General features: G+C 44.6%; 4 protein-coding genes across 4 annotated transcripts; 2 read left to right on the forward strand and 2 right to left on the reverse strand.

Annotated features, from left to right (window-relative positions):
- Window positions 1–10,055: 10,055 nt before the first annotated feature.
- On the forward strand, window positions 10,056–29,075 carry LOC311508981 (hepatocyte growth factor-like; the record flags this gene model as incomplete). Its single annotated transcript, XM_084573987.1, has 18 exons — window positions 10,056–10,243; window positions 14,292–14,454; window positions 14,637–14,749; window positions 15,406–15,520; window positions 19,109–19,251; window positions 19,432–19,552; window positions 19,729–19,847; window positions 22,072–22,243; window positions 22,397–22,548; window positions 23,681–23,774; window positions 24,916–25,055; window positions 25,859–25,891; window positions 26,131–26,239; window positions 26,325–26,399; window positions 27,097–27,234; window positions 27,479–27,585; window positions 27,702–27,835; window positions 28,899–29,075. Exons 1-18 carry the CDS (start codon window positions 10,180–10,182, stop codon window positions 29,073–29,075), a joined length of 2,169 nt encoding a protein of 722 aa, XP_084430113.1. The 5' UTR covers window positions 10,056–10,179.
- A 6,093-nt stretch (window positions 29,076–35,168) lies between these two features.
- pax4 (paired box 4) lies at window positions 35,169–38,860 on the reverse strand (the record flags this gene model as incomplete). The annotated part of the gene is made up of 7 exons (XM_084573873.1): window positions 35,169–35,451; window positions 35,532–35,614; window positions 35,713–35,853; window positions 36,038–36,128; window positions 36,220–36,435; window positions 36,570–36,700; window positions 38,749–38,860. 7 exons carry the CDS (start codon window positions 38,858–38,860, stop codon window positions 35,335–35,337), a joined length of 891 nt encoding a protein of 296 aa, XP_084429999.1. The 3' UTR covers window positions 35,169–35,334.
- Window positions 38,861–41,354: 2,494 nt separating this feature from the next.
- Window positions 41,355–216,218, forward strand: snd1 (staphylococcal nuclease and tudor domain containing 1). The gene is made up of 24 exons (XM_084573206.1): window positions 41,355–41,663; window positions 44,605–44,754; window positions 46,205–46,325; window positions 46,414–46,495; window positions 52,863–53,023; window positions 54,873–54,964; window positions 55,648–55,806; window positions 55,909–56,015; window positions 56,538–56,628; window positions 62,604–62,708; window positions 73,002–73,103; window positions 82,415–82,515; window positions 84,545–84,655; window positions 86,206–86,278; window positions 90,905–91,046; window positions 102,608–102,717; window positions 151,162–151,350; window positions 174,702–174,843; window positions 190,004–190,127; window positions 191,999–192,068; window positions 194,117–194,230; window positions 198,718–198,921; window positions 213,447–213,491; window positions 215,126–216,218. Exons 1-24 carry the CDS (start codon window positions 41,592–41,594, stop codon window positions 215,189–215,191), a joined length of 2,733 nt encoding a protein of 910 aa, XP_084429332.1. The 5' UTR covers window positions 41,355–41,591; the 3' UTR covers window positions 215,192–216,218.
- Window positions 122,735–125,665, reverse strand: lrrc4.1 (leucine rich repeat containing 4.1). Its single transcript, XM_084573908.1, has one exon. The coding sequence runs from the start codon at window positions 125,660–125,662 to the stop codon at window positions 122,807–122,809; it is 2,856 nt and encodes a 951-aa protein (XP_084430034.1). The 5' UTR covers window positions 125,663–125,665; the 3' UTR covers window positions 122,735–122,806.
- Window positions 216,219–288,358: the final 72,140 nt, after the last annotated feature.

A 288,358-nucleotide genomic window follows, 5' to 3' on the forward strand; every position in this document is an offset into this window, starting at 1 on the left:
CTCGTGGAATCGGGACCTAAATTAGGCAAGAAAATAGTTCACATCTGAAACATGCTAACCGTTTCCTCCCATTTGCAGCCTTACACTAAGCTAAGCTAAGCTAAGCTAACCAAACTGAGCCAGCTACGGGATATAGCTTCTTTCCCATATCTTACAGACATAATAACTGCGCCAAACATTTGTCAAATAGGTTCAATTCTTTCATAATTTGTTTCTTGTGTGGAGGCAGTGAAGCAAAACAGGCTAAGCTGTGTACCTACAAAGTAAAAAGCACACTCGGAGATTAACATATCTGCATTTGGTTGAACCGACTTAACTGAATCACTTTTTTTGAATCGATCCCTTCATTTTTACAGAGTGATTCACACATGCTGTCCATTCCCAGAGAGACAGTCACAAGGACGCTGTTGTTTTCTCCGAGCTAACGGCTAATGCAGCCAGGAATTAGCACAAGATAACATCTTAAACTCTTCAACTGCTTACACTTACAATACCACACGTATACACACCTTCGAGTTCCCCGCTGTTTTAACAGACACCCGCCCTCCCCACACACCCCCGATTAACACAGACTTAAAATGTCAGGCTGGCTCGTGTGAGGGGAGAGTGTAGAGACTAACCAAGTGTTGCTGCAGCTGCTGCAACTACAAGAAAGGACTCGGGTCACTGTGAGGGAACGCTGCATGCTCAAGGATTTGTTCACTGAAGCTCCTGTAAACTGAAATCAGACGAACTGTAGATCAAAAGACTTCAAATATTGAGAATTATGATCACAGTTTTGCCAAAGTGAATGCACTTCTGGTTCCGTGAGCCAGATATCATGTGGAATATGCGCCGTTCTGCCTTTTGCTTCAGTTCAGCGAGCAATGAACAAATTTTTTGAACAAACCTTGTTAATGAACTGATTATAGTGATTCGGGAAATTAAAAATAGCTGATTAATGCATTGTTATCTCCATGCTTCAGGTGATCCATCTTCTTGGGTTTCCAGATTCGATGCGATTTAGGTGTCTCTACAGTACAAGCAAGAAAATTACAACTTACTCATTGATCCAGCATGCAATTGCCCCTTAAACCACATTATTATATATTTTTTTAATCTGCATATGTAGCTTAAATACAAGTAGGCCCACATTGTTGGTAGGGATATGTCTGAACTTTGGACAGAGCCTTGACCCCTTGTCTTGAGTCTCGATGATGAGCCAGTTGTGATTCAAGCTCCAGACCCTGACGTCAGTCTTCATGTCCGGCTATTTGAACAAAATCAAACACATCTTTCAAAGAGAGAAGTGGGAGAAAATTATACGATTATGAATTTATAAAGGTGCATCACCGCTGAGGATGTACGTTTGCGTAACCGCGTGCCACGCCTGTCCCACATGGTAAGTGTGTGTCACAGGGAGGTGTGTTGAAGGGAGGTCAAACCTCGGTCCGGGTAATTTGCCACAGATGAAACCCGACGCCATTCCAGGGGACCAGTGCAAGTAAACGTTTCAAAGCTGCAGGAAATCTATTAGCACCTGGTGGGACTCCCTGCACGCCCCATTCTGTCCTCTCTCTCTCCCCCCTCCCTCCGTCCTTCCATCCCTCGCTCTGCCATCTCACCTCTCCCTGTCCCACCCCAGTTAATAAAGCCACACAAGACCACCTCACTCCTGCTGCGCCACAAAAGCCAAGGGATTAGTGAGTGCCTGTGTGTGTGTGCGTGTGGCGAGGTGTGCATTTACGCCCGTTATATGTGGACCTTGGAGTGTGCGCGCAGAAAGTGCATGTAATGTATCTGGACCTGTCCTTTTAACACACGTGGAGCCAGTTAGCAGAGAATGAGGTGCCAGACGAGCATGCAGCAGCTGCCACACTAGAAACAATAGCTCATGATCCAGACACAGTAGGCTCCAGTCGCTGCTAATGCTGACTCTAGGTCAGATCCGAGGTACTGCTGAAGTCACTGAGATGATATTAGTGTCCACGTCACGTGATCTACGGCCATTTTATCACTTTTTTCAAATTATACCAGAGAAAATATATGTCCTCTCTTTCATCACCTGCTGGCAAAGTAACTGGATTTCACGTAAAGCATTCCGAGGAGAAGGAAGACCATTAAGGCTGTGACACACCAAGTCGACGGTCAGTTGTTGGCCAGTGGTGGGCAATCAGTGAGCCCTTGTTTTGTTGGTGGTGGCCATAGAAACTAGTTGGACCCCAGTTGGCAGGTTTCCAGCCAATTCAGCAGGTTGTATTGATGGCTGAACGTGGAAAGGCCAGCTCTGTGTGACAGTTCCCGAACTTCCTAGCCTCCCCGCTAATCGTAGCTATTCACATTCCCCCTTTCAAATGACGAATACAGACTACTTTGGTATAAAGAATTATTTCCATTGCACTTTCGCAGGACATATGAGCCAGTTGGCCATTGGCTGTAGTCTTTGCAGTGTGTTCAAGTGCAACGTTTGAATGGAATGGTTTCAGCAGAACCTTTTGCAGGAAGGCACGTCAAGTGATGGTTCCCAGCCTGTTCTCAAACCATTCATTCATTCATCTTCTGTAACCGCTTGTTCCTGTGAAGGGTTGCTGGGGGCTGGGGCCTATCCCAGCTGTCATCGGACGAGAGGCGTGGTACACCCTGGACAGGTCTACAGGCCAATTTAGAATCACCAATGAACCTAATGAGCATGTCTTTGGACAGTGGGAGGAAGCCGGAGTACCCAGAGAGAACCCACGCAGACACAGGGAGAACATGCAAACTCCATACAGAATGGCCCAGTCGGCCCATGGATTAGAATCTGGACCTTCTCGCTGTGCTAACCACCTCGCCACCGTGTCGCCCTGTTCTCAAACCAGTTCTGGTTTGAGAACAGGTAAAGAACCGGCTCTTGACCAGGAAAACTGTGTCAACAGTTACTGCCAGTCTAGAACTGAGAACTTCTCACATCGGTGGCTGTAGACAGGATTGTTGTAACGAACAATACCGACGAAAACTTGACTGTAACTTCCATGCTTGCCTCAGAGCTGACCTTGCAGTCCTTGTCAGAAGTTCAAGAACAAAACTGATGTTCAAATGGAAGACAGCAGGAAAGAACAGCGATGTAATGACAGAAAAGAAACTCATTATGTGAAGGTTTATAAGATGATATAACTCCGAGCTGTCATTGTGAAAAAAAATTAACAAAAATAAATTTACATTTAGCACAGGCTTAATTTTAAAGTTTGGAAGCCAAGTTCAATACCAAAATCCGTTGGCTCCTCTTTCTCTTCACCTCTTTCTTCATAGTATGGGTCCCAGAAGAAACATGATAATGTTGAAGCTGCAATGCCTTGAGGTATTTCAACCCGGCGCAGGATTCACGCATGGTTATTTACTTTGCATTATTTCATTTAAGTGCAGGTGATCTGGGGTAGACAGACCATTTACAACCGATGAAACAACTTTGGCCTGACGTTGTGTCTTGTGGTCCAGTTCAGCTTTCAGAACCTTCTTTTTTCTGGCTGCAATCTCTGACATTTTCTTATATGGATCTTCTCTTTCCTGTGTGGTTTAACAGTTGTTTGGCCGCTTGGATGAAGAAAACCCTGACGGCAAGCACCGAGCTGTCAAAGCTTATCACCCACCGCGATGTCAAGACCAGACAAACCCAAATAGTCAAAATCCGCAATTAGACCATTGGTTTACCTAAGCTTAGAGAGTCTTTAAGTATAACTAAGTCTACATCTTCCTCTACCTGTGTGAAAGAAATCTGATAATTGAAGTCAACTGCGTCTCCAGAGCGCTTCGGCGGTCGGGATCGCGCTCGCCCGTTCACTAGCTAGCTCGCGTTCAGGGTCCGACCTAATTGGATTTATGTGCGGGAATGTTTTCCAAAGCCACACTTGTGAAATACCTCCACATCTGCTGCCCATTAGCGGTGGACATAACACACAACAGAGAGAGGAAAGCCCCCAACGCCTTGATTCATTGGAGTGCAGCTCTGCTTTTATTGCAGCGGAGGAAAAAGGCTCGCTGCAGCGTTTCAGCACGGCAAACCTGACTTATCTGTCTCTGTCTTCTCCCGCCCCCGTTCTCTATTTCATTTGTTCCTACTTTGATCATCTAATCCCTCCACTTATTACTGTGACTTTGTCCAACCTTTTGCTCACTCTAATGTCTTTCCGCATCAGTTGTCTTTTCTCCTCAGGTGCAATCATGTTGTCTTTGGAGGTTTAAACTCTTTCTTACATCTATTTCATTTTAGTCTCCTTCAGTGTGAATATCTTTCTTTCTCTTGGAGTCCATCCTGCAGGTTTTTCTTTTTACATCTGCTAACCCACCTCCCAAACCTCCCCACTCTTTGAGCTCCCGTGCCCAGTTCTCAGACAGTCATTTGTCTATGTCAATGTGACTTCCATCTCCAAACCCTTTCCCCTTGTCACTCCCCAAGGCAAAGACGTCCTCCTGTTTCATCCCTCGGTGGGCATGAGGAGAAACTTGCAAGGGGGTCTGACAACCCCATGACCCCTCATCTGTCATCTGCAAGGGGAAAAGCGCCCTCCTAATTGGGGGGAAAGCATTGAGGGGTTGGGGTGGGCCGGTATGGAGGTTGTTATTCTAGTGTTTTGGGGGTCAGAGGTGAAAAGGGGGAGATCACACCGGTGATTAGCCTCCTTCGTGTGCAGGAATGGAGGGAAGCAAGGACTGCTGGGCACCTGGGGTGTAAAGTAATTAAGAGGAAATAGAATGCATTTAGGATGGGCAGTGCTGTTATTGATAGGACCCTGGGTCATGATGTGGACACTTGGAGGCTGTTCCAAGTAAAATCTATCAAAAGCAAAGAAGGGGATGCATGGACTGGAGGGAAGAACTTGCTGTAGTTTCACGCATCAGTTCATTTGTTTTTAAAATACAGTACATTCACCCAAAGGGCTCAAGAAACGGACGTCTGCTGGGTGTAAAAATCCATCTGTCTTGGAGTCAGAGGTGTTGGCACAACACTGTAAGGAGTGTGTCAGAACATGAATCTAATGAGGCAACATTGCGTGAATGCTGACAGGTTTTGGCCTTGGACGAGGACAATCTCAAAAGCCTCCTTTCCTCCTTGAATGCACCTGATGATAAACACTATCCATCTCTTTGGGTCTCCCTCCTCCGCCTCCTCACTTCCTCTGCCCACACCTCCTCATGTGGCTCAGCAGGCCGTGTGTTTATGTGGGCGTAAAGATAGGGCTAAGGGACTCAAAAAAGCATATATTTATGTAAAGATTTGCATGAAAGTAGGATTTGGTAAGGTACCTCTAGGTCTCACCTCTGTCAGTTTTGTTGGTGTGTTAGTGCATGGCAACTGCCTAAAGTAGGGTGAGCAAAAATAATACAGGTGAGCCAGAACTAGCAACAGTTCAACAATAACACAATGACGCTTCTCAGGTATGTACTTGTCAAACAGAGGTCGGCACTTGCTGCAGACTTCAAGTTCGGTTTTTAAGCTTCGGATTCCAAATTTGACGCAATCAAAACATAACTTGTGTCATCTGGTCTGGAACAACTTATCAGTAGACTAAATTCAAATGAAAAAGCATCTCCCATCCTTATGGAAAACTGGCTTTACAAGATCAGAAATGACCATACCTGATGAATACTTATGTCCTTTTGTTCGTCTGTCCCATACACTGTAAAAGATGGACAGCTTGTCTAAAGCGAAGCCAAAGCAAGTAGAGCTCCTCCTGGTGCCTGACTGCAGTATAGGTCAAAAACTCCACCTCCTCCATGTTAGTGGATGGGACTTGGGCCAAAGTAAAACGCTAAAGTACACATCAAATAAATTGTTATCAAAGATGGTTTCTGTCATTTCAGGTAGTTAATATAATGCTAATGCATGTTCAAGTGTGCGTATTTCTGCTAAGTTTCATTTTGGTTAGTTATTTGACGCTATAGAAACAGTTGCCAGGCCAACCGCTCTATGAAGCTCTATAGTCTCAGACTCTACTGCGGCGGTTCTGGCCCCAAACTCGCAAGATGGTGCCACCCATATCCCTGGGATACTAGCATCAGCTTGACCAATGCAAGGAAGTGGGGACGTGGTGTCCATATTTACATACAGTCTATGATCTGTCCTCAAAACCCAAGTCGGTTTTGTAGGTTCAGTCCATCATTTGCTGCAGAAACACTTCGAGGACAAAGCCTGGAGACATAACTATTAAACTTATCCCTTAGCTGATGACTTTGGACTGCTGGAATTCATTAAGCGTGATCACATATTAGCTGGAAATCATCTGGAAATGACTTATGCTATCGGCTGAGAAGTAGCTTGCGATTGTGCTTTCCAAGTACTGGTCTATAATTGTTGTTACTGGCAGCTGTGAAATGTATGTCCATTACCCTGATTACATCTTAAGCTAGTATTCAGATAAAATAGCTCATCGGTCTTACACATCATAGCGCTACCAAGCCTCCCATTCTCTAATTAACAATGCTGCGGCTTGACTGACGTTTTGGAATCCTCAGCAATAGGCCTTGAGTGAACAAAATAAATCATGGAAGTTAATACTCCCATTGCTTTGGTCTGTTATGAAAGAGCACTCCCATTTCCAACATCTTCTCCCAAGATGCATAATCAGCTGTCAAACTTAACTTATTTACCCAAGGCTTGTGAAGCACATGGGACGGGGCGAGCTGTAATTCAAAAGGTACCAATCTACAAAAATTTGCTCCGAGACAGATTTCCTGAGCGTCTGGATTTCTTCTTTGCGCTGACACTTGATTGACGTCGCCGGTTGCGATGCATGCACGGTGCAGCACACACACGGGCACACACCTCTACACCTGCTGGAGCACACACTCACGCAGACCAAAGGGAGGAAAAGGGACCAAAGAAAAATGAAATGACCTGCACGCGTCTTAATGAGGGAGGGCCGGGCGTCTGGCATTTACCTCAAACCATTTTTTTCCCCCTGCTGCTCTCTCTGGAGGGCTTTAAGTCCTCCGCCCGTTAACGGCCAAAGTGTGGATTTCCTGTCAAATAAGGGTTAGAGCCCAACAAAAGTCCTGTACTCGAGTACCTAAATAGGATCACTTCCAGCTGCCCCACCTAAACACACACACACTTCATGTCTTATAATGTCCCTATAGGGGTTTATACTGTTCCTGTGGTGCTCAGTGTTGTCTTTAGAGTGACCTTATTATACCTTTATGGTACTTTTAAAGCCCACTAATCAGTATAACATTCCTATAACAAAGATACGGGACATTATTAACTTGCATGCTTTGCTCTGTCCGACTGTATCCTTATTCAATACAAAAACCATATTGCTCCAAAAGGTTGCTCTCGGTTGCGCCATTGGAGTATGCCATGAGAAGACCTACTTGGCACTGTTTTCCCTCCATATCTCTTTCTCCTGTGGGGCATGCTTGAACAGCAGGACAAATATTCCCTCAGTCCCCGACAGATATTTTTCATCTTTGTCATGATTTGACTTTCATGAGAACAGCTGACCCTGCGTTGAAAAAAGAGACGCTGTCTCTTGATGTGGCGTAGGAATGCATCACTTAAAGAGCTCTCGAAACCGCAGGAACTTTTTCATAGTTGTCAGAACTGTTCAAGAAAGTACCAACTTTTTTTTTTTGTATCCACACCGCAGGTACTGAGGAGATTGAGCAGCGTTCCTGGCACATTTCAGGGTTATTTTTTTTAAATTCCGACTTTGAGGTATGTACTTTCACCACACAAGAAGAACCATGAGTGATGAAGTCGACATTGATTGGCTGAGGACATGAGTGCAGCACAAGCAAGTGTCGGGAAAGAACGAAACCATGTGAATACTCGTAAAGCATTAGCAATTCAGGTTTTATTGAGCCTATTTACGATTGTTGTTGTATGTTTAACTGTTTTACTTCGGCTAATCACTTCAGTGCCTTTTTTGGTGGTGCAAATGCAAACAGACAAAAAGTCTTAGAAGTTAAGTAGTTCTTGCGGAGATGCTTGGTCCAGAAGCACTTTAAGCCTACTACATCTTAATCACAAGTTAAAAGTGGCAAGTTATGCGTTAGGCTTAGGGGTTAGGGTTAGTGTGACAACATATTCCACTCTAGTCTTGACTTGTACAAGCATTAAAGGTCCAGTGTGTAGGTAAGTATGTTGGATTTCATGAGCGTACGCTGAGTTTTCATGTTAAAATGAGACCTTCATATCTACTCAGGGAGGTGTACTCTTCCACAGAACCAGCCATGTTGGCGGAAATGCCCCAAACTGAAAAAACAACAACTAATGTTTACTCAAAGGTAGGCTATTCTGGTTTTTATTCTGGTGTATTTAGTTGTTTGCAGTGTGCAATCTCACCACTAGGTGTCAGTAACTCCTGCACACTGGTCCTTTAAAGTCAACATGAATGACTGATTATTAAAACCCTGTCTCTTTAGTGTCAGTGGGTCCGGTTACCAGGTTCAGTGTCAGCGCAACTTGGTGCAGTTTCAACGTCTTCCCTAGCTGAGCTATTTTCTGCTTGTTTTGTGTATGCTTCATGTCCGTGCACTTTGCCTGCTTTAGGTATTTTGCAACTGGCTAATCCACCGAGGATGCAATCAATACTTTGCGCCAAGTGCTCTTTGGCACACCATGTAAAGAATCCCATCTGCCTTTTCAGCTGAGCCAAAGTGAGGTGAGTGAGGACAGACAGAGAGGGGATCCTGTCAGAAAGATCCTGCGTGATGACCACCAGCCCAACACAGTTCCGTAAATTATTTTTATGGGCCCGAGGCACAACAGCACCGCTGCCCCCACTGCGTCTGCCTGGTTTAACAAAACCACCTGCTGTAGAAGGGTGAACGCCCTCTGAAAAGAATTGTATTCTCTATCATCTTGGATTATTTTTAATTTGTTAATGCTTCATAAATCAATGTTAAACCAGTCAAGTAAACTACTGTTTTGTTGCCAGGTACAAAAAAAAAACCATCTAGGTGAAAGTATCTTTCAAAAATTAGGTCAAGCATACAGATGTTAATAGATCATTAATAGGAAAAGTCCTCACTTGCAGACATGCTAACTACAGAAGTTAATAAGTCATCTGTTTTACAGGAGTACAGTGGAGACCACAATGAACTGCGCCACAGTGTGGTACGCTAGCGGCACTGAAGAAGAAGGACCTGAATCCAGCGCATCATCAAGGTCCCTTGTCTAGACTCCACCTAAGGAAAACAGTATTGTCAAGAACAACAAATAGCCCGGCCGCTCCCTCCTTAAACCACTGCAGTCTGGCAACCTGTTCGGGACAAGAAGAAGCAGGATCAGCAGGCTAAGAACAACAATTACGCCAGGGCTGTGGCCTTCAGCCTATGCAAATGTGAGAATGCACATCCACGTTAAGGACCAAAGCGTGCACAACACACACACACACAAACAAGGACTGCACTCAGCGCACTTTAAAACATCTGGTGCGGATTAGGTCGGGTTCTGGTGCTGTTCTTATTTACTCGTACTGTTACTTCCTGTATTTTAGTCACTGTCACAAGCATTTTTTCTCCTATTACATTAGGGTTTGGTTATTTATTTGTTATATTATGTGGTTTTATCTTGTATTTTTTGGCAGCAATCCTGCAAAGAGAAGCCAAATAGGATCCCATTCATTCATTCATTCCTTCACTTACAGTAAAGTATTTTATCTTCTGGAGTGACAGCTAAAAACACAAAAGGACAAAATTATGATTGAGAAAACATCTGCTAGTTCAAATCAAGGGTTTCCAGCTGATCTATGAAGATATGTTTAATTACTTATTAACAGCTTATAAAGTTCTTATTTCAAACTTATAGACTTTTTGCAAAGTGGTGTCATATGTATATAAATTGAGAATGGTGAAGTCAAAACTATGAGAACCGAATGAGTGTATTTTTCAAAATAAAAGAAAAAATATTAAAAGTTTGGTTAATTTTGATTATATGAGAAATTACAAAAAGAAAATGTTTGTGAAAGGAAAAAATTGCAGAAAGTTAAGCGTCTGGTTTTATTTTGAAAATAAGAACCGGAAGTTGTGCTGTTTATCCTGCAGGACTTGACGCCAGTGGGAAGAAACTGATTGAGAGGAGCTCAAACTTGAGTAAAAGGGGGTTGAACCGAGGACGTGTGGCATCTGTGTGAGGAAAGGCGAGACTTGAGCTGATCATCAGCCACTCTGGACTCCAAGCTACCGCCGAGGCTGTCGCTCACTTAATCCCGGATTCTAACCATGAGGACAAACGTATGGATTTACCAAGCTCTGGTGTGTGTTGTGGTCACTATATTGGACACAGGTAAGGCTCAGAGATTCCTTCTGAAATTTAAATATTTGCTCTAGCCTCTGCTTGATTGCATTTATCCAGCAAAGTCAGAATTACATCAGAGAAAGCCAACAAATAAATAAAAAAAGAACTTCTTTCCTTAATTTTTACTTTATTTTATTTTGACAGCCATGACTTAAAGCTGCCCAGAATCCAAATTAAACTTTGCTCTGTATGGATCATCTTTTTTTTTTTTTTTTTAATTAATATTATTTTTTAATTAACTGCGTGACTTTGAATGCCCGCCGATGTTTGTGAAAAGAGAAAACGCTCAAGGCTATTCCCCTTACATCTCGAAAAATCCGTTGCCAAACATTTAATAACTTCTGTGACCAATTAGGCTTTGGATGGAATAATGAAATTAAATTTGCCTATTGAATGTCAAATGCCCCATTATTTCTTAATCGACTGACAAACAGATCAAGTCCTGTAATTAAGCGTGGTAAACGTATTAATATCAGGTCGTTTCTGCAAGTTTCTCCCTCTGCTGCGCACGGTGCAAACTCGTGCCAGAGCGTCTGAAGTACATCTGCTGATGTTACTGCTTTGTCATTAAAAGATTTTTATATAGGTCATGGCCATTTCAGTAATAGACACTCCTGCATCTGCTTGGGGCTGGCGCTCCAGAGAGGATGCCTGACTTGTTGCAGAAACATCTCCGTGCGCGCACACGAACGACCACTGCCACCGCCGCCTCCTCCTCCACCACCACCACCTCCTCCACCTCCACCGGTCACCTTAAAAGCGTCCAAACGAGATCCGTGCCCGGCTGGCGTGTCACTGAGCAATAGTGAGCAATCCATAGTTACCACCTCCAGGGGTACCGACCCTGACCTCTGACCGCGCTGGAGCTGGAGAGAGTAAAAATGCGCGCCACGGACTGTGGTAATCGTTTGTCCCGGTAGAGAGATAGAAAAGGTGTGTGTGTGTGTGAGAGAGAGAAAGAGGGGCTGTTAGGAAAGGGGGGTGGGAGGGGGGGTAACATCTGGCTGCAGAGCCCACTACCGCATTTAAAGCTCTCAAAAGCAGATGTAATGTCTCCTTAATCCCCAGACAGCGGCACACCTTTAACCTGCCATTTTCCTGTCCTTTTGTGCCATACAATTTGTCCCCTACAATGTATTCAAATGTGTTTTTATATCGTTTAGATCTTTCCTTATCCAGGAAGGCGTGACTAAATTGCTTATTCAGGTCTTTGCTCAAGGGCACCTAACTGGAGGTTCGCTGAGCAAGGTCAGGGTGTCGGTCATTCACCTTCCCCACGTACATTTTTCAAGCTAAACTAGATACCTCAAGCTGTTCCTCTAAGCCGCCGCTGCCTCTCCCCATTAAATCTCGCCTCCCTCACTCGCGGCGCACCTTTTACTGTAATCTTCAACTTCAGCAAAACGCATCGGGATTTGGAGATAGCGGGAGTCTTGAGTGCAAGGAGAGGAAGAGACTAAGTGAAATCTAATTGAGCAGCCTGGCCAGACATCAGGGCTGGAACAACACTGTGATGAGTGCCAGATGTGGTCCAGCGGAGCCCAAACATTAATAACACGTCCTCCCCAAAAACCATTTTCAACCACGAGGAGCCTCTAAACGCTCCACAGTTTACAATATCCTAAGTACACACACAACGCCTTGTGTCGGGTCTTGGCGCAGGAGCATGTAGCTGTAACCCGGTAGCATCAGATTTTCTTGCGTGATTTATGTCGCACTTGCCCCTAATTATAAACTATTGGGACTAAACACACAATGCGTCTAAAGATGTTGCCGTAGCGTTCGGAAACTGCATTCTGCTGAAGGATGGGCTCTTAATATTTTCCAGTGGGTAAGAAATGACTGATTTGTATCACAGAGGCTTAAAATATGGTTCTGTCCTGCTCTTGAACCCTGTTGGATCCCGTATAGAGTACATTATGCCACATCTCTGCAGTGATAGAATTCTCTTTTGATGTACTTCTTCCAAAGAAATGGCTCTCAACAAAGGCCTATAAATAAGGCAAGAATGAATTATAACGTGTCCTTTCGCTCCGTTGACAGTTTCCCATTTTTCCACGCACACTGTATATACTTTCTGGTATGTACTGGGTGCCAATAGCTGAGAGACTTCATAAAATCTGATACATAAAACTTTACTGTAGAAATTATGAGTGAAGCTTAAGTTCTCGTGGGACACAGGAATTCTGATTGCATCTTGTTTTTTTTTCTCCCCCCCCCCCCCCCCTTAAAAATAAATGTCACCCATGCTGCTCGAAATGAAAAGGAAGTCACTGTTGTTAAACAGCGGGGGCTTCTAATAAGACTGCCGCGGAGTCGTGAATGCAAGATTTTGAAACAGGTTCCTGTGGGAGATCGCGGATATCTATTAAATGCATCGGCAAAAAAACACGAAACTATAGCACAACAAGTTCCACGAAGCAGTAAAAAGTTGTTGGAAAAAGCCAAGTTTGGGCTCATTCTGAAAGCAGTAAAATATGGGATATGTTTTCATGAGCATCAAAGCTCCAACTGAGGCAGCCTGTTGATAGACATCATTCTGCTCTCTTGGCTGTCCCTCACAGTCCAGGAACCGATCTGCATTTGTTCAGGTTTGACTGCTGGGGGGCGTTCTGAGCTGGACTTTGATCCTGGACAAAATGCTTCGATATCTTTCACCAGTGGTGGATGTTAACATGCCAGCAACACGCTGCTTGAGGCAAACTGTAACTGTCAGCTCAATGTGTGACAATGAAATAGCTTAATCTTTCCTGCACCTCCTCAAAGCCGACTCCAAGGAACCAGTGTCCACGCCTCCTGCTATTCCCGAAAACTCCAATATTTAAGTAATGCGTTCCTTTTCAACCAGACAAACCAAATCAGGGACGCTGTCACAACACGTTGCGCTGGCTCCGACCAGCTTTCTGCCGGGAAGCTCTTGAGCACCTTTTCTTCTGAGCCAAATACCATCGCATACACCCTTGAGAGGAAAGAGACATTTGGTGGCGAAGGGAATTGTAAACGGCAAAACATCCAAGTATCCATGTTCACTGTCATGTCAGCTTTAACAGAGCGCATCATTGGTCAACCCGGGAACCCATCTGCTATTGTTCCGTGACTTAGGCGCCTCACGGGGCCGGCGGTCGGTGTCTCTGGGTTTACTGCGTTGAATATCCAGATAACAGATACGGGATATCCGGGCCAAGGCCGCCTGTTCTGTTCTGTGCACCGTTATTGTTCACGGTCTGACGAGCAACTCGAGACAGTTGTTGAAGTTGATATACGACTCTGCGAATGTACAGCTTACACTCGGTTAACAGTTTAAACTAACGTGTTTAAGGTATTTTCTTGATGTGTTTTCTTGCCGACTGGGTGCGAGTGGGCCCTCCGCCCCTTTTTACTCTCTCCCCGCACGGACTGTTTGCCTCCACGCAACTAAAGCCTACTCAAATGCATCCAGATCCAGAAAGCTTCCGGTACCAAAACCTTTGGTCAAACTTAAGTCCGAGAAACCATATGGAGTTCTGGAGTGAGTTATTTTTGGCAGTGTGGCTCGGCTCCGGGACCTCCCTGGCGGTCCACGTGCCCTACATGGGAAGCCTAAGGCAGGGAGAGCGGCAGCAAAGACCACCTGGATGCAGAGCAGAGCAAACACCAGTGACACAGAAATGACATTAGCTGAGACATAAAAGAAAGAACAAGGGTGGGGGTGGGTTGCAGTGCGGCTTGCGGACGAAACAAGAGCTAGGGCAGCTTAAACAAGATGCCCTGAATGAGATTTGCCAGTCGACGCTTCAGCTGAGCTATAAACTGATGTGGGCTGGGATTGTAAGCTGAGCTCGGCTGCATGTCCCCCCTGTTACTAACACTGTGCTCAGTTAGTCATAAAGGAATCGATATTTGTCGGCCTGGGGTCAGACTTAGCCAGTATCTCGAATGGTATTTCCAAGGTAGAAGCATGCAACGACTCCCCTGTGAGATGAGCAACCTTGTCTCCTTGAACCCTGCACATGCACAAACACATGCAGCTCTCATGTTGTGTCTTCGTGTCTTCCAGGTTGCTGTAAAAATTCTCATCAGTTATTGCAGAAGTACGAAAAGACAGAGAACCACATGCTGGTTTGCAAAGACTGCGCTCAGCCCCCGTTGGTGCGCAACAGCCGCTCACAGGAACACTGCGCCCGGAAATGCAAGAAGGTCAAGAAAAACCTAAACTGCAGGTGAGTCCCTCAATTCTCCGTCTTTCTCCCCGTTTCCCCGAAGCCCGACAACACACATGGTTTCTCCATGACCACGTTTCCCTCCTTACTCCTCGTTTCCCCCTGTGTCTCTCATAGTATTTACATATTTTGGTTGTTTATCATTTCTTCATCTCCCAACGACTTCCCGTGCCTTTCTACAGGGCTTTCAACTTTCAAAGGCACAACAGGAAATGCCACTTGCTCCCTTTTGACCGTTTCACCCACGGTGTGCAGAAGCAGGCCAACATCAACTTTACTTTGTATGAAAAAAAAGGTAACGTCATAATTGTTTGTTTTTTTTTCTCCCCCTGCGCTTCAGTATTTCCTTTTTGTTTTTTTTTTCTCATGCGAAACGTTCAGGTGCAGGATTTACCCGGGCGAATTTAAGTTTATTGGAGATTGTACCTCTTGCGGCAGCTCCTCAGCTTTGCTTCTCTGTTGTCACAATAAGAGAAGCCAAACCCTCCTCAACCCCCCCCCCCCTGCTGTTTAGTCACTCCGACGGGACCCGAGACGCATGCATAAACATATAACAGACTTAAAGTGGTGCATAAACAACGTTAAAAAAAGAAATCACTGTTTACGTTCAGAGTGCAAAAGTTTCTTGGGAATCTAGCACTTCAGCATTTATTGCAAAATTTACCACAACTCCCCTCTGTGACATTTAATGAACTTCAGGGAGTTGTCTGTTTTGGGAATAACACACCGGCCCGGGACATACTAAATGTCTGCCGTAAAAAAAAAGTGTTTTTGACCATACATGGGAAAATACATCCCAGGTGGCCAAGGCAGCGAGCGCAAATAAACTTTTAATTGGCTGTGTGTGAACTGGCCCGACGAGAGTGCACGTGGACGGCTTGTGTCAAAGTGGGAATGGACCCTAACCTTTATTTTTTTTCTCCTTCTCTTTGTGCCTTTGTTCTTGGTTAGATTATATAAGGGAGTGTATCATCGGCACCAAGGACAACTACAGAGGGAGGAGGTCTTGGACGAAGTCGAACATCACTTGCCAAGCCTGGTCAGACAATAACATCAATGAGCACACGTAAGTCGACTCTTTTTTAACTAAGAAAGTCAACTTGAGATGGGAAAAGCAGTCGCAGCAAGTCACCTTGAGGGTTGCACTGCTTTTCAGCTGTTTTTAAGGAGGACGCCTTAATCATTCACTTCCCCTTCCCAGAGTCTTGTAGATTTCAGCCTTCAAAGCTCACATCTCTAATCTTTAGGCCTCCATTGACTTCCTGGATGCTCCTTCTCTATTTCTCTGTGTCTGATACTAAACAGGCCCCGGCCGCTGATTTATTGATGTTCGGTTCATCCCCTTGCACCTCGGGGGTTAAGGGAAGGCGGAGGCTTAGAGATGGTTGAACGTTTATCCAGAGTTAAGTCAGATTTCTTTCAACACATGCGGGGATGTCCTCCTCCCCCATGCGGTTGGTTGTTGTTGTTTTAGGCCATCAGGTGTATCCCAGAGATGTTTTCTCTCGGCTACGGGCGAGGCGAGATCAGTGACTTGGCAAAGATGGACCCGCGCCAGCGTCTCATTAGCCGTGCTCATTAGTGGCGAGATGTTTTAACTGTGGCAGGGAGGGGGTGGCTTGGAGACGGAGTAATAAGAGTTTGAAGAGGTGCAGAGTGAAAAATAGAAGGGAGGCAGAATGAGAGAAAAGAAAGAAGCCGCCAAGATTTATAGACTGAAGTCATGTTCTGTCCCATGTCCAGCTGAGCTCACAAACCCGCAAGAACACTGAGAGAGAATGCAGGTTCAAAGATCCCCTGCAATTAAAACAGATTGCTGGTCCCCTTCTCTCCCCCCCCCCCCCCCCCCCGATTCTCTCACCACTTTCCAGAAGCAGTTAATCGTTCACGTTAGGAATAATTTGTCACTGTTTATTTGACACGCCGTTCGCCGTTCGCCTTCTCAGACGGAGGGGCTTCTACCGTCCGAACCTGTCAGCAAGTTTTTAACTTTCGAAAGGGTCAGAGGCAGCTTTGCTTAAGGGTGATTTAGTGCCACTGTGGGATTACCAAGCATGGGACGGCCCCGCTGTGGGTGAGAATTACCAGCGTAATGAACCACGCACCATTTGAGTTTCAGGTAACTATTATTTTCACGCTTGACCGATCGGCGTGGGGCAGGGGTGATTTCTCAGGAGGTTCCCTTCCAGGAATGGGACTTCCACCTGTTGTCTATATTTAGTGTTCCAGCCGGGGTTATGAAAGATGTTGTGCATTGATGCCCGGCCAAGCACGGAGAACGGAATGGAACATTTTCCTTCATATTAATAACAATTGATAACATTGCAATCATTTATCTATTCCCTTAGGGACATTCTTCTTCTATTTCTCTAAACATTTCCACTGGGAAGCCAGCGAGCGGCTCTCAGCTACAGAAACCCTGTAGCTTTGATTGAATGTGTTGCTTGAAGGAAAGGGTTTGACGTTTTAAAAATAATGGTGAGTCTTGCTGGGTTAGGGTTAGGGTTAGGGTTAGTCTTGCTGGGAGTTAGTTGGAACAAACCATTAGCTTAGATTGGCGGACAGTTTGGAAACAGTTGTGCATGGTTTATCTTGCTGTTAAGCAGTGAGCTGTACAGTAGGTGTTCAGGTGGGTAGGGAGATTGTGGATTTCCAATCATCCAGGTCATTGCATATGTAAAAGGAAAGGTAAAAACAACAGCGACTGGACTTGTTTGAGTTTTTAAACGCTTCACCACTCATTCTTCAGTTCTGAACTTCAAGAAACGACTTGGGATGATTGGTGAAGAAAACTCAAGCAAGTCCAGTAACCTTTGTTTTTAGATTTGGACATATCCAGACTGGCTAGGCTGATCTAATCCAAGCTAAGATAACCATCTCCTGACTATTTCTTTGTATATACTAGACAAAAATAACAGTGCTACTGACCTTCTTGTCTAACCTTCTTTCACAAAGAAGTGAATAAGCAAATCTCCAATTCCTGCCAAGTCGCTTCCAAAAATCATTATTTATGCATTAAAGATTTATACGGCCTTGGCCTCGCTTGCTTTAATCTCCGTCTCCTCCTTTGGACGCCGTAGTATTGAGGCATGACGTTTTTTGTTCCACCAGGTGTACGTACTGCTGGACATTTCGCAGCAGCAGTTACTTCGGGCCTAGATTTCATCTTCAGCGATATCCCAAACCCGGCCAATATGTGCAGTCGGCCCAGAGAGCGAAGCATGCAAGCAGAGTGTCTGCCTGCGCTCCAATGGGAACCGACTTTGGCAAGGAGATGAATAACTGGCCAACATCTGTTAGCACAACATCATTATGGCTAACTTGCTCCCATGCTGTGGCCTTTTACAGAGTCTTACCAGATGCAACCTTTTTTTTGTTTTTTTTGTTTTTTTTTGCAAAGTGTGGAACCTTGTAATTCCATTTATAAATTAAGGATACTCTATTATGATAGAAATACAGTATATTGAGGTTGTGAGTTACAGATAACAGATGTGAGTCTTGGCCCTCGGCTGCTTTGGAGAGGAACAAGTGTTTTGTTTTAGTTACATGCACATGGGTGACTGTTTGCCCTAACCCTCTTATATTTTGACACATGTACGTATGACTATATGCTTGGAAGGCCCCTCCCCTTCTTTCTTCTTTGCACTCTCCGGCTAGATGCCTGAGATTTCTTCCACCTCTGGGCTGAATGATGTTGTGCATTATTGTAGAAACTTGCGTAAGTCCCCCGGGCGCAGAGGGGAGAGCGGACCAGACTCCCCCAAGAGTCATTGCCTGGGGTAGAGCGTTCAGACAGGCTGCTGAAGGGAGGGTGGTTCTTTTTTTTTTTTTTTTCCCTGCGTATTTTTTCTTACATCATCAGTTAAACAATGAGGTCCGGGCCTTTTTTGCTCACTTCATTATGCTCCATTTTTCTTTTTCAAGTCGGCCACTTATTACTCTTCGCCCCTTCCACTTCTTCCTCCGTCTCCCTGGGTGGGAGGTGGAATGTGGTCGGCGTGGATCAGGAGGTGCTGACATGCCAGCTTTTCGTCATCCTGGCTTGACAGAAGACGAATTTCACACACTGTCCATTTAGCGCGGGGATCCCATGTCGCTCCCTTTGTTGCAGCCCATATGTTTGGTGCTGCCAGGACTTTTTTCCCCCCCCCTTACGGTCTCACTGACGTGATGTAGCAGTTGACAGAGAAGGATTAGGTTTAAAAGTGTTCAAACGCTGCCAGAAAAGGACCTGCTTGGGCTACTCCAAGTGGTGCATAGCATTGTTCTGTGCTGTTGGTGGTTACTGTGCTGTGACAGTCTGGCTGCTTCACACATGAAGGAGCCGGGATATGTTTGGAATCAGTAAGGCGATCATGCACAGTGTGCAAACTCGGAGAGGAGTAACGTATTGGTGACTTACTTTGCATACACATGCCATGACTGGTCGTTCCAGGGTTTAATTGGGTCACATTGTAGGCACTAGCATCTCACGGAGTAAGGCAAATGCCTTTTGAATTGATTTATTTGGTTTGTAATTGAGAGCGCTAGCAGGCAGGTACGGTACTGTATACACTACCGGAGCAGCCAAGTGTGCGAATACTCCCTGAGATTTATTTTCTCAGCTTACAGTATCAGCTAACACTTTCAATAATGCCTTTCTGCGCCCCTGTAGGTTTTATCCAGATAGATACCCGATGCAAGACCTGAGGGAGAACTTCTGTCGGAATCCCAACAACGATCCCGGTGGTCCGTGGTGCTACACAACCGACCCCAACGTACGAGCTCAGGAGTGCGGTATACCTCAGTGCTCAGAGGGTGAGACCATGCGAAAATATCACTGCTGGACAATAAGACAAGATAAAGCAAAAACCGAGAGGCGACTGAGCCTTTAATCAATGTTTATGCGGTTCATTCCTTTCCATCAGTCTTAAGTCGTGTTGGCAGTCCCTCGTCAGGACAAGAGAGATTTTATACCTGTTGTTTCTTTGTTGACAGAAGTCTGTATGACGTGCAATGGGGAGGATTACCGCGGCAAAATGGACCATACGGAGAGCGGCAAGGAGTGCCAGAGATGGGACTCAGCAAGGCCTCACAAACACCACTTCCAGCCCAAAAAGTAAGCTGCAAATCTCGCAGCAGCCTTTCTCACGGACAACAGCAGGAACACACCCATGACACCACAAATGACGCTAATACTCCAGACACAGGCGGTTGTTATGACTTACTTCTCTCCCTCCTCCTTTTTTTTTTATCTATTTTCCCCCGCATCCTGTCTGCTCCTTCTCTTTTAAGGTACCGGGACAAAGATTTGAAGGACAACTACTGCCGTAACCCGGATAACCGCCTCCGTCCCTGGTGCTACACCATGGACCCCAAAACTCCGTGGGAGTACTGTAACATCACCGTGTGTGGTGAGGGCCAGTGAACTGTATATACGCCAAATCTGGAGCTTTGCAGACAAAAACAAAGGAACGCAAGACCAAATTATTGCTTCACCCTGATTTATGGTAGTTATTCTCAACGTGCATTGCCCGTACCAATTTAAAACAATATGCGCCACACAGTCGGAAAGCCATTACAGGATTCAGAAGTGGGCATACTGTGGCATTGATGGTGGTTTTGTACCACCAGCAAGAAGTCCAAGCGCACCAGATGATTTGTTGTACACAGGACTTTGGGGGTTTTGAGGTAGTTGTGGTGAAAGGAGTAGAAAACTTCCCCTTCTCCTCAAGAGTCTTGTTTACGCTGCTGGGTGTTTCCTGTGGTGTTGACTCAAATTTTTCTACCTCAGCAAGAAGGAGTGAATAGGTTTCTTAAAAAAAGAGGCGTTTCGGACTTCAGAGAGCCGGCAGTGTTTTATTGAGGCCGCTCAGGCTTTAAAGCGGAGCATCACAATGGAGGCTACTGTACCATGATGCCCCGCAGTCACTGGGAGGTCTGATAGTTGTTTTAGTGTTGTGAGCATTGATTTAAAATCATGACATGCTGTGTATGGACAGATTAAAGGAAAGACCTTAATGAATGTGCAAAGAGCAAAACAGTTGCAGATGCATCCTTAGAGGGCTCGGGGGGTCAGTGAATGGGGATTCGCACAGAAACGCTGTAAATCATAAGCCAGGCCTCAAGCCAGCTGAACGGCGGGGTAGGTTTTGGACCGACATGTTAGGCCACCGACCTCCAACGACATACATTATTTGTAAAAAACCTAATCTGATGGAAGTTGTCCAGCATAGTTAGAGGGTGCCGAAGGGGGAAACGCAAAAGTCTGCAGTCTGAGACGCTAATGTAGCTGTGTGATTAGCATGACATGCTGATCAAGGAACATTTGCACATAAAAGGCACTAGTTCGCACCTAAAAAATGCTCACAGGACGCTGTTTCGTCCGTGCATTACCCACAGGGGGATAGGTCCAAGCCTGTTAAGATGGATCGCTGTGTGATCTCACAAATCATGCGAGAATCCAGCTGCATCGCAAAGTCATAAAAGGACAATACAGATAAATCAATACTGAAAATAACTTTTTGCTACACACCTGTCATTACTGTTGTTGCTGCATGTAAATACTTGTGTCCTTTAATGGCCTTGAACCATGTCCTAGCTGGCAGATCCCGACTGAGTTGCATGAGTTGTAGCTTAGGTAACATTTACCTTCATGAAGACGGAGCAAAAACAAGAACAATGGAGACCAAAAAGAGGTCATGCTGCTGGAGAATTTGTTCTTTTTTTTTTTTTCTCTCGTGAAAGAACATTGAAATATTCCCACATGCCACCGACACACAGAGCATCTCTCTTTGTCTCTGTCAGAGACAGTTGTGCTTCACAGTACATGTGATGATTTACAGCGAGCACAGGGGATCTGCATTTGTCCAGATGTGTGTGTATCCCTCAATGCCTGCCCTCAGAAAGATAAAAACCGCTGACCTGTACTACACGGTCCACTCAGACACTGGCATGCGTTACATCAAACCGAAGAATCCCTCTTTTCCACCCGCCTTCTTGTTTCTACCTCAAAACATTCCCTTTCCTCCTCCATCTTCTCCCATCTCATTTGTCAAAGGCTAAAGAAACAGAGACAGAAATCCGGAGGGGAGAATTCGCTCCCTGTGCACCGCTACCCCTGCACTTCTGAAAAGCAGAATTCCATCTGAAGATGTTTGGAATAGTTTGCCTGTGGATAAAGTTGCCCGAGCCAGACTCGCGTTGGATGCGATACCTTGCGTTGGCCTCCGGTAAACAATTTCACGAGGAACTGAAATTCTGTGTTCGTCTTAGAGGGGACTGCGTGAATACGGTCAGACTGGAGGATTTTCATGATGTGTCAGCAAGTTCAAGGGCTTCTCTCATTGCTGTGGATGTCCCGGCATGCAAGAATGTGGGGCGCTGGTGTTGTGGACACACAGAAAGTTCCCTATCGCTGCAGAAGCGGAGGGAGTGCTACTGTTTTTGATCATCTGTCTCTAGGTTAAACATGACACATTCTTCTGGGGATTAATATCTAACTCCCTCCCTCCCTCCCTCCCTCCCTCCTTCATTCTTGCTTTCAATTTACAGTTTATGCACCTCACTTTTTTTTTTTTTAAAGCAAATTTCCCTTCTTTCTCATGCTCTCACTTACTTTACATTTTTCTCCCATAGACTCAGACCCCAGTGAGGACATAGATGTCAATGCAACGACGTCTTGCATCCAGGGAACGGGCACCGATTACCGAGGCACAATGAATGTCACACCAGAGGGTGTGACATGTCAGCGCTGGGACTCTCAATTCCCTCACAACCACTCCTTTCTTCCTCAGAACTTCAAATGCAAGTGAGTAATGCTTGTTTCCTTGTTGCTGCTGGCACCTCAGACTCCCTCATTTTTGAATGTTTGAAAAATAAAAAAGCCCGTATGAAGTGCAATCGAAACTCGGCAGCTCTGCGATGAAAGATACGGTCATCAGCACCATCATTTAAATTGTAGTTTGTGTTTTTGTTACAGAGACCTCAGAGAGAATTACTGCCGAAACCCCGATGGCGCGGATTACCCATGGTGCTTCACTACAGATCCTAATCAGAGGGTGGCCAACTGCACCCACATCCCCAGATGTGATGCAGATGCCATGCAAAAAATAGGTAAATTACACAATGTTGGTGGTTTGGTATTCGGGGTGAATGCATCTGTTGACTTAATTGCTTTGTTTGCTTTGTCTGCTTTCTTGCCAAGATAGACGATAATGATGATGAGGAAGATGAATAGCGTTTAGGTGCATTCATGCGCAAAGATTGGAAAGCGGGATAAGACCAAGCCTGTTTCAATCTAACTTTGAAAAAAAGAAAAAAAGTCCATGTACTGCTAACCACAAAGCCAAGTCTCTTTTCGTCACTCTGAGGTTGCCAATCAACCAGTAGATGCTCCTGGAAGTTTACAAGAAATAGTTTGGTGCATACCTTAAAACTTTTTGCATTTTGTTTAAATACTGTATTTCAAGTTTTCTATCAGGGATAGGCTCCAGCCCCCCCGCGACCCCTCACAGGACAAGCTTTTAAAGAAGATGAATGAATGAATGAAGTTTTATATCAATTAAACTAATTAAAATGTGAAAATGTTACCTCCAGACATAGCAAATCCAGATGTTTCCCCTGTTTCTAGTCTAATTTTGTTACTCTCAGCAAATATTGCATATTTCCCCAAATGTCAGACTATTCCTTTACAACTGCCAGCACAAGTACCAATGACTGGCAAGTGTCCTGTCAATTTCCACGTTGCTTCTTGACAAATGGGACTGAAATACCGATCATGTCTGAACACATGTCATGTTGCTGCAAAGTGGTATTACTCACACAGTTCCTGGATTGCTCTCGTAGGACTGAGCCGCTTGGCAGCGGGCTGTCCGATGAATTCCATTTCATGGAAGAATAAAAACACCAGACGCTGGCAACAGTGTTTGCTGTCATTTCCCATGTTTCTCTGCTTAACATTTCAGACGACCACACATGTCAGAAAGCAGGCAGTCGTTTAGTCACTGCGAGCCGTCTTCTGATTCTGTTTAAGAACAGACATAGTGAGTTACATGTGGGCCCTTGGTATTAAATTCATCCAAACCGCAAAGAGAAGCATATAGCCAAATTCCCTTGTATGGTCTGTACATGAATGTGTGTTTATGCCCACTTCCAAAAGACATTTAGGTGTTTGGAAAACCGCTAGGCTGAGTAATTCCTGGCACTCCAAGGCAGTCTAAAATAACTTAATCTCATCCCTCTTTAGAGTGTTATGAAGACAAAGGAGAGATGTACCGAGGCACTTTATCCATAACTCGATCTGGGATTCCCTGTGCAGACTGGTCACATCACATAAACAGGTAAAAAAGTAATTTATTCTACTCTTGCTAACTCCCAGTCAAGTGTCTGCTTAACTGAGAAACTCTGCAACTGTTTCCTAGAGAGACTGACATTCTTTTCAACTCAGTTGATGAGTGTTTGTTGACAACTTAGCTCCTATTGCCTTTCGAAAACCCCTTTCATATGAATGAAGCCAAGCAGTGAAAACAAACAGCGAGAGGAAATCAGGGGTTCCTCAGGGGTCAATACTAGGTCCAATTATTATTCATCTAACTGACGAGGGGAAACCCCGGGGTGCTCTCTGAGTGACCCATCCTGACGGAAAGGTTGCCCACTCCAGGGCCGTCACTTCATGCTGAAGTCAGGCTGTTGGAATTACTTAATTTACAGGAATTTTAAAAGCCAAAATGGCATAGACAGATGGACATGTTCCAGAATCGACCCCTGACCCCAGGAAGTGCTTTCTGAGGAAAGTAGATCAAAGCCCATCAGCTCCCTCACATAGACTGCAGCCAGCGAGTCTACCCTGCTCAAGGTCAAGGGTCATCCCAGGAAAAACTGCTGAGAGCTACAGCTTGTTTAACATTCTCCTGGGAAGTGCAATTTTCTTCACCCCCTGACAAATTGTTGCCCATCGCTTAGCATTATTTTTGCATGTGTGTGTCTGCACTCCTACCTAGAAAATTGCTTTTCAGGGACATTTTGCTTATCTTAGGAAGATTACGTTTAATTCTTGTTGAGCCAAGTGAAACTCTCCTAAAAGACACATGATTAGATGTGAATTCCTCCTAATCGAGAGTACAACCGAATCGTTCCACAGAGGATGTGGCTCCTGCTGGTCTGAGCCCTGCTGAATGCTTAGACTGCATACTTTCATACTCCCATGAGCACTCTTCACAAAACTCTGCTTCCTTCTACGGCCTCTGTGAAGCTAATGCAGAGGATTCATTGCAGTATAGGAGAGCCAGACTCAGACTTTCCAGGCATGCCATGGCTACTTACAGTGTGTACGTATTGTATGTGCGTGACAGTGTGCATGCTTGTGTATTTAGAGTGTGAGAGTGTATGAATCTTTATGAGACGTGACCCAGTGTTAGTGCTGATACACTGTGTGCAAAATAACAAATGGAATATGAGAGTCTGTATTTGTGTGTTTTACAGTGAGGATTCTCACTCTACGGTGTCCTATGTAGGGCTGGAGAAGAACTACTGCCGGAACCCAGACCGGGACAAGCATGGCCCCTGGTGTTACACCAATCCAAACAACCGCTTATCCTGGGACTACTGCAAACTGAAGCACTGTGAGTGATTAAAAAATAAGCTTGTATCCTCCAGACATGCCTGTGTTCAGTAAAGTAGAAAGGGGTAGGAATGGTGCACCTGTTGCATAGTATCCATGTTCATATACCTACTGTAGAGCTAGCAGCGGATTAGCTCTGGTTAGCTTAGACTTAAAAACACCTGTTCAGCTCCTCCAGAGATAATACAATTCCTTTGCAGCTAAAACACGGGATAAAACAATCGTTTCATTCACTGTTCAAGAGCATGTGTTTTCTGTAGGGGTGTGGTACAACAAAATAACACAAGTGATTCACCTTTGCAGCCTTTCTCAACTTCGATTAAAATGTCAAAACCGTTTCTTTTAAATAGCTCGCCTGATGTCTTACGTAATCTATTAGCTGCGGCTTTGTCCAATTGCCAGAGAATACACAATGCTCAAACAGCAAACAGATGCGGCTCTCTGCTGCCATCCTTTTATTTGAGAAAACACACACTCTGGCCGCTGGACCCAACATTTCCTTTGGCTGGTTTCAATCTGGCTGCGTGGAGGAGCCTCTTCTGAATGGCTGCACAATAATTTCCATAATGTAAAACATGTCTTCCGTGAAGTTTTTGAGGTCTTGAGCAAATTTATTTGCTGCGGTCGCCGCTATAGCCTCAAACAATGATTTGAATGCAGAGATAAGACCTTCTGAGGAATAAAAGCTTGTCGTTTTCACTGAGGTTTCATGCTTTGTGTGTCAGAGTTTGCTCAGTGTTCTGAATCATTCAGTGCCGCTGTGGGGTCTCTTCCTAATGTTGTGCTTTGCTCTACTTCCGTCAGGTGAATCGGCTACAGTCGCTCCTCAAACGAACAGTGAGTATCCACTTTTGCTCATCTGGCTTTCACCAGACCTCTTCCTCGTCTTCTTATCTCCAATCTCCGATCCCCTCCCTTTTCCTTTTTACTCCCAATATCAAATCCTTCTGCTGTCACATACCTAACTAAACAAATCCAATTTTATGCTGGGCTTTTGAAGTTTTAATAAACATTTTCCCATTGAAATGTAAATTGGCATCCGTCTAACATACAGTCTCAAATGTATCTCCGTTTAGCTCCGACTAGGCCCAAGATTTCATGCTTCGTGCACATAAACACCAGAATAGTTGGAGGACATGAAGTGCGAGGTACAGATGGCAGCTGGGTTGTAAGCATCCAAAGAGAGTAAGTCATTTCATTTCTTTTTTCCTTTATCTATCTTTAGCCTGAACACTGCAATTAATTAAATGATCTTCTTGAATTTTCTTAGGAAGGTTCATTTGTGCGGAGGCTCGCTGATCAGAGAAGACTGGGTTTTGACAGACCAGCAGTGCTTCACGTCCTGGTAAGGGTCCACCTTCTGACACTTGGAGCTGTATATTGTATTCTTTGTGTGATTTACTCTAACTGTGGTTGTGTGGTGTAGTTTACAGGTATTTGAAAAAAATGGGCAATCAACAAATACGATATGAAACAAACCATCAGATATGATACGATACAAAACGATACGATACGATACGAAACAAATTGATCAGATACGATACGAACGATACAAAACTATACGATATGATACGAAACTACACGATACAAAACTATACGATATGATATGAAACTATACGATACGATAGGATACGAAACAAACCGATACGATATGATACAAAACTATATGATACAAAATAAAACTATACGGTATGATACGAAACGATGAGATACGATACGATACGAAACGAAGCAAAACGAAGCAAAACGATCAGATACGATACGATACGAAACGAAACGAAACGATACGATACGATCAGATATGATACAAAACTATACGATGTGATACGAAACAAACGATACAATACGATACGATACAAAGCGAAATTATGCTATATAATAATTTTATTGATCCAGTGTAGATCATGTTCTCTATCATCTACTTAATGAATCTCTCAGCCTAATCAGTGGTCATTCAAATCACCCCACTGGACGTGGCGACCCACTCTACGATTCACAAATGCTGCAGGTTTCTGTCTAACACTCGCGCTTGTGGTCATCAGTGTTCCAGATCTCAGGGATTACAGCGTGCAGGTCGGTCTGCGGCACCTCAGCGAGTCTTCAAGCCACCCACGGCTACGCATCTCTCGCCTGATCTGTGGCCCGGAAGGATCCAACCTGGTTATGTTGAAACTAGCAGAGTAAGTAATCTTTATTCCCAAGGTTTCCTCTGATTTAAGCTCCTAATGTTAGAGCCTAAATCAGTGTAATTGTCACCAGATTGTCAAAATTCTCAAAAATCACCATTAAAAAGTCCAGATTTGAGCTATTTTCAGTATTGTTTTTTTTTTTTTTTTTTAATCTAAAACGGAAGAAAATTTTATTGTATATGGTGTATAATTTGGCTTTACTTTGGCTATAATTTGCGACTGTTTGTTTTTCCAGCCCTGCGCCCGTGTCTGAAGGTGCCTCTACCATTCATCTTCCGGTGAAAGAGTGTCACATCACCGAGGGCACCAACTGCACCATGTACGGATGGGGGGAAACCAAAAGTACTGCCTTCTTTCACCCATATGCCAAACTACTTTCCATGTCCAGTATTAATAAAAACAAACTGATTTCCTTATACATTCACCACTCACGGCCCTTTGCGTCCCTCCCTTTTCAGATACGGGATCCGATGAAGCACTGAACTCGGTGACCATGCCTATGGTCAACAACGACATGTGCTCACAAATCAAAGGGGATGCCGGGGAAAGCAGGATATGTGCCGGAGGCAGGAGAGGAGAAGGGGTTTGTGATGTAAGGATCATAAAATCTACATCATGACAAAGAAACATCATGAATACGTAAAGGGTCATTTCACCTAGATGACAAATCAGTGTAGCTAGTTTTTACTGAAGAAATTCTCCCTCTGAAAATGGTTGAATTCAAAATTTGTTGGTTATCTTGATTAACTTTGACTTTTTTAATACATTTTCTCATTTTATTGGGATTGCAGCAGACGTCTTAATGGCTGCTATTAATCACAAACATAACCCGTTGAAAACAAAAATTCCTCATTGGAGCAGACTGGCCAGGGGTGGTGTAATCCTTTGAGAATCTAGGAATATGTCAGCACCAAATAACCATGTTAACCACTGATGATGTGGACAAACGTGTCTCATAGCCACGTAATCATAGCCAATGAGGACTGGCTTAAAAGTTATAAATAAAATGTAAACTACTGGTTGTAATGATCAGCCACAACATTAAAACCACTGAGAAGTAAATAACATTGACCATCTTGTGACAATGCATTGTTCTGCTGGAAAACTTTTGGACCTGGCATTGGTGTGGATGTTACTTAGACATGTAGCACCAACCTAGACCAGACCAGACCAGGCACCCCCACCCCATAGCAATGACAGTCCTTGATGGCAGCAGCCATCCCCAGCAAGATGAAGCCTGACACAGGCACACACACAAAAGCGCTTTAGGAAAAACTCAAAAAAACATGAAGAACAGCACAAGGTGTTGACCTGGCCTCTAAATTCACTAGATCCCAAACTGATCTGTGGATAATCCTCAGAGGCCCCTCCCCTCAACCCATAGGACCCAACGACATTCTGTTGCCAGACACATCAGGACACCCTCAGAAGGCCCATGTCCATTCTCTGATGTGTCACAACTGTTTTGGACGCACAAGGGAGACCTGCACAATGTTAGAAAGGTGGTCATAATGTTATGCCTGACCATTGTATAGCTTAGTCATATGGGTAAACTGACCTTTTAGGCCTTGTATCTGTATTTGTAGACATTTGGTGTTTGGTTTTATTCAAAGAGACACACTACAGTATAATCACTGGGCATCATTTTCTTGCAGAAAGACAACGGTGGTCCATTGGTTTGCCAGGAGCATGAGCGCAAGGTCATAATCGGCGTGAGCATCCAAAGGACAAAATGTGCCTCGTCGCAGCCCGCACTGTTTGTTAACGTGGCTTTCTACTCGGAGTGGATATACAAAGTATTCAAACTTTACCCCAGTGTGGAAACGAACTGATGCTGTTGTGTGAAAATCAAACCCTTACGCGGGACTGCACCGTAGCCTGCAAGGAGGGAGGGCTCTCCAGTGTGGACCACAGGGGGAAAAAAAAAAACAAGTGGAAAATCACAGTATGGAAATCAGCCATTTTTGGGATTCTCTTGACAGATCTCCACTGAAAGAAGAGATCTAGATGGTTAGCCTTAAAACCGTTTCACAACCGAAGTCTTGGGCACATGGACGGCGTACTAATTGTATTTTGACATGTTCAGAATTTCTGAAGCCATGCAAACAAAGACAGTGACTTCTTTTTTTTTCAGTATTATTTCCTGGAATATACTTGAACCCAACTCCTTGGCGGTTACCATTTAAGGTAGCCTTCTTTTTGGATGGGATTTCCTTTCTTCTTCTTCTTCTTTTTTTTTTTTTTTTTTTTTAAAATGTGTTGAGCTGGACTGCGAATAAATGGGTCTTTTTACCTCCAGCACAAGACAGAAATGGTTACTTCAAGTCAACACATGGACTTATCCGGTATCAAACTAAATGTATTCAACAAAAATACAAAACAGAAATCACTATTACACTTAGATACTTAAAGAACCCCTATGAGAAGAAAGGGATTTTTGCAAAAAAAAAAAAAAAAAACTGTTCAAATGTGGCTTCAGATTTAACAATATTTAAGAAGAATCGCTGCTTGAAAAGATAACTAGCGGGAGCCTTGGAAAACATGGCAGTGCTAATTGTGTGCAGTAGCTGAACTACCTTTTCCCCAGTTAGCTGTAACTGTTAGTTTCCCCATGAGAGGTACTATGCAGGACTATGCAAACCACTCCAAATCTTATGCTAATATTTGTAGCATGAGAGAGAAAGAAGAGCCATGCCAAATATAACATGGCTATTTGGTCTCCAGTTTGGAGGGAACTGTGGCCCCTGGTGGGCTGTGTGTGGTCAGTAGGATATTTTATACTTTTTTTTTTTTTTTTTTTTTTTTATGTGTGTGTACATACCTGCAGATTTACTACGTTTTCTGCCGTGCTGTAAGATTTTATAGGTCTTATAGATCTGGGATATTTTCAGTTCACTTGTCGGATTGGCCTTTTTTTTTTGTGCTTCTGATTGTGTTCAGTATTTAAAACAAGACTGTTAGCTCGTAGTAATGTGTATTTATTTTATTATTATTATTGTTTTGTTTTTTATAATAAGGAGAAGCTTTTTTTTTTTTTTTTTATCCTGAGTATTACATGCCCCAAATAACAACTTGACACTTGGGTAACAGCCACACAGACAGAACAAAGGTACTTGACGCATGCCCGATGCTTGTTTCATACCAGATTTGCATTGTTCGACCAAATAATGAATTTGATTCAGATTTAAGGAGGCGGGCGTGTAAGAAATTAACGTAAAACTTGCATCTGCTGCACAAACAAATGCACAAACTAACAGAACACTATCTAACTTGACTATCTCTTTAAACCATACGGAGGTTTACGGATGTTTGTGTGTCTTTTACAAGGAGATTAAAAAGTAGGAAATTCTACTGCTATCAATATCACAGCAGAGGAACGAATATTAATACATTCAGCTTTAAAGGGGAACTACTGTTTTTTACAACCTGGGCCTTATTTCTGGCATAAAATACAATTGTTTACTCACCCATATGTAGTTGTTCGGGAGATATTTAGATCTGCGTATATCCATATAGTGGGAGTGAGTGGGGCACCGAAATGCAGCCTCTAAATAACGCATTATCTGCCAATATTTTGTTATCATACACTAGTGCTATTCCCTGTTGAGTCCAGAGTTACCTGCTATGGTTCATCCACAAGAATCGGAAAAATTTTCAGCCATGTTGCAAAAAACTAGCAGTAGCAAATTACAGGTAAACAAGTTGACCGTCGCGGGTGCACGCGGCGCTCAGCGATGACATCATCCAGGTCAGAAGACATCATCCGGGGGCCGGAGGTAAATCTGCAGACCCCGGATGATGATAACAAGTAACTCCAGACTCAACAGGGAATAGCAGTAGCGTACGGTAACAAAATATTGGTGAAATGAACGAGTTTCGCGGCAGATAATGCGTTATTTAGAGGCTGCGTTTCGGTGCCCCAGTCACTTCCACTATATGGATATACGCAGATCTAAATATCGACTACAAATTACACAAAAGTTATATGTGTGCGTAAATGATCGTATTTTATGCCAGAAATAAGGTCCAGGTTGTAAAAAAACAGTAGTTCCCCTTTAAGCCTGTGTGTTCCTACAAGCGAATGAGTCATTTGTTCAGAGTACTGTACCAAAGTGAAACTTTATGAAGGAATTAAGTGCCTTTAGGATTAATCGGCTGTACCAAATATTCAAAGTCGCCTGGCGGATCCTATTCTTTGTATTGTACGTTTTTCTCGTCAACCATGCTCTTAACTGTTATTTAATTGACCTTTATGTAAATAGCCTCATACCTTTTGTAAATTACACTTTGTAATTTTTGTAAATATCACACTTAAGTATTTTTTATTGCTGTTAATATGTTTGCATACTGTAAACTTTAAATATACCAGCTGCTATTTTGCGTTAGTGACGTTCTCCTAATGAATCCTGTAGCCTTCATATCATTCCTATTTTAATAAACAGCTTGACATTTTTTGGTGTAATATGTCGCAAGCCGAATGCCAGAAGCACACTCTATCTGCGGTCTGTTTACTCCGCTCTTGGCAGTTTGTATCGCTCAGAGAAGCAAATACGAGTGTGTAATAAATATTCGCAAAGTGGCCGGAGCAGCAGGGGTCATCCGCACAAGCGGTGAGGGAGATAAATAATGACATGTCTTCAGAAACATTTGGATAACAAATTTGCACATCCCAGATTTAGCCCTAGTTGAACTCCGATACGCTTGTCGGCTTTTGGTTGCACAATGTGAGATAAGGTTTACTTAACGTTCCAGCTTTAAGATCAATATTTGTGTGAAATTGTTACGGTAATTTCGGGCAATTTGCAGTTGCAGCTCGCGTCCAGACTCATGCAGCACATGTAGTGGAGACACATTGAGGCTGACCAGTGACTTCTTGGATGTAAACTTTCGTGATTTGATAATTTTTTCCCGTGAGACAATCAAAATTAGCACGCGAATCCTTTAGTAATGGACAAAAAAATGTATCTTTGCTGTGACCTTTGACCTTGGACAACCAGAAACTCAGTCCAGGTCTACACTTGCGCCAAATCTTAGGTCTGCTGCGCAAATCTGCAAATCTGCAAATCTGCATTCATGTTTTTTGGAAAATTCTCTCATGACAAGGTGAGTGACAACAAACCATTCATTGAAAAGGTGGGGAAGCAGTTAAAATATCATACAATAATCTGATTATTTAAAAAAAAATGCAAAATCCTGATCTGTTGGACAAGAAATAAGCTCTTAAATTAGTTTAGAAAATGTGGACTGAAATGTAGTATAAGGTAGCATAAAATAGAAATATTGACTTAAAATACGCTAAAATTGGCCTGGATTTATAGAACCGGTGGACGTTTCAGTAACATAAGCTATTCAGGGGGCAATTTGCAGTGGAAATCGCAACACAGCGGCGCACCGTCATGTGGAGATGTCATTTAACTATCTGGCTTCACGGTGTTATATTCCGACGGGGGTCATTTCGCCGGTAGGCCGCTTCCATTCTGCTGACCAAGCTGTTTGTATTCTGATCCCAATCTTTCCCCCCGCTGGCCAATTATCGAGCAACTCCGAGCCTTACGGCCTCCTCACTGTAGTAAAGGGACGCGAAGGAACTCGGTGCCTCTGCCCTGTTGCAGTCATAAAAGCTGATACCGAGCGGAGCAGATATCAGGTCGTGTTTAGACTTTTTGAAGCTGTGCTTTTATAGATTATCCCACCGGCTTTCGCTGGACAGGGATCTTGGACGGTCTCCTCGGCCTCCTTCTGCACTTTGACAAACAGCGAGGCTATAAAAGAGATAACATCCATATCATTCTGTGGTAACCCTCAATGATCCATGGAGCGGTGATTTATGTCACACTCAAAGAGTCTTCAGACCTGAACGACCATGTCGGTGACCAGACAGTATAATTTATCACTGCAGCACTCTGTGTACTCTCTAAAATTTTCACCCTTTCAACCTGGGTTTATTGGCTTCGTCACACCTTGGCATATAGCATCTTATTCCAATCTAACCAGTTTCTACTTTATTTTCTTGCAAAATCGCATTCACGTCCTTACAAGTACGTTCAAGAGATGGATTCATTCAACTGTTGCATGTGACAAAGATATTTGTCAATCATGCTCAATACATGAATGTGTGTTACTCATTATTATTCACAAGCACAAGAGTAAAAGGAAGATGATGAGTGGACCTGCTGTGCACTGAAAGAGAAAGTTGTGCAAGGGACAAGATTGCAACTTCAGTCCTTTGTCTCCCTCTACTGGTCGGAATATGTCCCTGCCAGCTCCAAAAATGTACACTTGCCTTTTTCAAACATGCACATCAAACCTGCTCTGCAACGTCGGCCACATGCTGTCACGTGCTTTCAGTCCAGGTAGCAATGTGGAGTCGCGTCCTGCGCGGACAGAAACTTCCCGTTCGCTTGAAACGGGCTCCAGGTGAAAGGCGCCACCGCGTGCCGGCCCCACGTCCGAGTCAGGGCGCAGTCTCTGATTGTGTGAGTGGCCAAAGGGAGCGTTGGCCCCGTGTCCGTGTGGTGGTGAAGCAGCGGGAGGGTGAATCTGCCTCTGTGGTGAGTCCTGTCTATGCTCTGGGTCGCGGTGTCGCTCTGGTGGTGGAGGAATGAGGGTGAGATCGTGACGGATGCCAGACTTTGAGAGTCCCCTGTGCCTGAGTAACACATTAAAAAAAGAGACAAGAATAAATTAGTTAGCTTTCACAAAGGTCTAACTAGTTTTTTGCATTTATCATGCAATGTACAGCAAAGTGCAGAAACACCTCAATAGTACTCTTTTAAAAATCCCATGTTAAAGTCTAAATTATCCTCAGAAATCAACTATCCAATGGACATGGGCCTTCTGAGGTTGTCCTGTGGTGTCTGGCAACAGGATGCTCTTAGTGGGGGCTTTTGGGTCCTATGGGTCGAGGGGAGGGGCCTCTGTGGATTTATCAGTCCACAGAGGTCTTAGGGTTAGGGTTACCTAACCCTAACCCTAACCCTAACCTTCAGTTTGGGATCTAGTGAATTTGGAGGCCAGGTCAACACCTTGTGCTGTTCTTCATGTTTTTTGTTTAGTTGTTCCTTTTGTGTCTGCCTGTGTCAGGCTGCATCCTGCTGGGGATGGCTGCCATCAAGGAGTGTCATTGCTACAGGGTGGGGTGCCTGGTCTGATCTAGGTGGGTGCTACATGTCTAAGTAACATCCACACGAATGAATGCCAGGTCCAAAAGTTTCCCAGCAGAATGTTGTATTGTCATAAGATGGTCAATGTTATTCACTTCTCCTGTCAGTGGTCGTAATGTTTTGCCTAAAAATATATATGGATGGTAAATTCAGACAAAATTAACGTCATGTTTTCTTGTTTGTGGCATCCTTAAATGACGGCTGCCACAAACAAACACGTAGAGATATTTGCAGGATCTCACCTGCTCCCGCTGAGAAGACGCAGCCGCTTTGCAAATTCCTGCTGACCGTGTTGTGTAAGTAGTCTTCACAGTCGACTCTTGTTCCCTACAACAGCCAACACAAACACAGTTAAAATGTGACTCTATGCTACGTTAATGCCATTTGTTAGATAACCAAAGAATCCTTTACTGATTCACACAAAGGGGCATCCTTAGAGATTATTTAGTAAGCGCTATCTCTATCTCTATCTCTATCTCTATCTCATGTGAAAGAATCAATTGTTACTTTTGAGGAAGGAAACTCGTCCGCGTGACTCACACCGTACCTGCTGAGACATGAGGCCGTTGGCCGTGGTTCGACTCTCTGGAATGAAGTCTCTTTGCCTTTGACGGTCTGCAGCTGTTACGGAGAAATACTGTCGGTCAGACTTTGTGGTGCAGGTGTGAACGTTACCCTTCAGTTCAGTTCCATCTGTTTGCATCGCATCAGAGCACGTTTCATTGATTAGCATTCATTTTCTGGAGAGTTTTACTAGATTTTAGTTATATTTGCTTTATTTTATTGAATCTTTCTTTTACTTGTGGGTCTTAAGAGTGTTTTTTATGTGCAACTAAGCTACTGTGACCAAGCAATTTCCCTTGTGGATCATTAAAGTTAATCTAAGTCTAAGTCTAACCCAACTGGAACATTAATTTGAGCCTAAACCTTACCCCAGCGTTTTGTCTCCACAACCTGAACAATACAAGCACACATACGTACTCTGCGTGTCACTTCTCTGCTTGACCTCTCGCCTCCATTTGGCCCGTCTGTTAGAAAACCAGACCTTTGAGAAAACCACGTCCCGGAAAAGATTAGATGCAGTCATTTACGTGAGCATTTGACTTATAAAAATGATCGTTCTACCTTGATGGTGTCCTCGGGGAGCTTGATTTCAGCTGACAGCCTCTCCCTCGTGTACATGTCGGCGTACTGGCAGTTGGAGAACTCTGAATTCAGGAGACACCGCCGTGTTTTTAAACTGCACTCCTGAGCGTGGACGTTGGAGCACTGTGCCAGTTTGAAACGTGAAGCGGGCGGTTTTTACCTTGCTCGAGGGCCCTGCTCTGCTCAGGGGTGAAGGAGGTGCGGTTTCTGTGCAGGGATCCTTTAGGTTTCTGGCCGTCGCTGAATATTGAGTCAAACATCTCTCGCTCGTTGACTTCTTCTTGAACCAGAGGGTAAAAATCTGCAGGCACAGGCACAGGCACAGGCACAGGCAGGCAAATTCAAATCCAGCCAGAGAAGAAATCAATAGGTATATTATACAGTATAAGATCTTATTATATAACTTATTACAATGGGATACATTTTGCCTGTTAATATAAATTTTGTGGAGTTTACTTGTCCAGTGACTTTCACATGTAACTTACCCTGCTCAGCTCTGATCTGTGAGGTGACCTCCATGCACATCGGCCCGTGGTCCAAGTGGATCTTTCTTAAAATCCTGTTTATAGACGACACCTTTGCAGAGCATGGTGTGCAAAATAACATATAATCAATATCAATAACATCTTCAGTTTCATGGAAATGTAGGAATTTGAAATCCTCTTACGCTGGGAACTTTGGAGACCTTGCATATGCGCGCAGCTGCAAGCCGTTTGCGTATCTCCCATGCAAAGATGGTTGGGTTTTCCCGTTTGCACTGAATGATGGTGGAGATAACGCCGGGCGTGAGGAGCCGCGGCCGGCTCCCTCCGATGGTCTTGGGCTCCAGGAGTCCCGTGCGCCGGTAGCGGCTCAGAATCTTGCTGACGCACCCGTTGGACACCTAAAAGCAGCAGCGGGGTTCCACCGTGATCTTGCGTAAATATGCGTAAATAACATCCTAAACGCTTACACGAACACATGTTTTGATTATTATTATTAAAGGTGTTGATTCGTGCCATTTTAGGCCGTGCGTACCCGGAGTATCCTGGAGATCTGGCTTGGACGGACTCCCTCCGAGGCCAGCTCAATCATCTTCCGTCTCTTGTATTCTGGGAGAGGTCTGCCGTTAAGAAACATCCCTCCGAGCTGGTTGACACTTCCACCACCTTATCACAACACAGCCTGTACTATTTAATTGCACTTTAAACTGAGTGGAAATCTTAAAAAATCCACCTAAAGTGAAATACATCGCAGCTCTGAACCGGTGCTTAATGCGCACGGTTAATTAGACGCCAGATTATCTTTTTGAATTGCGAAATAAAAATATTATATTAACCTTTATTTTGCGCGTCGACGTTTGTTCCGCACATTCCCGATCGCTCCCAGTCCTGGTGGTGAGGCTGCACGCAAAAACTCTGGAAAACTGTGGAAAAATGTGTGGAACTGTCCAGGTAGCTCCACGCACGCCCGGCGAAAGACAGTGAGAGAGAGGAGTCGCACCCTTCACGCACAGATTTATAGGCCCGCGGACCTCCACATGACGTGGGGGGCCTGTTGCCTGAAATGTCAATATTGCTTGGAAGTGGATGCGGGCATCGTGGACTTGAAAAGGGCTGCAGATCTCTATCTTCCAAAAACCTACTTTAAGTGAGAGCTGTCAGAATATTCTGGCTTTAATTGGAGTGGTTTTCTCATTTGTTTTGTGGATTTTTCAAAACAAGTGTCCAACACTTTCACTCGAGCAATTTTTGCAGGCTAATCCAAACGTACTGGGTGATGGAAATTCGTCTTTCAGAAACATTCCTCTCAGAATTGAGATTTGAAAGTCACAGAAATGTCGATATCACCTTTACACTGTAATTTAGAGGCATGTTGGACGTTTTATATTTAAACGAAGTTAATTTAAAGCACTTTTAAGCATTTTTTTTACACTTCTTATCCACATCTCGTTTTCTCAAGTGCCCCAAATAAATAAATAAATGTCTTTCTTTTCTGTGCACATCTCAAATCTGCGAATCAACACTGTAACGTTCAAGTTTGGGAGCTGACATAATTTCCCTTTTGCGCAGTGGTTGACCACAGCCTCAGTCAGACAAACCAGCTTTCCGTTGCACCAAAATTTAGCCTCTCGACTTTCTGCCTTGGCTCGCATCAGCGCTGCAGATATAAAGTTACATATTCCATCTTTCAAAATGATCAACACCGGCATTTTCCCCACACTTTAGTGAGGGGGGACTCGTGGTCACGTGACTCGAGCATCCTTTCCCAGGTTAAGTGGCTCAGATTAAAAGGATCTCTGGGTCTCCTTTCATAAAGCAAACATTTGGAAATCTGTTCCAATGACGACTGCCATATGGTAAAGTGCTTTTGATAAATCATAAATCCATCACGTAGTCTCTCTTTATTACATTTTCTTTCAAAACGTGAACAAATAGACTCGTATGTGGGCGCAAGGAAAGGGCCAATTGGGGGACCTCGTTTATCCAGAAGAGGGAGGCTAAAATAACCCTCACAGATGTTCCTTGGGCAGCCAGCAGATAAAAATGCGTTGTAAACGTTTCAAAGGGAAATATTTGACGAGCAAATATTAGCCTATGTGAAAAACCCACACAAGGCTCGTCTTTTGGCCTGTTTAATGACTAATTGAATATCATTAGTTGGGTCCACACAGATCGAAGTGCCACCGAAATAAAGCCTCACATTTTAAAATGCCATATGGCCCGCATTATACATTAACCATGAGTTAGAGGACAATAATACTGTGTGTACAATCAGCCAGGTTGGATGGAGGACAGCCATTTTTTGGACACCATCGTCTCCTTGCCAACCGGGACAAAGGACAAATAAGGCGAGCTTTTTTTATTTATTACCGGCAAGTTGATGTGGTCATTGATTTATAGAGCTTTATTGCAGGTACAGCGTGTGCCAAACGAGGCTGATTGAAGCACTTACGTTGTGTTGTTAAGACGGCACCACATTTTCGCGGTGCGTAAATTTTAATCTGGGCTCGCCAAAGGGAGGGGCGGCAGTTTGAGTGTCTAAAACAGTGGCACTGGTCACATTTAGTTTTTAGTTACGCGTCCCGGGTCATTGTTTTGTGCGTAAAGTACCTATATCCGCGCTTTATTTTGTCACACGGCGCCGAGAAATGGGAGAAAATCAGCCGCGTAAAAAGGTTACCAAAACCTCTCCAAAGCGCAACGGGCCGGCGTACGCGCAACGGAGCTGTCTCCGTGCTCAGGTTTCTCCTCCCCGTTGTAAGAAATCAACGCGATTCGTGAGAAGCCGGTGTTTTGTAGTTTAGCTGGTGTGAATATTTCTCGCATCGTGTGGACACCGAGAGCTGTTTTTGTCTTGTATCATTCACACGCGTCTCATCTCTCCATTTACATTTCAATATGCGACGATTTCACCATCAACTGCAGCGTGATTGCTCATTATTTTATAAACCTCGAAGTTATTGGAACTTTTCACTTGTTGTAATTAAAAAAAAAGACAAAAAATAAATTTTGATTGAAATTTTGCGTACAATTAATTGGGGGTAATTGCTGTGTGCTGCAGCAGGGAAATAAATCGTTTTTACAAGGCTATGGGACATTATTAACAAATCCAAAAGTATGTGAGCTTTCCCATGCCTGGTCCAAATAAACCACACTAGCTGCATGCTGTAATGGTTGCAACGTGTCTGCTTTCTTAATAATATGCCACAATAAGAGATGGAACCAGGAGTAGGCCTATTGCTCCATCTTATGAGGTAAAACGCATGCTTTAAATGCAGCCAAATACACAATGGTGAGTTTGAAACTATGTGATGTTTCTCTTTACCCTCGGTTCAGTTACACATGCAGCCTGTTGCAAGTAAAAGTGCTGATTCCACAGGAACCATGGGCATTTAATCCAGCAGTCTGAGAGCCAGTATCAAGTTACATATCAGTCTAGCTTTATGGATAACAATAGATGCCATGCATTTAGAAATGTAATGTTTTTCATTAATCTGTATTTGCTGTAGGCGCTTGAAGTAGGATTTCCAGGTTTTCCGTGCAATCCTCCAAGTCATTTCTTCCAAGTAACTTTTGAAACTGTACCATTTTGCACCAAGTATGTTATTTAGTCAGATTCTGTTTTGCTCATGTTCTGTTTTCCTTCTTTTTCCTCAGATGAGATAACGGCACACGGATTACTGCTGAAGTGAGTAACTAAGTTTCCACCTGACATGTTTTTATTAGTCAGCAAGAAAGCTAATAATGGAATCTGATGATGCCCTGATATCAGTTGGATCGTCTTACATGCTAAATACTAAGGTTACAAAGTTTCATGACTGAAACAGTCTCATGACTGCTGTGGTCGACATGAGATGCAAATACATGTGTGCATATAAGACGTGTGAAAAGCACCCATATGGGGAGAGATGATGGAGTTAGGAAAGGGAGTCTATATGAAACAGTGCCACCTGAGTGGATCTGTGTTTCAGCACGAGAATCAACCTGCATACACGGCACTGTAAAAAAAAGACCTTTAAACTTCCGTTATTTTACATGCATGGATGCTTTTACAACCTCCATGTCTCACGCCAAAAGCTCAACAACAGCTCTGCATCACCCACGGGACCACTGAATTGTTTGACTAGTTAGAAAATGAGGTGAATCACAATACACTGTGAGATATTCATTTATAAAACCTCAAAACAATCTTACTAAGACGCTGTTTATACTTTTTTTCTTTTAATTTGTATAGTATAATCCAAATTATTGCCCGCATCTAGTCAGAATCCGTGCGTATCTGCTACAGACACTTGCGTTAGGCTGCATACACTCCCCCATTGTCTCTGTCTGTTTTTTCTCATACATAGTTCATTGTACTCATCAAAAGTCGCTCCTTCTGGGAGTCAGTGTCAGCGCATCAAAAGAGTCGTGGCATATGAAAACTTCACAGCGTATTTGGCCTGCAAATATTTAGAGGAGATCCCCTGGGCACAAATGTTCTGCAGCAGCAAGGCCTCGCTTCCCACACAGACACACTTCAATCGGTTACTCTCAGTCACATCTGGAAGCTGCCAAGTATAACCAAGCAGGCAGTTTTTTTGTTTTTTTTTTGCTTTTTAAATTTGTGTCTGCATTCTTATCTGGTTTCGTTGCCCCTTCTGCGGATTTCACTATAAGGCTGATGATGAAACGGTGCCGTTAATCAGTATGATGTAATATTCACGTTCACTATGAGAGAATAAATAAACGTTTTCTAGGTCAGCATAATCAGTCTTTATAAAATGTGAATTAATGACAGTAATGGTTTGTGGCTTTGGGACAATTCTTCATGTCCCATTGCTGATTCATTTTCTGGTTATTACTTACTTATAATGTGAACATACAGTAAATTCAGGTAAATTAATGGTCTGTTTTATTCAGAAGAAGCTGTTATATATTGCCTGCAATTCGCAAACAATGCAATCCAGCCTCTTATAATTTAAATTATTATTCAAATAATTTCACCTTTTAAATGTTGCATTAGGAAGCCATGGATTATAATAGGAAGTTGTAGTTAAAGTTAAAGTTGTACATTGTTTTGGATCAAATACAACTATTAAAAACAAAGAATCACTGCTTATTTTTTTTTTTATTTTATTTTTTTTTTTTGTTCTAAAGCATAACTTTGAAGAGTACAACTTGTGAATGCAGCTGCATTATCTCGCTGCAGTGATTTTAAAATCCCCGTGAAGCTCAGGTGAATTTAGCATTTCCGTGGCGCCCTGAAGGCAGCATTAGCTGGGTTAAAGCTATGCTGACGTGTCGTAGCACTTGCTCCGGAAGCCCTTATTTCAAGTTGCCTACGCGGTCCGCGGGCCTCCCCGTCCGCTCCCATTCATTCCGCTCCCCCCGCAGACCCGGAAATATTTTGACGCGTGTGTATGCATGGCACAGTGTGTTTCCGGTATAACGTGTGTGTTGATCGGTGCTCAGTCTTTTTCTCTTGGCTTTCATTAGAACAGTCACTCTCCACAGAGCCCCTGCTCCCTCACCTGGCTTACCCCTCAACGGCGTTGTATATCTCACACCGGTGGACATGGCATCTGTTTCAGGACCAGCCCAGACAGCAGCTCCGTCTGCTCCTCTGCAAAGAGGGATTGTGAAAATGGTAGGAACACTGGCATGTGAATATGAGAGCTCCCCTACGTGAGTCTGGAGAGACAGCTAGTTAGCCAGGAGCTAATGAAGGCTGAACAGAGCAACGGCTGTTTGAGAACTTTAACTAAACTTATTTGTCATTATAAGTAACATTTTCTCATTCAGTGCCAGTGCTGACATTACGTTACTGACAACTGTCACTGACATTTAGCTCACCTGGCTGCGGCAGCATGCCTGCTAACGTTAGCTTTCCAGTTGCTAACATTGCTAGCCTGCTAATAAGCTCTGATAGAAATTGACCCAAACACTTTGCTATCTTCATAGTTAGCTGTGAGTAGTTAAAACTTTATATCTTTCCATGAATGCAAAGCAAGTTGACAGTTGTTGGCTGACAAAAGCCCGCTGACAGTTTGAATTTACATTTCCTAACAGCTAAGCTGGCAGGAAACTAAACTAACTTGTTAGCTGCTACGTTAACAGATGTTTAGTTTCTCAGCTAACTAGTAGCTAACTGCTAGCTAGAGTGTAGCCAGAGTCAGACCAGGCAGTGATAACTTGTATTTAGCCCCTCGTTTGCGTTTAAACGCTGTCAGTTGTGTTCACCAGAACCGTTAAACAAACTCGTTTATCGTCTTGGCCACACGCAAATTAGCCAACTAGCGGAAAGCTAACACGGGAGAGCTGCTAATGTGCAATGTATGGTTTCTGTTTTTATGCCCGTCAGTGTCAGCCTGTGGGGCTCCTCTGAGACACGCTGAAGTGGTTAAAGTGCAGGTTAATAATGTATGATTTCAGACTGTGATAGTGGCCGAGCTGTGTTCCGTCAATTGAAATCACAGCCAGAGAGCATTTCCTCCGTGTGCCGGTTAAAACCAACCACGGGAAACTGACACGTAGCTACAAACTTTTTTTTTTTTTTTTTTTTTTTTTTTTGCCCCCTATAATCTCCCACTCATCTTGGCTGTGGGTAGTCTCTGTTGGTCCATATGTCAGTGAAACCTCTTTTATTTTAGATCTGGCTACTCCGCTCACATAGATAAAGTGAGCACATTTTCTGCAGAAATTATTTTGCACATACATATGTAATATATCCAGACTATTTGATGGAGAGGAAACACCTGATCGGGCTTTTCCTCTACCTGCTTTTCCTCTACCTGCAGTGATTTTTTTTTTTAATTTGCTGGAAGTCTTTGCCACATAAAGTATGTAAGCTTTACCATATCTGGTCCAAATAAACCACACTAGCTGCATGCTGTGATGGTTGCAGCATGTCTGCTTTCTTAATAATATACCACAATATGAGATGGAACAAGGAGTAGGCCTATTGCTCCATCTTATGAGGTGAAACGCATGTTTTAAATGCGGCCACATCGATGACCAAATACACGATGACGATTTTGAAACGATGTGATGTTTCTCTTTACCCTCACTTCAGTTACACATGCAGCCTGTTGCAAATAAAAGTACTGATTCCACAGGAACCATGGGCATTTAATCCAGCAGTCTGAGAGCCAGTATCAAGTTGCAGTTACTTGCCAATTCATTAGGTACACTAGTCCTGCGCTAAGTCTCAGCTCCATGAAGGTTAAGGTATTCAGCATTTGTTTAAAATTCCTGAGACTGTGTTTCTATTATTTTGGCAGCACCATTTAAATCGGCGGGCTAGGCTAAAAATAACATCTTCCTAAATGGTTTTTGTGTTTGCACATAAGCCGAACCTTACAAGAGTCGAGAAGAGGGATTTCGTGCAGGACTGTTACGTACAAACACATTCGTTTTCACAAGTGTACCTAATATTTTGGATACAACGGACACAACTTCTTCTAAACTTGAACCAAATCAGTTGATGGGATTACTGTGTAGATCGCGATCACGTGCCGGTCGCTCCTCGTGCCTACAGCGAAATCACTGAATGATTTGAATGAGTGCTGTTTATTTAAGTCGTGTCACTTTGTGGACCTTTGTCACCCCAACACATCAGCCTTTAGAAACCTTTACACCGACCAATAACAATGCACTGAAAAACTGCCGCTCTCTCCACATTTAAGGGACGAAGACAGCCCTACAACTGATGTCTTATTACACGTCTGCGATCAACGTTATTCTTTTTGCAGGAAGGATTTCCCGCATGAAAAGTTGCATGCTTCATAGGAATTCAGTTTGGAGGAGTTTGTGTCCCTATACCTCGAGAAAGGTGATCAGGGAGTCAGGCAAGGCCGTGCAGTACTTTCCAAGTGGAGCTTGGCCTTTTTGTAAACAGAGTCGCTCTGCTTTGCTTTTTTTTTTTTTTTCCCCTTTCTATTTTTTTTTTCTCACGGCTGCGAGTACAACCCCAGCTACACCTCCGTCCGCTTTGCCCATACTTGGAGGGAGTTAGTCGGTTAGCGGGGGGCACTAGTGATTTGAGTTTATCTAGCCCACATCTTAGATCAACAGCACACAGTGATGCTCCCTGCAGACACACTGGAGAGTCCGCAGATAAAAGCTGTTTGCTCAGATTCGTGTAAATGCCATGGTTGTCAAACCCAAGAGTGGGTTATCTTTTTTTTTTTTTTTTTTTTTTTTTTTTTTTGTATTTAGCTACGTTATCAGGTGGCGTGATCTCACCTTGGGTTTGAATGATAGACTGTCACCATGGCAATGTGTAGGGTGAAGTTGCCTCCAAGCTGTATAATGCTTGTCCAGGGTCCTGTTGCATCTTCTGAGACTTTAATTTTTGTGATTTAACGAAAAAAAACATATATTGGGAACTGATTAGCAGCCACAGCGATGATTTATTTGTTTCCTAAGCCAGTTTGAAATTATGTGTGATGCTCCTGTAGAGCTTATCAAATTGACACTTTCTTCAATGCAAGTACAACCGTTTCGATGTACGTTTATTTGTTATTTGTCACACTTGACCTGCTGAATCTGTCTTCCCCAATTGACACTCTTCATTGTCGCCTCTTCAGGTCTTGTCAGGCTGCGCCATCATCGTTCGGGGCCAGCCTCGAGGTGGCCCACCCCCAGAGCGTCAGATCAATCTGAGCAATATCCGAGCCGGAGCCATGGCCCGCCGAGCCGCACAGGGCCAGCCCGACCTCAAGGACACCCCCGACGAAGTGAGTGGTCCTGTCGCAATGTTTTCATTTGTATTCGTGGATATATGTGTCGATGCCGTGTTCCGATTTGATGCTGGCGTGAACATACTTGTTTTTAAAGTTGTGAGAAGAAATTCTTCGGAATTTGCTATTTCCCATTTAGCAAACGTTATATTCCAGATAAACATTGTTCAGTTGGACTTAAGTCTTTAGATAACACTCCTGTGGCGTGACATTTTCCTATCAAACCTTTGAAAACTTTAAATTAATCAGTTTGTTTATCACAGCCAGACTTCTGTCTGTTCCTGTATCTGTCACTGTTTGAATCGTGGAAGACTCAAATGTCTTCTTTTTACCTTTCAATACGCTTTCCAATTTGGCATTGACAGAAATTCCTTTTTCCTCTTTATCAAATGAAAGAAATCTTGTTAAGATAAGCTCACAGAAATAGTTTTGAAAACAGTTTCGGTTTCATGACCATCAATCTGCCGATCATCGCCTTCAAGGTTCATTTAAAGTTCTGCGGGACATACACGGCATAACCGGCATAAATGTAGTCTATGCTGGTGCGAGCTATTTATACTTGTGCGCTCGTCAGTCTGGCTCGCTCTGTAAAAACGCCACCCAAACGCTAGTCTGCGCTTTGTCTTTTTTGTCAGTCGGGTTAAGTTTTGTTTCTACTTCCTGCTTCACTTTCAACAACGGTGACTGAAACTTTGGCCGAAGACGAGTCCTAGAAATGTTTGTATCTCCGAACCTCCTCAGTTAACCTTTCCTCGATTTGTCCCGTCTTTATTGATCCAAAACAACCAATATAAAAACTGTGGCGATGGAGAAGCAGCCAGAAATACTAAAGTGGAAACATGCTACTTCCAAGCGGACCAATCGCAGCTCTTGTGCTCTGCGTAGTTACATTTCTGGCGAGGTGCACATCAGCTACGCCGTTAGGGTCTGCATATGCTCTGCACAATGTGTCAAAAACAATACCAACATACAGTTCTTGAGACATCAGCTATGTGCTTCTTAAAACGACCTACAAACTCATTTGGCCATCCCACGCAACGACACACATACTGGCACAGAAAGGGACCAAATCATTGCCTGGACAGTTGAACTTATTGAAGTAGCCTTTCTACTCTGGATAATTGGATGCAGGGCAGCTCCACAAAACATTAACCATCTAGCACTGGATACTAATTTCCCATCATTACAGCAGACCATTATGTCTGTCTGATGGCTGTGAAGAGGCAAGAGGGAGCTTTCTCCCAGAGTTCACCAGCTGTGTGATGCTGTAATTCTGTCAGAAAATACGCCATCGGTTTAAAACGGGCCGTATCCGCAGCAGCCCGTCTCTACTAGTTGTTAACCGATATTGATGAGTCGAAGTCGACATTGATTAGTTATTTGTGATTAACCTTTGATTCGATTCGCTCTGTGGACGTGTACGCTAATTTTCCCGTCTGCGTCGCAGCCATGGGCCTTCCAAGCCAGAGAGTTCCTGCGGAAGAAGCTGATCGGCAAAGAAGTGTGCTTCACGGTGGAGATCAAGACCGCCCTGGGCAGGGAGTACGGCATGGTCTACCTGGGGAAAGGTACGGTGCCGATTATTTGGATTTTATAGTTCATCGTAGTGTGGTAATGCTGGTAAAAGTGATATTTCTCTTTGTCTTTTCATTGCAGACACTACAGGTGAGAACATCGCTGAGTCTTTGGTGAACGAGGGCCTTGCCACAGTCCGCAGAGAAGGAATCAGAGGAAACAAGTAAGATTTTCTTATTTTCTTCAATGCCACCTGTAATGTATGCGAGACAAAAGGTATATAGGTAGAAATGACTCTATACTGCTTGTAAGATATAAAACGTTCTCTGTACACAAGAACATTAGCATGAAACTGCAGCTTTTCTTCTGATAACGTATTGGCTTACGTGGATTTGTTGATGGTTACAACAGCCTATCACCAAGTCTGTCAGAAGAGAAAATTGTATTTCCGTGCAACCTCAAGGAGAGCTTTTTGCACGACTGTTTATGTTGGCGTTAATACCGTGTCGCATTTAAGGAAGCGGTAACATTATTCAGTGCTGACTGGTGCAGAAACGAAACAAAAAAGAAGAAGGTTGTGGAGTCAGAGCTCTCAGTGTTACTTAGTAGAAGATGAGGTGTTTTTTCCATAGAAGTCAGATTTAGTAAACTTGTGGTTGTCTTATAGGCGACTTCAAGGGAATTTTAGCTCAGATGTAGCTGACTGTAACTGTACTGACCGGTGAGTACAGGCCTTGTGGATAAACCGATCAGCCATAACATTATGACCACGGACAGTAGAAGTGAATAACATTGGCCATCTTGTGACAATCCAATGTTCTGCTGGGAAGCCTTTGGACCTGGCATTCATGTGGATGTTGCTTAGGCATGTACCGCCCACCTAGACCAGACCAGGCACCCCCACCCCATAGCAACGACACTCGTTGATGGCAGCAGGATGCAGCCTGGCATAGACACACACACAAAAACAGTTTAGGAACAACTATAAAAAAAATAAAAACAGCACAAGGTGTTGACCTGGCCTCCAAATTCACTAGATCCCAAACTGATCAAGTATCTGTGCGGCCCCTCCCCTCAACCCACAGGCCTCGCTAACAACATCCTGTTGCCAGACACCACAGGACACCCTCAAAAGGCCCATGTCCATACTCTGATGAGTCTCAATCCATAGTACCCAAAGGGTTCCAGACATCAGCTTTCAGGCCTGGTGGTGCTCTTTGAGCTTGTATCATGTTTTGGATCTCCCACACGGTCACGTGGAACCAGCCTCACAAGGCCGCAGCTACATTTCGCATTTGTTATGGAGCCATAATCCGATCTGTCGGCGTGCCAGACCTCGACGATTTCATTAAGCACGAGTCTGATATCATGATAAATGCTTTCCCTCCGAAAGCTGTTGGCACGGTCGGCGCTGTTGGAAGTAATTTTGGACGTGAAAGCTTGTTTTAAGTTTGCAACTTTGTGTGAGAAAATCGCTTTTAGCTACATGATGTAATCTTCTGCTTTCTAAAGCTTACATCACTGCAACACTGGTAAATCTGTGGGGAGTTAATACATAAGTCCTCAATTGGTGGACTGTAGAGAATTGAGATGGAGCCATGGTTTCCCAGATGGTGGCAGCATTACCCTGCTGCTACAATGATGTCCCTCTGAAACTCTTTTCTGCCACATTGCCCTTATGCAGTAATCCCCTAAATACACTTGCACACCCAGTGCTATATGACGGAGTGCTGTATATCCCCCCCAGTGGCAGTATTTGCACATTACACACATTACAAGCAATTTGACTCATGCTGCTACATTTCTATGTTCCAACATGAACAGAGATGATGTGAATGTTTTGCCACTAATGACCCATTTCAAGCATTTGGCGCAATGGCCCAGAACAGGCACTAATGTAAATGATGCTTTAAGTGTAAGTTGGCATCATTTGGCCAAAGGAGGGGGTGGGCATTACTCAGCGAGGACTTGAGGCTTTAGTTTTTCCCTTGGCGCGCTACCCTCCAACATCATTACTCCTCGTGACTGGCTACGTTGATCACGCTAACTATGATGTGATGGTAATTACGGAGGTGATGGTAATGATGATGGCTTCGGACAGTGCAGTTAAACATGTGTTCAGGAATCTCTCTGCTCAGCCAGTTCACAAATCTGATGGCTGATGCCAGTTTATGAGTACTCATCAGTGCAGCATAGAAGACTGGCGTTTTTTTTAATTGTATTTTTTATTTTTTTTTGTAATGGTTCTTGCCAATTTTGGGAGAAATTGAGTCATCTTGAAGTACCACATACCACAGGAAGACGGAGGATTGATTCCAAGCAGGACAGATTTCGTAGTATTTTTTGGGGTTTTTAGTAGTAAAAGTAGTTTACACAGTTTGAAATTTGGCTTCTTGAAATGTATGAATAATAGAAATGTCTCGATCAAGTATTTATTTATTCTCTTTTGTTCCCAATCCGATCACGGATGTTGAGTATTGGACTATTCGAGTCCCTGTCTTTCGGATTTTCCTCCCCTGGTGATTCATAGTGTTGCGCAAATGCACTGAGGAGATTTATTAAGTAGTAAGTGAACTTCAAAATCAGTCCAATATACTGTAGGTCAATATGCTTGACAGTTGAAAAACTCTCAGTATGAAGTATGAAGAAAGAAAAAAAAAAACTTGATTCCGAGCTATTCCTTAAAGATTTTCCCATTTCATTTTATACATAGATGAGCCTTCTTTGCAAAGTGAATAACAGTGAAATAACTGAAAATATATTGGCTCTTATCTCAAGAACACTTAGAGCTAGGTGTTTCTACCAAAGTGAATGCCAGCTAACAAACTAAGCTAAACTTGAAAATTCACACTGTCGCAACAAACACTAAATCACAATTCTTCTCAAATCTCCTCCTCTGTGAAGTTCTTCCAGACAAACAACAGACGTGTTTAGTCACGTTATTTATTGTTTGGAAAGATCGGGTTTGGCTATGGGCTGATTTAAAAAAAAAAATAAAAAATGCATTCATCTGCCCAACACCGATCTTGCGGTACAGAGTCTTTTAAAACTGTCCAAACTTTCTGTTGAGTGATTTACACCTCTAAATAAGTCAACCGCAGCATTAAAACCGCCGATAGGAGTCGTAAATAACGTTGATCGTCTTGTGACAGTTCAATGTTCTGCTGGGAAACGTTTGGAACTGGCGTTTGTCTGGATGTTACTTAGAAATGTCGCACCCACCGAGACCAGACCAGGCACTCCCACCCCATAGCAACGACACTCCTTGATGGCAGCAGCCATCTCCAGCAGGATGCAGCCTGACAGACACATACACACAAAAATGCTTTAGGAACAACCCAAAAAAACAAGGTGTTGACCTGGCCTCCAAATTCACTAGATCCCAAACTGATCAAGTATCTGTGGGATGATCCATTGAGGCCCCTCCCCTCAACCCATAGGATCCAAAGGCCCCCACTAACATGACACCCTCAGAAGGTCCATGTCCATTCTCTGATGAGTTACAACTGTTTTGGAGGCGCAAGGGAGACCTACACAATACTAGGAAGTTGGTCATAGTGGTATGCCTGACCGGTGTATATGCAACAGTTTTTGTCATGATTGTTGACCAAAGGTAAATATTCTTGAGGTATCCGTCTTCCTCCTTTGATGTTTTTTCTTCTTGCTTTTATGTGGTCTCTGATTTGACGCACCTTCAGAAAACAGGAGCATGACTATTGACTCGATGTTAAGTCGTCAGTAGTTGGTTATCTGCTGGTGAAGTGGGGTATTATAAAGAACCAGGTTAGATTCTTGCAGCAGAACTCTACCACACTCAATTATTAATAGTTTTCATCTGAAAGTAGACACCGATTTTTTTTTTGTACGATTTGGAGCCTTTTTGCCCTCTAAAGTTATGATCCTGGCATTAGTGTGTGTGTGTGACACAGACATAATTTATTTCATGTAATTATAAATCTGGTTTAATCACTCCACGTGCATGCGTCATGTCCTGTATGTTATTATGTCTTGTACTGGCGATGATGTCTTTTTCTTTTTTTTCTTTCTCATGGCTTTAGAAATATAACATGCTGTGTTCAAATGCGTTCTTTCCCTTCATATTGCAGCTGTCAGCGTCGGGCAGATTTATATTTATTTAATCACACAGATGAGATTTTTGGTTCGCAGCTGGGAGCTTCATCATTTGACAGAGTTTCACTTTGACTTGATCAGTCATAAAAAATTCCGTCCTCGGTGCTGAGCCATGCGGGGACGCGCTCATAAGTCTTTCCTTTTCAGTCCCGCATCTCGGTCTCTGTCACTTAGTCCGACTGCTCTTCTTTAAAAATGGTTGATCCATTTGCCGAGATGGCTGGGCCCTTCGAAAATCGGACCGAATCCGCGGCATTACACTTACCTTTTGAAAAATTAACATGCGCAGGGACTTGACTGATTGGTTTATATAACGCCCACGCGCTAGATCAGAGGGGAGCTGCATTAACATGGAGAGAAACTGCGCCTGATAACCCCCTTTGCTCCTTTTTAACCGGCTCCCTAGAGGAGCTCTGGTTGAGCGGTTTAAACGTCTGGGGGGATGGAGTGTTTTTCTACCAGGGCCTCCCGGTTCACCAGGAGTGGGACCCTTCCAGTCGAGCACACTGGGAAACATGACTTTTTACGCCCTTCTTCAAACTGTTGAAAGACAGCAGGGAACTCTAAAACTACTTACCCAGGTTCAACATTTTGTATGTATTTTTAGTTGCCCAAGGGAGACACATGGAGATGAAAGATGCAGCCTACAGCATGTTCAAATATAAGGGAATTGGAAAGTTCTCTCCTTGGCCCTTGTTCCTCCAGCAGACTTGCTCGGCATTGCACTTTCCTGCCCATCAATATGTGTTTTGATTTCAAGCTGTGTGCTGGCTGACCTAAAAAAGAAACCGGTCTATTTGGAGACTTGGATAAGTTCACTATCAGCTGCCTCCACACATGAATATATTTCTTTATCTTAACCAATCTCGCCTCATGATTTGTTTTTCCATTTATTCTGTCTCTTTACAATGTCTGCTTCTGCTTGATTGCTTTCTTAGTTTTTTTCTATATCTGTGTAGCTTTCAGTTCCCCCGTTTCGTACTTAAATTGTAAGTAGCTTAAACGCTATTGGCTTCTTACAGAAAGTTTCACCATTGTTGCTCGGTAAGCAAGAAACTGCTTCAATTCAATCTGAAGTTGGTTGCTAAATCAGCGTAGGGGGGTTGTGGGGGTGAACTTGACTGCATTTTGGGCCTGAGTTCACAAGCCCAATTAGGAAACGCACAGCTGGAGAGCCGGCTACGCGCGTGTTTATGTGTGTGTCGTTTTAATTGAGAGCCACTTTGTTGCCGCTGCAAAAGCGAGCCGTCTCTTTTAGTCAGTAAGATGTGAAACATTCAGTTTTAAAAAGCTCCAGTCACCATCGAGGCTCCCATACCAATTGGGCAGCCTTTGCTTCTTTGGGAAAAAAAAAACAAAAGCCTGCTGGCCATTTGAAGTTCTGAATAATTAAAGTTGTACGAGGGCCCTCGAAAAGCATTAGGCTGCACAGTTTAGGGAGCCAGCATGGAATTAATTGTGGCGTTTGTAGCCAGCTGCGTGGTTGCTTTTGAAGGAGCTGTCAAACATTGTTATTGTCTCCTCACAAAAAATAAAAACCAAAAACGCTCGGATACGTTTTAACCAGTTATAATGTGATCATCAGCTGGTTGCCAGTGATTCAACAGTGCAGTTTGTCAAGAACAGCACTTTATCAAGCTCTTATTTCAATGAAGCTGGATCCGTATCAATCGCATACTTATTCTAGCCTGTGTTTGTAATTAACACTTGCAAGCGAGCACCTAAAAAGTTACAGCCGTCGCTTTTTGTTTGGATGAATTTGCAATTAATCCAGCCACAGTTTGCCTTTTTTGGTTTGGCATAATTATTATTCCAGCCTGCATAAGAGCAATTTCAAAACATTAACCTTAATAAAGGCAGTGACTCTACAATCCGAACCGTTTCTGTGTCTCAGATACGGCGTATCGCTCGCTAACTGGTGTGAAATTAATTGGCGCTTGTGAGCAGACGAAGCGCCGTTTTTTTTCAAGCGGGTTGTCAAAGAGGTTTCATGGCAATCAAAAGACGTCCTCATATTTGTCGTGGCCGCTCGTAACCTAGTTAATAGCCGTGTTTAACGCAAGCCGCCGCGGCTTTAAAGTCCAGCTGTGTTCTTCAGCGGCACTTTCATTTTATTTTTCAGAGCTGGTAAGGAGCGGCCTGCGAAGGTTTCAGTATCAGTAGCCAGGTTTCTTGCAGCTCAGTTGCCGTGGAGATTTTGGTTTCTTATTTTATGCTGTGTATTTAAATTTTAAATGTGTTAAAAGTAGCACAGATGAAGTCATTTTTCCCTGCAGTGTTCACAGCCTTCACACTGTGGATGGCATGCAGGTTCTTCTAAAGACGGTAGCCTGGAAAGACGCAAAGTATTTGTACCACACATGTATTGCTTTATCACTGTAACAGGTGTTCGTAGATGTATATTACATGGTTTGGTTTTTTTTGCGTCTAAAACTTTTCCTTTTATTTTGTGCGACCAGTCCAGAGCAGGCCAGACTCTGTGAATTGGAGGACCAGTCAAAGTCATCCAAGAAGGGCATTTGGAGCGAGGGTGGAGGCACACACACCATCCGCGACCTCAAGTACACCATAGAGAATCCCCGCAACTTCGTCGACTCCTTGCACCAGAAACCCATCAACGGTAAAAGCCTCTGTTTCTCTCATAAAAGCCGAATTTGCCGGCTCCGTCAAAAATCCCCTGTTTTCGACTAAAGATATTTTGTTCCCGACATCCACTTCAGGACCCGTAATGGCACACATTGTGTCACCCTTCACCAGCTCATTCCTTCAGTCTCTCATCTCTGGCCTACTCGAGGTGTAATGTGCCACTCGATTTATTTCCAGACGACTGCCGGTAACGGCGGCTCAGCTCATTTCACTAACCTTTAATTGAATGGGAAAATGAACAAGGGGTGTCTATTTTTTTTTTTTTTTTTTTTTTACCCTCCTCGCGCTTTCATTTCTTGTTCGCAATTCGTGAGAGGCATTCAGGGTTAGTTTGAAATTGGAAGCAGCAATTCAGATGAAGTGCTTTAAATGTGCGTCAAGTTGCTGTGGTTGAAAACTAGAATACCAATTTCTCTCTCATCCGCTTAAGCTGCTGCCTCTCCTCATAAACACAAACACGTATATATGCACACAAGTTAGACTCTGAGAGTGGGAGAGAGAGAGAGCCCATCTCAGAACACTATTTAGGTGTGAAATTTCTTTGACTCACATCCTCTAGCAGTTACCTCAAAAAGCTTTCCAAATAAATTGACCTTGCCTCAAAGCCTGTTCTAATAAACACTGGATGGTCTGAACTATAAAGTAGTATTAAAATTGACCAAAAATCTGTCTTTGAGTATTGTCCTTCACACATTTCAAAGCAAAAAGCGGACAAATGTGTTTCTTTCTTCCCAAAGATAAATTGCTAGGGTCAGCGGGAGTTTATACTGTATAGAAAATATGATAAACAAGTGATGTTTGTACGTATTGCCCCTTTCACAGATACAAAATCAAATATTTTACATCAATAAAAGCAATATAACAATTGAGGTTACATATTTAAATTCAGATAAATAACAGCAATACTCAACATCTCTAACCAAAAGCCTGTCTGAATGTAAACGGTTGTCAGCTGCTTAAGGTGTCACCGGCATCTACAGATCGCAGCGATAAGGGGAGAGCTTTCCATAAGAATGTGTTGAAAAGCTTAAAATGCACGATTATCTTGAGTTTTCTTATCTAAAGGAGATGAAATGAAAGCATGAACTGTCATCTCAACCTTGGTCGCTTTGGCAATGCTCCTCAACTGTACTCTCGGATGCCTGAGACGATTCTCAAAAGACACGGATTGGTCGAAAAAGATTTCAAAAGGTTTTTCTGAAAACAAACCCTCAGCGACCCAATGTTCTGTTTTTGAGGTATATTTCCAGAAGCAATTATAAGAGCCTTTGTCTCGTTTCCATTTAACTGAAGGCTGTTGTCTGCCATCCAGCTCTCGATGACGACAAATATATTTTTAAATTTCAAATTATCCAGTGGTTACTTTTAAGAGAACTGAAAGAGCTGTATAACTGAATATCATCGGAATAAAAAATTATAACAGATGTCGGTATAATAATCTATTAATCTGTCCAAGAGTAACCTTATAGGACCCAGAACTGAACCCTGTGGGATACCACATGACGGTGGCACTGTGTCAGACAGTATTTGCCTGTTAAATTAAATAATCTGAGTTTAGTAGTGCCATTAATAAGCATTTCCAATCACCTGCAGCCATCATAAAACTGTTGGTGCTAGTGCTGTCTCTGTTGAATGAAGTCTAGAAAAACGCACTCTTTGTTAAACACACCTATTTGAACTTAATTCAAAAATTTATGTTTCTTTTTTTTCTGTTTTTGCAAAAAAAACAAACATAAAAGTGGATTTCACTGCAGACGTAGGTGCAGAAGTTTCTGTGAACGTGTCCTCAAACGTCTCTACATCATGTTCTTTCCTCCCCTCAGCCATCATCGAGCATGTGCGTGACGGCAGTGTTGTTCGTGCCTTGCTGCTCCCCGACTACTACCTGGTCACCGTCATGCTGTCTGGTGTTAAGGTAACCACCACTCACTGGCTGCACATGAACTGTTGATTAATTTATTTGTGTTTCATTGTTGGGAGATTGCAGTAAGTTGTTATAATTAATGCATGAAAGTCTTATTGCATGTAGCTACAATACAATGTCACGTTGTGACAGTTTTAAACTTTGCTGTCGTATACAATATTAAAGAACTTTTAACAGTCCAGTCTTGTAGTCCTGGAGTCGCTTCCTTTAGTCTGTTTGTTCTAGCGGTGTCATATCCGCGCCACTAAATTTCCCCATCAATCTCTTTCGCCAAGCCCAGCTTTGCCAATGGACCACTCAAGATAACTAATCTTTTCCATCTCCCACTTGAAGATATTACATCCATTTCAAGGTGTTCTTTGTCTCATTGCTCAAAGGCTTGTCTACTCATTGGGCCTGTTGTGCTTATATCTGTCTGGTGTTTTCCCCCACTATCAAAAGGAGATTACAGATAGCATGTACAGCTAGGCAACATTGGTTAAGGGGGATAAGAAGAGAAATAAAGAGTGCACGTACAAAGAAAAACAACTACAGTTACTGGTTGACTGCTGGAAATTGTGAAATTGTAATCCATTAACTGGGACACATATTAACGCATAAACACGTATTGATTTAGGCATAACTATTATAATATATTAATGTTTTTTGCGTTTTTTTTTTTTTTTTATCTCCAGTGTCCCACATTCAAAAGGGAAGCAGACGGTACGGAAACGCCAGAGCCCTTCGCAGCCGAGGCCAAATTCTTCACCGAATCGCGTCTTCTCCAGCGAGATGTTCAGATCATTCTGGAGAGCTGCCCCAACCAGATCATACTGGGCACCATTCTTCATCCGGTAAACAGCAGGGATAGGCACCTAGTTGTCGCAGTACCATGACAAATCCTGCCTTTGTATCTTATTATTATTTTGACTGTTCATGTTTTTCCTTTGTCTCAGAATGGTAACATCACAGAACTCCTGCTGAAGGAAGGGTTTGCCCGCTGTGTAGATTGGTCCATGGCTGTTTACACCCAGGGAGCTGAGAAACTCAGAGCTGCTGAAAGGTATTGGAAAACTTAACTTGTTGGTCATGTTTTCTGAAATGGCTTACTGTGCAGGTGTTGATGATGCTAAAGATTACACAGGAAATGAAGAACATTCATCAGAGAAATCTTGAAGGTTCCTAATAAGCATATCAATGAGCATTTTAGTCGGTGACGAGCCGTCTTGTCCGATTTAATTAAATTCAGATTCTACTCGGCTAATAGAAAAGTGTAGGAACCCAGTTTGTTGAAAGATAAGATTAATATCGGAAGTACCTGCAGATTTTTAAAGTGCTGAGAATAATTTGACAAATAAAACTGACAGATGTACAAATACATAGAGAGTCCAATATAGGACTCTATACTGCTGCAGTCATACTCATTTTCTACCATCATGCTACAATGACTGTAGGCTAATCATTTGCTCACTTTAATGAGCTTTTTTTTTTTTTACATTGTCCGGCCAGCTGGTTCATTCATAGTCGCTTGATTAAACCCTTTATGCCCTAATATCTGACCGATGTTGCTTTTGTTCTTGGCCAGATCCGCTAAAGAGCGCAAGGTTCGCATCTGGAAAGACTACGTGGCACCCACCGCCAACTTGGACCAGAAGGACAGACAGTTCGTAGCCAAGGTGAGGTCTTAAAGTGTCTTTTATAAGCTGTGTCCCATTTGTGAACGCCTTGTCTCTGCTTCATTTGGTCCTAATGCCACTTTTTTTGGCTTTTAACTTCCACATGGATTTCGTGCTTCTATCTATAGTCTTCACTTATTTTTAAACCGTACGGAGAGAAAAAAAAAAAGGTGTTGGGTATAAACCTTTTTGCATGTCATGCACACATTGCCAAATGTGAATAAGACTTGGCTTCAGTGCTAAAGAGAATACGGTTGTTTCCTTACCTCTCACCGTTTGACGTCTGCTGCGGCATTTCCAATTTTCTTTGCTGCAAAAGCAGGGGCACTTTGAGTTATATTTTCCTGCCCCCCCTCCACTGAATAAAAAAATAAAAATCCCATCAGTAAAGGTACGAGGAATGCTTAACAGCAACCTTGACGCCATCCCCAGGCAAATTACGGCCAAATCGCTGGCGCATGCTGTAGCAGTGGCTCAGAACGACACCCAAAAGCCAAGAACTACAGATATTAGCTTTGGAGGTTATTGGCCGGGGCCTCGGGAGAAAAGAAGTGTCCTTAATATCAAACACCGGGGGGGTGGGGGGTTTGGGTTGCACTGCCTCCTGGTTGTCGGCGTATATTGGTTCAAACCAAGTAAGATCGACTCCTAGATGCATTTTGTTACAGCCTAACTGCATTGTCACAATCGGATGAAATATTGTACGTTCCAAGTTGTCGCTTAAATGTAGTAAAGCAACTTCTAGCCTTAAAACATCCGCTTTAAATCTGGTCTTCTCTGTGAGCATTTTCATGAGTTGCAGCCTCCCTTCAGTTGATATATATTCCTCTGGGAATGAGGGGGAAAAAAAAAAAGTTTAATACCTTCTTAAAGTTTGTCTTTTGTCTGTTGTTTGCTCCCTGAACTTTTAAGACCCTGAAAAATTCATGGCCAGCCCGAGGGTTACATAAAAGGTGTTGCTTGTGCAATGTGCTTACAGAATGAATTTTGATAAACTGCATACTCATAAAGAAGACACAGAAAGAAACCATGTGTATGTATATTTTCATTTTTTTGTCCTGAGTCAGTTGGAAAAGGCTGGAGAAAGGATAAAACATTTATATTATCGGCGCGAGCTGCTCTCAGATCTCTTGGAAGCCCCCCTTCAATAAGAGGGGTTAGATGTGGACAGTGTGGGAGGGAGGGAACATTTCAGCGGTGAGCTGAAAAGCCACAGAGACTAAGAAAATGAAGGTTGGGGGGTTAAAGAAGAAACTGAAAGTATGTTTGGGAGGGGACATGTTTGCATTTTGTTTATTTTTTTCTTTGGAGGGGGGGGTGCTGTGGTTAAATCTTGATGCACTTTTTGGTTTATGCAGAACACTTCTTTGTTCTTGCTTTCCCCTGTAATCACTCTTTCCCAAAAAGAGCAGCAGGAGAGGTTTGTTTAGGATTAAAAGCCTTCAAGCAACTCATTGGACACTGCTTTGGGCATGTGGTTACTTCTCCCTATTATTATCCAAGGCCCCTTCTACGGAAGGGAAATTGATCATCGCCCGTCTGATTGTAGCAGACAAGTAGTCGCTAGTCGGGCTTGAACAACTTTGGGTTTTTTAAAGTTGACTAATATGCGGTGAAAGTCGAGTCAAAGTCGATGACGTCAGACATAAAAACACAGTAGAAAGTAATGCTTTGCATCAATAAAATCTATGTTCTTGACCTAAATACAGTACATATTGTAGCATCTCACACAAAAGAAGCTTCGGCAAGGTAACTGAAGCTTGAACATGGGCTGCTGTCGGCTGTAGCCCACGTCAACACCATAAACACCATCAGTCCGTCACTTCAAATATGCGACTCTGGCTCGGCACAAAAAAAACGAATAAAAACACAACCTACAACCACAGCAACAATGTCAACTGATAGAGCACAACAGAACTGAACATAAACACATGAGCTTATCAATACTGTGTGATTCAGATATGTTTAGCCTATAAGAATAGTACTCCACAGCGTGTTGAAGATAATATAATGCAGCCGAGACCCAAAAAACAAACAAAAAAGCGGTATATCTCCAAATCCTTTTCCGTGTTTAGCAGCTCAACGTCTAATAATTTCAGACAATGAAATTTACCAGCCTGCTTCTCTCTGTTGCCACAAGACATTTGGTGAAGTTGTTAATTAACTGCCGCTGAGAGGATTTGGACCGTTCCTCTTCTAGCGGATGCCTTTTAAGATGAGTGTGCATTGCAGCAGTAAATTTGTTGTATTTCAGGACTGACTTACATATTCTGCATGTCACGGTAGAATGGGCTTCATCTTTAGTGAAGCATTTCCTCACACTTGATGAACCGCTGCTAGTTTGCTGCAATGACCCACTCATCTCCTCACCTGTTTTCTCGGAGGCGTCCGTGTTGTTATTGTCACATGATCTAGTCGACTTCCTGATTAGCAGCAGTGAAGTAAAGTCGGTACAATCCCTATTCGCTAGTGGACATTTAAGTCCCTGGTTGCTCTCGAAACCCTCTTGCATTCTTACCATCGCAAATGTCTCCAAGCGAGACAAGCAGCACGTAAAAATGTTGCTAGCGTTTAGACGGAGCTAGCTCTTCTTGGTGCCACTTCATCCGAAAGGAAAATGCTGTCAACGACATAACCATCTGGTTTCAACCAAAGTTTTCTTTGCAGTAAAAGTTGGAGTGTACTCTGTGTGCTGGAGTCACATGTCAATCAACAGTCCTATTGGTTGTCGCCTCCAAACTTCGATTAGTTCCGCCCACTTTTTGTCTAGCTTTGCTACAACTCTGAAATCTCGTTGTCACGTCGCTACTCGTCCCTTCCTTTCAAACCTTTTCTAGAACTTCAGTGCGATCTGATAGCTTGCAAAGTTGCCGTTGCTGCGTGGTGAAACTTGTATCACATCCTTCCTAAAACATTCCTTCGGAAGTGGCTGTGAGTTGCGACGGAAGGCGCCACGCTGGGCCTGCAGCTGCTTGAGCTGCTCTGAAGCTAAGCACATATTGGACAGACTAAGGTCACTGAAGCCTGTCATTGCCGCCGTGGCGCTCGTCCCCGTGACATTTGTCGGCACCTAATACCGCAATGCACCGCCTCGCGCAAGGACACGTCTATCCATCAATCCCATCATCATACACTCCTCCCCTCTCTTGGTCCACTCCACTTTTCACTTCTTATTACCTGAGTGATGGATAGAGTGGAGAGGCACAGCAGGTCCAATCCCCACAAGTCAATCCCGCTGACGCATCTTCCTTTTTGACTGTCTCGACTCTCTCTTCCCACCTCTGCTGGGACTAAAGACGCGGATGTAGGCCGCGTCCCGACAGTCCTTCTCCTCCCCCTCGGGTAACGGCTGACTTGCGAGATGATGGACAAAAGGTGACGTGGTGTAAACCCCTTTACCAATCTCTCATCAGTAGCTTTTCAGGAACGCTGCCCCTGTTGCTTATATGTCAACCTAACCCTTAAGAAAGCTGCGTCAGATAATAGTGAACAATAAATATAAAGCACAATTTAATACTCTAAGAGATGACACTAGGGTCTCTTTCAAAAATAAGTCTGACATCCTCAAGGTCAGACAGCTTTAAAAGTCACTTTTAGGGAGGGATAATGAGAAGGGATAAATTTGGTTTGTGCTCCATTTAAAATCTGTCAAGTTGAAGGGCAATAAGGTGAAAGTCGGTCTAGATTATTGGTACCTGTTCCCGGATAACGTCCTACTAAAACATTACACGCTCGTCAAGCCACGTTTTCATTCGTGTTTTTCCAACTCGGAGCCAACGCCGAAGTGTTTACCGCGCCATCAAAACGCCGTTACATGAAACCACCTCATTGAAGCGGCAATCGCATCCGCTGGCGGCGAGGCTGAATCAAACTGGATGGGGTGGCCGCGTTTGAGAGGGGCGATCCGAGCCCTGGCTAAAACCCATGCTCGGCCCCGTGGGTTAAAACCATCTGAATGGTTTGGAGCAACAACCAACACATTCCCCCCCCGACGGCGGCCAAGATCCTTCCTTTGCACAAAGACTGATCTTGGCCACTGCAGATGTCATGTCGTGCGCGTGCAGAGGGTGGCAGCAGATCCCCACCTCCCGCGTATCAGATGAGACCAGTGAGTCATGCTGCCAGCCTGTTTGTCTTCCCTGCCTGCTCGCTCGACCCTCATGGCAGCTACTTTCCAAAGACTTCTTGCTCTGTTTTTTTTTTTTCTATCTGCACCGCTCCATCTCTTCCTCTGTCTCTGTTCCTGTGATATTTGCTGTGAGATTACACTCTGTCTCCCTGGCCCGCTCCATCTTTTCTGTTCCTCTGTCTCGGTGCGTGTTGATCTGTCTTCCCTCGCCGCTCTCATCTCGCCTCCTCCGGGCTGATAATTAGCCAGTAAATGCTGAGCCATTTTTATTCCGCTCCTGCCACATTCTTTCTCTTGCACTTTATTTACTTGGGCAGGCCACAAAATGACCTTGTTACAGCGTGAATTTGTGTAGGCTGGTGTGTGTGCGCGCCGTCTCCGTGCGTATGCATGCTCCCCCTCGCGCTTACCCATTACACCTCTCCCCTTCTCCGTCTCTCTCCCTCCTGCTCCCTATGTCTCTGCATCTCTCCCACTCAGCTCAGTGATTAGTGTATGATGTATTTTGGCTGCAGTTGTGGGCAGCCTATTTAGCATGTGGGCTGGTCTAATTTCTGTTCTCTGGTGGCAAATGCAATGGCAGTCTGATTTGTTTTCACAGAATAATGAATCTCCCGATGAGCCTCGTACGCCGGGATTTGTGTCAGCGATACGCGCCGGAAAAGTTTCTCTAGTTTTTGTTTTTTGGGTGTTTTGTTGTCGCCACCAAACAAACCTTCGACCACATTCGTTGCACGACCATCCACGGCCTCCGAAACGCCTTTTGAGGACTCAAACTCGAGTACGGGTTGAGTGATGACGAGGCCGTTTAATGCACGCGTGGGTGGCGACATGTGTAGGGCGATTGATTTCTCAGTTTCTTGCAAGTGGCCTACTTAAAGGCTCCGAGTTTGGACGCCTTCTCCATCTCGATCACACCATACCCCCAATCTGTCTTCTGACTCGGGGAACGGGCACATAGAGAGGCGCGCGCATGTGTTGAGTTACAAATATTGACTGCGCATTTGTAATGACTTGACAAGAGGTGTTTAATTTGTAGACTTGATCGTTTCTTGGTGGGCACGAATGCTTTTGCCAGCAACTGTTGCTTTCAACATCCACTCCTACTTCTGAGCCGTACCAGCTATATTCTTACGGTTGTTCCATTTGAGGCAGAGATTTAACATTTAAATGCCAAACATAAATTAACCCGTGTGTTTAGTTACACTTGTAAAGGTCTACAAAACAAAACGCTGCCAGCTCGAAGTTGTGCGGAGAGCTGTGTAATCCTCTGCTATCCCGTCTCTAACAGCGTGTTTGTGTTTTAAAGCTTTTTTCCTCTCGCGCTCTGTCTCCCTCTTCAACCCCACCCCCGTCTCCCCCTTTCCCTCCTGCTGCCAATCCCCCAGATAGCGAAACGTCCTCGCCCTGTCCTCCAAACCTCCCGCCGGCCTGCTGGGATGCCTTAGCTCGCTTACTTACTCAGTCACTCAAGGATCGCTCTCTTACCTCGCTCTCGGTGCCGTCTGCTCGTGACAGCGCGCAATCTGCAGTGTCACTCTCTTTCTACCTTTTGAATAGATCTCTTCCTCTCCGTTTATCCTTTACCTGCTCCTTCGCTCCCGATCTTTCCTTCGGGTCGGTCTGCTCAACAAAAATGCAGCGCCAGTCGTTTTTTTTTTTTTTGCTCCAATAATCTACACAGCAAGGGGTGGGGGGTGTAATTCCCCACGGGATTTTTATAAACGATTCTGATTTCATGTTCGTATTATTTATTTTTTTAGCTTTTCGTTCACCTGACCAGTCACCCAACCTTTCTGTTTTTGTTCTAACCCCTCCCTCCCCGTCTGCTCTTCTGTTTGTGCAGGTGATGCAGGTGGTCAACGCCGACGCCATGGTGGTCAAGCTCAACTCCGGAGAATACAAGACCATCCACCTGTCCAGCATCAGGCCCCCCAGGATTGAGGGCGAGGTACAAACACACCTGTGTCCCCCTGCTCGTGTGAGTGGCTGTTTGCGAGTGAGCGAGCGAGCGACTGGATCTGGTCGTGTACGGTGGAGCTTTGTGGCCTTAGAAGTTACAGTGGAATTACTTTAAATATTCTCATGGCTTTTCCTTGCACATCCTCTCTGACCAATTCTGACCACTTGGTGGCGCCCCTGCAGTTGGGGCACATGCAGCCACGGTGAAACACTTTGCACACACCCAGTGGTTGCAGCACTGCAGAGAGTGAGGCAGATAGATCGATTTCTTTCTCTCTTTTTTTTTTTCCTTCCCTTTCCCCACCACACTCCGCTCCCTCTCTCTCTCTCTCTCTCTCTCTCCTCCAAGACTGTGAAAACACATGCATACATGCTTACGTACATGCTGTGTACTGGGCGACGCCAGTTATCGACGGAATAGACCGAACGAAAAGGTGCGGGTGCAGTGATACCTATACACGCGTCGGCCTCCTCATCAGTCACCTCCTTAGAATTTATTCGAGGCCGTTTTCATCACTGAAGAGGAAAAATAAGTGCTCTGGTTTTATGTTTGTTAGCGTTTTCTTAATAAAAGAGCCTGAAAGTTTTAGTGCGATTGTCCACGTGAGATGAGTTTAACGCGTCACGATGCTTTGCCGTTAAATCCACTTATAAGCGTCGTGCACTGCATTTCCCTGTTTGAAAGGTACGAGGCAAAGCGGGGCGGAGGGGAGGGGGGGCGGAGGGGGAGGCGGTGGCGAGGCAACAGCTGTAAAAGTCAGCTTGCAGAATGTCTGCAATTGCCGCTTGATTTTTTTTCTCCCCCCCTTCTGCTTTTTATTGTTTTTATTGACTCCCTCTTTCTGCGTTCTTCCCATTTCATTGTGTACTCTTTCCTATCATTTCCTCTTTATTGTTGTCTAGTTTGGGTTTTTATTCTCTGCCCTCTCTCTGTCTCTCTCTCCCTCTCTCCCCTGGCATCGTTAGTGCCTCTCATTATTAAGGCTCTACTTTGCATCTTCCCCTCCCTCCCTCCTTCCTTCTGTTCTCTCCTCCTCTACGGTCACTTTCTGTCGTCCTTCTCTTCCGGGGAGGGTGCACGCCGCGGTCAAATATTTGACCTGTGTTTATTCTCCTCAGCTCCAACCTCGTGGCCAAAAAACGTCTCTCCATTTTGTCTGTCTTTTTGTCTCTCACTGCAGCTTCTTTCTTCTTTCTTCCCACTTCCTGATTTAGTTTCCCACACTTTTCTCCCCACCCCGACCTTCTCTTCTCTTCTCTTCTCGATCATTATTTTGCATTATTTTTTTCTCAGCGCCTCTCTTTATTGTCTGTCGCTCCGTCCTTGCCCGCGCCAGATGCTCCAACAGTATGTGTTTTGTGCTTCATTACTCTGTCGTATGTTACGGGGAGCCTGGGAGAGCGAGCCCAGATGTGAGCGCTGGCGTGCGTTGTGCTGGCGTTACGTTGGTAACGGCGTTGTCTTGCGATCATTGCGTGTTTGAGTGTGTGGTTGTGCGTCTGATTTATTTATCTTTAAATTTTTGTGCAAACCAGTCAGTTTGAGTAGTGGCTCGCTGAGACGGAGTGAAATGTTTATCAGCCTGAATAACATTTTACTAACCTCTAAGGATTATCTTATCAATTTTTAGTCTAAAACTCTGAGTTTGCTGTTTAAATGAAACATATTCTTGATCATGTTTGATTATATAATATATGTTTGAGGTCTTATTAGCAGCAGGGCTGTCGGAGCATTTTTGGAGGTGGTGTTGCTCATAAGCTGTTGCTTCATTTTGTATTTTAATAAGGCTTGTTCATGCCGCTGCTGCTGCTGCCGCCGCCGCTGCTGCTTCTGGTGTTGTTTGTTAGCTAGTTATTTCTGTCTGCGAGCTAAAGACCTGCCTGCCTGTCTGCGGCGCCGTCGGCTCCGCTTTGAGGGTTTGTCGCTATGGCAGCGATGCAGAGTTGTGATTTGAGTTTCGCCGAGATGGCTGTGATGAGCCCCCTTTTCGACTGTGTGTGCGGCAGAACGTGAGGAGGGGCTTTGAAGCTTCTTAACGAAATGGATTTTTTTTTTACTTTCATGCACGCGGTAGTAGAGGAGGATTATACGTCTGGTCTCATCTGCCAGCTGGCTTATGTCTGACCTTTCAATTAGTACGTTGTTACCTTACATCAGCAAAGGAACTCCCATTTCATGCTCCGTCCGCAGTCCTTCACAGATGCAGATGTTGTAGTTCCCCTTCAGTTACTAGAAGCCATTCTGGATATTACTGTTGCGTGAATGATTTAATTGAAAGGCAGGAAAAATACTGTGCAGCAACTCCAAAGTAAAAAAAAAAAAAAAAAGCAACCCTTCAGGCCTCAAAGTTGGCGGTAGGATGTTTTTAAGCCGTAGGGGCGATTCTTACCTTAAGGTCAGGAGAAGAAGAGGTCACAGCAGGTATCTCTCAGCCAGAGGCTCTACACACACTGACATCATGTTGCCTAACATTGTCACGAGTGAGCTGGCTTCTTGCTTACAGTGCAGCAGACGGACACAAAGACCCCGTCACGGTTTGAAGCGCACACAGACATGCTTGGTTAAGCTGCGTTAGCCTACGTCGGGGAACATCTTGGAAACTGGCGTCAGAGCGTCCGCGCAAACGCGCATTCTAAGACGTTCGCCGCGCGCATGCGTACGTAGAAGAGCTCGGAAATCTGGCGACGGCTGTGCGCGTGTGAAGCGATCGTGTGTGCGAGCGTGAGTGTTGTATTCTCTAGAGGTCTGTGGGGATTTTCTTGTGCCAGTTGTCGTTAATATCTCTGTCTGTCCGTCTCCGAATGTGCGCGCGGACTGTGCGTTCTGCGAGCGAGGGCCGTTTATGTCTGTGTGTGGGTGTGTCAGGGTGTGTGTACTGTTTGGGAGTACGGAGGCCAGATGCGATGTACCAGGGCGCTGATGAACTGTGACAGTTCCTGCCAAGCCCCCTCCTCCTCCTCCTCCACCTCCTCCCATCTCCTCTGGTTCGTTTTAGTCTCCGAACGCCGCATCCCCCTACCCCCATTCCCTCACCCCCATACCCTCTCATGACTACCCTAATTGTGCTCAGACTGACAGATTAGCGGACCAATGGCGTCCGCCTGCAGGAGAACATGGGATGCAACCCCCCCCCACCACCACCCCTCATTTTGGTTGCTCTCCTCCCCAGTGTCACTACTGTGGTAAATCTTCAGATGTGAGTTATTTTAAGCTTGGGAGTTAGAGTCAGCTTTTTCTCTCCTCTTTCTCTACTACCCCCCCCCCCCCTTTTTTTTTTTTAACTCTCCATTTTCTCTCATGTGCAGCAAGACAAACCAGTGTAAACACGAGCGGGGAGAGACGTCTATGCCACAGAGTGACTCACTGCTACGCCCACTCACTCGCGCTCATTGTGTGTTTGTGCATCTGCATCGAGTCTCGATTGTGTGCGCGTGTGTTGCGCGCGCTGTAATGTATCTGCATGCTTACGTGGTTGAAGTAGGGTTAAGAACAGTGCCGATGGAGCACATGGAGTGGTCAACTCTCCGTTCTTATATAAGGCAACACAACGACTGTGGCTCATCCACATTCTACTACACGCAGCAGCCCTTCCCACTCGTCTAACCTCTCTTCAGTTCACCTCTGCATGTGTTGACTTTGTAGATGATTTAATCTCTCTGTATTTCTCTCTCCGTCCTGTCTGCCGCTGCTCCCTCCTATAAACAATGCCTCTCTGTTTTTTTTTTGTTTTTTTTCCCTCTCTAATTGTTTTAGTTTGAGCAAACTGGTGCAGTTTGGTGGCAGGATTTCCACATCTTCATGCCTAATGAAGTACTTGGAAGTGAAAATGTGTTAAGTCTGGAAATCTTGGGCGCACCAAAGAACTACCGGCAACAAAGTGAGACTGTGATGTGGTCTTACGTTGCCTGTGTGACAAAGACTACAGCTGGCACACACATAACATTATGAGACGTAACATTATGACCACCTTCCTGATATTGTGTAGGTCTCCCTTGTGTCTCTAAAACAGTTGCGACTCATCAGAGAATGGACATGGTTCTTCTGAGGGTGTCCTGTGGTGCCTGGCGACAGAATATTGTTAGTGGGGGGCCTTTGGGTCCTATGGGTTGAGGGGAGGGGCCTCTGTGGATCATCTCACAGATACTTTTAAACTGAATTTGGAGGCCAGGTCAACACCTTGTGCTGTTCTTGTGCATGTTTTTTGAGTTGTTCCTAAACTGTTTTTGTGTGTGTGCCCTTGTCAGGCTGCTGGGGATGGCTGCTGCCATCAAGTAGTGTCACTGCTATGGGGTGGGGGTGTCTGGTCTGGTCTAGGTGGGTGCTACATGTCTAAGTAACGACCATACGAATGCCAGGTCCGGAAGTTTCTCAGCAGAAGATTGTGTTGTCAGAAGATGGTCAATGTTATTTACTTCTCTCGTCAGTGTTCATAATGTTATGCCTGGTCGGTGTACATCCAGTGCCTGTGTGAATGGATATAACTTGTCATACCAGCAGGTGGCAGTGGTCTGTATTCGTCTTTCAAAAGGGTAAACTGGAGGAGATGGGATCAGCTGCCGATGCAAGTCCGACCATTGCCAAATGGTGCAGGACACGCCCCCAAATCTAGGATCACAGTTGCTATCCAATGACCCGACACCTCAGCTTGGTGTGTCACAGCCTTTCTGTTTAGTTTTTTTTTTTTTGTAGTTGTCTTCATTATATCCATTATTTGGAGCATTGCTTATACATTACTATTGTTCTGTTGGTGTGATGAAATCCCATTTCACATCCACATGTGCAGTCACCAAGACATCAAGGTCTTTAAAAGCTGCTAGAATATGGAAAATAAAAACCTGTTGTATTGTGATGCAGCTAATTATTGACTGTAGCATAATGAAGGATTCTTAAACAAAATGAAAACAGGCCAGAAATCTACATCTTACAATAACACGTGGGACCAAGTGACAATAAAGAGCGTAGAAGACGTCGGCTAATGAGTACTAATGAAAGGAAGCTTTTGGCGCTTGATTCATTTTGGTTTAAGGTTCTGTAATGTTTCATTGGCTTTTCAAAACCTCATCTCGATGCATATTCGGCATGCAAATTCACAATTGCAATGTTATTTTAGAAAAATGTACCCAGCATTAACATTTTACAATAATGCTCATCTGTTATCTTCTTTTGATGCTTTTTTTTCCCTCTTCTCCTACCCCCTTCTTTGTTTTTCTTCCATCCTGCCTCCTCCTCATGCCTGTCCCCATCCTCCAAATCTTATGTCTGGCCGTGTGTGTGTGTGCGAGCCCAGAGCACCCCTCTAGCCCGGCAAGACATGCTTTGACCTCAAGTTTGGGAGCACGATGACAAGGGAGGAGGGGGTCGGCCACCTCGTGATTCACTTGCGCGCCATTGGCTAGGCGAGGCTGAGTAGGAGCCAGTATCCCCCCTCACTACTGGATGAATATTTTTGGCCCTATTTAACTATTTGGCTGTCACTGTTGAAAAAGCAAGGACTTGTTTTTGTGTAAGTGCAAGAGAGGACAAAATGCAGAAGGGCTGCATTAGAAGGCAATGTGACTGTTGCTTATGAAAAGATGTTGGTTGCAGCGTAGTCGAGCACATACAGCCTTACGTGGAATAACTTTGAATTTGTTTTGGTCTGCTTTTGAGATAGGCTGACCAAATTTGCTCTGGACTCTTGGTACTTGAATGTATTATGCGATATTTAAATTTTTTAGCAGGCGGCACTGTGATCACTGTGCCTTTCTGCAGGGCAGGTCTGACCGTCTGTGTGGTCCACAGAATAAAAACACAACGCTGCACACGGTGTGTCGCAGTGTCGCTGCCTTGTTCACGCGGCCATTGTGCTGCTTTAGCTCACATTTACTCCGTGACGTCCTTATTGATGACCGCACAATAACAATGCGGGCCGCAACCTGTCACAGCTGTCCCGGCACATTCACTTGCCCGGTAGCAGCTAATCTCAAATTGAGCAGCTGTTTGTTTTTACGGCGCTACAGGTAATTTCATTCTGAAATACAAGGTTTGTTCTTGTGTCGGTTGCGGGATCAATTTCAGTCAATCCAGTAATGACTCGAGTCAAGATGTATTTGTTTCCTGCCTTTGTGTTCTGGTTGGATTTTGTATTGTAGTCTGTAACCAGCCATATACTTAATGCTCTTGCTTCAGGAAGTGTATGCCCTCTTTCTTCATCTCTCTTTCTTTCTCTCTTGTACTGTTTCTCTCTCTCCGCCACAACCCTCTGCAGGCATTTAATGTTTATGCATGCACATTTGACTTGGGCATACAATAGTAAATGTTGACTGTTTGTCTACAGCTCCCAGTGCACTGCTTAATCAAAAAATAATGCCTACTTTGTCGGGACACATGCACACAACAGTGTATTTATTTATTTTTCCTCATAAAAGATAGGTTTCACACAAAACAACTGGCCCTGCTCAGTCAGCTAAATGGAAAACTAAGAACTAATACTCTCCACTCCCACGAACATCACAAACTCTGACATGCTCCTGAGTCATGATTTCACCCTTGACGTTTGAGAAGCAGCAAATGCTTCCAGCAGCAGCAGCAGCAGCATCCACACATTTGCAGCCCAGGCCCTGCAGCCCTGCGACACTGTACAATCCAGCTAGCGCCATGCCTCCGCAATAGTCAAAGATGATTCCTGGGCTGCAGCGGGTAATTTGGAACGAAGGGAATTTACCCCAAATAGAACAAAAATCCCCCTGAGGACAGTGAGAGCAAACTGTTGTTATTGGGTTACGGTTGAGAAATGGCAGTGACTCTCTCCACTTTCTGTAACCTTCCCGCAGCTGCGTAATAACACTTAATGGATGATGTGCGCCGAGTTCGTCTGGTCGGGAGTAATTTAGTGGTGCTGATGTTGTCAGATTTATCTGGAGATTGAAATCAACTCCATAGACAAACAATTAGCCTTGCCGTCACAGTCTTCTTACTGACGCAGTCATCAGCGCGGAGCAGCTTTCTTAATGTCCTGTTTGATTGGCAGGGAGGCACATTTGTTTTCAAGTTGTTTAAATTGGACTCATCTGTCAAGGAATGCGTTATGTCTCTTTGAGCAGCTCAGCGGAGAACCCTTTTGTAGCTGGAATACAAAGTGGACTACAGTAATAAAATATAGCTGTAGCCACTGGGGTCATACTAAAGGGTCAAGATTAGAAGTGATGTGGTGACAAGAGAGATTTGAATGTTAATAAAATTCCGTGAGTTGTATTGATGGCATATGAAAAAAGTGGACAAGTACCAAGTTGATCTAATCTCAGCATTGAGCCAACAAAATCTAGTTGATCGACATACGACATGAAGTTCCCCAAGCGTCTACTACAAGGAAATGCTGTCCCTGACACTGTCCACCAGCTTCTACCGTCAAATTCACAATGCCGACGGCAGGCTAGGAGCGTGGGTTAAACCCAGATGGTGCTGGTATTTTCTTTTCAAATGGAAAGCAGCGTCAGGAAAGAAACTTTAGCTCCCTCCAAACACTAGCAATGTTTTTGTTTTGCTCATTTCACTGAGAAACATGGTGTGGGAAGTGTACACAAGGGTAACCTACGCAACAAGACCTGGAATGTCCAACTGTCGGCTTCAAAGCGATGGGTGAAAAACAAATCAATGCAGAAAGGTATCAAGCTGAATTACACTCGATTCTAAGGTAATGACCATTGGTAAGGCTAGGGCTAGGGTTAGGGCTAGGGTTAGGGTTAGGATTGTCTCCTTGGAACTGATGCAGTTGATTGACTTACGATGCCCAAATAGTTTTCCAAACCGTGGCTGACTTTGGCTCCTATGACCAAATTCCCCATGCTGATTGCGAGCTTTTGGTGAATGCAGATGGAGTGGTGGCGTCGTTGGTGGTTTTCTTTACAAAGCAGCGACGGCAAGAAGAGCTACCTCCGTCCATACCCTGGCAACAAAAGGCCGGAACATCCACCAGCTACCAACAAAGCCACGGGTGACGAGTAAATCGATTTCTATGTGCTTTAAGGGCTTGAAGCTCTTTGTGGCGGCTCTTCCTGTCTTCGCCATTATCTTCCTCGCCTTCTAACTTGTCCGCACAATAGTGGCAAGAATACTATCAGCTAAGACAAGGTCAGAGTTGTCCGGAGCATCACATCGGATATGGACATTGGTGTGGAAAATGTGATCATCCGTGTGTTCTCTCTGACTACCATTTTTTTTCCACTGTAGTTTGAACATCTCTGATTGTCTCATTTTCTTGTTTTCTGACTCTTTCACCTTGCCAACTTCCACTCAGTCTAGCCCCGTTCCCCATAGACCTTCTGAAAGATGCAGAAGTACTGTCTTTTGTCCTCCTTGTCTACCTCCCCACTTCTTGTGCCTAATTGGCAGAGAGTGCTGACATTTACACTCTTTGCCCTCAGTGACATGGCTGTCTTCCCACCGTGAAACAGCTTATTAGTTGGAAATGATTCTTCCTTTTTTTTCCCTCTCCTCTAAGGTTTGTTCTTTACTTTTCACCGTTGAAGTTCTCCTGTTGTTTTGACCTAGGTCTATCAGAATCCTAATTGAGTGCTGGCATGATTAGGCTAAGGACACGGCATCGTTCGATGTCTGGGAGTTGTCTTAATGTGATGCGAGGTGACATAATGTTCCAAAAGATTTCTCGTCAGAACAGCAGCCTGTGTGGACCCCTTTTGTAGTTGGAACACCAAGTGGACAAGGCCCACTGTGAAATATTGTTGCAGTCAGTTGGCTAAGTCCACAGCTTGGGCACAAAATGGAGGAGTCCTGGCTGGCAATGTTCCTTAAAGGCCTCCCCATCCCGCTGACTTGATAGGGATGAAATACCCCGACAATAAGCCCCGATTGACACAAAATGGGCGACATGGGCTGTTGGCTGAACAGTGAGGGATTTCAACTGGGCATGTGTGAGATTAGCTCTTAGAGTTCGATACTGTGCTGACTTCTCTTGTGAAAGTGCACAGGAAGGAAGGAAAGGGAAAAAAAAGATGGAAAGCTATTTAACTTGAAGGTTATTACAGTCCTGCCAAGGTTATGGGAAGTCATTTGGGTTTCCAGTACTCCTTTATAAGGACCAGTCCAACATCCTTCACTTCAGTCATGTAGAGATTCATTTTAAATAAAATCACTGCTGGTTAGGCTTTCGGTTTAACACCAAGAAAAATGTGTCACCCCGCAACATTTGCTCCAAAGACCGTAACGCAGCCATAAGCACATGCTTCACATGCCTCGCTCCCCATGTGTCTTCTCTCCACATCCATCTGCCCAGCTGTGAGCCACACCTGGCAGCTCTGAACAACTGGAGAGTCATTAAAATCGAATGGAAATCGTTGAAGAGAGGGGGGAAACGAGGAATTAATCCAAGCTTGTGTGTTCATTTGGTTAGAGTGTTACTCATGTTTGTACGCCGGATCATAACGGTGCTCGTAGAAAAGCGTGGGAGGGGCCGGGGCGGCCCGCATACGGGGATTGTCATTCATAGCCGTATCCCTCTTGTTGGCGCTTCATTTTCCCGCTGCATCATTGTCATTTGTGGTATAATTTTTTATTTATTTATTTTTTTTATCCTGCCCCTCCAAAAACGACACCTGTCACTCTGTATGTGTGAGCTGTGTATTTGTCTATTCACTCCGGGGCCGACACAAAACCTCGGCCTCCTTTGAAAATGCAAATGGGTTCTATTTGTGGCCCGCTCCTGTCAGGGAGTGGGTGAGCGTATTGAGGGAAGTTTTTTTTTTTGTGTGCAGCTGTGCGAGTGGCGCGTGGCTACGTCTTTGTACGCGCCCGTATGCGTGTGTGCGCGCGGTGTCAGCTCGCCTTTGTGCATCTGTTTAACACGGTGTCTTTGCCTCGGCTTGCGTGTGCGTCTTTGTGTGCTTGATAATGGTATTTTGATAGATTTTTTTTTTTTGTGTGTGTGTGTGTAATGTGTCATTATTGACAACGAGAGAGATGTTTGTGGAAGGTGAGAGTCTGACTGTGTAATGGGAAATGCTGCCGTTCACCGCTCAAATACATCAGTGAGTTCAGAGTCCACTCTGTCTTGGGGTTGAAATAAAAAAGGAAAGAGATAACAGAGATGTGTGGAAATCAATGTCTGCGTGTATGTGAGCATGTTTGTCCAGAGTTCTGCGTCCGTAGCGAATATGTTGAGCCACACAACTTTCAAAGTTTAATGTGAATAACCTTTTCCCTTCCCCGTTTTTCTTTCCTCTTACCCTCTTCTTCCCAACCCATCTCCTCCTCCTCCTCCTCCTCCGTCATCCCATCTCTATTCAGGAGAAGAACAAGGACAAGGACAAACGATTCCGTCCCCTCTATGACATCCCCTACATGTTCGAGGCCCGTGAGTTCCTGAGGAAGAAGCTCATCGGTAAAAAGGTAAGAAAGCTCCTGTGCGACTGTCAGTATTTGAATCGACGTGATTGCAGCTAATCAGATTTAATAAATAAACAATAGCTCTAAATAGGAGTTCCCCTGCGGCTGTACAAATGCTCTGACACCTTCCCCCCCCCCCCGCGCTCTTACCGTTAGCTAAATACATTTCTGAGTTGGATATCTATTTCTCTCTGTCTCTTAGTGTGAATACCAAGTACTCTCGGCAGATGCCCTGGGGCTTCGTGTTGGCCCAGACGCACCCTTTAAACAAGCAGTGTTGATTTCCCCCCCTCTTGTGTCTATTGATCTACTGGGTCTGTACACCTTGGGGGGCGCCATTATTTACACGTATCTGACCCAGCAGAAACCCAACACTTGGCTAAACGGCACCCGAGGCACACACCAGGTCTTCGGCGTTTATCTTTTTTTGTGTTAGATTTGAATACATGAAGTGTAAATTAAAGTCGCTTGTCATGGGAAGAAAAAAACATTGATTTTGAAATATTACAAATGAGCACTGATTTACAGCCAACTCTGAGATGTTTTAAATGTTCCAAACATAACATCAAAACAATTTTCCACACTGGAAGTTGATTTTTGGCCGTAGTCCCCCTTTAGTAAATCAATAAAATTACGCCTACAACGCCGCCGTTGTGGCAATTTAGCCGCCTCCGGTGCCAGTAATGGCGTGGAGAGAAGGCGGGTGTTGCTCAAAAGCATGCCTAGAGCTGTTGTCCACGGCCTGAGCTAAATGATGGTTTATGTTTTTCCCAAAAAGGTAACTTTAACACTTGTCAAAAGCCCAGGGGCTGCATTATAATGGGGACCATGATGGAAAAGACTGTTTTTTTTTTTTTACATAGCAATGCAACTGCAGATTGGTAGAAGACTGTCAAAATGCCGCATTTATGCACCATCACACCGCCAGAAATGACTCCCCTAAATAGAAGTTATCTCATAAACTCAGAGCTGCAATTGTCTCCGAAGATTTTCGCATTTACAGGCGTCTAAATTTCAGGCTCCTAAACCCAACCGCTATCGACGGAGCAAATAATCCTGTCTCGCACACTTTCCTAACTGTGCAACCGAGTTATATATTTAAAAAAGAAAACGCACTACAAGCCCGATAAACACAAAAACATGCACCCACTCAAAGCCAAAAGCCAAGAGAGTTCCCTCTTGGCATTCGGTACGGGAGTGAGATTCATATCCCTGTCCCAGCCTCCCATTACGGTCGTTTTAATCATCCTCATTAATGTTTTTCTAATGGCAGAGAATTCAGCCGTAAGCTGGCTTTTGACAACTGAGGCGAGAATAATGATTCCGCTGTTTATTTGTGGTGTTTGTGTTTGGAAATAATGAATGTGCGCGTAATGGGAATTGCGGGTCTATAGCCGTGCTAAGGTGTAAAAAAGATACTGCAGAGGATGTGTGTAGACCTTTCTGTAGAACTGCATACCCACATTAAAACCCAGTGTGTGTAGATGGTTTATGGACATGCATAAAGCGCAGATGAACTCACCATTCACATATATTTAGAACCTGGAACATACATGCAAACCTCTCACCCTTATGCTATGGCCATTAGCTGTTAACTCATGCAAACTCCAATGGAAAGCAACTCGCAACATGTACAGTAATGACTGAATAAAATAAGTTAGTACATAATACTTACGCATGCACTGTAAAATCCAACAATCGTCCTCAACACACATGCACGCGCACAATAGCTGACAGCACTCATATCAGACTGTGCCGTCTTTATACCCGGTTTGATTTCACAGTATTTTTCGCTTAGACTCAAGGGTGTTTCAAAAGTCAACTCGGCTTAAGTGTTCCTGTGCCTTTCTGAGCCTCGGGCAAATTGCTGTTTGTAGTGTTTATCGGAGAGGAAAGTATGCATGATTGTGTATGCGTCAAAAGGAGTTAGTGTCTTAGGCGTGTTGACTATGCATCTTTTCACCGGGGTGAGTCAGTGGCCCTGTTTACATTGTGCGTTGGAACGCGTCACGGATGATTCGGTGATTTGTGGACGGCTCTGAACGCAGGTGGAGGCGTGCTCCTTGACGTTTTGAGAGATCTGATCACTCGAGCTGCAGCCGGAGGTGGTGGTGGTGGTGGTGGTGGTGTTGGTGGTGTTGGTGGTGATGGTCATCAGGGATCTGTTTATCCACATGCAGAATGCGGGGATTGCAAATGAAACCTTGACCACTTAATCAGTGTTTTTATTATGTGAAGAGCACTGCAAACTTACAAAGCGCATTCAAAACCCACGGCAAATTACCATCTCCTCTCTCTTGCTCCGGTCTGATAGAATCACTTTGTTTTTTTAATCTCGGCGTTTCTCTTAAGATCTGCCTCGATATGGCCTCCCACTCCCTTTCCCTGTAGTTAAAGCGGCACTTTCATTTAAATAAATGTCTGTTAAGACACTATCGCCCAAATGAGATAACACTGTAGTGACTGAACCTGTGGCCCACTGATAAAAGTATTGCAGTATTCTTTATTAATATTGTACTGAGTGTCTGGGCTGAAAAATGTTTTAAGTTGCTGCTAATGGAATCTCCATGAATGGATATCTGGATGTGAATGAGGAAAAGACAATAGACATCTGGTTCGCTGTTGCTCCTGCAGCTTCATTTTAAAAGGCTATTAGGCCCCAAAATGCTTCAACCAAGACTGAAATCTGGATGAGTATACACCAATCAAGCATAACATTATGACCACTGACGGGAGAAGTGAATCACATTGACCATCTTGTGACAATTCAGTGTTCAGCTGGGAAACTTTTGGTCCTGGAGTCGTTTGTTACTTTAGACATGTAGCACCCACCTAGATCAGAGCATGCACCCCCATCCCATAGCAATGACACCCCTTGATGGTAGCAGCCATCCCTTAAAACAGTTTTGGAACAACTAAAAAAAACATGAAAAACCGCACAAGGTGCTCCCCTGGCCTCCAAATTCCCTAGCTCCCAAGCTGATCAAGTATCTGTGGGATGATCCACGGAGGTCCCTCCCCACCCATAGGACCCAGACATGCCAAAACCGGCCCGCAGAGGGTCTAATCCGGCCCGTGGGATGAATTTGCAAATTGCAAAAATTACATTGAAGACATTAACTGCAATTTTTCCAATAAAAGTAATTGCTATTCATAGGGTTCACACATATTTAGTAAGAGTTGTGGACATAAAACAACACTGAGACCAAGAACTAAACGGAAATTGCATTTCTTTTTCTTAGGAAATGTCCAGTCACTAACCTTGTAAATTGTTATTAGTCTGGCCTCCTTGACATCAAACTGGGCTGTATGTGGCCCCTGAACTAAAATGAGTTTGACACCCCTGCTCTAAAGAGTCACAACTGTTTTGGAGGCACAAGGGAGACCTTCATAATATTAAGCAGGTGTTTATAATGTTATGCCTGACTGGTGTATAGTACTATGCAAATGTATTGGACACTAAAAATGTCTTAATAAGCCCAAAACAAAACGATACAATTCTGTTTATTTATTAATCTGTGAAACGAAAAACCCAAAATCAAACCATTTGCCTTTTGGACGACATCAGTTGGGTTGAGATTACAGAAATCTGCGCCGGATTTTCCCTTGAATTCAACCCTCCAGACAATATACAGAGACTTTGCTCACTACCGAGGCTGATATACTGTTCCATGTATACATAGCACAGTATATGCCACTATATTCATCTACATTAGATTAGTATTGAAGCGGGATCTCCCAAGTGTGTGCTCACAGGCTCTTTGAAGTGAGTTAGGTTTAAATGGAGAGCCCTTGCCCATTTGCCAGCAGCGCGGCTTCTTCCCTCCCCACAATGCTAAATCAATAACAAAGGAGCTCTGGAATGTTTCTCCTTTCCCGTGCATTTACTTTTGCCGAGGCAGAAGGCTAAAGCTCATAGTTAAACCTTCTGTCACCATGTATTGTTTATAAAATCTCAAAAACTGCAGGGTTTTGCAGATACAAGCATCATCCTTTAGCTGCCGTGGCAACGAGAGAGATTTAGTTTGGATAAAATGATCCCAGGCTCGCTGTTGGTGAGTGTTTATTCGTGAGCACATTACTTAACCCCTCGAGGCTTTCTTGTTAATCTAACCTACCTTGGCCTAGTTGTGTTCTCAACTTGGATACAGGTATATGCACAGATGTGCATGTTGCACTCCAACAAGGAGAGAGGTTTAGTCGACCCACTTACTGTCATCCTGTCTCTGAACAGTAAGCTCTATGGAGACAGATTTGGAGCAGTAAGCATTAGTAGAACACCACAGTTTTCCCAGAAATTTTGCTCGAGAGAGAGCTCCGCTTTTATCTTTTTCCGTTTTTTTTTTCCTTTCTGACAGAAGCCCAGACACACAGGTTTTACCTCAACAGTAGGGTAATTGAAAGTTGACCGACCTGGTGTATTTAAGAGGAAATACCCTGGTTTTTGGGCACCCTTGAACCACAAAGGAGCGAGTCATTTGTAGAGTGGGACTGCAGATTTGTCACATTTCCACGTCATGTTTCTCAAACTTGACTCACCCAAAGCTGAGGTTGTTATCAGACTGACCTACAGGTATTCCCCTTGTCCGTGTTCAAAGCTCAGGAACTGCCCGAGCCGGCAGTACGTCACTCGAATTGGGAAAACAAGCAGATTCCCCCCTGACTAAACCTTCTAGGACGTGACTAAGCATTAACTGCTAGTCTCAGTGTGCTAATGCTCAAAGCCCTAATACCGCTGCTCCGGTTTAGGAGAATAAAGCTACATTAAATACTTTTTTTTATTAAACCCCCTATTTCTCATCTCCATAAGGAGAGCATGGTGCTTTTGATCTTCTATAAAGCATATCTAATATCCACATTCAAAAGACAGACTTTTTTCTCTCCTCTCTCTTTTTTTCTTGGCCCAGAAGAGTCTATATTTGATAGCTCTCTGTGCTATCTGTGAGAAATTGTTGCAATACCTGGTCTAGTTTTTGAACCAAGACTTCACAGTGGTGCTAACAACAACGTATGTTTGATCCGTTTCATGTTAGCAGACTGCTTAAATTTATTTTACACAAGCCATTAATTCCACCTTATATCCAAAACGTCTTCTGAGGTATAGGTTTAGTAGCCTACAAAAAATAAAAGAAGAGAAATGCACCGAGGCGTTTTCCTTTTTCTTCTTTCTCTCTGTCACTCTGTCTGTCTCCATCTTTCTCATATATATTATAAATATATACCCACCTCCATTGAAATGGCAGCGCTTGCATGGTGACATAATCCCAAAAAGCTTGATTTGGCTAACTTTATAAGTAGTGCTTCTTGTGCGCCTGGGTCTCAGCCTCAGCAGAAAAAAAAAGTCCAATGGAAATGTTGCATTAAGCCACTTATCAGGGTTGAGCACATTCGGATAATCCGGCGTGCTCAAAGTGGCTCCTGTTATGCAGCTGCTTGTGTAGCACTGTTAGCGACAGAGTTCTTCCCCTCGTATTGGTGGGCGCGTGAGTGCGCCAATGAGAATGCCTCGTGTATTTTGATGTGATGTTGTGGGGTTGGGGGCTTGAGGTGTTTGTGTGTTCAAGCACATGTGAAGCGGGTAGACCTTAGCGTCATCAGGTCCCACAGATGAAAATCCAGATGGGGCTTCCTCTTCCTCCTCCTTTTACTTTCCTCTCTGCGTTGTACCGTCCCAGCCAAAGGTTTTTTCGTTCTCTCCCCTCTTCATTAAATGATAGCCGGCTGCGATTATAGCCTCCTAAAACACAGCAGTGACTTAAGCGCCTCTTCTTGCACACACAGTTTCTTTACTCACCCACACACACTCTGTTCTTTTACCAAACCTTCATACCTTGCTTCCCCTCTTAACCATTATTCCTCCCTTTTTTCTCTCCAGACATCTTAAAAAAACACCAACCAACTAATGAATTGAATAACACTGATCTCAAAACAATGTAATGTTCTTCTAGGAAACCTGGGTTCTGGCATTTATGTAGACGTTAAGCGGACTTTATGCCTCTGGGGGACATAGACACAGTAATCTACGCACCTAGCCGACTGCAAATCCATCTTCCAAAAATCCAAACTTGCGGAGATGAAGACGCAGTTGGAAATACTGAAGCAGAAACATGCTAAGACCAAGCGGACCAATCACAGCTCTTGCAGTCTGCATTGCCTTGACGCGTAGTTAGATTTCTGGGGAGGTGGGTCCGGCTACAGCCTTATGGTCTGGGCTATCGCCGTACTTATGGCGTCAAACTGACGCAGAAGCCTGTTAGTTAGATACGTGCCACCACCTGATCACTGTTAAACGGCGGCGTTCCTTGCAACCTGATGCCATATAATCCCCAGATAAGTGACACATAGGCATCCAACCATCCATAGGGTACAAAAGAAAATATGATACAGACCTGGATGTTGGACGTTCTTCCATTGATCATCCATGGTTCAGTTCTAGTGCTCATGTACCTTAGCTATTTAAGCTAGAGTAACTCATCACTTAGGTTGGACCACACTAGCCATTCATCTCACTCCGTCGATGTGTCCATGCCTTCCTTGGACCCGTTTTGATAGGTACTGACCACTGTAGACCGGCCGAGCTGTAGTTTTGGAGATGTCTGTGAAGGTTCTCAGTCATCCAGGTCATGGTATATCCAAAAAAGGTTCAAAAAAGGCAACTGGACTTGTAGAGTTTTTTTGAGAAGACGTTTCACCACTCATCCGAGTAGCTTCTTTAGTTCTATCTTCTAGAACAGTTCTATCTTCTAGAACTGAAGAAACTACTCCGATGATTCGTGAAACATCCTCTCAAAAAAACCCTACAAGTCCAGTTGCCTTTTTTGAACCTTTTTTGGATATAGTTTTGGAGATGCTCTGGTCTGGCTGCCTAGCCATTACAATAAGGCCCTCGTTGGAGTTTCTCAAATTCTTCCACTTTCCCATTTGATTTAATTTTAAAACATAAACTTTGAAGACAAAATGTTCACTAATATATTCCACCCACTGACAGATGATCAGTATTACTCTCTCGACCTGCGATTAGGTCATGGACAATCGGCGTATATTTCTACCAAGAGCTCCAAAACAGTTAAATGTGTTTATTTATTTGTTGGGTGATCGGTTTAAAATACAGCGAAAAGAAAAAGGAACCAGCTGTGTGTACTGAGTAAGACAGACTATAGTGCCACGTTGCTCGTTTCAGTTAAAGCAAACCTAGACCTCCTACACTTTGTCAGGATAAGCAGCCCTTCCCTGCGCTCCTGTCTGCAAAAACCACTCATGCTGAGCCCATGCTGGGCTATGATTGCTGTTACTCATTACATGGCATATGTAGCCTCTCTAAATCGTAGCTCAGCGTAAGCTGTCTAAGGAAAGCCTTGTCGATTAAGACCGTCTCACATTAAACTCATTTTAGGAGGCATGGGGTCTGTTTCGTCTATCAGGGAGAGGTCCGACTGGCAGAAGTTGGTCACTACAGATATTGATGATGTTCTTTCTATAGAGTTGATTTAAAAATGATTATAACTAAATTAATTTGCATATGTCTTTGCTCTTGTCCAGCTCTTCAGGCCTGACAAAGCTCCGTCATGTTTTCGATCTCCGTCACACATGGACTAATCCCGTTGCGTGAATGTCCAACATGAGGTTCTAAATCCTGCCCTGTTGTTGGTTTAGAAAATCACCCTACTTACCCTTTGTACCACACTCAAATGAGTCGAACAACACCCCAACAGAGAGGATCCAACACACAGGATGCATCACCCAGAACGTTTTCGTCTTCTACCGTCACACACGCTGCACAAACAAGCTACCAACGTGATTCTTTTGGCAGAGTTAACCATATATTCCCAAGCTGCCTGTCGCCTCAGCACAACAAACACATTTTGTCTCGCACCTCACCCGCCGTCCTTATCACTCCCCCACTTTCTAATCCATCCGCTGCCTCTCCCCCTCTGTTTTCGCTCTCCTCTGGGGGCGGGCTCTTATAGATGGCTTTGCCTTATCGGGATATCTGGTGGACGGCCCGTGGAGAATGGGCCTGGGACTCCTCTAATCCAACATAGCTCGGTCAAAGTTTAGAATCTGTCGCCACCTCGCTTAATGGGGTTTCAATCTCCGCATCAGCTCTCCTGTTTTCTCATTTTCCCGTGTCATCTCAACTTAAATTCTTTACTTTACACCGACAACTAGACACGAGTATGAGTATTAAACACGCTTAAGGCCAACGCAAAATGTTGGTTTTCATCATTTAAATGGCTTCGCTTTTCAATAAGGCCCAGTAGACATGGATTACAAGGAAGACCAGAGCTTCCGTGAGGGTTAATCAGCGTGCCGGTGATACTTCTCACCAGATATTTCTACTCTTATTATCATTTTTTTGAATTTAATTTTCTTGCTCCCTGCCTTAATTTCCTTTTCTTTTTCCAAAAAGAATCCTTTTTTTTAATTTGATCCGTATCCACCTGATAAATGTTGTTCAGTGACATTTGCAACCTGCAATCATACGCTTAATTGTGCAGAAGAGCTAATGATGCTCTGCTGCTATCCTTCTCCTCCTCTTTATGAACAATACACTACAATACTTCAGTCTTCCCCCCCATCACCGTGTCTCCATCCTGTCCATGTAATGACAGACTGACATTGTTCTTTCGTGTCCCTGTTATAAGCCTGTCTGCATTGTTTCTGTCTGACTTGTGTCTACGCTATGATGCTATGATGCAGAGCCCGATTCCCACTTATTTTTTTCTCCTTTCTTTCCTCCCCCTACTTCCCATCACGCTCGTCTGACACGCTTGACACATAGCTCTTAAACTGCCGATCGTGTCTACCGGTATGGCTGCCTTCCCCCCGCTGTTAGCGCTGTCTGCCTGTGTCTGGCCCACAAAGCAGGCTTTCCCTGTCACATGCCTGTGGATATGCGCGCACAGCCGAGTGACAAAATTGTATCTTCGGGGTGGGCGGATTGGAGTCTTGTCCCTGGGGGAGCTGTGTCGAAAACACACAGTGTAGGGTTCTATCTATCGCCGCTCCCTGTGTATGCATGCATGCATGCACGTACATATGTGTGTGTACGCGCGCGCATCGTCCCAAACACCCACCGTGTGTTAATACTCCTCCTCTGGGGAGATCTACAGTGCTGCCTGATGTGATGTGCACTGACTGGGGGTGACCTTGAGAACTGGGACAAACGAAAAGGGACCCACATACACACGAGTCAGAGCGGTCGCCGCACTAATTATTACCGTAACTTGGTGCTACCTTCATTCTTTCACTGCTCTTGGTGTATTTTTAAAAAAAATATTTTATTAAACCTCCTTGCTTGTTTTCCCTTGTAGGTCAATGTGACGGTGGACTACATCAGAGCAGCCACCGGTCCAGGTGAAAGCACGCCTGCCTTCTCGGAGCGCACCTGTGCTACAGTCACAATTGGCGGCATGTAAGTAACAGTTCACACTCATGTTTTTATCCTCCCATTGTTGATACTGTTTAAGCATACACTAGACTCGGGTAATAGTTTTCCTTTTCTCGCCATCTGATGACGAAGAGTAATCACTTCAAATGCTCCGAACCTCTAATCTCCCCATGAATCGCGGAGTAACCTGAAAATGCGCCTTTGTGTTTTAATTTCATGAAAAGGCTCGCCTCAGCGCACACGGTTATTTTTCTATCTTCTATCAAACACGACTTCGAAAGAAAAAAAAAATGCGGTTTATCTCTTTGAGATGTTGCACGCAGACATAAACGTTATTAAACCATTCAGAGGCTCAAATTTAATCAGAAGCACAATAGACGACTTTGATGCCGAATAACTTAAAATGAACCTTCTGTTCTGACTCGCGAAACGCTTTCACTTATCTTCTGGTTCCCTGCGTGTGTGCGCGCGCGCCACCCGAGGCGCAGAGCGTTGTCACATTTGCTCTCGGAGACGTGCTCGCAGATTTATCTTCGTCGTCAAACGTACCGAATTGTATTCCGGCCAGCAACCGGGGTCAGGATCGGGTCTCGTCAACGGCCAATTACAACCCCAGCATCTCGCGGATAACAGTTGGCGTGGTCCCCCATGAATGCTGAGGTCAGGGGTCGAGCTGGTCAGCGGGGCGGATGTTTTTGACCTTGCGTGACCTTACGCCGTATGGTATTATTCATAACTTCTATCCATATGGAAGGAGACAAACCACAGAAGCCTGTTTTTTTTGTTTTTTGTTTTTTTGTTTTTTTGTGAAGAAATGGGCTCCGCTCGAGACTTTGTGGGCGCCTACTGGTGTTATGAATCAGGCACTTATTGTTCTCATCTTGGAGAACTGGCCACGGCTATGAGGATTTAGCCGTCTCAGCCGCTTCTGTCTTCTCGTGTAATCCCGGAATGAACTCGTTGACGATGAGATCAAGCCTGTGTGGCAGACTTACCATCTGTTGCAAGGACTTCTTCTTGTCTCTGAAGATGGTTTTCGTGACTCTGTCTGGGTTCTGTGTAATTCCTGCAGAGTGAATACGAGGCCAAAGTCTCGTTCTGTTCCAGTTCCAGTTCCAACCATTAGCAGCTGTTGATGTGGGTACAGAAAACACGTAAAATGGACATAAAGAAGCATTTGAGTTGGGGCATCTACAGCATGTCAGATACCATGTCTTTACTGAACAGCACATGCAGATTTCTTAAGGTTGTTACATGCGCCGGAAGCTCAAGTGCCGAACTCAAGGGAAGTCCTCATACGTCCCCTCCTACTGCAGCATGCATCACACGCGCTAAGCATTGTGGCAAATGCGGGAGACGGGACGTCGAGAGGCACTTTTTCTTATTATTTACGGACATTGACCACGCCGTTCGTTCAGCTTGCTCCCACACACAGTATGCAGATTCGCGGTCACACTGCGAAGATTAGCATCTGGGAGCTCACAGAGCATTTCCGCGTTAGCCACGCCCACTTCAATCCAATCGCAGAACAGTAACCGAACACCACGCGAGAAAAGAAGTTCTGCCCAGCTGACGTGTCGAGAACAAGCTGCGAGAACAAAATGGCGTCATTTTGTTCTCAGAAAGAAACTTTAGAGGCTGATACATACTCCGCAAGCACGATTTGTTCTTGCGGAGTATGTATCAGCCTTTAAAGTTTCCTTCTGTCCCTTCATTTCTTTCTCCCAGAGTTTAGCCACAACACTGACGCCCAAGAACTAGCCACCAAGTGCTGCATTAATTACCACAATACTCCCCTCTTTCCGCCCTTAATCCTCTTCTATACACCAGTAACGCAACAAGGAAGCGGTTAGTCGAGTGTGCAGTGTCAACATTTATGTGACCTTTGTTCTTTAGCAGAGCCACCTTTGGGATTAGTCCTGCCTTTTATTTATTTATTTTTTTTGTTTGGGGTGATTTGCTTAGAATTCTAAACGAAGCAAGGAAAAAAAAAAAAAGGTTTTGCTTGTTGCATTTCATAACCCGCTCTATCTCTCCCCTCCTCTTTCTCCAGCAACATAGCCGAGGCCCTGGTCAGTAAAGGCCTCGCCACCGTCATCAGATACAGACAGGACGATGACCAGCGCTCCTCCCACTATGACGAGCTGCTTGCCGCAGAGGCACGGTGAGGAACACGTTTGCGAGCTCTTTCGCACAAAGCACTTTCACACTCTCCATCTGCCTTTTTTTTTTTTTATTTTTTTTTTTTCTTCTTCCTACTCCTTCTGAATGAACTTCGATCAGCTGGTCCCTCGAATGACATGCGACGCATACACGAACGCGAGACCCTCTCGCGACCTTGACAATTTTTTGCTCTTGCGAAAATGAAACATGACCTTGAGCCTTAGACTTGTGTACCGTTTCATCCATCACAGCGAAGGTGAAGCAACTAGCGTCTTTCTTTTCCCCCCCAGAATTAATTTGAGCAGCGCAGCCATTATCAAACCCCGTCCTTCGCTACACTTTCCAGAAGAAACGTGTCATTACTCTCAAATATTTACTCATGCATGTATCAGTGCCTCTTTTTTTTTTTTTTTTTTTTCTTTCTCTCTTTTACATGCCTGTGCACACATACACCTTCCCAAGTGCTGGACGCTAAATCATAGGCTCTCTTTACACAGGCCCTATGAATATAATTATGTGGAGGTGCAGTGGGGAGATTTAGTGCAAGCTTTATTACTCTGCCATAGATTAAGATCTGCTTGCTATAGGTAGAGCAGATGCAGGCGCGGCCTCTTTTTATAGGATTAACTCTTCCTCTCCCTTTTCTTTCATGCAGTGTCACTGCCCACCCGCCCTCTTTTGCTCCTCTCTCTCTTTCTCTCTCTCTCTCTCTCAGCGCTCCCGCTTGCTGTCTTCCTTTGCACATTTTGTCCTTATTTCTGCACCTTAGCTGTTTTAGCTTTGTCCTTCTTTGGCCTTGCTCTTCTGGGTCTTCTTTTTTTTTTTTTTTTCTCCTCCCTCTCTTCCCCTTCTCTTTTTCTTGCTCTCTCTCTTTCTCTCTGTCCCTGGTGGGGTCCTATTAGAGCTGATGAGAGGTTTCTGTCTATAGCCTTGGTTGTATTTTTAGTTCCCACTGCACAAGGCCAGCGGCCCGCAGCCTTCAAGGAACCCTCCTCCCCCACCACCTCCTCCACCTCCTCCTCCTCCTCCTCCTCCTCCTCCTCCTCCTACTCTTGGCTATTAAATGCACATGCACCGTATACATATACTCACATAAATGCACAGGCTCTATCTTGGATGCACTGGACTGCATCTTAGTGCTCCAATAGTGGCATGATTCCACAGCAGCAACCACAGGTCATCTTCATCTCCTTCGGCCCTAGAGGCGTTTTCAAGCAACTCCCACCAGCAGCCGTTGTCATCACTCGAGCATCGCTTTCCTCTGAGTCTCTCCTCATTCCGCCGTTCTAACCATAATTTCCCTTCCATTATAATTCCTCTCCCACCATTTTCACTCTAGCCTCCAGATTATCTGGGTGGGGGGAAGAAAAAAAAAAATCCTCCCACTACCGCTTCCCAGTAAGCCGTAATGGCAGAAATTACATTCTACTTCAGTGTCCCTGTATATTTACAGTGATGACATAAACTATTAAACATTATGCCTCCAGATGTATTTCAGAAATACTTGAGCTGTGTCAGAACTGTGTGTGTGTGTCTATGGTTTTACTGCAGGGCCATCAAGAACGGGAAGGGGCTGCACAGCAAGAAGGAGGTTCCCATCCACAGAGTGGCTGACATCTCTGGGGTACGTCTCTTTTCATGTCTACACAGGGGAATTAAAGGTTTCCCATGAATTAAATGTTGGCACGTTTACACACACAGCCGCCGTGACTCTGTCTCTCATACATACGTAAAGACAGTAATTCTCAATACAATCTGTAATCCTCGTCTTATGCCTGTAAGTGGCCTCTAAAAATAATCAACCGCATTAATAAAACCATCAGCGGCGCTTGGTCCTAGCTTGTTTACGTGTGCCCAGGGGCTTGATAGAGGCATCATTTGGCTAATGAACCCTGATTGGGAGTGCTCACAAAATGAACATTAGCGTGGGAAAACCATAAAAATCTCTCGGTAACGAGTAATGGGCGATTGGTACGCATTCTTTTTAAGCGTGTGTTTTTATCCGAGCGACCCGGGAAGCTGTTTTGAATTTTATTGTCATTATATGCCTTATGCTCGCTCGTTCTCTCAAAAATGTAGCTCTTACTGTATTAACTGTGGAGAAACTCGCGTGCCTTTATTTTTATTTCTAAAGGGACATTCACTTTTTCATAAATAGTTTTTTGGTGACTTTCCAACTGCAAATCCATCCCTCGAAGTTCCCCTACGTACCATGAGCGTTGCAGTTAGTGCACTTCCATACAAAAGCGCAGTCGGCATTAACTCATGGAGAGCCGACCGACTGAAATTTGCACTGAACCGTACATTAAATGCCTGTACTAGAAGGGTCACTGTAGCTTAATAAGTCTTTTACATTGTCCGCCATCCAAGAATTAATTGAGGTCAGTCAGTCAGGTGGTGGACAATTCACCCTCTTGTACCTGCATTACATCTCGCACACTCAATGTGTTCATTTCTACATATGCAATGGCGTTTTTTCTCTTTGCCGTGACTTTTGTTTCTGCCAACCTCCTCTGTCGGCTTCAGAAGTGTATGAAAAGAAACAAAAAAACAAAGAAAAACAATGAGGATCTTCAATAGAAAGCTCTTTTATGCTGAATTGATGCTACTTCCTTAGATTCTGCCTCCATTTGTATTCACTACAAGAGCTTCCTATGAATATATATTGAAGAACGTAAACAAGACAAGCGCATTTCTGGTGAGCTACTACACCCACAGAAGTTCCTATGTAAATCTCAACTCCCCACCAGCCCCTTAGAACTGAAGAAGCTACTCTTAATATAAGTGGCGAAACGTCTTCTCAAAAAGCTGTTATGTTAGGTACAGTTGCCTTTCTTTAACGTTTTTTTGGACATCCCATGTCCTGGTTGACTTAGTACCTTCACAGACCTTTGGATATATACTTGTGGGCTAGTGTATCACCATTTAGTGTATCACGTCTAAACACGATTGGTGCTAATACATCTTGAACAGATACTTTTACTTAAAACGCTGCGCTACAGAAAAGGGAGGACTCGCCAGAGTGGTTTGCGTACGGCTATTTAAGTGAGCAGTGCTTGTTCAACCGCTGAAAGACATTGACAAGGATATCCATTTCAGACCAATCGCAGCTGTTGCAGTTTGCGCCGCATTGACAATTGATGTCGGGCAACAAGGTCTGCCATACGGTATGGCGTAGATCCGACACAGGAACGTAAATTTACCAGAAAAGGAAAAAAAAGACGCAAGTGTAGATTGTGGTCTAGCACAATTACAACAGAAAGTCAGACTGCAACGTAAGGTATGGCATGGATCTGACGTAGGGACACAAATCTAGCTAGACCTAGCATAAAACCTAGCTGAAAGTGGAAAAGACGTCAAAGTAGATCCAAAAAACGTTTTAAACAAAAAGTCAACTGGACTTGTAGAGTTTTTGAGAAGACGTTTCACCACTCATCTGAGTAGCTTCTTCGGTTCTTGGGGACCGGTGGGAAGTTTGAGGTTTAAATAGGAACCTCTGTTGGTAACCCATCAGAAACATGCTTGTTTGAGTAAATAACCAGAAAACTGGTGCAGCTAATTTCCATTAACGGTTAGATACTTACCTGTCGTTGAGGGGGGGAGTCTTTGTCCCTGTCCTCTTTCCCTATGGATGGTGCTCTAACGACCTTTGTCAGTCAGAAGCTCCATTCTCAAGGTGTGAACGGAAAGTAGATGTTGTATACGACGATGCTTGTTTAGCCACTGACAGAAATGGATGAGGAAGCGTAAATCTAGCTTAATCTGTAGGGGAAAGTACACAATCCCCCTTCAACTACCCCCCACCCACACATAAATTAGAATTACAACAGCCAAATCCATCTAAATCTACAGTATGGAATAGCTCTGACATTCTTTGCCGCACATCGGAGCATCGGAGCATCATCAGCGACTACTCAACTCGTTCACTTTGAAAACCACTAGATGGTGTGCCGCTGTGAATAACTCAAAAGTGAGCTTCAGAAACATTAGCACCTCATTGTCGGTCTCACTTGAATCACTTGTACGTTTTTCCTGTCCTTTTTTTTTTTTTTAAGCTGAGTGCCTCCAATTGATTTGGTGGTCGTATATAAGCCGCTGGAGTTCAGTACATTTGAAAGGAGGCTTTCTGCCAAGTCGTTAAACTTCTTTAACACCAAACAATTCTGGCTTAAGAAGTCCGACGTCGTTGCGCCGCGCAACTGCCCCTCCCCCGCCGCCATCCTCGTAACCTCCCTCTGTCTTATTGTGTCAGCAGGATGGGTAAATTACACGAGCCTGTAAAAGTAATTATGACGGGGAGTTGTTTTGCTGACCGAGCAGCTTTGACTTTTCAGCGGGGGGGGGGGGGGGGGGGGGGGTTTAGTGCTTTCATACTTATACACATCCACCTAACTCGACTAGCTAACTGACCACGTTCAGTGGGTGCTCAATAATTAATTAACTTTAACAGCGGCGAGGTAAAGGCCCTGCCCTTGTTCCAAATGAACAACTGCACATCTCAGTCCCTAGAAGCTGTCCCTTTAAGCCCGCGGAGGCTGCCTCCGTCGGTCTTTGCATTTTAACATGATTGTGCTGCGTCATGCATTTGTGTGCGTGTGTGTGACATGCACATCAGCACTGTGGAGCCCCTTATTAGCACCACCCTGTGAGTGGTGCAGGTCAGTGCCATTACTCGCAGCTGCAGACTTCCCTTAGCATTTTCTGTCAGTTTCGGACAGGACATACATAATTTGCAGCGCTGTCTAGGACCGCTGCCAGTCGACTGCCGGTGGGCGCGCGCAGGCACATGCGTGCACCAGTTGTTGGGCTAAGGCTAATGTAATGAGCATTCTAATAAAAAGGACCAAAATAGCAGCACACCACCCCCCTCCCTACCCCCAAGCCCAACAACCTTCCCCTCTTTTTTTTTTTTTTTTTTTTAAAACATCCTCTCCTCTGTGATGCACGCCCACACACAGACACACACTCCTCTCCTATGAGCCAGCGTCGCTTGTTAAACGTTTGTTGAAAGGGATTATGTGCATTGAGTGGGATGTAGTCGCAAATAGATAGGTTTATAAACGTATAGTGTAGGAGATGTACATAGGCGGTGGGTGGAGAGTGGATAAAGCTCTTGACTCACCTCATGCCTCTAAAGGTTGCATAATGAGGTCCTCTCCTTCCTCATGTCTCTTCCTTTTTTTTTTCTTTTTTATTTATTTTATTTTTTTTCTGAACCAAGTTAGACTGCACAGCCCACACACTGCAGGTGCTGCAAATGTGTTTGTGTGAACGACAGAGTGTTCGGCACTGACGTCTCCCACTCAAGGGGCTATTTTGGATTCCGGTGGGTGGAGTTCAGGTGGTGCATCTTGTGGCTAAAGCGCATTACCCTTTACTCAGAGACTCGTGTGCTTGAGCCCCGCCGGTGACGTGTGCTGCGTGTCTCTGGCCCGTCTCTTCCGTTGCGTACTCGTCCCTCGAGAGGAAGAAATAAAAAAATAAATAAGAAGAAGAAGAAGAAAATATTGATGTTTTTCGGTCTGAACTCTCTCACCAGCTGACAAATGGAGAGCACACATGTGTTCGCTCTGACTTTCCTCGGTTGAACTCCGTCCTTCCCTCCGAGGCTTTGTGCCTACTCCTATGTCCACACACACCACACACACACACTACACTGGTCCATGACTCACTGGTCTGTTGTGCCTACATGCTCATGCCCGGAGTAGGCACATATTAAATTATTTTTTTTATCGTTTATGACCCTCGCCGTCCTCGTCCCCCCACCGACGCTGCATTACTAGCCCTGCTTGAATACACATGATTTAGCTCCGCTTGTAATTTTGGCCCGGGCACGCCAATAAGCAAGTGACTCACCCTTTGCCGACAGAGATGGGAGCAGGAAGGGAGAGAATTATATTTGATCGCGTGAGGTTCCGGACGCGTCGCTGGGAAGCGGAGCGGACTTCGTTAGGCTAGACCAAGATATAACGATGTCTTGAGGATGGCACGCGAGTCCCGTCGGCAAATTTATCTTCTGTATTTGGCCTGAAATCCTTTGTTGCATCCAGGTTGATTTCCGAAATAGAATTTATTTGACATGACTTCATACGAATATATAAATTAAAGAAGAAAAGACTTTCTTATCGCGGTATCAGCTGTCAAAAACAATATCTTTCCACAAATGGTAAACCACTAAAAACAATTTCCCTGCATGACTTCATAACAATTATTGTCTAATGTCGTCTCTCTGTCTTTCTTCATCCATTAGGAGACACAGAAAGCCAAGCAGTTCCTGCCCTTCCTCCAGAGGGCTGGCCGGTCGGAGGCCGTGGTAGAATACGTCTTCAGCGGCTCACGCCTCAAGCTGTACATGCCCAAAGAAACCTGCCTCATCACATTCCTGCTCGCTGGTGGGTACATTTCTTCTCCAATTTCCTGACACGAAGGTCATTTCATTCCGTTTCGTCTAATTGACTCGTTTCGGGATTCATTGGCGCGTCTTTCGGTAACACAAAATGAAATGATCATCTCGTGCCGACGGCGCGAGGCGTGTTGAGACTCCTGCCGGCTCGGGGGTCAGAGTTGAAGCCCTCCCCGCACCTCTCAGCAGCCAGCCCTGAGAGGGTAAAGGGGTAGCGTGCCAAACACAGCTCACCGTCTTTTCAGAACACCAGTGTTGGCGTGAACCATGCGTCCCCTTTAACCTCACCTTTCCCCCCCACTGGCTTTCTGCCGAGTATGAAGTAGACTCCTGTTCCTTATTAGAAACAGGTTTTTAGATAAAATTATTGCTTAAACTGCTGCGTGAGCTGTGTCAGTTCTTTTGCGGCTTAAGAGCAAAACCTGCTTTGTTCCAACCTTTTTTCTGAGAAGGTCATGTTGTGAAAACTTGTTATGTTCCCTGAATGTGAAGTTGTACCTTTTGACATTTAACAGCAGTCGGTGTGTTTTTGCCTTATGAGCAGTAGTGCTTGGGACATATTAGGAATTGAGAAAAGTTTGAAGAGTGGTAACAGTCAAATACTTATTCTGCATCTCAAAAATGTAAGAATATGATGATTTCTTCTATATCACTGTGAATCTTTGGTTTGGGACTAAATATAAGTAAAAAATAGCATCATAACTTGACAGTTTTCGCTATTTCCTGACATTATATAACAAAATATCCAGTGAAAATAATTAGTTTGTTGCAGCCGCAGAAAGAAATGTCTCCAGTCTTTTTCTACCCAGTGGGAGTAAACAACAATATGAAGTTTAGGGCAAGATGCAGATGGGATGAAATACAGACTTCTTGATAGCGGGTCCAGTCGTTTATTCCGGCTCCTCGACAGTTTGCGCTAGTAATAAAAACACAGAGACTGTATCTTTGGCAGCCGGCGGTGATTTGCACATCCTCCGAGATCGCGGCGAGAAGTCTCGGCCCTTCCGCGACGGATGACGCTCCTTTGTCACTGCTGCGATCGGAGTGCGCTTCCATCCATCTCCATTTGAGTCAGGCTCTCGCCCCGCGTACAGTTCCTCTTAATTTCCAGCAGAACAAACACCATACATTTCTGACAAACACCCAGATTCAGTTTAATTACGCGTGGCTAAATTGTTGATGCATTAATTAATTTTGTAATTTTGCTTGTGATTGTCTTTGCTCTCCGCTGATGGTTTCGGTAATTGCGTTTTTTGTACGCCGCCTGCTACAAGATGTATTGAAATGACCCCGGCTGATAAGCCATCCGCACATGAAACCATTACACATATATATATTTTTAGCACCGGTTTGCTTTGTCCCCCGATAAACGAGTGTAAAACCCACATAGCCGTGTGATAAAGAATTTGTCAGGTGCGTGTGAGATGTTTACTTTTGAAATGATTTCATTCAGAGGTTGTTAGCAAATCATAAGAACCACATTAGCGCTGATGGCCCCCGAGTGGATTTGATTAAGGTCGTTCCCAGAAGAAAAGATTCATCTGCGGAAAATGAGATGACCAGTGCTGTCTTCAATACACACATTAGGTTGGATTAACCCTGATTGATACAAACGATCCTCTGTTCTATTTGCAGTATTTTTAACCTTTATCCCAATTACAGTCCTCTGAAGAGCTCCCTTCTCTGTTTCTCCCTATTAGGATGCATGTTTGCTTATTCTCGTCATCTCATTGCTGCGCCTTTTATTTCCTTAAACCAGTGTATTTTCTTGACTGTATATGAGATATCATAACTAATGGGCCATCTCTTAAGTGTTTCTGTGTAGGGTTTCCTTGCATGATGTCAAACCCCTAACCATACATGAAACGGAGCCCTTAGGCATGAAGAGGAACCTCGTCTCGCTGCCTGTAATCTCCAAGCACTTCCTATCTCCGTTCTCACTCCCGTCAAAGTTATCTTGCCATGTTTTATTCACCCATCTGCACCGTGGACTTTGTTTAAAATGACACGCGCGATAAATTGGCTGTTGGGGTTTATCTGTGTGTGAAGAGGCATAGGGACTTTGGACCTTCAGCTATCACACAGTATGTGTGACAGAAAATTAATATATGTCGGGAGCGCACGTGTCTCTGCACTTAATTTTGAAACCTTTATCGTGAAAGAGGCGTATGGTGACACATTTATTACTCATGCCTATAGTGCATTATGTATAAATGATCCACGGAGGCCCCTCCCCTCAACCCATAGGACCCTCGCATTGTTTTGCAAGACACCACAGGACACCCTCAGAAGGCCCATGTCCATTCTCTGATGAGTCACAACTGTTTTGGATTGTGCCTCCAAACCAGGGAGACCTACACAATATTAGGAAGGTGGTCATAATGTTATGCCTGATGGGTGTTTATACAGTAAAGCAACAGAGCAGTGTCAGTAAGCCCGCCCCCATGATGCACATCTCATTACCTTAATCATAAGATTTTTACAAGTATGCTATTTTGATGCCTTTGCAAGGTTCGTTCTGTATTAAAGGTTGAAAGATGTCTTCTATAAGCTCTGGCGTTAGTATCTCGCTCTGAGTGTTGAGTAAACATTGACTGCATGCGGACGAATAGTAAATACATTCGCAAAACAAGTCCTGCATTGCTCATCTGTTTCATTAGCTTCTTCAGACTCTATTCATCGTGGCAAATTTTTTATTCTTCCACGCTGTTGTGGGAGGCCATTGAAGAACAAACTGTTTACAGTAGCGCCGCAAATGAAATGATCCCAAGGCGGCAAGTGATGTAACGCTGCAAATTTGAATTTGAACTCCCAGCTTGCTTTAGCCGGCAGCGATTTTATTCTTTTGTTTTTATTATTTGTCCTGATTTAACACTGAAGCGGGCCCGTTGCAAGCACCTTGAAGCTTCAGAGTCTCCTTCCCTTTTCCAGAGTTTTCCTTGACGGATTAGGACAGTGGTTTAAGAGGAAGACGGGGGATGAGGTAACAAGAGGAGCCCTTGCTTCAAAGAGGGCCGGAGGTGTGCTTCAGGAGTTGAAGGGGTACTTCCCGTCACTCTCTTCCCACATCACCTTCGCTTTCTTCTCCTTACACTCGTTGGCCTGCGCAGCGTTGCTTCCGTGTGGAACCCTGATAAAGGGTAAAAGAGTCATCCTGTTTCTGTACAGGAAAGGGATTTGGGAGCGTGGCGAGGGGGTTTCCAAAGGATGATGAAAGGAGGAGCAGAAGTAAGATGAGGAGGCTGAAAAGACGTGGAGGTTAAAGAAAAGGAGGGGTACGGTAAAGGGAAGACAAAGAAAGTTCAAGCGATATGAAGTATCGCGGGTGTAAAGGCCTGTTGAAGCTGAGGGAGCCCAGGCAGTGAAAAGGCTATAAAAGTTTATTGACTTCAATGGCTTTCACGAAGGCCACAGCAGGTGAAGTGTACTTTCAAAGTTACTCCTGAAGGTACGTCGAGCAGCAGACTGTCAGAGTGATGAAGCACCCATCACTCGGACACAGAGATTTACAGTGTCAGCAAGGAGCATTAGCCGTCACACAGTGTGTGGCTTAGTGCCATTTCTTCTGATTTTGATATCACAGTGTGTATACGGTTGTGTTGGTGTACGTGTATATGCGCAGTTGTGATGGTACACACTTCCCAGCATTGTGTGAGGGCAGATAAAAAGATGGCGGAAAGGTGGAGCAGAAAACTTTTAGACTTAGTCCCTAAAACACAGGAGTTGCAAAAAAGTTAACACAGTAGCACGTTAGTAAGAAAACGTCTACAAATAGAATGCTGTTGTGCTCCTCTATGACCTCCACATAATTCCAGTCTAACAGCACATCCTATCATTATTATTCACACACATATTAGAAACCTGGAGGCATGGTCGCTTTGACACCTGGAGGCATTTATTAAAGCCTGCTGCATGACATAATTGTTGGCAGGGAAGAAATAACCTTTTTGTTTTTGTCTGTAGCACATTATTGGTGTTGAAGTTGCGGCACTAGGAGCTATACACTTGATCCTAAACCCAGTTTATGAGCTGCATTAGCTTACAGACAATTCAATCATTAACCGTAACCATCGAATGAGACGGAAAGCAAGCTCTCAGAAACTTGTGCAAATACGCTCATGTCTAACTTAAAACTGCCGAACTCTGCAGTTCCTCAAACGCCCACTTGAGGCGTAACGTGAAAATGAGTCAATGCCCGTAGACCTATCCCTAGCTTTTCGTCAGCTCTACTCACACTCCAGGCCTTTGCCCGTTTTTGGAGTTTTCCAAGATGGTGACGTCCAGAGTCATCACATTGAGCTTCAAAACTGCTCTACTGAAATAACACGGCCGACGTCACGAAGGCTTTGTTTTTATGTGCGGTCCATACTTCCGACGGTTCATGCAAATACAACCGACCCCGTCAAAAGTAGCAGATTTAATTTAAAGCATGAAAGAATGATTCCTCATTCAAGCAAATTAAATGTTGGAAAGGCGGACTTCCCGGTCACCGTTTTGCGCTTTAGATAAATGGACCTAACATTGCCTAAGCCTTGTCTGAGGTAATGAGGCCTTACTTTAGAGAGTCCCAGTAAGATGATGGTGAGGTTGAGAGATGGACTGAATGGATAAAACCGAGGGATAGTCAAACAATCCTAGGATTTTCCCAAACAATGTGCTCGCTTTGCCTATTGACTCCCTGCTATACCCCTGTACATCTCTCTAACCTATTTGCCTTGCCCACCTCCATCTTTCACTCACTGCTGGACTTTTTTTTTTTAAATTTATTTTAGCCTTTATCCATTGAGGCAGCTATTAAAGGGGATAGCCGCCTCAGAGTAACAAACAGGGAAGCGCTGTGAAAATTAATAAGATGGACATTTAAATGGGATGATGGCGTCATGGGTGATTAGGAAAGACGTATGAGTTTTGGAGCCCGAATTCACACACACATTCAAGCACTTACACACCTCCCCAGCTTTTAGGTCTTTGTTTGTTTGCCTGTCGCAGTGCTAATTATATCCTGTCAGCAGCTTGTCAAAATTGAAGCATTAGTAACTTAATAACATTTAAGAGAGACACACTAATGGCATTCATACTGAGCCGCGCGCATCCCACAAGTATCCATTTATACCTGCAGACGCGCCAAAGGCGAGAGCACAAGCGTCTGTCGGGTTACGGGCAAAAAAACGCAGCGGCTCATCAATATGCACATTGCTGGCGTAGGAATTTGCGACATGATATACATTCGTGTACACTGCGGCGCATAATGCACGGCAGCTGCGCATCGCCACGTTCCCTCCAGACCCATTCCTCCCAGATGAAGCTCATTATCTGGCTTGGTTAGTAGAGGAAGAGAGGGGTCGACTCAATCCCGTTCTCTATGTATGCTGGGTCAACTGAAAGCACATTCAATTACAAAGTATAGGGAAATGCTTGTGGGGAATGGATGCATACGAATTTATCCAATTAGTTTTGGTTTGTGAGAACAATTGGAACTGGAATCGCTAAATGCTGAAAGAAGTATGCATCATTTGTGCGTTGGCATTGTTTCAGTCCTAAGGATGTATCCAGAAACGTTAAAGAAAGGCATCTGTAGAGTGACAGGTAGACATTTCCCCAGTCATCCGAGTAGCTTCTTCTGTCCTAAAGGGCTGGTGGGGAGTTGAGGTTTAAATAGGAACATCTGTGGGTGTAACGCATCAGAAACTCGCTTGACAAGAGTCTGTTAACGGCTAGATACTTACCTGATGTTGGGGGGCCTTGGCCTCTTTCTCCGATGAACGATTTTCTAACGGCCCATTATCAGTCAGAGTCTCCAGTCGCAAGGTGTGAATTGGGGTGAAACTTCTCGGGGGCAGAATTTAAAACCGTATTGTAAATTGATGGCAGATTATATCTCAGTCAAACCTCCCCCGTTCAGAGAAGAATCCTAATGATTTGTTGAATTGAATTAATCTTACTATGACTCAACGGAGGGATTAGAGAGCAACAGTTGCGTTTTATGAAATATTCATCTGCTTTCTTGCAGAGAGGTAGATAAAGGTAAAGGCCACTCGAAGGCTGCCGATACCTTTCCGGGAGTTTAGAGATTAGCGTAGCTACCACAAAACTGTAAGCAAAGAGAAGTGGTTAGCAAGGCCTGCAAGATTCTTTAATAGGTATGTCTGTGAAGGTTCTCAGTCTTTCAGGTCATGGTATATCCAACAAAGGTTCAAAAAAGGCACCTGGACTTGTAGAGTTTTTTGAGAAGACGTTTCACCACTCATCCAAGTAGCTTCTTCAGTTCCTGGGGACTGGTGGGAAGTCTGAGGTTTAAATAGGAACTCCTCCTGAAAACTTGCTTGTTATGCTAACAACCAGCTGCACCAGTTTCTGGTTGTTAGCATAACAAGCACAGTGAGCAGATGTTCCTACTAAGAAGCTACTTGCATGAGTAAAGCAAAACGTCTTCAAGAAAACTCAACAACTCCAGTTGACTTTGATAGTGAGCAACGAGTAAGACGAACAATTGGCTATTCAACCAGATCAGGGATTGCCCACAAAGTCAGGGGATGGAATGTAGTTGCCTATATCAGTTGTCTCTGAAGGTTCTCAGTCATCCAGGTCATGGTATATCCAAAAACATTTAAGAAAAGCAACTGGACTTGAGAGACTCAAGAAACTCTACAAGTCCAGTTGCCTTTCTTTAAGGTTTTTGTGTCTATAGAAACACTTGATTTTGATATGGAGAACGATTGTGGGGGGAAAAAGGCTTAGATTAATGGAAAATAATTAGCGAGGACAAGTGTCCAGATGGAGGGTCCGGTCTTTTGGGGTGATGCCAAAGAACTAAAGCATGTGTGTTCCTGACTGAGCAAGAAACTTGTCTGTGTGTGTTCGAGCCAAGGGGCCAGGCAGGCAGTATTTCATCAGTGGCGTGGCTCACCCCAAATCACAGATTAAAACTTTACATCTTGTGCACGGTGCCACCCCAGCCATCTCCGAGCCTTCACAAGAGGGAAGGAAAAAGCAATTAAATTAAATTGAATAAAGCTGCTGATAGCTTGTTGTCTTTTAGGAGTTGGGTTATAGAAGGAAACGACATAAGTTAATTCTTAAGTCTGTTAATTCAATTGTGCATCCGTTTTGTTCCGAGGAGAACCAGTCATTACTTCATTTGTTTCCAGTTCTGTCTCCGAAAGCCCGACGGAGGCGCTTTAAAATGGGAAAATCTTGTCGCACAAATCAAATAAGATGATTGATGCGGTGTACGGTGGATTGACATGTGGGTTTACCTAAGGCCAAAATGATGAGCAGCTGTACCGCAGCATCCTGTGTGTGTGTGTGTTTGCTTTGGTACACGGCGCAGTGTCAGAATGATCAGTGTATGTCTTGTTTGTCTCCGAGATCAGATAAGATGGATATCCTGGAGTTTGACCCAGATGTTTATCTCGGTGTCAGGCGTGAGTTATGTATCGCGGTGCAGGTTAAAATTGGCTGTGCTAAGTGACTCCCTGGCTTGGTTTGAATGCTGCAGGGAGAACACTACAGTAAGTGTGAGACGTTGAATGCAGTTAGGTCATTTAAGGGGAGCACGCAGTGTGTATTTTACTACAAACTTATTTAATGCGACTTCTCATCTGGGATTATAACATTAGAATTTGACCCATTATAAACCCCTTTTGGATTAAAATCCCTTTTTTCTTTCTTTATTAATGTTTTGGGGATGTTTTTGTCCTCTTAGAGAGCTTTGGCAGTCTTGAAAATTGTTGCTCCTGTGGGCCTGTAAACCCCGCGTACTGTATGTGCTATACAATTAAACTTGACTTCTTTGTGTATTACATTCACGAGTAGTCTTTTCTAGGGGATTATGCGAGGGGGCGGAAAAAAAAAACACAATTCCAGCCCTTATCGTAGTTCCAGCCAACCCAAGCAGAAACTCAAATATCTCCCTCTCTGCAGTTACTTCATACACCAATTTTGTGCTAACAGCGTGCAGCATTTACCCCTCCCGCAGCCTTTTTCTCTCTTGTGTTTTTCTTTTTCCTTTATTCTGCATCCCTCATCTCTCCTGGTCTCTTTATTCTGGCAGTGTTGTAGCTACCGTGTCCCATGTGGAAGCCCTGTCCTGGTCCACTTCTATAAATACTTTCAGATGATCTTGGCCATCGGTGTCTTTTCCTCCTCCGCCTCTCTGCTCTACAGGAAGCTTTATTTTATTTCATTTTTTATTGTATTGTAAACCTAATAGAATACATCCAGTAAATATAATTCATTCATTGCCTGATATACAGTGAGGAACAAGATCACATTTTCTGTCCATGTTTATGCGTCAATTAAGGAAAAACGGAAATTAAATCCGTTTAGTTTTATATTCTTTATTTCCTGAGTTGTCTTTCTGCGTTTAAGTTGGTATGTGGAAACAACATGGACACTACAAACTGATATTTGCAGGCAAGCAATGTCCAAAGGTCACAGGACAGGGGAGCTGTATTAATCATAAAAACACACATGTTCAGAAGCGGTGGTCAAGGCACGTTTTTCTGTGATTATGTCAACAAATCAGAAATTCACGTTGCTCCGCCTTGGGAGGTATTCACTTTCTCAGTTAGTCAGCCACACAAATCCGCACTTAGTTTTGTTCATATTTTGTAGCGTTCGTTCGTTTTCATCTCCTTGGCATTTTAGATCTTTCGACTTGTTCTCTTAAAATTCCATTTCAAGTTTACATTAAAAAATAAGCGAAGGGGGGATTACTGAAGAACAAACTATTAGATCAGCAGCAGGAAACCTGCATGAGGCTGTTTGGTTTTTAAAGCTCTCCGCTGCGCACTCGTAGACCTTCATGTCTTACAGAAGGTTGACTCAACAGTTCTTAGTTACTCTTGGGTGCTGACTGTCCTGTGGCCTCATTTTGCCTTTCCTGGGTCATTTTCCCCTTCCCTGGCCTGGGTGAATACGCTGATGTCTCCTGTTCTTGTTCTCATAAATGGGACGGACACGACCATGTAGGGAACAGAAAGTATTAAACCAAAAGATCAAGATTAAGAAAAAATACAGGAAAAAAAAAAGCTAGTTTCTTCAATACAGTTGTAAAATCATAAAATAACCCACAATACTGTTTCTAGCTTGTTAATTAGGTTAGCTGCCTCATTATACTAATGTGCAATGGGGTGGTCTCGCTTTTGGCTTGGGGGTCTTCATGTATTCAGTTGTGTAACCAGTAACAATCATCTTGTAACTTGCTTGCTGGAAAGGATGAGGAAAAAAATCACTTAATAAATTCAAAATCTCTCTAAAACCCTTTCAGCCATTTACAATACACCGATCAGCCACTACATTAAAACCACTGACAGGTGAAATAAATGTCATTGACTATCTTGTGACAATACAATGATCTGTTGGGAAACTTTTGCACCTCTCATTCATTTCGATCTTGCTTAGACATGTGCCACCCACCTAGACCAGACCAGCCACCCCCACCCCATAGCAATGACACTCCTTGAAGGCAGCAGCCATCCCCAGCAGGATGCAGCCTGACACAGACACACACACAAAAATGGTTTAAGAACAACTCAAAAAACATGAAGAACAGCACAAGGTGTTGACCCGGCCTCCAAATTCACTAGATCCCAAACTGATCAAGTGTCTGTGGGATGATCCACATTGGCCCCTTCCCTCAACCCATAGGACCCAAAGGCCCCCACTAACAACATTGTGTTGCCAGACACCACAGGACACCCTCAGAAGGCCCACGTCCATTCCCTAATGAATCCCAACTGTTTTGGAGGCACAAGATAGACCTATATTTCAAATTCTGTTTATTAGAAATTGGCTTAAAACAAAAATTGTATTACAATTTAGAAGAGAATAATAAAAAACAAACATGGGATGTAGAGCAGATCTCAATAGATTTCCTTTGAAAGTGCAGCAATCAATGTTTAGGCCCACCTGTTATGTCCCAGATTAATATCGCCGTAAAATACTGATGGATTTACAAACTTTCCGATGCAAAAAGCAGCGAAATATGTGTATGCGAAAGACCCGAAAACACAAAGGCTATATACACCGGATGTAATTTCATCCCCATCTAACAACATCCATTCCAAGTTATTATTTTTTCCATCAGTACGTCGCAACAGAGGAAGAGCTTGGCAGCGTTTCCCTGAGCAAAAAGTGTCAGAAACACTTCATATACAAACACATCATCATTCAAAAGAACTCCAAGGAAACGCGGCGAGTGCATAAACAAACCCTACAAGGACAGAGAGTCGGATTCAAAGCCCATATGATGGTCTTACAGTGAGATGGCCGTGCTAACCAATGAGTCTCCAAGCTGCCCAAACGGATTAGATTTTTACTCCTCTGCCACGTATTTACGAGTCCATCCTATAGCAGTGTATCTGTCATGACATTGAAGCGTATTAAATTAAACCTTGAGTCAAAGAGGAAAGAAAAACCCTAGGAGAGAGCTGATGCCGATGATTAGCACAACGCTGGAGGGCTCAGCTCCCGACAGAAACCATCATTACTCTGCATAAACAACGGAGCAGCAACCTGCTTATTGGTGTACAATTGTAGTGGTTAAAGCAGGGTCGATTGAAGCTTTGCCGGCTCACCCGGTTGCGGCTGCAGATGCAGAAGTCCTGAATTGGACCAAGATTAACACAATACCCCCAGAAAACCTAAAGGCCCGGATATACCCAACTCAAATCGAAGAACTACCGGCAATGAAAGCCAACTGTGAATATCGCCTCATGTCACCTGCGTTTGGACCAAAAAGTTGCAACTGAACACACCGCAAAGACTCCTTCAGCCAACGACCAGATGGCACATACATTCGGCCCCCTGCAGGAAGGGAAATAACTCCCTCCAATACCAGCAGGTGGCAGTAGTCAATGTGGGGGGAAGCAGAAGAGCTACTGAGCTATTAGTTGGGAGGCTATAAAGCTAGGGAGTCCTACAGACCCTTGTACATGGTTGAAAAACCACCTATAGAGGTCTGACTAGTACCACCAATGAGGGTTAAACAGACGGCCACCTAATGGATCACATGTAGACATTCTTCAGTATTATATGATCATTTTGTCCACTCGTTCCCTTTTTTTACCTCTGCTTTTGCCCCTTATTAATTCCTATCTGTCGACTATAAAGGGTTCTGAAAAACGTCAAAGGGTACAAAAGACCTGCATTCAGTGGAAATGGGTTATACAGAAGTGCTTCATGCACTCAGTACTGACCCCTCGACGGCCAATTACCCATTTAGTGCAGATGATAGTGTGGCTGGTTAATCTGTATTGTGCCACTGACGTGCGTTTGTGAAATGGTGTGGCAAAGAGATTTTGACCTTGACCCATTAAGAGGGATGAGGAGGATGCTTGATGTGGAATCGGTTGTCGGGGAGCACCAATAGGTCCCGAGCACTAAGGATACAAGTCTTTTCACTGGATATTTTCCCTTAATTCCTTTTCTATTTCAGATTGTTTTTAAGACAAATAAACTTTTTTTAGGGGGGGAATCTCGCTCTTCTTTTGATTAGCAGCTGTGCCGACCTTTAACTCCTGCGCCGGTCTCTTTGTCTTTGGCCAGGTATCGAATGTCCACGCAGTTCCCGGAATATGCCCGGAGGGATGCAGGTGGCCGAACCCTTCAGTGACGAGGCCATGCTGTTCACCAAAGAGCTGGTGCTGCAAAGGGAGGTAAGCAATGAAGCAGAACATCCTGGCCCTGCTTTTATCATTTCCTATTGTTTCGGTGCCCATTCCCATGTTGGACACTTTTTTTTTTTTGCTATTTTGGCTTTTGTGCTGTGCTTTAATGTTTGCAGTCCAAGTTCTGGTTGCTGCTTTACTTTGCTGCGTCTCTACTTTCACACTTCTTTTTTTTAGTTTCTTTTTAGCACAAGATTTTGGTTTAGAGACGTGAGAAGGAAATTATTCCTTTTACCAACTGATACAGAAGCAGCTAAGGCTCGAATTCTGCCGCACTGCCGGTATCTAAACCGATTTAACCAACAAATATATCTATTTTCTAGTGTTTTGTGTAATTAAATCCAGTATTTCCAACGTATGTAAAGGTTCTCGGTCAATCTAGGGTCCTAGGAAAGTGTTTAGACGGTATATCCTCCATTGACACTTAATTTGTTCTCAGTGTGAAGTGAGAGTTTCTCTTGTCTTGCATCAAACCTAATGTCAGCCTATTGTCAAGACAATTTGTACAAAGATAGGGCCATTGTCTTCAATAAGCTGATTAAGTTGTTTACTCCCAATTGTGCTTCAGTGCTGCATTCTGAAGCACTGTACCCTTCCCTTGAGTGTTGTCAGCTCTCTACAGAAATTCCATTCTGTCGAACAAATATCGAGTAGACCAAGGCCGCACACAAACCTACCCACACACACACGCACACACCATCCTCCTCGGCTTATTCCCAGTTTACAGAAAGCTCACCTGATAGTGGATCGGTGCTCCTGCGCTTTAGAAAACTCCATCCACTGTGTGCCAGTTCATTCACATGCTAATAGGTTTATATAAGAAGCAGTGAACGGACCAAAGCCATGATGGAACTAGCTATAATCCTGCTACCACTTATCCAGGCCACACACTCTTCTCTCTGTTGCTTTTTTTCCCCCCTGCTCTCCCTCTCCATTCCTATCTTCCCTTTTTAAAGGGCTTTTTCCTGCGTAAGGTGGCTGACTCCACCGTCCTCTGGTGTTTAATTGTCATGGAAATGGAGCCTTAGCCAGGTGGACCGGTAACATAGGTTGCATTAAAAAAGCCTCGCCTGTGAAATGGCTGATAGAAGGAACACGGGGATGCTCCTAGCATTGACAGGGATGCGGTTTTGCAGAGCAGAGGTGCGTGATTTATTTGCGGTTTATCAAAGACTTGCCCACGTGCTCCGCCGCGCCCTCCGTCCGTCCGTACACGATCCGGCGCTCACACATTTTCTCCCTTGCTATTCGCTGGTGGTCTCAGCAAGTTTTTTTCACAGGTAGGTGGGAGTTAGCAGGCAGGGCCGAGCCGCATAATGAGTCTGGAGCCCAGTGTGGGGGCTGGCTGGCTGGCTGCACTGACCTGCTGTTTGGTTTAATATGAACACACTCACACTCTCAGAGGGACACATTCGAGCAGATAACAACAAAGCGGAGCGTTCGCACATATTAGCTGTCACTTTTCCAGGAAAAAAGGCGCGATTATTAGATCAAAATCCCTGAGCAGAAAGTTTAGGTGACATTCTTGTGTGTGTTTTTAAAAAAAAAAAAAAAAAAAAAGTATTTCCCTCCACAAATTGGATCATTGCAAGGAGTAGATAGAGTTACATAGTGTAATGTTACACAGCCCCTGACAGTGACACAGGATCGAGTTGCCTGAGAGGAAGCCGGGCCCCGAAAAGGTGAGAGGAAGTGCAGGAGCTCTAACGAGAAAAGTTCGGAAACAAAGCGACGATGACGCGCGTGAAGGAAGAACCGGTCCGTGCCCTTGATCCATCCTTCTCCCCCGTCTCTCCGCGCGGCACGGCGAGCAAAGCCGAAACGCGTTATTAAGGTGTGTCGCGCTCCAGCATGAATATGGATCATTTCATTTCATTAGCATGAGATTCTGCCGTTGATTCGCCTCTGAATAGCATCTGATTGCGGCAGCTTTTCGAGATGTTCCCGACGTGGCCTCACGTGAATAACGTTTGATTTGGGTTACAGTGGCGCGCTCATTTGCATTCATAAAATATTTTAGTCGCTCGCGCCGCTCGACAGCCATCTCGACTTTGTTGAGCTGATGACATGTTGACTCGGTGGCCTGGGTGCTTTTTTCACCGCCGCTCGTTTCGCTACTCTGTAATTAGCCGTTTTTCTTTCCCTTGTGTCCTTTGAAATTGAGTTTGGGTGCAGGCATGAGCGCACTTATCTCTTTTCTTTCTTTTGTACCACTGTTTTGGTCTTTCACTAATACCCTTTTTTTTCCCTTCCCACTTTCCTTTTCTTCCACTAATTTGTGCTTCACTCTCGCCTCGTCTTTGGCGTCCCCTTTTTTAAAAAATCTCTGACTGGCTCCCTCTCTTCTCCCACCGTTCCTTTCCACAATTTCTCTCTAAACTGCCACACGGCGATGTTTTAATTTCTCCTGATGCAGACATGCATAATTAATGTGGCATCCAGTGAGGGGAGAGGCCTATTTATAACCCCCACCAACACGCTCCCCCTTCACCACCACCCCCAATTTCCCTCCGTGTCTCTCGGGTGATCCTCTGACGCCTTTTGAAAGATTCCTTTCACTTCCAGACTCCCCTCTTTTCAAAAAATCACTTTTGTCTTTATCAGCTCTGTCTTCCTCTATCCCTCCCTCCCTCTCTTCCATTCCTCCCTCTTTTCTTCCTGCCTCTCTCGCTGTGTAGTGTTAATCTCTGACAGACACTGTTCCCGTTCCCAGCGTGCAACCAAAACAGCAGCATTGAAATTCTGAGGAAGGGAGGAAAAAAAAATCATCGGTAAACACCACTCCCCAGACATTTCCCTTTTTCTTTTTTGATGTCTTCCATTTAATTTCTCTCACCTCCCACCTTCCATTGACAAAAAAAAAAAAACATCCATTCACTATCTCAGTCACAGAGCCTCTCTGTTGGTTTTTTCCCCTGTGTGCTTTTTGGGTGGCAACTTCAAAAGCTAACCAGGAGCGGTGCGAAAACACAAATTTTTACTGCATTGACGTGTTTATCTGGGATGAGTCAGCCAGACACGGGTGCATGTTTAGCGGTGTCGTGTTAATAAAAGACGCGAGTAAGCGAAGGAATATTTAAATTATCCCCAGTGCCTCATTAACATAATGCACGCCATGCCAACTGGAGATGGCTGCAGAGTGACAATTTGACGCGCGGGATGACGGCATGATGCTGGCCTTGATTTGACGTGCGTCATATTTCAAAGTTACACACTGGGGAAAAAAAAAAAGAAGAAATAAAAAAGATATCTCTGCTATTTGATTCTTTGAGGATGGAGTTATTTATTTCTTTTGAAATATTGATTTTTTTCAGCTTTTGCTGAATGGCCTCACATTTTTTCTGATTCCCAAATGCATCCATCTTGTGGTAAATAATATTGTTTTTCTTCTGTAGTTTGAATTAATTAACTCAGAAACGACCTCAGATTGAAACCATCGCTGTGTGCTGTGTGATTTTTTTTTTTTTCCCGTTGCGTAACTTATCAGCAGGTGGGAGAGGAAACAAGAATAAGAAAATGGGGGTGAAGCAGAGATGGAGTGCTTGAGCAGGGATGAGAGCAGGCTAAGTGGACAGTAATATGTGGTGTACTGTTCCGCCTACGTATACTGTCAGTTCTATTGACCTCATTCAGTCTGGGTGGTCTCTCATCTAACTGCTTAGCTCTGACTGCCTACTCACTCGCATTTATCTTTATTTCTCACTTAGAAATTCTGATAGCATTTAGTCCCACTTGTTGATATGCAAAGAAAAAAAAATCACATATATGACAAGGGCCATGGTCACCGAATGTGAAATCAAACGTTTTGTGGACGTACCTGAAATAATGATTTATTCCTTTGCAGTTTCAAAGAACCATAAAAGGTGAATGTAGCCTCAGGGATGTCACCCATATATTAGTGAACCATTTTGAAGCCTTAAGTTTGGCGATAGCCCGTTGCCAACTGGAGTATTTCGGAGTCAGAAATGACCAAATTTTGGAGGAGCTTGGGGCTGATGGAGGGGTGGACCTGAGTGAGCTTGTCACCCTTTATGGGGCATTCTCAGGTCAAATCGGGGTCAAATGTGATCTGCAAGGTCCAACTCTGCATGAACGCTGAGCGTAACTGCCTTATTAGGTACCACGAAGAAGTGTCCTAATGTTGGCTAATGCGATAATGTTGACAAGAGCCCGAGCACTTATGTTCTAATGGTCTAAATACATGTTTATATTTGTTTACCACTTAAAGGGCAAGGAAACATATATGGTAAATTCATTCAACTTTCCAAAAATTTTGAAAAAAAGTCCTCCCAAGCCCTACAATAACACTCTAGGGTTGAAAATTTTATTTTCCAAGTATTTCAATGAGTGAGAAGGTCCGAAGGTCCATTTTAAATAAAGTATTGCACCCCTTACTTCAGCTGAACTTTCAGCTCTAGTTAAAAAAAAAAGAGATTCAATAGTGACATTTAAAAATGAATCATCATAATTGTTGTAATTTAGTTAAAAATAAAAATTGGCTTAGCAGTTCAACACAACTGCCAAATACACATAAACACGCACAGGAGCTTACCTCTGTCTCCGCGGGGTGTCAATTTTCGGTCTCATGTGGCGTCGCAAACCTAGCCAAGTTGTGCCCGAAAGGGGTCCCCCTCCTCCCCTCGGGCGCCCACCGTCCCCGACTTGTGACATGAACACTGTGTACGCCAGGCTGCCATGGGTGGGGGTTGGCACAGGCTGCCTTCAGACCTGCAGGAGGTTGTGTTGTGCAGCGCTGATGAGTCACTGTGCCAGCGTGGCATCACAGATGCCTTGCTAATGCCTGCCTCTACAGATCTCTCTCTTTAATAACAGTTCTTGGTGAGCATTTTAATTAAATCCTAATAAACCCAATACCTTTGTAATATCAGGAGGATTTTACTTTCCGTAGCACGAGTGTGTGTCTCTGTGTTTGTGTGTGTGTGGGGTAATTCTTTTACCAGTATCACAATAATAAATAGGCACACTGTGGCTATTTGATAACGGAAATGTTGTGTAGTCTGTTATTTGTCTCCACACATCTGTACTTAGATTATTTTATCATTCTTCACAAACACCACGCACGATGCATCCTTCCTGAATCTGACCCTGTTTTAGATGTCTTATTTTGGCATCCAGGGCCGCAGGACAGCATCGGATTTCTTCACATCTTCCATGCTCTGGCATTGATTTCCGATCAAGCTTGAATTATTTTGGCTTGAGGTCATTTACACAAGTACTGGATCTCGCACTCTCATCACCACGTCTCTCCTCCCTCCCTCACACCACATTCTGTTGTTCACCTCGGCACAAATGTTTCGCCGGGCCTTTCGGTTCCGAATCTATTTTTGACTTGTTTTTCTTTCTCATACTTTCTTGGGCATGTGTGTGAGAGAGAGAGAAACAGACAGCGAGGGGATGAGTACACATAATGAATAATGCATGGTGTGGTTTCCTGGTCAGCGAGACAGACGGCGGGGACGGTGAACTGCCCGTCAGATCCTCTTTTCCCATCACGTACTGTAGTTAAACAAACCGCGAGTGTGGAAGGCAGCCCCGTGTCCAGATTACTGCTGCTTTATAGCCGCACACAAGATCTGTCCCCGTCCATTCATAACGAAGGCCCAAGCTGAACAGTTTGGACGATATCCATACCAGTAATATTTAATGGCTTTTGCCATCATATGGTAACCTGTTGCCAAAAACACTAACCCACATGCATGCTTTATTTTCTAATATGTGACCCCAGATGGAGATTTCAATGATTTGAAATTATAAATCTTGTCCTGTCCTAGCAAACAATCCCACCTGTGGCCCAATCTGTTCATTCATTTTGTTGTTGAACTCATGGAGAGCGCAATGAAGAGTATATTTGGGACTCTTTATTGTTGAGTTTTACGCACCTTTCAAGGGTGTTACCCTGGCCACATGTCGTAATTATGTTTCCGTTTGGCAAAGTTGAAAGCAACTCGCAGATCATGCTAGTTGTAGTTTAATTTAAGTTTGACCTTGAAGTCAGATTTTGGAGTATAATGTCAATAATAGTAGTTCTATTAAGTACTGATGATAATTTTGGCTTTGGGCCGTGACACCAAGCCGACAGTCTCCGTTTGACTGAATTTCGGTTTTGGTAGTTTTGGCAATTTGTCATCCCCTGTTGCCACTAGCTGAATCAGCATGTTGAATTACCGGGGAGTGAATGTATAGTAAGAGAGGCGACCTTGACTGGGGTCTTCCGTTGGGCGAACCAGTGCCTAAGATGAGAAATTAAGAAGATTTGAAGAACTTTCTATATACCTAGCTTCCTAAGTAGTCCAAGATCTTTAGGTTTCCTTCTTTGAATTAGAAATGCAGACTACCTGCTGGTCTGTAGGTGCAGAATGTACCTTGTAGTTGGCTGTTGGCGTCAGGAAGATCTTCTTCTTGACGGTAGTTCTTTGACGTTGCTTTGGTGTGTCCAGGCCTTTAAAACGGCTTATCTACACTTACTTCGGACCATATGGTGTCAAACTCTCAGCTTTTGGTTCTGCAGCAGTTTTCAAGTGCTGCTCACCCTCTTTGTGTGGCTCACACTTGTGTTGGGGTGCCTTTGTTCCTTTAAAGTATTCAATTATAGCCTGAAGGTGACTAGAGTGGCCCGCATTCACCCCATCGCGGTGACGCAGAGATGGATGGGTCTGAATGGAGATGGGGAGATGAGAGGGGAAAACCGGCTCACCGCTTTATCGCCACAACTTATTTATGGGGGCGACCTTGCGTTCAACGTATGTGCTGCCGCTTGGCCGTCCAGCCTGATAAGTATAACCTGCAAACAGTGCAAAGACACGGGTACACGCTGTACTTGGGGACCCACTGAATCCTCTCAGCATTTTCCTCTACATAAAGGGCACTGCAGTACTCCTCTACATCAATGAGGGCAATAGTATAATGCTCTCATGCACTCTCTCTGAACTCACTTGTGGTATCATTTTTCATCTCCCTTTTCATTCTTTCTTTTGCACCCCACGCTTTTGTCGCTGTGCACCAATCGGGCACAACTTTACAACCACCTTTCTAATATTGTGTAGGTGTCCCTTGTGCCTCCAAAACAGTTGTGACTCATCAGAGAATGGACATGGGCCTTCTGAGGGTGTCCTGTGGTGTCTGGCAACAGAATGTTGTTAGTGGGGTCCTCTGGGTCCTAGGGGCCTCTGTGGATCATCCCACAGATACTTGATCAGTTTGGGATCTAGTGAATTTGGAGGCCAGGTCAACACCTTGTGCTGTTGTTCCTACACTCCTGTACCAAGGAGTGTCATTGCTAAGGGGTGGGAGTGCCTGGTCTGGTCTAGGTGGGTGAAACATGTCTAAGTAACATCCACATGAATGCCAGGTCCAAACCTTTCCCAGCAGAACACTGAATTGTCACAAAATGAAGGTATAGGACATAAGGAGTCCTCACATTCATAGACTAATCCATTTCTTATATTACTGCTGAACCCAAGGCCGGAAGACCGAATATGTTTTAGAAGTGATAGAAGCAGCAGGAGAAGGCGAAAACTCTTCTGTCGTCTTTGTCTTGCCTTTGTTTGCCCTTTTCTCAAGTTATACTCCAGTCCCTCTCACTTAAAAGGAAAATAGCCAAACTACATATTGAATTTCGGTCTGGCTGAGAACACTGAAGGCAGCCAGCCAGATGGCTGCTGGCTGTGTCAATACACATGTCATTACCCGTCTTATTATTCGACTTCTTTTCTTCTTCTGGCTCTCTATTTAAACCCGGTCCTCTACTAAGTCTATTGTTCTAATAGAGAACAGTTTTGTACACAGCTCGTTTCAGTTTCTCATTTTATTCCGCCGGTGTTTGCGGTGCTGTTTGTGACACTCGGATGACAAATAAAAGGAAAACTAGAATCAATGAGAAAGGAAAGACAGTTAAAGTTAAACTCAGAATCGGGAGATAATGTGAAATATTGACATCAGAGACCAGTCTGGCGGGGCACACACAACAGCTCAATACGGTAGTTACCTGAATGTTGGGCCAACTTTTTGTATTGTAAAGGCTTTTCATCACCATCGCAGCTTATGCAAATGCATTTAACTTACTTCACGGCCGACTTTAAAACTTTAAAACTTTGCTTGTGTAAAATACATTGGCAACATTGGGCATTTGTTGTGTTTAATTATTAAATTCACTCAGATCAGTAATTGATCTAAAAGCAAGTTGGAGAATGCCTCAGCTTTGACCGCCGTTCTTATTCTTCCACGCCCCGTCTTGTTAATCCTTCCTCGGTCAACTGATTCTCCTTCATCTCTTGTTCTGCCCCATGAAGCAGCTTAACTGTTATTGCTTATTTCTTAATTTGTTGTTCACTTCATTGCCATTTTATGTTCCTCCCTAGATATAGTGTAATGCACGAACACACACATGCGCTTCCATTCTCCTTTTTGTGTCTTCTTCTATTACCCTCACTTGCAGCCCCTTTTGTAGATTTTGCTTCCATGTTATTTTAAGTAGCCTCTTTTCTTTTTCGCCCTCTTTTGAGGTTGACCCACAAGGGGGGGAAAAAAACCGTTTCACGCAGTTATCCTCCCTCAAATCCTCCAGCTGTGTTGCCCGTCTGAGCCGCTCGCCCGCCACTAGGTGTGTGTTATCTAAAAATGAACGCTGCTCGACACCGCGACAGAAATGCCGTGCGATTGGCATCGGAGGCAGAATTAACAGTCTGTTCACATTTATCAGCTGCAAATAAATTCTGCCCTCCTTTGGCAAATTCCGAGTCTATTTCTGTTCGAAAGGCTCGCCGAAATAAACCCGTCTTATTGACACGTACTCGTCTGTTAATGCAGAATTTCATCATCTACTCACTGAATTGTCTGTTGCAGTTTGCCCTAGATAGTATATAGTGCCAGAAACGGTATATAGTCTGCCCTTCACCATGTGTCAGATGAATCTGTGATGAGCCAGCCTGAGGAAATAGCTGTAGGCCTCTATGCTTTATTGATGCTTAGATTGATTCTGCTGATGACTATGACACAACAGCGAAACATATTGACAGTTTTGCCAGACAAAGGCACATTCATCTCTCTTTGTGTCTTCGCCCCACATACATCAAACAGACGCGATGCAGCTCTACGTTTTTTGCATTGCTTCGCAGTCGTCAAGGACTCCACCTGTAGACTCTTGCAACCTGGAATCTATATGAAGAGGGATCATTTCCTTAGTAATCACAAGCATCCATGAAAAAAAAGCATTAATGTGTGCGCAGGCAAGTGCAGAGCAGATACCAGCCTCTCAGCTAATGGTTCCCTTGACAACACAGCAGTTGCTACCCATTGATGTTGCCTTGGCTGTAGGGTTAAAACACGTACCACAAGGACACACACTCGCAGTCGGCTTTTGTACACACACACACACACGCTAAAGTCGGCTGTCATAAACCGTCGGTTTCCACTCCCTGCCTCTGCTCGTTTTCCCTGGCAGAATTTTCAAATGGTTGAAGAAGCCAACACGCGCTGCCGTTCGCTCTAACCGTCTTTTAAGCGTGAGTCCCTGTGTTTCATGTCAGCGTGCTGTCACTTGCTCGCTTATTGAGTTGTCAACGTCTGGACCCCGCTGCGTAGAGGGCACACCTACCCAGACCTCCCATCTCCTCTTGTCTGGTCCTTTATTTTTTTCTTTTTCCCCCTCTCTCTCGCCTTTTTCCTCTGCTTTCTCCTTTATCCGTGTGCATGTGCGTGTACCTGGTGCGAGGAGGAATATAGCTTCAAAGATCTGAATAAATAAGCTCCAAATAAAGGCCAGAAAGAGGAGAGATTTGGAGCAGTAATCCTTCACCAGCTTACCCCAGCATAACGTCCTCACACCTGCTCCCTTATCCCCATCTCAGCATCTCCCTCCATCCACCTCTTCTCTCGTTCCATTGCTTTATATCCCTTACCAACAAGAAAGAGGCTATCTCAGTGGCTATGCGCACACCCTCTCCTTTTTTTTTTTTTTTTCTATGTTTCCCAGAGGACAGTCGGGGGCATAAAGGGAAGAACAAGCCTTGCAAAATCTATTCAGTAAAAAAAAAACGGGGATTGGGCTCCCAGCTTTTGAATTCTCGCAGATAAAGTTAATGGCAGAAGTGGGCGACAGGCAGGAAGCCGCGTGTATGTGTGCATGAGCGTTGCTTCAATTGAGGCCAGCTATAGAAATGTAGTTTCTTTAAACCCCTTTGCTGGCGGATTCTCTCTCTCTCTCTGAATATGCAGGGGTGTATGCAGGGGAAGTTCCAAGAAAGGCTGGCCGGGGCACTGCAGATTCTTAAAATGCTTTCGTTGCCAGCCGAGTCTCTCCAAGAGAGAGAGTGCACTGTTGTTTTTGTGTGTTCAGTTAGGCTTGTCTGAAAAGTGATTGAGGCTTCCAAGACCTACGGTAAATTACCTTTGTTCATGCGTTGGTAGGGAAATGTCGGCATTGAGACTAGGAAGATTAACTGTTGGTGCCGTCACTTACAAAGCTGACATCGGTTGTGTCAGTGACCCTAGGTTTGTGATGTGGCCTGCAGCGTTTGAACTGTTCAGACCTTTGCTTTTCAGACAATCGAGCATGTTCAATCATTGGCAGGAGGTGTCAAGCGAGATGAATGGCCGTTCATCTTAGGGAATTGGTACAAGAGTAGGGAAAATTATATTGACGGAAGTAAGCAATCAACGAAGACTGTTCAATACAGTAGTATTTTCACAATGACATGTTGACCGACTTTTGAAAGTCTTCCTAGGTTCCTAGCTTCTCCTAGTATATTCAACAAAGGTTCAAAAAAGGCAAGTCCAGTTGCCTTTTTTGAACCTTTGTTGGATATACCATGACCTGGATGACTAAGAACCTTCACAGACATATAGCTTCTCCTAGGTTCCTAGGTTCCTAGCTTCTCCTAGGTTCCTAGCTTCTCCTAGGTTCCTAGCTTCCTAGGTAATCCTAGGTCTTCCGGTTTGCCCCGAATGTACATGCTAGTTTGCTGTTGGTTGTCAGGCTTTGGTATGTGTTCAGTCGCAACATTTCAGTCGTTGCTGGTCGTTCTTTGAAGTCAGTTTGGTGTGTCCAGGCTTTTAGGCCAGGCTTGAATCAATGAAACATACCACCGCGGACCTACTCCTTCCAGACTATCTCACTCTCTACTTGATTTAAACTCTCAAATGTGTTTTCCGGCATGCAACAAGCCCGTCCTTTGCTGCTAAGTCCAACGAAAGCTGTCGATGTCGGGAGCTGCGCTCTCTTTGGCACCGAGGCCCGTATTGTTTTCTCTGCTGCTGACATTTAGCACCAAAGTCTGACACACCCGCAGCCTGAGACGCGCTCGCTTCCGCGTACATTTTAGAGAATCACTGCTCCGCATTGTTCGTCTGCCACCTCGTCGCGGCTCGCTTGCCACTTTCTGGCTGAGAGCTGACAGTCGCACCTCACATCCACACGCAATCACACACGGAGTTATTATCTCCTGGAACAATACTAATAGATGCATGTACTGCTGTGAGCAAACAGTTTGTGCCGCCGCTGCCAACAGTGTGGGAGGGTGAACGCTTGCCAAGTCTCTTCTACCCGGAGCCTCCTCTATTCCTCCTCTCCTCTCCCCAGCCATACTCCCTCTAACCTTTCTTTGTCTCCCATTTCTGTGTTTTATCCTTTCCTTTGATCGTTTCGCCCTGTGAGCTCAACCACATCCCCTTCCTCCTTTTCCCCACAGCATTAAATAAGTAATTCTGCAATTCTTCTGTTTCTTTTATCACCACGGTGCGTTGCCACTGACTTGAAGCTTCAGGCTCTGATGTTTACATCCTTTGCTATGGTTCACAACTAGGTTTGAAGTCATTTCTCCTACGTCAACAACATAAATGACAGGCAAACAGAAGCCTGCATGCCTGTCTTTAATGTGTCTGGTCGAGTTTAATTGGCTGAAGTGAGGGACAAGAGAGTGTCAAGGGGAGAAGAACACTGTATCTTGCTGTCTAGTTATTGGCTCGCTTGTTGGGCAGGTACTCTTACACCATCCAGGCTGGCTCCTCGTCCTCGTCAGCCTGGATGGTGCAAGAGTACCAAAGCTAACGAGGATGAGACCTCACTGTGCTCGGGGCCACACGGTTCCTCTGATTCGCATGCTGTTGAAAAGTTTCGAGGCTCAGAGTGCTTGACACTGAAAACAGTGATTGTTGAACGTATCTGTAATGCTAACAAGGCAGTGCTGCAAACATACTGTTTCTTCACATGTGTAGAAGCTCTTCCAAAGGTTCCAGAAAGGATTCCTTCCCCTTGTATGTGTAGATTTGCTCCCCTTTAAAAGCTCTAACTTCCATTTAATAAAATACATCTTCACATGTGTACAGGATTGTCCCAATTTAGCTGTCGCAAACGTGAGGTTTTAGCATTTTCTCATATGACATTAATAAGCAGCTGCTGGATTTAAATGTTCTTTCCTGTCTGTTCTTTTAGGGATGGCATACGCTTTGATCAGTTTTCATGCGGAGGTGGCTTCGTTAGACTGGCACAGGTTCACTCCTACGGTCCCTCCTACACAAGCACAACATGCAGCCGCACATCTGTACTTCAGCTGTCGTTGCGCAGAGCCCGGATCCCGTTGTAACGCGAGCCCAAAAAAAACGCTGGACGTTCAACTATAATCCCCCTCCCACGTCCGGCACAGTTGCACAAACACACCACTTCACAGCTCCTCTTTTGGGCTGAAGTCTGAGCAGATTTGTTTGAACTCTGAATTAAAGGGAAAAGCCGATCCTTTTCCTAAAAAGTAAGGATTTGTTTTGAATCCAGCTCTTCGGTGCGGATGCTTATTTGGGATCTGATAAAACTCATGGCTAAGATCAGTGCCTTTTCCCTCTCTTTCCATTGTGTGAATTCAGGAGTTGCATTTACATTTTATTCCGCTCAAATTAAGCTATTAACAAAGCCTGACAAATTTTCAATCGTCCCCTGCTAAGTGATGAAAATTCAATTGCGATGAGGGGGGGAAAAAAAAGAGCCTCACTACTTACAATGCATCGACTTACCCACCGCAAACAGAGGAGGCTGGCTATTGATTTGTTTGATCTTTAAAGATCACTGCTGACCCAACTACACTTGCGCGCAAACATTCAAACACGCGCAGCAGTTTGCTGCAGCGAGAGAATAATTTTTGCCGCCGCATGAAAACTGTGTTTCAGCCCGTTCGGATGCTTCCACGCGGCTTGTCAGAGCTTTCATCTCGACGTCGCTTTCATTTGCCGTTCTGCGCTCGGCGGTGCACGTTTCCCCGGCGTGTCTTTGACATTAGCGTGCCGCTTGTCATCTTGAAGTCCACATCAGAGTGGATTCGCGATCCTGCAGTTACTACAGAACAGAATACCGAGCTCATCTTAAAGTGTCAGATTGGGGCTCCTTATCTATTGCACACATCGCATTTTCAGTGCTGCTCTCTGTATTGATCTTTGTTCCTTGTTTTTGCCCTCACTCTCCCTCCTTTTCACCCTCATTTTCTTGTCCACTGCTTTCTCTATATGCCTTGTACCATATGCCTTCTGTCGCACTAAATCTGCGCGTCACATTAAACGTGTTGCCCTCTCTATCCACCTCATTTAATTCTCGCTGCCTTGTCGGTTTCTCCTCTCCTTTTCTCCTCTCTTAAAGCGATGCAGGAGGCCATTTTGTCACCCCGCTCCCTCACCTCCACGCTCGCCAAGATGTCTACGCCCAGATACGCTTAATAGTCATCCCCAAAAATCCCAAAGTAACCCCTCCCTAAACTCGCCCTTCTTTATGCGCGGAGCATCAGTCTCCTGGCTTGTCCTCATTTCATTCCTTAGGCTGTACACTCGGCGCAAAAAGCAAACATTTCCTCACAGCTACGTTAAGTATGGGCTTTCATGGAGTGTGCATTAGCGCGGCGAGGAGTGACGTGGAAACTACGAAAAACGGCCTAGAAAGTCGCATCAGCGCACCTTCAGCACATCTAAAGATCTAAATGCCTGAATGGGTGAGGAAATTGCAGGATGTGGAGGAAGCTCCACACTCCAGTCACCACGGTATACATGTGCTGCTGTTTCTGTGGCAACCTGACAAAAGAGTTGCACATAACAAAAGTTAGCAGAGCTTTAACACCGGCTAGACCAGAAGCAGCTACGCCACGACAACGTGAACTAATATATCTTTTAAATCGTACATCAGGGTGTTTGGTGGTCAAAATAGTTGATAGACAATACATGACGTGAGGAAACTCTGCCTTGTTAAGGTGCGCTTGTGAGTGGGCGAACGAGGCCTGATCCTGAACGCAGTATCCTTGGTGATGCCGTGCCTGCGATCATGATTTCTCTCCATGACGTAAATCTCGACCAAAAAAACACTGAAATTAACGGTCGCCGGCTTCGGTTTTGTTCCTGTGGGTGCGTGCGTGCTGTTCGATCGTGTGCGTTTATGTCTTTATTTGTGTCGGCGTGTGCGCACACACACACAAAAACATACCACATCTCACATATGTCTTAGCCCCCTGTTTTGCTCTCAGTGGACGTGATTTACTACACACACACACACACACACACACACGGCCTCAACCATTGGATAGGATCATAAAAGTAAGGCTTCACCGTCTCCGGCTGCTGAGAAAACACAGGGATGTTTTTCACCCACCAAAAGGGCAATAAACTCTGTCTCACGGGGAGTAACACACTTGATCGGTTTTCCACATGGCAAATAAAAAAAATAAAAAAAAAATGGCTCGCACAACCCACCTGCCATTCAGTCTCACTTTTAGCCGCGAAATCCGTGTGAATTTGACCACGCCGCGTATATCCCAGCCCGCTGGCGCGCCACCTATTTAACACCAGCCGCACTGGGCCGATTGCCAGCCGTATACTGCGGTGAAAATTTTTATTTATTTTTATTTTTTTCCTCCGTTGACCTCGGCAACAACAAATCACACCACCAGCTGGTCACTGAATATGGCTATTTGCATCCGTTTTCACACAGTCGAAGGCAGATGCACCGGCAGACATCCGCCGACAGCGACGCCGTCTCGTCTTTTGACGCGTCCCTCGGTGCTTTTCGCTATCACGTGTAACACAGCATTTGTACGGAATATCGCCAGTGTGGAGCTAAAAAAAATATTCTCTCTCGCCATGATGATCGCCCGCTCGTTTCCGCGCGTCTATATTTGCCGTCTCCACCTTTGACCCTACCCCCTTGTACAGTCCCTCTGTTTGACATTAGGACCGAACAACTGTGGCCCTGACTCATGTTGAGTCACAAGGCAGCACGCTCACAGGCCTGCTTAGAATAGCCTCCCCTCTGCTCCACTAGCACAGTGGCTCGGGCTCGCACACAAAAAAAAAAATAAAAACCCCAAAGACTACATTCACAGTGCAGCACCAGTGCCTCAAACGAACCAGGGATGCGGCTTTTTATAAATATAAATGAATTATACGTGCACAACTTGTGGGTTTTGTCTTGAAATTTAAGATCCAACACATTTCAGATACCACTGCTTGAAAGGGTGTAAAATATAGCCACTGTGTCAGAAGCATAAAATGTTTTAAACGTGAACAATGGCTGATAAGAAAATGGCTGGTGCAGCATAATGCCTGTTGCTCCGTGTTCTCTGCCACGGAGCAGAGTAATTAACACGAGTAGAGGTGGCGGTGGTGGTGGTGGTGGGGGGAGGGGCAGGGGGGGATCAAATTAAGAGATTGCATCAAAATAATTGGGTTTCTAAATGTCCTGCAAAGCCTCTTCTAAGTTGAGAGTGAGCTCCTTTTTTTCGAAACACGGCGGGAGGGAAGGCGTTTTTTTTTTCCTTTGGTTGTTGACCTTTGTCACTCGAGGCACACGGTTCGTACCGCGCCGTCGTCGCAGCAGCTCCGTTTGCACTAACCTCTTGATCCTCCCATCCTCTCTGCCTCCCTTGCTCAAGTACCCCCAGTGGTCCATTTCTCTTATCAGCACTTCTTATCTGCTGCACTCCGCTACATAATGCACCCCCACCAACTCACCCCCCTCCCTCCCTGCCTCCCTCCCTCCCTCCCTCCCTCCTACCCACTACCACAGTCCTTGTGGCGCAGCCCGGGCCTTTCACCAATCGCACGAGGCTCACGACGGCCAAGCTATATATCCCCCATTCCATCTGTAGCTGGCACTCTTGCATCACATTTGCTCTGCTTACTCTTTTCCCAAGTGCCTTTGCTCTTGCTTCCTTTTGCTCTCTCTCTCTCTCTGCTTTGCTTTGCTCTTCTCTGCGTCTTCTCTTTCCTCGCTTTACTATATATATATAATCTGGCGTGTTTTTGCTTCTTAATTCTCTCACCTTGCTTGTCTTTTCCTTACAGCCTCATTCTCCCTCAATTAGCCCCCCCCCCGTTCACCTCTCATGTCTTGTTCTTGTCTCTGTTTATTTCAGTCCGCCACAAATTAGCCACTGTGATCCATTTTCAAATTTTGCTTGCTCCTTAACAACCCCTTTCTAGTAATCTGCTTTCCTTTCCACTTAAATGTTCTGTCATGCATCTAAATTTCACTTCTTCTTACATCTTCTTCGTCCTCTTCTGTCTTTTTTTATTTTTTTAAATTTTTTCTTCTCCCACTCTCCCCAGCCTCTGTGAGCTGTGGTTAAATAGGTTCATCTTGCCTTGCTTCCTCTTTCAAATGGCTTCATGATTGCTAATGAAGCACACAGACAGGAAAAAAAAACATGATGTGGAGGAGCAGGGGATGGAATGAAGTGTTTCCCATGGAGACGGGGCCTTTCAGCGGCCGGCCATCTGATTGGCTGATTGATGACCCTGCAGCCATTTTGACCGATTAATATGACGGAGCCTTTTTATAGCACGGTGCAGCTTAATTTGCGACCACAACATATTTCAGCGCCGAACAATATGGTGTAGCATAAGCTCCGTGCTGCAGCGCCTCGCCGAGACTTATAGGACGCGCGATGCAAAGCCCGAGATGGAATGTCACAACACGTCTCGGAGCTTAATATGGTGCTTACATCTGCTCACACAGTTAGTCACAATCAATCCGACCCCACGAGACTGCCCCGTTTAGGGTACTCGTACGAGCGCGCTTGAATATATCCATCTCGCACGTGTCACGGTGGAGACGACTGGAGGCCCGTTGTCTGGCTTTGCACAGCTATGTTATCAAAACAATTAAACAAACAGAAGTGGGAGACAAAGGCATGCTGTCTGAGATATGAGTCAGAGTAGTGACAAATGGTCAGTGCGGCATGAAACAGTCGTATTAACTGAGAAATCTAATCATCTTCCTGCATTTCCTTCTCTGCGTTTCACCTCCTCAGCATTATGGAGTTTTTTTTTAATCTTTCTTGTCAGATGTAGCCCAACAGAAAGCAAAGCTAGCACAAGAGACATACATGTATGGATGACTACAGACAGAGGCTTGCATGCGTGTGTGGTCTGTCTAGCTCGTTCTCGCCTGCAGAAAATGCTCAATATTAAAAATTAGTCATAAACAGACTGAGAATTATAGTTAATTTAGTGACCAATTTTAATAGCCCTGGGCACACTGCAGCACGGTATTTTCATCCCAGTAAGATCAGTCAATTATTAGAAGGTTGCAGAATGCTGTTTTTGAGATAATGACAAAGTACTGATGTGGTTATTGGAGCTTGGTATGCAACCTCATCTGTTTCAGGAAAGAAATTTCCCCTTTTTCTATTGTATTTCACTTCATAGTCCAGTGTGCTGCCTTTTCCAGCAAACAAAAACTCCAGTTTTTCTTTTCCATGTAGATTTTTTACTCCAAAAGTTGAACATTGAGGCCATCTTATCCGCCCCAGACTTGTAACGTGCAACGTTAGAATCCATTTAAATTAAACATTAACAACAAATGTTGCTTTACTCTACAGCGCTTGATGTTTCAAACCACACAAGACATCCTCTAAAACGAACTTTAAAAAAAAAAAAAGACAAACTAAATCACTCGCAGAGTTTATTCTCCCCCCATCCTCAACAGTGCACGTTAAATTATTTCTCACACCGTGTCTTTCCGACATTCCCTAATTTCTTTAAACCGGAATCTCACCTCTATACACACACACACACACACACATACACATCGTCCTCCCTTGTCTGTCTTCCTCTACTTCGTGTTGGGCACAACATAATCTCTCTGCTAGCGGCTGGACTCTTTTTGTCATGCACTTTGCCTGCCTCCGTGTCCTTCCCTTCCTCTGCCATAAAAAGTCAAAATGCTACGGTGCTGAAAAGATAAATCCACATATTCTCATGTGGCCCCTTGCAGGCACTCTCCCTAACCAGCTCTTCATTTGCCACCCTTCTTACTGGTTATGTAAACTGGTGTCGTCAACTACATTACCAGGCAAAAGCTGTGCCTGCCTGCCTGCCTGCTTGCCTGCCTGCTTGCTTGCACACGCCCTTGACTGTGGCTCTGGTAATGTCGTATTTGACGTAATGTTGTATTTTTTTGTTTTGCTTCATGTTTGTTAGCTATATAGAGGTTAAGAACGGAGTGTCTGTGCTGGTGTTTGTTATTATGGTCGGCGCAGCTTTCAGTCACTCCCATTTTTTTTTTGTGTGTGTGTGTGTGTCATTTCTCACCCGCTCTCTTTACTGAAACATGCTCCCAGGGCAGTCTTTTTTTTTCTGTCATGTGTATATAAACCAAGGTTGAGACACCATTCCCAATGTTACCATTAAATAACCGTAAAGAAAGAAAGAATAGTCTTAAATTGCGTTCTCCACAAACAAACAGCTTCACCTTTTGTAACACTACAGGTGAGTTCTGCTCTGACTGTGTATGCCATCTTTCTTCATTAGTCAGAACTGTGCGGCTATATTATGATTCATCGGGGTGATATATCTGAAGATGAAAAATGCACAGTTAACAGCGAGACCCAAATGCATTTGTCACCATAAAAAGCCCTCCCCCATACGGATTGATGATGGCCCAACAGCTGGAAATGTAATGAAAAGTGAAATTAGGATCTATATTTTTTGGCAACGTGAAAGACAGTCTAAACACCCGAGCAGCATTTCATTTTTCATTCATCACCTTTTTCACCAATTAGATGTGTGATTAATAAGATCAGCTTGTAACGGTGAAGATGAGCTAGGTAACACGGTAAAATGTAATGCGCTACAAGCATCTCAATTACTATTACGGTTATAATAGCACCCCCCCATGCTCATCTGTGGATAAAATGTTAACGCATCTGTAGAACTTAGAACTTGGATTAAATATGCCCTTTTGATCAGCAGCACATTGAAACAGCACCACGACAGTCACTTGCGGTGTAAAATAAAAACCGAGCAACTCCCCTGTTACATGTAAAGACTATAATAGGAGATTTGGAGGGATTTCAAAACAGCCTCATCCACTTCTGCACCGTGATTCATTCTGCCTGAGTCATTCAGCACACTTAGGGTTAAAGTATAGCTGCAGCGTCTTACTGCAGTGTCTAAAGCATTTGGCTGATCGTTACAGTATACGCCAGAAGAAGAGAAGGGGGGGAAAAAAACATCTCTCTCTAATACTTCCTTTTTTCTTCCAAAAATCCTTTTTATTGCATTTATAACATTTGGCACAGTACAAATTCTTGGTGCTTTTACAAGATAAACCTGTAAAGATCGACACTGACCTTTTTTTCGGTTTTTGTTAAAGAAAGTCTTCTCTGTATAAATATTTTTTTTTCTTATCACTGCATTCTCTGTAGCACGGTGTAAAAATCACACAGAATGCCCCTTTTTAAAACAAGACTACCCTCATTTGTCAAAGTCAAGACAGCATCTTAAACAACTCATCGTTTTAAATAGAAGTTACAAGTTAGAAAATAGTTTCAATTTGTTTTTAATATATGTTTCTCTATCACCAACCCATGGTAGTTTCAGTTTGTCCATATATATATTTATTTATAAGCATGTACAACAAGAAATCATCAGTCTTTTAAAGTTTGCACTCTGTACAAAAAAGTAGTTCCTGTCCTTTTTTCATTGTGCATTCTATTGCATGAGTTTAATGAGGAAAGGACACAGGGGGAGTGGAACTGGGGTGGTTGGGAGCTAGGGGCCTGGGGAAAGGAGAGGGAGCCTTTTGGGGGGCTTTTTAAATCTGAGTCTCCTGTACCTTATCCTTGGTATGAGTTTTTATGACAAAGGGCTCAGCCATGTTGCTCGGCAAGGTTCGAGGCAGAGAGTTCCCAACGTTGTTGTCTGTCCATTTAGCCCCGTGGCCAGTTGGTTTGTAGGTGTTATATTTGGGCTGCTTTAGAGTACTGTAGTCCACCTTATGGGGGCTGTAGTCCATTTTGTGTGGACTGTAATCAAGTTTAGGTCTCTGAGTATGTGGACTGAAGTCGGACTTGAAGGCGCTGTAATCCACTTTGTGGGGGCTAAATTCGGTCTTGAAGGCGCTGTAATCGGTTGCAGTCTTATGGGGCGTGTAATGCTCCTTGGGTTTGTAGGAAATGTCAGTTTTAGATCTCTGGGCATTGTAGTCTGGTTTGGGTTTAGGCTGAGTGCTATAGTCAGGCTTAAATGGGCTGTAATCCGGTTTAGGTCTTGGGTAAGTGCCAAAATCAGGCTTGAAAGGACTGTATTCAGCTTTGGGTTTATGTTGTGAGTTGTAGTCTGATTTTAATGGGCTGTAGTCATGTTTAGATTTGGGTTGGGTGCTGTAGTCTCGTTTGAAAGGGCTGAAGTCGGTTCTCTGCCGAGGATGAGTGCTGTAATCTGGTTTGAATGGGCTGTAGTCTGTTTTAGCTTTCCCGTGGGTGCCAAAGTCGGGGTTGAATGGGCTGTATTCTGCTTTAGGTTTGTGAGTGTTGTACTCCTGTCTAAATGGGCTGCAGTCAGGCTTTGGTCTGTGAAGGCTGAAATCTGGTGTAGATTTGTGAGTGCTGTAATCTGGCATGGATTTGTGACTACTGAAGTCCATATTCGGCTTATATGTTGTATACTCCGCCTTCGGCTTGTGTAGGGTAAAATCCGACTGTTGTTTGTATTCGGCCTTGGGTTTGTGAAAGCTGTAGTCAGTCTTGTGGCTGATAAAGTCCAGTTTGTGTATGCTGTTATGGTCCCGGATTTCAGGCAATGTGAGAGACGATTCTTGGGCGGCAGAAGCTGGTGGTGGAAGGTCCTCGTCATCCACCTGGATAATCTCTACAGTGCGTGCAGCTGCCACTGTGCTCCTCTGCTGGTGGCGCTTTCTCAGTTTGTAGAAGGCGATGAGCATGACAGCAGCCAGTAGTGTCACTGCTACAAAGCAACCTATTATGATCTTAGTAGTCTTCATCACTTCATCCAAGCTAGGGCCAGACTTGCCTGGCTTGCCAGTGGCACCTTGGATTCCTGTCGACACAGATGGCTTTGCTGCGCCCGGTGGACTGTCAGTGTTTTGCAGCAGCACAGTTGGTGTGGAGATAAAGACTGGTTGAAAGACTGAAGGAGAAGCAGTTGTAGTTGTTGTCCCTAGGCCTGCTCCTCCTCCAGCAACCCCAGCACCTGCAGCAGCAGCTGTGGTTGTGGTAGTTTTAGGTTTGGGCATTTCAGTGGTTGGCCCTAAGACCTCAACAGTCACTGTGGTAAAGTAACTCAGGTTGGATGTATTCAGCTCAGCTGCGCTCACATTGAGGTAGGCTGAGGCATTAGAGTTCCCAGCTGCATTGGACACCATGCAGGTGTAAGTGCCCGTGTCTGCTGCTAGGACATTTGAGAAATTAAGGGTACCATCATTGAGGACGGATATTCTCAGATGACTCGAGGCATGTGTCAGGATAGTCCCATTAGGTAGGAGCCAGCGCACCGAAGACATTAGGGCTGTGCGACAACGAAGCTCAGCCACTCGGCCTGCTGAGATGTTCAAGTCCCTTGGTGCATCAGCAATGAATGGCGCAGAACACTGGGTTGCAGCGCCTTCACCGCGGTCCACCTCAACCAGCTGTCTGCCTCTCATAGTGGCAGGGGAGTGACAGCGTCCACAGCAAGTTGAGTTAGTTGGGATGTACTCCCTTAGCCAGCGTGCTAACCATACAGCATCACAGCCACAGTTCCAAGGGTTATGGTGGAGGTGGAGCTCCACCAGGTACCTGAGCGGGGAGAACAGGTCATGTGGCACAGCGCTCAGGTTGTTATGGGCAAGATTTAGCTCGACTAAAGAAGATAGGTCATCGAAAGCATTGCGCTCTATTACAGTGATTTGTGAGTTCATTACCCATAGCTTTTTCAGTGAGCGCAGACCTTTGAAGGAACCTGGCTTTATCTCTGGGAAGTGATTTTCAGAGATCTCCAGTTCCTCTAGGCCTCTGAGGGGACTCAGGTTTGGCATATCACCCCTTATGTTGCACATTCCCAAGTTGAGGTACTTGAGGTTTTGTAGGCCCTCAAAAGCTCCCTCTGAAATGTACTCCAGTTTCCTCAACTCTCCAAGGTCCAGTCGCATGAGTGAGGGCACCCGGTTGAAGGCATAGGAGGGAATACTCTCAATGGGGTTATTCCTCAGCCACAGTTCTCTTAGTTTAGACAGGTACTCAAAGGCCCCACTAGGAACCACCGTCAGCCGGTTGTCAAACAGCTCCAGTGTGTTGAGACTGGTGAGTCCATTAAACGCGCCCACCTCAATCTGCCGTATGGCATTTCGCCCAAGCTGGAGCACCTCAAGGTGGTGCAGATGGCGGAAGGAGTCAGCCTGCACCGCCTCAATGGCGTTTTCCATTAGATTGAGGTGTCGCGTGTTGGCAGGAATCCCAGGGGGCACACGGGTGAGGCCACGTCGGGTGCACACCACTTTCCCCTGCTGATTACTGCAGGAACACTGCGGTGGACAGCCCTGGGGTCCTTGAGACACCGCCGCCCCCGCCAAGGCCAGGGAGGCGCTGCTCCACGCTCGCGCCATCAGGAAGACTACACAGAGCAGGGCGGCTTTCCTGGCACGATGCACAGCTACCCGCCCCAGGAGACTCATGATGTGGCACGTTCATAATTCAGCATCATCTGGGGGGGAGGATGGGGGTGTTTGGGGCTGGTGTTTGTGGGGTTTGTGGATAGGGAAATAGCTGGTTGGCTGGTAATAGTGGTAAGGGGACCAGAGTAAAGAGGTTAAGGGAACTAAAGAGGGCAAAGGGGAGAACACAGGTCTGGGTGCTTGCTAAGGAGCAAGGGGACTTCACCTATCCTCAGTTAAGTAGTGCTTTTATTTCCATGGACTGTGCTCAGGGGCAGAAGGAGAGGGGAGGGTGGAGAGGTCTGACTTTTCTGAAACATGTGCATGAGAAGGACATGATGGCAAATTAAGCAACCTGAACCGTATTACAAGACAGGGGAGGGTAAGGTGTTACAAATTGATGCAAAGAGGGGTTGAAACACTAGACACCTACCTCAAGTTATTAATACAGGTCCTTGAACTGAGATATATAGCTTCCCTCCTTTTTGCATTCAGAAAGAGCAGTGGTATTCGCATCAGATGTATTTATATCCAAGGGCAGCAAAGAAAACCTTTTATATTTGCCCTGTCAGAACAGGTATCAATGCCAAAGAGCTTAACCAAGATGAGCCCTTTTGTAAATCCATACATCCAAAGAGAAAAGGTTCGAAGGCCCTTTGTGAGTGTTTTTTCCCCCTTTTCCGTGCTGATTAGAGGAAAAAAAAAAAAAAAGTAAAGGAAAAGACCGTAGATAGGAATCCAGTCAGGCTCCCAAAGCAGCAGTGCTCCCTTGCTCTCTTCTCGCTGTCGGCTCCTCTTCTCTTGCTTGTCCTTGGAATCCGACAGTTGATCCCCCTGCTAGACACCTTACCCAGGTCTCCATAGTACAGCGAAACCCTCACGCACAATTTTTTTGTGCAACCAAACCCAAGGCAGAAATTACGAAAGGAGGGAGGTAGGTGAGGGTGGGATTGGAGACGGTTGAATGAAAATTCCACAGTCCTTTCCAGTGTTCTTTCGCCTTTTGTTTGCAGTGGTTAGAAGGCGAGATTGACAAGCCGTAAAAAAAAAAGAAAAACAGACCCCCCTCCTCTTTTTATTCCTCTGTTCACTTTTTAGTAGTCAATCAGTTGGTCGGTTGGTCAGTCTGACAGCCCTTCTCCGTCTCTTGCGCTCTGTTCCTCGCTCCCCCTCTCAATGTGGCGTCGTGTCCACTTGATTTTTCTTAATTTTTTATTTTTTTTTCTCCTCTCTCTTTCCTCCGGGAGCGCTTGGCAGCGGTTGAAAAGGCTAGGCGACACGCACTGCCTTCATTAGCTTCTTCCTCCTCTTAACTGGCCACACGCTCCAGCCTCGGCAGCCGCGGCGGCGACAGCAGCAAACGCGCACACACCATCCCGGCGAAGCCCACAGCAGCAGCAGTAGCGGCGAGCGCACACACACACACAGCAGCAGCTGCAGCCTGCCTCCCCTGCACTTCCCAATAATCCGTCAATTTCTTCAGTAGGGGGAACGGGGTGGGGGATGGAAGGGGGTGCTAGGAGGAGTGGGGTTATTGTAGCTGGGTTGATCGAGGTGGGTTAGAGGGAGGAGGGGTTGTGCACAGTTTCTCCTTCCTCTCTCTGGGTTTCTTTTTTTTTTTTTTTTTTTTTCCTCTCCTCTTCTTCTTGTTTCCAGTTCTTTTTTTCCTCCTCTTCTCGTGGCGATCAGCACCCCCTCGCTAATGCAGCGTCCAACTGGGGAGAGGAGCAAGGCAGAGAAGGCAAGCGCTGGGCAAGCGCGGCTTACAGGCGTGACGTTAACAGTAGCGTCGATGTGGAAAGGATCCGTTGTAGCAGCAAAAGAGAGAGCGTGCGCCTTCTCCCTCTCTCTCCCACTTCTCTCGCTATCTCTCTCGCTCTTTTTCTCTTGCTCTCTCTCTCTCTCCCTTTCTCTTGCTCTGTCTCTCACTCACACCCTCTCTCTCTCTCTGTCTCTCTCTCTCTCTCACACACCCTCTCTCTCTCTCTCTCTCTCTATCTCCCTGCTTCCCTCCCACTCTCTGCAGTGTCCTGAGGTAGTTGGGTGAGCTCAAAGCACTCAGACCTTTTTAGAGATCTACCTCTTCAAAAACCAGTTTGCTCCTGCTGTCCTCCACTCTCTCTCTCTCTTTCTCTCTCTCTCTATTTTTTTTTTTTAATGCTCATAGTCTCTTGTTCTGTTCTCTGGCTTTCTGGGGCTTTTTGTGGCTTAGGGGAATAGACAGGCTGTCCAAGCAAAAGGCAGAGATGTACCGTGGCATCCCCACAGCAACCAGATTTTAACCCCCTCCTGCCCAGCAATAATCCGGCCATTCCAACGAGTCGGCGCAGAGCTTTCCAGCATTGCCGTGGTGGCGAAAGGCAGACAGTTGGAACACTGTTCCCCCCCCTCCCTCACTCTGGCTTCCCCCTCTTTCTTTCACGATGCGCGCCCTCTAGTTCCCTCTCTCTTTCTTTCACTTCACCTCTCTTTGCTCTCTTACTCTTTTTGCTTTGTCCTTTTGTGGAAAATAGAGGAACATGAATGGACTGCTGACGCATCCTGCTCGGAGCAGTGCTTTGGTTTGATGCAGTGGGTTATGTGCATTAACTCGCCGTCCCCCCCGCCCCTCCACCCTCACCCACCTCACCACCCTCACCCACCTCACCGTCTTTCCCCCCTCTGCTCACTCGTTGTCCGTCACTGTGTCACTCTACTAATTCACATCCGTGGCTGTTTCTTTGTACACAACACTTTACAGGCGCACATTTTTACCCACTTTCGCCGGCAGATTCAATCTTCAGTTATCTTTCTTTGGTAGTTTGGACTTTTCTTGCTTGTATGCACTTGAATTTAAAGTTTTAAAGTGTAAAATCTAGGTTACTTGATTGGAATAAGATTTGATGCCTCTGTTGACAAACATAACATACAGGATAAAATCAGGATTCTCCATCCATCATATATCTCTTTGGAGGTAGTTAGAGCACTCTAAACAGGCAGGCCTTAACCCTCAATTTGAGCACAAACTGTCGCTCCGGGAAGCGTGCAGCCATAAAGGTCACGTTAAAGAAGGCAAACGGGAGAAAACAAGACATGCTTTACCTGCCTGCTGCAGGAGAGAGGGCAAAACAAATGCATCCTACTGTCCCATCACCGCTCTACCTCAAATGATTTGTACAAGCCGCGTGTACATTAAACTAGGTAACGGCGCGGGTAATTGATGGTTGGTAAAGCTAGCCGTGACAGTGCTGCTAGGTGTGTGTGTGCGTCTCTGAGCTAGAGAGTAAGCGTGTGAAAGAGAGAGAGAGAGAGAGAGACAAAGAGAGGGAGGAGAGAAAGCACACCAGCTAGAAAAGGTCACACTGCCTGTAGCGCAGTACGTTATTCCCACTGGCACAGGAGTATAGAGCCAACTCCTATATTCTACACACACACACGTACACACTCGCAGACATTCTCCTTGACTTCACTGCAGTTGAATACGAATGGGCTTCAATGAAGCACATGTAAAAGTGAGGTGGGAACCACAGGAGTGTAGGGGAGGTTTTCCTGTGTTATGAAAGAAAGGCTATTTCCTTTCTGGTCCACAGGGATTCCACGGCATCGCAGCCCATGTAGAGGGTGATATCAGAGGCGTGCTGCAGCCTACTCTATACGCTGTCCCAGCAAAAGCACAAGATAATGCACGCATTTAAGCAGGCATGCAAGTTAAACCAGCTGCACATGAAGGCTTGTGGTTATCTGAGGGATTATTAATGACAAAAAAAGCCTGGTGTCAGGTGGTGCCTGTGCACTGGTCTATAGGTGTGATGCGCCACCATTTGATGAACAGGTGACCCAGAAACGGGTTCAGGTTGAGTTTTACCCACCCAGCGCAGCACAGCGCTCCGCGGACGACTTTCTAACCAAAATCATCCACTGACCCGCGACACGACCGGCGCCGCGAGGGCAGCTCTCCCTCCTCTCGGCGCTCGTACTGTCCATTTTTCTCTTTGCTATCTTTTCTGCTCCCGCTCTATTTTTGTCTTTCGGCGGACTCTCTGCTTTTTTTTTTCCACGACTGATGGAGCCTTGGTTATGGGCTGCCAAACTCCGCGATGCTTCAGTGACCGACGGCGGTCAACCCCCTTGCATTATAGTTTGATCCCGGCGCGGAACGGCCAAGGTGGCGTGATAGTTGGGCGAGCTCTGTGATCACGGCGAGGTGTTCCCGAGCTTGCGGGTGTAAATGTGTCCTCGGCTCGCGTGGCATTCGTGACGGTGGCAGAGGTGAATCAGAATACACTGTTAAAGCTAGTGGGGCACCTTTTTCTTAGTGTGCCTAGACTCTTAAATTGAGTTTGTGTACTTGTTTGCACGATGCTTGAATCTGGAAAGTATGTTCTAATATGCCGGCTAAACTGTTCAGTGTCTTTTGGAGTTTGGGTTATGCCAATAATATTCACAGTGGATAGCAGCCAACATCTAAGACAAACGGTGGTCCCATATGTTCACGGTTTAACATACACTATCTTGACAAGAAGAGTGTTGTCAGGCCCTACCTTAAGGACTCGCCGACCGATGACGGCTTGATGAGCTGTCAGTCATGTGGGACCTTCACGCTGTCATGCCAGCCCCGCTCGCCTGCTGCGCGAGACCTCCGCCCTCGCTGCCTCACCCGGGGCCCCCCGGTGGAGTCAACCCCACCACCGGGGCCAGGAGGGCACTGGGTGTGGACCGGGGGGTTCTGCGCGACCTACTTCGGCGCGGCCTGTCCGCCAGCACATTCAAGGGGTGTGTGCAATCGGTACAGGACCCATCCCCCTGGGGGTGAGTGCTAGCGAATCTGGGCTGCGGCCAGTCACATGTAGGTCAGCAGCCTGTGTCTGTTAGCATGCGTGCCACTAGTTCCATTTGGACGGATGGCCCGGAGTACGGCGTAGCAGCAATGACAATCGGATTAGTGAAATGTAGAGTTGAATGATAGATCTAATGATAATGTCATGCATCTGCCATTGCCAGAATCAAGGATTTACAATATAGACCATTCGGTAATCCACATATGGTCTTTTGTGTACTTCTATAAGAGAGACAGAGTTGGATATACTCTCAAGGAGACGGAAGACATACTATTTTTGGGCTTGTCTCGTGCTTTGAGAGTTGTTACAAATTTTATGTATATATATGTGTGTGGACGTGTCCTCTAAGTAACCAGTAATGTCCCAGTGGTCCATTTCATGCCCACCCGCGGTACAATGTTATCTTAAACTAAATTTTCAAGGCCGCCGCCTTAAACGCGCGCACACAAACCCACACCGACGCGCCCGCAAAACTCTTTGATGCTGACCTTGAGGTAAAGAAGCCGCTACTGCAACGATCCTTCCCCATTTTCATTTCAATTTCCAGGAATTAATTCTGCTGGAGATTAAGTGTAACACACAGACAGATTCACTGCTATCGGTGTCCCAGCGAAGGCTTAAACTGCTTGGTAGGGATTTTTTTCTTCTCCTCTGTTTATCATTTTTCTCATCTCACACACACACACACACACACACAAATCATATGCCGGATTATAATATGCAATATCATTATAATTATATTAGGGACTTCCATCTGGCCAGGTTGGACAGGTTGTTGTGTTTAACCGTGATACCTGACCTTGTGTGGCCTCCGCTCGATACGGTCTGCTAATACGGATAACTTTTGGCAGGGTACATGGAAAACTGGATTATATTTTCTTACGCTGCAGTTTTCTTTACAGCTACGTGGTCTGCCAGAGGAGGTTAGTTTAGTCGGACAGTAAAATAACAAACATGTTGTAATGTTTAAGCGTTTTGGCTCTAATTCAGTCGGCGCTAATGCCGTTAAGTTTTCGGCTGCTGCTCTTTTTCTGTTTTTATCTTCTCATAAACTCGGCTTACGTTTGTCCTTTTTGTCCGCTTTCCTCTTTCTTTCGGCAAACTGACCTTGCCTTTTTACATTATTGCTAACTTTTTCCACCTTTTCATTTGCTTTTCCTCTCTTTTTTCTCCTTTTGTCTCCAGTCTTCTTGCCCTCAACCTCCCGCTCTAAGTCGTTGCATCCTACAGTGTTCCTCTGGACTACCTTTCTGGAGTTAATTGTGTTTGCTCATTCAGCTTATGTTATATATCTGCGCGAGTGACAGAGTGTGTGCTCTCAAACGAGGGCAACATCAGGTCATGGCAACTAAAGGCACACAGTAAAAGATGAACCTTTTTTTTTTTTTTTTTTTTTCCATCCTGTGTTATTCAGCGTTTGAGCTTTGCAACCAGCCATTGTCTCCAGACTAATGGGCTTCATTATGGTGAGCTGTGTTCATACTGGCTGCCAGAGCAGGGATTAGCCCTAGCTCTGTGTTAGCTGGAAGCAGAAGAGAGATATTGTTGGGTTAGCACTGTTAACCCAAGCAGCATGAGCCAAGATAGCTAGATAGGAGAAGATGCCTCGTGCGCATTTAGAAATGGGTGTGTTGTGCATCTTGAACTTTCTTTTGATTACACCATTCGCTGGCACAGGCTGCCGCTGCCACGTTCCAAGAATGGAAAGTGCTAATTAATAAACATATGAGCTTTATAATCAACACTTGATAACGTGCCAAGCACGTGATATAAAGCCATTCCTTTCTTGCATTTTTTCATATGCTAATGCTCCCCGTGTCCTGCCCTGGCCACGTCATCGGTCAGCTGGCCCCCCATTAGGATTCATGGAGCATCCCTGTATGTGCGTTCATCACAATGTTGCCTTGCCAACTGCCAGGCGTAGGAAATTGATGTCTCTTTCTCTGAGCAATGTGAAGGTAAAAACATAGTAATTCACCGCCGGGAGAGCAACTAAATCTTCTGGACTTTAAGCTCCTTGGGAGCAAAGATGTCATCTTCATTCAGATCGACCTCTCCCCCTCCTCTGTTTGCTTTCATGTCCTTGGTTTGGTCAAAACAGAATGCTAACTATGAAGCTGCTATTCTGGAGCATCACACAATATGCCCCTATGTGAATCTCTTGTTCTCCACTAAAACGAAATACCTTCCTACTTCCATACTAATATAAAATCTCATAGGAAGTCTTAAGTGGCACCACTAGGGTATTACATTGACTTCACTTTGTCTCTGGTGACCTTCCTGTCCCTCAACGATGCCCCTGACTGAAATATTCCCCTACTCAAAGTCACAGTATTCCCAGTATTTTGGGCTTATTAAATTAATAATCCCTGAATCTATCTCAAACTTCATGCAAACGCAACAAATCTGGCCAACAGTCGGCCGTTGGGCGGTGTTGGGCGATTAGGGAGCGTCTGTGACCCTAGTTCATCCAGTGTGTCCTGCATATTTGGTGCTAGTTGCTATTTAGTCAGCAGCACCATGTTGACTTGTCAGCAGAACGAGTCGGTCAGAAAGATAACTTTGGTTGGCTGCTGGCTTAGCGAACCAGTGCAAGAGAAACCAAATCAACAAAAGTAAGTAGGTGGGTCTAGGTCTAGACTCCCGGTAAATAGTCGCACCTCCGTCTCCCCTTTTGAGTGACAGAAACAATCTGCTGCCACTTGCTGGTATGTCGAGTTATTTCCTTTTGCACAAGCATAAAACATTCGTGGCCATTAGCTGTAGTATTTGCACAATTCAACTTTCTGATCCTGACATCCTGACGTCATGAAACGGTGTCACAGTTCACCTCCTTTGCCGGCAGTTCTTGAAAATTGATTCTGTGTGTGTACATGCCCATAAAACTGCTTTCTTGTGACTTTTCAATGTTGGAAAGCAGATTAAAGGCAGGGAGTGTACAGAGCGTACCCCTAATATGCCTCAAATTTGGCTATCATTACCTTTTGTTGCCTGCCTATCTGATTCCCAACAGCGACAATCATGCACTAGTCAACTTTACTTTAAAGTGGTCTGAAGTTTTGAGCCTCCAGTCGGTTATTTTTCCAGTCTAAAAACCTACATTTCTTTGCCTCCATTCTTTCCTGTACTGGGGATTTGCGAAGCTAAGTGTGTCTAATCTATGAGTGCAGCCAGCACAGCGTCAAATGTTTTTGCCAATGTACCTGCAGCCTCCAACAATACAATCCCCCAGCAGCTGTTTACTCAAGCAGGTAGTGGATAATGCAGGATAGGAAGCGCCGAAGGTTGAGAGACGGACACCTGAGTGGACACTGTCATTATTGCTAAACAGCTGTGAGAAAAGCCTGCGTTTGGGGGAAAAGGGAAAGCGCAAAGGAAAGATGTAAATGGAATTTAGGTTTGAAGTAAAGAAGTCCCCCCCAATGACACACTGCAACTACACACCCCAACCCCGTCTTAACTGCAGGCCCCTCGACCTTGCTTAAATGTGTTTTCTGTAGCAGTGCAATCAGGGATATCCCCCGGAGGTAGGCTGCGGCTGGGGGCCAGCAGGGTCCCGGCTATGAAAGGCACGGGGAAAAAGCAGCAGGCAGCACTTTCTAAATTGAAGTCAATAACACAACAGTCCGTTCTATCAGCGCCGGTCCTCCCACACAGTCCGTTTACACTCACTAAGGAGAACTGAGGGTAGGATGTCGATTGAGTTCTCCGAAGTACCACGGTGGAAGGCAACATGTGTTTGTGTAGGTGAACACATGAGAGAAAACGGTGGCGTCAGTGATAACAGGCGGGGCAATCGAAGCGCTTCTACAATTCATACACTTGTTAAAAATGAAATATTAACACTTTTTCTGCAACAACAAGAACTAAATATTGAGCAGTGGAAGAGATCGAAAATGAAACATACACTGGGAAAGGAACAGATTAATAGACCTGACCAAATGGCCCCGAGTCTGCTACTGTACATGAAAGTGATTTTACTCCACAACTAGCCATTGTATGAAATCTTGCCAGTGCAGGCATATTTGAGACAGATGCACACACAGCTTTATTTTGCCTTTAATCCCTTTTCGCGTGTTAGCACTTCTACGTAGCTTCGGGGGATTAGACCTGGTACGGCTGGCCGGCCCCGAGCAGGGGTAGGAAAGGAAATTAGCGAATGGTAGACAGTTGACATCCGGCTGACATGACGCGAGAGTGTGTGTGTGCACGTGTGTCGAGCCCGCATAGTTTTGAATCTGATGACGACCACGTAACGGTTACTGGCACATCCGCACAGCATGGAACGGGCGTGATTTGTTCGGGAGCTAGCACTTTTTGCTTGCTTCTGCTGAGCCGAACGGTAAAAAAAAGAGTCGATCGACTGCAGTTTTAATACCCCGCGTTCCCAGTAGTGAGCTGACCTGCTTATGCGTGTTGTTTTTTAACAGGCAAATATGGTTTTATGATAAAAAAAAAACATTTTATTTCATGGGATGGCTGCTAAATGCTCATTTTTTTGTGTCTATGCTTGAGAATAAGCCTGTTAGAGAAAGATTGACCATGATTCATCCATCATTTACTATCCCTAGTTCCTTCTCTCAACCCAGTATCTGTAGAAGACTGCCCTCAAAGTCATGCACTCAACCTCACATGCATGTTGGTGGTTTTATTGTGCAATGAAATTTTTAAATTTGACACGATGTTCTGGGACTAGGCTAAATGAAGTGTAAAGTTTCCAAACCTACGCATGAAGACTTTGCATTTTCACACCACATTCAGAGCTGTTATGTTTACATGCAATCAGCAAAGTTCAGCCCATCTGTCAAACATTATCTTGTGCCATTTGGTCCTTGTTGTTCCGTCACTATTTGCCGGTACATACCGTATAGATCTTTGTCGCTCCCGGGCCACGGCCTAGCACTCCTCCCACTGGTGCTCTTTCTGTTCTGTCAGTTCTCTGACTGATGGCATCAGTCTAGGTCACTTGCACCCTAGTTGTGTTTATTGGTGTGTGGCCCAGTTATTTTTTCCATAATAACACCCCCGCCACCGCCACCGCCACCACACGCACACACGACAAGCTTGACACATGGATGAACAGTGGTAATTTCCCAAGGCAGGCATTGATTTCACTTTCATTTCCCTGCCTCCCATACTTTGACGCGCTGGTGAAAATGATCATTTTGACTTGAAACCTATTGCTTTATTGCAATAGCTCGTTTGCCTTTTTAAAGGGGGCTACAGGACCTGAAATTAGTAACGGTTTTGAAAGAGAGTTGATTTTGACAAACAACAAGTGGCATTGATTGTAATTGCCGCGGTGGCACTCTGATAAAAATAGTTCTTAGTTTGCAACAAGTATGTTTCTACTTTTGTATTGGCCGCTATGATCTGTGTGCAAAAATAACCAAAGTCTTGAAGCTCTTAGGGAACAGTTGTAGCTATTCCATGTTCTTCTCCTGGAAGAGACGGGCATTTAACGTTTTGCTTCACTCTCTATCGACCACGAAGCGTTAACTCAGATGTGTTGTAAGTCCCACAGTTAAACACCAAGACCGCAAGACAGCGAGTGCTTGCATGTGCATTTAAATATGCCTTTTATTTCAGCAGAGGGCTTTGCTGACTCAATGGTTTAAACACTCCTCTTCAAGGACTGCTATTTGTTTTCCGTGCCATCCGTTTGTTTGTTGCTCGACTATACGCAGCACTTAATGACTGAAAAGTGATGAGGCTACTCAGGCACGCTGGTGCGAGTTTTTCTTTTGAGGAAACAGTCGAGCTCTCCGCTTATTCATTCAGCGGAAATACCACGAGACAACAGCCTATGGGCAAGGGAAGGGTTTCACTTCTTAAAAGGTGGGTATTCAAGCAGCAAGCCGAGCTGGCCGCGAGATTGCGGTAGCTTGTAAAACTCCCCGATACAGCGGGGCGGTAGGTGTCTGCTCTTGCCTGTGGCCACGTTGTCGAAATTGAATTTGAGGAGAGTGTGTGTACTGCTGTCTGTTTTGAATCGAGTGTTATCCATCCTATTTGGAAGCGCACAATTGTCATATCGCTCACCTGGTGGTGTTAAAAACGCTCCTTCGGGAAACGGCGCATTTTAAACCAAAGGTATCAAGTTCACAGTCGGATTGTGTTATCAGTTTTGATCAAATACGAGTGTTGCAGGGAAAAAAAAAAACGCATTTCCTCGATGCTGATAGACGAGCTCCCAGTGCTAGCCTGAGCACAAAATATTGCATGTTGTGACAAACTGACTACGTGGTCTCTAGGACATCACTTGTCTTAAGGATGCGTTCGGTGCCCTTTTGTTCTCGCAGCATCCTGAGTGACTCAACCTTCCTGCTTATTTTTACACGTATTATGTTGCACTGAGCTGTGAATGAGCCGTGGCCTTTTGTGCACATGCTTCACAATCTTGCATCCCTCACGTAGAAGGAACGGTTGAGAATGCAGTGGCACAATCTTAGCCCTGGAGATGCAGTAAAAAGCAATAATAAACGAAACGCGATGCTGACACCGTCGACTGATTCACGACTGACTCATCGTTCTCCTTGTGCTAAAAGAAAAAGAAAAAAAACGTTTGCGGAAGTAATGAATTTGAAGTAATTTGAATCAAATCAAGTCAGCGGAATAAAATTGTATTGTTACCGTTCGTTCAAGGCCAAAAAACGTCAACGCTACTGTGTGATAAACTAATAGCAAAATTAAACTTTTTAGCGTTCTTCATTGCTTCTCTTGAATCTTCCATAGCTCTCTCTGCTTTCTCCAGTCAGAGCATGTCATCTCTAAGGTAGCGCTGATTAACCGCATGTTTCCGCCGCCTTGTGAGGCACAAATAGGCAAAGGAATTGGCGGAAACGTAACGCCTTCAACGGTCTTTTGTCATTTTTGATGAGTTTTTAGTCTAGCGCTTTCCACCTTCTACTTTCCCGCTTGTGCTCAGTCTCATTTCACAAATGTTAGCCCCATTTCTCTCCCTCGTCTCCTCATTATTGAGTTGTTTAGAAGCCCTGTCTTGTTTTTGACGCCGATTTTCGTCTTTTTCTTTCCCCTGAACAAACAAGGGAAGGGACGTTTGGAACAGGGTCACAGAGACAAACGTTAACAAACTTAACTTTAAAAGACGGTCTTAACCAGTGCGGTGGCTCAAAGGTTATTAGACAGTCGACTCCAAAGCCGTTTCCTGGACAGAGTAGGAAGAGTCCTTCATTATTTAAGCGGTTCCCAGATCCGGAGTTGCGGTGTTTTCTGTGAACCTACAGCGTATGTTCAAAGTGGCTTTCATTGCAAGCGAAGCAAACAATCCTTAGGCTGCTGAAACAAGACAAATCCATCAGAGAGACTGCAGGAACACGAGGGGTGACGAAATCAACGGGCTGGTACATTCTGAGACAAACCGAACGCGCTGATGAGCTGAGCTCTACGACATAAAAAGGCTTGGATATCCACAGAAGACAACATTGGTGGAGGATCTTAGGTTTCTTTCAATAGCAAAAAAAAAACAAAAACCATCACAACATCCAGCCAAGATAACAGCAATCTCCTTGTCATTATCCAACTATAAAGAGAAGACAACAAACAGCAAATATAGAAGATTCTCAAACAATTGCCCAAATACCTTTGAGCCAGACAGGGTATAAAAATGGCTTCGCTCATCTGAAAATATTAAAGAAGGGCAACTGGACTTGTAGAGTTTCTTGACAACGTCTTGCTTCCAGACCAGACACTAATCAAGCAAGTTTCTGAAGGATTACACCCAAAGATGTTCCTATTTGAACCAGTCCTTTAGAGCTGAAGAAGATACTTGCATCAGTGGCGAGACAGACGTCTTTAAAAAACTCAACTCTACAATTCCAGTTGCACTTTTCCAGATAAACCATGACCTTCATGGCTGAGAACCTTCACAGACACACATTTCCTCCAATTTGGATGTAAGCGCCATCAAATTAAAGCTGAAAGTCTGCACTTTACACTCGCTTTTATAAAATAACAAAACCTTTTGCCACTGTCCGAACATATATGGACCTATCTGTATCTGTGCTTGTCATATTTTGCGAAATACTTGCCAAGTATTCACTGCTAGACACACTTAGTCAAGCTGAGGAGCATTACCAGCAAGGGATAAACAACCACCTGTCTTATCTAACATCGGCACTGGCAGTGTCGTCTCAGGCACAAGGGGGCTGTAATCTCATTTATGTGACACACGCTGATTAGTGTGACAAATGCATTATTAAATAAACTACTGTAGGCAGGTACTGGTCCGACTGGTCAAAATCCGCAGCTGAGGAAAATTGAGGACAAATAATATTTGCCAATGAATCATCATTTGCAGTCCAACAACAGGCCGACTGCATGGCTCCTAAATAGGCATGACTTGATTCAATCAGCCCTCGCTCTCCCATCCCTCTCGCGCACAATCGCACACCACCACCACCACCACCACCTCGGCCCTCCGTCTCATTTGTTGATCGTCACTTGCCATTTACGTGATTGAACGTGTGGTGAGGTTGAATTGGATTGCCAAAACCCAAGACTGATTATACAATGATTCATCTCAAGAGGTTTTTAACTTGTATGCTGCAGGATGGGGCAAGATCATTTCTTATTATCTGATCTTTGACTACCTCTTGGCATGAAAGATTAATTTTAGTTACCTATATTATTATCTTTTAATGTCCTTCATACTTGCCACACAACTGTCTTGAACATAGTTCTTCACTTCTGTGCTTTTACATCAACAATATAATAAATACTGTAGGAACGTCTTACTACTGCTGCACTCCTGGTAGCCTCTATGTCTACTCTTTACTGTACTACTAGTTTATAGCAACATGGAGTACCTCTTCAGCAGCGCGTCGCTACCACTTTCCTCACACTCAAACTTCAGCCTCTGCCTAACAACTCTCCATCCAGCATTGCAATCGGGCACCGCCTCTCATTTTGACAAGCACACAGAAATTGACAAAAAGCCATGTTGAAAAATGCCTCTGTCGGCTCTTTTTTTTTTCTCCCCCCTTTTTTCCCTCTCCCTCATTCTCGCAGTCTGTCAGCGCAGGCAAGGTCTGGAAGGACAGAAATGGCTTTTTGAGTGACACTGGCTGGCTATGCCATTTGCCGTGTCAACTGGTCAAAGAGGATAGAAAAGGAGGTGGAGACAAATGATGATGGCACAGCCATGATTGTCCCGTGCCCCCTCTTGCTTTCCATCGCCATCTCGTCCCCTGGAGGTCATTGAGCCCTCATAGCGTTGCTGCAGTACCATTAGATGTAGAAATATTTGTTTTCTTTCACTATTTTAGACACTTCAACGTCATTTGTCCATAGATTGAATGTTTTGGTTCAAGTAAATGAAATCTCTCTTCTGTAAGCCAGTCAGTAAATAATGAACCAAGCCAGATCACAGTTCCTGTCGCTCTCTTTAGGACGTTGCTTTTAAAATGAAAGAAGAAATTCAATTGATTTAGATTAACCTGGTTTCTGATGTTGTCAATCCGCCCGCACACATTTCTTTGACAAGACTCCATCTGAATTTCGTCCTCTCAGGGCAACTGAAATCTCCAGTCTTGTAGCGGCACTGTTTTCCCTACACGGGTCTATCCGTGGCACAAAATCATAGTTGGGTCATTGCAGATACAGGATTATAAATATTTAAAATTCCATTATGAAATCTTAAAGCGATTCATAAAGCCACAGCGAGCACAGTGAAGGAACAGCTTCTCGTGTAGCGGACAGAGGTACAGATTCATGTCTTCTATTAATACATCACCACCCGTACAGTCATACGCCGCACTTGGATGGGAATAGTAAACAGGATTGTTTGTTGAGTGTTGTTAATGAGTCATCGACCTTGTGAATTGCATCATGCTTATCAGTCCAGACAGGGTTTTCGTGTGTGTGTGTGCTTTGTTATCTTTCCCCCATAAAAATACTTTTCTGGGTCTAGGTCTTTGTATAATATAAGTTTGATAATGTGTATGTAATTCAGGAAAAGCATTTTATAAAAAAGGCTATCCATTCCATCAGATTTTTTAAAAATAAATAACGAATAACTTAATTACCTTATATCTTGTATATATAATTCAAGTCAGATGGTTACCCACAGATTACCCACTCTTCACTGTGCTGGGTAGTACTGGGCAATTACACTAAAACGACCGTTTGGCAACCTCCGCGTGGAAGCCAATGTTTGCTTTTCCGTTTGACCAGTGCTTAAAATTAGTTGTAAAAACATTGATTGCACAATTACGGCCATACTCCATTGCCTGTGTCCTCCAAGATCTCTTGGAAAGCAATGCAGTCGTTTTGAGATGCGTTCGGCTTAATTCCCTCTCCAATCATTTTGACCAAATGAGCTCAATGTGGCTTGACCGCTCGCACCAAGATTTCACTGCTTTAGGCGGCGATTTAAAGATCTGGACTGTTCCAGTAAACCTAGGGCCTCGAGAAGCTCAGCGTCTCAACCCGTAACGCAATATACCGCTGGCAAATATGTGAAAAATGCTTATAAATCTACAGTGTCCACTCCAGACACTGTTATTTTATTCCCCTTTGTCTCCATTTAGATGTCTGGTAGCTACGTTATGTGCCTATATTGACAAAGAATGTTCCAAAGTAATAACTCTCACAAAGCTGCGTGACATACACTCTCAAGAACCCTTTTAATAACTTACAGCCCAGTTCAATTTGTGTTTTCCCACCTGTACCCCCGCACCGCCCAGTTAAGAGGAATTATATGATATTAGTAATATTACAAATGTAGCTCAATATTCATCGATCGCCATGCCATGTCGCCCCTCTCTTAAAAATGAGATGGATTGTAGTTATTGCCGTTATTGATTTTAATAACCAGGCTGTTGAGGCCCAGTGCGGAGCGTTACACTTGCTCAGCTATGTCTTGTGTTGTGCGAGACCTGTGCTATGCTTTCATCTGGATAACAAAGGATCTATAAAATAATTTAACTACAGGTTTAGCATGATTAGGTTTGCTGAGGCCTGCAGTTATTGCTTTTTATCTCCAGACCCTCTCTGAAACTGTTGGTTTTATGATATGTACTTTGCAACCCTTCTTCCATAAAAACTCTTTAACCAAAGGTGCATTTATAAAAGGTCTTAATATAATGGGAGATCACGGGACTTTGGGGGATTCAGGTAATGGACTCAGATGGGAAGCCTTAGCAAGGTGCGGTGTGTTAGCTGAAGGATCAACCATCCTGACGACGCTATTGACGGAGAGAGACGGAGTGATGTCGAATCTTGACAGTCGTCATTACATTGCCAGAGGTCTCGTATTACTCAGTGTCGCTGACCCTTTTCACTGCATTGGGACTTGTTCAACACTGTAACGCCAATGTTCCTGTGGTGTCTTATTCTTACACATTTAGTGGCTTTGAGGCTGAAGTGGCAAAAAAATAAGATCACAAAGGTCAGCGAGCATCACAAAAGCCTGCAGGTTTCGACTGGAGTCCATTTCTTTTAACACGATTTCGCGTGACCTCGCTCTTGTGTTTTTTTCAAAAGGGTCACAACGGTGTATGATCAGCGCTATGGAAACAAGCACACGTCGTTATGTGTAATGGTTCAATTTTAGCTCATTTTAAACGCTCAATAATCAGGTTTTAGAACATAAAGTCTTTCAGAGCTGTCTTTCTAAAAACTGTTTAACATTAATACTCTTAGACCGTAGACTTGACAGAAACTCTGCAAACTCTGCGCATCCTGGGTCCACAATGGTGGTAACGGTTTGCCTTTTGTTTTTGGAGATGGCCTAATGGACTCTGTGTCAGTACATAGACTCTTACTAAGGGCTTCTACAGAGGTTTTATGTCCCTCTCTGATCTGTGTTTGAAAGGAAAGTGATGCCATGTTATAATGCCAGAATCAAATTCATTAGCATCAACTTGAAGCATGTTAAACATATTGAGCCTACTCTCCATTTTCAGTTTCTCCCCCTTAACCCTCTCCGCCAGCCTCCCTGTATACACCTGCGTCGTCAGAATAGTGATGCAGGGCAAACATCAATTATCTATTGATAAAAGAAAAACTCATTAATGGGCACCGGGCGGGTTTAATGGTGGGGATCATGCTCGCCTGCCTGACCGTTAATGACCCTGGCCGTTCGAGAAGCTGTTTGACTTTTCCCAACCCTGCCACCGTCAGACAGCAGCCTGCCACTGACAGTGATGCATGGGACCCCCTGAGTCACATTGATCACCCTGGGAGAGTCTGCACACACAAACCCATTCCTGTCCGGTGCGTACGTTATTGCCCTGAAGCTAGCAAAGCCAACCTTGGCTGAAACTCGTCAACTCTTGAACAAATATTAAGCTTTACTCCTGCTGGATTTGTCCCCTAAATTGTGGTTTGACTCGTTCTGGGCTTCAGAATCTGGCAATCCAAATGTATCTGCTTCTCCTCAAATTTGAACAAGATGGACCGTTTGCTTGAGTAGCAGATGGATAGTCCAGAGCAAAGCCCTTAAATCTACAAGACTGGAAGGTACACTAGTTAGTTTGCCATATTGCCAGTAAAAAAAAAAAATACCTTCAAAGCAACTACTGCTATAACTGCTGGACATATGAGGAAGTAGAGGTGAGAGTCCCAAAAGAGTCCTTCCGCCACTAAATTGTTTAGACGGCCAGATTTAGACACACTTGAGCCCTGCAGTGAGCACTGAACAGCAATATCCTGCCGAGGCGAGGCCGGTCCTCACCTCAGACCACACTGCAAATGGGAAGCTTATTTCTCCTTTTTACATTTCCACAGATTTCTGTTCTCACACAGCGGCAAATCAAATCTTATCTGCCACTTTTTTTTAAAAAAGATATGACCACATAACCAACAAACACCCACCACGCCACAGGCTGAACTCAATCAACATAGCTGACAAATAGTCGTACGGCCTGACCCCGTGGTCCGACAGTTAATGAACCAACCTAGTTTGGAATTAGTTGGCCCCAGAGGTTTAGCCGTGCTACTAGCTTCCGAAGCAGGAGCGGTCAATAACCCACAGCCACGGGCGTCCTACTAGCTTAGTGTAGTCATTGGATACGTCATTCTCGTGAACAAAAAGGCGATCGTTTTGTTGATTTAGTAGTTATTTTGTGGAAACGGTGATAAAACAAAGAAATTCCGTTCCATCTAAAGTCTTAAATTCGGATTTTGACATGTCACCAACAATGGTCCTTTTTTTCTTTTGAGGTCATTTACTTCCCCAAAAACTCACTAATTTAATACCGTCTCATCTGATGTACATTTGCAAAAATACAACCATCCATATTAACAGCTTTGATTAAAGAAAACAGTAGTATTGTCAATATCCCGCTACCGTTTGATGATCAATGACCTCTTTAACCCCCTTTGGATCTTTATTCCTTTCCTGTAGCGGGGAGTGCACAGGTCATCAGTTTGCGGGCATACCTCTGCGTCTGTTCTCTGTATGTGAAGATATATATATATATATATATATATATTTTTTTTTTTTTAATTACAGGCCCCATTAACACACTATTTACATCCTTGCCTGATCTACGCCATTAAGGGATCAATAGCGCTCTGTTAAATTCATTCATTTATTCTCCTCTAGCTCTTTCTCGCTCTCTCTCTTTTTTCTTTTCTTTTTTTTATAAAGTGATCTATATTTATGGATTCTTCATGGAACCGATTGGCCTTTTCCTCCCTTGATTTGACCACAGTAACACGCTAACACATTTAGCCATTTCATACCCCTGATACGAGGCAACGGAAGAGGCACCAAGCAAGTCCAGCGGTTGATTTTTTTTATAAAGCTACGCCTCTTTATCCCTAGAACATGCGAATACCTTAAAAGGAAACTATAACCGTAACAGTATAATACAAGAGAGACTATTTCTTAGGGCTAGGAAACATGCCCCCGTTTTCCTGGCCATGCTGTGCAACAGAGTCCCATTAACAGCAGTTTATGGACCTTAGTAATGGCCGTGCACTATTGATAATACACTGTGGGATGATTTTTAGAGGGTGGCGTGGAGTTGTTGCATGCGGCTTGTGTTTTTCTACCAAATGGCCGTTAATGCCCTTGCAAAACTCTGCAGAGGTGTTACTTACGCTTTCTCGTGGGCAAACACTTGTATAGCTATTGGAAAAGACACATATTACGAGTGCTAATGTGTAGCATCACTAAAACACTAATCTAGAGCTATTGCTTCTTTGCACACGCACTATAGGATCACTCTGGAGCCAGGCACATAGCGGCCAGGGCTTTAAGCAACTGTGTTTGTTACCCAGTTGTAAATGTCCATTATTTTGCTTTCTGCTCATCTGTCCTGGACGATTTGATTGGCTTTCCATTTTAGCTTTGATTAATTATCTCCGCCACAATTATTTTTAGGTTGAAATCTGATCAAAGTTGTGGTTGATTGTCGAGCTTCGGGGGGTACAGATGTATCCCCTAAAGCATCTCTGTGCGCCCTCTTAGATAAATGATCCACATAAGCCAGAACGCGGGGCATTATTGAGCGATGATGGACTTTTTGTTGGATCGGCCTGTCCGTACCCTGCGAAATGGGACTCTTTCACGGAAGGCTGGTCGCGGGGCGGCGATGCTGACCGGCGTTTTTAACTTAAATCCACATGTGCGCATGAAAAGGGCAAACTGTCCCCTTCGTGTGACATTCATGACTCTGAATTAAGTGTTCGGAGCCATTGATTTTTCTAAGTGAATAGGGAAGGCCGGGAATATGAATTAAGGCGCAGAGATTATCGGATTGCTCCCGCCCCCCCACACACTTTCTCCCAACTCCCCACTTTGCACCTCAATCTGAGGCTTAGGCTCGCTCATTGCTTTAGAGGCGGTTTGATCTTTTTACCCCTGTGCACAAAGGAGAACACACACACAGACACATATATATATACGCACACACACAAAACAGCTACACACCTCCACATCACTCCTTCAATCTTCACCAAGGCTCAGTTTGATAGATGGCTTATTCTGCTGGATGAGCAAAAGGCTGCAGGCGAGAGTGACTCTATTTTTCTTTTTTCTATTATTCACATTGTTTCTGCCCGTTCGCCTTATTTGTTTTCTCTGAATCAGGGTCACGAAAGGGCATGAGTCGATAGTAGAACAAAGATGTAGAGGGGGGAAAAAAACAGCAGCTACAGGTAGTCAGATACTACAAGACATACGCATGTAGCCGACGCCGGTGCGAGCCATTTATACTTGTGCTCGTCAGTATGGCTCGCTCTGTGAGAACCCAAACGCTAGTCGGGTTCGTTTTTGTTTCTACTTCCTGCTTCACTTTCAGTAGTGAAAATTACGCCGAAATTACGCTGAAGATGAGTCCTACAAATGTTCGTATCTCCGAACCTCCTCAGTTAACCTTTCCTCAGTGTGTTCCCTCTTTGTTGATCCAAAACAATCGCTTTGAAAATTGCAGAGATGGAGAAGCAGCCGGAAATACTAAAGCGGAAACACGCTACTATCAAACGGACCAATCAACTCTTGCTGTCTACATCACCACGGCGCATAGTTACGTTTCTGGGGAGGTGCACGTTAGCTCTGGAGTCAGGGTTTGCGTAGTCGGCGCAGTAGCCTAAACCACCTATAAGTGTCGGAGTACAGTAGCCCTAAAAGCAGCCGTCGCCTTCTACTTGCTTCATAAGAACGGGGGAAGACATTTCCAAGCCGGGTCTGCACCCCTCTTTGTTTCCCCGGTGTTCATCTGCTAGTTGATCTCTGTAACTGGAAACTGCACTGAAACTCAGATTTAAATTGTGGCAGAGGTGAGTCATTGCTGACTGAAAGCTCTGATTGACAGACTAAAACTATTATGGGTTATTATGTATAAAGCCTGGTGTCTTTTCCCGATGAGAGGATGCATTTCACAAAATAATACGCTTAAAGCTACACTTGAATAAGGCTTCAAAACTGTGTCCCAGGTTGGACCTCGTGGGTTCTGAAATGGCTTGGAGACATAAACCGGCACACCGTCTTCTCCGTAACCTTTACTTATTTATCCATTTGCATTTTTCCCTCCAGGTATTTAGAAGTTGTTTTGTTTTGAGGTGGCGATAAAAGGAAATCCCGCCGCTCGCCAATTCTCAAATTGCCGGGCCCACTGTGCTCCTCCGTTTTCCTTTCAGCGCGGGGTTTGGCTGTGGCGTGACGTGTCACCTACCGCGGCCTTCGCTTGATTTTGTGTTCGCTTTCAAACGGCTAAGTGAATTAAATCCGCCGCAGTTTTAAAACGGTGCCCTTGGGCCAGGTTTCACTTCAATGGCACCAAATGGCTTTGTCTTTTACACTCGCGAACAACAGCGCATGTTTATGTGCATGCACCCACACACACACCAACACACACACACGTGGATAGCTTTGTGTGTTTTGCTTTTTCTCTTTTCCCGTCCACTGTGTCGACACAATCCCAGCGTTTATGAGATTACCAGAGCCCATTTGTGTTCCGGCGGGAGCCATCTTGGCTCGGAGGAGGCCTCCACTGGGAACCATCTGGGCTCTACTCAAAGCAGTTTCCACTCCGCCTCCCCCTGTCCTCTCCACATTGTGACAGAAGCTATATACTTTGAAGGAAGGAGGAGCTCAGATTCCAAGTGTGTGTGTTCACAAAACTCTAAAAAATGTAGGGTTTCTCCATTTCCTTGTGGAAAGTAGCAAAGATAGATTGATAACGGGAGCAATTCCTCATTGGCTGCAATATTTAAAGGGTCTTTTCGTCATAATAATAATGAGAATTATGAAGAATTCCCATAACAAGTTGTCAGATTTTAAATTAATCAACCCTCTGTCACAGTCAGTAAAGTTCAAACTGGACATACAGACGCAATTCATCAGCATCAGAATAATAAATATATAAAAACATGTCAAATAAACAGTGAAAACTATCTAAAAGCAAAATTAGAAGTCCAAACGATAAGGGTCGGCTGGATAAATGAGCCCACCTCAGGTGTCAAGTATCGCATATTTGGCTAACACAAGTATCGCCCCGCCGCTGATTTAAAGCCTCTTCACGCCGATATTATTCTGCCAGTGGAAAACGGGGGCCTCTGCTCTCTATTTAATAAATGAATTTGCCCTTTTTAATTTCACATTTGACCTCCTTATTAGCCTCTTTCATCTCGTTCCCGCTGCTCGGTAAAGAAAAAGTCGGTTTCTTTTTTTATTTACCGGTGCCGCTTTTAAGGTCTCGGGCGCCCGAGGTTTTACAATGCTGATATATTTTTGGGCTTCAAGTCTGGGTGTTACATTCACTACCCTGATTTTTTGATCAACAAATTTATTCAGTAAAGTCTAACTGTCCGTGTTTGGACTGTATGACTTTGCTGCCGCTTGTCATACAGGACACGCGCTTTTGCAGGTGTCCTGGTATTGTATTGACATTCCTAGGATGACTTGTTTGTTATAATGAATGCTGTGTGCAGTAACTCCACCTCAAGGCATTGACTAGAGTCATCTTGTTGTCAGCATGCTGTTGTCAGGAGCAGGCTAATTTTCCTGCCGTAAGGTCGTCGGTATGCGGTAAAGGAACCTTTCCTTCTAAGTTGCATGGGAGAGAAGGCGGACTAATTTGTTCTATTATGATGTCTGCGTATTAATTACATGTTGGCAGTTTCCACACAAAGCATATCTTTACCTCACTCGTCGTCTCTCAATGTCACATGTTTATGTTGGTTCTTGTTAAAGTTCCCCCCACGCTGCTGATATTTATGTAGGTTCTAGAGGAGATAGAGAACAACAGTTTCCAGCAAAGATTCCTAGATCGTGATACTAAATTATCATAACATCAAAACAGGAGGTCGGTTCGGTCTCTGGTTGCCGAGGTAACCCCCCTTGTATATTCTTCACAGTGGAACGAGCAGAGCATACGCCGATCACCCACAACATTAAAACCACAGACAGGAGAAGTGAATAACATGTTCTGCTTGGAAACATTTGGCAACCTGGCGTTCATCGGGATGTTACTTAGACATGTACCACCCACCTAGACCAGACCAGACCAGACCAGGCACCCCTAACCCATAGCAATGACACAGGCACACACATAAAAACGGTTTAGGAACAACTCAAAAAGCCCAAAAAAGTAAATAACATTGACCATCTTGTGACAATTCAGTGTTCTGCTGGGAAAGTTTTGGACCTGGCATTCGTGTGGATGTTACTTAGACATGTAGCACCCACCTAGACCAGACCAGGCACCCCCACCCCATGGCAATGAAGCCTGACACAGGCACACACAAAAACAGTTTAGGAATGACTCAAAAAACGTGAAGAACAGCACAAGGTGTTGACCTGGCCTCCAAATTAACTAGATCCCAAACTGATCAAGTATCTGTGGGATGATGATCCACAGATTCCCCTCCCCTCAACCCAAAGTCCCCCGACTAACAACATTCTGTTGCCAGACACCACAGGACACAGTTCAAACTACCTCTTAATGTCTGAAAAGAAAATGTGGTCAACAATGCTGCCACTCCACATGCGTTCACCCAACTTCCCAAGCCCAATATCGTCATGGTGCGTTCGGTGGTGGGAACCAAAGTTATGGACATCCTAACTGTTTGGGGAACTCTTTATTCGCATCATATGCCAATGCGCTGTATCAGTATCCACTCCCATTGGTCGTCGCCTCAAAGTTTAGACTTTGTACTTGGTACCCAGATCTATTATCGCACCAACTCGCTGAAGTTCATCAGTATTTCATGATCTCTTGTCACCACATGATTGCTAGTCTCTTCAGTGCCGTGTCTTTTTTCTGTTTTGTAAAATCTTGTGCTTAGTAAAGATCAGACAAAAAATTGGACGGTATAATGCTTGTACTGACGGCTAGATTGGCCTTCGTATCACCCTCTTTGTTTTTGCTTTCTGTGTGCAGCTTTTATTGCATTAGCCCTTGGGAGTGGGAACCAATCACAGCAGAAAACTTCCAGTCAAGTTTCTGTTTTTCCTTCAAACTGGAATATTTTTTTAATCGCTGCGAGTGTTGTTCTTAGTTGTCAGTGTTGTTTTATTTCTCTTTGGCGTTTGCTGCCCTAATAGTAGCTGGTAACCGTTAAGTTCGTTCTAGCCAATTCTAGCCTTTTTTTTTCTTTTTCTTTTTTCCCAGCGCTCGCCCACTTCCTCATTTGACATTTGGATGCTGAGGGGACCAGTGCTGCTCTTATAGCCCAGTTATATAACAGCTCTTGCACTTAGAGACGAAAGGAGATAAAACGGGGTGAGCGTCTGAGACGATGGAGAGGATGAGAGAGGGACGGCGAGATAAAGCAGGTTTTACAGGGGCGAGTGATTTCTGAATGAGCTTGGACTGTATCACGTTCAGGATCGGTGTCCTTTTTTTTTCTTTTAGGAATCCCCTGCAGTACATTTTTACATTAAGACAAGTTCAGTTATTTTTGCCTGTTTTGTGCTTGACCTACATTGCGGGACACGGTTTTATCGTTTAAGCTTTTTTTTTTCCTTTTAGCCATTCCTACACTGACGTTACGGTAAATGCCTTCAGGCCAGACCGTTTGAAACCAATTTAAAATGTGGAAAATAGTGTCAGTTTGGCCAAAGCGAGGAAGTGGGGGGCGCATTGTCCATATTTATATACAGTCTATGCCCTAATTGGCAGGCAAAGATCAAGAAGCTCTTAGAGGAAATTTTTTCAAATGTGGTGCAAATTTTACTTTGACTCGAGGATGAACTGATCACACAATTTGGTGGTAAAAGGTGAAAGATCCAGAAAGTTGAATTGTATGTATGTCACTTCTATTTGCATAGGTTTTGTGCTTAATAATGGAGCAAATTATGCATCCGGTAATAAAAGCTTTTTATTTTTTACTTCAGCTGAGAACAGTTTACAAACTTAATTCCCCTCAGATTTCCCTTGTGGCTGCAGGGCTAAGCAGCCCAAGTCTTAATCGCTCGACTTCTCCCTATCTCCTCAGCACACCTGCACCTCTCACTTTCTCGCTGACTTTAGGCTTTCGAGTAAGGGGGGGAATAATCTATTGATTTTCCTTTTCTATTCTTGCTCGTCCATCACTTATCAAACAAAATGCAATGAATAGATAATTAGCCTGAACAGGCAGAGTTCGGTTATAGTCCATCATAGGCAATTTTGCTCGGTCTTTCCTACGTTGTCAGCAGGGTGAGCTATTTGAGTGGCCTCATTTGTTTACTTAAGGGACTGGCAACGTGGCCGTCGCTAATTGAAAATGATTTACATTAGGAAAAAAAAAAAGGAAAAAAAGCAGGGTGGAGATATTTAGAGTCTTAATTAAGGTTGAAGTGCACACGCAACACTAATTTAAAGCCACTAATCGCCTCCACTGTTTGTGCAAGCCCTGTGATTTCTACAATTACAAATAGACACACACGCTATTGAATTCTGACGTCGGCGCTTAATTGAGAAACGTCAAGGGCCCGAGTTAATCTGTCCACGCGCTAAGATAAGAGCCGCGCTGCTGGGGTTTTGTGTTCAGAAAGAAATGTGTGCCATGGTGACCAGCGCCATGGTGACCAACGCCGTGGTACGCTCAGTGGGAGAATCCACCTCAGAGGGGTGAAACAGGATCTGTGTGTGTTTCCTGACAAATCAATAGAAAGCTCACAGCTCTCCATTTATGTATCTCCTCGGAGGGCCTCCTCCGTTCCATCGCCGCGAAAGGAATCTCAGTTCTGATCTTGATGCGGAACGTTAACCGAGCCTCTTTTCTCCCCCTCCCTTTGTGTTCCAGGTGGAAGTCGAGGTGGAGAGCATGGACAAAGCGGGGAACTTCATTGGCTGGCTGCACATCGAGGGCGTGAATCTGTCCGTGGCGCTGGTAGAAAACGCTCTGTCCAAGGTGCACTTCACGGCGGAGCGCAGCGCCTACTACAAGACCCTGGTCTCAGCAGAGGAGGGATGCCGACAGAGGAAAGAGAAGGTAGGACTCAGTTAGATGAGGAAATGAATGTACATCATTATAAAACCATCAAAATGGTCACTGGACTCCCAAACATGAAATTCCCTCACGTCAATACCACAATAAATATCATTCAAGTAGACTTGGATCATCTCGGTGGTGTAAAATCTAGTGTTATTTCAGCCACAACATTAAAACCACTGACAGAAGAAGTAAATCACATTGACCATCTTGTGATGATTCAATGTTCTGCTGGGAAACTCTTGGACCTGGCATTCGTGTGGACGTTACTTAGCTTTGTTCCACCCACCTAGATCAGACCAGGCACCCCCACCCCATAGCAATGAAACTCCTTGACGGTTTAGGAACAACTAAAAAAAAAAAAAAACATGAAGAACGGCACAAGGTGTTGACCTGGCCTCCAAATTCACTAGATCCCAAACTGATCAAGTATCTGTGGGATGATCCACAGAGGCCCCTCCCCTCAACCCTACACAATATTAGGAATCTATGTAATCTATGTTGTTATAAGTCATATTCCATGTGAGGTCGATTCCTTGCAAACTCTAGCCAGCTCCCCTTTTCCACCATCTACATTAGAAATGAATTTGTAGAGATGGTGCAATCTCTAGGAATGATTATCATTCAGAAACGAGGGGATGAAAACTCTTTGTCCCAATAATTATTTATCTGTGATGATGAATAACACAAATTCATCCTGGTGGCTAGATAAATGTTACTAAAATGTATTAACACCACGCAGTCAGCACTTGCGGTTAAGGTCACCGTGTTGTGAGAGCGTTTCATCTGGAGTTGGAAATAGCCCCCCCAAATATTTGCTGCTATCGTCCCGAGTCGTCGTCTCTCCTCGACGGGAGCCCTTTGATGGATCGAGGCCTCTTTCACAATGATCCTGATCTCACCCTGCATTTTCATTATGGCTCCACAAGTCACACCTGCCAGATGCCAGAAGTGCCCCAGCCAGCTGTCATTGTTGTCCTCTTTTTCTCCATCTTCTTAACGTATTTTCTTTTACCCCGTGCTACCTCTCTCTCTCTCTCGCTCTCTCTCTTCCACTTATTTCTACCTATTTGGGTCCTTGAGGAGACACAAATGCCTCTTCTCCCCTTATAAATGTGATGCATTGTCGGAGCCAAGAAGGGGTTGTGTTCTTTCTCCTTCCCTAGAATCCATCATGTTTTGTAGTCGGTGTGTTTCTACTCCCTGTCTTGCTCTTGGCACTCCTCTTTTTCTTACAATTACTCTCCGCCCAGGTCTCTATTCTATTTCTTAAAACACTAAAAGCAGAGAGCTAAACACCTCGGAGAGTGGCGCGCAGGTGAACCTTTGCCTTTGTCTGGCACGGGGGAAAAAAAAGAGATGCTCGCGACGTGAGCGCGCAGACGCTGCCATGTTGGATCCGACCGCAGCGGGAAGGCACATCCCTGACACCTGATAACGATCCCGCTCACCGGTTTTCCGACCCCCTTTTGCGGGGCGTCGAGACGGATTGACTTCCGCCGCGGTGTTTTGACTCGAGCTAACCCGAGTGTGGACAGGGCCGCGAGGAAAGGCGGCAGAATGGGGCCTGAATTGACCAGACAGACGGTGATTATGTTTGATGTTGGTTCGCCAAAGGCTCCGGTGGACAGATCAACCACTGCCTGATTTGTTTTGTGTGTGTAGTGGAGTGTGTGGGGGCACGGGGCAGTTTGGTTGCATGTGTGCGAATGCATACTGTGCAACTTGAAGGCAGATGAGGTGGGACTTGGGTATTATAATTAACCCATAGAGACCATCTCGTGCAGAGAGAAAAGCTGAGAGCTTGGCAGTTTTTTTCTGTCTTTTTCTTTTGAAGTTGCGGCTGGTCTTTGTCTGTGCGCAGGCTGAAGCTAGGTAGGGCAGATTGCATCCCTTCCCACCTCCCCTCTCCCTCCTCCTCCTCCTCCTCTTCCTCCTTTCTCATTGCCCTCTCGTTATTGTCCCTACGGCTGTAGATATGGAAGACATCGGTGGTACTGCTGTGTCAGGCGCCTCCACGCGAAAAAAACAAGGTTGTCGTAATGAAGCGGACTAAGGATGTGTGTACACACACACACACACTCATTAAGGAAAACTTTGCGTTGGTGGTCCAGCAGGGACCTGGGACAGCAAGGGGGGATTGAGGCTTGCTGCAGTAGCATCCTGAACCAAAACTGCTTAGTTCGAGTGACTTAAGTGAATATGAGATTTCGCTGCAATGAGACCAATGGGACAAAGTGATTGTGTTCTAAATGAAGCTTTCCAAAGGGTTTGAAGAAGAGCCTTTTCCAGAGCTCAGCATGTTTTCATCTTGCACATCAGCACCTCTTGGAACAATATTTGGAGCAGCCCTCACAGCAACTCTCCCAACATGCTGAATGCTCACGTTGTAGGCCTCGGCCCGTTCCGAATTCTCTTTGCATTTGTTCGTGGCTAAGCTATTGTTTAGATAAATCTCTCTAAAGCATGTCACCCAGCGAGCATTGTCACTGTCGTGCTTTTCAAACTTGGGACGTTGTTAAAATAGGTTTGCACAACGACTCCGTTGATGCCCAATCTACTGCCCGGATTTATAACACATTCTCGTGTATATTTGGATTCTCCTAGAGGCAGGGGAAAAAAAAAGCTAATTCTAGCTACCCAGGCGTCTCCGTAAACCAGACTCATTGCAGAAACGGTGCGTTTTGTCATCGTAATACGAGACGTCTCATTGCATCTATTCATCTGATGTTCCAGCGCTCCCTCGCCGCGGCTCAGAGAAATAAATTTGACAACATAGCAGGAGTTTGGCTCGCAGTGGATTGGGAGGGAAGGCTTCGACTGCGGAGTTGCTGGATGCGGCTTTCACGCGAGCTCTCCTCAGACCAAACCCAGGTGTGGGAGTCGGTTTGCCGATATTCGGTTATGCTTCGGGGACCTTCGGATTTGAGAAACATAAAAATGAAACGCTCTGAAATTAAGAGGCGGCATCGGGAGAGGGAGAAATCGATTTAAACTCCCAGAAGCTCTTGGTTCTACTTTGCAAGTCAGTTTTTCACCACTCCCGCAGTGCTTTTGCCAACGTGCTGTATATTCTATAAATATTACATTAAGGCATATATCTGCTTGATAAAAGGTGACCCAGTAGCTGTTAATTGGCAGAGGAAAGAAACGTGCCTGTAATTGGAGTGGCCTAATTACGAAGAGGTGAATCAACAATCGGTCCTCAATAATAACTGAAGTGTGCTTTCTGTTGAGCAAGGGTTTTTTTTTTTTTTTTATTTTACTGTAATTACCCAACCTTGAAGGACATTAACACACTCCGATGGGTCTCAGAGTGGGTGAACGGAAGATAGAGAAGAGAGGGAGTGGGAAAAGAGCAAAAGAGGATATGACAACCCCTGTTAAAGATATTTCATGTCACGGGACTCTTCTTCTTTCATCGTTGCCCGCCCTTCTCCTTCAGTCTTCCTCAGCCCTCTTCAGAGACCGTTGTCTTTCTTTTAATCTCTTCAGAGTCCTTATGCTCACTCTCTTCGCTTGTTCTCTTTTCTCCTGTCCTTCTTCAGCTAATCATTGAATCATGCCCCCGTTCTTGTTTTTTTTCTTCTTTTCTTGGCCCGCGACTGTGAGTCGTTCACCTGCAACACTTGTACCCTTTTTGACTGGGGGGGGTGGACATAAAGCCAGGATCTGGTGCTGCCGTTCCTTATATTTCACCCGTCCATCAGCTGCACTTGTCAGAAACACTTGAAGCATCATCGATCTGACATTGAGCTTAGTGATGTGTCCTTGGCAGAGCCTGATTGAAGTACGTAATCTTGTTTCAGCTGTCTTTTTTTTTTTTTTTTTTTTGGGGTGGTACCTAGAGTTGCATGCCCAATCAAGTTGACTCTCTCTTTGCCCAACAGACCCAACAGTCTATAGGTATACATTCACACATAGCCCAGATCAACCATATATACATATACTTGTTTTGCTGCAAAGCAAATCCGAACTCTTATTTGGCGCCGGAGCTACAGCGACAGCCAAGACCGTACGCAGACCCTAACGCCGCAGCTGACGTGCACCTCCCCAGAAGCTGTGATTGGTCGGCTTGGTAGTAGCGTATTTCCGCTTTAGTATTTCCGGCTGCTTCTCCTCCTCTGCAATTTTCGAATTGGATTGTTTCGGATCAATTAAGATGGAACACAATCAGGTTAAAGGAGGAGGTTCGGCGATACGGAGATACAAACATTTGTATCAGTCGCCATTGTTGAAAGTGAAGCAGGAAGTAGAAACAAAAATTAGTCTGACTGGCAAAAAAGACAGCGCCGACGAGTGTTTGGGTGGAGTTTTTACATGAGCGCACAAGTATAAAGGGCTCACACCGACGTTGGTTACGGCGTCTACTATCTTAAATGAGCCTTTAGTCTCAAGGATCAGGTGTCTCACCTTGCAAGCAGAACACCCAAACCAAAATCCCAGACTTGCTTCTCGCTTATCTCTGGTTCTTTGCAGTTTTCAACGACTTTGCAAAAGCATCTCCCTGTCCCCCAACCCCAATCTAAGCTCCGTCTTCGCTGCAGTCAGCACATCACACACCTGGCTAAACAGCAGCACACCGTGGGTGAATCAAGATAATTGGGCTTTTAGCAAAGCTAATTGGCTTCTGTGTCCGTGTTCACGTTGTAGGAAGTTCACCTCTAGTAGAGTAGACTGGTTTTTGGCTCAAATGATTACCTGTGGTTAGCATTCGACGTGGCGTTGTATATCGTACCTGGAGACATCAACAGTGTTTGAAATTCAAGGAATTTTATTTGTACAATAACAGATATTTTCTGGTGCGTGTGTGGCATGCTGTTTATCAGTTTTCTGTAAATAGTCAACATAGAATTACATACTGGCAGCCTTGTTTGGTTTCCGTGGATTACGGTTCCTTTTCTATTAATACCATGCTTGGTGCTTTCTTGAGGCCTGGAGCCATTGAAATGCTTTCAGGGTTGCAATCTTTTTTTTTTTTTTTTTTTCCTTCCTCATTCCTTTCCCATTTTCTTGGCCTCTCATAGTGAAATAACCTGTGGCAGTCGCCTTGCAATATCATGGAAAAATGCTGGGGATTAATATTAAAGCAGCCCATCTATGGAGGCTTTGAAATAACAAAGTCAATTTCGCTCATTCTGCGGCTGACTCCGCCAATTGTTTCTCAAAATGAGATCTTTTTTAGCCAAATCCCTTCGCTTCTCTTGCAAATTATCTCCTCTTAACTTCAGCCATTTTGGTGTTTGTCCCTGGCTGATTTCCACTCCACAGAGAGAATCTTTTGGCCAATATAAAATAATTACTGTTACCTTTCTCTCGCAAATCGCATTAGACCTGGAAAAGGATTGAGATGTAGTAGAAGTCATTTGGGTGCAAACAGGATGATCGTGCACCCGCATTACCATTCCAGTCGACCCCTCGCCGCTGCGCCTCCAACACATTGCCACTGCTGCTGTCATTGTTGCCTCGTGATTTAACAAATGGAGGTGGTATAGTTGTTGAGACGGGAACAACAACCGTGACATGGCCAATCGCAGGAAGTGATACGCGCTTAATGGCCGGGCTCGACACCTGTCCAGTCCGTTAGAGGGGTAACGGGAGCGGGAGCTGAGGAAACTGCGACTCTTGTCTGGGTGAAAATGAAAGGGCTAAGGATCGGACTGCTGGCGTTGTCTTGTCCCGTCCCTTTGCCTCGTTGCAATCATCACAACTTCGTTGTGTAGGATGGAGTTCACTTCCACATTCCACATTATTTCTAATGACTTCTTTTCTTAGCCCTTCTAACCTTGCAATAGTTTTTTTGCTTCCCTGAATTTTTGGCTTCTTTGCACGCGATGCTATTCCCCCTGTGTGTTGGTAGGAGATAATAAAGTAATGGAAAAATCCTTACTTAGTGTAGCGTCATATATCTTTGCAGCTTTAGTTATATTCTCGGGGTCACGAGTGTGCGCGGCTTGTTTGCATTTCCTCAATTGCTTTTTGGAACCGATTCAGAGGAGTCCGTTATGAGACTTGGAGCGCTTGAACTTTCGGATGGAAAAGAAAGGCACTTTGTCTGGTCGCATAGTGCCAGCTCCAGCAAACTTCCTCATCTTAATTTAATAATTTTGGTCCTAGGCCAGTATTGGTTTTGAGTTTTGTTTTTCCTTTTTTTTTTCTTTGTCTGTGTACGTGTTTCCTCCAGGGATGAGGCATACAATTTAATCTGAAGTATTTCGGAAAGCGTATTACGTGCATTGTGCAGACCGTGCATAATGCAGTTATTGTATTTAAAACTGCTGATTCAAGGCAGCTAATGTCACAACACCCTAGTGTTACTCAGACATGTTGCGTATCTGCAAATGATAACACTGAATAATGCATTTTCTACATACAAAGGCCCGTAGAGAATACTTTGTTGCAATTGTGTCTGTTACAGATCATACAATATATATCGCTATATACTTTATGTCCTTACGAGTGTTGTTTCTCTACTGATGGGGCTTCTTTTAGTCTCAAACGCATACATATTAATGTGCCACAATGTGCCAAGGCCTTTTCAAATACCAAAAAAGCTAATGGCAGAACAAAATGGGGTCAGTGGTAACATTTTGCTCAGTCATCTCCAAGACGGAAGGCCAGAAGAATCGTTATGTCGCTGGCGATTTGCATTTTTTTGCCCTTTAGGAGATGAGTGGCTAAAGCGGTGCCAAAAGTCGCAGTGTATCATCCCTCCCGTGGTCGATCTATTGACGCCGGTCTCGCTTGTGTTTCGAATATATCATCCGAAGTATTACATTGTCCCGCGCAACTGTGAACCCTGGTCTGATAACCATCGGAGCCCAAGGCCTTGGCTTCTCTTGTGTATTTGGCTGGAACACAGTGTTGTGGCTCTGAGTAACAATGAACAGGTTAGCGGAGTGATGACTCATGGTGCAGCAGTCCTCAGACCACCTTTTGTTCCGAGGATTTGAGAGCTGGGTGTTTTTGAACAAATGTACACCGATCAGCCACAACATTGTGACCGCTGACAGAAGAAGTAAATAACACTGAGCATCTTGTGACAATTCAACGTTCTGCTGGGAAACTTTTGGACCTGGCATTGGTGTGGATGTTACTTAGACATGTAGCACCCATCTAGACCAGACCAGGCACCCCCACCCTATAGCGATGAAACCTGACACAGGTACACACACAAAAACGGTTTAGGAACAACTAAAAAAAACAGCACAAGGTGTTGACCTGGCTTCCAAATTCACTAGATCCCAAACTGATCAAGTATCTGTGGGATGATAGAGGCCTCTCTCCTCAACCCATAGGACCCAAAGGCCCCCATTCTGTTGCAAGACACCACAGGACACCCTCAGAAGATGAGTCACAACTGTTTTGGAGGCACAAGGGAGACCTACACAATATCAGGGAGGTGGTCATAATGCTATGCCTATGGTGTTTTTGCAAACTGTTAAGACACTCAGGTACTCCTGATTATGATTATGCTAATCCTTGGAAACCAGAGCATAATATGAGCCAACTAGCTGCATGCTCAGTAAATAATAATATTCTGAATCTGCCTCAAGCACTTTTTGACTTTTTGACTTTTTTGCAGTACTATGATACCACAACGGGGTATTGGATCGTTTTTTATTAATCAGTATAGCTGTTTCGTATGCAGATTCATAGCTTAATAATGCTCATGAGCACGAAAACTCTTGCGATAGCGTATCGCCTTTCAGATCAGCGGCTCAAGTCACGCCCAGTGCTGGAAATCATCAACGCGTTTCGGCGAGAGAGAACATTTGGCGCCGTCGCCGCTGTGTCAATACACAAGAAAAGATGAAGGTTGCGGGGTTTGTTGGCGAGTCTGAAAGGACAGCAGGATCACAGCAAGGGGACATTATTGCCTGCAGGGTGGTCACAATGGGAGAGTTGATCCGTGTGAGACCTCACATCGCTGGAAAAGATGGAGCGGACTGTACTCTCCATTATACGTGTGTGTATATATATATATGTATAATGCTAATTCCCAGGCTTCAGTCTGCATTGTGTCTTTGTGTTCGTATGCGACGGCGTACCATTTCCCTTTCTGTTTGTTTACTATCCCGTGATATTTGCATGCCAGTTTGCGTGTGTGTCAACTCCTGCCTTTCTTCTCAGCGCTGTGTGCACAAAACGAACCACCTACTGTACCACACAAAGGCAAAGAGCTGACAGAAGCTTTTTCATATGGCTGGAAGATTACATAATATGATTCTCAGTGTGCTGTGTACACATCCGCGCACAAAAAAACTTGGTTGCAGATGGAGGGAGGCGCCACACGTGCACACAAATACACAAACGCACACACGCCATACTCTGACTGTCTCTTTCCTGCTTACTCAAACACACTTTGTGCAGACAGACGGCGCGTGCACATGCGACACACACACACACACTCTCTCTCTCTCCGGGGACACCACCCCCACTTTAGTCGGCCGGCTGGACCCTCAGTGCCCCGAGGCGGAGAGACAGAAAGACAGAGAAAGAGATCAGTGGACCCAGTGATGTGTGTGTTATTTACACCCCAACTCCCACTCCTCTCTCTCTCTCTCTTTCTCGCTGTCTCGCTCCCTCTCCGTCTTCATCTTCCCTTTTCCCCCCCCAATTCCGAGCTGCAAACTCAGCACTCTGTCAGCTCCGCTCGCGGTCCCGCGGAATCGCACACGGGCGCGCTTTCCGTCTTCATCTGCCTCGCTCGCCGGCCGCCACCTGCAGAAGTCGGGCACGCGAACCTGCCTCTTTCAGGCGCGCTCGGCGGCGTCGCAGCAGTCTCACCTTCTGCTTTTGCTGAATTATACATTTACACGAGTTGCAGGGATTCCACGCCGACTTTGAAAATGTCATCTGAAAAATGCATCCGGCCACGAGGACATCGGGCCGGTCCTGAGGAGCACGCACGCTCTCACATGAACGATCTACTTGATGAAGCATGTGAACAGGAAGTGGGCCTTTTTTTTTTTTTTTTTTTTTTTTGTTTAGTGCATCAATCCCTCCGTGTGTGCATTTGGTGTCCTCAGTCTGCACACAGTCCTCACTGTCCACTTCCCCCTCAGCTTCCTTATTATGTACACGTTCTCCGCGTTCGCTTATATGTCTGCGTGTCCTTGGCCTCGTGCTTTCCCTTCTCCAGTCATGCACGGGATTCTTGCGGGCTCTTAGCAGAGGTCCTCGGGGGCAGGTTTGCGGCTGCCTCCGGTTCACCAGTGCAGAAATAACCCAGGCAGTCGCTCCCGCTCCCGCTCCCACCCCTCGCTCCCCCTCCCCCCTCCCCCCTCACCCCCTTTTCGCTCCGCTGTCAAGATGAAGGTCTGAGGCCGCGGGACGGCGAGGCTGAAAAGAGTGAGAGGAGGTGAGACGCCGGCGGAGAGCATAATGTGATATGACGTAGTGCGTCGCATTGTGGCTGATTAACACATGCTCAGCTCTGTCACCCGCAATAGAAAAACACAAACCCCCAGGTCTGCCCGTCTGCCTTTTTGCATCCCCCCCTCTTCCTCTTATATCTTAGGGCTCCCTTTTTTTTTTCTCCCCCTCTTCTCTGCCCCAATTTCTCCTCTCCTCCAACTCTGCTGATTAAAGTAAGTGTGAAGGACATGGCACTGACTGGAGTTGGACGAGTGGATTATTTGCTCCCTTCTTTTTTTTTTCCTTTTCTCTGGTTAGACCCTCCTGGGACACTGTAAGGAGACACTTTTCCACTCGGTTTGCCGGGGACCGGTTGTGGCTGACTGCTTCCCACCGGCACTACAATGAGCGCGCGCAACACGGGCAGCGAGCCTTGAATTTTTAACACGGGACACGTTTGACCTCGGACCGCGCGGCTTTGATTAGCGAGTCGCAAAACAAAGGTTATTGCCCCGGGAGCTCGGCGCAGACACTTAAACGCCGCTTATTTACCTGGAACTACTTAACCTTGAAAACATATCCTTACTCGACGTTTCTGAAGATTTGATCAGATGCACAATATAACTTGCATCGGTGACATTGCCGTAACCTTGCAGCGGTTTTGCACAGACAAACGTGAGCATCCATCACGGGCAGAAGCGGCGCTGACATTTTTCCCCCCTGCAGATGACTGACATTTATGTATTTTTGAAGTCATTCAGCAGATGCTGGGAAAACATTAAGAGCGCATTTTTATTATATTTTTTTATTTATTTATTTTTTGCTTCAGGTGTCCTCTCTAATCGTCCTTATTTAATCAGAGAAGAGGCGCAGCGGGGCGGGCTCTTCGCGATGGCACTAAAAATAAGGCGCGCGCAAGTTATAGTCGTTTACACACACTTTGACATTTTTTTAGGGCCCCTGCTCGGAGCCACACTTAACTCCGTTTAATATGGGTCGGCAGTGAAACACGCCTCCCTTACTTTTTTTGCCTCTCTGCTCGCCCGGCTGTTCTCCGCCGTCTAATGAAATGCTAAATATTTGTTTCTTCGGGGCGCTATTTAAATGTTCCCCGCGCTGGTCGGGATCTTCAAACCCCCGTCCCTCTTAATGAGTTCTGCTTTTATTAGTTCCCCGGCGTCGAGATGAGACCTCGTTGTCACCTGAAAGGGCGTCGGAGCTGGCTTTGACGCCGCTGACCTCTTCGTCTTTTAGCTTCCTCTCAACAGCGACACGTCTACTTTTAAGCCAGAAACGAAAAAGATTTCCGTGTACCCCGCGTGGATGCGAACGCCTCATCAGCTCGCTTTATTACCTGCGCACAGACACAGTTGCAGGCCTCTCTTGGTTGAGCAGCCAATTCTATTCCTCTAAATGTATTTGCTTATTCTTTTTTCTCTCACTTTCCTCTCATTCTTCTACATTCCTCTCACTTTCTCTCCCAGCCACACACACACACACACGCCTTCAACTCCTCCACTGTTTTTCTCTCTTTCATTTTCTTCTTGCCTCAGTACCTACACACCATCATCATCATCATCCCCCGTCCTTCTCTTTGCCATCTCATCTTTAATTCAACCTCTTTTGTCTTTCTGACTCCCTTATTCCCATTCTCCCTTTTACACTTTCCCAATCTAAGCCCCGAATTAGGCGCCCTATTTATTATTCCTCCCTTACGCCGCTTGCTCTCTAATGCTTTCTCGCTGAGAAGAGTTGCATTGATTCGCTGATGTATTTTTTAATCTACTGTCCTCTTAAAGCGGTTTTCTGGTGCTTCCCAACGAGAGCACCCAAATAGAAGTTTGTGTCCCTGCAGTTCCTTCCCTTTTTCAGAGGAAAATCATCCCGCTCATTTGTCTCGGCGGCTACTACCTGTCACCCTACTTTTCTGGAGCAGTTTCCCGTATTACAGAGGTGACACGAGTCACGTTTCTGCCAGCTGTTGGGAACTATAACCGCCGGGAACAATCCCGGGATAGTCCAACAAACTGTAATACGTTGTCGTGACCGTAGCCGGGTTATAAATCGCCCATCGCTCGCGTGTGATACGGCATTCAACATGTTTGTTAGACCCTTTAAAAATGCTCGCCTTTAATGGAAAATGGATGGATCCTTTTTCACGGGCCGTCAACCTTGGAGTATGGCGACTTGCCGAGAGAAGAGGAGATGGATGAATACGAGGAGGCGGCAGGAGGGAGGCTGGATAGGAGGGAAGATGGACGGTTAGCAGATTGGATCTTACGGCTAATGGTGACTTGGTGGTGACAGATTCAGATTGCTCTCCCACTTTATATATGCTTTGCATTGACCGTTACGTGAGCATCTTTTGTTGGTCTGTTTTGACTGACCCTTATAGACTGTTTAGACATATGCGTCAGTTTGACGCTGTAGCTACGGTGACAACGGAGTGCATATGTAGATCCTGTGCGGACCCTAGCGCCGTAGCCAACAATGCTTGGTCCGCTTGGTAGTAACGAGTTTCCGCTTTAATATTTCTGGCTGCCTCTCCATCTCCGAATTGATCATTTTGGATAAATAAAGATGGAAAACACTGAGCAAAGGTTAACTGAAGAGGTTCGGAGATATAAGCATTCGTATGACTCGTGTTTGGCGAAATTTCCGCAGAAGTTTCAGTCGCCATTGTTGAAAGTGAAGCAGGAAGTAGAAACAAAAATTACCCCAACTGGCAAAAAAGACACAACGCCGACTAGAGTTTGGTACTGGCGTAGGCTACGTCCCTATGTCCCTCCGTCCCTACGTCCCTACATCCCTACGTCTATGTCCCGCAGTACTTTTAAATGAGCCTTCAAGGACGTGTCTAATCTATGCTGCTTCATCATCCAAACAGAAAGTGGGACGCTTTACTAAAAGGCCATGCGACGTACATGAAATAACCTGACACTTTCTGTGAAGATCCAAGCGCGAGAGCTTGTTTTTCATACTAATGCTTAAGCGTTCCCTTCTTAATTTAGGTCACTCCACATCCACTGGGTTCAGTCTCCTGGCTTTGCTAGCCCAGCAGAAAACACTCTAAATCTAGAGAATGGGACCACTCTGCTAGTTTTTGTGCATTTCACAGACTTTCTGTCTTTTCCCCTCGCTCTCTCTTCTTGCCTTAGGGAGAGACGGTTACGTAAACAGGCTCTCGTCATCCCTGCACTTCCGATTCCCACTGTTGTACCAGTTTCTTTTCATGCCCCTCTTCCCTTTTTGCTCTGTTTGTTCTCTGTCTTTTTTTTTGCGGTATATACCAGATATCATGCTGCCTATTTCTTCCACTTCCTCCATGTATTGGTGCGGGTCTCTTCCGTAAACCATTTTGCATGGTTCCAATGTACTTGGGACACAGATTTTGTAGAGTCACCGTAATAGGCAAGGGTTTCTCGAGATGTTTGGATGGTTGATGGTTGAACAATATTAACAGAAAATTGAGATTAGTTCAACTTCATACCCGCTCATTTTGCATTTTTTTGGCTATGATCATCATTTACTTTCCACGGTGTCTTGTACCTAAGACTTGCAGAACACTTGCAGCAAGAGCAAGTGCCTATGCAGAATAAATGAATGGAAATAAATCTAGAAAAAACTCACTTCTCTGCTACTTTTGAAGTGAAAGCTTTTTATTTGTGAGCTGCGCAGCGGGATAAGAACACATTGCGTGACACAGGAATCCCTTCCCCACGGGAAAACGCCGTCCGCGACTTTGCTTTAGGCTGGAAGCCTCCAGTGAACCCCGGGTGGAGCGATGACGTTGGCTGTACTTCTTTTTACCGAGCTGGCTCTGTTGATACACTCGTGATATTTTCAGGTTCTGTTTGTTTCGCTTTGACGCTTTTTTCTTTTATTAGGTGGGAAACCTACACTAGGGTTACCTTGGCAACCAGTGACTGGTCGCTAGAGACCTCCACTGTGGGTTAAGAGCTCTTCGTTTTATATGTGGATGGGACTTACTGTCACAATTAGCAATTTTAGCAATGCACATTTAAATTTTGAGTATTTTACTGCCAATCTCTATCAGTTTACCGTCTCCTAATTACTCGATCAGAGTTTAAGTTGTCGTAAAAAGAAAGACAGAAGATATTCTCTTCTTTTTTATCATTTAATGTCTGTTTATCACAGCAGTAGGTGACCATATCAGCCTTAGTTCCACCTGCAAAAATGTTCATTACCTCACTCATTTCCTAAATGAGGAACAGCAGCTGTTTGCGAACATCCGACCCCTGAATCACCCTACGAAATGTAGATTCACAGACGTCCAGGGGCTTTATGATGCTCACAGTATGGCCGTTTATTTATTTTTTTTCTCCTTCCTTTAGTCCTCTCCCCCTCCCTTGTCCCATTTATCTCTTTTCCTTGTCCTGTTTATGCTTTCTGTCGCCGTTCCTCGCCACATTCACATTAACCTCTCCGTCAGTCTCCCCCGGTCCCGCGTTTCTTCTCCCATAATCCCCCACCAGCAACAATCAGGACCGATCTACAGAGGAGGAAGGGGGTAAAAAAAAAAAAAAAATACAGAGGAGTAGCGGCGATGCCACCCCGCGAGAAACCGGTTGTCATGGCAACTAAGGGACGGACCAGCCTGTTAATTAAAAAGTTGATTAATTGCCTTTTAATTGCATACTTATACACTGTAACGTCGAAGTAGTCCTTTTTTTTCTTAATCACTCCGCTTTATACTTACTCTTTTCTGTCCTCGTTCTCCTCTCGGCGCTTTAAGCTCTCGTGTAATTTCCAGTGATCAGACGGACAGAGAAAGAGACAGAGGCGTGCTCTCGCGGACAATAATAATAATAATCCTGCCGAGCTGATATAAACATATCTCAAAGGGGAAGGGTGATTGAAGCGACGGAGGGCGTAAGGGACGACGGGTGGGGTGCCGTGCGGTCGGTGTTGATTTCCGCCCACCTTTAATCCAGGTGCGTGCGTTCGTAGGAAGAGGCTCGCCAGCTTGGCTCCAAGGTCACAAGAAAGACAGTTGTTGTGGTGGGGAATAGACACACATGACATTTGAAGGACAAAAGAAGACTTTGCCTTCCCTGATTGTGGTCAAAATGATTTTAATACTTTCACATTGATGGTTATTGGTAATTATGATACCGCTATAATTACCTGCAATATGAAATTAATGACATTAATGTTCAGTTTAGGCTTGAATTCTAAGTAAATCAAATATAAGCTTGATTCCTATCCTAACATATTAAATGGAAATGTATAACTTGTATAAAACAGATTATCAAATTGAAAAATGTTACTGGACGCACAGATACAGGTTTGATTCTTATCGCGGACTGGGACGTCTGCAGAATAATGTTCCCCTTTCAAGTGGTGCAGTGGGTAGTTTATCTTCTATATATCAAGATCCAAATGTTTCCAAATCTCAGATGTGTTTGCGTACTCGTGGTCACTCGTCGTCCCCTTCCCTTCAGGCCTCCACGCTTCACCCTTTGTGTAACCCTTTCTGTAGCTTCACAGGGTTAGGGTTGTGCAAGTGAATGCCGACCCAAATAGAAAACATTAATCATAACATGACTCATCCGTTGGTCGTTGAGGAAATTTCCTCTGCGGCGATTATCGAGATCGTTTCATTGCCCGGGCCTAAGGACAAGGACGAGAGCGAGAGTGGCCGCTCGTGTAAACAAATGCAGGATCGATGCAGGACAAGCGCCCCGCACACCCCCCCCCCCCCCCCCCCCTTTCGGCGGCGGCGGCTCATTTTTTTAATCAAGGATATCATGACGTTGAATCGGACAAAGAGTCCATCTTTAAGCACTTTGTCTCTTTTGCCTCTTAATCCAGACCTTTGAGGATCGAGTGTCTGTGTCACGCGCTCAGAGCTGGTCATCTCTTAATTGCATGCTGTATTCCCATGCGTTGCTTCTGCTTGCTCTGATCTTGTTCGTCTTTATTGGCTGCGGAAAAATAAATAAATAAATAAATAAAAAAACAGCCCACATGACATAAGGCTCCATATGCTGGAGCTACTACCTCCAGGGACGCTGCGTGCGGTTCCATGCGTGTCATCTCTCAGCTGGCTTCCTGTCCACACCAGCTGAGTAGGGTGGCACCCAGGAGTACGCTATCACATGTGGTTTTTTTTGTTGTTTTTTTCATCACATATGCATCAACGTGCTCTGTTTCTATGGTGACGCTATACCCCCCTGCTCCAATTCACACGCCGGTACCGCCGATTCCCCGTCGGGTGCAGGTTGGCGCTCCTTTGCTAATGGTACTTTGTCAGTGTCCCGACAGACCTGCTGCCATCGCCCACCCTAACACGCACGTCTTAAGTGGATCAATTTGTGTCAATTTAAAAAGTGTAACAAGTTGCCACCATGATAGCCTCGGGTCGTTACCGAGCCCTTCACTGCTGCGTGTGTGTTTGCCCGTGCCTTGTATGTATGTCTGTGCGCGTGTTTGTGCGCGGGGGGTCACATTAGCCGTGTAAGCCGGGGTTGAGTAGCCCCGCCGCCTGCCTGCTGCCTCTTTGATGGGAGAACATCTGTTGGCTGTGATATGAAGCTCGGGAGTATCTCCGTCTCCGCGCTTCTCCCTCTCCCCTCCGCTCGCTCTTCCGTTTCTGTTATGAATTCCCCAGCTGCTCGGCTCCCTCCCTTCACCTACAAAAAAAGAAGAAAAAAAAAAACCCCGTCCCACACCACCTGTGCAGTTTTAATGCATAATTTATCTGCTAAGTAACCACATCCGAGAGACTCATCCCTTACACCCGTGCTCTTGCCTCTCCCTCTCTGCCCTCGGTGTGGTTTCGGCTTGGGATTTAGTAGTGAACACCTATTTTCCTAATACTTCGGGTTAAGCAGATTTGGATTGATTGGGTTTCGGTGGCGGGAAGCGTGTCCAAGTGTTGGAATCCAGTCGTTGTGTAGCATCAGCTTGAACCCGGGTCATCCTTAGCCTTATATCTTTCCGTGGGATGTGTGTTCTGTTCAACCCATTTGCTCTAATGCAGCAAACGGGTTGAAATGTAGATGCCAAGAAAATACCAAGTTAAAAATCCATTAAAAAAATAACTTTATTAGTTTTCAGTATTGTAGAAAACTTCAGTTCAAACCTCTGTCTCACCTCTGTAGATGTTTCAGCATGTTTGAATTGTAACTGGCTGCAGACCAAGAGCTATTTTGACCTTGTTTTTTCTCTTCTTATTATTTTATTATTGGCAAGCCGTCAAATACACGATTGATTACAGATTTTATTCATCACTTTCGAAGCTTGAGTGCCGGTTCTGTGTCAAATCCCAAGAAGGAAAGCTTTTCTTGTGCAGAAATCTGAACCCAGTCCAGAAATTTGTCTTTACATCGTGAAAAATATTAATGTCTAACCCTATTTCTTTGTGTCTGCTTTATATGTTGTTGTTGTCTTACTGCGTGTCTGTCATAAACCCATCGCGTCCCCAGCCAGTGATGTACTAGTCTGGTGGGATTTCGGTTTTTACAGCTTGTCAAATAAGCCTGTGTGCGGCTGACATGTTTTGTCACCGTGCCTACTTGTGTGGCCTTGCAGGCCCGTAAGCAGTCGTATTGTATTAGCACACTGTGACAGGAGCGATGTTCCTACCGCATTGTAGCTCAACCTGGACCAATTTTTTCCCAAGGACGCAGCCGTGTTATACATGTGTTTGTGTGTGCTTATCACAGTATGTATGGTTTACGATGCGACGCTCCCATGCATTAAATCCGAGTAGGAGGACAGCGGGGAAGGAATGACAAGGAATCTTGCATATAATGTCCCCCGTCCTCTAAATCAGTTCTTCTGGCACCGCTGCGGCTTGCCCCTCTTACTTAGACCACCGCGACAAGGTGAGCCAGCAGGGTTAATGCACCATCAACAACCCCTCTTAACCTTGGAGGAAGGCCTTTTACGGGTTAGGTGGCGCGTTGGGTTAATGTCTTTCCGCTTTAGTGGACGAGAGCGTAGACACCGCCGTGACACCTGTCACTCCGCTCGCCGTGCGATCAAGATCAATGAAAAGATTGAGACAAGGAGGTTGCTTCATTTGAATTGGAGGCTGAAGTGGCCGCGGGCCTCTTGTGTCACATGCATAGTGATCGTTGTACCTCAAAAGAACCTCCGAGCAGTCAATAAATCAAAGTAGGTGACGCCGGTAGCCCGCCTGTCAGTCAGTCGAGCTTTATTGTACCTTTATGAGCTTTGAAGATTTAACTGACAGCGAGCTCTCATCCAGTGAGCGAGACCAGTTGTAAAGGAGCAAAGATGAGGAAATGGAAAAACCACACAAAGAGTTATGAGATCTCTCATAATTCAGCTGTTCATCAGCATTCAACCTTTGCTCTTGCAGATTTTGGCGTCTTTGTAGAATTAGTTAAGGCTTGATTAGCACCGGACAGTGGTGGAGCAAGCCGGCAGTCGAACTGACAAAGATGGCGGTCTCCAGTGGTACATCCAGGTTGGGATACAGGGCGTTTTTGAACCTCTGCATGTGTGCATCAAGTGCAGCTGCCTACAGCACAAGAACGACCGAATTTTAAAAGCCCACTTATCACTGGACCTGATGAACCTTCAGTTCTCGCAAGGATCGTAATGATTTCTGAAAGTTTATCTTAAGCGTACATAATGTGTATGATTAAGCACACTTTAGATGCTCTTGGAAAAAATTCAGCTCTCGGAAATTGCAGCTACAGCAAATCTACGCGACGTGCAGGGGCGCATCTCGGTTGAAGAAGCCGTCTATCTCGTTGATCACGCTCCGACGCTAATGGCTTCGTCAATACGGACAACATCATCGAGGTGCAGGAAATTCGGGGTCGTCCACCTGCCCGTCGCACGAACCTGTCCCACTCATTAACACGGCACCGCCGCTGGCTCCTAATGAGCTCTCCCTCTCTCTGCATGCCAATCAAACTCCTTTCTTGACCCGATTCTGTGCATAATGTCACGACTTGCAAAACGGAAAGTATACGCGGGCTATTAGGGCAGCATCTTTTTGTGAGAGCGTGTTGTTCGGCGGCGTGTTTAACTTTTTATTTTAATATGCAGAATTGTGACTCACCCGCATCTATACAAGGTAAAGTGAATCATGACTTAATGTGGACCCTTTCTATTTTCATGTATAGCTGTAAGCCTTTTGATGTGAGCTTGTAGGGGGGAAAAAAAAAAAGCTACAAGTGAACTTGGAGAGACGGAAGGAGAAGAAACGTGCCCTCGACTGAATTAATGAACCATTCTCTCTAAAGGGGATTCATCAGTGATCTAATAGGGGCTAGATTGATTCACAAAGTGCACTTTTATGAATAGCATGCTCCTATTGATTTCAATTGTTCTCTAAGTGTGATTGGATAATGAATTAGCAATGGAACAATGTAAAACCCACGTAAGAAGACGGGCCTTTCTGTATCATCTCGCTCGTGCTTCAGCTAGTCTTTGACGGCCGCATCGTTTCCGAACTGCACTGCTTCGTCCGGTTGCGAGGGGCTGAGCTGGCCTTGTCCACCGAGGTGTGTCGGAATTAAGACTCCAGTGATGTGTGTGCTGCAGCTGTCGAGCGTGCTTTTATGCAGCGCGAGCGAGCGGGTCAAATTAATCGTGAAAGATGCGCGCTCTTAATTTCTTGGCAGAGTGAAACTAAAACATGCTTTCTCTTGTGTTCAGTTTGCACGTAAATCCAGAGCGTTGGAGACATGGACCTGAAGAAGGGTTTGTCTTAACTGATGGAAAAGTTGGTGTTGAGCTTCGACTGTTTAATGAAAGTGGAGTCACTCCATTGAAAACTGGTTATGCCCCAGGCCAAGTAAAATAGCTGGGGTTGGCTTTGGCAGGAGGGAGTAACGCAGTCATACATGTCATCTGAGCACCATTGAGTTGATTTACTTCAGTTGGTTGCAGGACTATCCAATTCCGTAAGCATTTTTTCGTCCCAGGATATATTTAGAATATCGCCTGCTAACAAAGTGCAAAGCGAGCACTTGAAGTAGCAACGGTGAGTTTCGTCTCAATAGACCGTACGCACACACTCTACTACAATTGACACGCTGCCACATTTAATCAGCGCTCAAACCAGCCCTCACGCCCTCGCCCTGGCGCCACGTGTGTGTTCAGTCATCCATCTGTCTGCGGATTCACCCACCTGCGCTTGAATGTGGGAATCTATGAATGTGGCGCCTTGCTTCCCGGGACCTGCCGGGGCTCTTCATCACGTTAGAAAATATTCAGATAAATCGGCGCTAAGTTAATCAGCGGACCTCTCCGGAGCGCAGCTGCACTTAGCGTTGAAGAGGTACTCTTCAGTCGGCGAGGTATCTGGTGCGCCAGGACTTGGCACCGTCGCATCGCTCCAACAACTTGGCTTCAACCGGATAATTTGTCTTCGGGGGCTTTTACATATTTTTGCATCCAACGGCAAGAGGTTTAACTTATTTAAGAAATCCATTTGGCAGTTAAAAGTTGCAGTGACTGCTGCTAGGATTTCTACAAAAACAAGATATTTTTGGATCAATTTTTATTCTGGCGTTGGTGGGGAAAAAAGGAGGTGAATTCACAACATTAATCAGGTTTAACAAGAATAAAAGAAGCTTTAACAGAACCTGAGAACAGGTTTAATTAATCCACACATACTCCCAGTTTTTATTGTGTGATTCTGCATCATGTGCACATAAGATCAACCTTTCCCCATCATCATCACCCCGCTGGAATCACTTGTCACTTGTGTCATTCAAGAGTTGGGAAGGTCAACGTAACCTGCCATCTCTCTCAGCTTGGTCTCCATTATTTGGACGTGCTGTCCTTTCAACCTGAGCTTAATGGCCTGCCGCGTTTCCTTCTTTTTTTTTTTTGTTTTCTCCCCCCCACACACACATTTTCTATCTCCCCTCCCCTCTTCCCCGTCTTTTCGCTCTCTCTCTCATTGTCTCTGGCAGCTTGGTGGCTCGAGCGTCTGGCTGCAGTTGCGTAGCAGCAGCAGAAGCAGCAGTCACATACCTGCATTCAAGTGGAACAAACAGGATGGTTGGCTGCTTGCAGAAGGTCATCAGCCCAGGGCACAGTGTGTGTGTTGAAGGGGGGGAGGGGTGGCGAGGGGGGGGACGCGTGCATGAATGTGTGCATTTGTTTGTGGTTTAAAAAGAGATGGAGCTTTGCAGAGTTGCACTCGGACACGGTGCGCAAAACAAGTTTTCTTCTTTTTGTAGTCCAACTGATCAACTGGGAGTTTTAAAGTGGTTTTGTTCAGGTCTTCTTGTGTCTTATCACCGTGACGCCCATGCCTACCTCTGAACCGGAGGTCAACGTGAAACCCTGCAGCTGCGCTTGATGTCCAATCCCGCCATAAGCCCAAGCTTTTTGTTTACTGCCTTAGAAGTGCCACAGTGATGGCCGCCAGTCTAATGGCCGGCGACACCCTAATCTTTGTCGTCCCTAATTGATGCTGCAGGTTTGATTAAAAGCCAAGTCATGTCAGCTCAGTTGCAATGTGGGAAGCATGTTTATCCCCAGACGCTGTGTGTCGAAGCATTCGTAAATGATGTGTGCATGAGGCTGTGTATGTGTGTTATGCTAATCATACCTGTCTAATGCGCTACAGAGAAAAAAAAAAAAAGAAATCCTGGTTTATCTTGAGGTTTACGAAGCGTGGCTGCATTTTCAGTCTTCATTAACCCCGCTCGCCCTCAATCCCCAGAATTTTTACCGGTTTACTTTCTGTCTTCCTTCCCTCCGTGTTCCCCCTCTCTTCTTCTGTCTTTTTATGTCGCATTTGCGGGATGAATAATTCAACGTAATTTGGTGGTGTGACCCTGTCATTTGTTTGCGGATATGCCGGGACACAGCGCTCGGTTTTCTGTGACTTGTTTCATTGGCTTTTCTACTACAGTTCTGACTTTAGCAATGTTTTCCTCCAACTCTAATTCACTTGTTTTTCCTGTCGTTTGCCTGCGCACACACACGCGCGACACACTCCTATACATCGCTGCATCTTGGCTCGCCGAAGAGCCAACGATGCCTCAGGTGTGATTAACTAAGCTTTAACGCTGCTGTAGCTCTGCAGATGAGCTAAGACAGAGTAAAAAAAATCACAACACTAAAACAGCTAATCTAATTAGCTCCAAGATACCATGCAGTTAAATAATTACCCAGAACCTAATTGGCTAATATCAGCGTGCTGTTGGAAAAAAAAAAAAAAAAAAACTCTTTTCCTCCTTTTTCGGTAACCTTTAAAAGTAAACACTTCCCAAATAGCCCGCAGAAATGAACGGTAACAAGCTGTGTCGCCGCGGCTGTACAAGGATTTGGAGCACCACGAAGCTCAGTTGCACTTTCCCGACTTTTTGAGTTCCCTCGCCTCCTGCGTCACAAGTGAATCATCTGGAGGGAGCTGATTGGTTCGCTCTCATCCTGACCATCTTGTGTCGGCGCATCTGCTTAATGCCGTTACTGTACTTGCATCTAAAAATTGCATTCCGTCTGAACAGCCACCCACTATTTCTGCTGCATCGCTTGCTTTCTGTGAACACACACACACACACGCCTGCCGACATCCATGCAGTTTGATATGTGGCCCAAGGCAAAGCACTACTCCCTAATGAGCCTCCTGCCCTCTGTATCTCCGGGGGAGCCGAGAGAGAACTAACCTTGATGCAGCTTAGAAAGGATGGAACCTGCTTGCACTCACATTCACATTGATGGCTTGTGAAAGGACCTCGGCGACTGCATTCTTTACCCAGCCCGTGACATTATCGACAACTACATGGCCAACCCCAACTCTAATTTTAACCTGATCCAAATTCTTACGTCAACCTTTAACCCGAGGCTAAAATAGCTTCTTGGAGAACTGAGAAATACCTTAACAAATATGTGCTCTTAGCTGAAGCATCTCTGTAGCATTATGGAGCACTAACACAGAGACGTGACATCATGGGCCTGTTCAGACCTTGCATTAAGATCTGATCTGGGCAATCCGATCACGTAAAAGGCAGGTGGGAACACCCCCAGGACGCATCTGAGAGATCCTATCTCTGTCGGCATTTGGAGGCTTATTCATCTTTTACTGATATACTTAACTTTATACTTTACTTATATATTTACATTTATTACCGGAGATCGCGGTGCGTGTAAATGCTTCCAGGGTTTTAGTTATAATCTGAGTTTTGGGCTACCTAACGTCAGGGTATAAATAATAACGTGTACGCCAAAGTCATGACGCGCACTCATAAAACGGCAATGTTCTCAGACATTTGTTGTATTTACATCTGCAAAATTCTGCCTCACCCCATATCTTGTCGGGGTTTATTTGCATGCAGAGAGCGAAACTCAGATCAGATCTAGAGATTCGTTTGGCGTCGCATATCAATGCCAAGTCTGAAAACGCGTATCTAAAGCTGGTCACTTGGAAAGTTACTGAACTAATATAAACTTTGAGGCAATTCAAGAACCCACGGGAGCAAAGAGTGGATTGACATATGACTCAAACACAAGGGTTCACCCAATGTTCGAAGCCTACTATCACCATGGTGAATTTACTGGCAGGAACCGAATTCGTGGTTGATGTTTCATTGCATTAGACCTATATTGGCAGCCTTTGAACGTTGGGTGAACCAAGATGGGTGGGTGTTATTGACAATATTTTCAAATAAAGCTGCAAGAAGAGCTAGCTCTGTCCACACACTAACAATATTCGTATGTTCCGCTTGTTTTATTTGGAAACATTAAGGGTGGGGAAATACAAAAAAAGGTTACCTAGGCAATCAAAGCCTAGGTAACCACTAGCGACCAACTGTGAGGTACAAAGCAGTGGGTGCATAGCTGTTGGATAAACAATAGACTGTACCAATATGCAGGTTGCTTCAGTGGTCTGAGATTGTTCCAATCTTTTTGTCCCCACAAATTATAGCAACATTCATTGTCCTATCTTAGCACCATGGTTGCATCACAAAGGACCGCTGCAGTCGTTGACTCATCTTTGTCAACTCTTTGTGTGTATATTACAGGTCTGGGCCAACTACGAGGAGAAACCAGTCGAGGAGGTTGTGCATGTGCATGAGGAGAAGGAACGCGTGGCCAACTACAGACCAGTATACGTCACTGAAATCTGCGACACCCTGCATTTCTACGCCCAGGACGTGGAGACAGGTACCTTGAGACTGTAAATCAGTTTAGGAAAGCTGAAATCCTTGACTAAATGCTGCAGTGATTAGCTCAACAGCACTATCTCCAGACAGCAGTGTGTGAACTCATTCCCTTTTAACACAAGGCCGACTTTATGAATGACAATTATGACAACCACTCCATCCTTTGCTGCATCATCCCATCTACCAGAAAGGACAAAACAAAGGATGTCCTACTTATTATGACTTCTGAATGACAGGAATGAATCAGATCTCCCCTTTCTTGTCAGTATGTTTAGAAGGAAGGGGAAAGGGTACCGATCGGATTGGCTAATAGCACCAAGAATTACTATTTTACACAATTAACCATTCAGGAACACTCAAGTACACTAAACCCTGCTTTCACAAATTAGCTGGAACAGATCCGAAGCCTTCATGCCAATCACTGTCCCTTCATCGTCTGCCAGTTTGCCAGAGCGGCTCGGGATGCTGAGGTCTTCCTCTCTGCCGCCCCCCACATCTGTCTTCACTGGCACTCCGCTGATAGAGGCCGTGAAATTGACTTTGGCCACCTTTTAATTTGCTTCGCTGCCATAATTAATTAATTTGCCTTCATTTACTGCCAATCTGAGCCCCGGCATCACGCGCGCCACATTAAAACCAGTCACACAGGAGTGTCTCCTCTCCCGTACCTTAAAACCCTCAGGTGATACGGTGAGCACAAACATCAGTTATTCATCTTTTTTTGCCATGAGCTGTAGATTCAAATCTAAAGCCTTCACACCACCTCTGGCTACTCCAGCTTCAATCCCCTGTTGTTCAGGTTATTGTTCATTGAAATCACATGGTGCCACGAAGAGACTAAAATGGTACCGTGTATGTCATATCTTAAAGGGGAATTACTGTTTTTTACAACCTGGACCTTATTTCTGGCATAAAATAAGATAATTTACTCACCCACATAACTTTTGTGTAATTTGTAGTCCTCCGGGAAATAATTAGATCTGCGTATATCCATATAGTGGGAGTGACTGGGGCACCGAAATGCAGCCTCTAAATAACGGCATTTCTGACCTGGACAATGTCGCCTCTGAGCGGCGCACGGACCCGTGTCGGTCGGCGGCTTGTTTATATGTAATTTGCTACTGCTATGGTTCATCCACAACCTCAGAATCGGAAAAATATTCAGCCATTTTGCAAATACTAGCGGCGCTCAAAGACGACATCATCCAGGTCAGAAGACATCATCCAGGGTCTGTAGGTCAATCTACAGACCCTGGATGATGATAACACCTAACTCCGGACTCAACAGGGAGTAGCACTAGCGTACGATAACAAAATATTAGAATTTCGCGGCAGATAATGCGTTATTTAGAGGCTGCGTTTCGGTGCCCCAGTCACTCCCACTACATGGATATACGCAGATCTAATTATCTCCCGAAGGACTACAAATTACGCAAAAGTTATATGGGTGAGTAAACGATTGTATTTTATGCCAGAAATGAGGTCCAGGTTGTAAAAAACAGTAGTTCCCCTTTAATTCTTTCAGTTACCTGTTCTCAGGAGATATAGACGATATAGGAGTGAAATGTTAAAACCTAACCAAAAATAGAGGAGTAGTTTAGGGAAATGCATGAAAAAGTTTTTATTGTATTTTAGCATATATCTCTATAAGTTCCTTGCATTTTTAAGAGGGAACACGACAAGATGCATGTACGAGTTTTTCTCAGCCGCAACCACAGTGTTGCATTTAAAGAAATTGTACACAAGCTGCATTTTTTATATTGCTGCTCTCAGTGTATTTTGACAAGAGAGCTGTGAGTTATTTAATCTTTTCTCATATAAAGGCTTGATTTTTAGATGATCCAGCAATGCTGGGGCTTTTTTATTTATTAATTTATTTATTTTCCCCCTTTAATTGGCCCGTGTTCTTCCACCAAGAGGCTTATGTGCTAGTTAAAGAAAAAAAAGTGTTATTCTCAGCAGGGAAGCAAAACCTGACCGGTCCCCCACCCCCACCCCACCCTCCTCACTTCCACTCATCTCCCTCTCCCTCTGCATCATGTTGTTTGCCCCTCCCCGCCTTCCTCCATCTCCTTTTCTCCCTTGGTTTCTTTCATTTTCGCTGACGCTCCCTCAAAGCTACATTAAGTCATACCAACCTCTTGAAGAGAACATCAAAGTGTTAGGGCCTGTAAAATCATAGAAGCTGAGTGCTTTGCAATATCATTACATGCCCCCACCCCCCCACCCCACAAAATTTCTGAAGTGAAGGAATTTATATACGCAGATAAGCTTGGAAGCCGAGGCTGAATTTCATGAATACTCTTCTGATTGCAGCTGATGACAACATACCACCTCATTTAAAACGTATGAAGGACGGAGTGGCTTTAACATTAATGCCACTCTTAATGGTGCAAAACATTTGGAATAGCTCGCTTTTTATGCGCGTGTTTTATGCGTTATGATTGCCCTCATTCCATGTGTGAAGCACTTTGGCCACACCAGTTAACCTCGAGCAAATTGTGTCTGCCAAGTAAGTCCCCGTGAAGCATTAATACTGAGAAAAAGCAAACTAAAAGTGTACCAGGCCGGATGTGTAATACTTAAAATGCTGATGATTTGTGTTGAAATTTTATAATGCAGTATATGAGGTTGCATAGACGGCCCTCATTGTATGTACACCAATCAGGCATAACATTATGACCACTGACAGGAGAAGTAAATAACATTGACCATCTTGTGACAATACAATATTCTGCTGGGAAACTTTTGGACTTGGCAATCGTGTGGATGTTACTTAGACATGTAGCACCCACCTAGACCAGATCAGGCACCTCCACTCCTTCATGGCAGCAGCCGTAGGAACGACTAAAAAAAAACATGAAGAACAGGACAAGGTGTTGACCTGGCCTCCAAATTCACTAGATCCCAAACTGATCAAGTATCTGTGGGATGTGGGATGATCCACAGAGGTCCTTCCCCTCATTCCAAAGGCCCCCACTAACAACATCCTGTTACCAGACACCACAGGACACCCTCAGAAGGCCCACGTCCATTCACTGATGAGTCCCAACTGTTTTGAAGACACAAGGGAGATCTATACAATATTAGAAAAGTGGTCATAATGTTATGCCTGATCAGTGTAATTCAGCATTACTGTTGGATGATTGGATAGATAATAATTTAGTAATCAATCTGTAAGCACAATTTAAAGTATGCGCCCATAGGAGCAGGCAGTTGATGTTGGGCCACTGATTTCTGTCTTTCACCAAACAGGGCAGTAACTAAACGACGTTTAAACCATTTTTTCCTGCTCGCCGCCTCATATTTAATCACGCTTGACCAAAAACTATATGTGCAGTTAGCCACCCTGATCATTCAATAGCATATGTTACCCCCACCTGTGTGTTCAAGTAGAGGCTCCGAGAAGAAAGGACGCCCTGGGAGTCTTATTTCGAATTTGTCGGACAGCTGTTCAGCCTGTCTTTACAGCTTGTTGCTTATCAAAGATGTCAAGGTGATTTATTATGTTTAACTGAAGAAGGGGCAGCCTATAGATTGCAGGGCTTTTGTTAAAAAAAAAAAAAAAATACAATAATATTCGCAGCGAGACTGGATGTCAGGAGGAAATGTTGTGATTGTTATGTAGGCTTTAGCTTAAATAATGAACAAAGATTAATAAATGCTGGTTTAAGGGAATGTATCAGCAATCGTCGGACTGACAGGCTTATTGGAAAATGTTTATTTATCACTTAGGCCTTATTCGAATTCAGCTGCATCCCAACTTCACAGAAGATCTTCCTGATCCAAGACCACTCCAATAGTAGTTGGATTGCTCTCTGCCACATCTTTATTTTTCACAATTTTAGAAAGATTAGAGTCAGTGTTTTGGCAGCCACCTCCACCACTCCATTCGCCACATGGAGCAAACTCTTTTATGGAGTGTTTCTTGACCATCCTTGAGGTGGAGGAGACTTTGGACACAGAGCTCAAGCCTAATTGGCACTTAAGGCTCCTGCGTCAATTTGACGCCGTAGCTACGATTGATCCGCATGGTCCTAGCGTGTTTCCGCTTTAGTATTTCCGGCTGCTTCTCCCATCACCGCAGTTTTTGAATTTATTGTTTTGGATCAATAAAGATGGAACACATCGAGGACAGGTTACAATTGTATGACTCGTCTTCGGCAAGATTTCGGTGAAGTTTCGGTCGCCATTGTTGAACATGAAGCGTAAAGTGGGAACAAAAAAGACACAGCACCAACATTTTAACAGAACGAGCCGGACTGACGAGCGCAAAAGTATAAATGTCTCGCACTGGCGTAGGCTACATACGTAGGCTACATACGTAGGCTACGTACGTAGGTTGCGGCGTCCTGTCCCACGGTGCCCTAAATGAGCCTTAACTGGCCTCCCCTCTGGTGTACCTCTCACCTGATGAGTTTGGAAGCAAGCCCCGTTGAACGTAACTTCAACGAGGGCATAAAACAATACTGCCTCGGCTTTTTCTTTGACATCCTAATGATGATAGGTGAGAGGCCATTTACTTAACATCCGTAACTCGCAGCTTTTGACTGTGGATGTAAAACTAATCATGAAAGGTGGCTGTATTTATACAAACCGAAAAAGATTAAAACGGGACAGAGTGATTTTTTTTTTATTTTTTTTTTCCCCCCGTTTCCCGCGTGCGGTTTAAGCTCCCATTTGTTTCAACCGTCTCTCCGGTGAAACGAGATGAACTTTATTGATTCGACGTAGAAAATTAAAGTGTCACGGCAGCGAGGAGGGGGGAGAAGAAGAGAAGGAAAAAGCAGACGAATCTTCCGAGGAAGCGGAATATCGCTAACATACGAGGAGCTGGCGATGGAGAGCAGAAGGAATGAGGAGTCTCCTCCTGTGGGAATTGGATTTGATAGATGTGATTCGGGCGGCCACGACAGAAATAAAAATGACGTCCTTAAAGCTGAAACAACCTACAACCTAGTATATACAGTCAGTGGTAAGAACATACATAAGCCTATGTAGTTATCTCCATTCAGTCATCTAAGCAATTCTTATATGTTGTAAAGGAGCGTGTAATATATTTTATTCTCTGAGGGTCCTCTGTATCTGCTCTGTACTTTACCCCCTTTTCCCATTTTAATTATTCCCATTTAATTACTCATAAGTGTAGTAGTTTTATTTCATATATCTTTACTCAACCTCTAAGTGATTAATTTCACGTTAGGAGTAGGTTTTTTTCTTTACAAGTCACAGAGAAGCTTGAGGGATTTTTGTCTTTAATTCTCAGTTTATTTTAGGGGTCTTTATCATTTGCTGTATTCATTTATCTCTCATTGTCTGGCTTTCCTCTCTCTCGCTCTCTCTCTCTCCCCCTCACGCGCAATCTCTCTTCACTGCCGCCGTCTCCCTTTCCTCCCCCTTATTCTCCTTGTGTGCGTTGCTCCCTCTCCGGAGGCTATATGTAATTACTGTCAGAGGGGGACCTGCATAGATCTGCGCGACCTTGGACACTAAAAGACAGAGGCCACTTCAGGCGCAGGGGAATGAAGACAATGTGCTTTACGGTGTTTGTTGTTGTTGTTGTTTTTTGTTTTTTTTGGTTTACCACGATGCTGCAGAGTCGACATAATTAAAAACTTGCTAAATATAAGCCCCGAAGTCTTTACAAGTTGCATGGTATGGAGTTTGGTACGCTTTAGAATAAAAACTGAACTGATAAATCGGCCACTTAGTGCGGCAATACTGGTATTGACGCGTGTGTCGGCCAATAAATAACAAGAAATTGCAGCAGCAGAAACGCCAGCCATCACATCACCGAGCCTCAGAAGTGCGCGTCCGTCGGCGTGAGCACACACGAGGGCCACGGTCTCGCAGGAAATAACCTCCTTCGGCGGTGAACGTGTTATTAAGTCTGCGGAGCTTTTCTCAGAATAAACTGGAGTGCCGATGTTCTTTGTAACAAAGAAGCATCTCACCCGCTGATGCGTTTCTAATAGCTTTTGGACAGTGGAACTCTTTGCTGCAGACAAATTCGCCAAATTATCAATTATATTGTCGGTTTAGATCATAAGAAAACTTAACTTTTTCTCTTTCTCCATGAAATTAAATGGGTCATTCTTGGTTAATTTGACTGGTCTTGAACCATTTTCTGTCTCGTGTAGTTCAAATTAACACATAACCGGATCAGGCATAACATTATGACCACATTCCTAGTGTTGTGAAGGTCTACCTTGTGCCTCCAAAACAGTTGGGACTCATCAGAGAATGGAAATGAGCCTTCTGAGGGTGTCCTGTAGTGTCTGGCAACACAATGTTGTTAGTGGGGGGCCTGTGGGTCCTGTGTGTTGAGGGGAGGGGCTTCTGTGGATCATCCCACAGATACTTGATCAGTTTGGGATCTAGTGAATTTGGAGGCCAGGTCAACACCTTGTGCTGTTCTTCATGTTTTTTGAGTTGTTCTAAACCGGCTGCATCCTGATGGGGATGGCTGCTGCCATCAAGGAGTGTCATTGCTATGGGGTGGGGTTGTCTGTTCTGGTCTAGGTGGGTGCTACATCGTCTAAGTAACATCTACACGAATGCCAGGTCCAAAAGTTTCCCAACAGAACATTGTACTGCCACAAGATAGAAATAAAAGCAGCTGGACTTTCCAAGTGAAACATACCTAGTTGTCCCAGGCTACAGATTGCATCACTTTCCAACTTTCCTACAGGGTTATCTCTGCCTTAGCCAGCGGCTCCCCCCCCCCCCCCCCCCGGTTTGGACCTCACTCACTTGTCACCTCCATGGTACCGCATTGCTCGGCCTGGCTCCGACCGACAAACACACATTTTTCTGCCCAGCCCAGCCCTCAGCTGCGGCGCAGTTGGCGGTACATCCTGTCTAGTGCTTGTTTCCTGGCGCCCGTACAGACTCATAATGAGCCGAGTCGCCCCCACCCCCACCCACCCCCCAACCCCCCCATCCAGGTGCCACTCCGTCCACATTATTCACACTTCTACCTTTTACACACAGCAGCTGTTCATCACCTAATGATGCTGGACCTGGCTACTGATAGAGCGGTGCCGGCAGAGAACAGTTCACTCTCTGGCTGGAGTTCAAACCAGCCTCTCTCTCTCTCTCTCTCTCTCTCCGTCTTTTGAAACTGAATTGCATTACTCTGATGAAATTATAAGTTTCAATCTTTTCATCCTTCGACTTTTCACAGTGGCGTATTCACCTATCTGTGTGTTAATTCCAATGAAAGAACATGAGTTACTTTAGCATTGCGTATTGATCAGAGTGAGCGGCCTGCTAATTGCATCGTGTGTCAAGGCAACCAAGTGGTGATTATTTTAGAAGTCAGCGGCGCACATTCAGATTTATTTGTTTTTTCATTTTGGATAAAATAGCTTTCTGCGATGATACCGTGGGCATCAAGCCAAAGTCAGCCAGCAGTTAAGATAATTAACTCCAGTGCCTTGTGACGCAACTTTCTTTCTTTATTTCTTTCTTTCTTGAATAAGTCATTTCTTAATCGTGGGAGTTCTCTGTTGAACAGTCCAATTAAAACAATGAAGCGAAGGAAGTAATTGTGCCGTGGAGAAAAAAAAAGAATGCTTTTCAGGCAAAGACGTAAGAAACGCAACGTGCCCAATGTCACGACTGTATTAATGATTATGGTGAGCGGTTTAATGGTCCCATCGAATTAGGGGAGAATGGCTTTAATTGCTATACTGTTCTCCAATATATGTGCAATCATCTTCAAGCTAAAGCTCTTTGTTTGCCGTGTTATCGCATATACATTCAGTCTAATTGGAGTTAGTAATATTTATCTCAACAGGCCGAAAAAGTAATGGTGCTTTGACGTCTTCACCCCGAGTGTGGCTATTGTATCTTTGCCCATCTACCTTTTATGTTTCATGTTTAATTTAACCCAAGTGTGTGCAAGGCCTTGTTGTGGCCGCACTGAACAAAGTACCCGAGCAGGTGAATGAAAGTTGCAGTAGACACCGCATCCAATGCTGCTGCTGCTGCTGCTGCTGCTGCTGCTGCTGTTTTTCACTTTCCGAGCTCCTTGCCACTGCAGCAGATGCAATATTTAGAGGTCAGGCCCTGCTCAGATGATCCCCCCCCCCACCTTCCCTAGGCATTCATTATTAAATCAGATACGCAACTTGACTTCTAAAAGGTCAGCCCACCTGTCGGTTTGAGGCGGGGGGTGCTTTTGATTTTCAGGCGTAAAACGAGCTTCTTTGTCCACATTTGTCACTATCCTTGCGAGCATGATTTGCCTTAATGTCAATGTCTGGGCCGATTACCTGAAGCCGAATGGCCGAGTGACACTTTTCGCAGCGGCGAGCCACTTACGCGTCCATATGGGGTTCTCGTCGAAATTGGCCAAATGTGCACAAATGTCTGCACATTTGGGGAATAAGGGCCATTTTACCAGTATATTTGGCCTCCTCACAATCAAATCAGGGCATTAGCTGCAGTCGATGAGACTCGACAGGTGGCGGAGAGACGGACAGGAGAGACCGATGCAAAAAAGGGGGAGCCACAGATGCTTTCTCTGTTTAGATTTTTCAGTGATGGCTTTTCCAATTACAGAAACAGTAATTTGCTGTAAAAGGCTCCAGACTGCCGGGAAGGGCGGAATGGAAGAGGGTAATTGGTGGCGGTGGTGGGGGGTATTGCATGAGATATAATCCATATCCCTCTCTAGTGGGAGTGGAGCAGCATTAGTCAAGCATGGGGGTCATTTGTTTTTTTATAGCGGGCCTCCTTCAACGCTCGGCGGATGCTGACACTACTTTAAATATCACTCGGGAAAAATGGAGTAAGTGGCCTTTCTCTTGTCGTAGCTGCCTGCTTGTCACACCGAGTAGAGATATCCCCAGGTGACCGCCGGGTTTTTGTTGACCGACCACGGGGGGCGTTAGACTCGCAGCAGCTGTGTGTGTGTATGCTCGCACCGCAGGCCTCCTGAACCGGTGCGTACCACGCCGAGGCTGTGTTTTTGTTGTTCGTCGTCGCTGCTGCTTTTTTACCTTTTCAAAGTGTTTCGCTCGCATGTCCGGAAACGCAGCCGTTCTCCCGCCCCGGAGGATAAAGCCTGTCCAAACCTCATGCATATTTAACGGCGAGCTAAAACACAAAGCTCTCTGATGCCGCCCGTGTGTCCACGCAGCCTCCGAGTGGTCACGCGACGCCGACGGCAAAACAAAAACGCTTTGCGGTGTTTTCTAACGTGAGCAGTAACGCTGACGAAAAAGAAAAAAAGAAAAACTCTCAGTTTGATTGTCTGCCTTCCATTTCCCTCCAACGAATTATCGGCAATTATAGCTAGGTTTATGTTTCCGGATCCTCTCCAGTCGCTCGTTTCCCTGACAGGTGTCCCTTTCATAGACGCGCTCCGCTCATAATTCCTTCATTCTTGTAAACCAGGAAATTAGAATGCTTTCATAAGCGACCGACGCTCTCTTGGCCTCTGCCTCTGTCATATTGTGATTATTTACCCTCCCTTGGTTTAATGGCTTTCGTAAACAGCTTAATAGAATTCAGTGGAGCCTTGGGATGCGTAGAGAAAGGGCACTTGATTCGCTGTTTTCATTGGCTTTCCGTTTGCCCCTTGTCCCTGCTCACACACCGTGCACCACAAACTAATCAAACGTGATCATAACCAACCTGTAAAACCTTTTGTCAGTCCCCCCCCCCCCCACCCCTCTATCTCTCTCACCTTCTCGATTGTTTTCTTGCTTTAAGGCCTAATCGCTCCCTCTCGCTATGCACTGGGCATTCAAAATGTAATTATATATGATTTACAAACAGCTGCACCCATAATGGTGTGTAAACAAATTACAGAACGAGGGAGAGGGAGGGGAGATGAAAAAAAAAAATGACAACAGAGGAATAAAGAGATGAAGACAGAAAGAAATTGGCCGGCATCGGGCGCAGTCAGTGCTTTGGCTGCTTTTTGGATCATCGCTCTGGCTCGCTCTCTTCGACACAAAATGACACGGTTGACATGGTTTACCCCTTTCCGCACGCAGATATTTAGTTGTCTTTACGCCAACGTTAAATAGGAATCTGCATCTGTAATGCAGTGTGTCCCGGCCGTGCTTCCTTTCCTAATGCGACTGTTCATATTCATTCAGTATTTCGCCGGGATGCAGCGCCTGCGTAAAGGTTTGCTTAATTCGCAGCAAATAGCTGTTTCTGTCTGTGCTCACCTGCACAGCCTGCATGTGAAGTGATCTGCAGCCAGAGTAGAATCTTAATTGTGGTCATTTAAATGCGATTCCTTTCACACGCCTGCATTTCTATTTAATCCCCCCCAACCCCCACCCTTTGTGTATTTCTTTGTGTGTTTTGAAGTGCATTTTGACACTGGATAGATTAAACCTGGACACATGGATGGAGTGCTTCTGATAATCCGGGATCCAAGAAGCCTGGCCAGCTAATTAGACCTTTGAATCCCAACACGGAGTAATGATAATACATGACTCACACCGTGCATACTAAACCGCACACCTTTCGGTCTGCAGATGTGCAAATACCCGTTATAAAATGCACAATAGCGTGCAGGGAAGAAAGGTGCTGGAATTAAAAAGCATCAGCTTACTAGTCTTATCAATAATGCCTGAGACACGTCAGGGCTGAAGCCGTCAGTGGGTAGAATTTCTTCAACTTGACTGAAATGATTTTGATTAGCAATTCCAACTTAACTGTTTATGCAAGATAAATAAAATGATCTGAAAAGAACTTTTTTTGACAGGCCAGCTTTGGAGTGTCAAATCTGAAGGAGACTTTTTTTATATTTATACTAGAGGCGACCTTATTGCTAGTCTTTTCACCAGTTTTCTGCTTTTATCCGCGGTAGTTTCCTCCGCTGTACCGACACTTGTCGACTATTCGAAAACATAATTAAGAGTTTTAATGCTAAATAAGTGCAACCAACTTGCAACTTAGGAAGTTAGGACTTGGTAGAGGCTAGGAACCCTCTGGTTTGACAAAGGCTCAGTTGTGGCCGTTACAGGTGGAGGTTAGTAGAGTATTAGTCTCCATGTAAATGTACCAAGTGATGCATGAAAACCTGCTAAATAAGAAGGGAAAAATCACTCAAAATGAAGGAAAACAGTTACAAGAACTCACTTCAGTCTGTGGACTTGGGCATGGCTTTATTTTTGAAGTGTAACTGGACTTGACTGGAATTACCTGGAGTGACTCAGGGGGTCAAAGCAGATCATAAATCGGCTTATTAAGATTGGTGATCCATACCACTGCACTGTCTGTGCCCTTTGACTTCACAGACCCATCCAGAACGTATAAAGAACCTCCTATGACATAACACAGAGTAAAACTATATAATAGCTGAACTTTTCAGCTCTTTTCTTTCTTTCTTTCTTTTCAAAAATAACTTTTATAGGCGGTTTAGGCCTCTGCATCAATTTGACGCCGTAGCTACGGCAGCAGCCCAGATCATACACAGACCCTAACGTCGTAGCTTGACGTGCACCTCCCCAGAGATGTAACTATGCGACGAAGACCGCAAGAGCTGTGATTGGTCCGCTTGGTAGCGGCGTGTCTCCGCTTTAGTATTTCCGGCTGCTTCTCCATCTCCGCAAACAATTGATTGTTTTGGATCAATAAAGATGGAACACGTTGAGGAAAGGTTAACTGAAGAGGTTTGAAATCTCGCAGAAAAGTTTCAGTTGCCATTGTTGAACGAAATTGCATGCGTCAGATGGAGGGTTAGTCCTGAGCCGCTGCAACCGAGCGTGCCGCCACTGTGGGCCAACCTGACCCGGCGCCTAGCACCTATGTTTTTTTAATGATGGTGGGAGGAAACTGGAGTGTCCGGAGAAAACCAGGGAGAACATGCAAAAATTAAGCAGGAAGTAGAAACAAAAATTAACCAGACTGGTCAAAAAGTCACAGCACCAACTTATGTTTGGGTGTTTTTACAGACGAGGCACAAGTAGTGCGTAAGTTACGGCGTCAAGCCCCGCAGTACCTTAAATGAGCCTTTATGACATGCCTTAACAAACAGCATAAAGATGACAGGCTTTAAAAAGCTCAGGAGCACCATATTCTACAATACCACATTGGTCATATCAGCTGACCATCAACTAACAATGACCCTGTTAATATTGTTGTTCCTCAATATTGTAAATACACGAGTAAAGCATCTTCAATTAAATCCACGCAAGGCAAGAGGGAAGGCGTGCACTAACTTTTTTTTTTTATTAATTAGATTAATAAATCAAAGAGGTGGCTGACCGTGACAGCTGTAGTCCACGGCCGTTTCCAGTAATTCTGCGGTTAAGCCGAAGCATAATGATGCATCCCCACTAGCTGTGTGGGTGTGTCTTTGTAATTGTGTTTATATGATGGAAGGGGTTGTGTTTCCTAAGAAACTGCCTTCTCTACAAAACGCTGTCTGTTCGGCGTGTGTTTGGGAATTTATGCTCCTTTTGCCCCTCGCTGCATTCATCAGCAATCGGGTGTAGCAGTGGGTGGCCAATGAGGTGTTTGGACACCCCGCCCCGACCCTCCACAATCAAACAGACTCCCAGCGCTCCCTCCACACTCCAAATCACTTTGTATCCCTCCTTGGTGTGCGTTTTTATTTATTTTTTTTCCTCCTCCCAAGTTTGACATCATGCAAATAAAGGTTTTCTGTCTGTGCCGTTGGTTGGCAGCTGCCTGCCTGTCTCAGCGCAGATAACCACGGGAAAAAACGGCGTCATTATTCTTATTTCCTTGTTCTCTGCTAGCATAAATAATATTAGGTGTTGATGACAACTCACGCGGCGGCAGCAGCAGCAGCAGCAGTGCAGAAGTAGAAAGGTGTGTGCAGCTCCTGCCTCCAAGCTGTAGTAACATTCTTAGTAGGCGCAACTTGCAAATTTTTCACACGCTGACTGTGTGTGATTTATTTGCAAGGCAGCGGGTTAGTCGGAGAAAATCTGTCGCGGGTTAAAACCAAAGTTTATATGCAAGTTTATTCCTGGATCAAAGTTTTCTTTGGGCGGTGCATGGGCTTGATCGTCCAATCCCGGAGAGTCCTGCAGAGGAAGCGGCTCGTCTGATGCGGGAGCTCGCCCTATTTTTATTTTCGCTGGCAACCGTCACCACCACTTTTTTGTTTTGTTTTTTTTTCAACTCTCGTCTCTTCTTCGTGTTATGTTGCAGCCCACGAGCCGTGCCAATGTCCACAACACCCACATATTCCTCAGGAAAAGAGAAAAAAAAAAAAAAAGGAAGAAATCATCATAAATATTTATTAAAAGTTTGGGAGGTTTGGAGGCGGCACGGTGGAACATTGCCGATTTTAGCCGATAACGACAAAACAGTCCAGTCTTTTTGTGTGTTTGCATGTCGCCCCCGTTGCCCTGTGACGGGGCAGTCCGTCCATGATTTAACCGACCTTCCTCTGCCAGCTAGGATAGCCTCTAACCCTGTCGCAACCTTTTATAGAATACTAGAAAGATGCAAGTTCTATTTGAAGGTAATATAAGAAAGAAATTCACTTCAGCTTATGGGCAAGTAACAGCATTTGCCCAGAAGATCAAGTGATGCAGTACTGTCCCAGAATATAGATATTTTTTACCATTTACTCCATATCATAGGAGATTACTCCATTATTTTTGAAAGTATTCTCAAAACTCAAATTAAGACACTGCCGTTGATGCAATGCAGTCCTCCTTTTGCCTGACTTTGCTTTCCCTTTGCACGAATTTATCTGGTTAAAGATGCTCCACTGCGCACACGCTGGCCCTCCCGCCCCCTCTTCCAGGTGGTAGATCAGTGGAAGTGGCCTCTAAAAATACCACCACGGAAAAAATTCACACGGGCCACTTTACTAAACTAGCAGCCGTAATTGCTTCCGCACACTTCACGCGGCTGCACACACAAACACGCAGCCACTTGCCGGCGCTAATAGGCGACGCGTGCGTAAACATTTTCGGGCGATGCGCAAACAAACACACGGCGCGCGTCCCGCAAACGCCAGAAAAGTGGCTCTCTTGGAGACGCGCGTGCTCGGCGGCGTTCTCAATCAGCTCCCCGATTGCGACGGATGGGTGCAAATCAGGCTGCCACTTACCTCACCCATTTGATCCATGAAGCACTGGCTCGCAATCTGATTTCTCCCAACTCCCGGCGTATCGACAGCCACATTGTCGCCTTGAATCCTCCATAATAGGTCTGCTGCGCATGATATAATGGCTTGATAGGCCATAAAGTCCCATTGGGAGAGCTGGCTTTCTTCACTCAAAGCTCTGTTTCTTAAACAGAGCCAAACCAGCTTAAGGCTGATAGTGCTAATGGATGCACGGCAACAAAAACACTGACTATTGCATTTTGGCATCGCTTCCTAAACCTTTACATACATTCTTTTGCTCTAGCAAAGGTGCATTTGTATTGTTTTTACCCATATGAATCCAGGTACGTCTGTGTCTTATTATTCTGCAGCACGCAATAAAATAATTCATAACAAAAGGCGGAACAATTATTAGGAACCACGCTCAGGAAAATAAATAAATAAATCCCCAGCTTGTGTCTGCACAAAAGAAGTGTAGTCATGCTTTGCAAAGCTGCGTCAGACTTTACTTCATTTATATTCATACATTTATTTAGGAGCTCTGCATGGGGTGAGATACAAGTGTCTTCATTTTCTGGCTCGCATGCAAATGAAGACGGGAGAGCTCGCACCTCAGCGGAGGATTAAATTTTAGATCCTCAGACTTGTCTACGTTAGGGAAGACGCCTTTTAAAGCGAGGTAAAATGGTGACGGAGGAGAGGCGTACACATCGGCGTCTGGTGCTGGATTTAATCTTCTGCCTCATATGTGAGCTGTAGCCTGACGTGCATTTCCAGATGTTTAACTGAGGGAACCATGTTGGATTTGGAGCAGAAGGGTCAAATCTACATGACTACACATGAAAATATTTGTAAATCCACCCTGCTTTGGGCTCAGTTGGTTCAGTCCAAGTCCCAAAATGATCCACTGAGTTCCACTTACCATCGTTTCAAGTAGAGGAAGTATAGTAGAAGAAACTCAACAAACTCCCATTGGTGTCTAGACTTGATGCACAAGTATAAACCAAGCTTAAATTGGAAGGAATGTCAGCCATAACGCCAAATAAGATGTCTAAGACAAAACCCCTGACCCCCCCCACGTCTGTGTTCCCACCAGGAGCCCAGTTGGAGAGTCTGATGGAGACCATGCGAGCGGAGATCGCCGCCCAGCCGCCCGTGGAAGGCTCCTACGCTCCGCGCCGAGGGGACTACTGCATAGCCAAGTTTGCAGATGGCGAATGGTGAGCATACATTTCAATTTCCTCTAATAGCCTCTCAGTGGTTCTCAACACATTAGCAGCTTTCTCTTGTGACAAATGGAAAAAGACGGGCGTTTCGGAATTGGCACCGGCTCGCTGACCTTATTAAGTGGACTGGGAGGTAGCCAGATGTGATCGATCCACATTAAATATGGTTGCTTCATCAATGTTATTATGGAATCACTCAGTTATGATAGGTCAACAGCTCACTCTTGGTATTGTGCCACCGTCCCTGCTACATACTAGTGTCTTATTTATGACTGTATGCCGCGTGTTTGCGCTGAAGGATCTGCAGATGCTCTCGAGAGGAAAACTTAACTTGCGGTATCCTTATATACGGGGAACAGACTCTGCAGCCACTGGCATGTTGTATAATTCAGTGATGTACATATATGGTTGCCTGTGCTTTCCTCTAAGGAATACCTGACATTTCATTTTTACTTTGTCTCTATTTAAACCTGTGATGCGTCGACTGCAGACACCCACAGGGTGTAATTAGCTCTCTGCCGCTGCTTTGGCCTTTTAGAATCAGCAGTCGCTTGACGGCAACACACACACACACACACACACCTCTTCATGTTGTCTCCTCGCTGGATGTTGGGAGGTTTACAGATGGTCACGGGGACAGATAGAAGTCACGGTGATCGAGGCAAGAAGGGAGGGAGAGACAGTCTGTCAAGAAGGTGACGGCGGGAAAAAAATAAAAACTCAGACTGATTAAAAACCTAATGTTCACACATCGCAGGTGCTGTCCTTTCTTTCGTCCATCCTTCCCCCGTCTTTTTGTGCTGGTAAGAGACGGCTGTCCTCTCGCCGAAGCCACCAATACATGACGGGGGGGCGTTTCAAACATGCCATCTGCTGTAAAGCTTCACTTTCTTCAACCTATTGTTGGCGATAAAATAAAAATAAGAACCCAGCTCCAGGTGGCTACTGTCTGAGATGTTCGCCTTTTGTTTTCACCAGCCTCGTTTTATCCGTTAAGCTAATTATGTCTGCATTGTCCTGTGCGGTCTGTGAAGCCGCCGACGAGGCTAATTTGAAGTCCGTCGCTTCTGAATGTACCGCGGAGTTGAAGCAACTCCTCCGTTCGTCACACTTTCTCGCCGCTGTTCTTTACGTCTTCCCGTTAATCACTTATTCAGCCTGAACTTTGTTCTCTCGTCTCCGTCTTCGCCCGTGTGGGCCTAATTATTTGGACTGTTATTTATTTATTTATTTCCTTCCTCCCGCCGTCCTCGGTTCGCTGCCAATTTGTCTTCCTCGCTCTCGTTTGTTTAAGAGACAGACGAGGCGATGGTCAGATGAAGGGAGGCTTTGAATCAAGTGGGAGGAAAACACGGAGCTTCTGTGTGATTCACTAACGCGGCGGCGCTTTGCTGCCGACCGCTAACGTCATTCTCCGTCAAACTCGGATCGCCAGATGTGCTGGAAAATCAAGCGAATCTGCCGGGTTTTTGTCATTAGCGCTAATGCACTGAAGTTATTTGCTGCACGGCAAAAAAAAAGAAAGAAAGAAAAAAAATAGGTGTAAATTTCAGCCTTTTATTGCAAGGAGGCCTCTGTGCAATTTTCACAGCCCTGCCCTGTCCTGATAGATCCCCCCCCTGCCCTCCCTCCTCCGCCCATCTTCACTCCCCCGGCCTGCTCATCCTCTCGCACTCCTCACCCCCGATCACAACAGACAGATCCTCCAACACCTACTCCCCAGGGAAATAAGCAAGGAATCATTTACTCATCTGCTTTTCCTCTTGTGCCCTCTGTCTTCATCTGTTTCCCCATGCTCTCTCTCTCTCTCTCCCCCTCCCTCCCTCTCTCCCTCTTCTCTCTCAAACAATCCTTTTCTGCTGCAGGTACAGAGCCAGAGTGGAGAAAGTAGAGTCACCGGCAAAGATCCACGTCTTCTACATTGACTATGGCAACGTGAGTAACTTTTGTGTCGTCGTTAGGCTCGAAAAAAAAATACACTTTGCACCGGCAAAGTTTTTTTTTGTTGTGACCAAACACAGCCGGAAGCAATCTAGTGTTTGAAGCGGGATTTCTGCATCTATTCAGTCACCAGTTGTTTGCTTGTTTCCACGTTCAAAGAATCCTTTTGTGTATGCGAGTTTTTAGGACAAATACAGTGCCGGGCTTGTTTGCTTTCTTTTATTGTTTGCAACCGAGGCAAATAGTGTCTCATTTTTATTCTCCCCTCTCTCTCTCTCTCTCTCTCTCTCTCTCTCTCTCTCTCTGTGTCTGTGTGGATCTTTTATTTTTTATTTTTTTTACCACTCCGTGATGACGAAGGCACTACATCCTTGACTGCGTTATTGTGTCTCTGTCCACGTGCATACACATGCTTGCATCACCAAGTGGCTGATGCAGCCAACCCCCCGCCCCCACCACCACCACCACCACCCTGCGGGAGATTTCCCATGATGCAGTGGAGCGGCACAGTGTGTGACTGACCTCAGAGTAGTGGTGGGGGGTGGGGGGTGGGGACAGATCGAGGGTTTGGCTGGCTGGCAGATGCGATGCGTGCTGGCATGTTGCTGAAAGTGTGATTCTCCGAGGCCGACCTGGCACGCGCTGGGGGAAAAAAAAAATGAAACATTTCCAAGCTGATACTACCTACCTCATCCTCTTGTAGTTTTTGCGTCATTTCAGGTTGAGTCAGGGCCCCGGCCCTTGATTTCACGCCTCCGTGTCAAAGGCCGTTGGTTGATAACGCCGCCACCTCTCTCAGGTGCAGGTCAGCGCCTGAATTATGATGTGATCATTACCAAACACAGCGCAGCACTTTTGTCATTCCAGTTTTAAAGCCCACATTTACAGTGCTGTCAGAGTCTAATATGGCCTCGATAATTCTGAGCGCTTTATCCATAATAAACGTTCAAGGTATTCTCTGTCTAGACTGCTCAGTCCAATGAACACATTAACCTAAGATATGAGGGGTCATTAAATTAACTTCCCACTCCTAATGGCTGTATTTGTCTGACTTTCAACCACGGTGTAGCCCACGGTGTTCGGTGATTGGCCGTCGCTCCCGGGGGCTTATACCTGTTGAGATGAGCTAAGATAGAGGGCAAATGAAAAGAGCCTCACTACTTGTACACCAATCTGGCATAACATTATGACCACAGACAGTTGTGACCCATCATAAAGTGGACATGGGCCTTCTGAGGGTGTCCTGTGGTGTCTGGCAGCAGAATGTTGTTAGTGGAGGGGCCTCTGTGGACCATCCCACAGATACTCAGTTTGGGATTTAGGTCTAGGTGGGTGCTACATGTCCACACAAGTAACATCCACACCAATGAATGCCAGGTCCAAAAGTTTCCCAGCAGAACATTGATTTGTCACAAGATGGTCAATGATATTTACTTCTCCTCTCAGTGGTCATAATGTTGTGGCTGATCTGTGTATACAAGCTACATCGTGGCCTTTTTTCCGACTCTCACTGTTAAATTCGGAGTCAAGGAAAAAAAACGGAGAATGGATTTAAAGCCTGAGCACATGTTGATCTTTACATCACACCGGTATGTTCTTGCTTTGCCGAGGGATTTTTATCTGTATCACAACAGAACCGGCTTTATTTTGTGTGGTTACAGCGAAAAGATGTGTGCGACTGTAATGTTTTCTCAAACAGTCATTATCGCAAACACCAGTCGTGGCTGAGGTTCACGATCCCAAACGCTTTAAACGCGTAAACCGAACAATTTGACTTTGCAGATGTGTGACGGCTTCCTCGTCGTGTTCGCACCACGGCAGATGTCTGTCTCTAAAAGACTTCACCAATTACAAGTCTCCCAGGCTAATTTGTCACTAAGCCGGGCCACTCTGAGGTCTCAAACTAATTCCTGCTATAGCTACTCCAGCTGCGAAAAACACCATTTACGCTTAAAACACATAAAATGTACGCTTGCACAGATCGACAGCTTTGAAACTTCTATGCCGGGTCTTATTTTTGTCCTTCCTTCTTCCTCCCTCAGAGAGAAGTTGTGCCGTCCACCCGTCTGGCTGTCATCCCTCCCGCCTTCAGCACCAGGACCCTGCCAGTGCAGGCCACCGAGTATGCCTTCGCCTTCATCCAGGTCCCACAGGACGTAAGTGCACGGGACGAGCATGCATGCACGCACCGAGCGGAGATATGTGTCGCGGCCGAGAGGCTTCAAAATTAACTTTGAGATATCGGCTCCTTCAGTCTCATTTTCTGCCAGCTTCTGAAAGTTGACTTTCCTGGCAAGACATGAAAACTGTTTGAGGTTCGCTTATGACACGGGGCTGATAAGTCTGTAACTGACAGGCGGGGTCGAGTTTTCATTCCAGGCCTGTGTTGGTGAAAATTATGCTCATACATAATACATGTTGCACAAAGGAGACAGAACAATGACAAACACAGAGTCGATGATTTACATGGTTGCAGTGAATTCGAGAATAATTGACTTACCAGCTGAGGCATTGTTTTATTAAGGATATTCTTCTATATATTCCCCCAGCAGCTCACTGCTCTCACATCACCTCGATAGATTAGAAACCAGCCAGGTACTTTGTGTGTTTGTGCACATAGATGTCCATCTGATAGCGGAGGAGCAGTTTTTCTTTTCCCTGCACCTCTAATCTTCTTGTTTACATCAGATTGTGTTTACTCAACCTCCGGTGACCACTTGTGTGCATGTTTGCCTCCGTGTGTTTAGTGTGTGTGTGTGTGTGTGTGTTTGAGGAACTCTTCCGTGAGTGTCAGTAGGTCACCTCGTTGCTGGCGTCCTGAGCCGACAGCACCCGGAGTACTCGCATACGCAAACATGTTCTCTTTTGGCATGTGTCCGATTGGCGCGGCGCTAAGCCCTGTTTTTAATTGGCTGCGTGCGCGTGCATTCAAGTGTGCGTTTAATGGGTTTTTTTCGTACCACTTAACCCAAATAAGCCGCGGAGCATGCGGAAGTATGGATGTTTGCAGTGTCATAAGCTCTTAGAATAAATGATTACACGCAGCGCACGTGATTGGTTCGTTTGCCGCACCTAGCTGACGGCGTCTTATGCAACGGCCCTCCGGTGAACCCTCCCTTCGTGGCGTTGAGTTGTTGAAACAGTTTCAGATGCGTGGACTCGTTAATGAGTTCAGTTCGGAGGCTTCAGTCTGGTGTGTTGTGTCTGGTGTAAAGTGGTTCCTCATTTTTATTAAACATCTTACGGTTGTAATGCAGATGAAGAAACAAAGCACAGTGAGTTAGAACAAGCAGCCAGCTGTCATGTCTCTTGCCGCACCATAAGTACAGTTAGGTCCGATGCACGCTGATGTTTCGATTATATAAGCATGAACATGAGCTTTAACTTGACCGTGTTCGCCTCTAAGTTGGAGGAAACGTGCAGGAATTAGAACTGTTTTTATAGCCTATTTTCAGATGTTATTGGACAAATAACGTGAGCAAGATTGGAACCCATGCTTTGCTAGGCCTTTGTTGTTTGTTTGTGGGTCTATCCTCCTTTAGTTTTGTCTTCAGCCAATCCAATGCATGCTCGGGTTGAGATCAGGTGACCTAATTGGCCATTGCAGTATATTCCACTTTACCTTTAAAAGCCCTTATTTTGTTTTCAGAGAGTGTTTTGGGTCTTGTACCTGGGAAGCACCTTTGACACAGTGTTTATTGATGAGATCTTCTCCGTACTTTTTTGTTCGTTATTCTGGTACAAGTTGATCTCGGTTTCATCAGTCTCGAGAACACTTTTGCAAAGTCTTCCCATGCTACTTTGGACTCTGGGGTCAAAACTAACCCAGTCAGTTTGACGTTCGCCTAATCCTGTGTTTTTATTAGGGGTGGGACTTTAACGCGTTAATTACGATTAATTAATTACAAAAAATTAACGCGTTAAATCGCAGGTTGCGTTCCAAACAACGCAGAACTTTTTGTCAGTGTCACGATTTCCTGGTACACTGATTACACTGATGCACACGTCAGAGCTTGATACCTCCAAAAAGGAAGAATCGGATGAAAGCACGTTGCTAGGACTGAGAGAAGGCAAATTTTATTTAAAAAAAAGTTCCTCATGGAAGCCTTGATGAAAGTGGGGTTTTGTGAAAATTGTGCAAAATAAAGACTTTGCACATCACCGAAGCACTTCAACCCTACGGTGCCATCTAAATGCAAAACATGTCGCAGGGAGCACCGCCGGAGCTGTTAGCGCTAGCAGTCCCGGTCCGAGTGCAGACAACAAGTGTCGGCAACCCACATTTTTAACTTTAGGTCTGTTCAGTTTTGGCCAGGGACATTTGCTTTCTTTTTCTACTGTTTTGAATTGAAATGCAATTAAATGCATTTTTCCAGACTTTAAAAGAGCTTGAGTTTACAATATTCATGTTTATGTCTATTATTTTATTCAATCGTCCACAAAAATCCATTTAGATTAAAAAATGGGGCAAATATTGTTTTGCGATTAAAATGCGATTAATCGAGATTGATTAATCACAAACCCTCTAATTAATTAATGTTTTTTTAATCAGTCCCACCCCTAGTTTTTAGCCAACTTCATCTCAACTAATTACTATATATTGTACACTTTTTGTCAAAATCCATGGGAAGTAGTCATCATTTATATCAAAATATGTGATACTGAAAGATTAAAGATGGGTCACGTTTGACCCGGAGGGCAATACAGGGCTAATCTGTTATTTTCTTCTTCTTTTATTTAATAACTATTTAGGTTTTACTACATGTTTTTCAGTAATCTTTGATTGAGGCATGTGTGTCTGTAAGCTGCTAGTACCAGGCTACATGCTGTCACCTCTCTGATGAGTCGGTGATGAAATGGCCCATCTGTTGGTCTATTCCAGGGGCCATGGGCGCCACCTACTCGTTACAGTCCCCAGATACACAAACACAAAAATCTATAAAACCACATGTTGGGCGCTGATGTCCAACCTTACACGTGTCGCCCTGCATCGTTTCCTTCCATTTCCTCCTTTCATGTGCGCCATCCGCTTTAATTACGTCACTCACGCCGGCGGCGCTTTGCAGGTGCGCGGAGAAGATTGTCGCCTTTGTCTCGCCACCTGATGCCCCTCCGCAAAACGCCTGCCCGTCTTTGCAAGTCGAGTTCTTTTCTTATCTGCTGGCGAGGACGAGCTCGTTCCGCCGCCTTCCCGCCGTTTCATTAAATGTTAGAAAATGTCAGTACGCTCTCGCTGCTCTGCTGTTTTTTTGAAGGGAAAACACTCTCTTAGCTGAAATGTTTACTTGTAACTTGACAAAGTAGGAGGCACATGTTATTTCCATGGCTTCTCACGGCGGCACCAAGCTCCTTTGATCAGAGAAAGTGCTGCTTTAGAAGTTTAGACCAGGTTTATTGTGACAGAAAGAGATCACCTGAGCTGAAACTGCAAATTAAAGATCACAAAAAAAGTGAAAAACATATTGACGCTGTAGTTTCATGGTTAATATACATTTTTCTTTTTTATCTAAACTGGAAAGTTCTACATACACGGCGGATACGAACGGGTCACCGAAAGGCTCTCATTAATTTTGCATCGTCGCTTCACGAGTGTCATTCTTCTTCTTCTATAATATTCCCTCCTTGTGTTTCCTCTCTCCTCCTGTGTCGCCTGTCTCTCTCTATCTCCCTCCCTCCCTCTCTCTTGTCACACACCAACTCTCTCTCTCTATCTGCCCCTCCCCCTCCTCCCCCTCGCGCCCTGAGCTTCCCTGCAGCGCCTCTGACAAGTTGACCAGGGGGAGAGCGGGGGACAAAAAAGGCCCTTAGTTTTGTGCCTTGAACAAGCTTCCCTGCCCACACTCGCTTGCATACACACACACACACACACACACACACACACACACACACATATACATACCCAAGGGCGGCTAGCTCGAAGGGGGTTGCCATGGAGACAAGACCAGGGCGAGAAAGAAGGGAAGCGAAGAGATGGATGGCGTAGGGGAGGGATGGATGATGGCCAGGGACTGATTTTTTTATTTTATTTTATTTATTTCTTTGTAAGTGTCTTCTTGCCTTTGAGGATGCAGCTTTCTTGTTTCTCTCACCACGACGTGAGGTCGGCGTCGCGTCGCGGCCGCTTCACCTCGTCCTCCACTCCGCCGTGTGTTCAATCAAACGGTGGCCTTTCACACCGGAGGAGGTTAGGAATAAGAAAGGCTGAGGTAACTAACAGAGGAAAGAGAAGAGAAGACATCCTCGCGGTGAGGAGGAGGAGGAGGAGGAGGAGGAGGAGGCTGGGCAGGAGTCAGGCCGTTAGATAGTTCAGTCTAATCAGAACCTCTTGAACTGGTTGAGAAGATAATCGTTGCAATACACAACAGGCAGACAGATGTGTGAGTGAGCATTTAATTGTGTTCTTACTGGCCAGAAGCACATTAGAGAGTTTGGATTTTAGCAGATTTGAAATCACTCTTAGGTTTATGAACATGTATGGTTTCTTTCTGCCTCTTCATTGCCCGTCTTTGATTGTGAGCCATCAGCAACAGCCCACTTATTATCTCTTTTATTCTCTTCTCCTTCCCTTCCATTATCTCATCAATCTCCTGTTTCCCAATCTCTCCTAACATCCCCCCTTTTTTGTTTCCCCCCCCTCTTCCAGGAGGACGCCCGTGCGGATGTGGTGGACTGCGTGGTGCGGGACATCCACAACACCCAGTGCCTGTTGAATGTGGAGTATTCAGGCGCCACCTGCCCGCTCGTCACAATACAGTTCGGGGACACCAAGGACGACGTAGGCCTCGGCTTGGTCAAAGAGGGCTTGGTCATGGTGGACGTCCGCAAGGAGAAGTACCTGCAGAAGATGGTAAGTGAAGATTTTTTTTTTTATTTTTTTTTTTACACAGACGATGATGTAAGGGCGTTTGTTAAAAATCATCTCCAAGATGTCTTGATTTTCAGAAAGCGAGCTGGATTGGCTGCTCTTGTTTCTAGACAACCAGTCCCAGTTTTCTGTGTCGGTTAATGGCGCTTTCTGGTCTCACTAGGGCTGTGGCGTGGGCAGTCATGGTTAATTATACTGTTGTGCTACAATGCAAATTCGACTTTGTTTGGATTCACACTTAGAAAACAATGACTGACAGTGATTTGTTGTTTGTGCTCGGGGTGAGATGTGAATCGTTGCACTGGCGAGGGCCTGAGAGACATGTCAGTCGCAGAGGCGTGACAGTCGTTCGCGTCTAACCTTAACAGGAAATTAGTTTTAAAATATTTCTTGTTGTAAGTCTGTTGATCAGATGGTAGCATGTGCTATTTATTTACAATAACTGTTTAGTATTCTAACTGGCAAACGGCCCCCTTGTGTATTATTTATCATTAAAAGGTCTATATGCCTTCCATTGGTTTCCATCAGCCTAGTAAATACCACATTTCCATTCTAACATGCATCTACCCACTCGTTTCCATCTTTCATATTGTCATGTATGGATTTTTTCTTTTTCGACACATGAAAGCTCGAATCGCGCTAAACGCCTCTAGGTTTTGTTTGTGGGGACCGCGGCGCGAAAAAGACATAAAACCTCGCTTGTCAGTCCACAATCACACGACACGCATTTAGACACCTCTACAATTTGCCTCAAAGAGTGGCCATTTTGCCGAGCCGTGACGCATCGCTCATTTACTTTCCTCTCATTATGCTAATTCGCTCCGGCAGACTCAAAGCCACGCTCCGAACATGAAAGATAAAGAAAAGTGGAGGATATTTATTCCCGGCCGCAATTACTGCTCCCGCTCAGCCCCAATATTAGTCACTCTGGTTTATTTAAAAAATTGAAACACGTAACGGAGTAGAGAAATATGTCCACCGGAGTGTAATTGTTCATAAATATAATCACAATGTATATTTATCTGAATTAGAGGCTTGGTGGGAAGGATAGACTTGTCAACGCAATCTTTCCAACTATTTATTTACCAACTCACTTCACGCAGTCAATAAAGCGCTGTGCATCATTGTTAGTGTTTTGACCTCTTGCCTCCAAAGGGGTAGCCAGTGACCATAATGCAGTGTCTGGGTAATGGACCCTATCGATGAAGGACAGTGATTAAAGCCCCCCTAGCCATTTGGCTAATAGGCTTATAGACTGCACAGATTTAGGTTTTGTTGGCTCACATGGCTCCTCTTTAGTATGCAACAGCTGTCTCTCCACACGCGTTGGCCTCTTCCTCGCTGGTTCCAGATGAATATTTTGATCTACAGGAAGCTTAACAAGCGGCCGTGTTGCCAGAGTGCTTACGAGTGTGTGTTAAAGCAAAGCCTCGGCTGCGTTTCCTTGTTGGTAATTCCACCCATCGAGCCCGATTCCGAGCTCAAAGCCATAACTGAGATCTTTCGCTTTTTTTTCCCCGCCTTGGTTAAAAACAAGCTGAAGTGTGATTAGGCTACCTTTCAAACCTCTAAATGGAGTAAATGTGCTGCTGATTCAGTGTCTGTGGGCTTGTTTGATAGACTGCACGTCTGCTGTAAATAGTATCTGAATTTCACAGCTAGAGGTGTTATTAAAGGTAAGATCTAATGTAATATGTTTATCATACACTGATATTTAACTGTTGATCGTCTTACTGTTCTAGTAAGTGTTCTAATGCTGAAATGATTGGTTAGTTGTCAGTTTACCAATAGAACAATGATCTGGTTGGTATTCTGTTGAAAAAAATGATTAATTGAAATGATGTGACGTTAATTAGACGCTGCCCTTTTCTGTTGTTTTTTTCCCCCACTATGATTGATTCTGTCAGTTTCCATTATCTCTATTTGAAAGACTTGTACGCTGCTTTGGATGAAGCCATTCTACAATTACGTCTGCCACCGCTGAGTATTTCCTTTTCACTATTGTTGATGTACAGTCGTCTGCTTGCAAGGTGCATCCCGGCTCTGAGATTCATGAGCGCCGCTGCACCTGCTGCTGAGGCCAAACCAGAAAATGTTATCTTGCAGGGTCAGTGGAGCCCAAAAAATATTCTAAGACGCAACCTTTTGTTGACCTCTTTCATACAAAGTACCGCTCAGGCTTTTGATATTGTCGTATCCAAGCCTTCTTACTTTGCACCCTTGGCTCTTTCAACCCTTCCTTTTCTTCTTTTCACTCGTCCCGACTATCGGGCCTCCTTGCGAAAGTGACTTTTGTCCTTCCTATCTGTCCCGTTTTGTCTCCGCTCTTTGTTCGTCATCCATTCCTGGGGATTGGAACGTGGTTATTGTAATCCGCGCCACGGTGCTAAAGCGTTGCGTAACAGATGGGCTGCAACGTTCACTGGCAGTTCAGCAACCGTTAATAGTCAGTCATAAGTGCACTGAAGGTTAACGCCAGTCTTTCAGGATGGCATTGTTGCAAGGGAGCGGAAGCGGAGAGGGATATTCATCCATTTGGGGTTTTATTTCTCTTTCAAGTGCAGGTCCGCCTTAAGCCCTACTTGTGTAGATGCTCGCTATGCGCGCCATATGGACGCTTATTGTCTCCCCTATACAGCAGTATGATGGAAAAGGATAAACGTTGTGAAAGTGTAGATGAAAGAGTGATCATACGCCAGCTGCTGCTCGTCTGATTTAAGCGAAGTGGAAGGCAGGAAATGGTAGACGAGACATATATGATCGATATAAGTTTTTAAGCGACAGAGTTGACCCAGAGGTGCGCTTCAACGATGAGAGTACAAAGGTCATTTTGTCGTGCCGCGTGGGACTGATCTAAAAAGCAGCATCCGCACCGTAATCCGTAATCACTCATAAATATTCCAACTGTTTACATCCATTATAAGCGCACGCTGCACGCACATAATCAAGCTGACATAATGCTATAGTGTAAAGTTTAATCTGTCATACATCTGGCATATCATGTGCAGTCCTTCTGTACATGTGTTTTATGGGGCTTTTAGTTTTAGATTATCATCCGGGAGTTGCTTTATCACCAACGTCGCTGAAAACAGACGAGATGTGTAGTTGGATATCCGGCAGCTCCAGTATTTCAGGCACCGTGGACCAGCAACCAGCCGTGTTGACTTCATTTGTTGCCTGGAACGTGACCATATTTTATCACAAAGAGGTCATCGCTGTTGTATTCCACTTATAATCAGAAGAAGTGTCTAATCAGGAATCTAACCACCTCAGCTGGAACAGATTTTCAGTCCTCTTGAGAGAGGTGGTGTAAACTTTTTGATAATCTGTCCAAGGAAAATATCAGCACTTTATAACCAAAGGATTGCTTTTCAGCTCATCGTTTCTCTCTGGTTGGGATCAATACATTCTTTCTGTGCGTATTTTCCAAGGGGCAGTCAGACCAATAGGTTGTAGAAGATTGAGTCGTTTTCAAACAAGTGTTTGAAATATGTACCAATTCCGCAATCAATGTGGGCAGCAGTGTTAAAACCTTGAGTCCATCTTGGTCATCTTCATCTATTGACTCAATTCCATGTTCAGTGTTCTTCATCGACTCTTTTCCCTCCACATCTGACACTCCACAGTGGGCAAAACCACTTTGTGGATGTCAAAGAATGTGACATGCAAACATAATATCTTATGGATCGTTTTCTTCAGCGTCCAGGATAAATTGGAATCTCTACAGACGTAAGCCCTGTGTGCTACGTAGGATGTTTTGTTTTTGCGGAGGTGAACGTGTAACAAAGAAAAGTGTCGGAGCACGTAGGTGTTTTATTTCACCGCTCTCTGCAGACTGTCAGGTACGAGCGGCTGCCGTGCAAAGTGTCAGCAGCCGGTTGTACACGTTATCGTGTTAGTACCATAAATGAGCTGTTAGCAATGCTCAGCGGCTCGGTAATGGTTGCCCTCGGCAGCCAGATTTAGAGCGGTGTCAAACATGTCATTTGGTCTGATTGCCCCTGTTGGCAACCGCTGTTCTTGAGTTGGAGAAGAAAGTCTTGCCTTTCTTGACTTGTTGACGTGCAAATTCACTTATAAACTGTTGCAATATGAAGATGCAGTTAGCCTCAGAAAACAGGCGATAACAAATGTTTGCTAGAACTCCTGTTGGCTTCTCCAGTGTGTACCTGAGACTCTCACCCTTCTGACTTCATGTCTTTTCCACCTCAGGCGCAGCAGATATACTAAGCCATCCTTAAATTGTCCTGGCACCGTCAACTATCCACTCCTAGGATGGCAACTTGCCAATCTGGCACAGGACACTAACTCACTAGCACACTTCTTTCTCTCCCTTCATCCCTCTCGATATCTTTCTCCACTCATAGTTCACAATCTTATTTCTTTTTTTGCTTCTTCGCCACTTCAACAACATCACTGGAGTTTATTCTTTCTCGTTTTCGCACTCTCATACTTTCCATTCTTCTTTCCCCTCCATTCCTCTGTCTTCTTCACATCTCTTTGCTTCTTCTGGTTATTACTTTTTTTTCTCCACTCAGAAACCCACTCCCTCCTTTTTTCCTTCAACTTTCAGAGTTATCCAAATCGAGCCTGAGCACATCATCCAACGGAGAGGCGGCTTGTTTGCCGATTTGCATTTTGTCTCTCGGTGATATGTCACGATGAGCAATAATCCCCAGGAATTAAAGTGGAGAGGCGCTCGCATCAGACCTGGCGGTGACCTTTTAATGAGCTGCGATTTAAAATGCGGTTATGTGCAATTATTTGTGCCTTGCGTCGGTTGATTCAGCCTTCCTGAACCCCCACTGGGTGGAAAGCAATGCCTCTCTTGTATAATTTCAATCGGGTGCAATTCTGTTGGCTGGTACGTAAAAGAAAAAGGTGAAAACGCAGCTGAACAGATTGACTAGAAATCAAATGCCTTATTTGAACGTGAATGGGTGTACGAGCAATAACCGCCTGCAGCAGCTATTTTTTGACTAGCACACAGACACTCACAGCCAGACCTGATATTTCTTTGTCTAAGATGTAATGAGTCTGTCATGGCAGCTCAAGTGGAAGATGGCTGTGTGGTTAGAAGCACTATCTTTCGTGCTCTGCTGCTTTTCACCAGTGTTTTCTGTCAGCGGCCCGACAACAACATGACTGATTCAGACTCTGGCAGGCCACTTGGCGCCGACCGCCCTCGCCCGGCCGCTTCAGCTCGCTGACACCGGTGCTAGCCCCCAAAGTTCATTAGCTTTACAAACTAATAATCTCCACCTTGCTAATTACAAGTCAATTACAAACGGAGAAGTGCCTGTCACCTCTTAGCCGGCGCAATTGTTATCAATCACCAGCCCCTCAACCCCGCGGTATCGACCTAGGCCTGGTTTCCGATATGCTGAATGGATTAAGACGCACGCGTATTCGCGCGCCTTAAAGGAATGTTTATGAACTGACGATGCTAAAGATCTTTATTAAAATGTTGCCGCCGTGTGTCGGCACAAGGCAGGCAGGGGAAAACAGCTGTGAGGTAGCCTCCAAAGAGTGAGAGCTGCAGATGAGAGTGCTGAAATCTTTAATTACCCCGGAGCCCCTCGGGAAATATAGTTTTATTTTTTTTGCTTTTATCTCCTCTCCCTGCATTGTTGCCGTACTCACGGTTGCTTTTCATGTATAAACGTTGAGCAGCAGACTTGGAAATATGTGAAAAAGCTTTGAGAGGCAAGAAAAGACGGCTTCAGGCGGTGGCTCAAATTAGTTGTGAGGTTGTTTTTTTTTATTTATTTATGCATCACACTGCCTCATGGGTAGTGCAGTTTTCTTACAGCTCGCAGTCACAGCCCCTGGTGTAGTTACCAGCGCAGCAGTAATTGCGTTAGCAGGGTTTGAAAGTGTGGATGAAGATGGAGCTACAGCTGGACGCGGGGGATCTATACAGGAAATCAGGAAGGAGGCTAACCCGTACACAGGACGCCCCCAGGGACCGGCCTGCTCCATTTATCAAAGCGCAATCCCACTGTTTGCTACAAGCTCGACAGTAAGGGGGGGATCATGTGATGTAGCCCTGTGCTGCCGTACTGTAAAGGCGCTGGTTTGGACACTGATGATAAGCCTCTCGGGAATGTTGGCGCCTCTGTACAAAATGAGGCCTGCTGGGCAAACAGCGGCTCTTGCAGCACCGCTGTCGTCGCTTATGGGCCGTCCCCCGAGCACAGGGGACAGGTGTGTGGGTTTGAAATGTAGGGAAGGAAGGAAAAAAAAAACAAGAAAAGCACCAGTAAGACACCAGGGAGTAAGAGGAACACACATTTGATTGGAACAAAAAGGGACGAGAGTGTAAAGAAAATACGTAAATAAATAAAATAGAGTGGGTTGGCATTTGTGTGTCCAATTCGAGGTCCCCCCCATGGATTCTTCCACGGTGGATCAGGTTTCCATCGCCTCGACCCTGACCTAAAAATTCTTCACAGCGTCACCTAGAAATGGCTTTTAGCCGTATCCGGCCCCACCAATTGACTGATTTTCAGGTTGCTGCCCTCGCTTTTCCACCCCCAGTTCATGTCACAGCCCATCAACAGCCCCCTCCTCATCACACACACACAGACACACAAAAATAAATAAAAATAAAAGACACCCACTGAGCTTCAGGGGCGTGTGACAGCATGACCGCTCCCCACCAATGGCTCAATACCTAATTTACAAGTAGAGTTAGTGATGGGGCCTTTTAATGGACATTTTCTGCTCCCCTGTTATTGACCGCGCACACACTCGCACAGGCGGTCGCCTCCCCCTGCTGCCGCTGCTCCGAGGGCCCTTTTGACATGTCCTAGCTGACACGGGCCACTTCACAAAACGCCATTCCATCTTCTGCAGATGTACACACACGCACAGTCACGCACAATATCCTCTCTCCTCTCCCGCACACCCCGGGGTGAGTGGAGGATAGACAGGAGGGGAGCGGGGGGGCGGGGGGCACCAGGTTGTTCATACTTTTATATTTCACGTTATTTTGAGTTGTGTGACCTTGCTGGAGAGAGAAAATAGAAACTGATGATGAAGAAGAAGCTCTTTATAAACAGAAATCTAGAAAAGTAAGTTTGTGAAATATGTAGGTTTGGTACATTTGGTTTGTCTTAGTAGTTGAAATTGTTGTATGTGCATGTGCTCCTTAACTCTATGAACTCATGCTGTTGGGCCTGTCATGCCACGTTCCCACTAAAGTATTTGATCTGTTCCGACAGCATTACTTGGGGGAGGGAGGGGGGGCAGCATGCTTCATATAGGGGCAATGACACTCAAACACTTGAAATGCATGTAACACTATGTAAGGCTTGTTTTGTTAAAGCTACAGTGCAAAATTTTTTTGCACTGTCTTTTGACAGTTACAGTAATTACTTGATGCACCCCCCCCCCCCTTAATGGTCTTGGATGAGGAACCCCAAATTTATACTGTATTTGCAGCATCAGAAATGTTTTGTAGACTCTAGAGGCTCTAGCACCAGAGAGAGTAAATTCATAGAACCATGGTTACATTTGTAACTACTTTATCTTCGCTATAGGATCCACCTGGTTGCTGTAGGCTTCTCCGTCGCTACGTTCGTTCCCCAATTTAGCTTCGGCAAACAATCAACGCCGGTTGATGTAACATGCATCACTACTGGTGCACCAGTGCTTGAATGTCACAGACGGTGGATTTGAAATGTTTTACTACATACGGAGCGTTTCACCGGGTACTGACTTAGCTTAATCAGCATTGTCTGAACTTGTTTGGCGCAGGCTTACATCGACCAAACGTTCATTTATCAAGCTTCAACGTTTTTTGATGGGAAAACTGACTTTTTTTTTCCCTTAAATTGGCTTTTAAACAATAGAGAACACAACAGACAAAACACAACAGACAGAAATTTAAAAAATTTTATCCCATCCTGAATACATAGCCCAATTCAATATATCCAGAGAGAAAGTGAAAGCTTTTATGAAGAGGAACGATACAAGGGAGACCAGAGATTCTGAAATTTCTCAGATATATGGTTTAAATCACAAGTCAGTTTTTCCAAAGGCTGAAGGATTGGATATCTGTGAGACAGCAACCACAGGGACGTGAGGAGTACACCACCTCAGTAATAAAATAAATAAATATATGAATAAAAGAATTGTTAACAAAAGTCTGGTGTTGGCATTTACAAGGTCATCACTTATATACAGTTATATACAGTAATTCAACAAATTACATTTAGTACAGTGGTTGGAGGTATCGGGAAACATTCCCTTAAGGCAAACAGGCGTAAGAGAGAATTTAAAATTCTGTTCATGAATTGATAAAACAGACATTTCTAAGAAGGCGCAGAATGTAAGAAATCTTTTTCACACTGATGCAAAATTTATACTCGGCAATAAAAGAACACAGCGATGTCTGCAGTTTACTGTAAGTTTTATTGAAACGCTGACAACTCGAGAAATTCTTGCCACAGTTGAAGTAAAGAGATAAAAGCAGGAGTGCATATATGTTTTGATGTTACCACTAAATAAGAAATAAAAAGAAAATAAGAAAATGATCTCATATTTTTGTTAAAAAATTCTTGGATTTCTTAAATACGGGCATTATTTTAAACCTTTTATTTTATATTGTCTTGCACAAACCTACTAGCAATCCCTAACATACAAGACAACCCTTTAAGGATTCTCTCCCCCTGGTTAGCTTTGGTGCTGTCATGACAAGCCTTCCCCTTTCAAACCACTTGTACCATGACTCCCTCCCCCCCAACAAAAACCCTGGCCTCCTCTCTGCTAGCCATGCACTATTCATGTTGAACGAGAGACGTCTCTCCGGACGATCCGCAGCTCAGCCGAGTACACTCGACATGAAACGGTGCGAGTTGCAGACATGAAAACTGTTATGTTCCGGCAGGCGCTTTGACGACGATGTGTCTTGTGGACAGTTTTCTGCTTTCCGTGGAGTCAAAGGGAAACTGATGTGGCAGGCAGAAGGGCAAAGAAGGAAGACGTAATGAGGACCGATAGAGTAGCATGAAAAAAACTAGAGTAAAGCAGCAACAAAGAAATGATGACACAAGGGAGTTAGTTGCAGTTTTTAGGGTTTTTTATTATTTTGATGGAGTTTGACTGCTTTTATCTGGTCGCCATTGCTCGACGGGCGTTTCAACTTAACGCTCGGGTGACTTTTATACACTACATCGTTGGCCATCGCTGCAACGTTGATTAGTCTTTTGCTCCAGTCAAAATCTGCTTTCACTAAGCGCTTCCACGTGCTGCGAAATCAAAAAAACGAAAAAGCAGCTCACCTACGCACCAGACGCGCACGCAACCGCATCAGAAAAGTGCCCCGTTAGCTCTCGCTCAGATCCACCACTTTCTCACCGAGCTTACCAGAACACCACCTGGGCATGGCATGTTGGCCAACGCCGGGAAATACATTGGTCTAGCTCCCTCACCCTTTCCCTCTCTCCCTCTCTCCCTCTCCCACTCTTGCAGATTCACAGCCAGTCTGATGCACGGACTACTGCCAAAGCACCAGACCCACACCACCTGTCATTCATCACACTTACACAGTCTCCCACCAAGTCTTCCACTAGAAAGTTACCTGCTTGCATTAAAATCGAGACGTACCAGATCCAAATCTGTCCCCCGAACGAGAGTCGGTGTCAGAAGTTGTTTGTGGTCTGAGTGAAGTCGAATGCGAGCTGTTGGCGTGAAATCGTGATAAATTGACTTTTGCGGTTTCTTTATAGTTGTTTTAGATTTAATCCTACACTTTTGGCGACGCCCCCTCACAAGCTGCAGCCTCCTCGACCAAACGGCATATTTTCTGCTGCCACTGTCCGCGGCCACTGCTCACCGCAATGACATCTGTCTGGCATATGGGAGCTCTGTAGGGTCAACCAGACGAGCGCTCTGTCACCCGCTGCCTTCTGCTACCAGAACCCTCTTCAAACCATCATTTTCTTTCTTATTTCTCGCCTTATTTGTGGTTCTAGCAGCTTTAAGCTTTGTTCTTACTGGATTCTTCTTTGCTGGAACATTTTATTTTTCATACCTCTCCGGCATCAGGCAACCTTTTTCCTTCCTCTACCCTGAATTATTTTTTTTTGGCACACTTCTTCCCTCCAACGAGAAACATTCCTTTTCTTTGCCACTCCAGATGAGTTTTGCTTCTTGTTTGTGTTGTAAATGAGCCATTTTGCCTCCCTGCTGGAGCCAATAGAAAAGCTGTGAAAGAAGGATCCGGGAGCAGATACACTGCACCGTTTCAAAATCCCATAGTCAAGTCGTCATCGGTCTCGAGCTGCGCGCTGATTGGCTGTTGTGTTCACCAAACTGAAGCGAGGAGAACGGCAAAAAGCCGAGTGCGTGCCAGGAACGGCACCCCTCCTGACCGGAGTACAAAGAGGCTCACCGTGGTTATTATCAACGTGGGAGCGCATCATCTGTGCGTATTGTGCTGTAGTGCTCTCGACTTCACATCTTTCAGTGAATACTTGGCATTTGGGTGCACATTCTCCGCTCTGTGGAGTTTGGAGAAAGTGTGGATGGAATATATTTGCTCCAGAGTTATCCAGCTATTCCTGGTTGGCCATTTTTCCTCATGAATGTAATTTTCTTTTTTGGGGGGGGGGGGGGTTTAAATGTTGCCAAATCGACTCTGGCACTCCACATCACTTTAGCCTCCCCCGCCTAGATTTTTAAGTGCTGCACTAGGAAAGGCAGCAAAATCTGCTGTTGGCGCCGAGTGCTCCCCTCCAAAGCCCAAATGGCATAACTAGCCTTTTGTGGCCATGAAATATCACCGGTCCGGTCTTCCATATGGTGGCATCTGCCTGATGGGACAAAGATGCCATATCCCAACGCCTTCCAAAAAAATATGTCCCCTTCAGTTGGCTTTGATGGATGACTTGTGCAGCCACAGCACTTTCCGCAGCCACACGCTCGCTTGTGCACGTACGGCGTTGACGGAAGTCGCCGTACGATCCAGCTGCAGGTCCGCTGTCTTGGCCATGTGCGGCGTAGCTATCAAATCAACCTACGTGCACGAGCTAGCTAAGCAATTAAACTCCAGAGTCCCATCCGTGCTCGACTGTTTTAACATCTGGCATCATGTTCTGGTGTGTGTGTGTGCGGCTGAGTGTGAACGCCAGCTCATCTGCTACTGTAATAAGCTATAAAACATGGTGCACAATTGAATTTATTACTTGAACGCAGTGGTTCTTCTTTACTGTCTCCTGACGTTTATATTCTCTCTCTAACATTATACTCGTGCTAATGTTGAGCCTCGATTCCAGGAAGGATACTCTTGAACAAACTCATCACCTGCTGAATATATGTTACATACAGAACTGTTCTTGCATGTTTTGATCCATCTACTCTGGGATTGTAATGGTGGAGGACAGCTTTACGTAAAGGTCCTGCCACCTGAGCTTTCTAAGGTCCATTCATCCACTTAGACGGTACCCACCTTAGCAAGCGCTGCCCTTCTCTCCCTCTTCCTCTACCTCCCATCCATTGCCCTATGACTCACCACCGGTTCATTCAATGAGGCTAAATGGCTGCTCTAGCAGAAGCAGTCAATATGCTCAACGCTGCGCTTTCCCTTCTCTTTCTCCAGCTCTTCTATATCCTCACCGCACTCTCAGTGTGTGCATATTAGCGATGTCCAGGGCAGAACAAACATCGGCATTTATATCGGACAAATTAGAGGACTTAATGTTCGCGCTCTGCGGGTGATGCTGCCGATTATGGCTGAGGGGGAAAAAAATCTTTTGTGTGTCACATTAGTAAACCGCGTATGTGACGAGTTTGCATGAGAGCAGCGCAGCTTGAATAAGAACATTCCTGCAATTCAGATATAGTTTGAAATAGAACCACTTTTGAGTTGTTAGTCTTCTTCAAGTTAGTCATGAATTTAATAATTCACTGTTAGTCAATAGTTACCACAATAGTAGCCTTTTGCTGGATAAAGACAAATGATGCTACAAGTGGGAATTGCAGTCATACCTTCGTACCATTATGGGAAAATTCATCAGTAGAAGAGTCAAACTGATTCCATGTTCCAGCTACCTGACAAGAATTTAAATAGAAGTTGAAGCGGTCTTTGATGTTCACCAGTATATTCCTTCATTTGAACAAACAATAGGAATACCTAGTAAGTCTCCAACTGTGTGAAGACTACCGATTTATCCCCAGATTCACTCTTTCCGACAATCAGAGGGGGAGTCAGGTCCGTACCATGCTCTGTACCAGTGCCCTGCCCAGGTGATTGGTAATACACTATATTACCAAAAGTATTCGCTCACCCATTCAAATGATCAGAATCAGGTGTTCTAATCACTTGGCCTGGCCCCAGGTGTATAAATTCAAGCACTCAGGCATGCAGACTGTGAAACAAGACATTTGTGAAAGAATGGGCCGCTCTCAGGAGCTCAGTGAATTCCAGCGTGGAACTGTCATAGGATGCCACTTGTGCAACAAATCCAGTCGTGAAATTTCCTCGCTCCTAAATATTCCACAGTCAACTGTCAGCTCTATTATAACAAAATGGAAGCGTTTGGGGAAAAACAGCAACTCAGCCACGAAGTGGTAGGCCACGTAAAGTGACGGAGAGGGGTCAGCGGATGCTGAAGCGCATAGTGCAAAGAGGTCGCCGACTTTCTGCACAGTCAATTGCTACAGAGCTACAAACTTCATGTGACCTTCAGATTAGCCCAAGTACAGTACGCAGAGAGCTTCATGGAATGGGTTTCCATGGCCGAGCAGCTGCAGCCAAGCCACACATCACCAAGTGCAATGCAAGGCGTCGGATGCAATGGTGTAAAGCACGCCGCCACTGGCCTCTAGAGCAGTGGAGACGCGTTCTCTGGAGTGATGAATCACGCTTTTCCATCTGGCAATCTGATGGACGAGTCTGGGTTTGGAGGTTGCCAGGAGAACGGTACATTTCAGATTGCATTGTGCCAACTGTGAAATTTGGTGGAGGAGGAATTATGGTATGGGGTGGTTTTTCAGGAGCTGGGCTTGGCCCCTTAGTTCCAGTGAAAGGAACATTGAATGCTTCAGGATACCAAAACATTTTGGACAATTCCATGCTCCCAACCTTGTGGGAACAGTTTGGAGCGGGCCCCTTCCTCTTCCAACATGACTGTGCACCAGTGCACAAAGCAAGGTCCATAAAGACGTGGATGACAGAGTCTGGTGTGGATGAACTTGACTGGCCTGCACAGAGTCCTGACCTGAACCCGATAGAACACCTTTGGGATGAATTAGAGCGGAGACTGAGAGCCAGGCCTTCTCGACCAACATCAGTGTGTGACCTCACCAATGCGCTTTTGGAAGAATGGTCAAAAATTCCTATAAACACTCTCCTCAACCTTGTGGACAGTCTTCCCAGAAGAGTTGAAGCTGTAATAGCTGCAAAAGGTGGACCGACATCATATTGAATTCTATGAGTTAGGAATGGGATGGCACTTCAGTTCATAGAATGAGTAAAGGCAGGTGAGCGAATACTTTTGGTAATATAGTGTATGAGCCACGTGCAAACTCAACATGGCTGCCCTGATTAATATCAAACCAGTACCAGTGAGAGAAATGAGCCCTCACAGCTGACGTTGGCTAACATACTACTGTTAGATATTAAAACTGACAGTTCAAATTTCACCTCCAGTTCTAACTGAATAATAGATATCCCATGTGGGCTGAGTCTCCGCAACCATTTCCTCATCCACACACACACGTTTGGCCTTCTTGCTTTTTTGTTTTCGCGGCTGGTATTACAAAGCTAAAGCACCACAGTCTCTTTTTGTTTACATCCACTTCTGAAATGAGATGAGATACGGCAAGAGAATCTGAATAATATTGTGAGATTAGAGAGAAGAATATCTGATGTTTCTTGTTAAAGTCATGCTGGGTATGAAAGCTCCTGTAGCCAAGCTTTAGGCTCAATTGTGACTCCCCCGTCCTTCTACCGCAACGTACAACTGATTTCCTACTCGGGGCTCACCCCCTTTTAGCTTGCAGCTCCCTTAAGGCGTCCCATGAATGCACTTGATTATAAATTGCCGCTACAAGCCAGCGAGGCGTCGGCCGGAGGCTAGCAGGCACGAGGAAGTACGAGAGCCTCTCATCTCAAGTGACTCGGCTAGCGCCAGTTGTTGCGTGAAGTGCAAAGTGATGCCCTGCACAGGCTGGATAAATCAATGACCCCAAACGGCGAGCGCTATCGTGACGTTCGAGGCTCCTTACGCTGCCTTCCCCTGCAGTGGCGTAACCCCTCTGTGTTAATTATCTGGATCTTGTTGGTTTTCAGAGAACGCTGTGTTCCTTACTCCGGGTGTTGAAGGGATGTGTCCTCCTTTAAAAACTGTGAACTTTGTGCAAAACAAATTATAGAAAACAGTCAAAGACACGTCTCCATGGGGCAGAGCAGGTTGAAAGGATGCATTTAGTCACCTTAATCCTTTATAATCTTACATGTGACGCAGTGATGTCTAATGTCTCATCTCTTTCCTCTGCAGGTGACAGAGTACCTGAACAGTCAAGAATCTGCCAAGAGTGCCAGGGTAAGTCCATTCATCCCATTTGATTGTCTTCCTGTTTTTTTTTTTCTTCCCCTAATAACTCAGATTTGTCTGCCTCTCTGTGAGAAATCTAACAGAGCCAAAACAATAATACGCTAATTACTTTTCCTTACCGGCTATGAGAGACAAAGTGTCTTATCTCTGCTGCTTTTCTGTCTTTTCTCAACATGTCACACATTACTTTGGCAGTCACTATTGTCCCATATGGATTGCTGCCCACAGTCTGTGCAGGTCCATACTGTGAAAATGGGGGGGGTGGGATGTGTGCGAAGGCGGTGGGGACGGAAGGGGAAGAAGAGGAAGGGAGTGAATGGGTTGTAGCATAGAGCCCCCCGTGTTGAGATGAGTGAAGTCGCACAGCTTGGACATAACGGTCCGCTGACACTGACTTTATTTGAGTCCACTCGGAGTAAGGCAGGATTTTTTTTTAGTTATTTATTTAGAGCTCGTTCCTCCGGGCTCCAGTTTAGTCCAAAAACTATTAAAAAGGCATCAATCAGCCGCACCGTGAGGAAGGCGTCATCCGGTGAGTCGATCAGCGCTCCTGCTGCTTTAAATACTCACCAGTGCAGCCGTTACGCCAAAGCAAGCTGTCCCAAACAAATGCACTGTTTACTCCTGATTGCTGTTTCGGCGCCTCCTATACATTGACCAGCTGTTTTAGGAAATCATGTGGCTTTATTTAGAAAAGACGAAGGCTAAGACATTGATGTTTAAAGGGTAATAATCCCGTTGCCAAAGGTCTTTATTCTTTGACTAAATAGTTTGTGCCTTTCACGTGATCACCAGGCGCAATTTGGTGGCAGCATGTAAAACACGCCGGCCCGATATTAAAAGATCCAGTCCCTCTCGTGCTCCGTTAGTCAACCCGGTGGTTATGCGGCGTGCCCAGACAATGAGCCAGTCAGAGGTGTGATTGACTGTAATCACAATCACAGCAGCTGCCACGTTTTCAGGGTGTCAGGGAGGAGCAAAAATAAATAAATAAATAAAAGAAACAAAAAAAAAAGGCAGCTGAGTGCGAAACGGGAAACGGCTTCATTCATTTCATTCATCCTAATAACTATTGCTAATTAGCACAGTCGCTAATTAGCTATGAATCACAGAATTAACAGCTGAGCGTACGCGCTTCCCGAGAGCCAAAAGAGAAACACACACACACCTCTGCTCATAGACGACACAAACAAACCTTCAGACCGGACAAAATTTCTGTCTCATTTAAATAACCTGCACTGAGAGCCGTTTCCAAAGCGCTCAGAAACTTTGCCAGCGGCATCGTGGCTTCACCCGCATTTAGCCAGAACGCTCATGTGACGGTTTATGAGGCGACGCAGGAGTATCAGTGTAATGGAATAGGAGATGTAATAGACTGGGGTGGTGTTTGAGGCACCGTGGGCCTCCTGGACGGCCAAGCACAAAGAGCCAGATTAAATGGTGATGATGATACAGGCGCCTCTCTCTTTCTCAGAGCATCAGATTCATGCTCTCTTTTTCTCTTCACCATTTAACATGTAATGTTCCGGAGAGGTCATTGGAGTCCCTCTCGGAGCAGCAGGAAATGCTCGTTGGTTTCATTCAGCTTGATAAAAATCTGTGTCTGTCTCTTTCCCCATCAGCTCAACATCTGGCGCTACGGAGACTTCCGCGCGGACGACGCCGACGAGTTCGGTTACAGGCGCTAAAATTCAAAACGAGAAGGAAAAACGGGAAAAAAAAAAAAAAAAAAAAAACACGACCATCCAAGAAACACCATTCCAAAGACCAACATGGACGGCGAATCGGACAGAAGACGAAACTAAACGACAAGCATTGACTCACTCATTTTTTTTTTATTTGACATTTCATCCCTCCAGTCTGGCTTTTATTCTGCCTACCTTTATTTCTTTCCCCCCAGCTAACCCATGTAGCTCCTAATAGAGCATGCTTAAAAATAAATAAATAATAATCGCTTTCCACTCATCCTTTATTTTCCTAATCGGCCACTGCCAGCTCCTGCAGCCTGCACTATTGCCAATCTGTGTCATTTGCCATGTTAACGTCTCGGCAGACTTTTCCCGTGTGAACGATTAAAAATAAATAATAATAAAAAAAACAAACGGTTAATATTGCGTATGTGTTTCAGCCAGTCATGTTCTCTGATCTCTGAAGCCCTAGCTCCTGCTTTTCCTCTTTTACCGGACGGGACCGGGCATTTTCGGGGGAGAACCCTCAACTTTTTGAAAACAAATGCTTCCCTAATGAATTTCTTGTAAATGTGCGGAGATGTTGAAAGGTGTAAATTGCTTTATTTTAGAAAAAAATAATAAAAAAAAACACTGTAGGTGGAGCCACACAGACAAAAAAAAAAAAAAAAAAAGGACAAGTTTATTTTTGTCTTCGGTGTATATCTGTGTGATGATGACATTTGCAGATGTTTGGTTTTTTTCTTTGTTGTCGTGGGGGGTGTTTTGTCGTTTATTCACTATGTCACACTTTTATGACCAGTAAATATGGATGCCTTCATGTGGCACTTGATCATCTCTTCTTCTGTAAAGTTTACATTCTAATAACGGTAATGATCCTGTCTCTGGCAGTCTCTTCTCTTTCTATCTCTGTATGCCGTAGCAGATACAGTGTTTGAATTTGTTTCCACGTAATGGACCTTTGCATTCTATTAAAAATCTGCTCAATAAAAATAAGCAAACTTAACAAAAGAAGTCTCTGTTGTTGTTTTCTTCTATAAAACTGAACAATATTGAGCGGTTTCCATCAAACCGAGAGGCCTTGATACGCCGATTACAGCTCAGAAGTTGATACTGAATGCCTGATTTTAATAATACGCCACGGCAGAAGAGCTTTTATACGCAGATTAAAAGTTTAGTTTTTCCAATGAAAGCTTGTTTTCTTTTGTTAAATTTCAAATTAGCAATGCTAAAACTGTTTAGACGGCCCTCTGAGTTTGAACTTGTCTAACCTTCCCCTCCAGGACTCTTTAAAGTGTACGAGTTTGCAGCAGTTCTGCTCATCTGTTGCCGCAAAACTACGAAAGAAACTGGAACATGTCATATTCCTTAGTCAATTTGTAGGGTTTTTTCCTACGAGTTTACTTTTAACTCCCTCCCACAGTCCAAAGACGTGTATGTTTTGTTGATTTGCGATTCAAAATGTGCTACTTTAAATGTAAATCAGCAACGATTTGAATCAGTTTTATAGTTTAAATAGTTTGTTGCTACTGGGCAGCTTTATTGTAATATGTCTTTGCTTTATGCATCATATTTTTTAGCGTTTAACTAGACTGTAGCACTACTTTTGATTTGTTTTCTGGATCGCAGTCTTTAATAATTCTTCCAGCCATATCCAACATGTTACACCAAATTAAATAAATAAAAACAGGGCCGTAATGAAGTGCTCATAAACATTTAATACGGCCTGCCATATAAATAAATGTTCCGTTCCTCATTAAACGAGCGTTAAGCACAGAGAGCCCTCGCTTTGGCAAATCTGACATAAAGCACATCGCTGCCTCCTTAAAATCACCGTTTGCATGGTTTGACTCTTGCTTCACGGAAGCACCTGCACCAGAGAGAGGACGGCGCCGTGACAGGATGCAGCGGCGCCGGCATTCATGAGCCCGCCAAGTCAAGGTCACCCTGATGAAACACATTTTTTATTTTTTTTTTTTTACAGTGATTGCATCAGTGTCGAGAAAACGCACGGATTCCGTCACCGCAATTATTGTTGACATGAATGAGCCTGATACTTCATTTACATTGAAGACGCACGGCGGTTGCTTTCAACGCCAGTGGACGTCCATCACTGTAAAAGTCTTTCAAATGACAGCTCAGTGTGTGAAGGGGCTCGCTGCATCCACAGTGACAAGGCTGATGAAGAAAAATAAATAAAATAAAAACACACGCAAGAGCTGCTCTCTGCCTCGACCATTAAATACATTTACCCAATAATAGAAAAAATTTGATGCCAGTCAGGGTTTCAGTGTATCACATTATTTACAGAACCATATGGACAAACAGCAGCTGCTGATATGGCACAATGTAGACGCTCATCATAGGTAAATAAAGAGCTCTCGCACGGCCACATGACAGCCCTTCATTTAAATCGGGTTTCTGCAGCCAAAAGGTTTTATTAGTAGAAGGAAGGAGAAAATAAATAGTGGTTATGGACCGAAATCATTTGGCTTGGCACAGTTTCAATTGATGAAGACATGGTTAGTGATACGGATGTGGAGTAGTACACTTGTCAAAGTAGTTATGTGCTTTGACGAGCATAAAGTGGACTATTTATCACAAAAACATGACCAAAAAAACAACCTATTTCTACTTCCTCTATGTTTCTGTCTGATCTGATGTTTACCCCATGTATTTATTCCAATTTAAAAAGATTAGCTCAAATGTTTCAGCCATCAGTGGACATCCATCACCTCACCTTCAGATTAAGACTGGCCTAACTGGCCGTCTCAGCGTGGACACAGTCTGCTCCTTCACACACTGAAAGACTTTTGATCACATTTGCTGACGACAGTGAGTTGTTGTAGTTCACTTACTCCTCACTACCACGACAAACATCCAAAGCTGCTGCGACTTGTTTAACAAGTTAAGATGCGTCATAAACACACACGTACGTATCCTTGTTGGCTGTGTGACCATCTGTCCACAGCAAAATGTAGCCCGTCTACGCTCTTACAGCAGAAGGGGTACCGAGTTCATTGTTAAACTGAATTTGTGATTAATCTTGGGTCACTTAACCCTCATGCTTCAGTTTAATTTACTACCCTCTTGAGTCAATAATGACAGAAATGTCCATGTCCAAAGAACTGCTATAAAAACTTAACTGATTAATATTTTTTTCTGCATAAATCTCTTAAACCACTTCAGCACTTTACAAAACCACTCAAAAGTCAAACATTTTGAAGAAATTAAATGCCAGTTTGATCACTGTTGGTTTTTTACAAAAATAAATAAATAAATAAATAGATATTTTCCGTAAAACTAATCAGTCTTAGATATGACCAAGATAAGCTAAAATATTGACTTGAACGCATTCTTAGTTTTGAGGAAAAAAAAAAAAAAAAAAAGCAGACAAATATTAATCAGTTAAGTTTTTATAGTAGTTTTTGGACATGGACATTTTTGTCCTTAATGATTCAAGAGGGTAGTAAAAAAAAAAAAATTCCACAGTGTTCCGGTGACCTATAAGAATTTTTAAATTTTTTTTTTGAATTTCAAACTTTGTGTAGAGAGAGACTTTATTACAAAAAATTGTGCCACTTGCACTAACACGTCCAAAATGATGGCCGGATAAAGAGGAAAAATTTGCTCAAAGGACAAAAATGTCCCCATTGATGCATGAGGGCCCAGAGAAGGTTTTATTTATATATATATATATATATATCTATAGATATATATAAAATTACTTAGAACTTAAACACCTAAAACCTAAAGAGACTGATAAACTGATTATCACACTGAATTACACAAATGTATTGAAAATAGTTGCTTTCCAGAAACTCTAATAGTTGCCTTCTTTCAATTTCACAAATTCCCTTTTCAAAGAAATGGCAAGTTACTTTTTGTGGGCCCACGCCGTGCGTCTTTTATACATGACGGCATAAAAGATTTTATTAGTACGTGGAAGGAAGTCTGTCCACTCTCTTACAGCCGAGGGGCATCGAGTTCATTGTAAAACTGAATTTTGGATTTTAGAAATTAACTGCACGTATTAATCTTGGGTCACTTAAATAATAAACATGCTCAGAAAAGATTTAAAAAAAATAAAATAAAAAACACACAAGCCACAAGTATTTACTTAGAAATCAAGCACAAACAAAAAAACAATGGATAAACAAACATTACTACACAAATGTATTTCCTTTTTTTTCTAAAGTCAAAATAACGCTGACCTTATAATAAGTTGATAATAGTTGCCTTATTTCAATTTGCCATTTCTCTGAAAAGGGAATTTGGGAAATAACCAAACTTTTTGTGGACTCACTGACACGCGATAGATGAAAGTCCCAGAAGTCCAAAGTCACTGATTGACAGCCTCCAGTGAAGATCTCCCCTCGTAGTAGTCCCAGTATAGTAGCCAGGTTCTCCTGCAGAAAACGAAGACTCAGCGTTAATAGTGTTCACTGTGTTAGCTACACTGTGGCTAGCATCACATTTACATGGAATGCTAAAGATGCACTAAATTAGCGAACAGGCTAGCTTTTACACATGGAAAAAGTCGGATATGCCACAGTTTTTACCAGCGTCAAGTTGGAGGTGAAGGACGAAGTTGTTGGCGATGCACAACTGACTAATGACTTTTTAGCACAGTTTCTCAAAACTGAGTAACACCAGTTGTGAGACCTCTCCACTGGAAGTTGTTTTACACTATAGAAGAGTCCATGTTTCACGATCAGTTTGTCCTTTTCTTGTTTTAGCACAGAGAACTCTGAACTGTTGTCAGAAGACTCAGGCCACTTCCTTTGTTTAACTACTTCTACCTTACTGGGGACCCAAGACTAATCCCTGGGGGGCCTCTATTTTATGCAGCCTGTCTACTCTCTTACAGCAGAAGGAGCACCAAGTTCGTAGTTAAAGTGGATTTAGCATTTTAAATCCTAAGAAAATAACTAAAACTATTCATCTTGGGTCACTAAATAAACACATTCAAAAGGTTTTATTAAAAAAAATATATTATTTACTTAAAATTTAAGCACAACCCTGAAAATAAACAGATAGAACTACACAAATGTATTCAAAATAAAAAATAAAGTTACTTTCCTCAGCGTGTACCTGAGTGAAAACAACTTAGCTAGCTAGCTAACCCTCATCAAACCCTAAGACAGCTAAGGGACAATCAGCGACGCACAGCCTGTGTTTACATCAGCTAGCTTCCAACCCTAAATTCAGTATACTGAACCTGTCCAGCTATGTTTCTAAGACATTCCCAGTGTGTTGTAAATTTATTTACATGAGCAAAACGTGTAAAGTTGTATGTTACGTTGTTACCCTGAAAACAACTAAGCTAGCTAACCCTCACCAAACCACAACACGGCTAAAAGACAGTCAGCAACGTCGTCCCGTGTTTACATTAACGTTAGCTAACCAACATCCTTACTTTCTCACCTCAACATCGTAGCTTTTTTTTTTTTTCATGGAGGCCTGGACTTTCCCTGATAGACTTCCACCTGACATTGAACCTGATATAACCCTATTTGAATTATAGGAGTTAAGACCCTTCTGAACAGACTTTGGGAAGTCAGTAAAGTAGGCTGTCACTGTATAAAAGGTGACCGGTTCCTGTGCTGTAGCGGCTGTAGCCATAGTTGTTTACGTGACCTAAAAATGAATGGACACGGACGTGATTCCTAGCGATTTGTGACGTCACACTGGCCATTCCCATAAATAAAAGTCAATCATTTTACCTCGTAGAGGAAGTCGGACAGGCCACAGTTTTTTACCGGCGTCAAGTTGGAGGTGAAGGACGAGGTTGTTGGCGGTTGTCCCGGAAGTCCGAACAAGCTAGCTTTTCCGCTTGGGCAACTTTCTAGAAACGTCGGGTAGAAATCCCCTCAGTTGACCAGTAACTGTGTGCACACCGAATACCCCTCAGCAGCAAAACATTTTGACTACAAACTATGTTCACATTACGTGCCGCTGAACTACCGAGTCTCCACTTCCTTGCATTGGCCAAACTGACGCTATTTTCCCGCGTACACGGGCGCCGCCATCTTGCGAGTTTGGAGCCAGAGTCTGCGCAGTACGATCCGATGACCCGCCCACACTTCCGCCCTCAATGCTTCCGCCACACTGGCTCGCATTTTCGTTTGATATTACTGCGATCTGCTCTGCCTCCACCAGTTACACAGAAATGTTGAATTCTACTCTGCATTTATTTGTTTATTATTCCTACTCTTATGGCCTTACAGGACTGCTTCATGGTTGGCATGGCAACTTCCTGTTTCTATAGCGTCAAATAACTAACTACAACAAAGCTTCTCAGAAAAAATAATTCACACTTGAATACCTAAAATGAGAGAAACTATCCTTGAAAATAAATTATTTGACCTTTACTTTGGAGTTTAGTTTGGTACAAGTCCCATCCAGTAACCTTATGACCTATACAGCAGCCAGACACCAGGGAGCGCTCTACTTGGCGTTGCTTCACTTTTGAGGAGCAGTTCCACCATCCATCTTTGTATACAGTCTCTTCTTCCTGTCAACCAATAGAAAACCAGCATCACACACTTGGTTGAATCACTACTTCTTATTACACGCTTCAAAATAAACTGAAATACAATATACGTGTACTTTTACATTTTAACTCTTCAACGACAACGACGACAACCTTTCATGAAATAACTGTTAAACCGTATTAGTTTTTTCACAGAGAAACAATATACAACACATTAAGAATTTAATTTGTGTTATCTTTTCTGTTTTAACAAGCTTTTTTATCACCTTCTTATCATAAAAAAAATGATTACACACGTTTTATTTTTTACCCTGGCAAAAATTATGAAGCTATAACAGAATTACTTGTGCGTTTTGACTGCAGAGACAGAGAGAGTAATCATGGAACTGAAGAATAGTGAATATATATGTCTAACTTAATGTATAGGGCATGTTATTTCCATTTAAAAAAATAATAATTCACTTGGACTTTAATATGAAAAGCAGGCGTAGTAGGGAACAAACAAGCTCGGTTGTTTTCCTCTTGAAACCCTCTGAAGGAGTGACCAGGGGTTGTTATTGGAAACTGCCTTGAAAATGGGTGACTATAATAGAAATGTACCTACTTAAGATTCAAATTGTGTTTTTTGAAAAAAAGAAAAAAGAACAGTGTCAGCCTCGGAGATATGTTTTTCAATTAGACACGGCGGGAGAAAGACTTTTTCACCGTGATCATGTCAGAACCAAAGGCGTGAATTACTATTCATGAGTGAACTTTGCATTGTGTCTGCTGTGGCGCTCGTGCCGAGGTGTTAAGAGAAGCAGCTGTCATTAAGTTATTCAGAATATGTGCGTGGAATCTAAAGTTAGACAGGTAAAAAGAAAAAAAAAAGAGAGAAATAGAGAGAGAGAGAAAGGAAAGGGTTGCCAAGATCCTTCCTCTCTGGATGCCAGTCTTAATTCCAAGGTGCTACTCGGCAGTCAGGAGCCACCAAATCAAAGACGGCCTGAGCAATTTATCACTGGTGTTCATGTCCAATTACCAGAAGTTGGGATGAGAAATATGCTCTAAGGACAATTAAGAATCCTGTCTGTGCTGTCGGCTGACTCATGGACTCGCTGAGACGACTTTGTCTTCAAGATCCATGTCCTTTCCCTGTCTTTTTTTGTCACAAACGATTCATCGTCTCGTTCACTCTCTCTCCCCCCGTTCGCCTCATTGCCTCTCCGCTCCGAGCTGATGAGAGGGAGCCGCCGAGCCCACGTCCCAGAGAACAAAAAAAAAAAAAGAAAGTGATCACGGGTGATGTGAAAAGTGGTTGTCTGCTCGAGTTCCGCGTTAAACCCTCCCCGATTCCATCTCCTCTCTGTTTGTAAAGCTGTCATAGTTGAAGCTGCGCCCGGCCGACGTAGCAGCCAGATTACAGAGAACCGTTGTCAGCAAATTGTTTGCTTAGAGATGTCGATTATTCGGCGTCTTCAGCGGCAGCCAAGTCAAAACTGTGTCAACAACAATTAAACCGTGAAATGCTGCCCTGTTTTGAAGGGATTTGTAAGAGAAAAGCAGCCATCACAGATGTCCTTTTTGAATCAGGCAAATACAGTTCTTTCTTCTTCTGTGATCTCTGTGTGTGTGTGTGTCTGCCGGAGAGAGACAAAAGAAAAGAAGTAAAAAAAGAAATCAATGATTTGATGTGAACAAAAAGCAACAGTAGAGGAAATATCTTTTTTTCATGAACCCAAGACATGTTTCGCCTCTGAGGGGTTTGAGGAGAAAATGAAGCTTAATAATTCACAAACCTCAAAGAAAGAACCAGAAATGCTTTTAAAACCATCTGAGGGTTGATGTGAACAGATTTCAGTGGCACGCTTTTTTTTGCACTTGCACTCACTTTTCCTCTTGAACGTCTCTGCCTATTATTTTTAATTAAGACGGCAAACATATTAAACGCTTCACGCCTCATTCCACAGATGGATTATCTTTTAAATGTTTGATTATTTTAACAAGCGGAGATTAAGGAAGGAAAAAAAAAAGAGCGCTTTTGGCCGACAAAGTTAATTTTATTCAATTTATTATGTCAGTGTGCTTTTTTGAGTTGTTACTTTATTGTCCACGCTGCTTGATTTTATGTCTCCCCTCTGGAGACAAAAAAAAAAAAAAAAAAAAAAGATTTCATGGCTCTGCTGCCTTTTCTTATCTCTCAGTAACACACGCTCACGCCCTGCCCTCTGTCCTCCAGCGGTCCAGTTCGCGTCCAGAATTTACCTGCTTCGGTCTCTGCAGGACGGCGGCTGCCATCACGTTCGGATGACAGCTCTTCCTGGATTTACATAAAATATTTTAGGCCTAGAATCCTCTTTCTGCAAGGGGCTTCTCCAGACTGGTTGTGAATGACACTTTGAAACAGTGCTACAACTCATTTCCAAAGGGAATTTTGCAGTCGTTCAGAGGTAGCAGCGGTGTTAATGAGCTGTTTTACTCTGCGGCACAAAGAGAAATGAGCATTTGCAAGACAAGTAGTGTTAAATTGGTCAATAAAAATCCCAAATAAGTCCAGGGGGGATGGAGCCTATCCCATCTGTCATTGGGCGAGAGGCGGGGTGCACCCTGGACAGGTAGGCAGTCTATTGCAGGGCTAACACAGAAAGACGGACAACCACGCTCACGCCTACGTCCAATTTAGAATCGCCAATTAACCTATTAACCTAACAAGCATGGGAGGAAGCTGGAGAATATGCAAACTCCACACAGAAATGGATTCAAACCCAGAACCTTCTTGCTGTGAGGCATCAGTGCTAACCACCACGCCACTGCGCTGCCCTTAATTCAATTCAATTCAATTCAATTTTATTTATATAGCGTCAATAACCATACAAATCTTCTCAAGACGCATTACATTATATAACAAATTCAACTGAAATATTCTACTGTGTATCATGTTTATTCAGGAAAATGTGCCAATATTACATATCTGCGAGGATTATTACAAGTTCATTTCAAGGCCAGTTTAAAGTCTGTTTAGAAAGTGTTCCCAATCAAGATGGAGGTATTGTTCAGCGCCTTGAGTTGCTGAAAAGGTTATAAAACCACCTCTCAAGAGTTTGGAATCCACAGTCTGACAGATTGTGACCAAACGGAGGAGATTTAAGACGACTGCTACTCTCCACTGGAGTGGATCGGCCAACAATGATTGGTCCAAAAGCGAGACGCATAATAGTCTCAGATTTAACAAAGGAACCCCGAGGTAACTGGAAAATTCAGGGCTGCAGAAACCTTTAAGTGGCAATCATTTCAGAAGTTAGTTTAGAAATAAGTGCTGGTTTAATCTCATGCAATAATAATCAGCAGCTCCGGTTTTGTAAAGTAGACGAGAAGTAGCAACTAAATGGAAACAAGGTCTTTTCAATGCAAAGTGTCCATCAGACACTGAAATCAAAACGATAATTATTTAAGACTTCGTGAAAACTTCTTTCTAGTCGACAACTGTCTGAAGTGTTGGACCAATAGACGTCACTACTGTAGATGCTTTTCCCAGCAGCCGCTCTGAAATTCTTTCCGCCTTTGCTCTGGTCTGATCAAGTGCACTACACCTCGTTGCGATTGAGATGCCATGGGTTTCTTGACTACTTGTGCAATCACGCAAAGTGTTTTCTTCCAGATTCAGATCATTTTTAGGTCGTTCTCAAGACCTACGCTCCTCTATCTGCAAGGTTATTTGACATTTTCTAGTTTTCCTGTGTGCATTTACTTTTTTTTTTTTTTTAATTCAACTGTTGATTTCTTTCCAAACCACTCTTGATATCTCACTCAGGAAGATTTTTGCTTACACTTGCATTGTCGCCTCTTCTCTCTTCACACTAACACACAAATCAATCTTAATGGCAACCCTTGTCCACAAATGAGCCCATTTTAGTGCACGGACAACACACTGCTGCAGAGGAAGCGCTAAGTAGCCGAGTGTCCAATTTCTTCAGAATCCTTGCAATTAGAGCACTTTGTGTTAAAAGGCCAAATTAAAGCAGAGACCTGGCTCTTTCATTGGAGTATCCATTGTATTTTCACTTCAAACTGAAGGAGCTAAGACACAAGTTAAAAGACTGTCTATAAACTAAACTAAGACAAAAATCTAAAATCTTATAAATCTTATAAATTAAGTTTGTACAGAAGTTAAAACAACAATTGTCTTATTATATATATCACATGTTTTTATATGTAGCATGAATCAGATTCAGCTTTTTTAATGATATCAGTTACAGCCACACAGAAATCTGATTAATGGGCATTAACAGATGCATTGTAAAACGACTTAGCATTTGGGCTTTTTACTGTACAGCTTAAAAAATGTTAATAGATTGAAATAAAATTTATTACCATTTATTCATTAGAATAAGATGACTTTGGGTAAAACTATTCATCATAAGTTTTCTGTTTATCAGGAGTGTTTGCTCTTGGGGTTTCTGTAAACACTGTTATTGGTCCTATATAAATAAAATTGAGTGGAATTATTATTTTTTTCTTTCTCCTACAACCAACCGACCAATTAGAACTTGGTCAACTAAAGGCTCATTTAAGGTACCGCGGGACATAGATGCCGTAACCTACGTACATAGCCTACGCTGGTGCGAGCCATTTATACTTGTGCGCTCATCAGTCTGGCACGCTCTGTAAAAACGCCACCCAAATGCTAGTCTATGCTGAGTCTTTTTTTGTTGGTTAATTTTTGTTTCTTCTTCCTACTTCATTTTCAACAACGGCGATCGATACTTTCGCCGAAATTTCGCCGAAGACGAGTCGTACAAATGTTTGCGTCTCCAAACCTCCTCCGTTAACCTTTCCTCAATGTGTTCCATCTTTATTGATCCAAAACGATCACTTCACAAATTGTGGAGATGGAGAAGCAGCAGGAAATACTAAAGCGGAAACATGCTTACTACCAAGTGGACCAATCACAGGTCTTGCGTTCTGCGTTGCCGCGGTGCGTAGTTACATTTCTGTTGAGGTGCATGTTAGCTAATGCACTAGGCTCTGTGCTGTTGCCGTAGCTAAGGCGTCAAATTGACGCAGCAGTCTAAACCGCCTATTAGCCTCTTAGACTATTAGAGGGCACCTTTAGCTGATGTGTCTAAAGCTAAAACTCGATTTAAACGTATGAAATTTGCCATTTGATATGTTTTAAAGTGCACTGTTTAACTTATTTAACAAGTAAGATTTGGCATTTATTATGGAACTCGGTTTTTAATCACATTCAAGAAATTATCTTGAACAAATCATGCAAAACTATAAAAAAACAAAAGCTCAAACTCTGCATTATCTTTAGGAGATTATGTCTTGTTAAAATACCTCTGGGATCTACAGAATGACTAAAAAGATCCACAGATTGTGTAAGTACAGTACAATCAAATGAACTAGAGTAACTGAAATCCAGGCTGCGTTCTTGGCAGTGATGTGAAAGCTTTTAGAAATATTGCAGTCAAGTAGAAAAGGCACAGCTGGCTGACAATCAACATTTCTTTTACACGCAAGTTACAAATAGACACCATGCTTCTCTCCATCTGTATTCTGCAAGCGTGCGGTTTCTTTTTAGACCATTGCAGTAAAACATAATGTGCCATTTTGTTGACTTGCAGTGCATGTTTTTATCAACATAACTTCACCGCCACCATCAGGGATGAAATCTACCCTGAAAAAGCTTTTTATAAGAGATGCCAGCCGCTTCATCCCCCGAGCGACTTCAAGAGCTTTACACTTGCTCCGCACATCATCATATTACTCCAAAGACAACCGTAACACACAACCGTACGAATCAGGGGACAATCAAACCACTTCCCTCGTGTATTACAGGCAGTTCAGGATGCCACTCCGTAACCTTCAAGTCCCTCTCTGTGTTTTTCTTCTGTTCTTTTCTCCTACCTGTATAATAAACAGTTCTTTAGCTCGCATCGCTGTTTGTTTCAAAGTCCAACTGTGGAGCATATACTACATATGATCTTTCCCTTTGAGCCGTTTTGTGTGATTCATCGCCTCGTTATCCGACAATTTACACAGGAGTCAAACCAGCTTCCTGTTACGTGACTCAACACTGGCAATAACCAAACTACACAGAAAATATGAAAATGTGTTGCTATCAAATGGCTGTTGAGGAGGAGGTTAAATGGGCCGTTCGTGGTTTTCTAGTGGGTTATAGCTCCATTTAACAACAATGACACCAATGCAACAAATTATAATTGAAATAACACAATAATGTATACTATGTATGTTATATTAGACTTACTTCTAATTTAAATTCCAATAAGACTAAGGCAATGAGAGTTTTTAGGGTTTTTGGACAATATTATGAAATTTAGTGAGGATACTACATTACTCTCTGTAGTTTAATGATTTTCAAAAGTTGCATTACATCTCATGATTAATGCTTTGCTTTGTCGTAGAGAGTCAGGGAACCAAGGAGTCACACGAAATTATGAATATCGTGGTAAAAGTGTGAGCTCTGACCCTCATGTGGACGAATATGCTAATAATAGCCCCGACCTGATTGCCCTCCCGAAGATCCCTAATGAAGCTATCAAAATTTAAGCTACACCTTTTGCCCAAATAGTTTTGTCCAAGACAATCTGTACAATAAAGGTGGAGAGTGAAAACATGACCCTCAGAGCCATAATAGCCACATTAATGGTGTTAGCTTTAGCCACCGTTAGCTTCGGCTGCTGCTATCTAGCCAAAAATCGTTAGCCTCATAGCATAATTGCTAAATTTAATAAAAGTAATTTTTTTGGCCACTGTTACAATATAAAAAAAAAATACCAATGTGCTTGCCAAAATTGTGTTTTCCGGAATCGTTAAAATATGACTTAGGCCAGAGGTCTTCAACAGGGGGTCCACGACCCCTAGGGGGTCCGCAGAGGTACTGCAGGGGGGTCGCAAAAGTTTTGGTTGATTTTTTTTTAAATTCCCCCTGCAATTTTCTTCCACAAATTTAAATATCTTTAAATACATATATAAATAAGTAGGGGGTCCCCGTTCCATCTCTCCATCAGTTTGGGGGTCCTTGGCCTGGAAAACGTAGAAGATCCCTGACTTAGGCAATAATGCCATGAAGCTAACAAAATGCAAAATGACATAAGATTAAAAAAAAAAAAAAAGAAAAAAAACCTAACAAGCCCAGTTGCCTTTGTTCCAGACATGTTTTTTTGGGGGAAATTAAAGTGTTGGTTGTTATCCTGTGAACATCTACGGCAAGTGAGTGTCTGTACATCTTTACCAGATAACAACCAACTTATGCATTTTGTGTTTGGACAACTCACAAATCTAAAAGTAGAACTCATAAACTCTAAAAAAGAAAAAAAAAAAAGATTTTACTTGATTTTATGGGTTGTAGTTCATGTTTCAAACGGTTCTTCAGTTTGCTAAGATAATTACTTGCATACTTTTCCAAGGACTCAGACTGTTTATCCATTTTCTCTTTTTGTCTTGTGTTGAAGCATGTTCTTAGATAAATCAGCATATGAACTAGGAACATTTCTTTTCCTGGGAGTATCAATGCTACTTCTAAATGCTCCCATGTCTGTTGCTCATCTTTATTAATTAAATATTCTCATTAAATTGACTCAAATAACAGGGTTAAGGAACAAAAGCTCATGAGAGGTGTTGTGTTTCTCTTTTCCATCTTTTCTATGGCAGCCATTAAATTTAAATATCCTCCCCCGTAATGTTAATAAACTGCCAGGTATTAGACTTAGCCCCTGGGAGCCTGGTCCACTATTAATGTTCCCACTGGGCTGGTTTATCCACGTTGGGCCACGGAGCTCTACAGTTATCTTATCATTTATCACATTTAAATGAATTCACACTCGCAGTAGTCTTAACCGCCACCCCTAGAACTGTATTTATTAATATGACACCTTCTTCTTGCGGCCAACTCTGCTGTAATGCTCATTATTCTGTAATAAAGCGAATTTACAGTTTCGAATACACAAAGGAGGAAGCGAAGAAGCAGGTTAAGCCTTAAAATAATCCTTAAAAATGCTGTGCAATAACAACTTACTTGAAGAATTACCGCTTTGTGGAAGACACCCCGGAGAGACAGAATTCAAGTTTAATTAGGTAGACATTGTCCAGAATATATAGATTTACGTGTAATTCCTTTTCACTTTTCAGCATAATCCTGCTTCTTAACATTTCACAACCCCAGAGTATTTTTTTTCCGTAAGCTCCTATTACAACCGTGGGTCCATTCCATTGTAGGTCCCAGATAGTGAAGAAGTTATTGTTAGTGGACACAGAGATGGGGATTTGTCTAATTTAATTAAAGCTGTTGAGCTATCTGAGGCCTGCATTATATTCAAATGTGATCACAGGAACAGAGCAAAAGAATTGGGTCTGTGCCTAGAATTCAATCGGCAAAATGCTAATTTGTCCAAAACCAGCATCTCTGAGTTTGTATGAGTATCACGAGCAAGGAGCAAGGAGGAGGTTCAGATCACAGTTCCACAGTGGTAGTGATGGCATTTGAACTCGTGTAGTTTGTCAGTAAACCTCTCTGGATGCCCTACACCGCCGTAAGGCCGTGTTAAAACCAACAACAGAACAGCGTCGGAACAACTTCAAGGGGCTGCGTTGGTGTGAGCGTTGCTGTGGGTGTGTTTCTGATTGCACTTGGGGGTCCAGTTCGAAGACTGTTCAGATGCAAATACGATGTTCTGTCAGAGAAATAAACTGACAGCATGATTTGCCAGAAAAGTCTGCGCTCTTTGAGGAAGCTCTGGGAGATAGACTCCAAGAAAATGTACACATCCGGTAGATTAATATAAGTGTGATGATGGTGAGGAAGGACAAACTGTTGTGAAGGTACTTTATCCCAAGTAACATGACCTTGCATCCTTGCAGCGACTGCACACTCAACACTAGCAATACGCCTGCACGGTGTGGAGTAAATGACATAGGCCAGTTGAGAAGTCCTCAACACTTGCGTGTGCATACACCTCCGTACCAGCAGTGTCCTGCACCATTGCCACTGGTGAGACACCTGTCGGCAGCTTTTCACCCAACGGAGCGTGGGGAAAGCATCACCAAGCTCTCTCTGACGACGGAACACCCCAAAAATGAGCTTAAACAAAGGCAACTGGACTTGCAGAGTTCCTTGAAAGCATTTCGCCCCTCGTCCAAGTAGCTTCTTCAGCTCTAAAAGGCTGGTGCGGAGTGTGTTAACGACCAGATACTTGCCTGTAGTTGGAGGAAACTGTCAAGAGGGCACCTTTTTAGGTTAATCAGATCTGAACATTCAAACTCAAGAAAGCAAATACCCAAGAAATACGCAAGAAGTAATTGTTGCTGTAGCCCTCATGGTGCGTTCAAGTGCAACTTTAGTGGTCCTGATGCAGGCAAAGGATCTCCTCAGTTCATCTGGGCCACTAATAGATGGTTTATGCTTCTACGTCGAGCATATATAGATCATACGCAGATGCCGTAGCTGACTTGCACCTCCCTTGAAACTACACGCCGCGACAACACAGACCCCAGCAGCTGTGATTGGTCCGTTTGGTTGTAGCACGTTTCCACTTTAGTGTTTCCAGCTGCTCCTCCATCTCTGCAATTTTCAAATTGGTTGTTTTGGCTCAATGAAGATGGAACACATCGAGAAAAGGTTAACGGAGGAGGTTCGGAGATACGAACATTTGTACGACTCGTCTTCGGTAAAAGTTTCAGACGCAATCGTTGAAAGTGAAGCAGGAAGTTGAAACAAAAATGAACTGGACTGGCAAAAAAGACACAGCGTTCGACAATAGCGTTTGGGTGGCGTTTTTACAGAGCGGGCCAGACTGATGAGCACACAAGTATAAATGGCTCGCACCGGCGTTGTCCCGCAGTACCCTAAATGACTCAAAATCATAGCCACCCTTTATTCTTCTCTCTCCATCATTTCCTGCTGTCGCTCTAGGGTCAATTTCAAGGCAAAAACCAATAATCCCAAATTTGACCTTGACATTTGGTACCTGCTTTTAAGCACTTTTTGATACTAAAAAGTTAAATTACTTTTTTTTCACCTTACTAGTTTTCAAGGTTAAGAAGAGTAGAGAAAGCTTATGACACACAGTGATTTCAGTCTCTCTTTGGCCAACAGTGTACTTGCCAAAATACCGTGACCTGGTAACTGACAGAGGGGGAGGAAGAAGCAGGGGAAAAAAAACAGTAATTTAAAAAGCCACTCTGTCATTGTCATTCCCACCCACCCTGCATCATTCGGACGTGAATTTAAAGAGAAGGGAACTCCAGAGTCTTCACTAAGCAATTAAGTGTTGATCCATGCAGACGCCCTGATCCACTTGGACGTCCAGGACAGCAGTGTATCATCTCATGAATGTGACACTAATGCACACGTCTATTGGCTGGTTGGACATTACGTAATCCACTTATGTACCATCAGCTTTCAGCGCAGCGTCAGCGAGACAGGTGCGGGTTGAGTTTATTGTGAAGGTTTCTCAGTGGGTGAGTGAATAACTCGCATTCTGAAAAGAGATGACAAATAAGGAGGACTTATTCACACAAATGAGATGCGTGCTCCGGGTTTGGCGTTCTGCGGGGGACTCTGACGTGCAATTTAAAAGGATGCAGAGCAAGAATTCACATTCAAAGGTTCCTTTGAGTCTCTGACAAGCAACAATAATCCTGATAATAATGATCAGATTGCACTGCTATTTAGACTCTGCAGACATCACTCAGACACCTTTGTTGAACTCCTTTAAGGATTTCATTGCAGGTATGTGTGTGTCAAGCATGTTCTTATATGTGTGTACCCGTGAGCCATCTTTGTTATTTCCCAGTGGTGTTAACGCAGCAGACATTTTCTTCTAATACTCAACTATATTTGCACTCGAAAAGAAGCATTATTTTTTTTTTGCTATTTACCTGTTGTGTTTTTTTTCCACTGCGAGACGAATTTTCCTTTCCTTTTTTGTATGAATCAATTTTTCTTTTATATTCCAAAGAAAAAACAAAATACAGTTTCCTTTTTTCGTCCAGTCTGGTAGACGATAAATCAAACGGACTGAAGGCGAAGGTAAAACGATCATAATGGAGCTATTGATTCCACTGACACCGAGAATGAAACGCTCCTTTTATTTTCACAAAACTGCTTAACTTCGCCGAACATTAAAAGTCAATTATACGCAGTTTGGTGCAACTTCAGTTTATATAGAAATGTGTTTAAGACTTTGCAATGAATCAGGACTTCAGCTGAGGACAACTTCATCACAATGTCATCATGTGATATGAAAAACAAACTTTTCTCAGGTTTTGCTTTGATAGAATATCTGTTTAAATGCAGATGCAGTATTCAGATCATTTGCTGAAGAAGAGGTACTGCGTTGAAAATGTGACATGTTTATTTTACTCATGCATTTCGGTGTAAACTGAATTTTACAGCTGATTTTTAAATTAACTTATTATTGAAAGTTGATTAAGCTTCAGAGCTTTTGTTAAAGGGGAACTACTGTTTTTTACAACCTGGACCTTATTTCTGGCATAAAATACGATCGTTTACTCACCTATATAACTTTGGTGTCATTTGGAGTCGTTCGGACGATATTTAGATCCACGTATATTCATATAGTGGTAGTGACTGGGGCACCGAAACACAGCCTCTAAATAACGCATTATCTGCCGCGAAACTCATTCATTTCACCAATATTTTGTTATGATAAGCTAGTGCTATTTGTCGTTGAGTCCGGAGTTACCTGTTATCTATTTGCGGACATGCAGCGGTTTGTTGTTCTTTGGCCAGCTGTTCCTCTCTCTGCCTCTGCATCCTCCTTTCAATGAGTTCCTCATCCATATACTCTGGCTCAAAACCGTAAGGACGTCCAGCATAAACAAAGTCGTCGTCCACAACCTCAGAATCGTAAAAATATTCAGCCATGTTGCAAAAAACAAGCCGCGCGGGGTGCGCACGGCGCTCAGATATGACATCATCAAGGTCAGAGGTTAGTAAGTCAATCTACAGACCCCTGATGATGATAACAGGTAACTCCGGACTCAACGGGGAAAAGCACTAGTGTATCATAACAAAATATTGGTGAAATGAACGAGTTTCGCGGCAGATAATTTGTTATTTAGAGGCTGCGTTTCGGTGCCCCACTCACTTCCACTATATGGATATACGCGGATGTAAATATTGTCCGAATGATAAAAAATTACACCAAAGTCATATGGGTGAGTAAACGATCGTATTTTATGCCAGAAATAAGGTCCAGGTTGTAAAAAACAGTAGTTCCCCTTTAATATTGACAAAAAAATAAAAAATCAATAAAAGCTCATCAGAATCACCTGGAACCAGAGTAACACCATCACAGTCCTTAATGATCGAAAATAAATTAAAGTGTTCTTTTTCATCTTCTGTAACCACTTGTCCCGTGAAGGGTCACGGAGGGCTGGAGCCTATCCCAGCTGTCATTGGGCGAGAGGCTGGGTACACCCTGGACAGGTTGCCAGTCCATTGTAGGGCTAACACAGAGAGACAGGCAACCATTCACACTCACATGCACACCTAAGGCCAATTTAGAATCACCAATGAACCTAACCAGCATGTCTTTGGACGGTGGGAGGAAGCTGGAGTACCCGGAGAGAACCCACGCAGACACAGGGAGAACATCTCCTTATATATACTATTGGATAATTTAAATTTATTTAAATTATAGAAAGTACTGTGGGTTTGAAGCATAAAGTGGCCTGAAATGGAAAGCACTTAAGTAGTAGTTTACTTGCCAAGCAGTGTTTGTGTTTAATACTTCGGTATTACTGAAGGGTGTCTGGTGGCAGCTCAGGATCTATACACAGCACATCTGCTCACAGAGGGTCTCCATGACATTTCATAAGACAGGTGTAATTATCTGCCTCATGTATAATTTAACACAATATACCTTGAGCAATCTAAGTGGCTGCACCTGTACAGACGTCCGGGCTTGAGAACACAAATTAACCTGTGTTTGATTAGAGAGCCGTAAGTGCTCCGTGCTGAATGCTAAAACCGTAAGAGAGGGACGACTGGCAGGAAGTAAACACGGCCGAAGCACAAAAGAGGCCACCACACACGGAAACACACACACACGGCGGGGAAAAAAAGCAGCGCCCGTTCTCCTCTGCTGTCTTCTCCTTTTGCACCTTGTTGGAGGAAGCCCTCCACCGAAGTGACAGCACACACCAGAGGGTGCGAGCCTCGTCGCTGGCCGCTTCTTTCTCCCGGCCTCGCTGCGCTTCCGCTACGCCGGCAAGCCAAGCGTTGTTTCTCCACATCCCTTCACCGAGTGCGATTGCTCCAAGCTTACATGTGCTTGCCAATCCCAAAAGCCACCCAAGGAATACAGCGTTACCAAGTGGCATGCTGGTCCTTTTCGCTGCCTGCTGTGGATTGCAAGTTTTTCCTTGTACGTCCTACTGCTCTGGGGGAGGCCTCTGCCCAGGAACACTCCCAACTCGTCCCAAAAAAAAAAAAAAGAAGAAGAAACACCCTTCCCTTCCCTTCTTCCCCCAGAGGGTTGTGTGCAAGTTCTCGTTGTGCTGTGCCAGCGTCATGTCACGCGAATGCCCTGCAACCCTGGAGGAGGCGCTCTTCCGCGGCAGGTGGCAGCTGGGGACATCACAGGCCTTCAAGTGAGCCTCTCAGTTGTGAGTCTGCACGTTGAAATGTAGCGCATTGACATGGTACGATTACATAACAGGTCCTGCACAAACACTTGTCAGCAGAAATGCTCTGATTCACGGCGCTCAGCTGTGATGCTCCGACCCGGACGCGGCAGATTTGGAGTTGCTCTTTTTAGAAAAACAAAACTTCCAGTCTTACTACCTCACCGGCAAATGCCAGTACCCATATGGGCATGTTCGAAAATCCACACTTTGCTTTGGAAACTGCAACTTTCTTTACTGTTTACCATCTGAGCTATCGCACACTGAAGCGAGGGCGCGCCATGCGTTTGTTTGAAACCACAGCTCCCCATCGAAAAATCCTCCAGAACTCATTATCCAGCCCTGAATTTGACAAAGAGTATATCAGATTCATTTTATTTATCTTGTCACGGTGGCTTCCTTGTAATGTCATCGCGCGCTAACACGACCAGCCGCACCGTCTGAACGTATGATGGAATACCGAGGGCTATTATCGGCGACAGACCCAGGTACCAGGCACCAGGCACCAGCCGGGGATGTGTGTATTCAATTTATGATTTGCACAAATCCTCCACTACTTTCAGCCAAATCAAATCCGTTCAAAGTAATAAAATAAAAAAAAGGGACAAAGAATTTCTCTTATTTCTCAAAGACGTAAGCACAGCAGGTAACGTGTTTCTCTTCTTCTTCTTCTTCTTCTTCTTCAAACCCTGTGAGGCTGCAGTAATCCCCTCCTTGATCCACTTTTAATTCCCGGTCGCCATAGAAACAGGCCCTGTTGTCAGGTGTGCGTTGACATGCACGCACCCCACCCATGGCTATCACGAATTTACATAAATAGCCGCTCCACCGGCTTGTCTGTTTCCCCGGTAACACCAGGTGATTCTCCACGGCAACCTCCGCCCACGGTGCAGGTCTGCCGCATTCCTCCGCTCTGAGGATTTTAAACTCCCCCGGGAACAAAGTTAATGAGTAAAAAAAAACACATTAAAACATAAGAATCTTTGGCGAATGCTCAACTTTTCTTAGTTTCTCGCTAAGATGATGAATCTCTGAAATACCTTTTTTTTGTCTTGTTTCTTTTTTTAAGGAGGTGTTTAGAGTTGCCTGAGATCACTGTCAAGAAATTAATATAGCTTAATGGAACGAAATGTCTGTCAGCGAGCAGGAGAACAACGAAGCTGAGAGACAAGCGCTGGCTATTAGAAAATGAAGTGTTTGTGTGGCTTTTTTTGGCTTATCCATTGCCATGGCAACCATGTATGTCCTTTCTCTGGTCTCTCTCTCTCGCTGTCATTTAAACATGCGAAGACATATTTTAATCAGTCTGAATCAAACAAAACTTTAACTTTTGTTTAGGTTCATATCAGGAAAATTAAGGCGAATGTGGGGTGTCGTTCTACACTGTTCAGCCACAACATTAAAACCACTGACAGGAAGAAGTGAATACCATCGACCATATTGTGACAATAAAATATTCTGCTGGGAAACTTTTGGATCTGGCATTCATTCGTGTGGATGTTACTTAGACATGTAGCACCCACCTAGACCAGACCAGGCACCCCCACCCCATAGCAATGACACTCCTTGATGGCAGCAGCCACCCCCAGCAACTCAAAAAAAAAACATGAAGAACAGCATAAGGTGTTGACCTGGCCTCCAAATTTTCTAGATCCCAAACTGATCAAGTATCTGTGGGATGATCTACAATACAGGCCCCTCCCCTCGACCCATAGGACCCACTGGCCCCCCACTAACAACATTCTGTTTCCAGACACCACAGGTTCACCCTCAGAAGGCCCATGTCCATTCTCTGATGAGTCACAACTGTTTTGGAGGCACAAGGGAGACCTTCACAATATTAGCAATAGTGGTCATAATGTTATGCTTGTGTATTTGTGTGTATTTCCGGTCTTCATCTGAGGTCTCCTTCAGCCACTGGGCAACTTCATCCAACTTTATCGTCTGAATCTGGGAGTCACTCGTGGAGTCCTTACCTTTCATCCCACGTTCTCAATAAATGTTCATTCCTCACCCACTTGACCTCTCCTGATTGAACCAGGGTCCATTAATGACCCAACGTTCCCCTCAATTAGAGGAAGTTGCGACCCATTAACGACCAGAGACTCTTGATCTTTTTGGCCACAGATCCTGAGATGTTTAACAGTTTTACATAGCTTCCTTCATTCCCCTTTTAAACTATCCGCATTCTCTGGTTACATTTTTTTACACTGCTGTCCTAAAAATTGTAGGTGGACTGCGGAGTTCCAGCCAGAAGTCTGACGTGGTGGTTTTGTTTCCCCATTGTACAAGTTCATACATTTCTAAACTACATTGCTCTACTTTTGGCTTGGTGTTTTCTCTCAGGGGTGAACGAGTTTCTGCTCAAGTGTGTCGCTGAGGCTTTCTGTGTTCACTGGAAACCCCGGCCACACAGAGGGCCTCACCTTTAGACGGGAATAGATATATAATGGGAATGGGACAAGGGAGATGTGCGGCGCGGCAGCCTGCCTAACAGCTCGCCGCCTCCGAGTTCATCATGCCTCGCGACGGCAGAGGAGAGAGAGAAGATTACGAGCGCAAACACGCATTAAACTTAAATTACATCAGCGCCTCTCTCGTCACCACTTCTAAGTCGTGTCTGCCTCCAAGGCGAACGAGGTTTGCCTTAATTCCAAAGGCACACAAAAGCCATTTTGTGTCTCTTGTAACAACACCATCAACAGGTTTGTGTGGGCAAGTGATTATAGAGTTTTTTGTTTTTTTTGCTCCTGCTCAAAATAAAGTGCCTGTCTCGTCGTTCCCAGCTGAACATTAAAGAATTATAACAACGCAGAAAACAAGGTGTTTTTTTTTTTTTGTAGTTTGTCAGAGAAGCACAATTAAATGTACCTTGGCAGCGGCTTAGTCTTTCATGCCTTGGAGTATCCTCGGATCTTTGCCTTTTGATTTCTGACATTAAAACTGTCCCCTTGCCATTTGCTATGCATATATTAGCCTTTATATGATTGATTGAATTAATTCAGTTTTTTTTTGCTGTTTTTTTTGCTGTTTTTAATCTGCACCAAAGAAAAAAAAAAAAAAAAAAAAAAAAAATGCCTGTAGGTTGGGGCTGAATAGGAATTACCCGCCGGAGCATAGCTAATTACCACGAATTAGCATATGCAAATGAGAGCTGTTATCTTGTGTACAAAATGTTGCTCATGGTAAACACTGGCTAATCACTTTAACGAGTTTAGCTGTTTAAATACTGGTAATTGCATATTGTTTAAACAGATGGACTTGATTCGGTGTAAAAAAATAAATAAAACGGTGTTGGGGCAAGATGTTCCTCTTTTGTCCACTTTTCACTTCACCTTGGCTGCTGCACTCGCTGCTGTAGATTCTTTGATTAAGAGACTCAAAAGGGAATAAAAGATGTTCTTTGCCTCAAGTAACAGACATTGGTTTTCGCTGTTAAAGTGGTGTCAAGGAAGTTTGATTACGTTTATGCAACTGCACTTCATCGTGACGCACGCGGTGAACCTTATGAAAGATTTGTATTCTCCTGGGAGGAAATAAAAAAAATAAAAAAATAAATAAAAATAACAAAATGAGGAATGTGCTGAAGCCAAATACCACATGTGAGAGCTTTGGTGTGTGGACATGTCACTGCAAAATCCCAAAGCACAAACTGGTTTCTCTGACCTATCAACTGTCCAAAACCAGCAGATATTCACTTTACTCTGATTGAACTGCTCATGGTGTCGGTGTGTCTATGAGCCACTGTCAACAGCGGTTTGCACGGACACTTATATTCCATTAATGGTTTGAATAATATCCCAATCAAAGTAAAAATACCTCATTCAAACACCCTAATTGGAACAGACTGACCTGACTGAAAGGATTTTTCAATCACGTTGAGAGGGGTAGTGCAAATCTTTGATAACGACAATAGCAGCTGCTAAAAACCATGTTAGCTCTTGATCCAATCAATTTTCTCCAGTTGGGATTAATGAAGTTATTATAACTTAAATTCAGAATGAGACCAAAGCCCATGTCATTCTATTTCCCGCACAGGAGTGCCTTAACCCATTCCAAACTCTCCCCATCCTTTTATTACAGGAACAAGGATGACTGAGAAGTGCCCCCACATTGAGTCTCATGTGTGGTTTATGCTTCTGCATCTGCTTCTGCAGCCTGACATGCACCTCCCAGGACCGCAAGAGCTGTATATCCAGGCTCCTTCTCCATCTCCGCAAGGTTTGTTTGGGATGAATAAAGATGGAACACATGGAGGAAAGGCTAACTGAGGAGATACAAACATTTGTGTGACTCATCCTCGGCGAAAGTGAAGCAGGAAGTGGAAACAAAAATTAACCCGACAGGCAAAAAAGACACAGCGCCGACTTGCATTTGGGTTGAGTTTCTACAGAGTGAGCCAGACTGATGAGTGCCCAAGTAAATGCACTGGTGTGGGTTCCTCTACCCTCATCCATCCCCTCAACCGCTCTCAATACTTACATCCATTTCCCTCACATCCTGTCTACCAATAATCCTTCTCACATCAATAAAAGTCTGCTCTTTCTTAGTGAAATACATACTTGTTGCGCACATTTACCACTACTGGTAAACTACTAGTGACGAGTTTTGTCCCAGTTAAGCGTTAGAAAAGATGAATGAAGCCAGAATCAATGTGGGCAGCACAGTTTAAGATGTGGATCCGTCTCTTGGTGATCATCTTTTTCTATCCAACTAATTAAATGTTGTCAATAGAGTAATAAAAAAAGCTCATTAGTTTTTGGCTTCTTTTTCCAGAAACTTTTAAGCCCGTGATTGAAGTCTTTGGGGCACGTGAACACATACTGTGAAGGGGCTGGGGTGCCAGGACCCAAGCGCAAACAGGAGAAACCAGGCAGATGTACAGTCCACAAAACAAGCTCTTTAATTCAACGGTAGCAGAAGGTTGATACCCAAAAAAAGGCAGGCAGAATCAGGCAAGCACAACAGGGAACGAGCAAAATCCAAAACAGCAGAACAGATCATACACAGGAGGAAAGTAGTAGGAAAAACCGAGAGAGCTGGAACACTAGGTAACTAAGACAATATGGCAAAGACAAGGAGAGTGAGGCAGGGTTCAAATACGCTGGGGAACGAGAGACAGGTGGAACACGTTAGGGCGGATCACAGTAATCACAAAGGAGGGAAAAAACAGGAGGCTAAACTAACAGCAACACAACAGAACACATTATAAAGTAAAACGGGAATTGGATAAAAACATACAGTATCTTCTCAGGTTGTTTTATTTATTTAGCGTCCATGAAAACAGTTAAGACGGATTCTCTGGTCAGAATAAGTTCAATCAGGTTGCAGAGATATTTTCCAGATAAATACTGTCATTATTTTTTTTACGATTTTGAAATGAAACGTGTAAAGAGAAAAAATGAGGAGATTTAAGGAGATTTTACATTCTTTGTAGAAATACTGCATAACTTAAAGGATCGAGCTGTTATAAAAACGGTTGCTGATTAGTTTTCTTCTTGTTCAGCTCATGTCTAATCAAGGACTTGTGAAAGGTCTAATCTTCATTTAAAATAAGCCAATAAATGGGGAACTGTATGAGGAGACACGTTGTGAGAAGACTCATTAATTAAGGCCTCATTGTCAGAATAAGTTTAAGCTTGTAAAAGAACACTCTACATTTCTTTATATTATTAATTCCTGACTCACTTCCCGAGTGGCACAGTGGTGTGGTTGTTAACACGGATGCCTCACAGCAAGGAGGTTCTGGGTTGAAATCTTTCTGTGTGGAGTTTGCATGTTCTCCCTGTGGGTTGTACTCCAAAGACATGCTGGTTAGGTTAATTGGTGATTCTAAATCGGCTGCAGGTGTGAGTGCAAATGTCCCAGTGGACACTAGTGGTATTGCAACTAAAAAGACCCTCTTTAAATGGTAATTACCGTTTTTTTTTACAACCTGGACCTTATTTCTGGCATAAAATATGATCGTTTAATCACCCATATAAGTTTGGTGTCATTTGGAGTCATTCGGAAGATATTTAGATACAGCGGAGCGCCACGTATATCCATATAGTGGGAGTGAATGGGGCACCGAAACACGGCCTCTAAATAACGCATTATCTGCCAGGAAACTCATTCATTTCACCAATATTTTGTTATGATACGCTAGTGCTATTCCCCGTTGAGTTCGGAGTTACCTGTTATCATCATCCAGGGTCAGTAGATTGACTTTCTCACCTCTGACCTGCAACATGGCTGAATATTTTTCCGATTCTGAGGTTGTGGACGACGACTTTGTTTATGATGGACAAAGTTTTGAGCCAGAGTATACGGATGAGGAGCTTGTTGAAAGGAGGATGCGGCGGCAGAGAGAGGAACAGCTGGCCAAAGAACAACAAACCGCTGCACGTCCGCAAATAGATAGAAGGTAACTCCGGACTCAACGGGGAATAGCGCTAGCGTATCATAACAAAATATTGGTGAAATGTACGAGGTTCGGGGCAGATGATGTGTTATTTAGAGGCTGCGTTTCGGTGCCCCATTCACTCCCACTATATGGATATACGCAGATCTAAATATCGTCCGAACGACTCCAAATGACACCAAAGTTATATGGGTGAGTAAACGATCGTATGTTATGCCAGAAATAAGGTCCATGTTATAGAAAAACGGTAGTTCCCCTTTAAAGTAGACTGGCAGCCTGTCCATGGTGTACTCCACCTCTCGCCCAATGACACCTGAGATGGGCTCCAGCCCCTTCCATGACCTCACTTCCACCTCTCTGCGCCTGAATTACTTCCACTTCCGCGTGACGAAAAGGGGACCACCATTTCACCAGACGAACGTATTTCCATCTGAAAACTGCTTTTGTAAAGTGGACATATTTTTATACGGGGAACAGGCTCACGGAGGGAGGAGCTGTGTCGCGACTTGACGGTAATTTCCGAGAAAGCGCTCACACAAAGTAGTCGAAGTTTATCTGTTGAGGATTTTTGCAGCGAAGGGGACCCTCTGGCAGAAGAGACTGTGTCCTCAGAGGGTTGAGCTCAGTGAATGACAGTGGACACAGAGAAGCCCAGGGGCAAACTTTCCAGTCTGGAGACGGCTTCCGTTTTACACCACGCACACACACACACCACACACACACATCTTTTTTTTTTTTTTTTTGTATAGTGTCCACAGGGTGATTTAAAGATACACTTTCTCTCAACTCACACAGTCACACTCTCTCTCTCTCTCTCTCTCTTTCCGGCTTGGTGTGTGCGAGCAGGAAGCACAAAGAAAGGAAGGTAGTCAGACAAGAGAGAATAAATGCTCATATATCTCTCTGAGTCACCCTGCAGACCTCTTACAGAGAAGATACAATCATTTCATCATGTCGCAGTGAACACCCACCTTATCTCTCGCTGTGGGGAACAGGGTGTGAGTCAAGCCCACCGGAAAAAAAAAAGAAAGAAAGAAATAAAAAAGAGACAGACCATTTTGCTCTCTAAACACACCCATTTGATGATACAGAAAATCCATGGCAATAATTCAGCCCTCCGTGGGGTTGGACTTTAACGCTAATTGTGAGCAAGTGGCTCATACTTTTTGTGGAGTGGAGAGTAATTAGAGCGCGCGCTCTTCATTTCTGCTCCTGTAGAAAGGCACAGCTGGTACGGGCTTTCAGATCACAACGCGGCCTGCGTTTCAATTTGTAAAGGCTTGAACGTACTCGCTGTCTCGCTTTTGAGTTTACCGCTAAAGCAACAATCCGGAAAACAATGTTTTGTTTAGTTTTTTTTGGAAATCTCTCTGCTCTTTAAGGAAGGAGCAGTGCACGTGCAGCGGGCGAGCACATTTATTATTGATCACGCTCGTCCTGATTCTACGCGGTCTTCACAGTTTTCAGATCAGACTTAAATTCAGCATTGACATTCATCCTGATCCACAAGAAGTCGCCGTCGATTCAAGAATAAGGCCACTACTTTTGGAAAAGCAGTAAAGAGACTAATAATGTTATTAAGCGAGGAATTTAAAGTTCATCTCAGGGCATTGGTAGGGTTCCTAACAACTCCTCTCCGTGTCTGTCAAAATGATAGCCACGGACTAAAAAAAAAATAAAAAATCCCCTCATACCTTAAAATGCCTAAGATGTAACTCTACACCTTTGCCTCATTTATTATGCATGGCTCGATGAATATGCAAATCTCCGTGCGTCTCCATCATTCGCCCGCAGCTCGAGCGCGCCTGCTCACCTTCAGCTCTTCTCAAACTCTGAACGACAACTCCGAGCCACATAATTCCGAGCTGTAATATCGGAGTAATGCCGCCTTACATGATTGAACTGGAAACCAAGAAGAAGAAAAAGAAGAAGAAGTAGAACAACTTCTACGGGATGGCTTACGAGTTGATGTATCAGAATGACTAGAACATATTCAAGTGAGTCGCACCTGTGAAGTAAATCTCAGCCTCCCTTGAACTTCATATATACCGATCAGCCATAACATTATGACCTAATATTGTGTAGGTCTCCCTTGTGCCTCCAAAGCAATTGTGACTCATCAGAGAATGGACATGGGCCTTCTGAGGGTGTCCTGTGGCGTCTGGGAACAGCATGTTGTTAGTGGGGGCCTTTGGGTCCTATGGGTTGAGGGGACGGGCCTGTATTATTGTGGATCATCCCACAGATACTTGATCAGTTTGGGATCTAGTGAATTTGGAGGCCAGGTCAACACCTTGTACTGTTCTTCATGTTTTATTTTTCTGAGTTGTTCCTAAACCGTTTTTGTGTGTGTCTGTGTCAGGCTGCATCCTGCTGGGGATGGCTGCTGCCCTCAAGGAGTGTCATTGCTATGGGGCGGGGGGGCCTGGTCTGGTCTAGGTGGGTGCTACATGTCTAAGTAACATCCACAAGAACGAATGCCAGGTCCAAAAGTTTCCCAGCAGAACGCTGAATTGTCACAAGATGGTCAATGTTATTTACTTCTCCTGTCAGTGGTTTTAATGTTGTGGCGGATCGCTGTAATTCTCTGAGCAGTCTAAACCTCATCTACCTTCAGCACAATGTTGTGTAGTTGTTTGACAGAAAACTAGAGGCCCTAAAAGAAAAAACTTTACTCCTTCCAACCCAGACCCAGGATTGTTTCTTTAGTTTGTTAGGTTTAAAACTCTGAATCTGTTTTTGAGACTGTCATTGCTAAACTGAGCTACAGCGTTGTCTACTCATTTTGCTCACGATGTCAGAAAAAAAAAAAAACACCATATGGACTCGTTAACAAGGTTTAAACCTGGATGTTCTTTGGATGGGTCTTTTCACTATTTTATGACATTCCAACACAACAACAACGCAATTAACTGGGGGGACAATTAAGAGATAAATCAGCGGTGAGGATAATCATTAGTTTGAGGACAGCGCCGTTAAATAAAGCCAGCACGAAAAGAAAGAGGGGAGGAAAAAAAAAAAAGGGTTTGGGCTAATTAAAATAACACACTGTCGCGGTGTGGGTTATCAGAGTGATGATAAGTAAGTAATAATGTAAGATATCATGTTCCCTCAAGAACACAACACCAATTTCAGCTCGCTCGTTTTTGAGTCAATCAACCTCCAGACAATGCGGAACATAATAACCCGAGCACAGGGCTCCTGGACTGGAAACTGACTCATTCAGAGTGGTTTGTCTCTCAAGTTAATCTAACGATGACCTCTTCCTGCCATAAAATTATTAAAAAAAATTAAAAATAAAGGTCACAAAACAAAAACAGCCTTTGCAGACACTGTGTAAATCTCACCGTTGACAATTTGAATGAGCTGAACTGATTAAAAACACCTTATTGTTGCAGCATTTCGACATTAGCTAAGATCACTAATGCACGCCGTGGACGGGTGCTGTAAAGCATGCCCGGAGGTGCGCATATTCTCACAGCACGCGCCTTTGTTTGGAATATAAAGATAAAAGGCTGAATAATTGGTACGAGCAGCGGTGGCCTCCGTGGCTGGGGAAAAAAAAAAAATATGTCACAGTACTTGGATTCAACGGGCTGATAAGGAATATGGCTCACTGGGATAACAGGGCAGGCGTGAGGCCTAATTACACGTTCTCCAAGCCTTCTGTTAAATTGTCCTCTCTCAGCACAGCATTGCTAATGGCGTGGTCACAATGCCCGCCGTTAGGATTAACCACGCCATTATATAGAAGTGCTTTACAGTTTCATTATTTTCAAAGGAGGCTGTGAATGTGAAAGTGCGCTAACGGCTGCAGGTCTAGACAATAGACTGTGAATTCGGCGCATTTTCCGTTTGAGAGATGTCCTCTAATTCGAACCGTTAAGCTAAGCACTTGCTCGTCGGTATTCCCCGCTCAAGGTGAAGGTCGGGCGCAGGTGTGTTCAGGTTTCAGAGCCAGGCTGCTCTGGACTCTCCTCGGACGCCGGCCGACGCAGAGTAACCAGCCGTGTCGGATATTTCCATGTCTCCACTGTTCAATGTTCCAGTCTGGAAATCACCTGCTCCTGGGACGCATCCGTCTTCCGCGATGATGGACCTCAGAATCTTCCCTCCATCTATGCTTTTACCTCCAATCCCCTCCCCTCTCCCCCTTCACCTTCCCCTCTCTCTCTCTCTCTCCATTTGGTCTCTGAGGAATGGAAAGTCATTAGCAGGTAATGAATGCAGGGGACGTGTGATGTCTGTAGGGCTAACCCGACGGGAAACTTGGGAGTGGACATTTTCCTCAACGCTCCTTGTCCACGCTCAGGGGAAGATGGAGGAGTTTTGGTTATTTTGGCCTCTGCTCTAGAGGAGAGGCGTAGTAATTGGCTCCCCTCGGAGACTGGCGGGCGTCAGAGCAAAATGTGCCCAATTTGCCGGGGCCGGTTCATTCCATATAACCACGTATACCATGTATAATACATGTGCATTTCTCTCACTCCGTCTTCGGGGAGGAACGACGCAAGCTCTGATTTTTTACCCCGTAGCGTGTGAGCGAAGCGAGGGAAGTGAAAACCCAGCTCCATGATTGGATGACATGCTGGGTGATACATTGTTGAACTTCCTTGACCGCTGCGCTACGAAAAGTTACCATCAAGAACCTCTCGCTGCTGAAATATACATCAGAATCTCATCTGGTTAAATATAGATGTGGAGTACAGTATGTGTTCGTCGTGTGAGGACAGTATGGCTCAGTTTGTGTATATATATGTGTGTGTGTGTGTGTGACACTGACTGCTGTAGTGCGTTTCCCCAAAGTGTCAGTGTACCCTGCTGGGGAATGTCTGACATCCACTCTGCTTTGTTTACCCGGCTTGAGATGAGGCTGTCTCATGTTTTGTACTTTCCAAGCATCCGTCACCTTCCAGAGTAGGCCATCACCCTTCAGTATATTTTTTGTTTTTTACTCCAAATGTCACACACAAGAGTTTCTCCTCAACTTATTCGAGAGGCGGTGAAAGGGTAGCCACTATGGATAAATATATATATTTTTTTTAGATTTGGTTCAGTTTGTTCACAGCGCAGTGAGTAGTCTAACCTTCTCAGGCATGCTCTCTCTATTGAGATGGTAGGGAAGATGAGAAAAGAGCAGAGCTCGACACAGGCCAGAATGTAATGATGAGATTTTTTTTGTGCCAGGCCAGGGGAGCGCGCTGCACGGAAGATGGGCGAAGATGAATACGGCGTCGGACATATTTCATTATTTCGGGGCGAGATATCGCATCAAACTTATTTTTAACAGTAGAACTCACCCCGGTAACTCAATACTAGCCTTCCATCATCCGATACCGTTAAAGAAAATGACCAGATTCCTGTTTCAGATTACAAGTTTAACTAAAAATAAACTAAAACCGGGGGGGTGCCAGCAGCGCTCAGTGTCCAGGTGGCTTCTGGTGTAATGATGAGCTGTGTTCATATCTGCAAGGGGATAAAAATGGTGTTTGCTAACGCTGCAAGGCTGACTGTCGAAACGGCTCGCCGGGAAGGCCAAGGAAATCTCATTCCCCCTATATTTTCCGGCTGGCTTGGGCCACATCCGCAGATGAATGATAAATGAGCTGTTCAAGCCGAGGTCATGTGTGCAGTCCTCACCCATACCATAACTGTCAGTGTGGTCACTGTCGCCGGATCGCTGTGACTCAGAAGAGAAGGGAATGCAGCTTCCTCCATGACTAATATTTAAAAAAAGATCTTTACATTTGCAAGAATAATGATTATTGTACTTGAATCATTCCTGATCCCGTTTACCGCTTAGAAACAGTGTCTGCAGCAGGCACTAGTCTCCAGAAGCTGCTCGGTCTTTCATAGAAACAGCAGCCATTGCCATGGTTACCCAAGAAATATGAGATATATTCCACCTTTTGGCTCTTGTGTCAGTATAATCACTGTCTGAAAGATGTTGAGACGTGACCCACCATCTCGGCAGCGCACCAGCATTAGAAGTTCTCATTTGCTTTCCTTCGAGCTGTCGTTCGGAGAGTCACGGTCACAGCTAAGCGACATCCCGACGTGATTTCCGGCATCCGAATACCCATTTTCTTTGTTTTAAACGAACGGCAGAAGCCACCTGGGAAACTGAAGAATCATCACGCCCGGCGCCGAGAGGTCCGTCCCGTCTCGGATGTAAAAGAAAGGTGTCCATCATGCGCTGGTGCTGCCATAGAGATGTGGGAGCCTTTGTTCTCCTACATCCTCTATTATTGCACAAAAAATCTCAATTTCATCTCAAGGACGATCCTCACATTCCAGTTGTTCATCAGCAGTGACAATAGGGGATGGGGATGTGAACGCTAAATGACCCTGAACTTAATGGATCTGTTTTCCTGAGGTTCCCTCAGGCCCGAGGAGCCATTTAACACATGTTGTTGCCATGGTGAAGGGAAGCTTCGCTAGAGAGGCGGGAGAGCCCCTTTAACGTTAAGACGATTGGCTGGGTGGACATTAAACAAGGAAGGGAGATATCAGCTCGGGGCTGCTCATTGGGCAAAGGGAAAGCAGCGTGATCCTGGTTGGTCGAGCAGAGTGTCTTTGGATCCTGGACACACGCTCACCATGTTCTCATCTGCTCCTGCTAATTAGCTGTTCGCCTGAGAGAGCACTGCACTGCCCGCCAACCCCATTAGCCAAGCAAACTGTCCCCATGAATCCCCTGTTCACAAACAAACATGCACACATGCACGATCATATCCGTCTCTCCGGAGCGGCACCCACCAAGCTCGTATCCATGGGTATGACAGATTGTGTTCATCTAATACCCCGGACCCTTTTGAGGGATGTGTTGACGCTGAAATTACAGGGAGTGCTTGGTTTAAGGAAGGCCAAGACGGGGAGTGTGTGGGGGGCGTGCTCATCTCTCATCCTCTTCCTATTCTGATCCAGCAGCATAATGAGCCATCAGCTACTGCTGACAACCTAACATCAGCTGGCCAATTAATGTCCATGCTTCTTTTTTAATCAGGCGCCTGTGCAGACGCCTCAGTCCAACAATGTCTGGGCCCTGGCTATTTGGAGGCGGCTTTTTTGTGAGTCTTTTTAATGATTTCCTCCAGAAAGGCAGAATTCACATTCTGCCAGATGATTAGTACTCAATGGGAGCATCTTGGACAGAAGCCTGGAGGTAGTGTTACATCCAGTGAAGAGCCACAAAAGCGTGCACACTATACTGCACAATAACTACAATTAAGGAGCGATTTAAAGGCGCCGCGCTCAAAGAAGTTAGCAGCTTTGATTGAAATACAATTCATACATGTTTCAAAGGTAGTCAGGTTCAATCTCTTAAAAGCGTTTCAGAGATAAAAACCCAGCCCGGCTCGATACCTACTGCTGTTAAAAAGGTGACAGAAGATAAACAGTCCTTTGAGAGGCTGAAAGAGATAGAAACAGATGTTCAAAAAGCCAACAAAAGGGAGCTGTTTAAAACGCAGTGGAAGCCGAAGAAGCAGTGTGACAAAGAGACCCATCTTCTCATTACCAAGTGAACAGAAGTGGCCCGTTTGCACTGCCAAGGAAGGAAAGGAGGAGGGGCGAATGCAATGAAAGAGCGAGAGAGAGAAAAAAAAAGAGACAGATAGAAGAGTGTGAGCTCTCCAAATGGTACTGTCACCAGATAAGGAGAGCTATTTGGTTGTGGCTGATGCTCCTGTGCTAGGTCATGCATTGCTACTTTTGACAACTCCTGTCACTCAGTGGACTCCCTTATCAGAGTGATCCCAGCAACGGAAAGCCGGCACATTTCCCAGCAATGCTCCCTTGGAACATGCATGATTTCTGATTCCTACAGTAACTTATTAGAGCAGTGATATCAGCTGGAGCTATACACCCTGAACACATCCTTCTTTTCTATCCCCCCAGTGGTATAAACCTGCTCTCCACTGTTCCGTGCCTGGTTTATGAACCATCTTCGATTTATATGTTAATTATATCCTGGGACAGATCTAACAAGCTCTAATGTAAGCGTGAGGACTCCTAAGCTTGCTGTATCTCCTTTATCTCCATTCTCTTTCCTCCATCCCCTCGCAATCCGTGGCCCAGCATCTGCAGTCTTGTCACGGAGCTGACACAGGTTATCCTGATGATAGCAGATGTCATTTAATGTGATCTCCAAGGGGGAGAGTGAAGGGGCTAAGGCTAATGGAGAGTGGAGCAAATCTGATTTCTGTTTGACAACATTGTGCTCTTTTCTAACTCCACCTGCCAGATTGCTTTGAACCGAGTACCTAAGGGCCGGATGTAGCTGTAGAGGCTGGGGGCAAAAAACAGGGCGAGGTCGTTTGTTCTATAGAGGAAATCGACTGTTTTCTCTTTCCTTTTTTTTTTTTTATACTCCTGCAGAATCTGCTTCTACTTCAGACTACACACAGGAAACATGTTCACTGCCAGCCAGCAGTCATGTTTGAACACTGAAGTGTCGAGATTTTCTAGACTTCAAATGTCGAAAATTGCTAAATATAAAGAAGGAAGGCAATAAATATCAGATGAGCACCTGGAACTTACACAATAATAAGTTGGCCATTATATAAAGCTTCAACAAAGGCCCCACCCAGGAGCAGTTTGATGATTGCATAATCCAGTAGGTGGGACATAAATAGTGCCTTCCACCAAGTGGAAAACCCTTATTGGTTACATCAACACATATCTTACAAGATGTACAAATGAGGAAGAGACTAGCAGCATTGTGGCGACAAGGGAACAATGAATGTTAAAGGGGGCATTGGATGCAATTCTCACTTTTGGAGCCTTTTCTACATTTCAGTAGGGTGTCTGCCAGCTCAGAAAAGCTGATAAATATCCATGTAGTCTGTTTGATTTGAGTGGTCTGAGAGTTAAAACGTGTCATTCAGCGAGCCGTTTCAAATTTGACTAATGTGTGATGTAGATAATTTGTTCTGAATATAAGTCCCGCCCCTTAGCCCTGTCCCTGCCCGGCTTCAGACCGCCCCGCTCCCTGCCCTGTACACAGGTGTCAACGAAGCTAGCAACAACACTTTTTTTTTAGCAAGCACTGGATACACATCAACAATGAAGCGGCCCTGGCATGTAAGCTGCTCTGTGCTCGGTTGTAAAGCTGCTTATCGTAACTGTTAGCTGTACCACGTAGCATAGCTGTCAATAAACTGTGCTAAAGTAAACATGTTAATTTCGTCCTAGAGTTAGCCGCTGTTAGCTACCTGGCGGGTTAGCAAACAGCGCCTAAAAGTAGCATTAAGTCCGCCAAACATTGAGAAACGTCTTGTTCAAACCTTTATTGCTGAACTTCACCGGTCTCCTGTTGATGGACTCAGAGCTACGCGCTGCCGTAGTCTACTGATATGCTGAACGGTTGCCAAGACAACACTACTAGAGGGGCAGGGTAACAGGAGCTAGGTTTTTTTACATGGTGAATAGTGTTTAACAGAATTATTGAGATTTTTAACCAAAGCTTGTGTTATCAACTTGTGGAAATGTGCATCCAATGTCCCCTTTAATATGATACAGGGAGTTCTAGCAATGATAGGAGAAAAAAGAGAGACATGGACGACATGGCAGGCAACAACCAATGTGAGCGACCCCAGATATTTACTGCCAAGAAACACCACTTTGGTTCCTACGACCAAATTCAACGCGCTAATAATGGACGTGGACCGCTGGGTGAACCCAGACGAAGCCAGCTCCATCTATAATTCAGCAATATTCTTTTTTTTTCCATGTTCTGCTTGTTTCATTCGGAAACATCTGTTGTGGGAAATGTACATCAAAGTTACCCGGGCAACCAGAAACGTAGAGCGTCCACTTGTGACCAACTGTGAGCTACAAAGGTATGCTTTATATGTTGATGGGGCTTCGGGGTCTAAAGCGAAGAACATTATTAAAATGTTACTGTCACACCTGGCCTGCAAAAGGTCAGTGGAGACGTATGTACTACTAAGATGAGGAGGTGACATATGCTTCAGAGTTGAAGTCATTATAACACTTTGGCAAGTCCGTCTCTGGAAGCGAGGCATACTGTCAGCTCTTCACGCTGAACCTTGATTAGTAAGTACTACTTGTTCTGTCCAGCTGCCAGAAACAATCGAGAGCTCACACTGCACTATTTTCTCAGTAGATGCCAGTCTAACAGTAGCATGACTTACCGCTTGTCTAACTTGGCTCATAATGCAATGGAAAAGTGGGGCCGGTGTGTTTTTAAAAGTGAGCTCTCATTGTGTAATAGCTGCCTCCTCCTCCTCCTCCTCCTCCTCCTCCTCCTCCTCCTCCTCCTCTGGCTGTCTGGCTTGCGTTAATCACACAGCGCTGCACACAATATCAAACATCCTCTTTAGCATCTCATCGGGCGCCCCGCTGCTCGGTACAGAGCGGCTGCACAGCTCCGGAGGCTCTGGAATCTGAAATGCACAACGCGGACCGAAGCAGGTGTGCAAACAGATAATGCAAACACAGACACACGGTGGCACCTGACGTATGGCTGCACGCTCATGCCCAAAAAACAAAAATAAACCTAAAGCGCAAATGAAAACCCCTTTCGATTTTTTGCACATAACAGTCGAATGGTCAGATATATTTTCCCGTGGAATATAAAAGAGTGAAGACTCATCTTTTGGTATGCGTCACGCGTTCACAACAAACCCCCTTATCTCCTCGGCTGACACGAGAACCCCATAATTAAATGTGACTTGTGTCATCTTACCAGCTCAAATAAATGAAAGGCAGACACACACTCCCGGGGGCTTTTATGAAATCTAACCTCCCTGTCAACTGACTTTAGGGTGGGCCAAAGAAGGGAAAAAAACACATCAGACAGACGCTTTTTAGATCAAAGCCGGCCAGACGCAGAACAAGCATCGCGATGTGGAATAACTCGTGCAAAAATCTAATGGTCATCAAAGGGCTTCTTCCCCCCACAGAGATGTGCTGTGGGAAATGTCCAGTGCAAGCCTGTGTTCTTACCATCAAAGGAAATGACTCTCTCACCATGGGTCATCACTGCAAGCGGCTCCTGTCAATAATGAGTAAGAAGCCCTTAATCTAATTTGACAGAGGGGCCACAGCTCTAGCGAGGAGCCGTCCCCTCCATAAAGAGCAATGGACTGCTCGCTGCGCACACTCCCACTCTGAAACGAAAGCACGGCTAGCTACGCAGGGTCCCCTGCTTGTGAACATTCCTTGACAGAAGGTATTTCTTGACACTGCATCGCCCGCCCGTCAAACAAGCAGCTCCGCTTCTCCTCTCTGATGCCAGTTATCGGGTCTTCTGTTGTGATCAAAGAGCTCGGGCGCTCATGCCAAAATATATTGACTGTGACTGATTCAATTATTGACGGGTGGCTGCTTGGTTTTGCTGACTGACCCCATCCGACTGTCCCGCGTAACGCCCCGAGCACGGCAGACCCTCTGCCCCTTACCTCCTGCGCACTGCCTTTACCACCACTGGGCTCCAGTCAGACTGCCCCTGTCAGCCAGTCAAGCATGCTCGATGCTAATGCAATGTGACCACTTTCAGCCCTCCACCTCCCTTTGTCATGTGAAGGGCATATATATTCAGTACTATCAGTGTGGAACGGCTTTACTCACTCCAGTGCTCAGTGCCCATCACACTGGCTCCCTGGCCACGGTCAAGAGCCCTCTTGGGCACTCAAGGTCATTAAAGATTTATTTCAGTGACGGCTTTACTGGAGACTCCTGATCCCGGTAGCATTAACCAGAAATCATGCAGAAAAAGGGGGAAAACAGGAAGTTGTTGACTATTCAAAATGAGTAATCTCCCTTTGGAAAGGCGTATTTTCCACCGTGTAGCAGAAAGGTTTTCTTTTGTGCATGATTAGCATTCTGGCGCCCATGATGCTACAAGTCGTGAGAAATGCAAGAGAGCAGTAGTGTGACAGGCTGGTGATTGCTGGAGTCTTCCCAGAGTGATCAAATGTTTAACAAGCATCTGTCAGACAATTGATTTGACTGACAATTTGTTGTCATTTTACACAGAGCCACTCGCAAATATTTCTGTTCAAAAAGGTGACTCTTGGGAGTTCTTGGGGAAAGAATCATTCGAGCAGTCATGAGCCGATGCCCATTCTGTAAGAACGCACATGGAAACCAACTTCACGGTCACCGTTGGCAGATCTTTCGTCTTTCACACCTGCCTGTGATCACATATTGAGATCTGATTAAAAGCTGAATAATCGCTATAAATCCATAGAAATAGTGACAGCGACACTGGAGTGAACAGACAAGTGGGTCACAACATCTGCTATGCAGCTGCTGTTACATAATCCTGGATTACTTCCTGTGTTTAACACAGATTTTAATATGTGGGGAGAGCCACGGTTGAAGGACAAAGTGACATTCGGGGAAGCATGCTTGTCTGCTTTCTCAGCAGGAGTCGGCTGAAGAGATATCGATTTCATACGAGGCTTTCGGGACAGATTGGTCTAAGATATGTAAAACCTAGCTTAACCTAAAACTGGAAGCGCTATCAAAGGGTGGCTTCTGAGACCCAGAAAACTTTTTGCAGATGTAAAACTCTATCAATATTTGTGTTTTTTTTTCACCTACAAGACTAACATATACAGAGATCCGACATAATATTATGACCACTGTCAGGAGGAGTGAATAACTCTGACCATCTTATGACAAGGCCGGTTTAGAACAACTCAAAAAACATGAAGAACAGCACCAGGTGTTGACCTGGCCTCCAAATTCACTAGATTCCAAACTGATCAAGTATCAGTGACATGACCTACAAAGGCCCCTCCCCTCAACCCATAGCACCCAAAGGCCCCCCACTAACAACATCCTGTTCCCAGATACCACAGGACACCCTAAGAAGGCCCATGTCCTTTCTCTGATGAGTCACAACTGTTTTGGAGGCGCAAGGGAGACCTACACAATATTAGGAAGGTGGTCGTAATATTATGCCTGATCGGTGTATAGACAATTTCCTTACATAACAGAGGCGACGGGGAGCCATCGTCTCCCCTGAGATTGAACTAGTATCGAACTGGTCGTCATCTAAACCCCAGCTTGACAACAAACTAAACATTAGCGCTTGGCCTGGTGCCACTCCGCTGATGCTGCCGCCACAATTAGAACAGACACCAGTCAATCAGATGTTAGTAATTAACTACCGTCCTGTTTGTCATAAATTGTTTAAGAGTTACAATACCGGTAATAGTAATGACACGATGCAAGGCCTCGCTGACAGCAAGATGCAATTAGGCTACATTTCCCTGCCCTTTGCTGCTAATTGCTAAATGCCTGCTAATGAAGCTAATATCAGTTTTGATAATCATACAGATCTGATCTCAGAAAAGGCCACATGACCAGAATATCCTGATATTTTTGCGAGAGAGAGAGAGAGAGAGGGAGAGAGAAGAATGAGACAAACATGTTATCCTTTGGTACACTGCTGGCATAGCTGGTCTCACAGCGTCATCATCAGTCTGAGTCATCTCATTTTAATATGCTAATCTGATGAGCTGTTGGGGGGGTAGGGAGCGTCCAGTGAGGCACACACACACACACACACACACAAACACACAAACCATTTCTCTTGTACTGTATACTATTCAGACAGTTGGTCAGCTGCCACTTCCATACTGCAGATATGCGCGTTAAAAGCACGCCTCGCTCAGATTGTTTTCCTTTCCCATGTGCTCACCGTCGGATCTTTCGCCCCTTTCACCCTGAAACGCATACAAACACTTTGCATGAAATAAAAAAATCATACCGACACATGCACAACCGCTTTCACACATGTGACCCACCAGCTAGCATGTTCTCCGACATGTCTGTCCGTGCGTCCATGCGTATAAACACGAATGCATATGTAAGTGCGTGCCGCGGCGTAACCCTGTAGGTGGGATGGTCGCATGTGCCAGTTATGCACTTGCGGTCCTCCAGGGCGAGATGTACTGAGAATGCAAAAGTGTAAGGGGGGGGCGGTAAGTCATGCAAGCAGTTTTCTCAATAGCCGGGACCCTCCTGAGCATTCGCCCCCCATCTGCTCATCCATACAAACAGATGTCTGAGCGAGAACTGCAAGAAAGAAGCATCATAGCATCATATACCGAGAATACAATATTGGTGGGAAATCAAATGAGTCGCTGCCCGGGGGATGTTTGGGAAATGCTGGCAGTTTGAAAGAAAGATAATGTGTATATATGCTACTGTATGTGCCTCTGTTTATTTCCTCCATTCTCGAGACGCCTGATCTGGTTCAGACGCTTCACTTTCATAGCGGAAATTGAGATATACAGTGAGGGCAATTTTTCATTTATTTCTTTCATCTTCTTTCGGCGACGTGCTTCCCTCGCCAAGAACGGAGCATTAACTGGGCTTCATTTGTCTGAGCGTCTCTGTGTCTCCTGCAAACGTCTCTCTCATGGCTGCAAGTCCTGTTTTGTTCATGTATTATAGGGTGCTAAGCCTGAGATTGTGAAAGCGTGGTGTGGCGTGGCAGTCTCGAGACCCCACCTTTCTCAGGATCAGTGTAGTCTAATGGGAGCTATGGTCCGAATTTCTGAGCGGCTTCCTGTTCTCTTTTCAAAGTGTGAACAGGCAGGGCGGGAGGCAATTACCGCCACTCAGCCAGCCATTTACCAGAGGAACAGGGGCTGCAGAATGGGCCGGATCGAGCTCAAACGGGGGGTCTAAAGCAGGAACGACACAATCCGGCTGAAGGGACACGGAGTTCTCAATTCAACAAACTGTTTTTCTTTTCTTTCTTTCACACACATGCATGTGCGTACCCACTGTGCCGAGGAAGAATGAATTGCATGTTGAGCCTACGCAGGGAAATAAATCTAAAAGATACGGTCAATTTGAAAAACTTGACACTGACATGCAGGCTCACACACGAAAACGGGCAAAATAAAATAAAATAAAAAAAGTCAGGGACTCACACTTGTGCAACCACCCACATGTTTGTGCACCAGTGCCCACGCACGCACACGACAAAGATAGATACTTTTTTTGCAAGAAAGTGACGCCCGTTATTTCCAGCCTCATATATTCACAAGACTTAATTATCCTCTTCAAAATACAGTAGTCACGACTGCCATCTACTCCGGTTCCAGGTGTCGCTGAGAATAATCCGAGCTATGAATAAGAAATCATTTCTACGAGGCAGAATTGCACAGGTATGACTCACAAAAAAAAAAAATGGAAGCACGGGCGCCCGAGCTGACTAATGCACTGCCATGATCACCGTTAGACATAACAGCTCATGCTAATGAGATCAATTAGGGCAATTTAGTTAGTCCACGCTTTAATTAATTATATTTCTGTGTCAACATACATATAACACACAAAGGGTATTAACGTGAACTTATTCCGAGGGATTGAGGGGCTATAATTACTCCACACTGCACAGTTTTATTAAGATTACTGAGCTATTAAGATCTGGCTGTATGATTTTGTTATGCACCGTGCGCTGGAAGCTACAAGAACAAGCAAATTCCCTAAAAAAAACAAACTATCCTTATAAATACACTGCTACACCACTCTCAGTGGGCCAAAACTGGCCCGACATCAAAAACTGCTGCCAAGGATATTGCTTTGTACTTTAGTATTAGAAAACTGTTACCATCCCAGAGCAGTGATCTGTTCTTACACGCTGTCCAATTGTGCCCTCTTACTCTCCACTACACTTTGCTAAATCTTTCACAATTACGTGCTCGGTAAATGCTGGCCGACAACAGCGCGAATGTGCGTTCTCCGAGCCAAAGGTCCAAAGCAGCGGAGAGCGAACCCGACTGGAGCATTTACGCCGGGGGGAGTTCGCCACGCACAACAGCGCCGCGCGTGAGAGGGATGGGAGCGACCGAGCGCGGACTCCATTACAGCTGATGCTGAAAACAAGTTGCATGTGTAGGGGGGGGGGCCTTGGGCGGTGTTCATGAAAATAAAGTGATACTTCATTGATCCTACAGAGAAAGTCAGTTTTCCACGGGAATTTTTGAGGCTTTAGCCGAACAAGAAGAGAGGTTCAGCATCTTCCTCAAGGACACATAAGAAGTTGTGTTTGCCAACATGTCTCGAAGCATAAAACCCCCAATGCCCTGATGGTGAATGTTTTTCAGCTGCATTCGTAAATGTGCACCAGTGACTTGTGGTTGGGGGTTATCTCCATTTGCATGACTTTATTTAAAGTGTATTTGATAGGATGAGGAAAAAAATAAATACAGAAATATTGGAAGCGAGCAAACATTCCAACGTCTTTGACACGGTGCCTACAAATAAAGCTTTAACCCCTTTAGCAAAAAGCTTGGCCCTCGGTGCAGAATGCCCGTAGTTGCGTGATGTTTCAGGGTTTTCTTGTATGTACTCCTTGTTTCAAATTCCCCCACAGCGTTTCAGTTTGATAGCCGAATCTGGGCTTTGACTAGACCTTACTATAACCACGCTTTTCCCTTTGTGGAGTTGCTCGTGTACTTTTGATCATTATCTGGTTTTAAAAAAAAAAAAGAAAATCCACTTTCTGTTGGGCGTTTGTCCTCACACATTCTTCAAGTCTTCTTTGATCTGATCTGATGCAGAATTAATACTTGGATCAATGGCAGTAAGCTGCCCAGTCCCTGAAGCAGCTGAGCAACCCCCAGCCATAAGATCACAGCACAGTTGGAATCACGTCTCCAGAGCACATTGTTCTGAAAGAACTCGTCTTTACCTAAATGTTCATTGGCAATCTGTGGTTTGGGTCAGTGAAGGCTTAGTCCTGGAAAGTCTACCATGCATTTAGAATTTGTGGACTTCTCCCGGGGGTTCTCAACGCTTCCTTTTTGCACCTGAAGGTCTGCTGTGAATTTGCCGGGGCAGCCAGTCCCAGACAAATTGGTTTCAAATCACCACCACTTGCAGATGATTTTCCTTCCAGAGAAATTATTTCTTTCATTTTAAATCCCTTGCCAGACTCAGAGATATCCACAACCGAAGGCTTAAGGGAAGTCGACATGATGACAGACCACACTTCAGTAGCAAAGAGAACAGGACAGCCCAGATGTCAGAGGTTTAAAAAAGACAAGTTACACCTAAGAAGGTTTAAATCACCCTTATCTGGAATCCAAGTACATTTTGTAACTGATCTAAATGACAATGAAAATGTCAACTCTATGTTTTGTTTGATCGATTACATCTGTTACACACTTGGACAAGACTTCTTTTATTTCTCTTTCTGGAAATACACAAACGCATCAGTATAATACAGCCAACTGCTGTACTGTAGTCTTCAGGCATGCCACACAGGACGCGAGCACGCTCCCACGTCCAACCCTAAAGGACCCCTAAGCTGCCCCATGTGCCTCCATGAGCCTTATCGGTGGTTTATGCTTTTGCGCCAATTTGACGCCCTAACGCCGCAGCCGACACAGACCGCAAGAGCTGTGATTGGTTTCCGCTTTACTATTGCTTTACTATTTCCGGATGCTTCTCCATCTCCGTAATTTTCAAACTGATTGTTTTGGACCAATAAAGACTGAACACATTGAGGAAAGGTTAACTGAGGAGGTTCGGAGTTACAAACATTTGTATGACTCGTCTTCGGTGAAATTACGGCGAAAGTTTGCCATTGTCTAGTGTTTGGGCAGCGTTTTTACAGACCGAGCCAGACTGACAAGCACACAAGTATACAAAATGGATCGCACCAGCGTAGGCTACGTACGTAAGTTACGGCGTCTATGTCCTGCAATACTTTAAATGAGCCTTTACTCTCTGCAACCCCAAATTACCACACCAAAACCAATGCAGTTGCCGTGCAAATAGACATACATCTCACTAAAACTATGCAGTGAAGTAATTCAAGACAAAAATACACGAAAACGGGGGGTGTTCAGCGTCCATCAATGTGCTACATTTCAGTATAGGCCCCACATATCACCTGCAGTAATAGGCACTGTGACTTCCCTTTGTAGATGCATTGTTAATCTGTGCATATCTGTTACCTTCGTCTTAAAGCCGTCCCGTGTTTCTTGCTATTTATGTGGAGAAGCAAATGCGGCTTTGGTTGGTAATACTGAAAGAACACTTTGATAATTCTGTGCCTGTGAAGGTAAATTTGACTTTTGTCTGAGTCAAATGAGTCACGCTAAGCACCGCTGAACTGTTTTGTCGGCGTTACAAAAGCACAAACACATTTTTTGGGGGATTTGTAAATTCAGATGTAAATTGACAAATTTTATTTCTGGGAAATATTCAGCCCCATTCTGCCAGTTTTCTCCCATTATTTTTCGAGCAGAGCCCTTGGATAAATCTTTTTGGTATTTAACAACAGAGGCTTAAAGAAAATGCAGGAGCTTTATCCGTCTACTTTGTGCCACACTGAGGGGGAGTGATTAAACATTCAGGGAACAACGCAGATCCATCACAAATGTCAAGAAGACCTCATATTGTCGGCCCGAATACCCGTCCTCCTCGTTCCGTTCTGACAAGAAGCTTTGGCCTGTCCACAGCGGCAGCACGTTGACGCGTCTTTTGTAATCCCGCGGCGTAATTCCTCCGTTCTGCTCCAAATTCCAAGGCCTCATCTTCTTTGTCTGTGTCAGGAATAATTAGGTTAGGTTCAGGACTCCTTAATCTCTTTGGCCCTTTGATTATCCTCCAAATCTGAAACAATCTGGCTCGCGCGTTGCCAACTCCTAACAAGCGTAATTAGGCTAGTTTTTCTGTGTGTAAAAAAACAAAAAATAGCTCATTTAAAAAGTGTTTGTTGGTCAAGTATTCACAGTCGGCTACAGTGACGCGCCGCAGAAAGCCTCGCGACGACTGCACCTCCGGTTGTTTTTTGAAAAGACAATGAACTCAAAGCTTATTTAGTATTTTGTGATGTAGGGTTTTATGCTTTACTGGAAAGCAATTAGACAGATTAAGAGTGAAATTATTGTATTAGCCAACTTTCTGCTCATTTGCAGTCGTTTCATTAGAATCCTCGAGGACAGAGCGAACCCTTCCCTGCTGTTATATTTATTACTTCTGATGCAGTGTCTCTCAAGCGTTTCCCAATTAACTGGAAAACATGCAGCACAAAAGAGGCTGCTGCTATAAATTCATTCTTATCAGTGGAGCTGGGGCATATTTCGGTGGGTTCTGGTGCACCGGAGAGGTGGGGATAGCTGAAGATATGTACAACTGAGAAACTGCAATCGATGCTCTGCACAGGTCACCGCTTGTTCAGATCACAACGAACTTGCAGAAACCAACTTGCTAATCAGGAATTCTGGTTTCTTCTTTCCGTTAGAAAGGCCGATGGGTATGAAGGGACTAGTATGAGTAAGAGCCCCGGAGCTTATGACTCAGAAGATTTGGGGATAAGCGGTGCAGCGGCAGGGGGGCTCATGAATCAAACACACTCCCGCGATTCGTGCTCCACATCTGTTGCCGTCGTTTGATGAGCGTATGCAAAAAAAGCCCAGAGGAACGTGCACGGCGGTGGAGCTACAAAGACCCTGCCGTCATTTTACACGTGCAAAAAAAAATCTCAGGGGCATTATTTTTTTTCCACATGTTCAATGACATTATATAACTTGCAATATAGGATACATATAGATGTGGAGCAGGGGTTAGAGAAGCAGCTTTGTTCGCATCGCTTCGTGTCCATGGACTTGAGCAAGCACCTAACCTCCGAAACGCTCCCCATACTCAAGTGGGTGTCGAGCTATAGATGGGTCAAATGCGCAGGAATAATTTCCCCGTGAGGGATCAATAAAGGAAAAAAAATATTTATTATTATTACACAAGAAGCGTAGTATGTCTCACGAATGTAAACACCTCAGCTGGAACAGACTGGTCCTGTTTCTGTCTTGGTAGAATAAATCAATTCTTTCTGAGCGGATTTCTGGGTAAGACATAAACTTAAAAATGAATGAGTTCAGTCTTCTTCAGCACTCCACTGCTTGCAGAATCACTGGGGCAGGTATAGACCAATCAGGCATAACACTATGACCTAATAGTGTGTAGGTCTTCCTCGTGCCTCCAGAACAGTTGTGACTCATCACAGAATGGACATGGGCCTTCTGAGGGTGTCCTGAGGTGTCTGGCAACAGGATGTTGTTAGTAGTGGGGCTTTGGGTCCTATGGGTTGAGGGGAGGGGCCTCTGTGGATCATCCCACAGATACTTTATCAGTTTGGGATCTAGTAAATTTGGAGACCAGATCAACACCTTGTGCTGTTCTTCACGTTTTTTTGAGTTGTTGGGGATGGCTGCTGCCATCAAGGAGTCTCATTGCTATGGGGTGGGGGTGCCTGGTCTGGTCTAGGTGGGTGCTACATGTCTAAGCAACATCCACATGAATGAATGCCAGGTCCAAAAGTTTCCCAGCAGAACATTGAGTTGTCAGAAGATGATCAAAGTTATTCACTTCTCCTGTCAGTGGTCATAATGTTATGATTCCTAGTGTGCCTCGATTCATTGTATTTCTATGAATTTCTTGCCATGCCTTTTATTCTCCATGCTGTAAGTGCCCATTAAATTGACTTTACTTGATCCCGTCTTGTACTTGTAGTGTGTTTTACAACTGTGTCGTCCTTTGCCCTGACAAATCCTGAAACATCCTCGCGCATATTCCAGATGCATTTCCATATTCTACAGAAAACATTAATAACAGGCGTTAATGAAAAAAAAATAAACGCCATGAGCGCCGGGCTTTATATAGAAATCTGCCCTGAAACTTCACCTTTCTATTCAAATTTACTTCCAGTTTCAGTGGGAGTGCACATTTATCATGTCATTGCCATATATAGTCCTTTACAGTAGCCGCTGTCTCACACACACACAAATATATATATAGTCTTCCTGGAATACATCACTGGTGTGATTACATCTCAGTATCATTTCCTGCAATCCACATCGCACACTCTTGCAATCCACTCTGATTTTTATCTCGATGTGAGATGTTCTCCCTCCTCTCAAGTTGTTTTAGTGTAAAATAGTCCTATTAGCGCGCGACCCCAGGAGGAATCAACCTAATGATATTTCAGTGCGATTTAATATCCCAGGTGTGGTCATGGATGGTGTCCTGCTTTTTTTTTTTTTTTTTTTCCTTTTTGTGCCTGAGCTTGTCTGCTGGGCGAAGCAATCTATCAGCTTTGGGCTGTCAGGTCCCGGCGGCAAAGCTCTCAGGTCCTCCAAGGTCTTCTTAGACATAACTGAATGACCATATCCCCAGTCTTTCCATCTCACTTACATGGACAGAAGCACTGAGCGATGAGAGGGGACATAGCTGCTGAATAACATCTCCATAGAAAGATAAAAAAAAAAAAAAAAAAGCACGACACGGTTGAAGGGGTGACACTAGACCTGCTATACCTCCTTTATTTATTTTTTAAAGCTTGAACCGCCGTTTGCCCATACTAGGTAGGATCTATTTTAAGTGAGTGACCTTTTCCCGGCTACCTCATCTCTTGTGGAGTGAGTGGAATCGAGGGTTATCGAGCAAAATAGTAGCCACTTGAGCCCTGGATGAATTGCGGCGACGGAGCTGGAGCTATACGTTACATATTTACCCACCCACGGTGGCGCGCGGTCTCCTTTAATGTAAATGCGAACCGGTATCACAGATAATTATATGTGAAAATGTAAATCCTCAGGCAGTCTTGAACAGCAGCCTTTTTTTTTCATTCATTATATATATATGTTTTACCCCTGTGATACTATTTTCATTAACATGCAATTCTGAAAAACCTTAAATGGCTGACGCAGCTCAGTTAATTGTTGGCTTTTGATTCCCGGGGGCTGTTTTTCTTAGACTATTAAAGAAAAAAAAATATGAGTATGCCTCGCCTGGCGTAGTTACTATGACAACAAGCTTATAGATACATAATCAGACTCCGCTAAACCCCACAAGAAGCAGCTCTCGCGCATATGCGTTCTCTTATGCACAAAAATACAGCTGCAGAGGCCTCTCGGTTGGAGCATGCATCACGCTGGGCCGAGGCTCACAGCTGTTGACTAGCAAGCCTGCCAAAAGTGCCCCACCGCCTCTTTCCTTGGACCCAAATCAAATCCCCAATTTGTTTATGTTATTATGTTAATAAAGGGTAGCATTTCCATATGAATATCAATATTTCAGTAGCGAGCGAGGCGTCACTGGGAACACAGCGGATCGCTGGCAAGGAGGACAGCGCAATATGAATGGGGTTCCATTTGGAGTGTAATTTCACTCATTTGATTTTCTCTTCCTCGGATGATCTGAAAAGGAGGTATTTTTAGAGCCCAGGTGCTTATCCTCTTTGTGGTGCTGGAGGCTAATGTTAAATGAACACATCAATCTTGGGCGTTTCAGGGAGAGGGAAAGGAGCAGCGGTGGCGGTGACGGCGACGGCGCAGTCACAGTGGCGGTGGGTTCCCTGCCAACTCGCCGATTTCTAAAGCTTTCTGTTTTCTATCGCCATAGTTTGCTACAACCACGGGGCATTATTGGCTTCTCGGTGTGATTCATTCACGTCGTCTGAGCGATGGCAATTTTGACTAAAATCTGGGGTTATAAATATTTCCGTGTGGGACAAAACCGCTTTATGAAAGATCAGTAATAAACAGCCAATCACACGCGCGTGATAAATTCACACATTCATAATGTGTGTATACTTAGTGCTTAACGGTGCACTGATCTGAACTTGATCAATCACGTGACGGCGTGACGATTCATCACTCTTTCGGGAATCTAAATCACGGCGCGGGCGGGTCAGCAAACATTAACGGTTGTCTAATGCGTCAGGGGCGTGCGTATCAGCTATTTAGGCGGTGTGTATGAGCTTTTTTGAGTTATGTGCGGTTGTTAAAGCCTGATGGGGGGACGGGAAGGCCGATCAGTCATGTACTTGCTGGTGTAGATTATTCTATTAGTCTCTACGTGTGCGCGCATGATTAAAAGCTCTCACGAGAATCCCTGCGACGGGACTTCAGCACACCTCCTGATTCATTTTGCTGTGAGCCGTCCCATCGTTTTCTTTTTTACAGACTTACAGGACTTAGTGCACATGTAGTCGCTTGGCTACACACTCTATCCATAAGACTGGAATATGAAACAGGAAAAACTTTAAGAGGTAATCTGAAAGATTAAATAAGTGTCGGTTAATCTTTCGCTGAATAAGGTAGCAAGCTGATTTAGTCTATGGCTCACTGATGAAAGCGTCTGTGGAGACATTCCCAGAATAAATGCTCTATTGAGTTACCGCCGGGCCTCACACCAAGAAGGTTCTGGGTTCGAATCCATTGGCCGACTGGAGCCTTTGTGTATGGAGTTTGCATGTTCTCCCCAGCTTCCTCCCACCATCCAAAGACATGCTCATTAGGTTAACTGGTGAATCTATGAACTAGCGTGTCCAAGGTGTACCCCGCCTCTCACCCAAATACAGACGCGACCCTCCAGAGGACAAACAGTTACGTGAGATAACAGGCGATGGGTTCAGAGACTGCTCCTAAAGCAAATATAACACTTCCTACTACGGAGAGACACAAGCTGACAGTCATTTCTGGGATTTTGTTGACAACAGATCAGGGTGAAACATTGCGGGGAGTAATGGAACGAGAAGGAGCAGCCGCAGTGAGCTATTAGATGAAGAGCTGCAGGCATCGGGCCGCGAGCCTCCGACTTCTCGGCGAGCTAACGAAACTCCCTTCACCGCGCCCTGCCGCTTGCAGAGTCACGCCGCGCGCAGCACAATGTCAGATCTCCGACGCCAACAGCGCCATGTTAAAAAGCCAACTGATGCCTGACGTCTTCATTAAAACACCATTAGTTCGTTGTGCTTGTATTAACCTGCATTTGCTGTAACCCCCCTGTGACGGGTGTCGCTAAATCAGCCAGGACTGCCACCACAACTGACGCTGAAATCAAGAGGAAAAGCAGACAAACTACTTTTTCATCCTGTAATCAAATGATCTTTTACTCATCATATCATCATTTATTTATATACACATTCATTCTGATAAAGAGGGCTACGCTACAGACCAAACAAACGGTGGTACTGCAGTACAATCCGACCACAAGTCAACTTCATTATTTACCCAGCTGTGTCAAGTGCACTCTATTATCTTCATATAGTAAACGTCTCTCTATTCAACAGAGACGAGGACACAAGTGATCCCGGCTGTCATCAATAGGTATTCACATTTAACAACCCGGCAGCAGCAGTAGCAGCAGCACCTGAAAACAGATCAATAAGCCAGAGACAGGCCGGTGTGACGGCAGACGGTGTGAAATCGTAACCTCTGGCCTCGCTGTCAGCTGCGCGTCAATACGGCAGAATAATGCATTTTTGAGCCCCTCACCTCGCTCACGCTAATGCGGTTTGTTGGGACAAACAAATGCCATCATCTCAATGGCCGTTGCTTCCATCTGCAGGAATCTGATTGATTGGCCGGTCCGTTGAAATTTGGGCTGGGAATTGTTATACAGTGGAGGCCCTCACTGTGATGGCCTTTTATGGGCCATCAATTGATTTCTAAGTGGGACAGCATTCTGATGAGTCCAGCTGACTATTGATCTCCCGCTTTCCATATTTGTTGATGTTGTTGGAGATGTCGCAGCGTGACTGCAGTGCCGCCTGCCACGCAACAAAGACAGGGGTGATTTTTCTCTTTAGTGAGAATTGATGGTTATTTGCGGCGTTTCTTCACCCCATCCGGGCTTGTTGGGGCTGCAAACATAACGGTAAATAAACTCCTCCTGACAGGCCGAGCATGTCCTTTACGCGGACATGTTGAGTGCACACATGACATTAAGTAGCTAAGGCTGCAAGCCCTGTTGGAGGTTTAAACGTGTGTGAACTATGAGTGTGTTTGTCATTGTAGAAATACCACAGGAAGCCCGCCCTTGGAACAAACTCTATCCAGCAACACAAACAAATCAAGCTCGTCGTGCAGCTTCACTATTATGAAAGACAGAACGCTACAATAGCCTCCCAACAATTATATAACGGGAATGGGCATAAATCATGTTCGGAAATCATTTAGCTGCACCCTGCAACACGATATCATCTGAGTCATAGCCAGCAGAGACATCCCGGGCTTCAGCTGTGCACGGAAAAACACCTCAATCATCCGCCGCCGCGATGGGATAAAGACCGCACGCTGGGCTTTACCATCCACACAAATATGAACAATTCTCCTTGAGCTAAACTGCCAATAATGATGCGAGATGATGTATAGGTGCCCGTGTGATCAATATTTCTTAGCGGCGCCATATTGCATTTGTGTTGGCTTAAGTGCACCAGCACTTTGTAGCTGTAATAAACGAGTCAAGGAGCAGTAATGGGGGTGTATTTCTGCTTGCCTGTTTGGATATGCGCTCTCTTGTCATAATAGGTCTCTTTGAAATCCCATTAATTCCGCTCCAGGTTGACAAATAAAGCCCTAATTGAGGAAAATCTAAATTTCAAAGCAAACTAATTGAAGCTAATGGTGGCTGGAAGGGTGTGTTCGTTCGCTGGCTTCCTTTTTTTTTTTTTTTTTTCCTTCTTTGTCAACCAACACATTGTGTGATCTTTGGGCTAATCCAGCCGCTGCTTAATTTGGCTCGACAAAAGGCATGAAAAGGGCAGGGGAAATATCACAGCCGTAGTTTTTTCACAATCAGCCCTCCACCGGAAGAAGAGGGGGAGGGAGACGATAAATAATTCACAATGGTCTTCGGCTCTAAGTTGGTGAATTTTGTTGATTTAAATGTAATGAAAAGATAAAAGTACCCCCACCCACCCACCCCGCAGATTGCTGTTTCACGGCTTAAACCGGGACCATATGCGTGGTGAATCCGTGCCCAGGGTCACCTTGGAAGTATTAGGATTTAATATGATTGACCGTGCAGTCTTAGCGAAGGATTAACGTGATGTTGTCCGTATGCTCCCTGAAAATGAGAGAAGTCGACGTTGTGAGTATAAGTACAAGACGGACGGAGGTGAAACGGGAGCTGCTGATTGGGCGGAAGGAAGGGGAGGGGGGCGTCGGAAATGCGGTTGTAGCGAGTCGACGTGGACGAGAGCGGGTCAATCCGTAAAAAGCCAGAGGACGAGGATGACATTAGCTTAACAAAGTGTGAGGTGATGAGCTGCATCACCTCAGACCCCCACCCCCCGTCCTTTCCAAAAAACCCAACCAAACCTCCTTCCCCGCCTCCCTTCATCATCCTGCACGTTCGGGGTCAAGCGCGGCTCCGTGAATGTTATCTGACTGCCGAGAGCTCTCCGATGGCCAGATTCGGCGGCGAAATTAATCTCTGACTAAAATATTGACGGTACACAGAAAGTGAGGCAAAGCAATCAGGCAATAAGGGAGGAGGTAGGAGGGGAGGGGGAGTTAAGACAGAAAAAAAAAAAAAGGATTGCAGATAAGTGCAATCAATCGGACGCCGTCACCCCGTTAGGTTTGAGGTGCTGCGTGGGAGTGTGATCGGCTGCAGGTAAACCGCCGGAACAGAGCGGAATTAATCCAAAACGGTTTGACCTTGAAGTCCGACCCCTCATTAAGGTAATCCCTGACGTTTGCGTAGGTTTTAAGTTATTACAATAAAAAAAAAAAAACACTGTTTTAAATAAGTTCCCTTGACTGAAACGCCATTACGGCGTAACTTTACAAAACGTATACTTTAATGAAGCGCTTCGTGTATGAAAAATCACAGGGCTGACAATACGGACACGTGTAATATCCTGCCCAGTAACCTTACGCGTGCGGTTGAGATGTCACAAACTACTCCTGCTGTGTTTCTCCGTGGCAGCCATTAAAGTTCCATTGAACGGGGCGTTAATCCTCGACAATGGCAGCCGTACTTTACATTATACTGTACACAATGGTGACCTTCCACATTCACCTTCCAGGGTTTAGAGGAATAATACAAAACATGCATGCCTTAATCTTCTCTGCTATGCTTCAATCCTCTTTGGGACCCTGGGGGAATGTCACAAAGGCACTGTCGAAATGCGGCCCCCCTCCCCCCTCCCCATCACCTCCTCGCATACCTCCTGGCAACTATGGGAACGGGGAAATAATATAATAAAACATTCATCACTCAATTTGTAATGCCGAGGCGGAAGAAGAAGAAGAAGAAGAAGAAAGAAAGAGAGAGGGGGGAAAGAGAAAAAAGAAATCAGGTGTACATGTGTAACAGAGACTGGCGTGCCCTTTTCATGCGGAAAAATAGCACTAATACATTTCTCACAAAGCAAGTCCTCTTGCTTGCAATATTCATGTCACCTAGAACAATGAAAGGAGGACAATCCCTGTTACTGGTGTAGCTCTAAGAATAGACCCCTTTTCTTTTTGTGGGGGGGTTAAAATAAAGAAAGAAAAAGCCGGGAAGAAACCGAGTTCCCAAACTGACCCAGATAACAACAACACAAAGCTGAAGTCTGGAGGGGCAAACAAAACAGTCCGCACAGAGGAGAGATGTAAAGACAGAAAGAGAGAGAGAGAGAGAGAGAGAAATTGTTCTCTTGACAAAAAGTTAGTTGAGAAGTAAGAAGGAGTATAAAAAAAAAAGGGGATGAATATTTTAAGAAGCTCTCTCAAGGAGGAGAGAGATGAGTAAGAGTGAGAATACAAACAAGCAGCTCGAGCGAGCGATGGTTCAAATTGTTGACTTGCAAAAAGAAAAAAGAAAAAAAAGCGAGTTTCTCAGAGCGCCCCAGCGACTGCTGAGGGCTGATCGTGTACATCCCCCCCTTCCCCCCCCCCCCCCCCCCCCCCCTTCTTCCTCCTGATACGCGCCAACAGCTTATCACCCGAAGAAGAGGAGCGAAAACACAAATACGGCAACTCGCGCTCGGTGCCGGTTTCTCGACATTGTTAGAACATCTGCAGCAGCTGCAGTTCTATTTCCATAACGCTTTCTTCCTTGGTTGCGCTGAGCTAAGTGCTAGGGTAAGCTGCGAGAGTAAGCCGCGGTGGCGGTAGCCCTATTCAGTCCTAAGCTAGCGGGTGCATTCACAATCGACCCACCTGAGAGTTGGCAGATAGCAGGAAATTCACTTGGTTCTTTTTGATATTTTGAAAAGTGCCTGACACTGAGTGAAGGGTTAGCCGGGGGGAGAAAATCCATCCCGACGCGCACAAAGCCAATATGCTAATTCCGCTGCACCGATCCCATGCACACGGCGAATTTGCATCATATTCCTAAATCTAACACTAAATGCTATGCCAGACTAAAATGCTAATGCGCGCCGCAATATGTCATTTGTCCTTGCGCCTAGCTGTCCCGCGGCCTCGCCGAGCGCACCCTACGGTGTCCAGACTGTCAGCTCCACTCCGCTCTCCTTCTCCTCTCCGTGCCGGGCAGAGGGGACTCTGACCCCGCCACGATGACACTGCTCCAGAAGAGATTATAGACCCTGATACTTCGCCGCGCCAGCATTATGCACACGCTGCCCTTTAACTAAGATACACGGGCTGGCTGCCAGCTCTGTCTGGACCCATCAGATCTGCCTAGCCACGTTTGCACAAGAGAAATAGCGGGAAGGCCTGCACGGCACGCAGGAGATGGACAAACATTCATGCTGCATGAATTAAGGAGAACGCTAAATAATTCAAGTGATCTGACATGCATAAAAAAAAAAAAAAAAAAGGGGAGAGACTTTAATAAACATAGAAAAAAATCAATAAGAAGTAGCATTCAAACCATGTGGGTTTTAACACCTGAAGTCAATATCAATGTTTTAGACTTAAAATCCCAATAATGAGGATTTCTACTGCCGTCATATCAGAGGGAGGCAGCATAACAAGTATGCATCGCTTTATATCAAGGGAAATATGAAAAACAGTAAGGATGCAAAGTGCAAATGAATGACATCTGCAGGTACGCCGCTCTCTCGAAGACCTTTTTACCGTACGCTTTCAGGTCCGACCCAGCCTCCGATATCACAGCGGGCTTTTATGTGCAGACGGCAAAACAAGCACCGTGACACCAGTCAGCGGGGTACGGCCCGAAAATGCCACTCGCTCCAAAGCTGCGGCCGCTTTCTGCCCCGATGTGATTCGGCGGTAAATTACCCCCGTGAGGTGTTTTTCAGAAGTCCACAGGCTTGTAACAGTGGTGTCTTGCGTATTTTTGATTTGGCAAACCACCCTCCAGAGCGTCAATCATAGGCGCTGTCAGCAGCGGCGCATAAAAGGACCTCAAAAACTTGTCATTTTCAGATGTGTGTACAGGTCAGTTCACTCAGTTGGGCTTGCTTTTGAATAGAAACTACGCGGAGACTCAAAAAATGGAAGACGTCTTCACTTTTTTTGGAGTTATATTGCATGATTAAAAGCAAATTGTTAACACTTGTAGTTAAAACGAACACGATTTCAGTAACTAAATACGAATAAATTAACGCTCCACAGATTCCACACCGAACACTAATGACACACATTCAATTTTGATCATCATAAATGTGGCTTAATGTGGACAATTCCCCGGCCGCCTCACATTTTCGTCTCAATCCTCACATTCAACCAGCGTAGCCCCCGAAGGTCATACTTTGGGGTTGAATTTTAACTAATCTGTCAAATTACACCCAATTCTGCTAATTTAATTTAATTGCGGGAATTAAAGTGACTTTCATTTAATTTCTCTCTTTGACTTTAGCGGAGATACTAATGGCTCAGAATGGAAATAAAACGTGGTGGCACTCCCCTCGGCATAACGAGACTGAAGATGTCAATGCCAGCTTGTCTCCGTCTCACCCCCTCTGACCCTTCTCATCCGGCGTCTTTACTCTCGCATCTCGTCACGCTGAGGGACCTCAACGACCCGCCGTGCTTCCAGATATGCATCGGCTCCTGCCTACAATTAATTGTGCGTTTGCTAAGGCATGTCAGTGGCTTGCTGCTATACTGTTTTAAGAAGTTCAACAATGATTTCCAGAAATAATGAGAACCCCGCTTTGCCATGATAGAGTAGCAGTGGGGGAGGCGGGGAAGAGACTGAACTGGAGCTGAGTGCATAATCAAGTAATTAATTGACAGCAAAGTTCTGCAACACCTGCAGAACACTTGGCTTTTTAAAGCAAAAAAAGAAAAGTGATTGCTTTACTTGCTGTGACAAAATGAGACTTTAAACATCACATGGTGGGAAGTTTTCTGGTCATTGAGTTGCAGTTTTAAATCTGAGCTGCCACAAGTGGATCCTTTTTGCATCAGGCTACATCTGGCATTCGTGTGGATGTTACTTAGACGATGTAGCACCTACCTAGACCAGACCAGGCACCCCCACCCCATAGCAATGACTTTCCTTGATGGCAGCAGCTCAAAAAAACATGAAGAACAGCACAAGGTGTTGACCTGGCCTCTAAATTCACTCGATCCCAAACTGATCAAGTATTTGTGGGATGATCCACAGAGGACCCTCTCCTCAATCAATAGGACCAAAAGGCCCCCCACTAACAACATTCTGTTACCAGACACCACAGGACACCCTCAGAAGGCCCATGTCCATTCTCTGAAGAGTCACAACTGTTTTGAAGGCACAATGGAGACCTACACAATATAAGGAAGGTGGTCATAATCTTATGCCTGATTGGTGAGCTGCTCAAGATTTATTCCTGTTAACTAGGAGTCGCCTTAAGCTTGTCACACACTCTGTGAGAAGCAAGAAATTTGTTCTTGTTCTCGAGGCGAGCAAGAACAAGAACAAAATTCGTTCCGGCCATGAGAAGCTCAAGTGCCCAACTCTGGGGAAGTCCTCATAGGCCCCTCCTACTGCAGCATATGTCACACGCGCTAAGCATTGTGGGAGATGTTGGAAATGGACGACGAGACGCACTTTTCTTATTGTTTTCTTGTTGCTTTGACGACCTTGCCCGTCGGATCACGCCGTTCATTCAGCGTGCACCCACACACGGTATGCCGATCTCTACCCGGAAGAGATTAGCAGTGACACTGTGAATATTAGCATTTGGGAGCTCACAAAGCATTTACGCATTAACCACGCCCACTTACAGTTTCTGGCCAATCACAGAATAGTTCATGGACACCACGCGAGAAAAGAAGTTCTGCCCCGTTGATGTGTCAAGAACAAGCTATGAGAACTCCCAAACGAGGGCTTTGAGAACAAAATGGCGTCATTTTGTTCTCGAGGGCGTTTCAGGCTCTGAGTTCTCTAATGTGTCTTGATATATTTTGGTTTGTTATTGACACCGTACCAAAAACAGTAAAAAATTTAAGAGATAAGCCTGATCTCAACCAAGGGTTCAGCAAATCTGCAGCAATTTAGAAGTTCATTCTAGTTCATCTCTTTCATTAACAGAGAAAAGTAAAAAGCACAATTTGACAAAAAATGACATTAATTCAGGAATCAGCTTAGTTTCCAGTCATTAATCTGATCCCACGTGATGCTTTTATGCTGTTTTTTATGTTCTAACAGCAGCCACTGAAGTCAGCGAGTTCATTGTTTAATGTGACCCTGTGCCCGACACTAATACCGCGCTTACGCTATGATAGCTAAATAACGTGAAATGCGTTTTTTGCCCAATTGAGTGCATTAATCCTGGAGGGACTGTGGAAGAACGCAACTGAACTGTTCTATTCTTGGCACTTTGCTCTGTGCGTCACTGCACAAGCAAAAGGAGCTGAGAGGAGAGCGCCCGCCCGTGTGTGTGTGTGTGTGTGTGCATGAGTGTGTATATTTTAATCCAAAGAGACTCCGCCCTGAAGGCAACAGCTCAAACCTGCTGCTGTCACATACAAACAATGAGACTTGATTTGATGAAGTGACAATGACACGGAGCTTGTGAAGCTGAATTCAAAATACTTCAGACTATTTTGATTACATCTTTTTTCGGGACGCGCGGAATAAAATGGATAGTGACACATACGAGGAAGGAAATGATGTTCAAATTATGGAGTAGGAAAAAAAAAAAGGCTTCGGATCTGGTATGATTCATAATTATATAACTGCTGCAAAATCCCTGCGTTGGGCGCGTACACATGTGCACACCAGCGACTCGTGCCCGCTTGTGCGTGTTCGGCGCACTCTGTTTCCAGTGTCCTTGGCCTCTCCTGAAGGCAGCGGTCTCATGAGATGGCGATGATCAGAAACGGAACAACAAACGAAGTGATCCCTCCATCTTGGCAGGCTGGTAATTAAATATCAGCTCATGGCACACACGTATGCAAATGAGGCTTCCCCTTGCCCGCGCTTATACCCACTCCACCCTGCCCCCGATGCCGCCTTCCTCTACAACGCTGATCAGTAGAGAAAGGCCCTGCCAGGTCCTGTTGCTCGCGACTATTCTCAAAGATATTATTAACCTCTTCTGTAAAGCACATCCAGATCAGATGCGTCCAACTTTCGAGGCCCTCGGCTTAAGTGGCTTGGCGGCTAATGCTCGTGTTGAACATAAATGGGTGGACTCAGATGCAATGAGTGAGGGGTTGAACGGGTGACGGCGCAGGATGCGGGGTGCTCATAAACAGCGAGGGCTCATAACTCTGAAGATGTCAGAGGCCAAATGGATATTTTTCTATCGGCGGCGATAAGGCGAGTGGGCAACACACCGATAGGGGCTTATTAAATTTCCCATAAAGCCTATCACTGTGTGGCAGAGCAGAGGGTTCTCCGTCAACGCGCCGGTTTACAGACGTGTTGCGTTTGTTCCCGTGCAGGCTCACTCGCTCAGCGTGGGTTTCCGCCGTGGCCTCATTAACGACGCCCCATCTAGCGGCGCGATAACGCGGCCGTGAGCATTCAACCCGAACGTTTACTCAGCGTTATGTAATTTTACACAGACGAGCGTGCGACACAACTGACTCGAGGTTTCAATAATTCCGCTCGTTCTCAGCTTCCGGATCTCTGTTGTCGGACCCGAGAAGGAAGCGGCGCCAAAGCGTCAGCCGCGCGTAAACACCGGCGGGCGTTTTAGCCAATTTGTACCGTGATTGGAGCTGAGCAGCACCCTGTCACTGGCGAGGAGGGTTTTATCAATCACAGAGGTCTCTGGATTAGACCTCCTGTGCTGTTCTAAAAACGGAGAAGGTTGTGGAGAGGAGTAAATGGGGATGGAAGAGAATATCTGGAGGTGGTGTAAACGGGGGGGAGATGAAAGTAGAGAAAGAAAGAAAGGCTGCAGTGAAAATACACAGAAATAGCCTCAGAGAAAATCATCAGAAGAAGCAATTTGTGAATGCTCTTAATACAGCACAGTGCTGACTCGAATCATAAGCCAATTAATGTGGAGTAGATGTAGTCAACATGCAATAATGCATGCATGAACCTACTACAGATGTAAAACACCGCATCAGCAACGCCGCGCACGCGTCAAAGTCAACAACAACTAAGATCCAGTTAATTATCTCCGCGCCTTTTCCCCGCGTCTGCTCCACCTCGCGCACGCTGATTAATTCAGGAAACCCATTCAGCACGCGCCGGAGCGGGGAAACCATGCATAACTCATCCGCAGTGCGCCCGAGAAAGAAAACACTCACGAAACGAATCAATTGTCTCGCTTAGAAGTGCCGTTCGGAAAATCTGATCGCACGTTGAAAAGATTTAATCCTCTCCTGATAAGAGGAAACAAAGAGCTGCTGTCTTTTTCGGGACGCACCTTCTCCTTCTACCTCGACCTGCCCGAGAATGCCCAGGGGATAATAAGTTCTGATCGCAAACATGTTCTTCAGCCTCGCCAACTTATCGAGTTATCCTCCGGAGAGATAAATGCGTCCAGAAGATAAAAGGGGAAATGTTCAGACACTTTAATGATTAGCTGCTAATGACTGATCAAACAAAAACACTAGTAAGTACCGCTCTAATGAAGTCTGCAGAACATCCGAGCGATCAATAACCCGGAGAAGAGCGTCTGCTAAGTCTGGGAGATAAAAGTTACAAAAAAAAAAAAAAAAAGATCTATCTCTCTTTTGATATGAATTGATTGACGTGATATATGATCTATAAAGCACAAACCAAAAGTTTTCCCGTCATGTGGGTAAAATGAATCGGAATGCCCTTTCAAAGACTTACACTTTCGACCAGAGATACACTGTGTAATGTCACAAACCACCTTATATAATGAATCAATGCGCCTTCTCTCGTATTTTTTATTTTTTTTGTCTCCTCCGCTGCCCGCTGCATTCTCCTCTCTAACCAATGTTGACATTTGACTCAGAGTATATTGATTCACGCCGGGAAGTGGAGCACATATACGCTTGAAGTGTGAAGCAGGGCGCAAAACGGGGGGGGGGGGGGACACACACACCGCAGTCGGGTTCCAGTCCTTGGAACTTTTCATTCAAAACTCTCGCCCTCGTGTACGTCCATTCACCCACAGCGTATTGCGAAGAACAAAAGAGTACCGCGTGGACGCACGGCTCCGAGGACATGTTTTAAAGAGCACAACTAAAACTTAAATAAAAATATTTCATGGCCCGTAGTTGGGCGTGCACAAAGAGTTCCTACAGAGAAGCGTTTCACACAGCAACATTTCATCACCGGCTACTCCCAGCAGCTTGTCTCCGGTAGCCTGGATGTCTTTCATTTTGGTTGACTGGGAACATCTACTGCAACTGCACAAGCTTGCACCTCAGTTGACTCCAGATTGGAATATGTATAGGGAGTGTGTCTTGAATAATGTATTGGGATCCGATACCTTTCGCCGTGCCGGTGTGAGCTCCCATTGTCATGCACACAGTGCCAATCTTTGATGTGAATCCAAAGCCTCTGATATATATATTTATATATATATATTTCCATAAAAAAAAAACAAAAAAACCCAACAACAACCTCAGAGCTGTGGGAGTTTCATTGTGTCACCTGAATGCACTTATTCCAAGTAAAATAAAGGCTAGATGAAAAGTGCAACTGTACCTGTAAAGGCCCTGAACAGGTCCGTGGAGTAGACATCTTCCGTCCAATATCTGAAATGAGAACATAGATATTATAGATAATATATTAATCTGACCTTTAATTCAGTGTTATGTTATATATTTTATATATATATAAAAAAAGCTCTAACTAACTAGAGCAGCGTAATGAAACTGAAAACTAAGGTAAGACTTCTTCTCCCCAGCACTTTCGGGCGACAGATGTTACCGCTTTAATTAACGTGTACTCCATCAAAGAAAGTCCGTGCCCTTTGAATATTAAACTTTATTACTTTTTAAAAAGGCTAAAAGAAAAAAAAAAAAAGCATATTCGGTGTCAGTCGGTAAAACAAACAGAGAGAGAATCGGGCAAGAGCGCAGATGAAGAGAGATCATTGGGAAATATGCAAATGCGCACATGAATACAGATCAAGCTTGTTCCTCGGTAGGGGATGAATACATTTACTTCTCATCTACATGCTGATGAACAACAATAAGGTGCCTTTTTGGCGGCTTTGGCACAGCAGAGTATATGATACTTTCATAAAGCTTTCATGGTCAGTCGTTTGAAATGAAAGCAGCCGTAATGGAAAGAAAAGGAGGATCAAAGGCAAACAGATTTACATCTTGTTTGTTCAAATGCACCTTCTTTACTGTGGATCTGTCTGGTAGGTGAAAAAAAATAAAGGTGGATTATTTTTTTTTTTCTACAACCTCCAAGGTGGCAGGCAGTCGATTCCTGTGCAACCGTACAACCGGTTGCTCCGGGAAAATAATTGCTGGTTAATTTAGTCTTGATGTAAGTAGGTTCATCTGCACAGGATGTCAGACGGGAAGTATTTACTCAAGACGAGGAAAGTACTTGATAATAATAAACCCACCGGTGGTGATTAGCTTAAATCCGAAGCCACAAATGACCACTTTGTAAGCCCGTCTGATAGAACTAGTGTTTGCATGTGAGTGCATACTTGTTATCATTGTGTGTACTGTAGGTAGGTGAGTGTGTGTTGTTTTATTCAATTGCCTTTAGACTCTTCTTTTTAAGGTCTCCTCGCATTCACCAGAAGTATCATAAACATATTTATTCCTCTTTTCCTTTTTTTTTTATTTTAGCTTTTTTCAAGTGATTTTTTTTGTAACCTGCGGTTCCGTGCAACCTCCCGCTAGAGTTTGTCACTATTTTACAAGGTAATCATAGTCAAAAACCTGGCACAGCTCTCCCCAGGCTTCCTTCAAGCCTCAGCAGAGCGGTCACAGAGAAGAGTTGGAGGTTTATAGTCCTAAAGTGGAGCCGGTGCTCCCCTAACCCCTGTGGCATGAACCTACTATATCTTTTTAATGAGACTCTAGTGTTACGGGCCTGCAGGCTGGTGGCTGGAGGGGATGGAGTTTTCCGGAGACCGACCTGACATATGCGCGGCGACGGCTTTGGAAGGTACTCTGACACCAGCCATGAGGTATCAGCAGAGGACCTTTGAACCAACTCACCACGTCCCATTTATATTCATTTCAGCCTGGCGAAGGTGTTTGCACATACTGAATTGAATCCACACTAGCTCCAGGGATTTTATGCACGAGGCGGCGTACATTATTTCAACATGTATCATGGCAGTGTCAGTTCGGTAAACACTGCTTGTCAATCTTATTTTCATCTTTGACAGTGTCATCCTATACAAGTAATTGAACTGAAAGTTTTGCACGAATGTTTAGTTTAGCCGCAGCTCAGGTCTAACCCTAATCTGTCAGGTTTGTGTCGAATCCATATTAATTTCTCTTTATCACATTGCATATATATGGGTTAAACCCTGAGGGGGTACCACTCTTTTATACATTATACATGTATTAAACCACTGAACACATGAATTATTGAACAAATTTAATTTGACGGCGCATGACATTTGGCTGAAGGAGGTCTTGTAAAGAGAGACTGCATGGCTTTGAAATGAAAATACATTTTCTTTCTGTTAAAGTTAAAGGGGAACTACTGTTTTTTACAACCTGGACCTTATTTCTGGCATAAAATACGGTCCTTTACTCACCCATATAACTTTTGTGTAATTTGGAGTCGTTAGGGAGATATTTAGATGTGCGTATATCCATATAGTGGGAGTGACTGGGGCACCGAAACGCAGCCTCTAAATAACACATTATCTGCTACTAAACTTGTTCATTTCACCAATATTTTGAAACTGAATAGAGGTGCACCAATACCAATACCACTGGGCGGTATGGTGCTCCTGTACTCATCGTAGCATTTGTAAAACAGCTCTGATACAACTGCAGCAATACCACGCCAAGACAACTTATGGGAGGGGGTGTCTTATGGCTTAGATAAGTGCTGCAGATGCTGTGGTAGTTGAACATAAAATAGTTGGGTATTCTGCCTTTGTCTACTCCAGTCTGGATACATTCAGGTGTTGCTCATTCAGCATCTAAAAGTATGTCTGTGTGCCAGAATCACATGTGCAAGTTTTACATGGTAACGTAGCAGCAGGCCGCTAATGGCGTCTCTCAATGGTTTCTCACTGGGCAGGAAGAGCCTCCGGGAAAACTTGGGTCTGAATGTGCACCCCGACACCAAGGAGGTTCTGGGTTCAAATGTATCGGCCGACTGGGACCTTTTTGTGTGGAGTTTGCGAGTTTTCCCTTGTGTCTTCGTGGGTTCTCTCCGGCTTCCTCCCACCATCCAGAGACGTGCTCGTTAGGTTAATTGGTGATTCTAAATTTGCCGTAGGTGTGAATGGTTGTCTGTCTCTATGTGTTAGCGCTGTGATAGACTGGAGACCTGTCCAGGGTCTACCTCGCCTCTCGCCCAACGAGACCTGGGATAGACTCCAGCCCCATATTCTTTATTTTGAGTAAAAGAACCAATGCAGCATATTAGAGTAAAAGTACTGGTTCTTTTGAATGACTTTAGATATAGTTTTATAAAAAGGGACAGCAGATAAATCTGAGGGGTTGAGAGACGTTTGATTTGAATCTTTGATTTTTTTTTTTTTTTGCTGAGATATTGGATTGTTAGAACATTTACTGAAATGACACCATGTGAGAAGTTTAAAGGGAGATAGAGAGATCTGAAAACTGCGCACTGCAAGACATCAGAAACCTAGAAGGTGTTTAATCTTTAACACTTGTTTTTGTAGTTTATAAGCTTGTTGTTTTTTCCATTGTGTAAAATTATTATTGAAAAGCAACAAAAAGATGTCAAATAAACCTAGTGGAGTAGGTGTATAAAGTAATACTCAAGGAAATTACCTGAAAAATGTACTTTCAGTAGTAGAGTAAATGTACTGTCCACCCTTGGTATATACTGTATTCTGTACACTCTACATAGGTCTTTATTATTGCTACCTTGTTAGTGCAACATTACAGGTTAACAGCTCTAATTACATCTACACATGTCAGCGGGAGAATAAAAAAAAAACGCTGTAAGCAGGATGCTAATGAAATTTGTGCACAACTAGCTCATTTTCTCCGCCAGGTCTGTGCTGCCGGAAGACATCCGACAGGTGGATATCCAGCTAATTATCAAGCTAATCACCCAGCAAAACCATGAGTCATGCATCAGTTTCCACGAACGCCGTTTGCGCTCCCTGTTTGCCAACTTCTGTGACTCACACAGGCTGATTAAAAAAAAAAAAAAAAAGGAGGGGAGAGAAACAAAGTTTTACAACGCAATCGTGTGTTTTAAGTGTCAGAACCGAAATGGACACGGAATCGCAAGGAAAGCGGTTAAATTACTTTTTTTTTTTCCGGCGGCGCGTCTGGATGCTGCGTGACAAGGGTTTCTCAGCGAGAGCCGGTTCGGTGTTGATTTGTTGTCGTCTCGGAGCACAGTTTTTTGGGAGAGTGCTACGCCAAGCAGCTGCGAGAGAGAAAACACATCACTCTCGAGAAAAGATGGCTGTTGCTTGGGTCGGCCATATGGCTCAGCATCTGCGAGGATGAATGCTTTTGTGTATGGCAAAATAAATCCCGATGACCAATTCTCTCTTTTTTCTGTAAACACCTAAAAAAAAACCCTGTCTTTAAAAGCAGATTTCCTGTTTTTTTTTCTTATAAAAAAATGTGTTTATTAGATTTTATCGTTCTACATTTATATTGACTTCCAAGAGAAATATTTTGTCCTGAAAAAACTTGCGTCCAATGATTTATATCTCGCTTTGGACGTGTCATTTAAAAAAATATGCTCTTCACTCAATGCTCCTGCCAAAGTCCAATCCAGAGTTGGTTTAAAAGCCGTCCTTGTCATGGCACACATTTTGTAGCCTCTAGATATCTTATTTTGTTGAAATCTGTCAGAAAAGAGACTATGTTATTAAGTGTTTTTTTATTGGTCAGTTAAGGTCACGTGACCATAAGTTACAGGAAGTGCAGCCATTCTTTCTCCATGCGGTCAGGCAGACAGCTCCTCTCCTCTTTTCTTCTACGTGAGTGCCTTGGAGAGCCTTTGCTTGTAAGTTTTGTTAGTTTTCTGTGTTCCTGTTCAACAGAGCATATAAATAATTTAAAGATTCTTAAGTTAGATTTAAAAACGATTGTTTTGGAACAAACAATGACTGTGATAATATAGTTCGCTAAATGCTAAGCTAAGCTAAATGTAGCTTATTGTTATGGCTTGTGCATTGAGACTGTAATCAATGTAAATTCATTCTGGATTGTATTTTGTGAGTTACTAAAGTACTGTAACTTTATATTCATTTCAGTTTTACAAAAAAGGATGGAAAGAAGAGTAAAAAGGATTCAGTAAACATGATCCTGCGTCCGACTTTCTCTAAATCCTGCTGTTAGCTATCTGTCAGTTTGTGCGTATATGATACACGCCTCAGGGACAGAATAGTAAAAAAGCAAATCTCACAGCGGGTACTACAGTTAAAAGAAAGCAAGCTTCACCTTAAGTCTTCCTCGCTCATCATCACGCTATACGCCTAAGACGGCATCAGCAATACATGATGGCAGACAAAAGTGAAAATGCAACGGAGCAAAGCCAAGCATGTGAGACTAGATCCATAGCCTCCTGTTCATCACATGGATCAAGACGCTCATCAGCTAGCGTAGCCGCTGTTAAGGCTCGCGCTAAGCTCGAGGCAGCTCGAGCTAAGACTGAATTCCTCAAGAAAGAATCTGAAATTAAGATTGAAAAGGCCGAATTAAAAGTGAAAGAAGCTCGTATGGAAGCGACTCTAGCAGCTGTAAAGCATGAAGGTGAGGTAGCTGCAGCTATCGCTGAGACAGAGGTGTTAGAGGCAGCAGCAGTAAGCGAACTCGAAGAGAAGAAATCAGATGTAAGTAAAGTCTCTGAACGTGTTCAAACCTACATTCAATGCCAGTCTCGGCAAGGGTCGGCAACTCCTGAAGGCGTTGAGCCGTATCACCTACCTCTAGAGCCCATCATCCACGAACTAAGATCAGAATCACCACCGCGGCAGCATAGCTCTACAGCTCGAAATGATAGAGCAAAGTATGAAAAGCTTGATACTGATGACACAACATGGCAGCCTCTAAAGTCAACACCAGTGAATCGTCGCATCCCCCCGGTATCACGTTTCTCCACCTCACCAGCAAAGCCTACACCACAACCACCGCTCAACAACGACACCAACATGGGCGATGTTGCCAGGTACTTGGCACGTCGTGAGCTTATTACGTCTGGACTCACTAAGTTTGATGATCGCCCCGAGAGCTATTGGCCGTGGAAGTCATCTTTCATGAACGCCATAGAGGGACTGCACTTATCAGCTAGTGAGGAGCTAGATCTTCTGTCAAACTGGTTAGGAGAACAGTCTGCACGTCACGTGAGAAGAATTCGAGCCGTGCACATAACAAATCCCACTACAGGCCTGGAAAAGGTTTGGGAACGCCTGGAAGACTGCTACGGCTCCCCTGAGATTGTTGAAAGGTCTCTCTTTGACAGAATTGATAACTTTCCACGGATTAGTAACAAGGATGTTGTGAAACTTCGAGAGCTGGGAGATCTCCTACAGGAAGTGGAGTCTGCTAAAGAGGAAGGTTTCTTACCTGGACTGACCTACCTCAACACTGCTCGTGGTGTAGCACCGATTGTAGACAAATTACCTTACAATCTTCAGGAAAAGTGGATGGCTCAAGGTTCTCAATACAAAGCAGTACACCGTGTCGCTTTTCCTCCATTCTCATTCTTCTGTGACTTTGTCTGCAGAGAGGCACGGACACGCAACGATCCAAGCTTTGCCCTTTCATCAGGAAACCAAGGTTCGTCAAAATGGGAGCAACCAGCCAAGAGGCCAGGGAAAAGTTCAATCTACACCCACAAGACAGAGGTCTTGCCAGATAATGTGAGTCAGTTGAGCAGTTCAAGTAAAGGGTTGGATGATGTTGACAAGAAATGCCCACTTCATAAGAAGCCACATCCCCTGAGGCGCTGCCGGGGATTCAGGAACAAACCTTTAGAGGAGCGTAAGAGTTTCTTAAGGGAAAATGGCATATGCTTCAGATGTTGCGCTACAACCACCCATTTCGCTAGGAACTGTAGGGCAGCCATCAGATGTAAAGAATGCGACAGCGACGCTCACGTTGCAGCCCTACATCCAGGACCACCTGATGCAACTTCAACCGAGCATGGCGGGGAGGAAGATGCTGAAGCACCTCAGCCAGCTGTCACTTCAAAGTGTACTGAAGTCTGTGGTGGTGACAGAAGTACAAGGTCGTGCTCGAAGATCTGCCTAGCTAAGGTTTACCTGGAAAGCTGCCCAGAGAAGGCAGTCAAGCTCTATGTAATCCTAGACGATCAGAGCAACCGTTCACTCGCGAGGACTGAATTCTTCAACCTGTTAAATATCAAAGGAGCAAGCTCGGCATACACCCTACGCACCTGCGCAGGTGTGACAGAAGCCACAGGGAGAAGAGCTACAGGGTTTATCGTTGAGTCTTTAGACGGAACGACAAAGGTGAAACTGCCTACTCTGATTGAATGCAATAACATGCCTGATGACAGAGCCGAAATACCAACGCCTGAGGCAGCACAATGGCATGCTCACCTAAAGCCCATTGCCCATCGCATTCCTCCGCTGGATCCAAAAGCGCAGATTCTTCTACTCCTGGGTCGCGACATACTCCAGGTCCACAAAGTGCGTGAACAGAGGAATGGACCCACTAACACCCCCTACGCGCAGAGACTCGACCTGGGTTGGGTCGTGGTGGGAGACGTCTGCCTAGGATCCGTGCACAAGTCCGCAGATGTGAGTGTTTACCGCACTCATGTACTTGACAACGGACGCCCTTCTCTTCTTCCTCCATGTCCCAACCGGTTCTATGTCAAGGAGAAGTTCAGCAGTAAGCCTCTGCCTGACGTTTCTCTTGCAAGTGACACTCTTGTCTTCGATGACTGTGCCATAGGAACCACCATCTTTGACAGGGGAGCGAATGATGACAAGATTGGGCTGTCTATCGAAGACAGACAGTTTTTGGAAATCATGGACAGAGAAATGGTGAGGGATGACAGCAACAGTTGGGTGGCGCCACTCCCATTCAAAACACCACGCCAGCGGCTCCCCAACAATAGAGACCAGGCATTGACACGTCTAACTTCTCTCCTACGCACACTGGAGAAGAAACCTGAAATGAAGGCCCACGTCGTGACCTACATGAAGAAGATCTTTGATCGGGAACACGCGGAGGTAGCTCCACCCCTGCAAGAAGGCCAAGAGTGTTGGTACTTGCCTAGCTTCGGGGTATACCATCCACAGAAGCCTGGGGAGATCAGAGTTGTCTTCGACTCTAGCGCACAAAAACAAGGCATCTCTCTGAACGATGTTCTTCTCTCGGGTCCAGACCTGAATAATAGTCTGCTCGGGGTTCTACTGCGCTTCAGAAGGGAACAAGTGGCCGTGACTGCAGACATCGAACAGATGTTCCATAGTTTCATCGTAAGAGAGGACAGTCGAGATTTCCTGCGTTTCTTGTGGTTCAGGGATAACGACACCAGCAAGGAGATCATCGACTTCCGAATGAGAGTACATGTGTTCGGTAACAGTCCGTCTCCTGCCGTGGCCATTTATGGTCTCCGACGCGCCGCTGCCTGCGATGAAGAGGAGTTCGGTTTAGATGCTAAGCATTTCGTGGACAGACAGTTTTACGTCGATGACGGTCTTCTGTCAATGCCTACAGCCGCTGGAGCCATCGATCTGTTAGCACGGACACAGGAGATGCTCGCCGCTTCAAATCTGAGACTTCACAAGTTTGCTTCTAACCGCAACGAAGTAATGGAGGCGTTCCCCATTGAAGATCGTGCAAAGGGACTCAATGACCTTAACCTGGATGTTGAGCCTACTCCTATCCAACGCAGCCTTGGCCTTAGCTGGGATCTGAAGAGGGACGCATTTACTTTTCGTGTAGCCAACACTGAGAAGCCCTTTACACGGAGAGGCACACTCGCTACAGTAAATAGTCTCTTCGACCCACTCGGGTTTGCTGCACCAATCACGATCCAAGACAAGTTCCTTCTACGGGAATTATCAAGCGAGGCTCTGGACTGGGACTCTCCCCTTCCTGAGGACAAGAAAGAGCAATGGAACACTTGGAGGGATTCTCTGCATGACCTTGAGCAGCTGGAGATTCCTAGACCCTATGCAGCCACCACACTCTCTACAGCTTTGAGAAAAGAGCTTCATATTTTTTCAGATGCCTCTGTCAAAGCAATTGCGGCAGTAGCATATCTCCGTGTCATCGACAGAGAAGGGACGTGTCACACCGGTTTCGTCCTTGGTAAGGCAAAGCTGGCTCCACAAGCAGCTCATACCATCCCCAGACTAGAGCTAGGAGCTGCCGTTTTAGCTGCAGAACTGGCAGAGTTGGCTATAAGTGAACTTGACTTCACCCCAGATGCCGTGGAGTTCTACACGGATAGCAGAGTCGTCTTAGGCTATATCTATAATCAGACAAGACGGTTCTACGTGTACGTCGGCAACAGAGTGCAGCGTATTAGGAAGGTCTCAAGCCCATCCCAATGGCATTATGTCACTACGAAGCATAACCCTGCAGACCATGCCACTCGCTCCGTGCCAGCAGCTCTGTTGAACACCACCAACTGGCTCACAGGACCTGCTTTCCTGTCACAAAACAAGGAAGAACCTTCTCTGGAGGAGGAGAGGTTCGACCTCGTTGATCCAGATAAAGATGTGGAAGTTCGTTCTCTCGCCACCACTCTATCTATTGAGAGCTCCAATCTAGGATCCCAACGTTTTGAACGATTCTCTTCGTGGAGATCATTGGTGAGAGCCACAGCTTCTCTCATACACATCGTTCAGTCTTATAAGGCAACGGAAGATCAAGACAGAACCTGCAGATCGTGGCATCACTGTACAAAACCTTTCACAGTGGCAGAACTGTCGAAAGCAGAAGCAGTCATAATCAAGACTGTACAGAGAGAAGCTTATAGAGAAGAGCTAGCTTGCATTGCCAATGGGAGGGACATTCCTAGATGCAGCGCTCTGGAAAAGTTGGACCCCTATTTAGATGAAGGAGGCCTTCTCAGGATTGGAGGTTGGCTTAAGCATGCTGCTTTGGATTCCAAAGAAAAGTTCCCCTTGATACTTCCAGGTTGCAGCCATGCCGCAAAACTGCTTGTGGAATACTACCACGATCGAGTCAAGCATCAGGGTCGCGTGTTCACTGAAGCCGCTGTTCGTTCTGCTGGATACTGGATCGTTGGTGTTAGGAGGCGCATCAACAGCATCCTTCACAAGTGCGTGACATGCAACAGGCTTCGTGGAAAGATGACTGAGCAGAAGATGGCGGACTTACCCATCGATCGCCTGAGTGCTGAACCACCATTCACGTACGTTGGGCTGGACGTGTTCGGCCCCTGGACCGTTGTCGCAAGACGTACACGAGGAGGGCAGGCACAAAGCAAAAGATGGGCCGTTCTCTTCACCTGCATGAGCTCCCGAGCTATACATATCGAGTTGATTGACTCCATGGATTCATCCACCTTCATAAATGCCTTGAGAAGGTTTTTTGCTCTGCGAGGACCGGCCAAACAGATTCGCTCAGATTGTGGGACCAACTTTGTAGGAGCATGTAAGGAGCTGGAAATCCTGCAGACCGATCCCCATGAATCCAGAGTGAGGAAGTACCTCAGCGAAGAGGGCTGTTCATGGGTCTTCAATCCGCCCCATGCATCCCACATGGGAGGGGCCTGGGAACGGATGATAGGGGTCTCTAGACGCATACTAGATTCCATGTTGCAGCAGACCAGCCCCTCTCGCTTGACACACGATATCCTCTCTACTCTGATGGCAGAGGTTACAGGAATCATCAATTCAAGACCTCTTACTCCCATCTCAACAGACCCAGAGTCACCTTTCTTGTTGACCCCGGCCATGCTGCTCACGCAAAAGCCCTGCACTCTCCTTTCCCCTCCAGGCGACTTCAAGGAATCCGACCTCCACAAACAACAATGGAGGCAAGTGCAGCATCTTGCCAACATTTTCTGGAGCAGGTGGAGGCGTGAATACCTGGCAACGCTTCAAGGTCGAAGCAAATGGCAAAAGGAACGACAAAATCTGAAGGAGGGTGATGTGGTCCTTCTCAAGGACTCGCAAGCCAAGCGTAATGAATGGCCCATGGCTTTGGTGATTAAAGCATTTGCTTGCAGCGATGGAAGAGTGAGAAAAGTCGAGCTCAAGGTCACAAGACAGGGAACAGTCAAGACGTTCCTCAGACCTGTTTCGGAAACAGTTCTTCTGACGTCAACCAAGGACTGATGTTTTAAAGTTTTCTTGTGGACATTCCCTTTAATCTTAGTTACATAGTGGTATCTCATTAATACCAGGCGGGGAGTGTCATGGCACACATTTTGTAGCCTCTAGATATCTTATTTTGTTGAAATCTGTCAGAAAAGAGACTATGTTATTAAGTGTTTTTTTATTGGTCAGTTAAGGTCACGTGACCATAAGTTACAGGAAGTGCAGCCATTCTTTCTCCATGCGGTCAGGCAGACAGCTCCTCTCCTCTTTTCTTCTACGTGAGTGCCTTGGAGAGCCTTTGCTTGTAAGTTTTGTTAGTTTTCTGTGTTCCTGTTCAACAGAGCATATAAATAATTTAAAGATTCTTAAGTTAGATTTAAAAACGATTGTTTTGGAACAAACAATGACTGTGATAATATAGTTCGCTAAATGCTAAGCTAAGCTAAATGTAGCTTATTGTTATGGCTTGTGCATTGAGACTGTAATCAATGTAAATTCATTCTGGATTGTATTTTGTGAGTTACTAAAGTACTGTAACTTTATATTCATTTCAGTTTTACAAAAAAGGATGGAAAGAAGAGTAAAAAGGATTCAGTAAACATGATCCTGCGTCCGACTTTCTCTAAATCCTGCTGTTAGCTATCTGTCAGTTTGTGCGTATATGATACACGCCTCAGGGACAGAATAGTCCTGCTGTGCTGCCCTTCGGGTTTCCCATGAGTCATCTCTTACATTTATGCCAAAGCTCATTGGCTTCGTGATCCAAATACGTAAATGTGATATTCTGTGAATCTGTTTTGCAAGATAACGAGAAATGAAGTACAACTGAAAACAAAAAAGAGTAAATCTGTTATTCATTATGAGCGAAATTAAAGGGGTACTACTGTTTTTTTATAACCTCGACCTTATTTCTGACATAAAATACGATCGTTTACTCACCCATATAACTTTTATGTAATTTGGAGTCGTTCGGGAGATAATTAGATCTGCGTATATCCATATAGTGGGAGGGACTGGGGCACCGAAACCCAGCCTCTAAATAACTCATTATCTGCCGCCAAACTCGTTCATTTCACCAATATTTTGTTATGATACACTAGTGCTATTCCCCGTTGAGTC

The sequence above is a fragment of the Chelon labrosus genome, assembly GCF_963514085.1.
Source record: "Chelon labrosus genome assembly, chromosome: 23".
Taxonomy (NCBI): Eukaryota; Metazoa; Chordata; class Actinopteri; order Mugiliformes; family Mugilidae; genus Chelon; species Chelon labrosus.

Excerpts from the sequence above, each read along its gene's own strand:
- snd1 (XM_084573206.1), top strand. The coding sequence starts at position 41,592 with ATGGCATCTGTTTCAGGACCAGCCCAGACAGCAGCTCCGTCTGCTCCT. Across the intron at positions 84,656-86,205 it reads CTGCTTGCCGCAGAGGCACG|GGCCATCAAGAACGGGAAGG; the intron begins GTGAGGAACACG and ends GTTTTACTGCAG. Across the intron at positions 194,231-198,717 it reads TCATCCAGGTCCCACAGGAC|GAGGACGCCCGTGCGGATGT; the intron begins GTAAGTGCACGG and ends CCCCTCTTCCAG.
- lrrc4.1 (XM_084573908.1), bottom strand. The coding sequence starts at position 125,662 with ATGAGTCTCCTGGGGCGGGTAGCTGTGCATCGTGCCAGGAAAGCCGCC.